Source organism: Pogona vitticeps, chromosome 1, assembly GCF_051106095.1.
Source record: "Pogona vitticeps strain Pit_001003342236 chromosome 1, PviZW2.1, whole genome shotgun sequence".
NCBI classification, from domain to species: Eukaryota; Metazoa; Chordata; class Lepidosauria; order Squamata; family Agamidae; genus Pogona; species Pogona vitticeps.
The window spans coordinates 318007842-318254257 of NC_135783.1; the positions used below are offsets into that span (position 1 = coordinate 318007842).

General features: G+C 41.3%; 5 protein-coding genes and 4 long non-coding RNA genes across 15 annotated transcripts; 6 read left to right on the top strand and 3 right to left on the bottom strand.

The window, feature by feature from the left end:
- Positions 1-1421: 1421 nt before the first annotated feature.
- Positions 1422-11658, top strand: LOC144588946 (uncharacterized). Of its 2 annotated transcripts, none has more exons than XR_013544729.1 (2): positions 1422-10009; positions 11092-11658. It is a non-coding gene; the product is annotated as an uncharacterized LOC144588946 (long non-coding RNA). The 2 variants fall into 2 exon arrangements; XR_013544726.1 differs by having other exon boundaries at positions 1422-9990.
- A 10458-nt stretch (positions 11659-22116) lies between these two features.
- LOC140702894 (uncharacterized) lies at positions 22117-34819 on the bottom strand. Its single transcript, XR_012082190.2, has 3 exons — positions 34753-34819; positions 24954-25061; positions 22117-22839 (listed from the first exon to the last, which is right to left on the bottom strand). It is a non-coding gene; the product is annotated as an uncharacterized LOC140702894 (long non-coding RNA).
- LOC144588951 (uncharacterized) lies at positions 22834-30697 on the top strand. The gene is made up of 2 exons (XR_013544730.1): positions 22834-23576; positions 24943-30697. It is a non-coding gene; the product is annotated as an uncharacterized LOC144588951 (long non-coding RNA).
- Positions 34820-52709: 17890 nt separating the features above from the next.
- On the top strand, positions 52710-136575 carry LOC144589003 (uncharacterized). The gene is made up of 2 exons (XR_013544822.1): positions 52710-52793; positions 136512-136575. It is a non-coding gene; the product is annotated as an uncharacterized LOC144589003 (long non-coding RNA).
- Positions 133662-165350, bottom strand: SEC23A (SEC23 homolog A, COPII component). 2 transcript variants are annotated; one of them, XM_078392593.1, is made up of 20 exons: positions 165214-165350; positions 159813-160049; positions 158309-158366; positions 158096-158182; positions 157087-157323; positions 156554-156633; positions 155167-155311; positions 154633-154791; positions 151529-151644; positions 149143-149266; positions 147249-147329; positions 145888-145977; positions 145496-145602; positions 144448-144601; positions 143056-143133; positions 141075-141236; positions 139980-140066; positions 137518-137673; positions 136090-136155; positions 133662-134767 (listed from the first exon to the last, which is right to left on the bottom strand). In XM_078392593.1, the coding sequence occupies exons 2-20, from the start codon at positions 160031-160033 to the stop codon at positions 134678-134680; spliced, it is 2298 nt and encodes a 765-aa protein (XP_078248719.1). In that variant the 5' UTR covers positions 160034-160049; positions 165214-165350; the 3' UTR covers positions 133662-134677. The 2 variants fall into 2 exon arrangements, with proteins under 2 accessions (XP_078248719.1, XP_020662897.3); XM_020807238.3 differs by having other exon boundaries at positions 165210-165348.
- Positions 165351-168220: 2870 nt separating this feature from the next.
- Positions 168221-193076, top strand: PROSER1 (proline and serine rich 1). 3 transcript variants are annotated; one of them, XM_020807253.3, is made up of 14 exons: positions 168221-168320; positions 175612-175720; positions 177059-177124; positions 178520-178588; positions 178882-178976; positions 179284-179377; positions 180428-180538; positions 181018-181101; positions 183011-183089; positions 184925-185029; positions 185627-185671; positions 188547-190272; positions 191066-191213; positions 192521-193076. In XM_020807253.3, the coding sequence occupies exons 2-14, from the start codon at positions 175676-175678 to the stop codon at positions 192650-192652; spliced, it is 2799 nt and encodes a 932-aa protein (XP_020662912.3). In that variant the 5' UTR covers positions 168221-168320; positions 175612-175675; the 3' UTR covers positions 192653-193076. The 3 variants fall into 3 exon arrangements, with proteins under 3 accessions (XP_020662912.3, XP_020662911.3, XP_020662914.3); XM_020807252.3 differs by lacking the exon at positions 168221-168320 and adding an exon at positions 171371-171501; XM_020807255.3 differs by lacking the exon at positions 168221-168320 and adding an exon at positions 171371-171501 and having other exon boundaries at positions 184925-185020.
- Positions 193077-196930: 3854 nt separating this feature from the next.
- Positions 196931-211845, top strand: GEMIN2 (gem nuclear organelle associated protein 2). 3 transcript variants are annotated; one of them, XM_072986402.2, is made up of 10 exons: positions 196931-197719; positions 203322-203406; positions 203681-203770; positions 206003-206062; positions 206195-206308; positions 207883-207927; positions 208391-208459; positions 209001-209111; positions 209735-209793; positions 211377-211845. In XM_072986402.2, exons 1-10 carry the CDS (start codon positions 197640-197642, stop codon positions 211414-211416), a joined length of 753 nt encoding a protein of 250 aa, XP_072842503.2. In that variant the 5' UTR covers positions 196931-197639; the 3' UTR covers positions 211417-211845. The 3 variants fall into 3 exon arrangements, with proteins under 3 accessions (XP_072842503.2, XP_020662895.3, XP_020662894.3); XM_020807235.3 differs by lacking the exon at positions 196931-197719 and adding an exon at positions 198337-198537; XM_020807236.3 differs by lacking the exons at positions 196931-197719; positions 208391-208459 and adding an exon at positions 198336-198537.
- Positions 211846-213331: 1486 nt separating this feature from the next.
- Positions 213332-224602, bottom strand: TRAPPC6B (trafficking protein particle complex subunit 6B). Its single transcript, XM_020807237.3, has 6 exons — positions 224378-224602; positions 222300-222367; positions 220986-221103; positions 216718-216801; positions 215572-215665; positions 213332-213659 (listed from the first exon to the last, which is right to left on the bottom strand). The coding sequence occupies exons 1-6, from the start codon at positions 224471-224473 to the stop codon at positions 213628-213630; spliced, it is 492 nt and encodes a 163-aa protein (XP_020662896.1). The 5' UTR covers positions 224474-224602; the 3' UTR covers positions 213332-213627.
- Positions 224603-227889: 3287 nt separating this feature from the next.
- Positions 227890-241244, top strand: PNN (pinin, desmosome associated protein). Its single transcript, XM_020807239.3, has 9 exons — positions 227890-228187; positions 228693-228764; positions 230401-230469; positions 231439-231511; positions 231594-231688; positions 236335-236410; positions 238138-238293; positions 238374-238512; positions 238901-241244. The coding sequence occupies exons 1-9, from the start codon at positions 228075-228077 to the stop codon at positions 240190-240192; spliced, it is 2085 nt and encodes a 694-aa protein (XP_020662898.3). The 5' UTR covers positions 227890-228074; the 3' UTR covers positions 240193-241244.
- The last annotated feature ends 5172 nt before the right edge of the window (positions 241245-246416 follow it).

The window sequence follows — 246416 nt, forward strand, 5'->3', positions numbered from 1 at the left end:
TTAGATGATGGAATGTGTTGTATAAATTATTTTAATGTGTCTAGCAAATTGTCTTCAAAATGTATTACCCTGATAACCTATGCATTGTCCCTCACTGTTTATTTTGAATAGCCCCTGAAAAAGGTCACAGATGGATCTGGCTGAAATATACTGGGCAGTTTTTAAAGTATATACACCCACTTTTTTCAGCATCCTGAGGCTTTGTCTCTCCTTTGTATTTGGGTCCTGTGGGCGTTTCCAGTTTCTTTGGGACTTTATATGCTAAAGATACCACAGGCCTACCCCCACATGCCTTAAAAGTCTAGACAGCTGTTGGCTCAATGGCAAGGGTTGATGCCAATGGTAAATCCCTTCAGATTCCTTGGCTATACATGTAAAACAGACCAGCACAGTTACCTGACTGAAAAGTTGATTTCTAGTAGTTCTTTTCTTGGCACTTGACTCTGAAACAGAATATTCAGGTTTTTTTGTTCGTTTGTTTTTGTTTTTGTTCTTATTATAGCTTCTTCCTCGTGGAATAAATTTCCCTCTGACTAATGATAGGGCTCAGTTACCAATGCTTACTTACATGACATAAAATCATGACTGGTTTGCTCGGAATGTGTGTGTGTGTGTGTGTGTGTGTGTGTGTGTGTGTGTGTGTGTGTGTGTGTGTGTGTGTGTCCTTCCAAGTGTAGCTTTTGCCCAGTTTCATTTATAGAATTTTTCAAGAAGTTAAGATAAGAACGTGAAAAATTTAAGGTAAAAAAAAAACCTATCGATCCCAAAATCCTCCAAAACTGTGACCATGCTGTTTGAGTGATTCTAGAGTTTTATTTTAAGCAGGAATCAGTCTTCCATTTGTGTCCAACCAGAGGTGGGATTCAGCAGGTTCTCACCTATTCTATAGAACCGATTCCTAAATGTACTATTGGTTCTTAGAACCGTTTGCTGGCCTGAGATGAATGAAGGAGGAGGGGCCAGGTGACCAGCGACGAGCGGGGGGGAGGGGGGCACAATTAGCTGCCTCACTTCCCGCGCCACACTGAGCTGTCTGAGGTGGGGTGGGGGTAAGAGAGATAAAGCCCTGGAAAGAGCAGAGGCGTCACTGGGGGAAAGGGGGGGAGGATGAGTCCTTGATGTCACTAGAGGAAAGCCCATGGCCTCGAGGCAGGGGGGGTGATTGACAAGGCATGAGGGCAGGACACAGAGGGAAAAAGTTTTGGGGTGAGACCGCTTCAGTCAAACACCCAGCCGTCCTCGTTTTACTATGCTTTTTTTTCCAAGTTAAAGGTGCCACATAAGACTGTAGCTCTGCCTAGAACAGTTTTTTTTAAATCTCGGAGAATATCCAATGCGCCACACTGAGCTGTCTGAGGTGGGGTGGGGGTAAGAGAGATAAAGCCCTGGAAAGAGCAGAGGCGTCACTGGGAGAAAGGGGGGGAGGATGAGTCCTTGATGTCACTAGAGGAAAGCCCATGGCCTCGAGGCAGGGGGGGTGATTGACAAGGCATGAGGGCAGGACACAGAGGGAAAAAGTTTTGGGGTGAGACCGCTTCAGTCAAACACCCAGCCGTCCTCGTTTTACTATGCTTTTTTTTCCAAGTTAAAGGTGCCACATAAGACTGTTGCTCTGCCTAGAACAGTTTTTTTTAAATCTCGGAGAATATCCAATGCATGAACCAGTGACGGTCTCACTGATCCACGCAAGCAAGATATGCAATAGAAAAGCCACTCACACCACAAAGAGATCACACCCAAACCTCCAAGCCTCATTTAGAATAACAAAGAACTCTTCCTCCTGCCCCAAAACTGACAATTTCGGAAGACAAATGGCACACAGATGGCCCACTCTGTTAGAAGGAGGAAGACAGCTATCAGTATTTTAACACTACTGTAGTAAGATTTACTATTCTTGAAGGCCATATATCCAGGGCCAAGAAAGGAAAACACATAAACATATCAATAGATAAGGGGAATCAAAACTCCTCTCTCCAGACATTCAGACGTATCTTGACCACAGGTCAACATGGGGGTGGGGTGGAGGGACTCCGAGGGGGAGGGACCATCATGAGAAGGCAGCATTCTCCAGAAAAGAAATACATGAGAGCATCCGAATCAAGCATTTGTTGATATTGGTTGTTGTGAGTTTTTCGGGCTCTTTGGCTGTGTTCTGAGGGTTGTTTTTCCTGATGTTTTGCCAGTCTCTGTGGCCAGCATCTTCAGAGGACTGGAGTGTTGAGACTGGCTTTCAAGCTTTCATTTCAAGCGAGTATGCTTCTTTTTGTTCATAGGATTTTTTTAAAATATAAGAGACACGTAATTTTGCATATGATGAAATACAGATATGTAGAATGGTACACAACCTTTCCAAGGTGCTATATTGATCAAAATGAGTACAGGCCATACCATTTCTGTGGGGGGAAATCCTGGGTGTAAAAGGAGAAAGGAAGGCCATCCCCAGAACATCATCAGGATTGATTCCATTCTTTGCAGGAGAGGAAAAGGAACGATCCATGTGTGGCTGTTTGTGTGTATGCACGTGTGAAATGAAACAGGTGTATTCTCCATGCTTAAACCATCTTGATCTCAAGGGGACTTCTCCTGCATAAATACGGAGAGATTCGGGTTGTGCATAGATTAAATATCATTTATAGACCGGAAGATTACGGGGGGGGGAGAGTTTTTGGCGTGAGTCAAAGCGAGTTTAACTTCCTTATGGTGAATCCGGAGTTCTTTCCGGGGGAACACCCCGAGTTCTATTGAAGTTCTGTAAACCATCTGGCAGGCACATGGCAGGATAAATAGTTATCTTCTTGACTTCCCCAGGAAAGCAGCTCCAACAGATCTTCTCCAACCCAAAGCAGCACCCCCTGTTTGTTTCCTGAATTTAGCTGCAATCCTCACAGTAGCTGGCGGTGGGGAAATCCATATTTCTAACAACATATTGCTGTGAATGATCCCTCCTGTAATAATAATAATATGAAGCATTTGAAGATGGGCTGGTCTGGAATTGACAGTTAAGACCCATAAACTTGACAAAATGCCTGTCCCTGGTGGAAGCAAAAATTGCTAGCACCTGTTTGTTGGCATGGTTCAATACAGCTGTGGGCATTGTGGGACTCTCTTTGGGACCCAGCTTAGATTGTCATGTTGAGTATCTACCTAGATTTACCCCTGCATCCTGAGTGTATACTGGAGGCTGAAGCAAACCAGAGCTGCCCTCTCCAATGAATAGGAAACAGTTATTTGGATCCGTACTATCTGTGCGTTTGGTGGTGGGAAGGGAGATGAGCTTTTGTGCTCTTTATTACCTTTTTCCATCCTGACCCTGTGCCTTGCCTGATCCTGCTTGACCGCTCCAGGGTCGGAGTGCCCTGCTCTTCCCTATTATTATGCCATGCCTTTCATTCGCCATCCAACACTGCTTCTCTTTGTTCCTCTCAGAGGATAGTTTAATCGTGTGTGCAAGTTTCCATGAACTTGCCCCACCACCAGCTTCCCATCCCTCAGCCGCCTTTTGTTTCTGAGACACTGTCACCGGACTGGTGTCTCCGTGTCCGTCTGTCTCACTCATAGGAAAAGTCATTTCCCCGCTCCCTCTTTCTCTCTCTCTGGGCACTGGTCAATTTAGGTGGCAACTTAATTTGACCAGTTCCTCTGGCTGGGCACCTAAGGCTGCTCTCCTCCCCTCTTTGCCACTCCCTGAGGTGTTTCGGGAGGGGGGGAGCTTCATCCTTGAATTACCCCTTTTATGGCATGCGGGGGGGGGGAGAGATCGGCATGGAACAGGGAATAGTGGAGTGCGGGGGGGGGGACAGGCATCCGAAACAGAGAGAGCAGCAGGGGGAGGAGCAGGGCGTGTGTGTGAGAGAAGGCTTGGCAGCCCTTCCATGCTCAGGCACAGCTGCAAGTGCCAGGTGCAGAGCCTGCACTCTGGGCATTGTGCGTTTGTATGTGTGTGGGGGGAAGAGGGAGTTCTGACGTGCCCCCTCTGGACAGCCGGAGCTCAGTGACACCGAAGGTCGCTGTAGGTGCCACAGTCAAAAGCACCTACCTGCCACGGTGGGTACCGTATGGGAACGGGGTTGGATGGGATGTACCGTGAGTCTGGTGTGCTGTGAGGACAACTCGCCAGGCATGCCACTTGTGCCACGGTGGCATGAAGGGAAAGAGGGAACTGAGAGGAAAAAGCGGCCACCAAGGGTGAGTGGGGGAGGTGGTGCCTGCCAGGGCTCTGAGGGAAGCCATCATCACCACCAGCGCCACCACCAACGCCAACACCCCTCAAAGCGACTGGCGAGGAGAAGCGGTGGGTGAGGGGTGGAGGGGAAAGATGGAGGAGGAGGAGACCTCAGAGGAGTCAGTAACTGAAGGACCGATTGAGGTGGTGGGGTTGAGGTGGAGTGGCAACAGATTGAAAAGAGACCATACCTTCCAAGCCAGAAGGAAATGGGGGGAGGGGGGGAGAAGAACTCCACAACTGGTGCGCAAAGGTGGCCTCCAGGTAACAACAAGCAGGGATATCAGTCATTTCAGGAGCAGGAAAGAGGAGGGAAGCAATTTTTACTGGCAAGCTATAGGATGAAATAGGAGGTAAAGGGAAGGAGAGATGTGTCAGTTCTCTGCCAAACTTGGTCATAAGCACCCACTGTGAGGTGTGTGTTTGTGTGTATGTGTTTGGCAGATGCCCACGGTGAGGGTAACAGCAGCGGTATGCCCAAACAGATACACTTATCCAGATGTCTTAATCATGTGAAAAGTAGTTGTGATGATAGGCAGTAGGGGGCAGTAGGGAGACCACTGTGGAAGAAACTCTCATTGGATCCCACTGTCCTGGGCATGCATGCATTTATTTATTTATTTATTTAATTTGTCATTAGGAGATAGAACCTGTTGTTATTTTATTTGAATCCCACCACTGTGTCCAACTGATTCCTGACTTTTCTCCCTTATAACAAAAGGCAGGCAGGCAGGCAAGCAGGCAAGCAAGAACGAGAGAAAGAGAGAAAGAAAAAGATTCAGGATCCAACGGTGAAATGTTGGCTCTATCCATCCAGAAGCGTCCGGTTGTTAACCTTTGATCTACCACTAAGCCCTGCTGAACCATGTTGACGTCTATAAAATCCCCACCCTTACCAACCTGGCATTATGCCCGTAGCAACATGTGGAACATAATCGACATGGAAATGAGGGCTATTCATGACGATTACAGACTGTATACTGTGCCAAACATCTGCTACGTGGATAGTTTACTTTTCTCTCCGTATCAAAATGACACATTTTAAAAATTGTGCCAGCTCTACAGTTGACAGTCTATGGTGTCTTTGTTAGCTTCCATGTTATCTGTCTCCCTCTGTCCAGAACAGCTGCTCTCCAGTAAAGCTGATAAGCATTTTATGTATTGAATGTGATCAAGATATTGGCTTGTTTGTACATCCATGTGACAAATCAATACACACCTGCTGCACATCTGTTGGCAGCAAGATAATTGAATAATTTCGCGTATATATTTTATTGGATTCAGCAGCAAAACAACCCTTTAACATTTCTTATTTTATTTATTTATTTATTTATTTATTTATTTATTTATTTATTTATTTATTTATTTATTTATTTATTTATTTATTTATTTATTGTATTTATACCCCGCCTATCTAGTCATTTCGACCACTCTAGGCGGCTAGATACTACCCATACCCCAGCCTCATATTTTATAGCTACAATCAGTGTTGTGGGGTAGGAGACCAAATTTGCCAGTATTTGGACACAAATCTGTCAATTGTATTTCACTGTGACATGTGTACGTATAAATTACAGCCTGTTTGCTTCAGGCTATAAATGGTCTATAAATCAGACATGGAAAGGAAGAAATGAAGCGTTGCTGAAGAAAGCAAACAAGAAGCAGATATAATCCCCCAGACCCTGGGGTAGGAATTCATGTCCTAATTGCTGCCTAAACATTGCCCGCACATTTAGGCATGTAAAATTTCTGGATGATTTTCCACTGTGCTAAAGCTATTAGCAACCAGGAAAAGCACTGATACACAGGCTGCCACTCAAAATTTGAAGCCATGCGGGAGGAAATGGGAAAACTGAAAATAGACTATATTTCTTTTTTCAGTACATGTACTGTAGTTTTACTATTTTACATTAAATAAAACGCATGCAGGTAAAATTGTGCCATTTGGTATGTTTATGAAACTTCACGATATAAATGCCTTAGTGTTATCCAAACAGAAACTTCAAATTTGCCCATTACTGGAGAGGGAGTACCAACATGCTGTATCTTACACTGTCTAAGAGGGTGACCACATTAACAGAAAATGTGGGAAATATGGGTTTGGGGGCAGAGTGATTTGCACTTTTTTCACCATTCATCACATGATGCAATGAAAAATACAAATCAGCCTGAATCCCCCCCACTCTACTACCCATCTGTTTGTTGTTTTTTTCCCCTCCACTATGGAGGCTTCTACTTTTAAAAAAATATGAATCCTTTCACATCAGTTGAGACATGTGATTGCTTAAACCAGTACAGAAAGGGAGGGAGAGCTATTTGCACACATATACATGCCGCACCTTCTCCCTCACCTCTTATCTTGTGAGGGGGGAAAGGTACCTGTATACACAAGACCACGCCAGCACATTCTCTCCCAAGAACCTCTTTTATTTTATTTTTGAAAAGCTTTTCATCCTGGGCAACTCTGTTTATTCTACTGTATTCTTTTTTAACAGCTGAAGAAAGGAGAGCAAAGCCCTGTTAGAAACAGGTTATTTTTTTAAGCTAAAAGGGGGAAATGAGGAGATTGAAAGAGAAAGGACCCTAGCTGAGCTGAGGTACTTTTCTATCTCCATTCAGTTACAGTATTTGCTGTTTGTATCTTAATTGCTGGAGTGGGGAGAAACTCAAGTTTAAAAATGTTTGAATGTGGCCTGAAACTGATCTCTGTATCCTACATTCAGCTGTAATGAAAACACACACATTCTCCTTGACTAAATCTACCAGCTTCAAGACCTTCTGGCAAAGAAATACTGGCCAGACGGCATTAAGACTCTTTGCTGCAAAAAGCTCCTTGTAGAAACTCTTGCTTTCATATGAAACTGGGCAAACTGTGGGCAAGGAAGGAAGATTTCCAGTCAGGATCCCAAGCGTGTACAGGTGCTTGCCAGGAGGTTCTGTAGTATTTGCCTATCTGAGTTCCTTGTGGGTTCTGTTTAAGTGTACATAGTTCAGCTGATTTTACTGTTTGTGCTAGGGCTGTACTATATTATCAAGGTGTCATTAACATGCTAATGAATCCTGTCCACCAATGCTTATTAATAGCTAATGTATTCTTAAGATCTGATTAGCTGGAGCCTTAGGGTGCAAAGTTCCATTAACATGCAAATGTTCTTGCTTCCACCTGGTGTTGAGCTAGCAAATGTATCTTTAGCCCATGAAAGGCAGTGCTTCCACTGTGCTAAAGCTATTAGCAACCACGAAAAGCACTGATACACTGGCTGCCACTCAAAATTTCCTGTCACTCATCAGCTTAGCATAAAAAGTTTTCAGAGGCAGTTCTTAGAAACCGAAAAGCAGAACAAATTGTCATGGTGTCCAACAAATTTCCAAAGTCCCACTGCTGTATGTGTAGCATGACACTGGAGAGCTGTACACTCTGAAGGTGTCTCTCTCTACCCCATTTCTAATAATCTTTCTAAATGGGTATATTCTGAGATTAGTCACCCGAAGTTTAGACCTTTACTGATATACCCACCATTAGTTGCTATGGACAAAATTATTGATTCCAGTCAGAATCAAAACCATAAACTTAGAGGGATCCTTACACAGTATCTAGCCAAACCACATGCTAAATGTAGGAAATCAAGAGCTAGGACATCTCCCTACTGATGGCTGTCCAGCATCCTCTTAAAGATCTCCAGTAGGGGGGCATCCCTGACACCCTGTAATTTAGTTCAATTTTGTGAGGTTCAATTCATCTACTACCCTACAGGTTAAGCGCTTTAAATTTAGTCATACTGCCTGAAGCAGTGGAACAGAAATCTTTGGCCATTTCATATGAAAACCCATCATGTACTTGTAGAGTGTTATAGCATATCTGAAAAGCAAATGGCTAAAGGCTGAATTATTTCAGTCCTTCCTCATAGGAGAAGAGGCACAGCTTAGTGGTAGGGCACATAGCTTTGCATGCAAAAGGTCCCTAGTTCAGTGTCCGGCATCTCCAGGAAGGGTTACTAAAGACTGAAAACCCTGGACAGCTGCTGCCAGTCAGAGTTGATAATGCTGGCTAGATAGACTGGACTGAAAATAAAAGGTGACCAGCACTGGAGGAGGAGATGGTTTGATTTTTGTGCAAGAGGTGGCTTTTGAAGCCTGGGCACCTATCTCCAACCTTTCCTAGCTGTCACCAGAGCTCATTGACACAACATGAAGGTGTTTTCATGTGTGTTGCACCAAATGGCATGATGAGCTCAAGTGTATACAACCATTGGCTCTCTCGCCGATCTCTACCTAATAGGACTGTGCTCCACATTTTACCAGATTGGCACTTTTTATGCCTCGATTTAAAAAATAAATTATAAATTGACTCTCCATTGGTGAAAGCAAGTTGAATTACTCTGGCCTGGAAGCTATTTCACAACCAACAACATCTTCATATTATGCCATTTATGGATGCAAGAAAACACAATTTGCCACGGGGGGAAATGTTGTAGAAAGGTTTTCCCATTTTCCTTTCTTCAAGGTTGCTTCCATTCTCGAGTTCCCTGTAGTTTTTTCTTGATAAAGACTTGACATCTATAAATTTCATTAAACTGGTGTCATGGTGGTGGTTGCTTCTTCATTCAGATCAGCTTAGTTTGTCCTTCTGTGATTATTCTCCTCCAGCCCAGGATGTAACAGAAGCCAGGAACATCAGATCTTAAGGCACTAATCTAAAATCCTGACCTCCATAAGATACCACTAGGGACGTAGTGGCGCTGTGGGCTAAACCAGAGAAACCTGTGCTGCAGGGTCAGAAGACCAAGCAGTCATAAGATCGAATCCACGCGACGGAGTGAGCGCCCGTCGCTTGTCCCAGCTCCCGCCAACCTAGCGGTTCGAAAGCATGCAAATGCAAGTAGATTAATAGGGACCACCTCAGTGGGAAGGTAAAAGCGTTCCGTGTCTAAGTCGCACTGGCCATGTGACCACGGAAGATTGTCTTTGGACAAAACGCTGGCTCTATGGCTTGGAAACGGGGATGAGCACCACCCCCTAGAGTCGAACATGACTGGACAAAAATTGTCAAGGGGAACCTTTACCTTTACCTTTATAAGATACCACTACTAGATAGCTCATTGTTTTAGGCATTTATTTAAAATACTTCTATCCCACCTTTTTCCTTAAAAAGGACCCATCTGGCTGCAGAGCCAGAATTTGGGAGATCATTTCCCCACTGTGTCTCCTTGACAGGGGCTGGATTCTATGATCCACAGGGTCCCTTCCAATTCTGAGGTTGTTATTATTATTAAATGAGCATGTGTCATGTTTCTTCATTTGCTCTAAACTTTTAATCATCAATTATATCAGGAACTTACGTATGTATGCATTTATTTATTTAAAAATTACCCCACCTAAAAAAGGACCCAAGGTGATTTAGATCACTAAAAGCCACAATATTAAACGCTTAAAACACTAAATTATTCAAATATTTAAAAAGAATTCATAACATATTTTAAATGTTGGTAAAAACACATGAATAAAAACAGATTTAGAGGCAACAAAATACAAACCATCCTATTTTTAAAAACCTCCCATAAAGTCAGTCACTAGGGGAAAGCCTGCATGAAGGACAGTAAAGATGGAGTCAGCCTAGCCTCCTGTGGGAGGGGCTTCCAGAGTTTAGGAGCAACAACAGAGAAGGCCCTCTCCCGTGTCCCCACCAAAAACACCTGTGAAGATGATGGGACAAAAAGAAAGCCCTGTCCTAACTGAAAAGGCTTATAAAGGGAGATAGGTTTTTTGAGGTAATTTGGAGAGAAAGAAGTAGGTATTCCTTTTAGAGTACCGTAATTTAATGTATCCTTCTTGACAGGGCTGGGCAATTGGCAGCCCCCAGACCATTCCCTCTGCAAGCAAGCAGTTCAGGCCTATGGTGACAATAATCTGTTACTACTGTGGAAGAGGAGGAAAGAAAAGGAAACGGTGGGGCCCATTTTGACTCTGGCCCTGCTCCCTGCTGGCATGCAGTCACTGACCATTTTTTTCTCACAAGGGTGTGGCCCTTGTGATGCTTTTGGTCTAGTACTGTACTCCCATCACCCCTAGCCAGCCTCGTCAATGGTAAGAGACTGTGAAAGTTGCCGTCCAGAAACATCTGGTGGGCCACAGTGTTAGAAAATAGTTTTTATTAACCATATTAATCAAGGAATGTATTAATAATGAGCACACAGGATTTGTAATTTGATTTAGCTCACAAAGTTGATGCTTCTGCACAAGAAGCTATTGAGAAGCTGTTGCAGCAGGCTAGAAATTAACCACAGAATTAATCACTATAGCAAATGTTTAATACAAGAAATTTGAACAGAAGTTAATCCAAACCACAAAATGTGGTATGTAAAATGCGTTGAAACTTAAATAACTCCCAAATTATAATTCATAATGTATAAGTAAAATGATGTCTGTGATCGACACGTTCTAACTAGGATATAAAAATCTCCTTGGTTGTAAGCTTGCAAAAGTGTGGTTTTATCAGTCAGGATAACATTTAACGGCATAGAAAGAAGAACCACCCAGAGAATGTTGTAAGTGCTGTGGGGTGGTAGACAGCAGCACGCTTTTGCTTTTTTAAAGGGAAAAACTTAAAGGGAAACCATCCTAGAGAAGAAACTTGTATACAGAGAGGGGGAGATAATTTAGGACACTGTCATGTTTCAGCTTCCTCTGTCTCACAGTTTTCCACCCAAATGAAGTTTTTCCTTTCTATTATCTGGTCCCTTATGTATGTATCAAATTAAGGTAGCTTAATCATTGCCTCCAATACCACTGTAAAATATTTATCTTCTTTGAGAGTTTGTTCTCAGTCTCTTTTAATCAGATTTTATCTGCCATTGTTTATTCATTTCTAGGCTATCAGCTGACTACTAACTAGACACAACTATTCATTGAACTACTCCTGAGAAGATCCTCCAAAGAAATGGGTATGGTTTAAAACTCAGATCTCAAGGAACACTCTCCACTTACAGATTAAGGTGTCCTATCCATCTCTCTTGCTCAAGAAGAAGAGGCAAGTCATAGATCCTACTTTCCATCCTTGGTATTTCTAGGTAGGACTAGGAAAGCATTCTTCCTGAAATCACAGGCAGCAGCTGCCAGCCTGAGTTGACTATACTGGCATCGAGCAATCATTGTTTCGACTCAATATAAGGTAGCTTTCTAAGTTCCTAATGAAAAAGCTTCTACTCTCTCTTTTTAGGATTCTTTATATTTAAACCCAACAGCAGTTTTATTTATTTATTTATTGTATTTATACCCCACCTATCTAGTCATTTCAACCACTCTAGGCGTTGACAGAGCTTTAAAGTTAAAGTAAAACTGATTCAGATTCAAGTGATTAGCAACCTGTGATTTACCTCCTGTATATTAATCAGATGTTAACCTCCCTGATAAAATAAATGAGTTAAGTTTCAAAAGTACACATGTCTCCTTGAGGATATCGCCACCTAATGCTATGGAATGTTTAATTGCACCTCGTTAAATGTTGTATGCTGTGTGTTATAATAAAAAATTGTATGTATTTTAAGTGTTATGTCATGTTGGTGAGTAAGCACCTGTATAGGTGAGTGAAGTGGTGAGTAATGTAGTTGAACTAGTAACGGAATTACAAATATAATGTAGCGATCTGCTCTGAAGCCCCTATTCCCCCAGGCCTTCACAACGTTCTTGCTCTTCTTCCTTCTTCGCTGCCACCAGGTATTGCTGTCTCAATACCATTCACTCAAGGAGACATGTATACTTTTGAAACTTAATTTATTTTATCAGGGAGGTTAACATCTGATTAATATACAGTAGGTAAATCACAGGTTGCTAATCACTTGAATCTGAATCAGTACTACTTTAACTTTAAAGCTCTATCCATTCTCTGTACCATTCAGCGTTCTCACAGATCTCTCACTCACTCTTAGTTCACTCTTAAGTTTCACAGTCTCTCACTACCAGACTCTGTCTCACTCACAGTTCAGATACAGAAGGTCTGCAAACAGATGTCTGTCCTCACAAGTGTTTAGATAAATGACAACCTTCTGTTGCCTATCATCAAGAGCTAAAGCAACAGGAGTGATTGTCCCAACAAAGGTCTAGGAAGGGGGAAGGCTTAGATGCACACTGTCAGAGAGTCACACCTCTTCCTGGTTCAGCAGTCAGAGCAAAGTCTGTTTCTTGAACCTTTCTCCTGAGTAAACCCTGGCAATTGGGTCTTCTAGAGGCCAAGGAGGACATTTCAGTGACAATTCTGAATTTACCCCAGTCCAGCAGCTGGGGAGGGGAGCCAGGAGAACCCATGGCAGAACTGGGAAAGAGTTCAAAAGGTTCCTTGAGGTGCAGCATTTTTTTCCTTAGGAGGTTCCAAGGCTTCTATAGCAGTAGGTTTGGATTTTAATCCCAGTCCTCTGATCCTTCTAAAGAGGTCTCCCCAATGCTCAGGAGAACAAAAAGCCTGACATCTGTAAATCAGTGCACATGCTATCCAGCAAAAGCACCAACATACTGAGAATGCTGACCCTGGGCAACTCCAGGAACAGGCAGGGCCATAGGTCTCTTTGTGTCATCGCTCTGGACACACCTGATTGTGTCTAATTTCAGAAGCCAAGGAAGGTTGGTCATGATTAGACTTGGGTAACAGGAAATGCCAGGGACTTCTGGGTAGGGTTAGAAAAGAACCTAGCTTAAACCTGAGAGGGCTGATGTTAAATATGTATATGAATATCAACGTTAACATTGATTGATGTGTCAATTCCTTCATTCAACAACACATTGTTCCCATATTGCAAACGGAACTCCTAGCAAGTGTAACAAATCACAATAGGAGTGAACAGTAAAAATACATCCTACAATTTGTCTCATCTTTACTTGCCCTTTATCAGATGCACGCAGCACCTTTAAAATTCAATTTATTTGCACCCAATGCATTGGACTGCATATAAAATTAGTAACATTATTTCCACCCCTTGATCTATAACAATCTGGAAGGAGAGATCCTGAAGCTGGGTGTCCAATACTTTGGCCATCTCATGAGAAGAGAAGACTCCCTGGGAAAGCCCCTGATGTTAGGAAAGAGTGAAGGCAAGAGGAAAAGGGGACGAGAGAGGACCAGATGGTTGGACAGTGTCACTGAAGCTACCAACATGAATTTGACCCAACTCTGGGAGGCAGTGGAAGACAGGAGGGCCTGGCATGCTCTGGTCCATGGGGTCATGAAGAGTCGGACATGACTTAATAACTGAACAACAATGACAACAAAACATCAGTTTAGACGTGTTAAATTTAGGTACCTTGTCTTGCTCATGTTTCAGTTCTACATAGTAACAGTGGTGCCAGGGCACAAGTCCAAGACAAGCAGAGCAACTTCTCTACTAACAGTGCTGTTTCAGCTCTGCCAGAGTAATCAAGAATATCAGTCTGAGAGAAACCTTACTTCTGGGAGAATGCTGCTCCCTTCTGGGGCTGGAATAGTCCACCCAGGTTATAAAGTCTGAGGGACCCCAGAATCCAGGAATTTACAATGACAGCTAAATCAACTACTTTCTGTTGGGAGTTGCATCCTTGGTATATATGCAAGGCATCAAAGACCACCTGATGACTCTTAGATTTCCACCTTGTGGAACAACATATGCTCTGCTTATCAGTGTTTATACTGAAACCATGCCCAAAGACATATTTTACAATGATCATTGCTCCATTGTTTGGACATAAGTAATGTGTCCATCAGGATTGATTTAATGAAAATGCTGAGTAAATTGCAAAACTTACTGAACAAAAACATCAAGTACATAAATTATAATAACTCAACAAATCACTTGCCACTAAAATGGCCTTCAACAAAATTCATTACAAGTTGAGCTATGAGAGATGGAGAACTCATGGCTCAGAGGAACACAGAAGAGATTCAGGACTTTGCTGATTCTGGAGAAACTAATAAATAATTTGAAGCAGTCAAAAACCAGCTATGGTCATAATCTGTGGGAATGTCATCTCTTCTCAGCTCCAACAGCTCAGTACAGAAGTCACACATTTTGTAGAGATGAGCTAAGCATTTCAAAAATGTACTGAACAGGGTATCTGAAAATAGTGATTAGGCAATTAGCACACTGCCACAAGTACAAATCAATAATTCATTGGACCTCCCTCTATTTCTGGAAGAAACACAAAAGGCCATTAACCAGCTCTCTAACAGAAAAGCCCCAGGGACAGATGCAATTCCAGTGGAGATCTATAAAAAAGGTGGCAATAAACTTTGCCAAATATTGATCCATCTATTTCAGGAAATATAAACACAAAAATCCCCCAGGACTTCAAAGATGCAACAATTGCTTCCCTATATAAAAGGAAGGCAGCTGTCCACTTTATAACAGCCACCACAGCATCTCACATCTAAATACGTCTGGGAAAATTCTGGCAAGTATCCTTCTTAATTGCCTCATAGGACACTTGGAGAGAGGCCTCTTACCAGAAATGCAGTGTGGCTTCTGCACCAAACAAGCAACTGTTGACATGATCTTTGCTATTGGACAGCTACAAGAAAAGTGTTAAGAGAGTCCTCTCAACCTCTACACAACATCCATAGATCAGTGACTGAAGCTATTGATACAGTGTATAGAGAAGGTCTATGGATAACCATGGAAAAAATCTGATGTTCTCAGAAATTCTCATGTACTCAAGAATTTTGTATGCAAGGTCATGTCATTGACAGCAGTATTCTCTCTGGTCCTTTCCCATTACAAATGATGTAAAACAAGGTTGTGGTCTTTCTCTAACTCTTTTCAGTCTTATATTTTCTGTGATACCCTGGGATGTTTAGAGGGAAGAAAACGCTGGTCTTGACCTTCAGCATCACACTGGTGGGAAGTTGATCAATCTGTAGCTACAAGCACTAACTAAAATCTCACTTTGAACAGTGTGTGAGCTTTTATTTGCTGATGACTGTGCTCTAATGCATAGATATGCAAAAGTATCTTTATCTATTATCCTCTGTCTGTAACAATTCAGACCCAATGATTAATGCTGATAAAATGGTGGTGATGTATTGATCTACTCCAGGTATAATTTATTATGAACTAGTGCTGAAAGTATATTTATTTATTTATTATTTATTTATTTAATTTATATGCCGCCCACTCTACCCAAAGGTCTCTGGGCGGCTTACAACAATTAAAATTCGATGCAGTAAAATAAAATGATTAAAATACAGTTAAAATACAATTAAAATACAATTAAAAAATACAATTAAATTAAAATGAAGTAGGTAAGTTCACATATCTTGGCAGTACTGTCTCTCTTTGCATTCTCATTTAAAATGAATTGACTTTAGGAATTTCTCAAGCCAGCACTGTCATCAGAAGCCTTTGATCCTCTATCTGGAATAAATGTGGAATAAAATTTTCTGTTAAACTGAAGATGTATGAAGTTGTTGTTCTATATTCTCCATTTTATGAGGCAGAGAACTGGAATATATTTCAATGCCATGCAAAAAAGCACAATCATTTCCATCTTATCTGTTTTCAAAGAACACACTATGACAAGGGGCAGGATAAACCCCTTGATGCCGAAGTCTTGGAGAAATACAGATGACAAACATTTTTACAACCCTGATACAACAACAAATTTGGTGAGCTGGGCTTGTCATCAGAATGCTGGACAACTGCCTTCCATAATGTGTTTTCTATAGAGAGCTTGTTGTAGATGTTCAATTATGTGATGGACAAAGGAAATAATTCAAGGATATACTGAAGACAACATGGAAATAACTTAATATTGTCTATGTCAATTGGGAAGCAGTAGGTCAAAACTGAAGCACCTGGAAAAACACGTCAAACAAGGAGATAAAAAATTTGATTAAAGAGTATCAAGGATGCACCAAGAAATAGAGAAGTGAGAAAACAAGGGTGCAACTACATGCTGCGCATCTGCAGCAGCTACACTAAGGCTGACATTTGTGGCTCTCGCCAAGTTGTTGAATGGCCATTCTAATTAATCCTAACCCAGCATAGAGATCAAGTCTAACCAATTACAAGGGATCAAGGGAGCTACAACCTAGTAACTTCATGAAGGCCAAAACTTGTCCTTCTTTGAATAGAGCTTAAAATTGTTACCTTTTGAACTGCAATTCCAAAATCCCCAGCCATGCTGCGCAGGGGATTCTGGGAACTGTAGTCCAATAAAGGAACATTTCCAGGCTCTGCTATATACACAGATTTAAAAAAACATTATTTATTTAAAATTTTATTGTGCCAATCTAGTGGCCAGGTCACTGCTCTGGGTGGCTTACAATATAATAACATAAATGCATGATAAAACTACAATAATAATTTAATAAAATATAACACAAAAGAACCCAAATCTCTAAATATAAAATAACTGATACAATACAATGCTCTGAGCAATAGAATCTGGAGTGGATTAATTTACCTGATTTTTAAAATCTGATTTGAATCAAAGCTATCCTTGAATTAAAGAGCACAACCTCTTGTCTATATGAGAGCAGTTCTGGGCTACTGGTGGCATACATTTATTTCTCACATTTTTTATATTCTGTTGCATACTCAAATGGATAGAGCTGCAAGAACACTCTTTGTCTGTGTTCAGTAATCCATGTAACCAAGATAGTGCTTTTTACACTCTTTGATTCAAAAGCCTCCATTAGGAGTTTCCTGAAGTGTTTCACATTCTAAATTTTAATTATAGTATGAACATTTTCCTAGGTGATAATTGGCAAATAAAACTGCAATCCATAGCTGACCTTTTCTTTTTTCCCCCTTCCATTAAGTACCCTATCTGAAAATGTCAAAATCTTAAATAGAAATTGTAGTGCCATCCTATAAGGGAATGGCCATAATCTACCATCAGAGCTAAATTTGGAGTGTTCCACTGGCACAGGAAGAGCAGGGAATGAATTTGGCTGTGATTCATTCTATAAATTGTAAACAACTCAGGATGATGCAAAATGATTGGTAGATCAGGGAGCACAAAGACTAGTCAGCATACAGAGTTGGCCTCCAAATATGGTATCAGGGACCACCTTGGTACACATGGGAGGAGGTGGAATGGGCTGGAGACCTGTGCAGATGACTGTGTACTGTAAATGTGACCAAATTTCCTCTCCCAGTTAACCATCTTGCAGTCATTCTCTGGACTAAGTGAAGGTTCAAGATCACATTCAAAGGAAACACTATACAAACCACTTTGCTGCAACCTATGGAATGAGAGGAAAAGTTAAAATCCTGTTGCTTAGCATAGCAAGCTTTATTAGAGTATGCCCATTGAATCAGTGGGGATTTGGCGAGTCATTGCCTCTGTAAGTTTCATATATTCATATATTCATATACTCTAATTACAGCTTATGTAAAAGTAAGCCACAGCTAAAGTAGGCCCATCTGAGTCAATGGAAGTTCCAGAGGAATTGACTCATCAAATCCCCATTAATTCAATAGGCTAAGACTAGTGCAACTGTCAATGTTAAGCAACAGAATTTTGAGCAAAGTATGAGTCATAGGTAACATGCAACCTCCACAAGGGTCCCCTGGTCCATTGATTCAAATGGGCCTATTTCAGGTGCTGCAAACAAGTGGCAGAAGACATAACTACAAAAGGCTGCGCAGATCTTTTTTTGTAACATCCAAACATGCTAAATATTTTTCGTAACTTTCAAATGTGAATGTGAATGGTATTTGTGACGCTGACAACAACCAGCATTGCTTTTCAGCAGTGTAATATTCTTGCTAAGTGTTTGCTTTAATCACAGGAGACGTGTAAGAAAATAAATGCTAAGAAAACGGCTAAACATTCTCAATATAATTTAAATTGTCAGTTTGTCCCTTGGGCTTTCTCACACAGGAGAAAGCAATACTGTCACCCCATCAGCTTCAGAGATGAAAGGGGGAAAAACACTCCGTCATTTATAATTTAATATTCCCCCTCTGGCAACTGTCAGGACAAGACTGAAAGACTTTAGAAAACATAATTATCTGGCTACCTCCATCTACCACTCAGTTAACAAAGAAGAAGAAGAAGAAGAAGAAGAAGAAGATGATGATGATGATGATGATGATGATGATGATGATAACAATAACAATAATAACACCAACAACACCAACAACAGCAACAGCAATAACAATAACAGCAATAACAGCAATAACAGCAATAACAGCAACAGCAACAACAACAACAACAACAACAACAACAATAATAATAATAATAATAATAATAATAATAATAATAATAATAATAATAATAATAATAATAATAATAATAATAATAATAATAATAATAATAATAATAATAATAATAATAATAATAATAATAATAGCCTCCCCCATATTATGGGGCTCTGTTCCTTCCTGGATGGGAGAACCTAGAAGGTGGTGCTGTGGGACTCCTGTTCAACCCCAATAGCCATTGGCCTGCAAGGTCCCTTGGGGTTCCGTTTTGTCCCCTTGGTTACTTAACATCTACATGAAACTGCTGGGAGAGGCTGTCCAGAGTTTTGGGATTCGGTGTCACTAGTATGCAGATGACATCCAATCTCTCTTTTCCATTTACATCTAAGGATCCTGTTTTGGCTCTAGATCAGTGTCTGGTATCAGGGATGGACCGGACGAGGGTGAATAAACTGAAACTTAATCCAGGCCAAACAGAGATGCTCCTGTCACTGAAAAGGCAGAGCAAGAAATAGGAAATTAGCCTGTGCTAGATGGGTTTACACTGCCTCTGAAAACATAGGTGCACAGCCTGGATATGCTACTAGATTCATTTCTCAGCTTGGATGTCCAGGTTTCAACAATGACCAGGAGTGCCTTTACACAATTAAAACTAATGTTCCAGCTGTGCCCATCTCTTTAGAGGTCTGATATGGCCACAGTGACAAATGCCTTAATCTAGCTGGATTACTATAACATGCTCTACATGAAGCTGCCTATGAATCCAGGAGTGTGTGAGAGGGCTTCTCAGCCTGGGCCTCAATCTTTCTTGACCCATTCCTTGTTGTTGTTGTTGTTGTTGTTTAGTCATGTCTTCGTGACCCCATGGACCAGAGCACGCAAGGCCCTCCTGTCTTCCACTGCCTCCCGGAGTTGGGTCAACTTCCTGTTGGTAGCTTTGGTGACACTGTCCAACCATCTCATCCTCTATCGTCCCCTTCTCCTCTTACCCTCACACTTTCCCAACATCAGGGTCTTTTCCAGGGAGTCTTCCCTTCTCATCAGATGGCCAAAGTATTGAAGCCTCAGTTTCAGGATCTTTCCTTCCAGTGTGCACTCAGGATTGATTTCCTTCAAAATGGATAGGTTTCTTCTCTTTGCAGTCCAGGGGACTCTCAAGACTCTCCTCCAGCACCACAATTCAAAAGCATCAATTCTTCGGCGGTCAGCCTTCTTTATGGTCCAGCTCTTACTTCCATATATTGCTACTGGAAAAAACATAGCTTTGACTATGTGGACTTTTGTTGGCAAGGTTATGTCTCTACTTTTTAAGATGCTGTCTAGGTTTGACATCGCTTTCCTCCCAAGAAGTAGGTGTCTTTTAATTTCGTGGCTGCTGTCCCCATCTGCAGTGATCATAGAGCCCAAGCAAGTAAATTCTGTCACTGCCTCCATATCTTCCCCTTCTGCTTGCCAGGAGGTGATGAGACCAGTGGCCATTATCTTAGGGGGGGGGGGGTTATGTTGAGCTTCAGACCATTTTTTGCACTCTCCTCTATCACCCTCATTAAGAGGTTCTTGAATTCCTCCTCACTTTCTGCCATCAGAATGGTATCATCTGCTGACCCATTCCTTGTTGTTGTTTAGTCGTTAAGTTGTGTCCAACTCTTCGTGACCCCATGGATCAGAGCACGCCAGGCCCTCCTATCTTCCACTGCCAGGAGGCAATGCTACCCATTCCTAGTGGGTCGCAAAGCTGCTGGCTCATTGCAAAGGTGTGTTTGTATGTGTTCTGTTAACCAAGTGTTGGTATACCAGAAAACCAGGAATGAGGAGAGCTGAGGAAAGAGCCAGAGAGTGTCTGCATTTGGGATTATTGTGCCATTAGAAGTAAGGCAGCAGGTCATGGACTGCTAGCATCATGACTCCTGAATCCTCTTGTTGTATAAGCCCTGGCAGCAGTAGAACAACTGGGCCTGGGGAAAAATTCTGCATGAACTGGCAGTTATCCTTCCATGAGTCCCAACAGCAGCACAGAACACACAAAAACTTCCCATGTGTCATATATTTTGTAGGTTAGGCCATGTGGAATGTGTACTATGGCACAAATTACAGCAACTGTTGCTTGCCTGTCCTAGCTCTGGGTTGCCATATTACAGGACTAGCCAGTTTGACCCAGATTCTTACATATATTTCTCCTGTACACATTTCAACAGCTAGCCCAAAAGTTCTCTCCTGTCCCAAGACCCTTCCTTACCTAGTGAATATCACAAGGGCCCAATCCCAGATTGAGATTCTAGCTCCAAAGTCACCTCTGTCTCCTCATGTTCTTGCCCTCCAAACCCAAGAATGTGAAGCTGAGGAGACAGAGGGGGTGGACTGTAGGGCTGCCGGATGAGCAGCATTCCGTTTCCTGAGACATGAGAAGCAGGCCTAAAATAACAAGAGTATTTGTGAACTTGGTGTGTTCTAAACTATTAGCAGTAGAAGAAAATGCTATCAGTAGAAGAAAAGCACAGCATTTCCTGGTTGTGGATTCTTTTTCTCTTTTTAAATATTACTGGTTACTAAAGCTTTTCTGTTGGATAGCTGGTTAATGGCCTTTTTGTGTTTCTTCCAAAACCAAATGTCTGCCTTTGTGACAATTTTTTTCTAGCACAATAATTAACACTGCGGTGTATTTCCTGTAGTTCTGTGATGTAGAGTAAATCAAATTATCTCACTTTTAAAAACAATTTAATTTTTGGAAGTAGGTAGGTGAGATATTACTCTTTAACATGTTTCTGTTACTTCTTTAACACAGACTATATGTGCTTGCTTGCTTACTTGCAGATATTCACACAGGCCCCTTCCGATTGTATCTTGCTTGTAGAGAAAAAGCATGCTACAATACTTACATAGGGAACAGTTCAGTACAATCCACAGCTACTCAGGCCAATTTTAAAAAAAAAAAATGAAATGCCAACTTCACAGTTAGAAGTGGACTTCTGTTAAGAGTTAAATAGTGTTTATTTTCCCTGCCATGAGGTTTTGCAATTCTGCAAGCTGTACACTAGCTTGCACTTTTCATTGATTTGTCCTCATTTGCAAGTTGACTGCTCAGACATGTATGCTTTAAAACATGCATCTTTAAATGAATAATGTTTATAATGTTCGGATTTTTAAAAAAAAAATGCCTCTCTTCTGTTTCTACCTTTGTATAACAGTAAAAGGAGGTACCTGTTATGAAGCTTCTTCCCAGACTTTTAGACCATCTGAAAGGGGAAACAAGCCCAAATTGATACCAGATAAATATGGGTTCGTCATCCAGTTAAAACTCAGCAACCCCATATGACATCTCAGAACCAGAAAGAAAGGTGGGCAGGGGGACTATTTGGAAAAAAACTTGCCAGGCATCAACATGCGCTTAGGAGCTGCAGTGGTTACCACCACTCCTGCTAGGACTCCCATTATGTACCATCTTACACCAACCAAAATAGATTTTTTTTCTGGCTATACAATAATGCTGGGGTTTGTGGGAAGCCAGTCTATGGAGAGGTTCCCTCCCACTCCAAGTCCTACTACTACAACTTCTGTATCTAGAAGGCTCATGAGTCATGATGCTGGGCCTTGCTACAAATGACACAAGGCCCAAGCATGTACACTCACTTGCTCTCTTCCCAGTCCACTCCCATCTGTCATGGTTACATGATGCCAATATCGTACAAGTACAATCATATGAAATTACTTCATGCTGAGCCCCTGGACCGTGGTAGGCAACACAATTTATTCCACATAGAGGCACACTCAACGCACTCAACCAAAATGTACAAGGAGTTTGCATACAGCTTTTGATCTTTGAACAGGAGAGAGGAGGGTAGCAAATACTGTAATTCCACCAATCACCAAGTTAGAAGTGTTCATCTGTTCACCAATCCGCAAGCTGCATTTAATCAGTCATTTTGCAAAGTAGGTATGTCCTGGTGGGTTTCAGAATGGCAGGCAATGGAGTGAGGAAGTGATGACATTGAACTGTGCAAGACAGTAACCAAAGTCTGTAGGCATGAAAAGTACCCCAGGCCCTTGGTCATGGAAAACTTTATGTAATGTTGTTGTCTCTGTTGCATCTGATCGAACCAGTCTTAGGCAAGTCCGAAGCCATGCTGACAAGGTGAGAAATGGCACTGCAGAAGGGTCATTACAACAAAAGTCATAGAAATATGTGAATGTGAATGTTGTGAGCCACTTTGGGTCCCTTGTTGGGAGAAATGCAGCAGCAGCATAATAATAATAATAATAATAAAAATATCCTTCATCAAGAGTATTAAGAAGTATTGAATATTAAATTTCCCCAAACAGTTGTGCAATCACATGGTCTCATCTGCAGAATTGAGGGTGACAGGACCCAGATGATGCAATTTTCCATGTGGATCTCTCCCATGTTTTCCTACTTTTTCCATCTGATTTCTTTCCACACACAAAAATTTGCTGTGGAGAAAAAAAAATGTGTCAGGAGGTTATGACGCACAATATAGAATTTACTCTTTTGCATATGAACCAAAGTTTGGTAACAGGTATCCATCTTAAAACAGGTGTGCAGTCACAGGGTCAGCAAATGAAGCTGATGCAATCCATGAAATGTGTTTTGGACGTGAGGTAATGTGTGGGAGAAGTCACCAGGTGATGTGCCCAATGATTAGTTGTTCAAGCTATGTAAGTGTTGCACACTATGGTGATGTGTGGAGTGTTGTGTTGGAGAGTTGCTGCATGAAGTGCTGTCCATTTATTTGCTGGAAGTGTCTTATTGAGTCTGTTGACTGATGTACATCGTTCTATTGCACATAGTCTGCAAATACACTGCTGGTGAAGGAACCTACTGTCTCTGTGAGTCTCTTTGCTGCCAACCTAGAAGACTGACTTGTCTTGAAATCATCTCTCACATCCCAAATCTTGACAAAATGGAAGAGCAGTCCAGTGTCTCTTTGACAGGAGCTATCTGCCTGAAAATATCCTGTTTCTCTCTAAAGGGCCAAAAGAAATGTGGTTTTAAATTTGTCCGTTTATTTTTTTAATCTATTTATTTAAAATATTTTTGCCCTGCCTTTTTGTTGTAAAGGACCCAAGGTGGTTTGCATCCTCGAAAGACAATATTTAAAGCTGAAAACAATGAGTATAAAACAGTGGCTTACATCATTAAAAAAAACAACATTACAGCTTTTAAAAAAGTAAGTAACAATATTTATTTATTTATTTATTTATTTATTTATTTATTTTATTTTATTTTATTTATACCCCGCCTATCTGGCCCACCGGACCACTCTAGGCGGCTTCCAAATATAAAATCAAATAATAAAACATAGACAAATACATAATAATCAAACAAGAACAGCAGTAAAAATAAAAAGGAAAAGTAAGAAAAAATGAAGAGTTGGCTGCAGGAAAGGCCTGAATAAACAACCATGTTTTTAATTGGGTTTTAAAGGTGCCTAGCACAGTACTTGTGTTATCCTGTTTCAGCATATTAGCAAAATAAGAAAAGGGGGAGAATAAAACAAAATAGTTCTATTTCAATGAGTGTTTTCATGGGCCAAAATCCACTTCCTTAAACATAAAAGGCCAAAATCTCGTTGCTTGGCATGGTGAAGAGTAAGCTATAGAGTAAGCTCACTGTATTCATGGGGATTTGGTGAATCAATTCCTCCATAGGTTCCATTGATTCAAGTGGGCCTACTCTAACTGTGATTTACTCTAGCAGAGTATCCAGGCAGATAGGTCCTAGTGGTCAAAGAGTGCAACTACTGTACTATGCTCTCTTTATTTATGCATATCCCCATGACCTATGTTAATAACCTTAGAACTGCAGAGTTGGAAGGGACCTTATGGGTCACTGAGTCCGGCCCCTGTCAAGGAGACACAGTGGGGAGTCAAACTTCCTACCTCTGGCTTGGGAGCCAGATACCTAAACCACTGAACTATCTAGCAGTTCAGAATCAACTGGACAGCATGCAATTATGATGATGATGATGATGATGATGATGATGATGATGATGATGATGATGATGATGATGATGATGATGATGTATGCATCTGGCCAGAGGATCCCTTTAGGCAGGGGTACAGGGAAGAGCACTGGGAAGAGCAATTCCCTGTAGGCCACACAACCTACTCCCAACCTCTAGCTCTGCATCCAGATACCTAAACCACAGAGCTATCCATGAACCACTGCCACTCGGTATTTGCTTTAAGTTAAAGTGTTTGCACTTCGGTGCTCACAATGAAATAAACCTTTTAGACTTTAAAATGCTACAATATTTTTCCTGTCAAAAAGACATCAGGAATGCAATGTGCTGCCAAAATAATCAGCAGTATAACTTCCCAGCTGCTGTTCCAGCTTTCCAGCAGTTATTTTATGTTTGTTTACAGAGATATTAACTTAATTAATAATCCGGCAAAGTTTACTGGCTCTTTTTCAGTTTAAAACCATTGTTTCATACGTTAATTGTTGAAACTGAATCAGGGAGTCTCCAGTCAGAAGTCTTCCATCCACCTTCCCAGGGTTAACTAGTGACTGTTTGTTGTTTCCCATTACAGGACTTAATTACCAGAGATGGTCCGAGCTTCAGATGTGGTGGCCACTGGCCGTGTCTCCCCAGTACAGTAGGATTGGCATATCCACGGAATCAGTACCCAAGGTTTCACTTATCCACTGCCTGAAAAAAATTAAAAAAATAAAATACCCAGGGTGTATTACTAGGGCTCGCTACTAGATGGAACTAGAGATTAAGCTATATATAGACAGCTTAAGAGAAACATCCTCATGGTCTGACTTCCCCAAGGGAAGCAGCTACTGGAAAAATGAAGAAGCTGCGGGGATGGGAGGAGGGGATATGGAAAGCTCCTTTTCGAAGGCCAGGGTTCTCTCTCTGCACCCTACAGGGACACTAGAGAAACTGCAAGTACAGGTAAGTGCTGTAATATACTATGGATGAGGGAGGGAGAAGGGAGGGATGAAGGAAGAGAGAATTCTGTGGCACCACTGGGTTGGTTTCCTGGCACCCCCACAGAGCCATGGTGCACAGTTTGGGAATCACTGGTATAACAGAAGACATAAGATATACACTGCGTGTAGCCCCAGATTCTCGTTCCTGTTCTGCAGTTTGGGACGATGCATCTTAGCAGTGAGTGGAGCCAAAAGCAAGATAGGCCAAGCCAGTGCTAAGTGGGCAAAGTCACATACAATGCTTATTGATATGCAGAAACCACCACTCAATTTTATCCATATCTGCTGAGGAGTAAACCCCAGCGTAATGGCTTTCCTGCCTGCAATACTAAATCCTACTTAGCATATGTCAAGTTTATACATCCTCTTATCTCCATTCACCAACTGGAGATAGTAGTAGAAGCAGTTTGTGGGCCAGGTGGGAAATGCCATAAGCTGGCATCAAGCCCATTGGCCAGAGGTTCTCTCTCCCAAGGATATACACATTTCTGCTCTCCAGATTTGACAGGGAGAATGATAGTGAATAAAAGTGCTTTTACAATAAAAGCATATTGTAAAAGCACTTTAAAATGTTCAGATTATATAAAAGAAAAATTAATCTGGATCCTTTTCTTTACCAAAAGCATCTGCTCATGCACACATTAACAAAGCAAAGTGTGATGCTTATATACCGCCCCATAGCGTTAATTATGCAGGCCACACATTGCACAAAACTCAGAAGGACAATTTGCAATGTTGTTTTACAGACAGCTTCAAATAGTTCCTCTTTTTTGGAACTACTGTATATTCTCCAGAATCCTCATGCTGGCTGAGGATTTTGGGAGTTATAGTTCAAAGAAGTAACTTTTCCAGCACCAGCAATCATTATGTTAGACTGCACAGGGAAGCCATTGAAATCCACAAACACTAGCAGAGCTTCAACAAAAAAGAAGAAAGTTTAAAACTCAACAAAGCCTGGCTCCCAGCACTGAAAACTACAGCCTGCAAAAGGTCAACAAACTCTACCCAGCCACAAGGACTTGTGATCACTATACACAAAAGACCAGCTAACAACACCAAGCAATCACAGTGACAGATAATCTCTCCCTCTTTTCACAATAATACACCCACAACAGAAAAATACACTGATCACCATAATCACCCAGTCTCCTGAACAGGACAAAAGCTGATCCCACAGCTATAAATACTCAACTATCCAAGCAAACTGCACCAGAGTACAGACAGAATTCTGACTCTTGTCCTCTGAAGATGCCAGCCACAAAGACTGGTGAAATGTTAGGAAGAACAACCTTCAGAACACAGCCAAAGAGCCAGAAAAATCCACAACAACGATAAGATCTCAGCCCTGAAAGCCTTTGAGAATACAACTTTTCCAAACTCTGATTTTTACAAATTCATTCATTCATTCATTCATTCATTCATTCATTCATTCATTCATTCATTCATTCATTCATTCATTCCCTGCCCAGCAGGATCTCCACCTAACCACCTGATCAGAATTCAGTTTCAACCTGTTAGCCCTTGTCCAATCCATAAGAGAGACTAGACAGTGCCCCTAGGGTCCTAACAGCTTCCACCGCTGAAGATGAAAAGGAGAGATAGAGCTGCGTGTCATCAGCATATTGATGACAGCAAACTCCAAATCTCTAGATGCCCTCCCCCAACAACCTCACATAGATGTTAAAAAGCATTGGGGAGATTATCAACCCAAACAGTCTCCCCAAGCTGCAGTCTCTGGACCAGAGCCAATGTGACACAGAGCCTCCACTCCCTAAACTCAACAGCCTGTCCAGGAGGATAATGTGGTCAATGGTGTCAAAGACTGCTGAGAGATCCAGGGGGACCAACAAGGTCACACTCTCCTGGTTGGCCTCCCTTAACAAGTCATTGAGCAGAGTCTCCAGAACTGTCTTGGTCCCATGGCATTGTCTGTACCCTGACTGAAATGGATCCAGACTATCAGTTTCCTCCAAGAACATCTGCAGCTGGTCACCCACAACCCTCTGCATCAATTTCCCCCAAAATGGAATGTTGGCAACAAGTCTGCAGTTAGGTACATCCTCTGCCACCAGCATAGGTTTTTTTTCAGAATGAGCTGCATTATAGTTTTGCATGAAACCAGTGAAGCTCAATTTGAGACATATGCAATCCAGAAAAGTGCAAAGAAATGTTTGCAGTTGATGGATGAAGTGAGAATTCATATCTTCCCATCCGACCGGATATGCCTAGTGTGCAGTTGTGCTAAATCTCTCGAGATTCCAGAAAGCCTGATTTATTTTAAGTCTACTCTTATGATGAAGCAGGACCACAAGACATTTCAACTTGCTAAGGACATAAACAGTAAAACCTCAACAGAGCTTGATTTCAGTGAAGCACACCACACTTTATAATTCATGTCAGCATATGCATTATTTATGATCTTACTTTTTCCCTGTGGTAAAACTCTGCAAAACTGAAACAGAGCACACAACAAAGTCAAGGAGCTGAAAGCAGTGAGAGAATAAGAGGATTGCAAGAGGTAAAGAGGAAATCAGGATGATCTTGTTTCTTTCTCTTGTTTATCTATTTGCCTGTTTATCTAACTGCAGGGGGAAGTATGAAGTCCTTTTTTAGCTCATATCTGTGAAGGGCAATCCCCTGGAAGATAGCACAGGAGAGAACATACAGCCTACAGAGAGAGAAATTAAGGGGCTGCTTGCATTATCATTATAAATGAAAATGTGGCAGCTGGCAGTAGGGAGGGGAGCCAAGGCTGGAGTCTGATGAGCAGAGAAACTGCTGCAAAAGCCTGTGAAAGCAGCTGAGTAAATACAAGTCATATGCATCTGGAAGGCTGACTAACGCTCCGTGACCTGGGTACCTGGCTGAAGAGCCACAGTTCAGGAGTTTGATTCCCCACTGCGTCTCTTGGGTGAAGAACCAGACTGTCAGGCAAATTACACTACTGTATTCATTCTCCCCTTCATTTGTATCAGTAATGCAAGCAGCTCCCTAATTACCCACTCTGTAGGCTACATATTCTATCCTGTGCTGTCTTCCAAGGCAGCAGTTCCTAACTTTGGGTAACCCAGGACTGCAACTGGCAGAAACCCCAGCCAGCAGAGCTGGTGGTGAAGGCTTCTGGGAATTGCAGAACAAGAACATCTGAGTTACCTAAGGTTGGAAACCACTGTTCTAGGGGATTATCCTTCACAGATACAAGCTAAATAATGACTGGAGGCTACCCTCTGCCTTTGGAAAGGGTCAGCATAAGCTAGAATCCACTGTACAGAATGTAGTTATTACTATGTATGCATCTGGAGCAGAGGGTCTCTTTGGAATGGGAACAGGGATGTTCACAGGGCATAGCAGTTACCTGTAGGTAAAACACCCTGTGTCCTTGTTCCTTGTAGGATGCCAATACCGTTGTGAATGTTCACAAGGTGAGAGAAGAAGAAAAAACTATTAAGATTTCTCCCAGCAGCAGAGTAAGCACTGTGTAGACACATGGACTGTTAGTCCCACAATAACACATATAAAAGTGGTTGAAACAAACGACTGAACTTTATTGAGAAAGCTTCATTCAAGATTGAAAGGCCTCGATTCTAACCAAATAGACGCATGCCTTAGAGGGCACATGGGAGAGCACCAATAACATGTCTACTCTTCAGAGAGTTGGGAGTGGGGAGAAGGGAAGTGAGACCAATAGACAGATCCTGAGAATATCAGACTAATAACAGATGCAGCAGGAAGTAGAGGTCAGAGAGTTGTGTGAAAGACAGAAAAGTTCCCGGGCTTCTCTATTCTCAAGTGCCTGGGTTAGACAGGGGTTTGCATACTTACAGAATGCCAGGCCAACAATTACTACTGTATTTCAAAGAAGATGCATGTGTAGTCTGACCCCCAGACTCACATTTACTCCTCTTGTCTTCTTCTGAAAATGAGAATAGAGCTGGTGTGATTTGTGCCTCCCTATATTACCTCTAGGGATATGGTGGCGCTGCAGGTTAAACCGCAGAAGCCTCTGGGCTGCAAGGTCAGAAGACCAGCAGTCGTAAGATCGAATCCACATGATGGAGTGAGCTCCTGTCGCTTGTTCCAGCTCTGGCCAACCTAGCAGTTCGAAAGCATGTAAATGCGAGTAGATAAATAGGTACTACCTTGATAGGAAGGTAATGGCATTCTGTGTCTACTGGCACTGGCCACGTGACCACAGAAACTGTCTTCGGACAAACACTGGCTCTACAGCTTGGAAACGGATATGATCATCGCGCCTTAGAGTCAGACACAACTGGACTAAATGTCAAGGCGAACCTTTACCTATGTTACCTCTACATCAAGAACCACTAGCCATAGAATTTTATTTGCACAGGCAGGAAGGAGGGTTGTCACATGTGACATACAATGCACCACAGCAATCAGGGACACTGATTCTAGGTTGGCAGGATTAGCAAGCAAGACAAAAAAAAAAGACAGCTGTGCAGAAATATCATTCCCCAGCACAATTAAAGATCCAATTTGTTTATCAACTGAAATTCTTCTCTTTCCATGACCGCTAAAGCACTATATGGGATAACCTTCCTTCTCACTTACCCAAAACAATGGTCCAAGTCACTTTTAAGAAAGCACATCATATGGCATGTCATATTCAGTTCTTCAAAAAAAATTGTTAAAAGGTGTATGCATAGAGAATTGACCATGCAATAAGCTCACCAATTAGCAGCACTAAATGTTGTTCCAAGAATATTCCTTAACCTGATGCAGTGCAAACTGTAAGAATCACACTATGACCGCTGCTTTTCATTAGCTTCATAGTAGATGTGACCCTGCTTGGCAATCACACATCATGTTGGAAATATGATGAAGAAATTGGCAATGCACTCCAGCCTGACCCTGATCTGTGCCCAAGCTGGACCTTTTTTGGTCCAGCTGTGGGGCTGTTACTTTGAGGTTGGGGGGGGGGGCAGACTGTAATTATCTTCCAGCAGAGAGAAGAGTTGCTTTAAGGGAGATCATTCCCATTAAAGCAACACTTTCTGGTGCAATCAGGCCAAATGCCTGTACAGCCATCTGATCACACTGTTTATAAATTAATACCACTTTTAAATTATCAAGTTAATGCTTATAGTGGAAATAGACAAATCTCTTGGTTCCACTTTTTTCTCCCACATCTGCATTTTTTTAAAGTCTTGTGTTTATTTTCCTGGATTTTACATCTTCAAGCGCTGATAGTAATGCACTGAAGAAAGTTCTCAACTATCTGCCCTAACTAAATACAATAGATGCAGCTATTCCTAGTTTGAACAAGCTCATGTACCTGCCCGCCATGTCGCAACAGAAGATGAAGGATCAGTTAAAAAAGAAAAAGAGGTGGCAACCATAATTCAGCAAGAGCACTACTATCAGTCCATAACCACCACTGCCCAAAAGAGAATAATATGCAATGCGTAACGCATTTTGAGCTTTAAACGCTTTTTTCAACAGCCTTTTTCTTTTCCAGTTTGCTTGGGGCAGAATAAGTTCCCTTCTTTCTGCAGAGAATAAAGAGCGAAAACTCCAGAATTAAAACTGAACTCCTTCAGCACTTTGATGCAACAGAACTGAGTTTGTATGGAGAGTGGAAAGCAGAAACAATTTCAGATAACAGGCAAGTATTGCTGGTTTCCACTGTCATGCTCCATAGTCTTCAAAGAACAAGCAAACAAAGAATATTGGATGGAAATTCAACAAAGCTTAAGAAACACAGCCCTGATGGATTGTGGCACATTAATACTATCAAAATGCCCAAGTCAATACAACTGTTTTGTCATTAATAGAATGGTATAATTAGTTTCAGTGTTGCAATAAAAGGTGAACAAACAAGACTGAATGCCATTGGAGCTTTGGCCTTGGGTTTTGATATAGAAACATCATCTGAGCATGTCCTTGTATTGACATCAAAATGAAGTAGTTCTAGCAACAGCCTGGGAGGCCTCTAATTTATGTTCTGCCTTCTCCTCTAGTGAATTAATGGCCATGTTTCCACAGGTCGCTGAGTTGGTATTGGATTGGGACTCGGAATCCCCACTGAACCCCGTGGGCCAGGTGAGATCACCTGGAGTGCAAGGGGCTGAAGAGGTTAAGTGCCCTACAACCTATGTAGCCATAGACAAGCTTTATGATCCCATAGTACCACTGCTAGGAACTAAGTCAATTCTTAATACATTCTACCTAGAACACAGAGGGAAGGGTTACCATAAGTCAGCACATAATTAATAATTGTCCCCAGATCTAGTCTGATACACTATAGAGTTGCAGTCAGTGTTGGAGTTTCATATATACTACTTTTATTTTTCTTCGTCCAATGAGAATTCCAGTCTCAACTTCCAAATATAAGTCACTCCAAACATTTATAAGACAATCAAGTTCACACAGATCTGACAAAAGTGATTTTGATCCACAAAGACACACTGAAATAAATCTATCAACTTTTAAAGCACTACATTATTTTGTCTTTTTATAAATTTCACCAATTTGCACAGATGTAATTTCTCTTTTGTACTCTTTATGACTGCTAAGCCAAGGGCAACCACCCAAATTGCTTTTACTATATCCCTGCTGCTCCTCCTCAGTAAGCAAAACAAAACTGCTGCTTTGGGATTACACGATATTAGAGCAGAGTTACATTCAGCAGTAGCGTCTTTTCCAATCAGTTAACTAAACTGAGTCCTTTACACAAGTGATGAAACTGATTCTTTATGCAAAGGACTTCCATTTTCTTGCAACCTATTAAAATTCCCTGTAAACAATTTTGGTAACAGCAGATCCCCTCTAGACATTGCTACGATAGTAACGTGCTTACAGACATTTACCCTGAATGTTTTGTAATGCCTCTATTACAAAGAAGCATCTGTTTCATTCTCTTGTACATGCAAAACAGCCCGTGTTCTATTCCTCCTCTTTTATAACTGTTTTCAGTCATCCCTCCCTCCTTCACAGATGCACACAGACGCACATTCACCCAAAGAGATTTCCATACTATTGCTGCTCCTTCACTGAAAGTCTTCAAGCAGAGAATGGACAGGTGAGGACACTCTGGTTCTGAATTTCCTGAATTGAGCAGAGGATGACTTATATATGTCCAGCAACTAAGGATCTGCACTCAGGTTCAGAAATATTTGGAATTCACCAAATAATGCCATATTCAGATCGTCTGAATCCAAATGTGATAGTTCCCAATATTTGTAATAATAATTCCTAATATTTGGAGACCCATTTACTCCTATAGATTAGAAAGCAAAAGGCAATCTCTTCCTGACAGGACACTGGTGTGAGGTGGAGGCATCAGGCATAGGGCAACACACAAAGACAGGATACAGATGGGCCCTGTTGAATGTGGCTGTGATTGGAGGGCAGCCACATAGCTCAAGAACATTCAAGAGGCTCTGAGGGACACGATGTAGCTCTGGAGTCCAGCTACAGAAAGGCAAGGTCTCTTTGTTATAGACAATGGAGCAAATGGATATTAAGCAAAAGCAAGAGGGGTACAATGCCAGCCAAATTTCCATCACAGGCAACAGTAGTAGCTAATGAAGAAGGTCCAGCTAGCACTGGGAGGTCACACAAAGCAGGAAGGAACTAGCAATGTTCATAGCATCTCAAACAGCCATTCCAGCAGTTGTAATCTAGAGTCCAAGTCCCTCACCCCTGCCATAATAGGGCAAACTATCCAGGACACTGTGACAAACGTGGCAGGAGCCTGTCCTCCAGAGACACCACCCCAGAGGATAGACATGGCAGAGGCAGAAGCAGAGGCATTCATGCTCCTACAAGCCAAAAGTGATTGATCCCTTGTCTTAGGGGGCTGAGAAGGAGTCTGTTTGGGGAGGTCTGGCCAAAGTGGCAGTGGGACTGCTATCTTGCCCATCAGCCAGTGTGCCTGGTATGTCCAGTCAGGGGACATTGTCTCTCAGTCAGGGGACATTGTCAGTCCATAACACTCACCCCAGGAACCTGGATCTGTAGAAAAATGTATTTTCCTTAAGGTCAACCTACAATTGTGGGCTTCCCTGAAGTCCCCTTGAAGTAAGAGAGAATGTCACACTCTGCTCACTGTATTAGGTATGCCACACTTCAGACTACTGCCCCCTCCTTCTGTCTCTTTTATTCTTCCAACTGCTTCTCCAAGATTGTGCTCAATCACTCAACTGTGCTGTGGCCCATGCTGCTGGCACAGTTCCCACCCACCACCAGCTCTCTGCTGCTCCAGTCTGCCCTGCCAGTGTAGTTGCCCACTCCCCATTGTGACCTGTCCTCTGCTTCCCCAATGCTGCTGACCTGCTGGCATTCCCACAGTTCAGGGTTCAGCAGTTACATATACCTATTACAGTCACTTCTTGATATCTAGGCACTGTTTACTGTTGTTGTGCCTACTTTTTGTTTGGCACAGTCACTGGGAAGGTGTCAAAGGGCAAAGGGAAATCCTTTAAAAATGTTTGGCCTGTTTTTTAAAAGGGGGAAATAATGACAATATAGTATTCATATTGATTGTAACAGAGTTCCAGATATCTGGAAATTCCAAATCTAGAGGCCTATAATTATGAATACCAAATCCAAATGTGGGTGCTATTGAAGATCCCTACCAACAACTCCTTAGATTACATCTTTTGGCATGCTTCAGAGCATTGTCTGATTTCCAGACCAATATTAGCTCTGACTTCTACAAATGTTGGTTATAATCAAGACATAGCTACCACTGAGATATTAAAGTCCTGCTAATTTCAGCTGAGGTGCATGCTTGATACTTTCCTTCTGAAATAAACTGGCCTTAAAATGCTTAAATTAAACCAGATGTCTATCTTTTATAAAGCTTTGCATATTTTATCTTAATTATTTTTGAATTCTAGATTTAATAACTCATCAAGCAGAAATCAATTAATTTTATACCAGGACATTTTAAAGGGGAGTTGTAGATAATCAGCAGTTTTCTGTAACTTGGGACTGATATGTGAAACTCTTTTTAAACACCCTTGCACATTTCAAAAGTACATCATCTACTGGTGTGTGCTCACAGTTTAGGACTGTAACTACACATGAGAATAATTCTGTGTTAAAGCCAATTAAAGGTGCAGCTTCACAGTAAGGGAATGAGAATTCATTTGCATTCCCTCAATGTGAAGATGCACCAGGAAATTCAGATTTTTCCCTGCACCCTTCACATTACCAGGCTGCTCAGGAAGAGTGGAGGAAAAGCCTTGTTTTCACCTTATTTGCAGTTCTATTTATAGCCCTGCAGGTGGTAAACTTGCAAAGGAACTTATCTAATAAGTTGTAAATAAGGGTAAGCCAGACTTTCCTATCTTCAGTTATCTTTTTTAAAAGTGGGGGAAAGGAGTCTTGCCCATGGAGAGGAGAAGTAGTTTAAAAGGAGGGGAGAGTCTTACCAAAGGAGAGAGCTGTTAGAAGAGAAGGAGGATTCTTGCCCAGGGAGAGAGTCTTTGTCAGAGAATATGTGTGCTGGCATGACACTTTTTCTATTCTCTCTCTCTTTCTCTTTCTCTTTCTCTTTCTCTCTCTCTCTGTGTGTGTATGTGTGTGGTGTGTGTGTGTTTTGTCCTTCCTCATGAGACACCACCCCAGGAGGTGAGAGAGAAGGTGCATGAGGTGCCAAAGTACCACTTTTGTGTGTGTGCATGCACAGCATGTCCTCCTGTTCAACATTGATTCAGGTGATCACATGCCGAAACTGTTGAAAATGCAAGAATATTTCAACATTAAAGATTTGAACTAGGATAAAAGATGCCATGAGGAGTTTGTAAAAAAAAAATGTAGAGAAGGAGAATAGGCAGCCTCCTACATTACTTCACACACAAAACACAACATACTAACAGGCAAATTCCTCTCAAAACAAGCTTGTTTCAGAACTTTAGGGATCTTCAGGATAGTCCAACATCAGAAGAACGGAAGTAGCACCAACAAATGGACATTAAGCAAATCCCAAAGTTCTTGTGGCACTTCCTGCTTTCCATAAGACTCTTTGGAGCAATCTTGGCACCAGGAAGAATACTGTTTTGTGAATAATTCTTAAATCATATGCTAAGAGGCACAAATACATCTAAGGCGTGACTACATTGACCCCACATTCATAGGCATCCTTCAGTCTCGAGAGACTATGGTAACGTGCTCTGTATGGAGGACTTGGAACAGCATCTAGTGTTTGGACGCTGTACGTGAACCTGGAGTGTCCTCTCCAGGGCACGAAGCCTGGGTACAATAATATGGAGGATAGGCTGTTACCCAAGCAGCAAATCCCCCTTCTCCACATCACTGAAATAGTCCAATGGAAAGGCAAGAAGCCAATACAACTGGTTCCAGCGATGTCGCAGGGGTTACCAGAACGATACGAACTGCCTCCAGGACTCCGGCTCTGGATTTTGCCTCGAGGCTAGCTCCTGAAGCCTTTTCCATCAGTGGATATAGCCACAAGGCAGTGGAAGTTTGAAGTCAGAGTTTTCCTTCTCCTAGATGGGCTGCCTTCCCAGGCTAACGAGTCCCACCTACCCAGCCTGCTCACTCATGGCATAGAGGCTGATGGCGGCGCCTCAGTGGGGGTTTGAAGTCAGAGTTTTCCTTTCCTAAACAGAAGCCGCTGACAAAGTGCTGGATGAAGCTGCCTTTCATCTTCCATTTCTGCTGATGGTGTCATGCCTCCAATTTCATATCTTCTTCAGAGTCGTTGTAACTTGTGGTCACTGGTGATCCTTCCCCACCGCCTATTTCAGTCTCCAAACTGTTAGAATACTTCACCTGATGTTTTGTTGGAGGAAAGTTTTTGGTACTTCTGCAATGAAATTAGGCTGTTAAAGCAGCCCTTTAGGATCCAAAAAACAAAGGTATATTTTAGGATGCCCAATAGGATGTTTCAGGAAACCTACAAGCAGATTTTTAAAAGGAGTACCTGGAAGAAAACTTTCCTCACTCACCTCTATGTCGGAAGCATCCTGCTCAGTCCAGTAAAATAGATTTGACTTCCTCACCCCAGTTGTTTTGTTGGAGGAAAGGTCTGTCTTTTCCACTTTTTGGTTTTCAGGAGTTGTTGCCAAGCTGCTTTCCTCTGTTGAGGACATGATGACTCTACCTAAAGTCTCTGCTGGATACTTTATAAAGTTGACAAAAAGTGACATCGCAAAGTGTGGTCAAGGTATTGTTACCCGGTGTGGGGGTGCCATTCCCAAGGTTGCTAAGCCACATGGGTGTTGTAGAATACCTGCGCAAACATCAGTCCCGTTCATGGGAGGCAATAGGGCTGCAGCTTTAGTGAGAAACTGGGAATAAACCTTTTCAAGGGACCCATCGGTGTAACTGAGAATCTGATCTTCCATATGTTGCCCAGTGCTTGTAATACTGCATAAGGCTCTCTTTTCTATTTCTATTAAAATTCAGCTACAAATTCTCTATAAAGAGAACACTGCCCTTTAATAGCATGAACCAAAAAAATTAGTGACAATTCCCTGAGGAGCCAGGAGTCCTGCTATGCCTTGTGGAAGAGTTAGGCTGTTTAGCCTTAGGCAAGCTACTATCTCATGATGCTTTACAGGTTCAGATGGAGCTTAAAAAGTTCCAATTGTGGGGGTTACCTAACTATTAATGTCTATTGCTGCAGACCTTGTCAGCTTATAGAGGAGCAGATGTACTAAAATCCGTTTAGATTTTTTGACTAAAGCTTCCAGAATTCCAGCTGGCCTCGTTCCCAACATAGTGCTCTACAGAGGTTTGCATAAATATTCCCATAGTTCCCCCGAACTGCCTCAGGCCTGTTCTAACTGTAGCCTCAAACATGAAAGAGGCATCAGGTTTCTTATCTGTGCCATAAAGCCTACATTGACCAATTACCTCACAATTTGAATCAGATTAGGCATAGAGGTATAGATGAGACTGAGTTAAAAAAACAACAATAACTAAGCAACATAAAGCTCAGTGCAAGGAAGCTTGTTGGGGGATCTGTTGGAAAAACCTTTTGTTAATTACTTTTAGTTAGCAGAACATAAAACTGCAACACAGGGGAAAGGTGAAGGAGAACAGCTGAAAGGCACAGTTTCCACCCAGTCCCTTTTGTTCTGACAATGACTAGCCTTTTGTATATAAAAATCACTCTGCAAGTAGCTTAAGTAGAAAAAGAAAAACATCTTTATTTACAGTTGAGGAACTTCAGTTACAATCTGAAGAATAAAAGGAAGGTTCCCTTTTCTACATGTGGGAGAAACTGCCTCCATGGCAACATGGTGGAAAGAATAAAAGGAAGAGAGAACAAACAAAACCAGAAGCAAAAAAACTGTTGGGGGGGACCTTGCCTGAAGCCTAGAGAAAAGGACTTTGCTAATAGGTTAGTGGCAAGGCATAATTATGTTAAGCGATGAAACTCAGTGTTAAGTTGCATGCAAGATTGATATTTTCTCCAACAGAATCTTCTATTTTTGTTCAGCTGGCAGGTGTGGTTTTATTTTGCTCTTAACTGGACTGATATTGCTGTTCTCTGCTTTCTCCCTTGTGCTATCTGCTGATGGTGATAACACAAGGGGCATTTTCAGGAGGTATCAGTTCTCCCTAACCAAGTACCTATTGTTTTCTAACAGTGTTTCTTTTCTTTTAAAAAATGCTTTAAAGTTAATGCTAAATCAGATAAGCAATATGCAGACTTGGGGGTAGGAGGAGGAAAAGTGACACCTTGTCAAATCAAAGGCTGCTCCCACTGTAGGAGCTCTGTGCAAATGCAACACTCTCTGGTTATATGGGGCTATCTCTCTCTCTCTCTCTCTCTCTCTCTCTCTCTGTGTGTGTGTGTGTGTGTGTGTGTGTGTGTGTGTGTGTGTGTGTGTGTCTGTCTGTCTGTCTGTCTGTCTGTCTGTCTGTCTGTCTGTCTGTCTGTCTGTCTAGATAGATAGATAGATAGATAGATAGATAGATAGATAGATAGATAGATAGATAGATAGATAGATAGATAGATAGATAGATAGATAGATAGATAGATAGATAGATAGATAGATAGCCCAAACTGGATGCTCCAATTTTTACACTCCAATTCTTTTCACCTGGACTACTGCAGGAATTGCGTGAAGAAACAAGGAAGAATGCAAATGTCTGTTTGAAGCCAAATAAGAACAAAGTCCCGGATGTATTTATCACCCAAGGTAGGAGATCCACAACATAAACAGGTCCAAGGAGATCGTCTTTAAAGCCCTGAAATAAAATACTAACGCAAGTGCAAATACATAAGATCACTACATGTATTCACCCTTCCAGTGCCCCTCTGGCACAAACATACTGAAATCCTACTACCTAAACCAAGATGGCAAGGGACTGATCCTTCTGGAGGGGAACAGCAGCTCCTGCCTTTCCAGCTCTCCCATTCTTTCTCAACCAAAATCTTGAACCACAACTCCTCCCTAAGATTTTTCCACCCACTGGGTCTCTAAGACAGACACAAAGCATTTTACAACCTTCTCTGCCTCTGCCCTTGTTTGTGGTTTGGATGGCTACATCGATTTCATCCGCAGAAAACAGCAAAGATCTGATTTGACAAAAATGCAGATCAAAACATTTTTCCTCGCTGTGTAGTTGCACCTTGAGTCTGTTGGGGCACAATGTGTCTGTATCTTTAACAGAAATTGTGGCAAATAGAAGGTGAAGATATGGAGCCAGTGACAGATTTTACTTTCTTGGGCCCCATGACGATCAGATAAGCAGGGTATGAATAAATAAATAAATAAATAAATAAATAAATAAATAAATAAATAAATAAATAAATAAATAAATAAATAAATAAATAAATAAATAAATAAATAAATAAATAAATAAATAAATTATCACTGCAGATGGTGACAGCAGCCATGAAATTAAAAGACACCTGCTTCTTGGGAGGAAAGTGATGACAAACCTAGACAACTTCTTAAAAAGCAGAGACACCATCTTGCCAACAAAGATCCACATCGCCAAAGCTATGGTTTTTCCAGTAGTGATGTATGAAAGTAAGAGCTGGACCATAAATAAGGCTGACCGCCGAAGAATGTATGCTTTTGAATTGTGGTGCTAGAGGAGACTCTTGAGAGTCCCCTGGACTGCAAGGAGAACAAAACTATCCATTCTGAAGGAAATCAACCCTGAATGCGCACTGGAAGGACAGATCGTGAAGCTAAGGCTCCAATACTTTGGCCATCTCATGAGAAGAGAAGACTCCTTGGAAAAGACCCTGATGTTGGGGGAGTGTGAAGGCAAGAGGAGAAGGGGACGACAGAGGAAGAGACGGTTGGACAGTGTCACCGAAGCGACCAACATGAATTTGACCAAACTCTGGGAGGCAGTGGAAGACAGGAGGGCCTGTCATGTTCTGGTCCATGGGGTCACAAAGTGTTGAACACAACTTAACGACTAAACAACAACTTGTCACTCCACTTTCTGTCTCTGCCTAAATCACACACTTGCAAGGCTGTGAAACCTTTAGCCTTTCAGATGTTGCCAGAGTCCAATTCACATCAGCCCCAGCCTGCCTGACTAGAAGCAAGTCATGGTAAGAGTTGCAGTCCAGCAACTTCAGTGGCGGTGGGGTGGGGGACACAGGTTTTCCATCCTGCCTCCTTTACTGCCTGCCTACGTTGCTTTTATATTTTAACTAGTGGTTCCCAGCCTTTGGTCCCTTGATGTTTTTGGACTACAGCTCACTGAAATCCTGGTCAACATAATAAGTGGTGAAAGTTTGTGGGAGTTTTAGTCCAAGAACTCAAGGTTGACAACCATCGTTTTAGTGTCCAGTACAGTGTCCCATAATTGGCACCTTCCAGTCGCTGGGACTATTGGAAATTGTGACCCAAAGAACTGGAGGGCACCAGATTGTGGAATATTGGTTATGTGCTGTTGGAAGATAACTACTGCAAATATACTAACCTCTATATAAAGAATATATTGCCAAAAGTCACGTTCTGTTCAGTATTTTACTTTTCTAGTCAGTGGTTTTATGAGAGAATACAAACAAAACTGAATGTGTGTGATGTGTCTTCGCAGTAAGACAGTAACAGCTGCTATTTTAGCTCCAAAAGGCTGATGAAATTTACTGGCTTACTTCAAACATGCTGTTGGTTGCTATGGTACCCAAGCATGTCTGACACAACTGTTCAAAAGCAAGAAAGGTTAGTAATTTGTCTCACAGGATTGGCAGTGGTTTCTATATATTTATGTGGCTCATGGTCTCTTCTTTGGTGGCGGTTGTGATAAAGCAGAGTTCTTGGAACAAGGCCAGCTCTTTGAAAAGAGAGCTTCTTGCCTCTTTAAGGCTACCATAAACAAACAACTTGAGGACAGAGAAGATGCAGTCTAAAGTTGTAAGATTTCAAAATACAGCTGCCTGCTTCAAGACAGTGGGATCAAGATATGATGACCTTCTTCCACTCTACCAGAGGCTGCACTAGCTCTCCTCTGCACCCACCTCCATCTGCTACGTTTGACCCTCAATGGACCTAAGTGACCCCTTTATGATGCACTGCATTAACTCAAGTTGACTGGACTTCCCTTGTGACAATGTATTCCCTGCACCAAAACTGTGTCGGATATATAGAGCAATTTTCTCCTCCTTTCCTCCAGACGCCTGCCAAAGGCCAGGCCTCAGCATCTTTTCAATGTCCCCCCCACCTTGCAAAAACAAAACAAAACAAAAAACGGCTGTCAATCTGGGCTATACAGAACTGTCAGTGGTCATAATTAATAGAGGAAGATTACTATTGCTGAACATTATTGCTTTAACTGACTCTTGTAGTTCTCAGCTATGGTAATATATGGTATTTGCGCTTCAACTTATGGAGACTCTGTGTGTGTGTGTTTGTGTGTGTGTGTGTGTGTGTGTGTGTGTGTGTGTGTGTTGTTTTATTATTTACTTTATGGCTGGGGTTTTGTGCAGTGTCTCCCTGCTAGAGTCTTCAAGATCAGTCACACTAAAAGTGAAAAATAAGTAGGTAAAATTCAGAAATTTGCATTACAACTGAAACACTGGGGATTGAGAGAGAATGTCTTGCAGTATCTCTTCATCTAACGGGTGGGAAACATTTTCAGTATTCATTCTACTTCCTTTCACGTTCATCTCTATCATTGAACCTAACTTGATAACCATATATTACTTGAACTGACATCTTTCCGGGAGAAGCATGGTGTAGCTGTTTTATTTTAAAGATGATCGATAGCTCCAAGGAATGCTTTCACTGCTTGTCAATCTTGGAAGACCTAAATAGCTACCAGATAAGGGACTGAAAAGATGCATTTCCATGTCCATTTACATTTTAATTCCATCCAATTGATGCAATAGATTGTGGCCTATAAAAGCATGACAGTACTTTGCATTTATATACTGTTCCTTAGTATTCAAGGCACTCTATATACTTCATGCCAGTATGTATGTCAGACTGAAGGAGCAAAAAACTATATCTACAGTTTAATGTAGAACTCCACATTGATGTGGGACTCCCAAAATGTGACCCCTGCAGTAGATAGGGACATACACCCCAAAATAAGAAACATTATGTTTATGGACTACATTTCCCATTGCAGTCCAACCAATATAGACATTGGCCATTCAAGTGGGAGTATTCTAGGAGCTGCAGTCCAAAGCGTGATTTTCTCTAGGGATGCTTTTCTGAGACTAGTGATCACATGTGGAAAAGTACAGTACTAATAATCAAAGGCTGAGGGTGCTGAAGAAGATGGAAACAAGAGTAGCACTTAGTGGTACTGTCATGATCCACACAGTCCATTAGTGGACTCGAAACAGAGGCTGAAGAGGAAATAATGTTAAGGGAAGAGATGGTAGATCAAATACCACAGTACTAGAGAAGAAAGGGAGAGGGAGATGAAGAAGAAGGGCAGAACTAGATCAACAGGTACAGCTTCCAAGTCCGGCTGCAATACCGGACAAAGCCGCCCACCTCCATGAGCTCCGATGTCCATGAAGCCAGCATCCCAATGACAGAAGTACACTCAGCGTGGACTCTTTGTTTTGGAAAGACAGAGGAATGCTAGGCGGCAGGTCAGCAGCCTGTTTATTTGGGGAAAGGAGTGGAGTCTAAAGGCCAAAACACAGAGAGTGGGCAACGTTGCGATTAAAAGGAGATGCATTCTTGTCAGTTATGTGTCTGGAAACCAATATACAAATGGATGTTGTTGTTTCTTCCTGATGATTAATCACGAAGCAAAAACAAGTTGATTTGTAAAGTTACAGACATTATTAAAATATAATCATGTGTCATTTGCTGCTTTCTAACTGTAGATCTCTCCTTACTCTTCTGTGTTGGCCTTAATATATAGCTTCTGACTATATAAAAGATCTCAAGGCTTCAGTCTGCACTCAAATATTGTTAGGGGATGAGGTTTCTCTCTCATAGGAGAATATTTGAACCCCACCTTCATCCTAAAATTGTATGGTGCAGGATGTATTTCACCACTTGATCTCCATCTATCAATACTGAGTAAAGGCTATGACCTGCTCCTTCTTTGAGATCAGCTTTGAAGGCCTTATTTAGTGGCCCACCACTCAGATCAGATATATAGTAGTTGAAAAGCTTGAAACAAAATACCTCCTTGGTGGCAGCTCCTACACTGAGGAATTGTCCCCCAAGAAACAATGTCTTCTTATGTGGGTGACTTTAAAAGAGTTTCTGAAGCCTATCTGTTATAGCCGCCCCGAATAGACATTGTCTAGAGGGGCGGGGTAAAAATCAAATCAAATCGAATCGAATCGAATCGAATCGAATCGAATAAAATAAATAAATAAATAAATAAATAAATAAATAAATAAATAAATAAATAAATAAATAAATAGTTGGCTTTAAAATGGCAAAGTTTTATGGTATTTCCGGCATTTAGAGAGTTGAAGGTGCAATTTATTTTAACTGGATGCACTAAAGTAGTTTAAATGTAAAGTGCTCTTATAATTTGATAACTGTATTTTACCATCTTATAATTCAGTTGTCTTGAAAAGCAAGTAACAAATATATTACATTAATAAATAAGTCCATGTTAGTGTTGCTGAATATGATTGTTTTTGCGGAAATGGGGGAATTTTAAAGATATGAAGTACTTGACTATAATGGTGTGCAATAATGACATCCCACAGCAGTCGTTACATAAAGGCAAAGATCAGTGCTGGCAGAGCTAAAAGCCCTGCAGGCAAATTTACATGGGATCACTTTGGTTTACACACTGCAGCTTAATCATGTGCGTTTATGCGTGTGCGTGCGCACATCTTGCTTTATTATTTGCTTTATGGCTGGGCTTTTGTACGCAGCGTCACCATGTTAAAGTGGAGTGCCCAGGTCCCCCACATGGGTCAATTAGAGTCATAGACACTAGGGAGCAAAGATGCTCAAAACAGGTATATAAGCTACTCCACTATAATATCTGGGCAGAACACCTTGTGCAGCCTGGAACTGTGCATGCATGCTGCTACTTTTGAATCCAGGCCAGGGACTGTAAAAGAGATACTGCTGTTGCTCAGAGGAGAGTTTAAAAGCTTCAAGCCTAAAGTGAGTCCTTAATCTGCACTTTGGAGCCAAGCTGTTCAAACATACAAACAAAACTGAGCACTTGTGCTGCTTACAAATTACAGGGTTTGGGAAAGGTTTCATTACTCAACTTGGTTTGTCATAGAAAAACTACCAATCCTGGACATGTGAAATGAAGAGGGATCATTTCCCCACAGATGCGTTGTGACAGTGATCGTAATCCCAGAAAGCAGAAGAGAGTCACTTTCTTCATCAAAATAACTGAAGGGGTAAACATGGAGAGTGGTGGATGTTGATGTATGAATTCATTCCTCTGTACAGCTTTATGTCTCAGTGTGTGCAAAGGCAGGGGCTGCTTTCCCCATATTGTTAGGTTTTGTTGCAGTTTTATTTGCAGCCTCACATGCTATCTCTAGTTTGAATGACTAGGAGGGATTTTTATGGGTTGGGGTGATTGCCTGTCTATCCAGCACTAACCAATAATTCCTTCCATCTTTCTGAAATTCAAAAAGAGCTCTGCCTCTCTGCTGAGTATTCTCTCTCTCTCTCTCTCTCTTTTGCCAATTGGTGGCAATTTGTTGCTGTTGATCTGTTCATTTGCAAGCAATAAAGAAAGCAGTACTGTATACACAAGTCTTAATTTCAAGCAACTGTAAGTAGAGAAACATTTTTTTAATTTCTCCTACAGATGTCTCAGAATGCGTTATTGAGACTTAAAGTTAATGAGAAAGGAATGAACTCTGGGGAACTTATAGCTGTTCTTCTCTGTGGATATTTATACTTAGGCTGAAGAACAAAAAAAGAGAATTATACTAGAATTTCAAAAGTCTGCAACAGATTTCAGTGATGGAATTAATAGAGGTGAAATGATAGAGAAATGTGGTGGAGGAAAAACAGAAATAAACCAGAAGCGCTGTTTGTTTTTGACATTACTGGTGGCTCCATGCATTTTGGTATCTTGTCTTCCCATGAGACTTGTGTGTTTAGTCGTTTAGTCGTGTCCGACTCTTCGTGACCCCATGGACCAGAGCACGCCAGGCCCTCCTGTCTTCCACTGCCTCCCGGAGTTGTGTCAGGTTCATGTTGGTTGCTTCGCAGACACTGTCCAGCCATCTCATCCTCGGTCGTCCCCTTCTCCTCTTGCCATCACACCTTCCTAACATCAAGGTTTTTTCCAAGGACTCTTTTCTTCTCATGAGATGGCCAAAGTACTGGAGCCTCAGCTTCAGGATCTGTCCTTCAAGTGAGCATTCAGGGTTGATTTCCTTTAGAACTGATAGGTTTGTTCTCCTTGCAGTCCAGGGGATTCTCAAGAGCCTCCTCCAGCACCACAATTCAAAGGCATCAATTCTTCGGCGGTCTGCTTTCTTTATGGTCCAGCTCTCACTTCCATACATCACGACAGGAAAAACCATAGCTTTGACTATTCGGACTTTTGTTGGCAAGGTGATGTCTCTGCTTTTCAAGATGCTGTCAAGATTTGTCATCGCTTTCCTCCCAAGAAGAAGGCGCCTTTTAATTTCAGGGCTGCTGTCTCCATCTGCAGTGATCATGGAGCCCAGGAAGATAAAATTTGACACTGCCTCCATATCTTCCCCTTCTATTTCCCAGGAGGTGATGGGACCAGTGGCCATGATCTTAGTTTTTTTGATGTTGAGTTTCAGACCGTTTTTTGCACTCTCCTCTTTCACTCTCATTACAAGGTTCTTTAATTCCTCCTCACTTTCTGCCATCAGAGTGGTATCATCTGCATATCGGAGTTTGTTGATATTTCTTCCGGCAATCTTAATTCCGGCTTGGGTTTCTTCCAGTCCAGCCTTCCGCATGACGTATTCTGCATATAAGTTAAACAAGCTGGGGGACAATATACAGCCTTGCCGTACTCCTTTCCCAATTTTGAACCACTCAGTTGTTCCATGACCAGTTCTAACTGTTGCTTCCTGTCCCACATATAGGTTTCTCAGGAGACAGATAAAGTGGTCAGACACTCCCATTTCTTTAAGAACTTGCCATAGTTTGCTGTGGTCCACACAGTCAAAGGCTTTTGCATAGTCAATGAAGCAGAAGTAGATATTTTTCTGGAACTCTCTGGCTTTCTCCATAATCCAGAGCAAGTTAGCAATTTGGTCTCGAGTTCCTCTGCCTCTTCGGAATCCAGCTTGTACTTCTGGGAGTTCTCGGTCCACATACTGCTGAAGCCTACCTTGGAGGATTTTGAGCATAACCTTGCTAGCGTGCGAAATGAGTGCAATTGTACGGTAGTTGGAGCATTCTTTGGCACTGCCTTTCTTTGGGATTGGGATGTAGACTGATCTTTTCCAATCCTCTGGCCACTGTTGAGTTTTCCAAACTTGCTGGCATATTGAATGTAGCACCTTAACAGCATCATCTTTCAGGATTTTAAATAGTTCAACTGGAATGCCATCACCTCCACTGGCCTTGTTGTTAGCCACGCTTTCTAAGGCCCACTTGACTTCGCTCTCCAGGATGTCTGGCTCAAGGTCAGCAACTACATTGTCTGGGTTGTCCGGGATATCCAAATCTTTCTGATATAATTCCTCTGTGTATTCTTGCCACCTCTTCTTGACGTCTTCTGCTTCTGTTAGGTCCCTTCCATTTTTGTCTTTTATCATGTTCATCTTTGCGCAAAATGTTCCTCTAATATGTCCAATTTTCCTGAACAGATCTCTGGTCTTTCCTTTTCTGTTATCTTCCTCTATTTCTTTGCATAGTTCATTTAAGAAGGCCCTCTTGTCTCTCCTTGCTATTCTTTGGAAGTCTGCATTCAAGTTTCTGTAACTTTCCCTATCTCCCTTGCATTTTGCTTCCCTTCTCCTCTCTGCTATTTCTAAGGCCTCGTTGGACAGCCACTTTGCTTTCTTGCATTTCCTTTTCTTTGGGATGGTTTTCGTTGCTGCCTCCTGGACAATGTTACGAGCCTCTATCCAAAGTTCTTCAGGCACTCTGTCCACCAAATCTAGTTCCTTAAATCTGTTCTTTACTTCCACTGTGTATTCATAAGGGATTTGGTTTAGATTATACCTGAGTGGCCCAGTGGTTTTTCCTAATCTCTTCAGTCTAAGCTTGAATTTTGCTATGAGAAGCTGATGATCAGAACCGCAGTCAGCTCCAGGTCTTGTTTTTGCTGACTGTATAGAGCTTCTCCATCTTTGGCTGCAGAGAATATAATCGATCTGATTTCGATATTGCCCATCTGGTGATTTCCATGTATAGAGTCGCCTCTTGTGTTGTTGGAAAAGAGTGTTTGTGATGACCAGCTTATTCTCTTGACAAAACTCTATTAGCCTTTGTCCTGCTTCATTCTGAACTCCAAGACCATGAGACTTAGTAACAGAAAGAAACTTAATGACTTAGAAAGTTACAGTACTTTTTTTTTTGACTTCGGCTACCAGGGTCTCTCAGCCACTGGCCATGTCAATAGTGGGATACCTGGACTTGTGTTCCAAAAATGTGACTTTTCCTGCCTCTCTACCTGCAGTGCTTCCAGACAGACCGCTCTCGTCTAAGCCATTAAAGGGCCCTATACAGCTATCCCTCTTCATTTGTTTGTTATTTTTATGTCCTTGGTTTCTCGCAGAGAGCTCAGGACAGCAGACACAACTCTTTTTCTCCCCACTTTTTCCTCATAAGACCCCTGTGAGGTCGGTCAGACTAAGAGAGTGTATGTAACTAGCCCAAAATCAATCAGTGAGCTTCATGGCCAAGTGGGGATTTGACCCATGTCTTCCTTGTCCTGGTTGAACACATTAACAACGACACAACCATGGCTCTCTTTCCTTCTTTAACATATTGCATTTCGTTGGATTTCTGGATTGTTTTTGAAATTTTGGGGTGATATATATGTATATATTCATGCCACAACGACTTCTTCCACAAAGTGTGTGTATATTATATATACACACACACACTTTGTGGAAGAAGTCGTTGTGGCATGAATTAGTGAGTTACAAACTGGAAGCAGCAACAACCATGTCTGGATCCCTGTAAAATTCTGCCGTTACCTTCAGAGCAATCTCTCAATAAAAGCCTCATCTAAAAATACTCTAGGATGGTATTGTGCCCTCCTCTTCTCCAGCTGATTAGCCATCCCTCATGTACTTCTCCCCAGAGATGTAACTAGCTTTTTTGTGTGTGCTCCGGGCTTGGCTCCTAGTGGTTAAGTGAGATTAGCATACATGGGGAGAGAATCAACATCTGGCAGTAATTCACTCATATCATTTAGGAAATGGTCTTCTTTCCCCTGCCAGCAGCAAGAAAGAAATGTTTTTCTTGAAAATCGTGGTGGGTGGCAAAATAAAAGAGAGAGAAAAATTGCTTCCAAGTGAGATTCATTAAGTAGCTTTTAGTGACCTTAAACGATTTTGGAGTCTGACATTTTCACAAAGCATTGACTTGTAGACCAAGCACTATAATTTTTAGCACATTTAAAAATGGAATTTGGAATAACAGGCAAACAGGAGGATTAGTGCAAGCAGATCTGAAGCTTGTGTAAGAGGCAAGCTTGAGCAACCAGAACCACTGCCAATGGGGACTGAGGGAGTATGGAAGTTGTAGTCCAAAAAGGTAGAACTGAACTAAAAGTGGGATGGAAGTCAGAAAATGGATCAGAAGATGCCCACTCTATGAGCATTGTGTCACACACATGAAATTGCCCTAAATGAAAGGGCTTCCCTGTTCACTTTAAGGAAGGATGTGGCTCCGTGGGCACAGTACAGAACTGCTCTGTCCATTGGAAATAAAAGGGAATAACATACAAATGCTATCTGCCTGAATTCCATTCAAACAACAAAAAATATTGCTATATGGAAAGGAAGGTCTGCCTGGTGAGAACAGACTCTCTTCTGATCCCTCAGAGTTCACATGTCTACAGGCTGCACGGGAGAGCTAAAAAAGGAGTTAAGGCATTGGGACCCAAACCTAACACCACCAAACTACAGAACCCAGCATTCTACAGGATGGAATCATGGCAGTTAAAATGGAATTAAACAGCTGGGAAGGAAGGAAGGAAGGAAGGAAGGAAGGAAGGAAGGAAGGAAGGAAGGAAGGAAGGAAGGAAGGAAGGAAGGAAGGAAGGAAGGAAGGAAGGAAGGAAGGAAGGAAGGAAGGAAGGAAGGAAGGAAGGCATTAACATGCCCATGCCTATACAGGAAGCAACATACATCATATTTGTTAATCCCCCATTATTGGTTGCTGGTGGCTCTGAGTGGCAGAGTCTTCAATTTCAGTCACAAGGTCCAGGCTTCACCAAAGATGAGAAGGTCTTCCACAAAGTAAATATTTTGATTAGAAATGGGGAAAATAGGAGAAAGGCCACCACAAAAGTGTTGATTTTTTTTAATGGTAGTAATTCACCCTAATGCCTTTTTATAGTGCAACAGATGTGTTTTATTAACATAGTGATGCTGGTAGGGTTTCCAAGGTCTGTGAGACATTTCAGGGATGGTTTTACTGTGCCAACCTCCATGGCTGAGCAGGGATTTGAATCTAGGCCCCCTGCGTCCCCCGTTTGGCACTCTAACCACTAGACTGCACTAGATGTCAAGAGCAACATTTGTTGTTATTTCATGCTATCAAATCACATTTCTGATTTGACAGCATGAAATAAGTAAGTGAGATATTGACAGCATGAAATAAGTAAGAGAGATATAAATAAACAAGATATTTAAGGAATGGTTTTCCCAGTTCCACACTCCGAGTGAGTTTCTATGACTGAGCAGGGATTCGAATCCTGGTCTCCACATACTAGTCCACCACTGTATCCACTACACTGGATATCCCAAAAGCAACATAAAGAGAATAGAATCAGTGTATGCATGATACTGTACATGTTAGGTATCAAGAACATTTTCCTAATATGCAACAGCTTTTAAGTAAAATAACAAATACAGTAGTGGTGGGAAACTCTAGCATTTTAAAAACTGGAACTTTTAGAGACTTTGACCAACCACCTGTAAGTTCTCCAGGCTTACAACAAAGAGGAGGAACAGTCTCTGTTGATCCTAAAAGACATGTTTAGACCATTGCAAAATAAATGAAAGAATTTTAAAATTTTTATATATCGTATTTTTCGCTCCATAAGACGCATCTCTCCATAAGACGCACCAAATTTTAGGAGAAGAAAACAGGAAAAAATAATCTGGGAATTTCGGACCTGGAAGGCACTCTCGGACCCTTTGGAGGCTTCCTCCACCCTCACCCCCACTGGCCCAGCAGGCCGAAATTCCCAGATTATTTTTTCCTGTTTTCTTCTCCTAAAAATTTGGTGAGCCTTATGGAGAGGTCCATCTTATGGAACACACCCTAGGACCCTTTGGAGGCTCACCCAGCCCCCCTGGGGGCCAGAGGGGGCAAAATCGCCACCTTCAGGGACTCTTCTGAAGCTTTCCAAGCCTCAAAAGAGTCCCAGAAGGTGGGATTTTGCCCCCCTCTTGCCCCGTGGGTGGTGGGGGAGCCTCCCAAGGGTCCTGGAAGGCAGACTTGGACCCTTAGGAGGCTCCCCACCCCCCACGGGGCCAGTAGGGGTGAAATTGCCAGCTTCCAGGACCTTTCTGAGCCTTTCCAAGCCTCAAATGGGTCCTGGAAGCTGGTGATTTCGCCCCCACTGGCCCCGTGGGGGGGAGCCTCTCAAGGGTTTTGGAAGGCAGACTCGGACCCTTGGGAGGCTTCCCCCACCCTCACCCCATGGGGCCAGTGGGGGCAAAATCGCCAGCTTTGCTCCATAAGATGCACAGACGTTCCCCCACACTTTGGGGGGGGGAGTGCATCTTATATGCACCTTCCACATGAAATCAAAGTTACCCATTATTCCAAACACACTTGATCTCTCTGGTTAAAGTAGACTCAAAGGCTGCAAAATCAGACCCTTTTCTTGGCTTTGCAACAAGCCTAGAAATACTTTACTTCTAAAATAAGCCTCAAATTAAGAATTAATGCTTTAGCCTCTGTGGAATAGCCACATCAAAAATAAATAGAATGGAATTAATATTAGCCTCAATATTTCAAAGGAATAAAAAGCCCTTTCAGATTTTTGCTAACTCTCTAAGCCCTTCTTTGAAAGAAACATAAAATGCTATGTTTTCTCCTGCCCTGGAGGACTAGGGTATAATTACATGGAAGTGTCAATTATTTCCCAGTGGTGCCACATAACAGGGCAAGAAAGTGAGCAGTATTAAAATATGTCATTGCTTTCTAGTATCCTTGATTAGCTCTATCTGGGTCTCTTGGACTCTTCAGAGTAGTCAGCGGATATGGAAGAAATGCCTTTTTCATGCATCTGAAAGTCAGCCATCCTGCCTTGGCCGTATTAATTCAGCTGCCCTCAAGCAACAAGGGGGAGAGGGAGATGACTGACAGTAAATCAAACAGGATCTCTCTCACTTGATAGAATGTCTTTGACACCTATACCCAGAAGGATTTCTTTTTTAAGACAGAACCTAAAATATCTTATTAAGCCATTCTTGGTAATGGTGCTCTTAGAAAAATATTTAGAACCCGTGAATAAGTATATGCTCTGAGTTCTTTTAATGTTACTTTTTGCCCTCAACATGCTTTGGAGTTAAGGTAAACTCCTATTGTGAACATCCATTCTCAGCTATTGCAAAACTTAAGGCTATTTGAAAATCATTAACACATTTGTTTGTTTGTTTGTTTGTTTGTTTGTTTGACTGACTGATTGATTGATTGATTTCTATCCCACTCATCTAGTGAACATACACTACTCTTGAGAGAAAAACACAACTACCTTCCCAACTCACAAAAACATAAATAATAAAATACAAACAATAACAACAACCCAAAATACCTCACAAGATGAATGCCTCGTGGGACAAAAAACTCACAAGACGAATGGTTTTGGCAATGCGTTGATGGCTCGCAAGACGAATGCTCCTATGGCCATGCTTCGCAAGATGAATGTTTTCCGTTTTTTGTTCCTGCCTCATGTTTGCTGATTTTTAAATGTTTTTCTATTATGTTTAAAAAGTTAAAGTTTTTTGATTGAAATTTTTGAAATCATCTGCACAATATGTATGGCTTTAAAGAGCACTTAATAAACCCTTTGTAAACCCAATTTGACTTTGTTCTGACTTTTTTTGCCCATAGGAACGCATTAATTACGGTAGATTTCAATGCATTCCTATTGGAAAACGCGCTTTGCAAGACGAATTATTCACAAGACGACATTAACTGCAGAATGAATTAAATTCATCTTGCGAGGCACCACTGTATAAAATAAACACAGAGGCAATGGTGAATCAAGATCAGCATCCAGCTCATGGATCCACAAGGAGGTCAAAGGGATAAGATGTCTCTGAAGGCCTCTTAAAACAGTAAATTTTACACATTTCTGAAAGGTCAGAAGGGAAGGTACCTCGCATTTATCAATGGACAACACATTCTATAAAGGTAAAGATAAGGGTAAAGTGGCCACCACTGAGAAGGCTTGGTTCCAGGTGCTAGTTTTTTTGAGCCTCTCCAGCCTATACGTAGTTTGCTTTATTGATCCAATGTTCATTTAAATACTGAAGGTGGAAGACTAAATTTCAAATTTCATGACAATATTAAGAGATATTAGCATAGCATTTAAGATGTAAGGTCATTTCAGACTAAATGTATGATTACACGGGGATATAGATCACAATTAGAGCACTTGTGGAGTGGTCTGAGGTGATCTATTTCCAGTGATCATATGATATACAGGGAAATAGGCTGCAACTTGACCTCAATCTATGCCTGAACTAGACTAAAATTTCTAGGGTCTTTGGGTTAGGCTGAAGTGATTCCTTGGCAGATGGAAGGGCCACTTTAAAGGAGATTGCTCCTTTAAAGCAGCCTTTTCCAATTCAATCAGGTGCATGTCCTGGCAGCCATCTGATCTCAGAAAATTAAGAAAATTAATGAAGGAGAGCATTTGAGCAATTTACAGTCAGGTACATTTCATGTCTTTATAGAAACAAGTTCTTTCTTAGCTTCCCATCTGTTTTGTGTTGTGTTTTGCTTATTTTCCTCTCCCCTTCCAGATTTTATATTGTTTGTTGTTTAATATTGTAAGCTGCCTTGAGACCTCTTGAGGAGAGCAGTGGGGTATGACTATTTTAAGTAAATAAATTTAATTAATTAATTACTAGCCAGCCACTGTTTGAAAAGAATAGTAGATTAGATAGACTTTTAGTCTGAAGAAATGTTCTTACTTTTTTAAAAATATATATCAATATTTGCACATAATAGGCAAAATCAAATTGTGGGATAAAGGAAGCACATTTTGTAAAAATAAGAACTATTTCAACTGTACTGTTGATCCAATTAGAAAGCTTGCACTTTTTCAGCTTTTTATAATCAGGAACCTGAAGTACAGCAAAATAATAGCTGTCTTGTATTGTCAATAATAATGGGCGACAAAAGAACAATTTTTCTTCCTCTTGCCTAGAAAAAAGCTGTCATCAACACTAGTAGTAGAGACTGTAAACTTGGAAATGAGTGATTACAAAATAGTTTCCAATGTATGTTTTTGTAGCATTAATCATGTTTATAATAATATAATAATCTTAGTACTGCATCTCATAACTTCTGTTCCCTCTTTCTATATGTGCTAGAATAATTGACTCCTGATCCATTTTATTACTTCATTACAAGAATTTGCACAAAGCACTTTTCTATAGTAATGTTGTTCACTGTCTTTTAAAAACATGAAATGTTTTTGGACTACAACTCCCAGAATTTTTGCCAGGGGATTTGGAGAGTTGGAGTCCCCTAGTGTGTATTTTACCATTGATCCAGTGCTGAAGAGCCATCATTTATGAAAGTCAGGACACTATACAATGGGCAATAGTGACAGTCGTTCCTAGTGTTAACTAGCAATTTTGGCACCTGAGCTTTGCTTCGCTCTCCATTAAGCGTGGATTACAAGAGTATGGCATATATAGAAAGAGGATAGAAGAATGAAGAAAACTGCCTGGAACTGAGCAGATAACACCTATATCGGTTCTGTCCCGGGTCTTTCTGCTTGGGGGAGAATGGCTGGCAGCAGTGTACATGCTCAGTGCAGTTGGGTTTGCAATCTTCCATAAGAAAATGTCCATGGGCAAGTATGTACACTTCTAGTAGCAAATTGTTGCATCCTCTAAATTTCACCAACCTGGGCCAATACCCCCATGGCCCAACCCTCATTGTATTCGTTGTCCTGTCCTGCTCCAGCTACAACCTATTATCCCTTTGATCTTGAGCCTGCTTGGGCTTACCTGTTCCTGTGCTCACTGAGCCATTCTTCACTCACCCTTGGTCTTGGAACTGGGAGCCTCTAATATTGATTTATGCACCACCCTTAAATGGCATTACATAGACCTGGGGCTGGCACTTTAATCTGCCCATGGGTCTGTCCTAACTCCGGCTGCATTCTGTCCTTACCCATAACTGTCTTGTTTGGAATTATTTTCTTTCTTTCTTTTTATTCTAAGTGACATAGTGCTGCATCAAAGTTGCAGACGGAAAGACTCCAGCACTTATACGACACAGCACTAAAGTCAAATAGTTTCTTTTTTAAAAAGGGGGGGAATAGTTACAACAGCAGGCAACTGATTTCTTGATGGAGCAGCATACCATACCACCCCAGACACGTTACCAAAATGCTAGCACAAGGATCACCTCCACACACGGAATACAACTACATGGCCATTCATTCAACCAAAAGTGGGTCAAAAAAAGAGCAATGTAGAGTGATTTAAAATAAACCACCAGGTGTTCAAAAAGAAACAATTCCTCAAAGAACAATGTAAGATTCCCCGGTGCTTACAATAATGTTATATAGTCAGTAAATTTTGAATCAATTTGCATCATGCTAAGCCCATAGTAAGGGAAGGAGTGTACTACAATGTAGTCACATCCTAAGACTATTACTGAATTCTTTCAACCTTAAACACATTTATAGAGATGTAACTTGCAAATGCAATCAACCAATACCACAGAAATGAATCACAATGAATCAAATTTCCCTGCAAGTAAATTGCTGAGGAGGCAATCTTAACTGGACTGGATAAATCAAAACTTATTATGTGACAAAATATTAAAAAGCTAGAACCAGCAAATTTTGTTATGGTCCCAATCCAGCAGCTGTCACTCGTGTTACACCTAAATTCTGTGGGATCAAAGTAGTATTATTCGTCTGAGCTAACTGTTTAAAATAGCAGTATTGACCTTTGTGGCAGTTCTTTATAAATCAGAAAGTACTTTAAAATTCAGGCTGAACCATTTATCACCCAAAGCAATGCTTATCTGTCAAATGGAGGCCATTCTGAATGGTGAAGATTTCATGAAAGCTCACCTGAGAGAGCTGGAGCTAGGAAAAGGGCCTTGAAATACAGAATGAGAGAGCAGAATTCAGAACTCAGAAAGTACATTTTGCAAGTAATGTAATAGTCCTGTCATTAGAAAATGCCACTATCTGCACAACAACTAACGTCCAGAACGCCCTGTTGGGACATGACTCTTTTCCCAAAGTGAGGGAAGGGAGTCCAAGGGAGGCTTCAAATGCAGTTGCTTTTGGTTGGTGCTTGGAAGAGTTACTTGGAAAACAGTTCTACTCCCCCAGAATCCCACATACACACTTTGGTTGAGCGAATTCTTGGAATCGGTGTTTCAAAAAGCGACTTTTCAAGCTCTGCTTGTGGTACAGCTGCCACCAGTGAGGGAGATTTAAATTAAAAACAGTCTCTCTAGCCCATCTCTATCTGCTGCTGTCTCGTAGCCTTTCCTACTCATCCTGCTCCCTTCCCATAACTATTCTGTGGCATTCTGAAGGCACTTTCAAGCAGTCAGATGTCATGTGCTGTAATCATTCCCCTGGGGGTGGGGGAAGCTTGGCACCAAAAAGTTAATTAGTTCTTCAAACTGGAACAGAAATTATTTTAGTGATTTTCTTCTACTTTTTCTTAAGAAATGAACACTCAGAATAAAACTGTTGCCTTCCTTCACCCCTGCCTAACATACTGTGACATTTCAATTACAGAGATTTTTTTTTCCTCCCACTACATACTTTCTGCCTTCATTCTATAATCAGCTCCTGTCCTACAGCATTCAGGCGCTCTGTAAAGCAGAGCAGATTATTGGAGCAGAAGCGTCTGTAGCAAGTAAAACTATTTCAATAAATAGCTTCCTGCTGTGGGTATGATCACTGTACCCCAGAGGTTCATGTTAGAGGAGAACGCAGGGAGGGGGTTGGAGCTGGTAAGATGTTCATTAATGCTATACATTGAATATTTTAGGTAATCTGTCTGGGCATGTGCAGAATTCTTAGGCACAGCTCAATTTTTATGACAGCTCTCCTGAGCTGAATACCACATTTCCATAGACATGTCTTCTTACAGTTGGTTCCAAATGTCTTCTTTCATCTGGGACAGTTCTGGTTGCATGGTAATTCTTTCAGAAGCGTGAATCCTTTCATTCAGTTTATATTTCCTCACCAAAAAAAAGTTATGGTCACAGTTCTGGTTAGTTATGGCTTTTGGGTAGAAGGCCATTCTGTTATCTCTATTTGACAGAATCACTTCTGATGATGAAGCTAGGAGAAATGAGGCTGAGTGAAGCTGTCATCTCAAGAAGCTGACTCTGCAGGAGGCATAGATCCTCCCTCAAGAGGGCTGTGGCTTCTGACCGGAGTGACTGCTTCAATCCGTGCAGGGCTCTAAAGTATCCTTAGAATCCAGGCACTGAGGGTGAGGGGCAGTCCAGATAAAAATGCCTGTGTGTCATGGCAGAGACCATATTTTTTGTCATTAATTGATGAAAGTGGATGCTTTGTAGTGTTAGTTTGCCTAACATACTGTAACATTTCAATTAAATAGAATTTTTCTCCCACAACATACTTTGCCCTCCCACTCCAGAATAATGAGGTGATGGATATAAATAGGGCCAATAGGTTATTAAATCAACATGCCATAATTTATGGCTTAGAAACCAGAGGCCTGCTTGACCCCGGCCGGCGAAATATCAAGCCCCCCCGGGTCATGCAAGCCCCCAGCCTTTGGCAGCCCTCAGCAGGTCTTTCCTCCCAGCACATGATCCACAGCCCCAAAATTTCAGACCTGCTATGCACTACTTGAACTCCATGGGCACTCACCGATTCAGTTTCCTTCTGCACTACCGGCCATGTGACGAAATGTTAAAACAATTAAATAGCAATGGAACTATATTAACCACATTGGGACCACAAAATGCAGCATCTACATCAGAATCAAAGAACATAAAATACACTGCAGACTAAAAAACCCCCCAAAAATTGGCAGTAGCTGAACATGCCCTGAAACAAGCTGGACATGAAATCCTATTTCAAAACACAGAAGTACTGGACAACACCAGCAATCATTGTGTTAGACTACACAGGGAAGCCATTAAAATCCACAAACATCAGCAAAGCTTCAACAAAAAAGAAGGATGTCTAAAACTCAACAAAGCCTGGTTCCCAACATTGAAAAATACAGCCTGCAAAAGGTTAACAAACTCTACCCAGCCACAAGGAACAGTGATCACTGCACACAAAAGACTGGCTAATGACACCCATCAATTGCAGTGACAGATCATTTCCCCCCTTATCAAAACAATACACCCATAACAAAAAACACCCTGATCACCATAATCACCCCATTTCCTGAAAAGGAAAAAAAGCTGATCCCACAGTTACAAATAGTCAACTATCCCACATGCTACACCAGAACACAGAGTTCTAACTCCAGTCCTCTGAAGATGCTGGCCGCAGAGACTGGTGAAACGTTAGGAAGAAAAACCTCCAGAACATGCCAAACAGCCCAAAAAACCTGCAACAACCAATGCAACTTATTATTTTCTTGGATTACCTGCATGGAGTGAGCTGGGTCCAAGAGTATCCCCAGGCCCAGAACTTGTTGATAAAAGCAAAAAAGGGAGAAAGCAAAATGCTGCCACACTTTAAAAACTGACAATTTTCAGTATGAGTTCTGAGTGTTTAAGAAAATAGACTTTAAGCCAAAAAACCTTACACTAAAATAAAATAGTAAGTATTTAAAGTGCTAGAATATTCAGCTGAGTTTTCTTCTCTCTTTTTCTTTTCTAACTGTAAACTAAAAACATAGTGCCCTCTGGTGAAATCCCATAAGGAACATGGGATTCTACATTATTTAAATAATCTTTATTCAACTGTAACAGCAATAGATCCTCACATTCAGTGCCATTGTGCAGAGCTGCTTTATCAATGTAGATTTTAATTAGTCTGTATATTTGAAGGTTTTCTCTGATTCAGCTATAGAAAACAAAAGGCTCTTTATTAACTTCTCTCCAGCCTACATAAAGACCTACACCAAGATAAACTGATCCTCTATATATGAAAATCCATCATGAAATTTCAACAAGATTCTTGTAGCACTTTTAAAACAACATCATTTGTTATGCTATAAGCTTTAATTCAGAAGTCCCCAACCCTAGTCTGCAGCCCGGTGCCAGTCCATGGTCTGAGCCGGACCAGGCCACAAAGAGAGACATCCACCCACCCCCGCATGCACTCCCCACCACAGCCTGTTTGCGCCTGCATGCGAGTGCACGAGCATCCGCATGAGTGCTGCAGTGTCCTTTGTGCATGAGCACAAGCGCGCACACTTTAGTCCCAACTAAAGCCATACATGATAGGACTGCAACTCTTGGTGAATTACAATTCAGTGGTTTCATATTAGGGTCTCTGTTTTTCCAGGTTAGCTACAATGGGCTGGTATGGCAACATGTTCTCCCACTTGGTTTGTAAATACTGCAGTTCCAGTTTCATGTATCACATCTGTGTATTCAGCTAGCAAGCTAATTAATATATGACATTTTATTAATGTCGTCAATCTGTACTAGTTGCAATTTCTTTTCTTCTGACTTCAATGTTTACAATGGTCTCCTCTAGCCATGTATATGTGAAGCTGTAACTCACGAAATCCCTTCATGCAAATGATCATGCAGATTGTAGTCCACAAAAGCTGATGATGTGATGTTGTTTGTCTTGAAGCCAACTCAAGACTTTGTTAGTTTTATTTCAACAGACTGAGTGAGGCTCAAAGTGCCTGAGTCACGGAGCTCATAATTAGAAGCTAATAATAGCATCTTTGATCTCCAGTAGCAATATTTCTTCCACACCGTACACTGGGACAATCAGATTTGTAAATGAAGCCTGTGTGTATATTCTAATGACAAAACTTGTGCTATAATCAAATTGATGTCATTGCCTTAGGGAACATCACTTCCAAGAGCGGATGTGGTTGTCTTATCTGGTTTGAACCTAACATGGCTACTTCTCTTGAAATTACTTCAGTGTTGCTGAATAAAACTGACAAAACTTGACACCTTTCACTGATGCACCTGTAATAACCACAGTAACAATTTTCAGGTACGGCACAAGTGAATCCAACAAGTTCCGGCTCGATAAGTATCTATTTTCAAGTGACATGCAAACATTAGCTAACAGAAACAAGTTCATGCTTCTTCCACACGTTAAATTCTTGGTGAATCATTTGTTCCTCCAAGTTTTACAACGCTGTTTCCTCTTATAACCGAAAATAGTCATTATTTGAGGTAGCAATAAATAAACTAGCCAAATTATATGAAAATAATACTTTCTTGGTCTGTAAAAGTCACCATTTAATTAATTTGGTGACCTTTCCTTTCATGTAGTGCTAAACCAACATTTCTCACCCTACACATGCTGGACGCGGAATAATGGGAGTTTTAGTCCAAAACATCTGAAACACACCAGGGAAGGCGATATTATAAACAATGCTTTACTGCGGGTTCCCCCCCCCCAAAAAAAATACTCTTTCTATGAGATTTGCATTTTCCCTCCAACCACCTTTGTACTAAATGATCCTTTTATAACTTGTAAAATAGGATGTAAATGTTTTATAATGTAGCACCATGGTTCAATCTTCCCTCAAAATTATGACTTTCAGTTTATGGTTAGCTAGCTATTCTATTTTGTAGTCAAGAACCCACAGAAAATATTAAACTGGATTAAGCCCCACAAAATTGCCTTTTCAAAGCACAGTTAACTCCTATATTTATCAGTGGAATCACTACAGTCAGGTAACAGCCCATATGTTTATAACTGCATATGGCAACCAACTTTGGGAAGCTTGTGGAAAGAAAATGTTCCGTCCTCTCCCCTGCAGATGCCTATGGTCTTCCCCCCCAAAAAAAAAAAAAAATCTGTAGGTTTGGGAGTGCCTTCCTGAACAATTTGGGAAATGGACCACTAGGTAGAAGAAGGAGCAAAGAACTTTCCTGTCATGAGCAGTCTTAAATTTTCAGAAGGTGTTTGACATGGTCCCTCCCCAAAGGCTGCTGAGAAAACTCCACAGTCAGGGGATAAGAGGGCAGGTCCCCTTATGGGTTGAGAACTGCTAGAGAACCGGAAAACAGAGAGTAGGTGTCAATGGACAATTTTCTCAATGGAGAGAGGTGGAAAGGGGTGTGTCCCGGGGATCTGTCCTGGGACTGGTGTTTTTCAACCTGTTCATCAGTGACCTGGAGACAGGGATAAGCAGTGAGGTGGACAAGTTTGCAGATGACACAAAACTTTTCTGAGTGGTGAAAACCTGAAGGGATTGTGAAGAGCTCCAGAAGGATCTCTCCAAACTGGGAAATGGGTGGCAAAATGGCAAATGTGTTTCAATATAAGAAAATGTAAAGTAATGCACATTGGGGCAAATAATCAAAACTTCAGTTATCAGCTGATGGGTTCTGACTGAGCTATCTGTGATGGATCAGGAAAGAGATCTTGGTGTGATGGTAGACAGCTCCATGAAAGTGTCAACCCAGTGTGCGGCAGCAGTGAAGAAGGCCAATTCCATGCTAGGGATCATTAAAAAGGGGATTGAAAATAAAATAGCCAACATTATAAAGCCATTGGACAAAACGCTGGTAAGGCCGCAACTGGAATATTGCATTCAGTTCTGATCACCGCACCTCAAAAAAGACATGGTGAAACTGGAAAAGGTGTAGAAGAGAGCGACTAAAATAATTACTGGGCTGGGGCACCTCCATTCTAAAGAAAGGCTACAGCATTTGGGGCTCTTTAGTCTAGAAAAAAGGCACCTGAGGGGGGACATGACTGAGACATATAAAATTATGCAAGGGATGGATAAAGTGGATAGGGGGAAGCTGTTTTCCCTCTCATGCAATACAAGAACCAGGGGATATCCACTCAGATTGTTGGGAAAGTGAGAACAGACAAAAGAAAATATTTCTTTATCCAGCATGTTGTTAGTCTGTGGAACTCCTTGTCACAGGATGTGGTGATGATATCTGGCCTATATGCCTTTAAAAGGGGATTGGACAGATTCCTGGAGGAAAAGTCCATCTCAGGTTACAAACCATGATGGGGATGTATAATTTCCAGGCTTAGAAGTAAGGTACCTCAACATGCCAGATACAGGGGAGGGGTATCAGGACATAAGTATCTAGTTGTCTCCTGTACTCCCAGTGACATCTGGTGGGGCCATTGTGAGATGCAGGAAGCTGGACTAGATGAGTCCTTGGCCTGATCCAGCAGGTCAATGTGACAACCCCAGACCTACTGGGATATGCCACAGTTTCACTAAGCTGCCACCAACCATTCCCTATAAGAAGTCACACAGACCAGGGATGGATTTTTAACAAAACAAAGGAATAAGGTTTATTTAAACAACACACAGGGAAAATAAAATGATCAAGTGAATAAAATACAGTAACGTGGCTTAGACTCAATCATGCATACACCAGTTTGGTTCACTCAGAACACTTTTAAATAAAGCACAGACCCTGAACCTATCAGTTCTGGCTACCCATACAGACACCTGAACCTATCAGGTAGGTACTGACTGACACACAGTAGTACCCTGTCTGACACACAGACTCCCACTCAAGCTTCTTCTCTCAGCTCTTTTCCTTCTACTAACTTCTCCACACAAGCTCCACATATATATACAGTACAGCCCCTCCTCCTGATGTCCCGCCTTCCACTCCCCATAGGATGGAACTTTCCCTCCAACCCATGACAGACAGGTAACATCAGTGCTGTATGTAACACCTCCCCTCTTTATAAGTTGTTTTGTAGGGGGAAAGCTAAAGTGCTTTTCTCCAAAAAACAACCTGGATCCAAAACATACAAAAACAGTTATACAATAACATACAATACCATACTTACTCTAGGATAAACACATCAATTAGGCATTTAAACATTTACCATTTCCAATACATCAAGTTACCTTTATTCATACAAACCACGCATGTTTAATAAACAGGTACATTTAACTTTTTGTCATCAAAATATACATAGTCCATGTTTCTTCGCCGTCTTCATTCTTCGGGTCTTCTTGACAAGGCGTCAGCAACACAGTTCACTGACCCTCTGACCACCTTCACTTCAAAGTCATAGTCTTGCAGGTTTAAAGCCCACCTCATAAGTTTACTATTGTGGGTTTTCATGGTCTTTAACCATTGCAGTGGTGAATGGTCAGTGCACAGAATAAAATGTCTTCCCCAGATGTAAGGCTTGGCCTTCTGGATCGCGTAGACTATGGCCAGGCACTCCTTTTCCACGGTTGCCAGATGTCTCTCACCTTTCTGGAGTTTCCTACTCAGGTAGGACACTGGATGCTGGTCACCATTTTCATCCTCCTGGCAAAGAACTGCTCCTATCCCGCTGTTAGACGCATCGGTGTAGATGATGAACTCCCGGTCGAAGTCTGGAGCACGCAGCACTGGATAGTTGATGAGGGCCTCCTTCAACCTCCGGAACGCCTCCTCACAGTCGCTGGTCCACGGGATGCGGTCATCAGTCTTCTTCCTCGTCAGATCGGTCAGCGGAGTCGCAATCTCGCTAAACCTCGGGATGAATTTTCTGTAGTAGCCCACCAACCCAAGAAATGATTTGACTTTTTTCTTGGTGTTGGGTCTGGGCCAATCACGAACTGCTTCTATCTTGGCCTCTAGGGGTTTTATCACTCCTCCCCCTACTATGTGACCCAAGTATTTTATTTCTGGGCTACCCAGCTGCAGTTTATTCTCTTTGCAGAGCCTAGGCCAAAGCACTTCCTCCCCTGGGTTAAAGCGCCTCTCCCTGCCTTTCTGGTCATCCCAAGCTTTCTTTCTGACCTTTTGAGCTTGCAGGGTCTCTGCTGCTAGCTCTAGGTTTCTCTTTAGGTCAGTCCTTAAAGAGTCTATATATGTCACAGCATCTTGTGGGTCATCCTGGGTGATCTGCTCCCAATTTTGTTTGATTAAATCAAGGGGCCCTTTCACCCTTCTCCCAAACAAAAGTTCAAACGGACTGAACCCGGTACTGGCTTGTGGCACTGATCGATAAGCAAACAAAAGGGATTGCAGCTTCTGGTCCCAATTGTTTGGATTCTCTGCCAAGTAAGCCCTAATCATGCGCATCAGAGTCCCATTGAACTTTTCCGTTAACCCATTACTTTCAGGGTGATAGGCAGTGGTTTCCTTGTGTTTAATTCCACAGATTTGCCATAAGCGTTTCATGAGCTTCGATGTAAACGATGCTCCCAAATCTGTGATTATTTCTGAGGCAAATCCCAACCTGGACATATACCCCACCAAGGCATCTGCCACTGTGTTAGTTTCAATGTTAGTCAAGGGAATGGCTTCAGGGTACCTCGTGGCATGGTCCACAATGGTGAGAATGAACCTGTTCCCCCTCTTTGTGGCCTTGGGCAAAGGTCCCACAATATCCACCCCTATGCATTTGAACGGAGTGTCAATCACAGGCAAAGGGCACAACTTTGCTTTGGTCCTGTCGCGGTTATTCCCCTGCCTTTGACACACATCACATTGTTTACAGAACTCTTTGATCTGCTTCCCTATTTCAGGCCAGTAAAAATTCTGTGTGATTCTCTGCTGTGTCTTGTTCACCCCTAAGTGCGCAACAAACATGTCAGAGTGCCCCCTTTGTAAGATCATGGGGCGATACTTTTCAGGTACCACTAGCTGACTTCTGATCCCATCTCCCCCTTTTGAGATATTCCTCAGGGTCTCTCTATATAAAATTCCCTTTTTCTCTAGAAATCTCACTGGGGTTTCAGGTGTTAGCTGGGCGTCTGTCACCTGTTCAAAACACTTTTGGAGAGTGGCGTCTGCCTTTTGCTCTTGGCCAAATCTGCTGTCTGTGGTCAAGGTTTCCACCACAGCCTCGGAACTCCCCTCTGCTTCCGTCTCGGGCTCATCAGTACCCCCCTGAACTGTCCCCGTGGTGGCTTGTGAGCGTGTAATCACTAGCACCCGTTTCACATGTTCAGCCAGGTCATTTCCCACGAGCACGGCTGCAGGCAGAGTCGATGAAATCGCTAGCCGCCAAACTCCCCTCCAGCCTTGAAAGCTCACAGGTATCTCCACTACTGGCAGTGAGATCACCTGCCCCTCAATCCCTGCCACCTTTATGCTCTCATTTGGGATTATATACTCCCTAGGAATAATATCTGGATGGCCCAGGGTCACCTGGGAACAAGTATCCCTTAACCCCCGATACTGATGGTCAAGTATTCCTACGTCCACCCCTGCTGTTTCAAACAACTGTTAATCTGTTCTCACAAGTAAGCAGCGCCTGACCTCCACAAGAGGACCATTTTCCTCAGCCTGATCAGCAGATGTAACTGTTCCAGATTGAGTAGCCATGGCAACAGGCTCCCTCAGTGACAAGGAGCTTTGCTCTTTCTGGACACAGAACACAGCTTTTGGCTTGGTTCCACTCGAATCATGAGGCACTATTCCTTTTAGCTGCTTTAATTTCTCACACTCTGAGATTAGATGGCCCTTTCCTTGACAGAAATAACATTTTCTGGTGTATTTTGAGTCTTTCTCATCTTGTTTTGGTTTTCCATCCAAAATCTGAGGTCTTGGTTTCATGTCTGAGGGCTTCCCTTCACCATGGGTCCCTCCCCCTTGCTGGTTTCTTCCTGGTCCCTGAGAGTACTTGCTGTAGGTTTCTTTCGGTTTACCTATCGATTTTCCCTCACCTAAGGGCTTCCTTATTTGGGAAATAAAATCTGCGATCTCGGCCGCTTCCGCCACAGATTTCGGTTTCCTTTCCCTCACCTGGAACTTCAGTTCCCCATGCAGGACTGAATAGAACTGTTCCAGCGCTATCAAGTCTTTGAGCTGCTGGAAGGTCTCTGTTCCCTCCTGAGATAGCCATTTCTCTAGCAGCCTCACCAGTTGGGCCCCCACTTGGGTAAAAGTCTGCTCTGGTTTCTTGGTGAGTGACCTGAATCTCTGCCTCAGCTGTTCCGCATTTATCCCATGTCTGGCAAACACCAGTTTTTAAACTCTGCAAAATCTTTTAACAGCTCCTCTGGCATCTCTGCATAGACTTCTGCCAGGCTGCCACTGATTAAAGATCGCATGATGGTCATCTTCTCAGTTTCCCTTACTGAGAAGTCCACAAACGCTCTTTCCACTAGGGAAAAGAACACCTCAGGGCAATCTCCCTTGTGGTACACAGGGAATTTCTTCAGGTCAGTCTTAGACAATTGGCCCACCTCAGAATCTCTATTGTTATTATTGTTCTGATTCATCAACTCCAATTTTCTTAACTCAAACGCCATTTTCTCTCTCTCCAATCTTTCTTCTCTTTCCATTCTCTCTAATTCAAATTGTCTTTGCCTCTCCCTTTCCCTTTCCTGTTTCTCTTCCTTTTCCATTTCCAATCGTCTTTGTTTCTCCCTTTCCTCCATTCTTTCTCTCTCTAATCTTTCCTCCATTTCCCTCACCCTCAGTTCATGCTGTTGGGCTAGGAGCATTTTCCTGAGTTCTGGGTTCTGTTCTCCCGTGCTCTCACCCTGCACTGAGCCAAATTCATCCTCAGAACCTTGGTCTACTTGGGGGTCTTTCACTTCACCCATCTCTGCCATTTGGCTTCGAGTCAAGGGCATAATCCCCCCCCAGAACAGGCTGCTTTCAAAAGTCAAGCCTCAAAATAAAGCGACCACTTTTTTCTTTTGCCTCAGAACCAGCTTTCTATAGATTGCTGCTGTTCTTCAGCACTAACTTGCAACTGTTGCCAGCCGGAGTCTACCCCCCTCTGCTAGGCCTCTCAGCAGACAAGCTAGATCACTGCTACTTTACACAGTTTTGCCTCAGCTTTTTTCCCGCCAAAACAGGTTGCCTCAGAGCTCCCTAATCTAGTCTCCCCAGTTGGCACGTTCTTCCACTAGCGCACCTCCCCGTGAGGTACGCCTAGAAGATTACCTACGCGCCCTCAGATTGTCCCTGACTAGACCCCCCTTGCTCTGGGCACACTTGCCAAGGCTTTGCTGGACCCCTGGACAACTGGACCAGTCGTATCCCACACGCTGGACACCAATCAATGTGACAACCCCAGACCTACTGGGATATGCCACAGTTTCACTAAGCTGCCACCAACCATTCCCTATAAGAAGTCACACAGACCAGGGATGGATTTTTAACAAAACAAAGGAATAAGGTTTATTTAAACAACACACAGGGAAAATAAAATGATCAAGTGAATAAAATACAGTAACGTGGCTTAGACTCAATCATGCATACACCAGTTTGGTTCACTCAGAACACTTTTAAATAAAGCACAGACCCTGAACCTATCAGTTCTGGCTACCCATACAGACACCTGAACCTATCAGGTAGGTACTGACTGACACACAGTAGTACCCTGTCTGACACACAGACTCCCACTCAAGCTTCTTCTCTCAGCTCTTTTCCTTCTACTAACTTCTCCACACAAGCTCCACATATATATACAGTACAGCCCCTCCTCCTGATGTCCCGCCTTCCACTCCCCATAGGATGGAACTTTCCCTCCAACCCATGACAGACAGGTAACATCAGTGCTGTATGTAACAGGCTCTTCTTACGTTCTTATGTTCTTAAATTGGCTTATCCTGGGATTCAATCCCAATTGGGGGTAAAACATGAGTTTCATGGGCTAACAGTTTGTTTCCCGGTACAATTCAGTGTTGGTTCTGACTTCATAGACCTCTAGAGAAAAATCTGGACACATCTAGCATTACCCAATTAAGAGTTAATTCCAGAAAGAAATCAGCTAACCATGTTCAAGCATATCAAAATTCATCTGGGTATAAAGGTATGTAAGTCTTTTAATTGTTGCAATGATTCTAGGCAACATCAGCTTATCTAATTCTACAAGCTTTATTTATCTACATTGCTTCTTTTTTAAAAAAATTATACATTTTCTATTAACATATACAATAATCACAAAACATTACAGTAATTCAACTTCAAAATAAACAAAAGGAAGAAAAGCCTTAAGAACATGACCAAACAACCTGAAAAACCTACAACAACCATCGGATCCCAGCCATGAAAGCCTTCAAGAATACTTCTTGAAGATCATTAAGCATTCTTTCTTCCTTCTTTCACAGGATCACCATATATGTCAGTACATCCCCTTTTCCTTTTTGCATTTCCAACACAAAGATGGTACATTTTGGTTTAGGTAAAGGTAAAGGTTCCCCTTGACAATTTTTGTCCAGTCGTGTTCGACTCTAGGGGGTGGTGCTCATCCCCATTTCCAAGCCATAGAGCCAGCGTTTTGTCCGCAGACAATCTTCCGTGGTCACATGGCCAGTGCAACTTAGACACGGAACGCTGTTACCTTCCCACCGAGGTGGTCCCTATTAATCTACTCGCATTTGCATGCTTTTGAACCGCTAGGTTGGCGGGAGCTGGGACAAGTGACGGGTGCTCACTCCGTCATGTGGATTTGATCTTACGACTGCTTGGTCTTCTGACCCTGCAGCACAGGCTTCTGCGGTTTAGCCCGCAGCGCCACCACGTCCCAACATTTTGGTTTAATATATGCCAATTCACCTGTGTTAAATACCATCTCCACACTCCTTTATAATTATTTTCCTTAACCATTATAGACATGATTTTTAAAATTCTTTTATTCTACATTTTACATCAATCTTCCCCCTTAATTTCCTTAATCAGATCTCCTTGCCACAAATCATTTAGAGTTCAAGAGTCTGGAAGCAGCAAGAGAGAAGGTCCTATCCTGTGTAGCCAGCAAACGCACCTGTGAGATTAGTGGGATGGAGAGAAAGGCCTCCCCTGATGATTGTAAAACGCAAACAGGCTCATAAAACAGAGATACCATCTTGAGAGAGTTTGGAATCAAATCATTTAGGACTTCATAGATCAAAACCAGCACTTTGAATTGTCCCCAGAAATGGATGAGCAGTCAGTGAAGCAGCTGTTACAAGGGGTTTATGTGATCCCACCTCCAGGTAACAGTCTGAATGCAACAGTTCAGACCGCCTGTAGTTTCTGAACGTTTTCTGAACTTACCACATGTTACGGTAATTTAGCTGAGATGTATCTAAGGAAAGTGTCACTGTGGTGAGATCAGACATATCTACAATATATTACCCACCCCTGCCCTAATCCCATGGAACCCATCATCATAGGCATCCTTCAGTCTCGAGAGACTACGGTAACATGCTCTAAATCGAGGAGTGTCCTCTCCAGAGCATGAAGCCTGGGTAAGGTAATATGGAGGATAGGCTGTTACCCAAGCAGCAGATCCCCCCTCTCCACATTGCTGAAATGGTCCAATGGAAAGGCAAGAGCCAATACAACTGGTTCCAGCAATGTCGCAGGAGTTGGCAGAACGACACATGCTGCCTTCGGGACTCCAGCTCCGGATTTTGCCTCGAGGTTAACTCCTGAAGCCTTTTCCATGAGTGGATATAGCCACAAGGCAGTGGAGGTTTGAAATTGGAGTTTTCCTTCTCCTAGATGGGTTGCCTTCCATGGCTGACGAGCCCCACCTACCCGGCATGGAACCCATTTCATGCCTAAACCCATTGAACCCATGATTGGGAGGCAATCATAGGATTATTCACAAATCCTATGAAACCAGTAGTTACACAACCGGTTTTACACAAAGCTAGTTTTACATGAAACTAGGCCACATGTTGCCCATTCCTGAGTTCATAATATTAATTATGTGTCACCAAGTCAACCTTTAGCAATGTTAACCACTGAAGTCAATCCTCCAATTATGCTTTATTATTGCTCTGATTAAGTTCCTTATAAGATATGTATGGAGACTAGTTAATCACAGTCCTATTACCCTTTTCCCTCTTGCATACTGATGTAGAATGCTAATTACCTTATTTCACATACTAAAAAATATATCAGAAAAGTCAGCTTTGGATTCTTCTAACCAACATTTCCCCTTCACAGATTGCTACCTTGTCATAGTGAAGGGGGTTGAGTAACTCAGAGAAGCTATGGGCTATGCCGTGCAGGGACACCCAAGATGGACAGGCCATAGTGGAGAGTTCTGACTAAACACAATCCACCTGGAGCAGGAACTGGCAAGCCACTCCAGTATCTTTGCCAAGAAAACTCCATGGACAGAAACAAAAGGCTAAAAGATATGATGCTGGAAGGTGAGCACTTCAGGTCGGAAGGTGTCCAACATGCTACTGAGGAAGAGCGGAGGACAAGTAGTTCCAGAGCTAATGAAGTGGTTGGGCCAAAGACGAAAGGACGCTCTGCTACGGAAGTGCATGAAAGTGAAAGGAAAGTCCGATGCTGCAAAGAAAAATACCGCATAGGAACCTGGAATGCAAGATCTATGAACCTTGGTAAGCTGGATGTGGTCAAACAGGAGATGGCAAGAATAAACATTGATATCCTGCGAGTCAGTAAACTAAAATGCATGGGAATGGGCAAATTCAGTTCAGACAATTATCATATCTAAGAATCCCATAGAAGAAATGGAGTAGCCCTCATAGTCAACAAAAGAGTGGGAAAATTTTGGGACCATGGGCTTAGCTTCCTGGAAGAAGTACTGCTAGCAAGAGACAGCTTGCATCTAGCAAGGACTGGGAAGAATGTGTTTGCCCACAGCATGAAGAACTTCATCAGGAGGACTTTAAAATGAACTGGAAGGGGGAGGGAGACACAAGCACAGAGTTAAGGGTAGATGAAGCCTTACCCACAATAAGAGGAATGGAACAAACTGATCAAAATGTAATGCGCTCTACGTGGGGCTGCCTTTGAGGCTGCTGCAGAAACTACAGGTGGTGCAGAATGCTGCGGCCAGACTTATCAGTGGCGTGAAAAAATACCAACATATTTCTCCCACTCTGGCCGCACTGCATTGGCTGCCCATCCGTTTCCGCATCGACTTCAAAGTGCTGATGCTTTCGTATAAAGCCCTAAACGGCTTAGGGCCTCGATACTTGGCGGAACGCCTTCTTCCACCAAGTTCTACCCGTGTCACTCGCGCGAGTCAGGAGGTGAGGCTGAGGAGCCTAACGCCGAGGGAGGCCCGGAAAGAAAAGACAAGAAATCGGGCCTTCTCGGCGGTGGCTCCTCGCCTCTGGAATAACCTTCCCCCTGACATTCGCGCCGCCCCCTCGCTGGGTATCTTTAAAAAACAATTTAAAACACTGATGTTCCGGCAGGCCTTCCCCACCGCCAATTCCTGACCTTCCCTATTTTTCCTTTGCCCTAGTCTTCGTTTCACTTCGTTCTTGCCTTTCCCCTACTTTAAAATTGTATTAATTTTTATTGTAAATTGTCATTGTTGTAAGCCGCCTAGAGTGGTCCTATGTGATTCAGATAGGCGGGATATAAATAGATAGATAGATAGATAGATAGATAGATAGATAGATAGATAGATAGATAGATAGATAGATAGATAGATAGATAGATAGATAGATAGATAGATAGATAGATAGATAGATAGATAGATAGATAGATAGATAGATAGATAGATAGATAGATAGATAGATAGATAGATAAAAGGGCAACAATAATAACCAAACAATCATAATCACACTAATAAACATAACAATAATCATCATCAAAATAATCATAAAAATGTACAAAGACAAACAGGCCACAAATCACACCCCCTCCGGTGCCTGTATACAAATGCCAGGAGTATGGGAAACAAACAAGAAGAACTGGAAGGAGAGATCCAGAAGCTGTTGAGAAAGAGTGAAGGCAAGAGGAGAAGGGAACAACAGAGGATCAGATGGTTGGACAGTGTCACCGAAGCTACCAACATGAATTTGACCAAACTCCGGGAGGCAGTGGAATACAGGAGGGTCTGGCGTGCTCTAGTCCATGGGGTCACAAAGAGTCGGACATGACTTAAAGACTAAACAACAACAACAAGTCTTGAGAAAAGACTGAGGGGTGATATGATAGCACTTTTCAAATACAGTACTTGAAAGGCTGTCATACAGAGGAGGGGCAAGATCTGTTCTCAATCATCCCAGAGTGCAGGACACGCAACAACGGGCTCAAGTTAAAGGAAGCCAGATATCGGGAAAAACTCCCTAACTGTTACAGCAGTACAACAGTGGAACCAGTTACCTCGGGAGCTGTTGAGTGCTCCAACACTGGAGGCATTCAAGAAAAACTTAGATATTCACCTGACACATATGCTTTGTATTATATTCCTGCACTGAGCAGGGGCTTGGACTTGATGGCCTTGTAGGCCCCTTCCAACTTCACTTGGGTCTATGACTATGCAAGCAACAGGATTATGACCAGTGTCTGTTTTATAGTCTTGTAAAAGATATTTTTAAATTAAAAATTTCACAGAAGAAAAAATACGTGGAGATGTTCTCAGTACTTAAGCTAGGGATTTATGGGAGAGCTCTCTTAAATGCATCTATATGTTGCTCTCTTAAATGCATAACTGTCACTGAGGGCCAAAGGTTCGGCCAAAAGTTCTATTGTTCTGTTTCATTGGCAAAAGTGATTAAACATGCAAAACTGTCCTTGAATAATTAATAATGGAAATATTGAGAAGACTTGGCTTGAGGCAGGCTTCAACCTTTTGCAAAAAAAAAAAAAGGCTTATACTACCTTATGGTGAACTTTGTGCTTGGCAAATCATAATGGTGTTAACAAGGAATATTCATTGCTGCTTGGGCGGCTTCCCATTAAAATCATGGTATTTATGATTTTAAATTAAATTGTACATCCCACATAAACATATCTGCTATATGCATATGAATATTCTGCACATATTCACCACAGTTCTAATTAAACTGCTTAACATAAAAATACAATAATAGCTTAAGACTCTAATGTTAGGAAGACTGCCTCAGGCTCTCAGGTAAACAACTGCAATAGATACAAATGAAGCAATTAGTTGGTCTATTTCATATGAAAGGGTTGAGGAGAGGAGGAAGTCTTGCCTACTAAAGATGATGCCTCTTGGCTCCGTCTCTCTTCTTCCTTCCAACATGCAATGAGCCTTGTCAAAAGCCAATTTTGAGGGTGTTTGGTGCCACTTCTCTGCGTAATGACAATCAGCCAGATATATTCTGTTTTTCTTGAGCTGCTTTCCTTTTACCATCAATCCATTTTTTTCTTAATTTTTAAAGAAAAGATGCAAGGGGGAGGGCCAACGTGAGGGAGAAAATTTGACAACCTGAGAGCAGTTACAAAGAAGGCTGTCTTTCATGTTGTCAAATGCACCTGTTAGGGCAATAGGAATGAAAGAAGGTCCTCATTTGAAGATCTTATGTGCCAGGAAGGTTCATATAGGGAGATACATTTTCAGATAGCCTGGACCCAAACTACGTATATTGGTCATAACAAGCACTTTGAATTGTCCCAGAAATGGAGAGGTAGTCAGTGTGGTTATTGTCTGGGCCTTGTAACCAGCCCAAATCAGCAGCCTGGCTGGAGCATTTTGAACCAGCTGAAATTTCTAACAACAGAATTTTGCCCAATAAATCACATAACTATTCATTTCATATGTAACCATGATCAATTGCAAGCATTTTATATGTTCATTTATATACAATTAAATTATTTATGTTGGTTCTAGGTTTTATTGCATTTTATCATTTATATTTAATATTTTATTTTTGTGTTTGTTAAACATATTTTTCTGTCGTGCAGCATTACAAAACTCCAAAAACAGCATGTAAATGGAAACAAAATAAAGTAAATGTATGGATGTGAAAACTGGATAGTGAAGAAAGCCAACAGGAAAAATATCAATTCATTTGAAATGTAGTTTTGGAGGAAAGCTTTATGGATACCAAGGACCACCAGAAAAACAAATGAGCTGGTGCTAGATCATATCAAGCCTGAGTGTCTAGAAGCAAAAATGACTAAACTGAAGCTATTGTACTTTATGCATATCATGAGGTCACTCGAAAAGACAATACTGAGAAAAACAGAAAGCAGCAGGAAATAAGGTAGACCAAGTATGAAATTGCTTCACTAAGTGCAGTAAGTCATGGCTTGAGTTTTCAAAATTTGAGCAGAAGCATTAACAGCAGGACTGATTTTGGAGGTTACTGATTCATAGGGTTGCTGTAAGTTGGAAGCTACTTGATGGCATGTAAAAACAAAAACATAAACAGCAGCTCTTAGTATATTAATTCAGTAAAGCTTTAGCTGATTAATCAGTAGGAATCAAAATTAATTAGCAAGGGTAGATGTCTGATTATGGAGACTGAGAATGAAGGCCATACTTACACATTATTTTAAGTTTTTTTTTTTAAAAAAAGACTTCAAAGAAAATTAAATAAAACATTTAATGTCACAAAGGAACTGTTGGAACAGAACACAATTGGCTGGAATGGCAAGTTCTGAGTAGGGCAGCCCAACAGAACGTATCTATCCCCACTAGAAGGAACAGATGCAACTAGTCACAAAATGCCCCCAGAAACAGCATTTGAATATCTGTTCCAGTCATAAATTATCATTGAACTGCCCAACTCAAAAGCCACTATTCCAGGCTACAGTGGTGCCTTGATTTACGAGCTTAATCCATTCCGGAAGATGGTCGTAACTCGAAATGGTCATAAGTCGAAACACCATTTCCATTAGGAATGCACTGAAATGCAATTAATCCATTCCAGCTGAAGGGGGGAAATTCACAAAAAAATTACTGTAAGACCCATGGGAAACATGATTAATCCGTTCCGGCCGAAAGGGGGGGGGGAAGAAAAGCAAGCAAACCATGCAAGACCCATCAGAAATGCAAAACAAGCAAAGCAGAAATCAAGCAAACTCTGGATGACCCATCAGAAATTGTGAAAAAGCAAAGCAAAAAGCAAACAAATCCCCCAAGACCCATCGGAAATGGGGGGGGGACCCAAAAAGCAAACAAACCCCCAAGACCCATTGGAAAACCCCCAAAAGCAAACAACCCCCCCAAGACCCATCAGAAATGGGGGGGAACCGAAAAACAAACAAATCCTGCAAGACCCATCACAGCATAGAAACATAATCCCACCACCCAGCCCAAAACCATGCTGCAAAACCCACCCAGAACAGTTTTTAAAAAGCAGAAAGCAGCACCTTACCAGGCAGTCCGAAGCCTCCTCCAATCGCAATCACTTTAACCATTGGGGTGAAAGAACTACAAAGAAGCAGCCTCTTCGCCTACCAACGGTTAGCTATTTGAATTTCCCGCCTTTTTCTCCTGCCTTTTTTTGATCATAACTTGAAGCTCTGGCTGCAAGTTGAAGGAAAATTTTGCAGCTGGGGCTGGTTGTAACTCGAAATGGTTGTATGTCGGGATGTTCGTAAGTCGAGGCACCACTGTATTTTGAAAGAGTAATATTTATTATGTTTGAGGTCTAAAATCTTGTTCTGATGCAAAGCTCTTATCCAGCACCATATTTGAAATGAATCACTTTTTTTCCTGTCAGCTTTCTTTATTTTCCAGTTTTCACATCCATTCATAGTGATTGGGAATACAAGAATGTCAATGATCCTGGCCTTCTTCTCCAGCAACAAACCCTTTCTCTTGATTATCTTTTCTAATTCCTTCATTGCTGGCTTTCCAAGTCTTTGCCTTCTCCTGATTTCTTGGTTGCAATCTCTACGTGGATTGATATTGAACCAAGGTATACAAAATCTTGCACTCTTTCAATTTCTTTATTGTCAATATTATTTATTTATTTATTTATTTATTTATTTATTTATTTATTTATTTATTTATTTATTTATTTATTTATTTATATCCCGCCTATCTGGTTGGGTCAGGACCACTCTAAAGTTGTGTAGTTCTGTAGACATGATTTTTGTCTTCTTAATCTTTATCTACATTCCTGCTGTGGCACTTTCTACTTTCAGTAAAAGTTGTTTCAAGTCATTGTTCCTTTCTGCCAGTAAGACTGTGTGATCAGTATCTCTTAAATTGTTGATGTTTCTTCCACCAATTTTCACTGGTCCTCCATGTGAATCTAGTCTGGCTTTTCATGTACAGTGGTACCTCACATGACGATGACCTCGCTAAATGATGAATCTGCATAATGATGACTTTTTGTGATCGCAATAGCAATTTGCAAAACAGTCATTCCAATAGGGGATTTTCACTTGACAACGATTTGGTCCATGCTTCGCGAACTGTTTGTTCGCAGGACAATGATTTTTACAGCTGACCGCCGGCTTCGCAAAATGGCTGCCCTGTGTTTTCCGGACCCATGCTTCGCAGGACAGCCATTTTTACAGCTGATCGGCGCTTGCAAAATGGCTTCCCTATGGGCGATCTTTGCCGGACAACAAGGTGTTTTCCCCATTGGAACGCATTAAAAGGGTTTCAATGCATTCCAATGGGGAAACAGATTTCGCATGATGACAGTTTCACTAAACAACGATTTCAATGGGACGGATTATCGCCATCATGCGGGGCACCACTGTAATATGTTCTGCATACAGATTGAATAGGTAAGGGGGAAATTGCACTCATGTCTGAAAAGTTTGCCTATAGAAAAACATTCTGTTTCTCCATATTTCCATCCCAACAGTAGCTTCTTGTCCACAATATTAGTTAGATATAAGCTATTAAATCTTCATAAATTTGTTGGAATTTATCCTCTAGTCCAGGAAGTCCATGTGGGATTGAAATTTAGGAATGCAGGGATTAATGGGCTTTGAATTTCTGTCACAGACATCCATTTGTCACTTGTCATATTTGCATGCATGTCAGTTATTTAATGGGATGTGGTGGCGCTATGGGCTAAACCGCAGAAGCCTGTGCTGCAGGGTCAGAAGACCAAGCAGTCGTAAGATTGAATCCATGCGATGGATTGTCCCAGCTCCCGCCAACCTAGCAGTTGGAAAGCATGCAAATGCAAGTAGATCAATAGGGACCACCTCGGTGGGAAGGTAACAGCGTTCCGTGTCTAAGTTGCAATGGCCATGTGATCACAGAAGATTGTCTTCGGACAAAATGCTGGCTCTATGGCTTGGAAACGGGGATGAGCACCACCCCCTAGAGTCGAACACGACTGGACAACAATTGTCAAGGGGAACCTTTACCTTTACCTTTACAGTTATTTATAGACATACGTCCATTACTTCTTTGTGCCAAAGAAGTAATCCAGTGAATTTACTGATTGCTCAGTGAATAGGTTGAGTCCTATTAGAGAGATGAAGGCTAGGTCACGGGCAAGGGAAAAAAAAACTTCATTCTTCTTTCTTTGAAGCAGACCGTTTTCAAAGAAATGCCAAGCTAATGTTAATATTTGCTGACACATAAGAGCACTGTACATTCTAGTCATCTAAAAATGAGATTCCTGATAAATTTGTGAAATCACATAGAACTTCAAAGAAATTATTGATCCTAGAAGACAGATATGGGCATAGCATTATAAATAGAACTGTTCTTGTCTATTTGCTTTTCTTTAAACAGGCTGACTTTGAGTGACATGTCAATGTTCCACTTTACAGGAAGTTAATGGTTCTTATTATCTAGGAGTGAGACACCTATTGTCATCGGACTCAAGTTAAAATGAAAGGTTATTGCAATTACTGCAGTCAAATTCAAAGGTGTGATTAATAAATTAGGACATTCATTATTATAAAATGTCTACTGGGTCAAATAGTCCAAAGCGTGTTGTCATCTGATGACTCAGTTAAAAGCCTTACTTGTCTTTATAAATAGCCTCAGCTACAAACTGGAATCATTACTGAGCTGATGACAAGTTAGCAGTTTATTTTAGAATGTGCAGATGTCTTGGAGTTGACACATTTTACCTCACCCCCTTCAGGAAGTTCGTTGTTTGTTTTATTTACATGCAGTCTTTCCCCCAAGAAGCTCGAGGTGCACATATGGCTGTCTTTTTTTCACACTTACAAGACCCTGCAAGGTCAGTCAGACTAATGAGTATGTATCTAGTCCAAAATCATCTAATGAATTTAGAACCAGATGGGAATTTGAATACAAGTCTCCCAATTCTAATCAACACTCTGAGGGTGGCACCATGCTGGCTTTTTGTAAACTCTGCAATGTATACTCATAAAGATACCGAAAAAATCCTGCCCATAATAGTAACTTACTGCTGTTACTTTTCAAAGAAATTTCATGGCTTATTGTATTACTGATTACATCACTTTTTCATTTTACATTTTACTCCTTTAAAAAAATCTATAGAAACAAGAAAATGACCTAAAAATGGCAAATCTCATCAAATCCCTCTAAATCCCTTCAGAATAGCCTGCAAAGACTTTTACCTTAAAAAGTAACGTTTCCTGTTATACAAAAAAAGTCATTTTATTTTGCAAAAAGAACTTCATTTTGCCCTTTTGACCCACAAAAAGACCAGTGTCTCCTAGCACGATAATTTCAAGCTCTGCTCAAAAGTACTCACTGAGAACGGGCAGCATTGGAGTATATCCTGTTTGGAAGCTACTGCCTTACATCAGTTCACACTGCTTGAGTAGCCCCATATTGTCTCCTCTTCTTTAGGGTCTCTTCTTCAGTGTCCCACCTACAGCTACTGCTATGTGTGTTTTTAAATAGAAGCTTTCTAGGATTTATTCGGGACCTTACACATACAAATGTATCCTCTATTACTGAGCTCTCGAGCCTTCTTCCTTCTCTGTAATTTGTCCAGTGCAATCTGCAAGGGGCCCAGCCCTACTGTTAGGTACAGTGAGGTAGTTACCTCAGATAGTTGATTTTGGATCTTATGAAAAGGCAACAAAAATTATTTTATTTAGTATTTTTACTTCTAGCGAGAAGCATTATATGCGATTATTTTGCCAAAATGAACAGCAGCCTTTCTTCCTATACACCTTACCTTGGTGCTTGGATTTCACCCCAGTCAGCAAAATGTCCTGGGCCACCATAGAGACCATGGCATGGCAAATTCCATGGTGTTCACAGGTTCCCCCAAACAAGCTCCTCAGAGCCTCGTGGCATTTCTAATTTTTTACATCAAAAATAGTTCATTGGGGGAGACCTCAAGATAAGTGGTTTTCTTCTCCAGGCCCCTCTGCGCACCTAAAAACCAAGCTGGAAATGCTTGGCTTGCACATTTTCTGTGTCTGTTTTGTTTGCTTTCCCTTGTGTGGCTGTATTCCTCCTGTCATTTGAAAAGTATCAGCAGTTGCACAAAGCGGCAGTGCTGCTTTAAACAGGTGCCAAATTGGCCATCAGCAGTCAGTCAGCAGAAGATGGTGGGGATGAGACAAGTTATGGAGCGATGGGGGAGAAGGCAGTGGAAGAAGGCAAGGTAGAACTGTTCTTTCCCTCCTGACACAAAACAGCAGGAGAGCCCAGAATCCTGCCGTGACTTCCCTAATACTATTGAGCTATTTGGTTTTGAACATATGCATAATTCAAATCAGTCCAATTTATTTTTATTTGTATTACACTACGTGCTTTTTTTTTCATTTTTCATTTTAATACCAAGGTAATGGACCATACATATGCAAAATATAAGTAATGAAATATTTGTGATGAAGGAACCTCAAAGCCAATTTCAGTTTCATAGTCAGGAACAGAATGGCATTAATTAGTACAGATTGGTTGTGGTGTTTTTTCAGACCCTGAAACCCAGATCTTGCTTGCAGAGTGTAAAAAGAGAGAGAGAGAGAAATGCCCATAGCTGAAACATGGCTGACTGACAAATGAATCCTCATATCTAAGATCCAGAAGAAACAGTTCCATCCTCAGTCATCATTCAATCCTTAACAAAATGCACGGTTTGGAGCGAAAACAGACAGGATGGCAATGGAAGACATCTGGGCAATTCTCTCCTTGGTTTGTTCTCTAAACAATTAGATATTATGATAGCTTGATCCATGACCCAAATGAGCTGGAGTGCTTGGATTGAAATTGATTGTGGCTGGAATAGAAACAAAGGAGATGCAGGTGCCAGAAAGAACCAGAGGCACAGCTGTCATTTTGACTGATGTTTTTCCTACAGCAGATTGCTTAACAAGGTATGCTCCATTTTAACAGAACAACATTGCCACAGACTAACTTCCTGGCCATTCCCACTCTTACAATACCTATGATAATTTTATCCCTTGCTCAATCAGACAGGGATGTTAATACTCATTTGAAAAAAAATTGTTCTTAATGCTTGAGAACTGATATTTTGGAAGTTGTGTGTGGTCAGGATCATCCCCCATACAACTTCCAAAGTAACATGCATAGACAGACGGACTGACACAGACACTTCTTCCCATGCTGGAAGATTCTATATATATAGAAGGATCTTCTCAGGTTTCCTAGACCATCTTTCACCTGCTCTGACCTTTTCTGATTCTTCAGCATAGACTGATCTTCTTAGGGTTACTGATGTCACTTCTTTCCTTCTCCAATCTCTTTCCTGACCTTCTCTGCAAAGGGGAAGAGTTTACTACTGAATAGCTCAGTGGTTTAGGCAACTGGCTACAGAGCAAGAGGATGGAAGCTCAGTTCCCCACTGTGCCTCCTTGATGGGGGCTGGACTCAATGATCCATAGGGTCCCTTTCACATCTGCAGATCTAAGATTTAAGAAGATATCTTACTGTTGTTCTTGAGGGGTGAGGGGGCAGCCAGGTGAAGGGGAGATAGCTCATGAGGTTAATTATAACTAGGATTCCTATTATCTTCCCACCTCAATGAATTTTTCTAATAAACAATGCATGTGTGCCAGTGGCTGGGGAGTGTATGTTGGCAGCAACAGTGGGGGTCTCCCCAGCTCTCAAAGACACCCCTGCCACTACTGCTGCCACTGCTACTACCAATGCCCACCGGAGAAGTAAGGCCTGTGGAATAGGAAGTGCTACCTTGCCTAGCTAAAGCCTGACTGCACTTTAAATGGTGCTCAATCTGCATTAAACTAAAGTGTAATAAAGTGAAGGAACAAAAGTTACTTTGAGACAAACATGCAGTTTTGGCCATGGTCTCCTGAGTCCTACTCTGTTAGTCTATCCACTGTACCACACCAGGTACTTATATATATTCCAGCTCATTTTCTGTTATATACTGTCAAGTCAGAATCAACTTATAGCAACCCTAATAGGGCTTTCAAAGTAAGTGAGATATTTAAGGAATGGTTTTCCCACTCCCACATTTCCTATGCTTCCACAGATGTGTAGGGATTCAAACTCAGACCTCCTGAATCCTAGTCTATCCACTATAACACACTGGGTATCCATTTCATTTACAAGGCTTTAAAATCATGGGCATGAGAAACCTGAAGGCTTGCCTTCTCCAGTATAAGCTCACCTCAGTAGCTTAGATGTCTGGCTGCAGAGTTGAATTCCCCACTGTGCCTCACTGAGAGGGGCTGGACTTGATGATCCATAAGGTCCCTTCTAGCTCTGCAATTCAAAGTGGGGGAAGAAGAAGAAGAAGAAGAAGAAGAAGAAGAAGAAGAAGAAGAAGAAGAAGAAGAAGAAGAAGACTATTGTATTCATCATCATCGTTATATATCTATTAAGACTTTCTATGGATGACATTAGGAGATTTTTGGGGATACCTTTCAGGATTGGGGGAACAAAGGATTTCCACAGGAACCATGCATTGAAGTAGAAGTAAACATTGATCTCTGATCAGGCTCATCTTTCCTTGGAGGCAGAAAAATCTAAGTGCCTGCAGTTTGAGGTCCAACAAGAGTCAATTAGGCTGCCCCAGCTTGTTGAAGCCAAAGAAAGAGACCCAAATTAAACAAATGTTTCCCTGTAGCTCTATAAGGTCTAGGACTGGATTGTTTATTTGTTTGTTTGTTTGTTTGTTTGTTGTCACGAGCAACAACTGGAAGAAAGAAAACATGACATCCACCACAAGTTCCTTCTGGAACATGTTCCACTGGTGTTTTATGTCACTCAGTCTGGAGTCATCTCCCTATAGATTACTGAACATTACTTCCTATTTTTCCTGTGGAATATTATTATGTATATGCATGGATTTATATAACTTGCTACCATTCTGACACACATGTTAGCAAAATATTTTTTCTGGAAAGTCACTTAAAAATTCATGAGACATTATTAGCATATAAAAGACTTGAGACAATAAATAAATGCCTGCTGAGAACTGTATACAATTATTGAAATAAACCCCGTGGATCTAGATGAAGTACTATAGTTCTAATGCTGCCCTCAGTGGATGGAGTTTATAATTATAGAAAAGCTGAGTTCTGAAAGTTGATGAAGATGTAGAACAAAGACTGCACTGAGAACCAAATAATTAGAACACACCGCAGAACTAAGCACAATAAATTGAAGAGGAAGTCAGCAAGATGTCCATGTACACTTACAAAGGAGTATACAGTATATTAATTCATCAGGTATACCAGAGTGAGTAGTGCAGCCAGAAATCTTGTATGTTCTGCATTTAAGTGACACTAAAACGGCACCAGCCAATACAAAATGAGAAGAAACTAATGCTCCATCTGAACAGACATACAGTTTGGAAACTTGTACATCTACTCTTCAGGATATGACTGCAGATCCACGTTGGACTCACCATTAACAACACACAAGCCTGTAAATCAACACAGATCATCACAAACTGAGAGCATCTGTCTTCAAATAGCTTTCATGCATGGTGTTCTGTTGTTCAAGGATATAGCCATGCAAAGACATGACTGCAAAGCGAGAAATATGCATATTTATCTGCTGTGAAGTCATACCTGGGAAGCTGGGTTTCCCAGTATAAATTCACATTAATTGGCCACACAGGGAGAGAGGAGGAAATTGACAAAGCGTCTTTTTTGCAGTGTGTTAACATAGCTCTCCTGTAGCCTTCCTGATCTGCAGGAAGCACAGCTACAGGGGAATTATCTTAATAAGCTGTAAGTGAGTGCCAAATGGCAAATCCCCCTCTCTCTTGGTCTGACAAATAAAAAACAGAAGGCTGGGGGTTGCATCCAGGCTAAGCAAGCTGAGCCTCTGTCTGCAGCAGAGGAGTGAATGGTGCAGGGCTGCCTCTGGGCTACCTCATGAGACAAGAGGTGAGGGGGAAGATGCTTTAAGCAGCAAACACTGCTTTGTGTGTGTGTGTATGGAAATGCCCCAGGTTGCTAGGTTCCCAAGATCTCCCCATGGATGGTGGAGACTGGACAGTGATTACAGTGGTGCCTCGACTTATAACCATCTTGACTTGCAACCAATTCAAGTTACAACCAGCTCCAGTAGCAACATTTTGCTTTGACTTGCAACCGGCGCTTTGAGATACAACCAGAAAAAAATGCCTCTTTTCCCCATTGTTCCCTCCCTCCTTTCCTGCCATTTTTTTAACCTTAGAGATCATCTTTGGTTTAAAAAAAGGTCTCCCCTCAGTGGACGGATTACAACTAGCGCCTTGAGATACAACCAAAAAACGGCTGGAACGGATTAATCGCTTTTCAATGTATTCCTTTGGGAAGTAGTGCTATGAGTTACGACCAATTTGAGTTACAACCATCATCCGGAACGATGCAAGTTCATAGTTCAAGGCACCACTGTAATTCCTTGGGTAGAAAACCTATTTCAGTCAGGGGGGATATGCATGTCCTCTCTCTTCATCATGCCAACCATCAGAATCCCTGCATACTCTTTTCTGCATCAACCAATCATACTTCCTGAACCAATGCAAATGGACCTGATGTAAAAAAAAGTAGAAGTCCAATGGGGGGGGGGGAGAAATGGATTTCCAGAGAGGGGGATTCCAGACGGATTCACATTGATATTCCCTGTGGCATATTAAAGGTTCTTGCCACCAAAAATGGTTGAACCAGTGAACACAAAGCAAGTACTGTATAGAGGACAGCAGGAAGAGTATAAATGGGGAAAATTCAGGAGAACTTGCTTCATATCTGAGGGGAACCTTGTCAGATACCTCTTGGTAAGCTCAACCTATGTGTATGGAATTACCTCATGGCAGCAAACTGCAGTCATCACTGGATAACTCAGACTGGCCACTTTAATTTCTAACTTTGCCCTTAATATAGTGTTACTTTGGGGCATTATAAAAAGCTTCCAATAATGTCACTCAGCTTCAGCTGCCCCATGTGGATCTGATTGTGAAGATTTTTTTTAAAAGACTTATAAAGACAGGTCAATCAGAGGAGCCCCCTCCCCAAGTGCTGGTGCTCCAACCATTGCCCAACGATTATACATGCTAGTGTTAGACCTAATATTCACATAAGGACCTTACATCAGGAAAAGCCCATGTGCCCAAAGTCTCTGCCTATAAAGTCATGCAATCTGCCAGTGATTTGTAGCTTATAAACAGGTTGAAAAGTTGAGTGTTCACAATCTGTCAGGGAGGCTAGCAGAAGAATTGAAGTCAAGGTCAAAAGCAAATTATTTATGGAGGATCAAGCAGTAGCCAGAAATGAAGACAAGCTGCTTCAAGGGATCCAAAGCAAAAGATGTCTGGAACCGGTAGAGGAAAAAATTATTTATTTTTATTTATTTTATTCTATTTCTATCCCACCTATCTGGTCATTGTGACCACTCTAGGAGGCTTGTTGTGTCCAGTAAAGCAGCTCTGACTAGGAAAGCTCTTCATAGTTCTTGGCTTGGGTGCCTCCTTGCCTCAGCGGCATCCATTCCAACAGCAGGTGTTGGAGATATTTCCTGGTAGTGCCTGCTGACTCTGCTTCTGTTTGTCAACACCTTGAGTCATTGGCTTTCTCTCAGGCATAGAGATGTTTCATTAGCCTTGATTTCTTCGTCTTCCCCCTCTAGCTGAGTATCTGCCCTACCTCTTCCAGTTGGTCTAGAACTTCCTTGTCCCCTCCCTCTTCTGAGGAGGAAAGTCAACAGCCCAGATGAAATCTTATAACAGGAATCTCAGATGGTTTTATTTGAAATATTCCAAAGCTGATGGGAAACACTTTTTCTTCCTGAATCGCCTCTTTCCTTTTAGTATTAACAATATGCTCTTTCAGGGAATTCTTCCACAGCTGCTGATATCTTATCAGCCAGTTTAGATAAGTAAATGTCTTTTCCCTTTAAAGGAGATTAAACCAGAGGGCTGTCACTGGTCCACACATACCACGGAGATTGTGTGGCCTGGATTAGTGATAAGTTGCTCTTGGCTGCTTCATGCAAACAATTTATTATGTACAAATGCAGAAAGTAAATAATCAGTAAAAGAACCAAACCTCACCACAGCCAGGCCAACTGATTCCCTGTAGAAAAAGTTATACAAATACAGACTCTACTACTGTCTTCTCAGAACCTGACACCAGCTCATTTATGACAATCCAAAACAGTTTGCTACCATCCTAAAGCAAAGTGCCAGATTCTTCTCCACACACATCCACAAGCCAACCATCCTAATAGTGTCACTAATACCTCATTTAGCAATCTGTTCCCATCTGCTCCTAAACTGCACTCTTGAAGCGGCTTACTGTACAGTGAGGCCAGCTTTGTGGCAAAGGTCATTGTTTCACATGACTGGAGCACAAGCAAGTTGAAATTCTGATTCTCTCAAATAATTAATCTGGCATTCTCTCTCTATGACACTGGTATACTCTCTCAGCAATGGCAGCATTGTGTGCTCTTTTCTGATGATCAGCTGGAAAAGCCAGCCTTATAAATAGGCTTGATTCTTTTAAAAAAGAACTTGGAAAACACAATGTTCCAAGCACTGTGATTTAGAGGGCATGCCATGCTTTAAGTCAAAGAAAACTGTGAGAAACCTCCAAGGCAGCTAGATTCAAGATCTCAGCACTGAAGTTGTTGTTTTAAACTTTGATCACCTGACATATTGGAATAACATAATAGACAGTTTTCTCACAGGTTCTGTCTTTGCATTTCTAAACAACGCCAAAGGGCTGGCCCACCTTAAATATCTTGAAGCAGTCCTATCAGGGAATTGAAAAGGAATCTATGACAGAGATAGGGTTTTCCTCAAGGTAATGTATCACAAGGCCATTCTGACTGGGTAACTCTGGGAGTTATAGCACAAAAAAGTAAACTTCCTAAGCGTTGGTGCACAACTAAAAGAAATGTAAACTTCTCAAGACAGCACAGAAGAGTTTGTTGTTCATAATGTCTTAATGTCAAGAATTTGGAAAAAGAAGGATTCGTACGTTTCAGTTGCCCTGTAAAATTTAAACCTGTTGACTTGTGCCAGAAAAAAGTGGCTTCAAAGAAAGGGAAAATTCAGTTGCCCAGTAATTGAGAGACAATTTGCAGCTGGGTGTTATCTTGTGGAAAGAAAGGCATCCAAGGTCATAATACACTTTTCTCCTGGTATCATGTTCATTAAGTGAAAACTGGTTTCAGGTGAACAGAAGAGATGGGAAATAGCAAACTGAGCAAAGTTACTTTGAGAGAAGGTACTCCCTTCTGGAAGGTTCTGGGTAACTGAGAATCAGTCCGGTGGAATTCCATCAAAAAGTCGGGAAAGTTGGATGATGGCTATAAAAATGGCATACAGAAGTTAGTTCGGCTTTTCTTCTCTGAGGAGAAAGTTAGGCTTCTTTGTTGTCTTGCTACTAAAGCTGCACTCTGTGTATCTCTGGAACTAGGCTTCAGTTCTGCTGGATTGTAAGTATTGGTGTAAGATAGCTAGTTTCCTTATTTTCTTTGGGAACTGTTCTAGAATTGCCCTAGTCTCAAATCTTTTTGGATGTGTATTTGCTTCACATTTTTATTGCTTTTAAAACTTTTTAAACTAAGTTTTGAAAGTTCTTTGAACTCTTTTTTTACTTTTTACAACATCTTCAATAAAATAATAGCATTTTCACAACAGTCTGGTTATTTGGGGAACAGAGAACCTGCTGATAATAAATCCAGGTCTGGCCTAAGGCATCTATTAGATTCCTTTCTATTTGTGGGTATATTTGGTATTCCTATCTAGCAACCTTGTGAGTTTTGGTGATGGCATCCCAGTGGAACTATTCAAAATGTTAAAAGATGACACTCTTAAAGTGCTACATTCAATAAGCCAGCAAGTTTGGAAGACTCAACAGTGGCCAGAGGACTGGAAAAGAGCAGTCTACATCCCAATCCCAAAGAAGGGCAGTGCCAAAGAATGCTCCAACTACCGTATAATTGCATTCATTTCCCACGCTAGCAAGGCAGAGGAACTAGAGACCAAATTGCTAATATGCGCTGAATTATGGAGAAAGGCAGAGAGTTCCAGAAAAACATCTACTTCTGCTTCATTGACTATGCAAAAGCCTTCGACTGTGCGGACCACAACAAACTATGGCAAGTCCTTAAAGAAATGGGAGTGCCTGACTGTGACAAACCCAGACCTACTGGGACATGCCACACATTAACTAAGCTGCCACCAACCATTCCCTTTAAGAAGTCACACAGACCAGGGATGGATTTTTAAACAAATAAAGAATAAGGTTTATTTAAATCACACACAGGGAAAATAAAATGATCAGGTGAATAAGATTTAGTAACGTGGCTTAGTTTCACTCATACATACACACAGTTTGGTTCACACAGAACCCTTAACTTGAAGCACAGACCCTGAACCTATCAGTTCTGGCTAACCATTCAGACACCTGAACCTATCAGGTTGGTACTGACACACAGTAGTACCCTGTCTGACACACAGACTCCCACACCAGCTTCTTCTTCCCAGCTGCTGCTTCTTCACATCCCAGCGTCTCCTGAACTTCTCCACACACGCTCCACATATATATACAGTACAGCCCCTCCTCCTGATGTCCCGCCTTCCACTCCCCATAGGATGGAACTTTCCCTCCAAACACATGACAGACAGGTAACATCAGTGCTGTATGTAACACCTCCCCTCTTTATAAGTTGTTTTGTAGGGGAAAGCTAAGGTGCTTTTTCCCAAAAAACAACCTGGATAAAACACACAACAACAGTTATACATACCATATCATACTTACTTATACTTACATTCTAAGTTAACCATAGCAATTAGGCATTTAAACATTTACCATATACATTACATCAATTTACCTTTATTCATACAAACCAAGTTCAAAAAACAGGTACATTTAACTTTTTGTCATCAATATATACACATAGTCCATGTTCTTTCGCCGTCTTCATTCTTCAGGTCTTCTTGACAAGGCGTCAGCAACACAGTTCACTGACCCTCTGACCACCTTCACTTCAAAGTTATAGTCCTGTAGGTTTAAAGCCCACCTCATAAGTTTGCTATTGTGGGTTTTCATTGTCTTTAACCATTGCAGTGGTGAATGGTCAGTGCACAGAACAAAATGTCTTCCCCAGATGTAAGGCTTGGCCTTCTGGATCGCGTAGACTATGGCCAAACACTCCTTCTCCACGGTTGCCAAATGTCTCTCACCTTTTTGAAGTTTCCTACTCAGGTAGGACACTGGATGCTGGTCACCATTCTCATCCTCCTGGCACAGAACTGCTCCTACCCCGCTGTTAGACGCATCGGTGTAGATGATGAACTCCCGGTCGAAGTCTGGAGCCCGCAGCACTGGATAATTGATGAGCGCCTGCTTCAACCTCTGGAACGCCTCCTCACAGTCGCTGGTCCACGGGATGCGGTCATCAGCCTTCTTCCTCGTCAGATCGGTCAGCGGCGCTGCAATCTCGCTAAACCTCGGGATGAACTTTCTGTAGTAACCCACCAACCCAAGAAATGATTTGACTTTTTTCTTGGTGTTGGGTCTGGGCCAATCACGAACAGCTTCTATTTTGGCCTCTAGGGGTTTTATCACCCCTCCCCCTACCATGTGACCCAAGTATTTTATTTCTGGGCTACCCAGCTGACACTTGCTGGCCTTTACTGTTAGCCCTGCTGCACTTAACCTCTGCAGCACTAACTCCAGGTGTATCAGGTGATCTTCCCAGGTATTACTGAAGATCCCTATGTCGTCAATGTAGGCCACTGTAAAGTCACTGAGCCCTGCCAAGGTCTGGTCCATCAGCCTTTGGAATGTGGCTGGTGCATTTCTGAGACCAAAGCTCAGGACTCGAAACTCATAGAGACCAAAAGGGCTGCAAAAGGCAGTCTTTTCTTGATCCCTGGGATCAATTCTTAATTGCCAATATCCCTTTACCAGGTCCAATGATGAGATGAACCGACAACCCCCTATGGTTTCAATCAGGTTGTCTAGCCTGGGCATTGGGTAGGCATCAGGAGTGGTTACGCGGTTTAATTTCCTGTAATCGACACAAAACCTAATGCTCCCATCAGGCTTGTCCACAAGGACTATCGGAGAGGACCAAGGACTAGAAGAGGGGACGATTATGTTCTCCCTAAGCATCTCGTCCAGCTCCTTCCGCACCTTGTCCCTATAGGGTCCCGTTACTCGGTATGGGGATACTGCCTGCGGGGGTGCATCCCCTGTGTGGATCCGATGCATCACTCCCTTCACTATCCCCGGCTTGTTGGAAAACACCTGTTGATATTTACTAAGCAGCATTTTTAGTTCTTGCTGCTGGTCTTGGGTGAGTGCAGGACTGATCTTTACCTCCTCTGGGTTGTATTTTACTTCCCCTCTACCCTCCCAGAAGGGTAATTCAGCTTCCTCACTCTCAGCTGTTTTTATCGCAAATAAAACCCTCTGTTCCCCTCTGTAGTAGGGTTTTAGGCCATTCACATGAACCACCCTCCTTGCTTGGTTCTCCTCCTGCTCTATAAGGTAGTTCAGGTCTGACATCTTGGAAATGACCCTATATGGTCCTGCCCATTTGAGCTGCAGTTTATTCTCTCTGCAGGGCCTAAGCCAAAGCACTTCCTCCCCTGGGTCAAAGTGCCTCTCTCTAGCTTTGTGGTCATACCATGTTTTCTGTCTGACCTTCTGAGCTTGCAGGTTTTCTGCTGCCAGCTCTAGATTTCTCTTTAGGTCATTCATCAAGGTGTCTATGTATGTCACAACGTCTTGTGGGTCATCCTGGGTGATCTGCTCCCAATTTTGTTTGATCAAATCAAGGGGCCCTTTCACCCTTCTCCCAAATAAAAGTTCAAATGCACTGAACCCGGTACTGGCTTGTGGCACTGATCGATAAGCAAACAAAAGGGATTGCAGCTTCTGGTCCCAATTGTTTGGATTCTCTGCCAAGTAAGCCCTAATCATGCGCATTAGAGTCCCATTGAACTTCTCAGTTAACCCATTACTTTCAGGATGATAGGCAGTGGTTTCTTTTTTGCTTAATTCCACAGATTTGCCATAAGCGTTTCATGAGCTTTGATGTGAACGATGCGCCCAAATCTGTGATTATTTCTGAGGCAAATCCCATCCTGGACATATACCCCACCAAGGCATCTGCCACTGTGTTAGTTTCAATGTTAGTCAAGGGTATGGCTTCAGGGTACCTCGTGGCATGGTCCACAATGGTGAGAATGAACCTGTTCCCCCTCTTTGTGGCCTTGGGCAAAGGTCCCACAATATCCACCCCTATGCATTTGAACGGAGTGTCAATCACAGGCAAAGGGCACAACTTTGCTTTGGTCCTGTCGCGGCTATTCCCCTGCCTTTGACACACATCACATTGTTTACAGAACTCCCTGATCTGCTTCCCTATGTCAGGCCAGTAGAAATTCTGTGTGATTCTCTGCTGTGTTTTGTTCACCCCTAAGTGTGCAGCAAACATGTCAGAGTGCCCCCTTTGTAAGATCATGGGGCGATACTTTTCAGGTACCACCAGCTGACTTCTGATCCCATCTCCCCCTTTTGAGATATTCCTCAGGGTCTCTCTATATAAAATCCCCTTTTTCTCCAGAAATCTCACTGGGGTTTCAGGTGTTAGCTGGGCGTCAGTCACCTGTTCAAAACACTTTTGGAGAGTGGCGTCTGCCTTTTGCTCTTGTCCAAATCTGCTGTCTGTGGTTAAGGTTTCCACCACAGCTTCTGAACTCCCCTCTGCTTCCGTCTCTGGCTCATCATTACCCCCTTGAACTGTCCCCGTGGTGGCTTGTGAACGTGTAATCACTAGCACCCTTTTCACATGTTCAGCCAGGTCATTTCCCACGAGCACGGCTGCTGGCAGAGTCGATGAAATCGCTAGCCGCCAAACTCCCCTCCAGCCTTGAAAGTTGACAGGTACCTCCGCTATTGGCAGTGAGATCACCTGCCCCTCAATCCCTGCCACCTTCATGCTCTCATTTGGGATTACATACTCCCTAGGAATAATATCTGGATGGCACAGGGTCACCTGAGAACAAGTGTCCCGCAGCCCCCGATACTGACGGTCAAGTATTCCTACGTCCACCCCTGCTGTCTCAAACAACTGAGAATCTGTTCTCACCAGCAGGCAGCGCCTGACCTCTACAAGAGGACCATTTTCCTCAGCCTGATCAGCAGATGTAGCTGTTTCAGATTGAGTAGCCATGGCAACAGGCTCCCTCAGTGACAATGAGCCTTGCTCTTTCTGGACACAGAACACAGCTTTTGGCTTGGTTCCACTAGAATCCTGAGGCACAATTCCTTTTAGCTGCTTTAATTTCTCACACTCTGAGATTAGATGGCCCTTTCCCTGACAGAAATAACATTTTCTGGTGTATTTTGAGTCTTTCTCATCTTGTTTTGGTTTTCCCTCCAAAATCTGAGGTCTTAGTTTCATGTCTGAGGGCTTCCCTTCACCATGGGCCCCTTCCCCTTGCTGGCTTTTCCCTGGTCCCTGAGAGTACTTGCTGTAGGTTTCTTTAGGTTTCCCCATCGCTTTCCCCTCACCCAAGGGCTTTCTTATTTGGGAAATAAAATCTGCAATCTCGGCGGCTTCTGCCACAGATTTCGGTTTCCTTTCCCTCACCTGGAATTTCAGTTCCCCATGCAGGACTGAATAGAACTGTTCCAGTGCTATCAAGTCTTTAAGCTGCTGGTAGGTCTCTGTCCCCTCCTGAGATAGCCATTTCTCAAGCAGCCTCACCAATTGAGCCCCCACTTGGGTAAAAGTCTGCTCTGGTTTCTTTGTGAGGGACCTGAATCTTTGCCTCAGCTGTTCCGCATTTATCCCATGTCTTGCAAACACCAGTTTTTTAAACTCTGCAAAATCTCTCATCAGTTCCTGTGGCATCTCTGAATAAACCTCAGCCAGGCTACCACTGATTAAAGATCGCATGATGGTCATCTTCTCAGTTTCCCTCACTGAGAAGTCCACAAACGCTCTTTCCACTAAGGAAAAGAACACCTCAGGACAATCTCCCTTGTGGTACACAGGGAATTTCTTCAGGTCAGCCTTAGACAATTGGCCTCCCTCAGAATCCCTATTGTTATTATTGTTCTGGTTCATCATTTCCAATTTTCTTAATTCAAACGCCATCCTTTCTTTTTCCAGAGCAATTTTCTCTCTCTCTAACCTTTCCTCCTTTTCCATTCTCTCTCTCTCTAATTCAAACTGCCTTTGTTTCTCTCTTTCCCTTTCCTCCATTTCAAATTGCCTTTCCCTTTCCTCCCTTCTTTCTCTCTCTAATCTTTCCTCCACTTCAAATTGCCTCATCCTCAGTTCATGCTGTTGGGCTATGAGCAATTTTCTGAGTTCTGGGTTCTGTTCTCCCGTGCTGTCACCCTGCACTGAGCCAAATTCATCCTCAGAACCTTGGTCAACCTGGGGGTCTTTCACTTCACCCATTTCTGCCATCTGGCTTCGAGTCAAGGGCATAATCCCCCCTCAGAACAGGCTGCTTTAAAAAGTCAAGCCTCAAAATAAAACGACCACTTTTTTTTTCTCTTTTGCCTCAGAACCAGCTTTCCCTATAGATTGCTGCTGTCCTTCAGCACTACTTGCAACTGTAGCGAGTTAGAGTCTACCCCCCTCTGCTGGGCCTCTCAGCAGGCAGGCTAGATCACTGCTGTTTCACAGTTTTGCCTCAGCTTTTTTCCCGCCAAAAACAGGCTGCCTCAGAGCACCCTAATCTAGTCTCCCCAGTTGGCACGTTCTTCCACTAGCGCACCTCCCCGTGAGGTACACCTAGAAGATTACCTATGCGCCTCAGATTGTCCCTGACTAGACCCCCCTTGCTCTGGGCACACTTGCCAAGGCTTTGCTGGACCGCTGGACAACTGGACCAGTTGTATCCCACACGCTGGACACCAATCAATGTGACAAACCCAGACCTACTGGGACATGCCACACGTTAACTAAGCTGCCACCAACCATTCCCTTTAAGAAGTCACACAGACCAGGGATGGATTTTTAAACAAATAAAGAATAAGGTTTATTTAAATCACACACAGGGAAAATAAAATGATCAGGTGAATAAGATTTAGTAACGTGGCTTAGTTTCACTCATACATACACACAGTTTGGTTCACACAGAACCCTTAACTTGAAGCACAGACCCTGAACCTATCAGTTCTGGCTAACCATTCAGACACCTGAACCTATCAGGTTGGTACTGACACACAGTAGTACCCTGTCTAACACACAGACTCCCACACCAGCTTCTTCTTCCCAGCTGCTGCTTCTTCACATCCCAGCGTCTCCTGAACTTCTCCACACACGCTCCACATATATATACAGTACAGCCCCTCCTCCTGATGTCCCGCCTTCCACTCCCCATAGGATGGAACTTTCCCTCCAAACCCATGACAGACAGGTAACACGCTAGCAAGGCAGAGGAACTAGAGACCAAATTGCTAATATGCGCTGAATTATGGAGAAAGGCAGAGAGTTCCAGAAAAACATCTACTTCTGCTTCATTGACTATGCAAAAGCCTTCGACTGTGCGGACCACAACAAACTATGGCAAGTCCTTAAAGAAATGGGAGTGCCTGACGACCTTACCTACCTCCTGAGAAACCTATATGTGGGACAGGAAACAACAGTTAGAACTGGATATGGAAACACTGATTGGTTCAAAATTGGGCAAGGAATACGGCAAGGCTGTATATTGTCCCCCTGCTTATTTAACTTATATGCAGAATACATCATGCGAAAGGCCGGACAGGAGGAATCCTAAGCCCCAATTAAGACTGCCGGAAGAAATATCAACAACCTCCGATATGCAGATGATGGCAGAAAGTGAGGAGGAATTAAAGAACCTTGTAATGAGCGTGAAAGAGGAGAGTGCAAAAAACGATCTGAAGCTCGACATCAAAAAAACTAAGATCATGGCCACTGGTCCCATCACCTCCTGGCAAATAGAAGGGGAAGATATGGAGGCAGTGACAGATTTCACTTTCTTGGGCTCCATGATCACTGCAGATGGTGGCAGCAGCCACGAAATTAAAAGACACCTGCTTCTTGGGAGGAAAGCGATGACAAACCTTGATAGCATCTTAAAAAGCAGAGACTTCACCTTGCCAACAAAAGTCCGCATAGTCAAAGCTATGGTTTTCTCTGTAGTGATGTACGGAAGTGAGAGCTGGACCATTAAGAAAGAATTGATGCTTTTGAATTGTGGTGTTGGAGGAGGCTCTTGAGAATCCCCTGGACTGCAAGGAGAACAAACCTATCCTTTGTGAAGGAAATCAACCCTGAGTACTCACTGGAAGGACAGATCCAGAAGCTGAGGCTCCAATACTTTGGCCATCTGATGAGAACAGAAGACTCCCTGGAAAAGACCCTGATGTTGGGAAAGTGTGAAGGCAGGAGGAGAAGGGGACAGCAGAAGATGAGATGGTTGGATAGTGTCATTGAAGCGACCAACATGAATTTAACCCAACTCCGGGAGGCAGTGGAAGACAGGAGGGCCTGTCCATGGGGTCACGAAGAGTCGGACATAACTAAACGACTAAACAACAACAACAACAGCAACAACAACAACAGGAGCACTCAAGAGTTAGGTTGGTCAGAGTGTTGGGAGAAGATCAGACAAGAAGATTTTCTGCAGCTGTCATCAAATTTAGACCCCTGGAAATCACCCACACCAGGAAGATCTGGGCTGAGTGTTTTGTGTGGACTTCTTTGTCCTGACCACAATCTTGACATTGAGGCTTTGGTTCAGATAATCATCTAGATCAGCCTTCCCCAAAGGCTGGATCAATACAATCAACAACAATCCCAGGGCACTGCAGCAGTTGGCCATGGTGGCTGTAGGAATCCAGCGTACTGGGAGCACATCAGGTTGGGGAAAGCTGATTTGAACTACATTTGTTGTTCATTGTGAATAAGCAAATGGCATGTCTTGGACTGAAGAACTCTTTCTTCTAAAGGCAAGCATTAATACACCCTCCTTTTCAGAATCGGTGCCCTTTCTGAGTGGAACAGCATCCTGTCCTCTATCTTTAATATTAAAATAAAATAGATAAGAGTCATTTAATTAATATCATGAAAAATTTAGACCTAATCTATCCTTCTAAGTTCCCTTAGAAGCTTTTTGCAAATAAACTACATGGAGAAAAAGCTGGGGAGCAGAGAAAATGAGACTGTTTCCATATCTTTTAAACAAACAGTGATCAAGATAAGAGCAAGAATGTAAAGTCAATTTTTCCAACAAAGTACTCAGATATTTTTTTTTTTGCATTAGCCAATTATAAGACAATACATTGGTTCCTACAATTGCCTCTTTGAAGGTCAAATGCTTTCAAAGTCAGATCCTGAGTTAGTTTCTTAGTGACAGCCACAAGATAGATTATGGTGACACAAATTAAAGGGAAGAAAACAAAAAGAGAGAGAGAATGAAGCAGAGAACAAAATGTTATGGCACCTTAAAGAATAACATTTATTTCAATGTGACCTTTTTTCTTCAGACATAAGATAAATGGTCTAATTCACTGAATCAATGACTAGAATCCTGCCATACAGCTATGGCAGTGTTAAGTGTGATGACATAAATCACAGCAGAGACAAGCTGCTAATTACCAAGTTGCTGTTTGCATTCCTAGTCGCATGACAATAGAACAACTTTGCATGTGACTAGAAACAGAAGCAGCAACTCATTAACCAGATGCCTTGACATATGCCTCGATGGCTGGCATTAACTCCTCTGAATGGGCTTCGAACCAGTCAGCCATCTTTTTGGTCTTCTTGCCAAAGGTGGATAAGGCGGTGTTATAGACAGTGTTCTTGAAGTGTTCCCATCGTTCAGGTGCATTTGCATTAGCCGGACCTGAAAGGGCTTCCTCAAGTGCTTGGGCAAAATCCCTCACTTTTCTTTGATCGCAAGTCTTGCTGATGTCAATACGTGGTCTTCCTTCCTTTTTCGTGTGATATACTCTCTTTGTTCGCAGTTTTACTCTACTACCTACCAGGGAATGATCAGTATCACAATCATCACTCTGGTAACTGCGTGTGATCGTAATACTAGGAAGGCTGGAACGTCTAGTGAGGATTAGATCGAGCTGATGCCAATGCTTTGATCTTGGATGTCTCCAGGAAACTCTGTGTTGCAGCTTCGTGTTAAAGAATGTGTTGCTGACACAAAGACCATAATAGCAGCAAAACTCCAGCAAGCGCTGGCCATTTTCATTCATCTTTCCGATGCCAAAACGGCCTAGACAAGTGGGCCAGGAGTTGTGATCAGCCCCAACTCTAGCGTTAAAGTCTCCAAGAATGAACAGTGCCTCTCTTTCAGGGACTTTTTTGATGGTAGCTGCCAGATCATCATAGAATTTGTCTTTCACTTCTGGAGTGGATGACAGTGTTGGTGCATATGCACTAATGAGGGTTACTGGTCCTGCTGATGAGTGGAGCTGCAGAGACAGGATTCTTTCACTCCCCACAGTAGGTGGAACAATGTATCTCAGAAGAGTATTTCTGACTGCAAAGCCAACACCATATTCCCTGGTCTCATTCGATGGTTTTCCCTGCCAGAAGAATGAGAAGTCTTTTTCTTTGACAGATCCCGAGTCTGGCAGTCTTGTCTCTTGGAGGGCAACAATGTCCATCTGCAGTCTACTCAGTTCCATGTCAATGACAGCTGTCTTGCGCACATCGTCTATTTCTTGCAGGTCGTTAGGAAAGCCGTAGTCATGGAAGCCAGGGGTCATTGTCCGTACATTCCAGGTGCCCAGCTTTAGGGCAGAAGTTTTCTTACGATTGTTGCATGGTGCACGGTTATCGATCTGCTTGTCGGGTTTGACCCTAAACCCCACGCACCCCGTGAAGTTAACAGACCGTGGCGAGGTAGCACCTTACTGGCTGGGGGCTGCCCAGCTTAAGGCGGGCGGTATCTACCTAGTGAGGTGCAATGACCTCTCCCACCGTCAGAAGTAGCCCCTGGCGTCCTGCTCTACGCCAATTGAGCAAAGACTTATAACCGGTAACTGCTACTTCCCGTGTTGTTTCGACGCTGTATGCGAAGCTGGAGTGTCCTCTCCAGAGCACGAAGCCTGGGTAAAATAATATGGAGGATAGGCTGTTACCCAAGCAGAAAATCCCCCCTCTCCACGTCGCTGAAATGGTCCAGTGGAAAGGCAAGAGCCAATACAACTGGCTCCAGCAACGTCGCAGGAGTTGGCAGAATGACACAAAGTGCCTCCGGGACTCCGGCTCCGGATTTTTCCTCGAGGTTATCTCCTGAAGCCCTTTCCATAAGTGGATATAGCCACAAGGCAGTGGAGGTTTAAAGTCGGAGTTTTCCTTCTCCTAGATGGGCTGCCTTCCATGGCTGACGAGCCCCACCTACCCGGCCTGCTCTCTAATAGTGTGGAAGTATGCAATGTTGATTGGCTCTCTAATTTCTCAGGTTAGGGTAAGAAATAGGATTAGAGAGTTTCATGCGCCATTAAACATGCTCTCTTGCTCATACACCATTAAAGGTAAGAACTCTGCCCTCCCTCAGGCCACTCATATTTACCATATTAGGATTTGAGAATTTCGCGCGCCATTAGGCGCGCGGTCCAGGAAAATCACAAAATCAAGGCACCAGGCTCCCCCCCTCTAGGCCCATGTGATGATTGAAACAAAAACAGCACATTCCTTAGCAAAATATTCATGGAGGCCTACCCGGCTTTCTTCCCCGAAGCCTCCAAGAGGAATGGGCACAGTTTCCAGGAAAATCACAAAATCAAGGCACCAGGCTCCCCCCCTCTAGGCCCATGTGATGATTGAAACAAAAACAGCACATTCCTTAGCAAAATATTCATGGAGGCCTACCCGGCTTTCTTCCCCGAAGCCTCCAAGAGGAATGGGCACAGTTTCCAGGAAAATCACAAAATCAAGGCACCAGGCTCCCCCCCTCTAGGCCCATGTGATGATTGAAACAAAAACAGCACATTCCTTAGCAAAATATTCATGGAGGCCTACCCGGCTTTCTTCCCCGAAGCCTCCAAGAGGAATGGGCACAGTTTCCAGGAAAATCACAAAATCAAGGCACCAGGCTCCCCCCCTCTAGGCCCATGTGATGATTGAAACAAAAACAGCACATTCCTTAGCAAAATATTCATGGAGGCCTACCCGGCTTTCTTCCCCGAAGCCTCCAAGAGGAATGGGCACAGTTTCCAGGAAAATCACAAAATCAAGGCACCAGGCTCCCCCCCTCTAGGCCCATGTGATGATTGAAACAAAAACAGCACATTCCTTAGCAAAATATTCATGGAGGCCTACCCGGCTTTCTTCCCCGAAGCCTCCAAGAGGAATGGGCACAGTTTCCACATGCTCTAGCAGCATACAAAGCCTGTCCTAGCAAGTACAACCTGCAAGCTCTTCGAGCTGCTCGCGGCCAAATGCAACAGGCAGCCAGGAGATGCTCCAACGATTATTGGCTCCAGCTCTGCTCTCAGATACAGTTAGCAGCGGACACAGGTAACATCAAAGGAATGTATGACGGTATCAAGCAAGCCTTAGGTCCAATACAGAAGAAATCTGCTCCCTTGAAGTCTGCTACAGGTGTGCTCATCCAGGACCGAGTACAGCAGATGGAACGCTGGGTACAGCACTACTCCGAGCTATATTCCAGAGAGAATGTAGTAACCGAAGAAGCATTAAATAACATTGAGTGCCTGCCTGTCTTGGAAGAGCTAGACAGCGAACCAACCCTAGCAGAAATAAATGCGGCCTTGGATTCCCTCGCCTCCGGCAAGGCACCTGGAAGGGACAACATCCCTGTTGAAGTGCTGAAATGCTGTAAGGAGATCATCACCACCGAACTGTATGAAGTCTTTCGTCTCTGCTGGAGGGAAGGTGGAGTACCACAGGACATGAAGGATGCAAACATTGTCACATTGTACAAGAACAAAGGAGACAGGGGCGACTGCAATAACTACCGTGGCATCTCTCTTCTTAGCGTGGTAGGGAAGCTGCTTGCCCGCGTTGTGCTGAAGAGGCTCCAGGTGCTTGCAGACAGAGTCTATCCAGAATCACAGTGTGGATTTCGAGCCAATAGATCCACCACTGACATGGTATTCTCCCTCCGACAGCTGCAGGAGAAATGCAGGGAACAACAACAGCCACTCCTTGTGGCCTTCATAGACCTTACAAAAGCATTTGATCTGGTTAGCAGGGACGGCCTTTTTAAAATACTTCCCAAGATTGGTTGTCCACCTCATCTCCTCAACATCATCAGATCTTTCCATCAGGGAATGAAAGGCACTGTAGTTTTCGACGGCTCAACATCAGACCCCTTTGACATTCGAAGCGGAGTGAAACAGGGCTGTGTCCTCGCACCAACACTTTTTGGGATATTTTTTGCTGTCATGCTGAAGCATGCCTTTGGAACTGCAACCGAGGGCGTCTATCTCCGGACTAGATCAGACGGAAAGCTCTTTAATCTTTCTAGATTGAGAGCAAAGACCAAAGTACAACTGAAATGCATGCGGGACTTCCTCTTCGCAGATGATGCAGCCATTGTTGCCCACTCTACCGAAGACCTCCAACAACTCATGAATCGTTTCAGCAAGGCCTGCCAAGACTTTGGACTAACAATCAGCCTGAAGACTTTGGACTAACAATCAGCCTGAAGAAAACACAAGTCATGGGCCAGGGGGTGGACTCACCTCCTTCTATTACCATCTCCACAAAAGAATTGGAAGTTGTTCATGACTTTGTGTACCTCGGCTCAACCATCTCTGACACCCTCTCTCTAGATGTCGAGTTGGATAAACGCATTGGCAAAGCAGCCACCATGTTCTCTAGACTCACAAAGAGAGTATGGCTCAATAAGAAGCTGACGACACGTACGAAGATCCAGGTCTATAGAGCATGTGTCCTAAGCACACTCCTGTACTGCAGTGAGTCCTGGACCCTTTGTGCACGGCAGGAGAGGAAGCTGAACACCTTCCATATGCGTTGCCTCCGACGGATTCTTGGTATCACCTGGCAGGACAAAGTTCCAAACAGTGTAGTCCTAGAACGAGCTGGAATTTTCAGCATGAATACATTACTGAAGCAGCGACGTCTACGTTGGCTGGGGCACGTCGTGAGAATGACTGATGGTCGGATTCCAAAGGATCTCCTGTATGGAGAATTAGTGCAGGGAAAGCGCCCCAGAGGGAGACCACAACTGCGATACAAGGACATCTGCAAGCGAGATCTGAAGGCCTTAGGAATAGACCTCAACAGATGGGAAAACCTGACATCTGAGCGTTCAGCCTGGAGGCAGGCACTGCATCACGGCCTCTCCCAATTCGAAGAGACTCTTGCCCAGCAGGCCGAGGCAAAGAGGAAGTCACAAAAGCAGCAAAAGCAGGGAGCCAGACAGGGGACAGATTGGATTTGTCTTCAGTGTGGAAGGGACTGTCACTCTCGAATTGGCCTTCTCAGCCACACTAGACGCTGTTCCAAATTCTCCATACAGAGCACATTACCATAGTCTCTCGAGACTGAAGGATGCCTATGATGACATATGCCATTACACCTAGCACTGACTTAGGGTAAGTCTAGAATCAGAATCTGGGCAGTATTTAATAACTTGTTAAATGAAACATTGCCTCCTAACTTAACCTTGGCATTTGTTTGAGGAAGTGGGCTTGTCCACAAAAGCTCACATTAAAATACAGCATTTAGTCTTTAAGGTGCCACAATGTATTTATCTTTATTATTTATTTTTCTTTTATTTTTGCAGCATTTGTAAAGAATGACATACTGGTTGTCATTTTTGACTCCTACTGGCGCATTTGTTATTGAGGTCTTCAAAAATGTTATTTTCCTTCTTTTAAAGAAACTTTCCCAGCCTGGCATGATTTTCCAGAATGACTTTGAATCCCATAGTGCTGCTACTGTATAGGAATGATGTAGTCTAAAACATATGAAAAGTGTACTGTTGATGAAAGCTAAAGGATCGGATCCCATCTTACAATCTGTTCACAATGTTTTCCCTCAGTCAGTTCTGGATTTTTAATAGGAATATGTGCCCGCCCAGGCATAAAAGCCACCACACAGAATTCAGATTTCCTCCTTCTCCAGCACCAGTCACTATTAAGCTTTTTCTCTCCATCTGGAGACCAAGGGAAGAATAACATTTTTCTAACACCTCAGCCAGTGCCCTGAGATCTTGCAACTGTGGGTATCTGTTTTGTTCAAAACAAATGGGAACCATCTCAGGCACCATGTACTGGAATTAGTACAAATAAGTTTCCTCACTTCAGTTACCCATAATGCTATCTGGCTGTAAATTTAGCAAATATCTAAAATTCTAGCATTAAGACTTCATTTATTTATAATTATTTTTATATAATTTCTATCAATGCTTTTCAGGCGGTTTGTTAAAGTAATAAATAACATGTTTGTTGTGGGTTTTTCGGGCTCTGTTCTGAAGGTTGTTCTTCCTAACGTTTCGCCAGTCTCTGTGACCGGCATCTTCAGAGGACAGCAACCTGTGACCAGAGCACAGAGTGCTGTCCTCTGAAGATGCCGGCCACAGAGACTGGTGAAACGTTAGGAAGAACAACCTTCAGAACATGGCCAAAGAGCCCAAAAAACCCACAACAACCATTAGATCCCGGCCGTGAAAGCCTTCGCAAATATAATAAATAACACATCAGATAATAAATAGATGAAAAATAAAAAGATAACCACACAGTTAAAAATCAGAGGAATTTTAATACTTAAGTTTGCTTTTTTTAAAAAAAATGCAGGTGCTAGAGTGAATTTTGGTGCTAAAAGAGCAGAAAAATGATACCAGGTCTGCATCTTCCTGGGTAAAACAGATCTAATCATTATCACGCATGCCTTTCTTTTTTATGCCATTGGGCATATGGGGAATTCTGAAAGTATTGTGGCCACCTTTAACATCTGTCCTGGTTCAGCTATCTTGCTCATTCACAACAGGCTGGAGTGGTGGGCGCTGTCCGCCTCTCAATTTTTTGCATTTTTCTTCTATCTTCCATGTGAGCTAATCTTGGGAGTTGGCATAAGAATTTTTAATAGATTAATATGCAAACAAGCAAAGAAGGTTTGCACATCTCCCCCCCCCCCCATTGTGTTTATTGTTACTGGAGCAGTAACATTATATGTAGTTGCATTATAATGGGCACTTTGGCCGTGATGCTTACAAGCCCCCGGAAGTCACATATGATCAACGTTATCCAGCTGTGTCCCTTAGTTTGCAGAAATATTGCAATCAGTTTGCCAATACACCATGTTTCGGGGTTTTAATTTGCTCCATGCATGTTTTTTTTCAGTATTGCAAGTGATTTCCCATTTTAAATTACACCAATAATAGAAAATTCCCAGTGAAAGCAAATTGTAGCTTATAACCATAGTTGTAATAACAGCAAATTGTTAATAATAACCTGCTTAATAGTTATTAGCTTCCATAATATAAAATTAAATACTAACTTGGTTTATAGTTAATAGTTTAATAATGGCCATTTCAAGAGGATCTTAGAGCCTTTAGTTGTCATTATTGTTGTTGTCATCATTGTTGTTGTTGTTTAGTAAGTCTGCATTTGAAAACAACATTCTTGATTGACTAGTTCATTCTTGCTATTTAAAAAATAAATCACCACAGAAATATCAGCCTGTCCCAGATGTACATAGAACAATCTCTGTACATAAGAAAGAATTGAATCTATTCTCTGCTCATGAATACATTGTAAGAATCTTTCTGGAGCCAAATTGGCTCTGACTGAGCATAATGTGTGTACCTTATCGTCTTTCCCTTACATGATTCCCATGTTGTATGGTGACAGTTGAGGTGATGCTATAAATAATAGTGACTGGCATACATGAGCAGACAATTCCTTTCTTCTGGTCTCAGCTTCGTCTTATAAATAAGCAAACACAGAATGTTTTGGCTGTTCCGTTGTTGTTGTTTTATAATTGAATTCTGAACTTTTTCAAAGCCTTTCTAAAACTATATACAACATGCACAGTGCAGAGTAAATTAACTATGACTATTCTCTCATGGTATAATATCTCTTCTTGGAAAAGAAAAGAAAAACACCTACCATGGGCCCAGATTTGAGCCGGAAGCAGAGGCATGCAAATATTTTGAGAACATTTAGGATTCTGTAGTACAGGGTGGAGAGGTGCCAGGCACAGTTCAGAATATGGTAACCTAGCACCCTGCAACCAAGCCCTCCTTCAAAAGGCCTTACCCTAAGGGCCTCCCTTAATTGTTTCCAGGCTAACAATGGCAACATTAGATCCAGACAGATTTAGCCAAGTGATTAAAAAGTATAGGGTTCCAAATAAAGCTAGACCTCCATGTATACAAGATGGAGCAGAGATAGAGACAGGAAGCTAGGTCAGGAGTGGCTATAAACAGAGGGCTTTGAAACTGGGCTGTCTCAAAAACCATTCAATGTGTTCCAATGGGCCGAATACCTCAGTGTCCAGCAAAGATCCTCCATAGGGCAGCCATTTTCAGGTGCCTGTCTTGAGAAAAATGCCTCCTAAAAACAGCGGGGAGCCATTTTGAGCAGCCAGTAACTATTTTGAAAACCCGACAATCAGCTGTTTAGATCATCGTAATGCGAAGAATCAGTGCCCGAAGCAGGGAACCAATCGTCACAAAGCGAAAAAAAACCATTAAAACATTGTTTTGCGATCGCAAAAACATCGTATTGAAGTGGATTCGTCGTTATATGGGGTGATCGTTAAGCAGGGCACAACAATACATGCACTCTGTGTGTGGTACATGCATACACAGAGCACGGTGCCAGGGAAATGAGGTTTTCTGTTTCTCTGCCACATGTCTGTTTATTTTGGGGTGACTATGGAATCAGTTCATTGAAATAAATTCCACATATGTGAATGCCCTATCCACTTTTTAAAAAATCCCTGCTACCAGAGAGCAAGAATTTTTTAAAAAATAACTTGTTCCTGGTACTAAAAGAATTTGGGGTACCAGGAACAGGTTCTTTTTTAAAATTCTTGCTCTCTGGTAGCAGTGATTTTTTAAAAAGTGGATAGAGCATTGACATATGTGGAATTTATTTTTAATTTATTTTGGGGTAAACTGGGATTTTTTAGGATTTGGATATGATGTTTTGACATTTTGGACTACTTCCTTACCCGTTTAAATAAATGGGTTCCCCCCCCTCAAAGAAATGTAATGTGAACTAACAGGAAGAAAACAACTAATATAACTAGTAAACAAGTGGTTTTTTTCCAGTATTAATGGCTTGAGCTACTTTTGGGGGTTCATAACAACTTACTTTGAAAAAGTAATTTCACAAGGTCTGCACTCAGTGCTAGGTTGAATGGGGAAGCAGAAGAAAAGTCTGGTTTTGGTTGGAACACCACTTGCTTTCCCCCCGCATCACCACCTACTCCAGCTCAGATTTCAGTTTATTTTTCAACAATGCCAGATGCTTCCTTGTTGATCCTTACAACATTTTGTAAAATGCCCGACATTCCTGCAATGAATCGGAAGTTAATTTCTGCCCACAATATTGCTCAAGGTGAAAGACGGAAAGCTGTGTTTTTGTTTCATTTGTATTTGGGGGGAATTATTACCCTGGCAAACATGTCAAGAAAAATACACCCAGAGGTATATTAACCGTTTACATCTCAACAGATAATTTTTCATTATGATGCTGTTATTGTTTACAGCTCCCTCTCCACAGTTGCTAATTTAAATAAATCCATACATAACGTGTAGAACATCTTTCTTGACATTACTGTTATAATGATGATCTGGTAAATTTTCCCTCCTGTGTTAAATCATCAGAAATGTACTCATTTCAGAATCTTTTTCTTGACTGTCAAGAATTTGAAGAATCATAAACTGCGATACTGTTACTTCTCCATTGGATTCATTCCTCCTTATTTTGGATACATAATTACATCAGTCAGCGCTGCTGTATTTTTTAAAGTTCTTTTACACACACACACACACACACACACACACACACACACACACACAGAGAGAGAGAGAGAGAGAGAGAGAGAGAGAGAGAGAGACATTTATATGCATGTGTTCACAAACACACATATATGGTATTATATAGTACAGTATAGTAATATAGTATTAATAGACGGTCCTTGGGGAAAGGTGCACTGTTGCTTTATTTTGTTCATGTTTTTATTTTTATTGTATGCAATTTTTTTAAAAAGGGGGATGTGCCACCTGGTGAAGGAGACAATATCAGGATAGACCACTGCTACCCCACCTCCCCGCCTTCCAGATCTTTCCTTCTGTGATGCATAGAAACCCCTGGTGGACAAATTTGAGTGAGACTGAAACACACACACAGACACACACACACCAGCCTCATCCAATCAAGCCTTTGAAATGCAAGCCAGATCAGTCTGCTCATCCAGGATCAGGTCCTAAATGGCTGTTGTTTTCCCATTGATCGATCTGGCAGGACAAACAGAAACAACAGACAACCATCTCCTTCCACAGGAAGAGTAGGAAGACTTCTGTTAAGCGAAGCATAGAAGAGATCTAAGATTGTCTCTATCAAAGTATCGGGACAAAAGGCCCACTTCACCAAGAAGTCAGATAAAAATAATACAGTGGTGAAGCAATGCAAGAAGGAACTAGGGCACACCAGTACAAGCTAACTGTTAGCAGGGGGGTTAGTTAATATACGTGTGTATGCTACACGCAACCCAACGTTCCCATCATGGCTCGTCGTCATCGTTTAGTCATTTAGTCGTGTCCGACTCTTCATGACCCCATGGACCAGAGCACGCCAGGCCCTCCTATCTTCTACTGCCTCCCGGAGTTGTGTCAAATTCATGTTGGTTGCTTCGCAGACACTGTCCAGCCATCTCATCCTCGGTCGTCCCCTTCTCCTTTCGCCATCACACTTTCCCAACATCAGGGTCTTTTCCAGGGAGTCTTTTCTTCTCATTTGATGGCCAAAGTATTGAAGCCTCAGCTTCAGCATCTGTCCTTCCAGTGAGCACTCAGGGTTGATTTCCTTTAGAATTGATAGGTTTGTTCTCCTTGCAGACCAGGGGATTCTCAAGAGTCTCCTCCAGCACCACAATTCAAAGGCATCAATTCTTTGGCGGTCAGCTTTCTTTATGGTCCAGCTCTCACTTCCATACATCACGACAGGAAAAACCATAGCTTTGACTATGCGGACTTTTGTTGGCAAGGTGATGTCTCTGCTTTTTAAGATGCTGTCAAGATTTGTCATCGCTTTCCTCCCAAGAAGCAGGTGTCTTTTAATTTCGTGGCTGCTGTCTCCATCTGCAGTGATCATGGAGCCCAGGAAAATAAAATCTGTCACTGCCTCCATATCTTCCCCTTCTATTTCCCAGGAGGTGATGGGACCAGTGGCCATGATCTTAGTTTTTTTGATGTTGAGTTTCAGACCATTTTTTGCACTCTCCTCTTTCACGCTCATTACAAGGTTCTTTAATTCCTCCTCACTTTGTGCCATCAGAGTGGTGTCATCAGCATATCGGAGGTTGTTGATATTTCTTCCGGCAATCTTAATTCCGGCTTGGAATTCCTCCAGTCCAGCCTTCCGCATGATGTATTCTGCATATAAGTTGAATAAGCTGGGAGACAATATACAGCCTTGTCATACTCCTTTCCCAATTTTGAACCAGTCAGTTGTTCCATATCCAGTTCTAACTGTTGCTTCCTGTCCCACATATAGGTTTCTCAGGAGACAGATAAAGTGGTCAGGCACTCCCATTTCTTTGAGAACTTGCCATAGTTTGCTGTGGTCCACACAGTCAAAGGCTTTTGCATAGTCAATGAAGCAGAAGTAGATATTTTTCTGGAACTCTCTGGCTTTCTCCATAATCCAGTGCATGTTGGCAATTTGGTCTCGAGTGCCTCTGCCTCTTTGGAATCCAGCTTGTACTTCTGGGAGTTCTCGGTCCACATACTGCTGAAGCCTACCTTGGAGGATTTTGAGCATAACCTTGCTAGCGTGTGAAATGAGTGCAATTGTGCGGTAGTTGGAGCATTCTTTGGCACTGCCTTTCTTTGGGATTGGGATGTAGACTGATCTTTTCCAATCCTCTGGCCACTGTTGGGTTTTCCAAACTTGCTGGTATATTGAATGTAGCACCTTAACAGCATCATCTTTCAAGATTTTAAATAGTTCAACTGGAATGCTATCACCTCCACTGGCCTTGTTGTTAGCCAGGCTTTCTAAGGCCCACTTGACTTCACTCTCCACGATGTCTGGCTCAAGGTCAGCAACTACATTGTTGTCCGGGATATCCACATCTTTCTGATATAATTCCTCTGTGTATTCTTGCCACCTCTTCTTGATGTCTTCTGCTTCTGTTAGGTCCCTCCCATTTTTGTCCTTTATCATGTCCATCTTTGCGCGAAATGTTCCTCTAATATCTCCAATTTTTCTGAACAGATCTCTGGTTTTCCCTTTTCTGTTATTTTCCTCTATTTCTTTGCATTGTTCATTTAAGAAGGCCCTCTTGTCTCTCCTTGCTATTCTTTGGAAGTCTGCATTCAACTTTCTGTAACTTTCCCTATCTCCCTTGCATTTTGCTTCCCTTCTCCTCTCTGCTATTTCTAAGGCCTCGTTGGACAGCCTTTTGCTTTCTTCCATTTCCTTTTCTTTGGGATGGTTTTTGTTGCTGCCTCCTGGACAATGTTACGGGCCTCTATCCAAAGTTCTTCAGGCACTCTGTCCACCAAATCTAGTTCCTTAAATCTGTTCTTTACTTCCACTGTGTACTCATAGGGGATTTGGTTTAGATTATACCTGAGTGGCCCAGTGTTTTTTCCTACTCTCTTCAGTCAAAGCTTGAATTTTGCTATGAGAAGCTGATAATCAGAGCCGCAGTCAGCTCCAGGTCTTGTTTTTGCTGACTGTATAGAGCTTTTCCATCTTTGGCTGCAGAGAATATAATCAATCTGATTTCGATATTGCCCATCTGGTGATTTCCATGTATAGAGTCGCCTCTTGTGTTGTTGGAAAAGAGTGTTTGTGATGACCAGCTTATTCTCTTGACAAAACTCTATTAGCCTTTGTCCTGCTTCGTTCTGAACTCCAAGGCCAAACATCCCTGTTGTTCCTTTTATCTCTTGACTCCCTACTTTAGCATTCCAGTCCCCTAGAATGAGAAGAACATCTTTCTTTGGTGTCAGTTCTAGAAGGTGTTGTAAATCTTCATAAAATTGTTCAATTTCAGTCTACTCAGCAGTGGTGGTTGGTGCATAAACTTGGATTATTGTGATGTTGAAAGGTCTGCCTTGGATTCATATTGACATCATTCTATCATTTTTGAGATTGTATCCCATTACAGCTTTTCCCACTCTTTTGTTGACTATGAGGGCCACTCCATTCCTTCTACGGGATTCTTGCCCACAATAGTAGATATGATAATCATCTGAGCTGAATTCGCCCATTCCTGTCCATTTTAGTTCACTGATGCCCAGAATGTCGATGTTTATTCTTGCCATCTCCTGTTTGACCACCTCCAGCTTCCTAAGGTTCATAGATCTTACATTCCAGGTTCCTATGCAGTATTTTTCTTTGCAGCATTGGATTTTCCTTTCACTTCCAGGCACGTCCACAGCTGAGCGTCCTTTCGGCTTTGGCCCAACCACTTCATTAGCTCTGGAGCTACTTGTACTTGTGCTCCGCTCTTCCTCAGTAGCATGTTGGACGCCTTCCGACCTGAGGGTCCCATCTTCCAGCGTCATATCTTTTAGCCTTTTGTTTCTGATCATGGGGCATTCTTGGCAAAGATACTGGAGTGGCATTGCCAGTTCCTACTCCAGGTGGATTGCGTTTAGTCGGAACTCTCTACTATGTCCTGTCCGTCTTGGGTGTCCCTGCACGGCATAGCCCATAGCTTTTCTGAGTTACTCAAGCCCCTTCGCCACGACAAGGCAGCAATCCATGAAGGGGCCCATCATGGCTACAATAGAATTATTCTCCATGCATTCCTTTCAGGCATAAAGCAACTGTGATAATTCTCCTTTTCACACTGCTCATTTTTTTAACCACAAAAGGTACAGACTTCTTTATTGGGGGATAATTTTACATGAGAGAAATAACTGAAAAAGAATTGCACAACCTTTGTTTACTACCACTGCTACATTTATTTACTGGAACTACATTTTTAAAGGTCATCAAGAAACTACATATGCAGCTTTGTGTAACATGTAAGCTTAACCTTCAGTTTCATCCATTCCTTTTGCTATCAGCTCAAATACAGGTAATTCTAACGAACATGAGATTTTTCTCCTATGTTTTATTTCCTTCCCTTTCTTCAGTGACATCAGAGATACGCCACACTAGACTAAAAAACTGGCATGGCAAAGAGGATATTTTATAAATTTCCAGTCAAGATGCTTTCCTCTAAAAATCCCTCTCTTTGGGAGTGAGAAAGATACGCATATCGAGATGCAAAAAAAGAATACAAAGCAATATCTGGGAGTAGAAGAGAGAGGGTTTCTTGTTGTTCACACTGTTCTGTTCAACTCCTGTCCAACACAAGTGGTCATTATTGGAAAATGGGAATGAACTGAAAGGTGGGGAGGAGCTGAATAAGAAAAGAGGAGCAGGCCAGAAGACAGAAGCAGGGTGCACAGGAAAAGACTAGGAATCTGAACTAGAGCACAGAGAAGCAGTGGAGATGTAGGTGAGGGGACGAAAAGGATTGCCCAGTGTCTCATTTGAAAACTCTCAATGTTGCCATGCTTTCTAAGCATAATAACATTGGACAAACAATCCAGATTCCAATCACTTGAAAACCACCTCTCTAGAGTAATTGTGAGAGGACTTTTGTTGGATAAATGGCTTTCACTGAGTGATCACTTGTTAACCTTAGGTCACGTCTCCCTTCTTCAAGAATATTAAATTATGTTCTGTGTTTTCCTTTGTCTGTGAAACATGGCCAGGCTTAATAGCAAATCTTGCATGCACTAACACTGGGTATCAGTCAGAGAGAACTAATGTGATTGTTCTTTGCCGCTAATTTGATAAGGTGGTCAAGTTTTTCTGGCATTTAAAGTAAGCCCCCTCCCTCTTCCTGTTTATTTTTATTGCCATTTTTAGCCCTCTCTTTCCTCCTTTGATTATCCAGCAAGCATGCAGGGTGCTTCTGCAGTCTTCTGACTACAACTACATAGGATAAATGTAAGTAAAGATGCCTGTTTCTAATTTAAATGACTCTAGAGTGATTTTTACCATGCAGAGTGTTAGTTTTGTGTGCAAACCAGGTGATGCTATGTTTTTTGTTTGTTTTCTCTTTCTTCCTTATATTCTACTACAATAGGTCCAGCAACCTAATCCACTAAATAATTCAGAATCAATTTCTTCTCAAGCTAGTTGTTATTATTGTTATGGTCAATCATATCCAACTTATAGATACCTTAATAGGCATTCCAGAGTATGAGAGCTGTTCAAGAAATGGTTTATCATTGTCACCTCCATGACTGATCAGGATTTGAACCAAGTACCCTGACTCTAAAGTCTGCCGCTATGTTTACTCCACCACACTGGCTCTCAAATGCCATGGAAACTTGTGCCATGAAAAATCTGAGAGGAATGTACTTGCTCTTTTTCTTTCCATCTAGCATTCTTCTTGTGAACTAAAGATTCATGTGGAACCTTCCCCCCCCCCCCCCGCCCTTTATAATTTCAAGGCAGTCTGCTTCAACAAAAGCAAAAGATCTTCACCTGAGGAGAAGAGAGAACAATGACAGAGTTTCACAGTATTGATTGCATCAACCTTGGACATGGTGCTATTAATCGCTGCTTTGCAACCTACTGCAGAATGAACAAAGAAAAGTAGTATTAAATGCAGATTATCATAACCTAGATACCAGAATTCCATTATGCACTCTGCAATATTGTCTTTTCTTTTTTCTTGGTGCAACATGATAACAGCTCCTCGTTTACTAATTAGTCGTAAAAAGCAGGCAGAGGTTGGTCAGCAATTTCCTCTAATGGGCCATCAATGCAGTATATGTGCAAAAAGCAGGCTGCTTGGAACTGATAAGCTGTCATAAAAGCAAGCAATTTCAACTCCATAGATGTGTCATTAGTTTACTTGTGTTATTAATTGAGAATAAATTATATGGTATTTATCCACACTTCTGGAAGCTGGAGGCCCTTTGTAAATATTCTATAGTTTCTCCTCAAAAAAGAATGTAATCTATGGAGGTAAATAACATTGTCTTTATTTGCAGGCCTCTATTCCATGATTTTAGGAGGCAATTGACTACAGAGAGCAAATGACTAATAGTGCTGTGTTGAATCTTTAAAAACAAACAAACTGCTCATAGTATTTGTGACTAACCAACATTTTTCCATTATGAAAGAAAGCTTACACTTCTGGATTGAAAAATGGTATGTCTTCCTGTGATCATTTCATGGAGTGTTTTATATCTAGCAATCCATGGTAGAGTCTATTGCAGATATGTGCTTGTGAACATGGATAGTGTGTGCACATTCTGCTTACTACTAATTGAAAAGGGATGTGAGCCTGGTGCCTGTCTTTGTGCCTTTTATGCATAGGGCCTAAGTGCCGGTCCATAACATGCATAGCATAGTCATCCTTCAGTCTCGAGAGACTATGGTAACATGGTCTGAATCAAGGAGTGTCCTCTCCAAAGCATGAAGCCCGGGTAAGGTAATATGGAGGATAGGCGGTTACCCAAGCAGCAGGTCCCCCCTCTCCACATTGCTGAAATGGTCCAATGGAAAGGCAAGAGCCAATACAACTGGTTCCAGCAATGTTGCAGGAGTTGGCAGAACGACACATGCTGCCTTCGGGACTCCAGCTCCGGATTTTTCCTCGAGGTTAACTCCTGAAGCCTTTTCCATGAGTGGATATAGCCACAAGGCAGTGGAGGTTTGAAATCGGAGTTTTCCTTCTCCTAGATGGGCTGCCTTCCATGGCTGACGAGCCCCACCTACCCGGCAATAAAGAAAAGGCCGAAGTGCTCAATTCCTACTTCAGCTCAGTCTTCTCCCAAAAGACAGTCCTATATTCTAGTTTTTCTAGATCCATATAACATCTAGCATTCTATTAGTGTTCATGTAAGCATCACTTAACTTTCTGTGGCTAATTGCAGCTAACTGAGGAGGTGCTGGAGTGAACGTTGGTTGTGTAATCAGGTCTGTGACCAGGTGAACAACTTAGATGTGACCTGACATTTTGTCAGTTAGCTCCAATTAGCTATGTCTAGTCACACGAACCCTACACAAATACCAATGGGATCCTGGCCAGGGTATAACTAAACTGAGCCCGTCCATAATTGAGACATGTCATGAGAAGATGGGAGTAATTGGAAAAGAGAATAATGTTGGAAAAAGTTGAAAGTTGAATATACCCGTGTTTGTAAATGATCTGTCACCAAGTAGGAAGAAAAGGCAGTACTATTAACAGAATTCTCTAGAGCAGTGATCCGGAAGCCACGGCCCAGGCCTGACATTCAGCCTCTGCTCCTCTCACTTCCAAGTCAGTTGTGATGGCTGTTTGTATGCCACAAACTTCCCTCCAAAGCACTGATCATGAGCCTCGCTACTCCAGAGACTCTGTGCGTGGTATACACCTGTTTGTGTAGGCATTTGTGTGTTCCTTAGCCTACCAACTAACACCAGATACGACCCTTGGGACCAGCCATAGAGTGGGGAAGAAGTGGGCTATGGATGTTGCATTAAGCTCTTTGAAAGAAAGGTGAGGCATAAATGTATCAAATAAGTAAATAAAGTTGTACATCCCTGCCCTAGAGTCTTCCCCTCCCAGCCGCTGTACTCTGGATTCTGAGAGAGAGGCTGAAACTTTAACCTGCACCTACCGGCTGACAAAACATTATGCACCTTTTATCAAGGATCCCCAGGTTCAGGGAAGCCCACACTAATCACGCAGTGACACTACCTTAGCTAACCTGGCGCGGGTTTTCAAAACCAGGAGAGCCAAATGTGCTACTGGCTGAGGGAATCTCCCTGCCTGGCAACCTCCAAGTTCACAATGCCTGTTTAGTCCAACAGTCTAATTGGACTAAACAGGGAGTTCTCAAAAATCCACAAGGTTCAGCACTTTGACTCTTACACCAGCCCTGCAAGGCAGAAGTACCGCCACACCCATAACACATACAGGCTCCCAGTAAATGGATAACGCCATAGTCTTAAATACTAGGATCCCTCTTAATTCAAAAAATGGCAAACAACTATATGAAGAAATGTTATATTTTATTAAAAATGGTGAAAAGGTTTAAAAAAAAAGAGCAAAACAGTTGCAAAAAAAGTGAAAAGATGTTTTAGAGCAAATAATTTAAAAAATCTGGGGCAGGAGTCTCAAGCACAACAGAAAACAAGTTATCTAAACTATTTTAGTACTTATGTTCTAGCACAGGGGTGGGCAATTAATTTCTATAGGGGGCCACATGAAAAATCTGAACTGTGTTCAGGGGCCGAACCAACTTTACTTAAAAATAAAATGAAACAGTGATGTTATTGTTGTTTTTATTTTAAACGTGTTAATTTTCACAAATACTAAAGAGTTTTTTTGCGGTATGTTAAAGATAAGCAACTGATCAAATTTAGAAAAAAAGCTATCAACGGTTTTGATGTTCAAAACTGTCTGCGGGCTGGACAGGAGCGGCTCGTGGTCCGTATGTGGCTCGTGGGCCGCACTTTGCCCAGGTCTGCTCCAGCATAACATCAGCCTAGTTTCAGAGCATACATGAAGAGCATTCTTTGCAGCTGGAGAGCAAATGAACATAGTATCTCCTAAGAGCTAATTAAACCAACTAAAGTAACTTCTGACACCATTTTACAGGATTACTTTCTTTCAAAGGACTTTCCAATCAGGCATGGAGTTACTGCAAACATTTACAAAGGCAAGAGCAATTTCTGCCCCCTCCCCTCAGCTGAAAACTATCTTCCCAATTACTTCAATACCAAAGAATAAACCAGTCTGGCCTTGGGGGCTGCTCTCACAAGCTGTTATTCCCTTGGAATTATTGGTGGGCATCACCCTCCTTCTCTCAGGCAGCTCATTAGAGGAACTGACTACAATGCCTGAATTTTTCAAAAAAGGACCAGAGTCCACAGTCCTTCAATTTCTCTGTTTCTTGACACGGTTAACTACACTAAAGTGGTAGATTCCCCAGGAACTCATAGCTGGATCATATTCCCTTTAATTAGGAAGGATCTGTCTGAGATTCTGGAACAGATGGCTCTTCAACCTCTATGACTCAAACTAGAATGATACAGATATCACGTCACTGGAAGCCGATTTCCTTAAGATGTCTCTTACCCTCTATCTGGCAAATTAGTTTGCGTTTTTAATATGATTGATCATTCGGAGCTAAACAGAGGATTATCTCTGTTCAGATAATTGGAATGCATTTAACAATTTGTAATGTCTGCCAACTTAGATAGCTTCAATGGGGGAATAGGCAATACATGGACGGTTAAACTCTGAACAGATTCTAGTCATGTGACCTTCAGAACACCCCCCCCCCCCGGGATGGCCAGAGCTCTCTGGCAGGGCACATATTTTGCATGCAGTTGGCCTCAGATTTGTTTGTTGGTATCTCCAGATAGAACTGGAATCACATATTGCTTGAAACCCTACTGAATGGCTATCAATCAGTATTGGCAATGCTGAGCTAGATGGACTGAGGGTCTGGCTCAGAAGAAGACCATTTCCTAAGTTCCAATCAGAGGCAGTATCTGAGAAACATGACCAGAGGGATGACATGGTCCTCATTTCCTGCTTGGGGGTATCCCGTCAGCATCTGGTTGGCAACTGTGGTAAAAGGGATGCCAGACTAGATAAAGCTGAGTGAGCATGGTTCTTGTGCTCTTTTGATGTAAACTTGTGTTCCCTTCTTGCACCTATTTAATATGTTGTTCTTGTTAGCATCATTTAATTTTCCCTGATGAAGGATGGTGCATGCTGTTGCATTCTTCTCTTGGGAAGAGAAGTCAAGTCACTGTTTATCCCACATCTTTCCTCTCATTATTTCCCCCCACTTTTGACAGTCCTTGCAGTGTCATTGCATTGCATGTAATCACAGAAACTGTGACACGTTTTGTAATTGAGACTGTTGAAAAAGCCCTGTTGAAAAACGTAGGATGCAAGCAAATTGTAGACTCTTCAGGCTGTTCACCTGGATTTGTAATTTGCTTGAGTAGGTTCTTTCTTCTCTTCCTGATTGCTCTGGCTTCAAGTCAAATCTAATAGTGTAATCAAACTATTAAGTCATTAGAGCACTACCAAATGAGGAACTTTGATATAGTGCCATCTGCAGGCTATAGATCCATTTTACCAAATGGATTTGAACCCCCACAAAACCTAGCACACTTCAACAGTTTCAGGCAGTGTTTCTATTAATATTCATTATTAAAAACCAAGCATTCTGCCTAGACATGCATAGTTTTCATATATAGTGTTTTTTTGTTCTCTTATAAATAATGCTCTCTCTTCAGAAGGTTTGGTTCTTATACAGTGACATTAAGCCCAAAAGCCAGCTGAAGGCATGTGCCATCCCATCAGAACCGGTAGAGCTGATACTAATATTAAGCAAACTAAGACATGTAAATCTCAGGTGTTAGAGGCTGGGAACTAGCAATAGGATTTTGGAAGTGTAAAGGATTTTCTCTTGCCCCTCTCTTTGTGAACAAACAGAAAGTTTCACTTATTTAGTAGTAAAACTGCCATCATTAAATCTTCATCTCTTTCTTTAATTTTTAATTTTTATTATTATATAAGTTAAAATCCTCTGATCACATAACAAAAAAGAAAAAAGTGGTAATTACCTATAAGTACAGTTACACTTCCAATAATTTCCTTATCTATAGTATACTAATAATATTTAAACATTTATATATATATTTACTTCTAACCCTACAGTTATTCAAATTAACCAGCATTTCAACCCATTTTCCATTTGATCTCCTGCACCAGAGACCAACAAGGGATACTGTACCATACTTCCATAAATTTACATATCTTGTTTTATTTCACCTCTATAGAGTTTAATGTGATAGGTCAGTTTTTCCATCAGAGCCAGTCTCCATATTCTATTTTGAAATCTTTGCAAGGACAAGTCCTGAGCGTCCTTCCAGTGATGGGCGATTACATTATGGGTTCCTCCTAATATAATCACAATTAGTTCTTTATATACAATGTTTTTGTTCCCTCGCATACATAATGAAAAAAGTTTGAAATTATTTTTTCAAATTATTAGTTATCTTTTGTTATACTTTCCAATCGCTTAATTAATTCAGACCAGAAAATTTCCACTCTTGGGCATGTTAAGCAGATATGTTCCGGAGTTCCTTTGTTCCTACACTTCCTCCAACACACGTCTGATATTCTTTTATTTATTCTATTTAATTTTATAGGGTATAAATACCATCTGTGCACTACTTTTAACACTATTTCTTTAGCTTGAGATTATACTGATTTATAAGGTTGAGAGGTCCATATTCTTTTCCATGTGTTTTCTAGTATCTCAGCCAAGCTTCCTACTTAAGGGGGACTCAGACTTACCTGGAACTCCCCAATTGTTATGGGAGTGCAGTCCCCAGGCCAGTGGTGAGACAGGAAAAGAACTGGACTCAACATTCCAGCTCCCACATGGCAACTCCACTGCACAGGGAATGCTGGGAGGACCATTTAGAGAATTCCACACTGGCTTCCCATTGGCTAGAAGGAAAGGTTTTTTTCACCTTGCCAGCTTTCATTGGCCAGCAGCAGATTTCAAATTAGAATTTTGATCCCATATCCCCAGTCCTGGCTCTGGTTAGATATTGCCTCTCAGGTCAGATTCAAGGTTTTGATGATCACATACAAAGCCTTCTACATTTTGGGGCTGTGTTACTTGTCGGAGTGGCTTTTCCCAATGTCATCAATTCACACCACTAGGTCTGCCCAAGCAGTGCTCGTCTGGGTGGCCATTCTGAGGGACGCCAGGACATTATCTTCCAGAACCAGGGCCTTCTTTACAGTGACAACCAATACTCTGGAACTAACTTCTGGTGGTGCTGCACCTGACTCCCTCCGTCCTAATGTTTAAAAGGTACCTGAAAAGCCTTCTTTTCTTGGCTACCCACCTTGATTTTTCAATATGCCTCACATCCTGCTTGTAAGTTATAACGTATGCATCTTCAGCTTATGTTATTGATTACTGTGTGTGTTTTATTTTAAATTGATGCTTGTTTGTTTTGTCTTGCTATAAACTGCCCAGAATGATGCATTGCACTACTGGAACACTTTATAAATGTAATAAATAAAGAAACTTCAAACATGCGTTCAAACATGTGGGGCAGCAGGCTTCAATACAGCCCACCTGCCTGACATAAAGAAAGAGCGAGGAGACTGCTCTAGCCAGCTTGTGCCTCACTGTCTTTTTTTCTCCTTCCCTTCTCCCTGTTTTTATGATAATGGTATGATGGTATAGTTTAATATTGGCTGCTTAGTCCTAAATGTTATTGCCAGTTGTTATGGGTACTATGTGTCTTGTTGCCTTTGTCACAACTTTGTTGACGGTTTGGGGCGTTGAAGTCAGATCTAGGCAATATGAGAGTGGCAAGCAGGAATCTGCTCACCTGGATTGTTAAAAGAATCCCCAGATGGAAGAGTTGGGTCAGGGCTATATTCTGGCCTGGTCCAGGGGTCCTACCTGGTCTTCAGATGTCAGGGAGTGGTGTGTGTGGTCTCTAGAGAACTGCCGCTCCTGGTTGCTGAAGTGATTGATTGTGGGCATCAGGAGGCAGTCAGGTCTCTTGGTACAACAGATTTAATTTCCCCAATGCTGGGCCAGAGACTGCTGCTGGAACATATAAGGTTGTGGCTTTTTCTTCCAAAAGAGCTATGTGTTGTCTGCTTTATAAGTAAGATTACATGTTCTGAGGCCAACTGTACAGCAGGCAGGGGGCGCACCTGTTAGAGCAGCATTTTTCTTCTTCAAAGAGGGCAAGGCCAATAGATGGAAACCCGGGCTCAAAGGGTGGCCTCCATCTACCTTGACTAGGGAAATTCTTGGTATGTGTGCAGAGCAGACACAGTACTGGGCAGTTGGATTTTACCTAGTATGAAGTTAAGCTTTATTGCATATTAGAGAAAAAGAAACTGCACCATATTAATGCACAGGCCAAAATATTCATCAGCTGGTCCTACAGTTAGGCAGAATCAACAGCTACTCCAAGAGGCAGAAGATGGGGGAGAGGCAGCAGTGGCAACACTAGAGTTGTTCCTCCTGATTCTCCCAACCATTCCCCTCCCTGTTGGAGAGAAGACTTGTATGACACATGGCCTGCCCTGCTGCTCTTAAACTAACCTGTTTCCCTCAGGTGTGCCAGAAGACTCACTACAGTGCTGAAATTCATTTCACATGTGAGCCCTGCCAACTTCTGTATCATAGGAGAATAGTAACCTCAGGCACCAAAATGTCTGGGATCCTCTCTGATAATGGGACACCAACATTATCAAGGAACCTACATGACATGTGCATGAAGCTACTCACACAGAGTCATCTTCGGGACTCTGGGTGTCACAGAGTTAATATGGAAGCTTCCTTTATTTCTGAATTTATAGATGGATAGAAGGCCTCCCTCTCTCACCACAGGAGCTGTTTTCCACCAGAGACCCAATTCAGACTGCAACGGCTTCCTCTGGGAATACAGTACAGTAGTTGAATTTTCTCACCAGGCTAAGTGGCTCAGTGGGTATTTCTGCAGTAAAAAACGCTTTCTGTACCATATTACAGGGTTGTTCCAGTAGATTAGCACTGTGTCCTCAAGAGGTGAACCCTCTTGAGAAAAGGATCAAGGTTGTAACATACTGTATTTATCTTTATGATGAAATCATAAACTACCAATAATTTTCAAAAGATAACTCCAGCAACAGGAGGGTCACTCTTCGGTTTGTAGTGTGTTGGTGAATGTCGGCTACAATCTACCTTTCCTTTTTCTGCCACAAAAGTATGTAAAAGGATTATGTACCAGGCTGTTCAATATGATCAAGTGGGGATTTCAGAAGTCCTAAGAGAGGGTCAAATCAGACAATACAGTTGGCACAACCAGTACTTTCTTACTTGATTGAAATATGGCTGATTGGTGAAGCACATACATTCCCCTCAACAGTATATTGTTGCATTCCAATAAAACTTGTGTTATTTGTCGTTGGAAGTTAAACACTGACTTTATTTACATGTCTAAAACCTCAGGTACATATCTCGATTAAAACAGCTTTGTCAAGGACATGCTCATCACAGAGAATTTATATTTCCTTTTATATCTAGTATGACCCATGTCAGAGGATCATCCTGCTAATGGCAGGGCAAACTGCTAAATATATAAAATAATAATAATAGTGGTGATAGATCAGACCTACCTGGTCCAAAATTCTGTTCACACAGTGGCCCTCCAGTTATCTATGGGAAGGCTACCAGCAAAACAGGAGAGCAATTGCATCCTTAATCCCCAGAACTAATAGTCATAGAGACATCTGGTTCTCCCTTTGGGAGAAGCATTGTGGTGCAGTGTTGGAGTCACGAAATGAGAAGGCTCATGGGCTTTGTGATGATCACCAGATAATTAGGATAGCAAATCGTCTCTTAGAGATAGAAGTTAAAGAAGTAAGCCACACACAGGGATGTCTCCCAGCAGTGCTCCTGGTGGGCGACTAGTAGAAGAGGCAGAATAACACCGAATGGGTTCCCAATGAATTCTACCCTGCCCCCAGGAGGACTGTGCTTTTATTAACCTTACAAGCTCACAGATAGTGGACAGTATGCAGACAGGTTACAGAGTTCAGATAGGACAATGGTTACATCATGCCATTATAATTGGCCTAAGGAAAGGCTCTATGCAAGCTCTCTAGCACCTTTGAGAAAGAAGAAGAATGGTGGGCAGCCATGCCCCTCAGAAGCAGCTGTGATGGGTTTGCCCTCTACTGTAGATTAAGTCAACAGCTTAGCAACTTTGGGAATGACACCCTCACACTGCTGTGGTTAAAATGCAGTACTGTACTGCGGTCCAGAATCTGCTGAGAACCTGAGTTTGATCCCAACAGGTTCAGGTAGCTGGCTCAGCGTTAACTGAGCCTTCCATCATGCTGTGGTTGGTAAATTGAGTACCCAGCTTGCTGGAGGTAGGATTGTATAGCCTGCATAATTAAATTGTAAACCACCTAGAGAGCACTTTAAGCACTATGAAGCAGTATAGAAGCGGCATACTTTTTTGCTTTGGTTTTTGATACTAAATACTGGTGATTTTTCCCCATAAAAACCACACTTGATATATGAAGATTCTGCAGAAGTCATGATGATATATACTCATGGTATAGTTCCAAGGCTTATCATTGAACTTCTCATAGAACCACAAAGCTGCTATATTAAAAAAATAAAATTATATGAAAACTGGAAGTGATCAGGTTCATTCAAAATCTTTAAGGTGAAAAAAAAGAGGAAAATGCAAATACTGAGATAGGATTTAGACAAAACATATTAACAGGATGTTAATATGTTTTGTCTAAAGAAGCATTTCTCAGAAAAAGCAATGAAGCCACATACATATGTGGTAAAATTCCCAAGAGGAGAAATTCAAGAGATTTTTTAATGTTGCTGCATAAACCTGTGCAGTCACTGAACTGAAATTATGTCTCATTATATGATTGTAGAGACTGCTTTACAGTCTTACTAAACACAGCAGTCAAGGTTTTTGTGACCTCTTGACTCTATTGTATCTTTGTGAATAATTAATACTGTACTCTTAACCTCAACTCCATGAGTGCATTACCACAGTCTTTATACCTCATCTGTTAGCTCTCCATATTGATCCTTTGGAGGGTTTTCTCTCTCTTTTTTACAATGCAATATCGCACCTATTCAACTACATTTTAAATATGAAAGTAGCAAAAAGACACAAAACACCACTCTTGTATTTCAACTACAGTGACCACAGCTTGGAAGTAATTAGTTACATGTAACATAGTTCAATTAGATACATACTATGTGACAGCTAATGCAATTATTAGCCTCAAAGTTACTTTTTAACTACAATGAATAACACTTAAAATTATCTACATCTAACATGTGCCACCAAGTTACTTTCAAATGTTATTTTTATAGGGCACTTTGAGGTACTTTAAAAGGCATTTTGACAGGAATTTTTCAGGTCAGGGTTACTCTTTTTCCCTCAATAACCCATAACTTGTAATAAACTTATGGAATTCAACCCCATTTAAATATATATATTAAATATATATATCAGTCCTAAGAGACAAGGGCAATGGACCATGGCTTTGTCCTTTGTAGGCTAAAATCCCATTGTATAGTTAAACCAGTAGAATGGAAATAATGTAACTCATAGCAGCAAATCCCTACTAATTAGCAAGCTGCTGCTTCATTTGCTGATCGCACCAAGCCGTGTGACTGGTGCACAATGACAAATCTAAGCAGTGACACATTAATTAGCAGCAATTTGACACTATGGGTTACTCCATTTCTATTCTGTCAACATAACTATGCAACAGGATTTTGACATATTATAAATATTTCCAGGTGCAATGTCAGAATTGGCCACTACAGGGAAATACAAAATACTGTAGTTCCGTTTTCTCTCTCTTTTTTTATCTTTAATTTATTTTTATTTCTACTATTGCAAACAAAAACTGAAAGAAAAATGGGGTAGGGAAGTGAAAAGAAGGAATAGAAAAAGGGAGAATATGCAAAATATAAAATAATCATGTTTTAAGAAATGCATTAATGTAAGCTGACCGTATGTCCAAGAAAGATATAATTTGGAACTGGTGTTGATATAATAGATGTTCATGTGTAAGTAAAGTAATAATATATTCTGACCATTGAATTGTGTGTGGTATATGTTTATCTTTCCAGCTTTGCAGTATATTTTTGGTAATGGTAAGAACTACTAAGATCCATCCACACTGACCACCTAATAATTTCCATATTTCAGGAAGTTACAAATAGCTACAAGTACCTATGTATCCACAAATAACAAGTTTTTTCAAATTTAAAATTAATTTGATATAATACATCTAAGCAAAAAGGAGCCATCACTGGACACACCACAACATACGTATGCCTCAAAAATCATTGGCTGAAATCCTTAACACAACTAGAGTAGGTCCATTGAATCAGTGTGGATGTGGTGAGTCAATTCCTCCTGATATGCAATTATTTCAAAGAGCCTACTATCTGTGTTGCATCACCAGTATTTATCTGGAGTGGAAATTTCTTTCTAATTAAACATCATGGTGTCCAACATGTCTGATAACCACAGTTTTTGATGAACCAAGCATTAGGGATGTGCACAGTGAACATTTCTTTCATTTTTGCAACTTTGGGGAATGCTTCTTTCATTTTTTTCTTATTTTTGTTTTTGTTTTTGTTTGTTTTGTTTCAGTCCTTACACTGAACATGAAAGGGAAATCCTTTTTCAGGTCATTCATATTTCCCCATTCATCGTTTCTGGCACCCCATAAGCCAATCGACTGATCGCTTGTTCGATCGATCAATTGATCAATCAATCAATCAATCAACTGATGCTACTCCAAAGAAACAAAGGCAAGGCAAAAGAGGATCAATCAACTCAAATGCAGGCAAGAATACATGAGAAAGAGAAAACATCATAATGCCTATGAAGTCATTTCCCCCACAGATGATCTGATTGGCTGCTGACAACCCTCATTCTTGGATGAAAAAATTCTGAGGCAATTTGACATACAAGAGGTACCAAAAAATTACCTGAAAGAGAGAACATGAAAGAAACACAGAACTTCCATGCACCTTTATTTTGTAAACACAAGTAATTCATTTTTAGAGGCTCTCTTTCAGTAATTGCTGGAAGAACATGAATTACATGAAAAAGAGCCCAAAATATATTATAAATATTGTTATACCACTTCATAAGCTAGTCATATATGGCTTGTAATGTTGAAAATGGCCAAAAAAATCCTGTTTGGGCTATATTGGTCTGATGTGCATATTGCAAAGCTGATCCATTTTTTTCCATTAAAAAGTTTGACTTGCAATTTTCAGATCAGAATTATATCACAGAGGTAATTTAGCATGTGCAGATGGATTCAGGCATCCATGGTACATTGTAGAATGGATTCCCCCATGGATATGGGGGTCCTACTGTATTTGCCTTACCCCAGAGAACTAGTATAAGTAATGCCCATCTGTCCAAACAAAGAGTTAATTCATTTATCAATACTGAGAGTTTAATCTTAATCAAATGAGTAATATCTCAAGGAATTAATATGTCTAGAAACTAAATAGCTTCTGGACATTAACAAAATTACCTTATGTTTCCCAGCAGTGGGAAATTAGGCCTGGAAAATGTGTTTAAACTCTTTTCTCTAGAGTCTTCTCCTTTTGTAGATAATATTGGATAAAACTTCAGAAATTCCAAATTTATTTATTTATTTATTTATTTATTTATTTATTTATTTATTTATTTATTTATTTATTTATTTATTTATTTATTTATTTATTTATTTATTTATTTATATCATTTGGTGTAACACAGAGATTATTCTGGGTACCCTGAATCGCTGGAATTTCAGTCCTTTTTTCATGTTGATTTTGTTGGAATTATTTCAACCTCATGTGCTGCATCTGGTGAGTTTGGCTGAGATGGACGTTTCTGGACTGGGGTGACTGTCAATCAGTCCAGCAGTAACCAATTCTTCCTCCCTACCTCTGATTTTGAAGAGAGCCATGCCTACCTGCTTAAGTGTCTTTTTCCCTCTCTTTCAATCTGCTGGCAGTCCATATCAAGTGCACAGTTAGAATTCAGTATTCAGGAGTCTACTGCAGGCTGTGAGCCTGTTGAGACCTGTTCTTTTGTACAGTGTGTTGTTTTGATCTATTCAACTGTGAGTAAATGAAACCTTGTATTCTTTATTTTATCATTGTCTCAGAGCGAGTTATTGAGACTGTGCCAATTGTTTAGAGTAAAAGGGGTGGTCTACCCTGGGAAGACTTGATGCTAATTCTGCTCTCTAAGTCCCTGTGCTTCTGTTGCACAGCTAAGGATGCATGTATTTTTAACCAAAATTCAAAACTCTGCAGCAGCTTTAACCTATTTAACCAGTTTTAACCAGGCCTCTCTCCATTGTCTCAATATCATTTTCACAAACTTGCCAGTGTGAATCCTGGTCTACATGACAATAAGTTGTTCATATCATCTTAGCATATGATCATTTCAGATAAAGCTCTGGAGAGGGATGAGCTGCAATTTGACTTGATTAAATTTCAATTGTATTTTTCAGATATATTTCTTTGAGCATTTAAACCTTCTTTTCATAAGAAGTGTATGTTCTAATCTTCCTTCTCACATATGCTTTATTTGCACCCCACCCAACAGCACATGTCATGGGACATGGTGGGGCTGCGGGCTAAAACCACAGAAGCCTGTGCTGCAGGGTCAGAAGACCAAGCAGTTGTAAGATCGAATCCACGCGACGGAGTGAGCTCCCGTCGCTTGTCTCAGCTCCCGCCAACCTAGTGGTTCAAAAGCATGCAAATGCAAGTAGATAAATAGGGACCACTTTGGTGGAAAGGTAACAGCGTTCCGTGTCTAAGTCGCACTGCCCATGTGACCACGCAAGATTGTCTTTGGACAAAACGCTGGCTCTATGGCTTGGAAACGGGGATGAGTACCGCCCCCTAGAGTCGAACACGACTGGACAAAAATTGTCAAGGGGAACCTTTACCTTTACCATTTACAACAGCACATGAGATGGGAGAGATTTTCATTACTTACGTAATCATTCTGGAATTCAGATATCATTTGTGCTTTGAATTTCTCATTGTTTAAAAGAGAAACATTCAAACACCTTAAACCAAAAGACTTGGAAAGTCAGGAAAATAAATGCCACAAATTTAAGGCGCATGGTCTGAGATAGAGATACAGTCATTACAGGATGTTGAAACAAATTGGAGTAAAGGCTCTGTTCTTTTCTGGCTTGTAAGGGCAATGCAACAGGGTAATAAGAGACAGCACAACACATTACTTGTGCAAATTAAGAAGTGATAAGGGTAGTAGCAACCTGCTGCCAAGAAGTAATGAATGTAACACAAAAAGACCTTTTTAACATTTTTCAAGCTATGGCATTGTTAATATGACATTAACAACATGACTGACACCAAAGCTTCAGAGTATAAGCCCTTAAGTAAATTTTTGCTTCAACGTATCTCTGAAAAAGCAACTTAGGTCCCTGATTCTATAGTTACTCACAATCCAACCACAAAAGTTTCTTTTTTTATATTCATTTCTGAAGGTATGGCATTTGGCACAGTTGGCCGTGACAGCCTTTTAGCCACGCCTCCACAGAAAATCTAAAAATGTAGTTGACTGTGTTGATCTACACTCAGTTTTCATCTCCACCAAGTATCAATCTTTCATAATTGTAATCATCATCTTACAACTGTAGGGTTCAAGGGACCCCAGGGATCATCAAGTCCATCCCCTGTCAAGGAGGCACGGAGGGGACTTGAATTCCCAACTTCTTGCTCCACACCCAGATACTTAAACCACTTAGCTATCCAGCAGTTCTCGAAGCACATGGTTCTAAATTGCCCATCCAAGACCAAGCCATTCCTAAATACTTTGCTTGATGACAGGTGTAACTCAGAACCATATGCTGTAGCTAAGAAAAGCCAAGCCCCCAGTCCCACAGCTATGGGGAGGATTGCAGCTAAGTTGAAAGGGAACAAGAAGTGGAGGAGATCAGAGGTGGGATTCAGCAGGTTCTCACCTATTCTATAGAACCGCTTCCTAAATGTACTATTGGTTCTTAGAACCGTTTGTTGGCCTGAGATGAATGAAGGAGGAGGGGCCAGGTGACCAGCGATGAGCGAGGGGGAGGGGGCGCAATTAACTGCCTCCCTTCCCACTCCACACTGAGCCGTCTGAGGTGGGATATGGGTGAGAGAGATAAAGCCCTGGAAAGAGCAGCAGTGTCACTGGGGGAAAAGGGGGGGAGGATGAGTCCTTGATGTCACTGGAGGAAAGCCCATGGCCTCGAGGCAGAGGGGTGTGTGTGATTGACAAGGCATGAGGGCAGGACACAGAGGGAAAAAGTTTTGGGGTGAGACCGCTTCAATCAATCAAACAACTGTCCTCGTTTTACTATGATTTTTTTCAAGTTAAAGGTACCACATAAGACTGTTGCTCTGCCTAGAAACAGTTTTTTTTAAATCCCAGAGAATATCCAATGCATGAACCAGTGACAGTCTCACTGATCCACGCAAGCAAGGTATGCAGTAGAAAAGTCATTCACACCACAAAGAGATGAAACCTCCAAGCCTCATTTAGAGTAACAAAGAACTCTTCCTCCTGCCCCAAAACTGACAATTTCGGGAGACAAATGGCACACAGAGATGGCCCACTCTGTTAGAAGGAGGAAGACAGCTATCAGTATTTTAACACTAGTAAGACTTACTATTCTTGAAGGCCATATATCCAGGGCCAAGAAAGGAAAACACATAAACATATCAATAGATAAGGGGAATTGAAACTCTTCTCTCCAGACATTCAGACGCATCTTGACCACAGGTCAACATGGGGGGTGGGTGGGGGCCGGAGGGACTCCAAGGGGGAGAGACCATCATGAGAAGGCAGCATTCTCCAGAAAAGACATACATGAGAGCATACTAATCAAGCATTTGTTGATATTGGCTGTTGTGGGTTTTTCGGGCTCTTTGGCAGTGTTCTGGACCGATTGAGGTGTTGGGGTTGAGGTGGAGTGGCAACAGATTGAAAAGAGACCATACCTTCCAAGCCAGAAGGAAGCGGGGGGGGGAGAAGAACTCCTCAACAGGTGTGCAAAGGCAGCCTCCAGGTAACAACAAGCAGGGCTATCAGTCATTTCAGGAGCAGGAAAGGGGATGGAAGCAATTTTTACTGGTGAGCTATAGGGTGAAATAGGAGGTAAAGGGAAGGAGAGATGTGTCAGTTCTCTGTCAAACCTGGTCATAAGCACCCACTGTGAGGTGTGTGTTTGTGTGTGTGTGTTTGGCACATGCCCATGGTGAGGTTAACAGCAGCGGCATGCCCAAACAGATACACTTACCCAGATATCTTAATCATGTGAGAAGTAGGTGTGATGATAGGCAGTAGGGAGACCACTGTAGAAGAAACTCTCATCGGATCCCACTGTCCTGGGCATTCATTCATTCATTCATTCATTCATTCATCCATTCATTCATTCATCCATTCATTCATTCATTCATTCATTCATTCATTCATTCATTCATTCATTCATTTATTTATATATTTGCCATTCGGGCATAGAACCTGTTGTTAATTTATTTGAATCCCACCACAGGAGGAGATGCATAATTCTGTCTGCTAATCATTGCCTCTGAGTACTTTGACCCTGGCTCTGAATTCATGCAGAAATTAAACTGTGATGTCATTTGTCCCTTACAATAACTACATTAATGGGGGAAACTCCATTTATATCGCAAATCACATATGTGGCTCTAGATTGGCTATGGGGTCTTATGTCCATTTTCCCCATTGGCTTAAATCCTGTTGCTTAGCAAAGTAAATCACAAGTTGAGTAAGTCTGTTGAGTCAATGGAACTTACAGAGGAGTTGACTCACCAAATCCCCACTGATTCAGTGGGCCTATTCTAGTTGCAATTTATGGTGCTAAGAAACAGGATTTCAGCCATTGTGTGGGATTAACACAGCAACTGCACCATGATCAACCACCCCATGATAATATAGCTTCAACTTCATTTTAAAAGCAAAATAGCAGAGGTGCATCGGTTCTTTGTAAGCAATTATTAGAAAATACAGTTTGTTTTTGAGAGCCTTTGGACATGGTTCTGTTAAACGGCAAATGAAAAATGATTACGGTCACCCTGGAGAGGTGTCAGCACATCTACCCATGACCACAGTTGCACCGATTTGTTACTCCATATTCCAGCCGGTGCATCCTTTGCAGGGCCTCCCAATTCTACTGCCTGGGGCAAAGAACAAGTTGGTGCCCACTCCCCATTTCACATACCAAAGCTGACTGGACTGGCATTGACTGATCTTAACATGTTTCATTGAATTTATAATTCATGTTGTATCAGATAGCTGAGTCTTACCTTAGCACAGGTGATGGGGTAGCATATTCTATCACATCTGAAGCAGCCTCATGGTGCAGTGGTTAAACTGCAGTACTGCAGTCAAGACTCTGCTCACAAACTGATGGGCTCAGTAGATGATTCAGAGTTGATTCAGCCTTCCAAGGTCAGTAAATTGAGTGCCCAGCTGACTGGGGGAAGAATTGTGCAGGCTGAATAATTAAATTGTAAACTGCTGAGATAAGTGCTATGGTGCAGTACATAAGCAGCACGCTTTACATTTTGCATTTGAAGCAGAAGCTAGTTTAGGGGTCCCAGGACAGACTGTGTGTGTAGGATAACCTGAGCCCCGCTGGCCCTAGCTGCATCTGCAAGGGCTCCTTCCTTCATTCCCAAATCCATAAATGACACCAAAGGTAATTCAATACAAACATGATTTATTGCAACTGAGATGAGGGATACAAACAAACCACTTGTTGCTACACTCAGAACAGTACCCTGCCCTTCCATCAGGTTTAAGTCCAAGTACCATGCACGCATGCGTGCGGGGGCGGGGGTAGGGGCACCTGTACATGCATGTGTGGGTGAGCAGCACACCCGTGCGTGCATGCATGCATGGGTGGGCGCAGCACCCATGGGTGCAGGGGTGGGTGCGTGGGGCAACCGTGCATGCTTGGGTATGTGTGTACATGGGGGTGTACGTGAGGGGGATGGGAGATCTTTCTTTGCGGCCCAGTCTTGCCAAGGCCACGGCCCAGTACTGGGCCCCAGATTCGGGGTTGGTGACCCTGGCTCTAGGGCAGTGATGGGGAACCTTTTCGAGCCCAAGTGCCCAAGCGGCAACACAAAACCAAATGATTTATTTCGAAGGGCCAACACTGCAATTAAACCTGAATACTGAGGTTATAGTTTAGAAAAAACAACTCATGTTATTTACACGTTTTGTCTGTCTGGTTTTTTATTGATTCCTCCAACTGACAGCTCTTTTAGAAAAAAGTCAAGTGCAAAATGCTACACTGAATTAAATGCACCCTATTTATAAAGCTTATTAAGTACACTGAAATCCTGAACTTGTTTTCTCCAAAGTAAGCTACCCTCAGAAAAGCAGCTATATATAGGAGTGCTAATTTTTAAAGTGTATACCTGCATTTTAAAGTGTATACACACATTTCACTTATTTAAAATGTAGTGTTGAAAAAGAGATTTACAGATATCATGACTTGTCAGAAAGATAAGTAAAGCAAATTAAGTGTGGATTCTCACTAGAAGCTAAAATAACCAAGCAAAGGGTATTGTACTACAGTAGCACCATGAGAAGACAAGCTCACTGGAAAAGGCAGCAATGCAGGAAAAAGTTCAATGTACAGTAGTAGGAAAAGAGGAAGACTGCATGAGATGGATTGACTCAATAAAGAAACCACAGTATTTTGTTTGGTGTTGCAGTCAAAGCAGGACCAGGAGCAGAGACACTGGGATTCAGATTTGGCAAATAAACTATGATACTATCTCATGAATAACTCCACTAATGTCATGCGTTCTGTACAGAGTATGACTGTGGGTTTCAGAACCTCTGCTCTCAGTCCAACTTTTCAACAGTGTGAATAAGATTTCAGATCTCATCTTAATTATGTTGCCTTGAGGCAATGTTCCTGTATTGTGCTAATGTTCTCATCTTCTTCGGTCTACAGTTTCATATCCTAATTTATGGCCTTGTTATCTGTCCTTATTATTACTATATTATGAAATTCCAGTTGCTCTGGTGCCTTTGTGAATTATCTGTGTGCAAAATTAGAAAGAAATTAAAGCTTGATGAAATTAAGTTCTGTGGTGTTTTTTTTTTTTTACCTCAATCAGATTTAACTTTTCCCACTGTCGTATATTTTGCACCTTCTATGTTGTTGTATTATTTGACCTCTAACTTTTACTAAATTGCTATAAAAATAAATTCCTGTGGTTTGGTGCTCCTGACTAATTTCTAGACACATTCAATTTCTAGTAACCAGGTTTTTAACCCGTGGGGAGATCAGGCTTCTGGAAAGATGCAGTGATAGCTCTTAAACTATTATTTATTTAGAAAACAGAAGGATGTCCACTTTGTCACAATGAAAATAAAGTACAAATGTTGCAACCTCATACTCATTTACCTGAGAATAAACTCTACTGAATCCAATTGGACATATGTAAAGAGATAGGTAAAGAATTATACTGTGAACTTTTTTAAAAAAACAGATCCTAACAAGGCCAAAACTGGGAAATCACTATTTGGGTTGAAACCAATGCTTAAGTTGCATTTGAAACCCTGAAATTTGCTGCACCTCTTAAATTATTTGGTATCAACAGATTTCTTTTACCCTCTGATGCCATCTGATCTCCTGCTGTCCCTTCTCAGCCTGTTATCTCCAAGCACTGATAATTAATTTCATCACAATTATGGTAGTCACCCCTTGTTAATAAAATGCCACCCGCTTTAAAAATGGCTCTCATATTTTTTCCACTTAGGATCCTTTTAAAAAGTTGTTTGCTCTCCTTTATTGTCCCCCTTTGCAAAAACTATCTATAGATCACAAATCCATTAGTCATGGTTTTCAGAGTAATTCTGTGGTACTGGTAAGGAGATTCCATGACAGAGCAATTGGCACCTTCAGAGGCCTGCCGGTTCATTTTTATTTATTTTTTATTCATTTCATTTATACCCTGCCCATCTGGTGCAGGGACCACTCTAGGCAGCTGTGAGGATGTTGGTGGGGGCGCCTCCCATAGACCATCTAGCCTCAGCCCAGGCTCCCAGGAGATGTGCTTGCCCTTCTAGGAGGAATTTTCTGCAGCAAGCCTGGGATCACAAATAGTGCAACCCAGACAGTGACACCCCTACAAGAGAAACCCAAGTATGTGCAAGGGCTTGCACACAGTTCTCAAGACAGAGCAGCACAAAACCAAACTTGCCCCAGAATTGATAGGCAGGGTGGCAACCTGGGCATTGCACCTGAGCTCAACCTATAATTGGCAGGAAAAGGCCCAGGAATTGCAGCCAGCACCCTTCCAGGAGACCACCTTCTGGGGGAAGGGGGAAAGGCGAGGGGGCTTGGAGCTAGAGGATATAATGGAGGTTTCAGGAGTGAGGAGGCAGACCAAGCAGGGAGAAGCTGTAGGAGAAGCAGCAGGTGTAATAGTGGAGGAAGAGGACGGGTCTTGGGGGAAAGCCTAAGAAGAATTGGAGGAATCCTTACAAACCAAAGGACTGTACAGCTCTTGACCAGACCCCCAGGGAGAGTGGGGCATTGTGGTTAAAGAGGATCCTTGGAATGGTGAGTGAGCAGAGCTAAAGGGAAAGACCCTGATGTTGGGAAAGTGTGAAACCAAGAGGAGAAGGGGACAACAGGACGAGATGGTTGGAGAGTGTCATCGAATTTGACAACATGAATTTGACCAAACTCTGGGAGGCAGTGGAAGACAGGAGGGCCTTGCGTGCTCTGGTCCATGAGGTCACGAAGAGTTGGACACAACTTTACGACTAAACAGCAGCAACAAAGGTGACGGGATCGAGCACCAGTTTCCCCAATCCCTCTATACCCCTTGTACTGGGGAGGAGATAATTGGGAGCCAAGATGCCAAGCACTCTGCTTGGTCAGAGAAGGAGGATGTACTTCTACACAACTGAGTCACTGGAAGCAATCGTGGCAGAGAGCTCAGCTTTGTCATGAGCAGGAAGAGCAGGGGCTCATGTCCCCCGGGGAGACTCCAGATACAACACATCCATTGCCCTCAGTGTGGGCATATAGGCCCTCACTTCTGCAGTCTCCAAGACTCAGAGGATCATCACATCCACTGCCAAGGGGAACTCTACTTCCCCAGCAAAGTTAATTTGGAGGAGCGAAGATAAAGAGGTAGACACAGGGCTAGTGGTGTTAACCACTAGCCCTAAAGTTAGGTGGTCAGTTGAGTTGTCTTAAATTAATATCTCATACCAGGATCTAACAGTGGTTCTTAACCTTTGTTACTTGGATGTTTTTGAACTGCAACTCCCAGAAACCCCAGCCAGCACAGTTGGTGGTGGAGGCTTCTGGGAGTCGCAGTCCAAAACTCCTGAGTAACCCAAGGTTAAGAACCAGTGTAATAAACCCTCTTGTTTTCACAAATTCCAGTGATGGCTTTCATGGATTTAGTGATTGAGGAAAGACCGCCAACAGATCACGAAAGGGTCAGCAGGGCTCACAGTTGCATCCAGGGCTTGTGGTGGTGTCTTTCATTTCCTCTTCTATATTTTTGATGTGGAACCCTTCTTTCAGGATTCCCTTCTATTGTTGGAGAGACAGGTTTCAGTGCATCCATCCATTTATGTAGTTTCCATACGACCTATCTGGCTGCAAAGGCCACTGTACACCTCTGTACACCATACCACGCACATTTGATTGCTCAGTTTAATTCATTTTTCGTTATTAAATGAAAAAGCCTGGAATTCTCTTCTGGAAGTACACATAGGGTTAAGTTAGATGTTGCAGTCAGCATATCATTAGAAACAGAGGTACAAGATGTCAATTACATGAGTTTGCTTCACTCTGCATGTTGCAAATTAGCTATTTTGTTTTGTAATTGGTCACTGGAAGGCAGACGCCTTCATCTGCAATTCTAATTACTTAGGCTTTGAAATAATTGTATGTCTTGAAGGAAAATGTAATAGCAGGAAATACTGTATGTATGATTTGATCCACAGAAAGATTATTAAATACAGGCTAAAGTCATTTTACTGATCGCCTGATTATCTCCAGGCAAAAGTTCTACAAGTAATTATCTTACAACTGAACAAATTATCCCTCAACGGAGGTTTAGGCTATAAGAAATGGTATTCCAAGCATTCATATTTTACATTCCCAAATGCATGAGCATTCTCTGAAACTAGTGGATTAATATTTCTGAAAATTCCTTGTCAAGCCAATTAAAGATTACACATTGGCCGCATCCCCAGCTATATGGGTACTCAATTTACGAACCTTGGAAGGATGGACAGAGGGCATGAACCTCAAGCCAGCTGCCTAAGCCTGTTGAGTGAGCATAGTCCTAACTGCAGAACTGCAGTTGAAGCACTGCCCCACAAGGTTTTTTTTTCATGATTACAATAGAAATAGGCACAATCAAAATTTGTGTGCCTGTCAATAAACCACCAGACAGCCTCTAAGAATAAGGCTCAGTTCCAAAATGTAACTTTGGCAACAGAACTGACTTCACAGTATATCACTCATACATAGCAAGCTTTCTTGGTGCTATTCCCCTAAACGTTTCCCATTTCAGTGCCCATGATCACACTAAGAAAAGTCTTCTCTTCCTCTCTTCCTTTTCTTCTTTAAGAATTAGGAGTAAGAAACCTTCACCAATATACTGTAAATCACCCAGTAGTCTACAATCACTGGCTTTAAATATAATCTATAGGTTCCAGCTGAGTTTTAAGAAGTTACTTTTTTGGGGCTACAGCCCCTCAAATCTCCATCAGCATGTGTTAGAAATCTGAATCTTAAAATGTAACTTCTTCAAGCTCTGGGCTCAAAGGTGTTTTCTGCCCAATTGTATTGTATTAAAAATATTCAATATTTTCACTCTATACTTTTCTTTAGGCCAAAAATATATTTGTGTTTTTTTACCTGTGCCTGCGTAGATTAAAAGATACATAGATAAGTACATTTTAAATTGTGACACAGCCCATTTTTAAAAGTTTTAATACCAAATGCTTCAATTTGCTTTACCTTGAAAACATGGGATTCAGTCCCTCATTCACTCTTTTACATTCCATATTTCAGGATACTGCAATTTGTAACTGATGCTGTACAATCTCTCTGCAGCTCCAATACCCTTGAGAGACTTACTCAGGTAGAACAACTTAACTACCTAAGGTCATTCCTCAACAGAACTTTTCATTTGAAGTGACTGTATATCACTGGATTGACTATCTACAAAGGCAAGGAAGGAAAATTATATTTCTAGCATTTAAAAGTTATCATGCAGAGCTCCTAATAATAGATTACAATTTAATCAAAGCTGGCACATGGGTGTCAATGGAAGCTGTGGCATAATAAGCTGCTACTGCCCTCTTGAGGCTTAGAAAAATGTGTGCAAAGAATTACACTAAGGCTGCAGCCCAATAGAAATCTGCCTGGCCATAATTCCCTATCTATTGTTATTTGTAATAATAATTTCAAAAGAGCTCACTTATAAAAAAAAGCTACAGAGTCCATCAACACTAACAAACCCTTTTAGCCAAATTATTTAGAATGTGCTACTTTCAGGCTCTGGTGTCTGTGTAAGCATTAATTATTTTCTTCTTTTACTAAATAGATTAATTTATTATCAGAAGCACTTACTTGTATAGAAAAAAAAATCTGCTCTACATAAAAGTTTTATTATTAAAACCAAAATTTATTTGCTTGTAAGGAAATAACATTCAAACTGAGTATTGCCAAATTTATTACAATTACGGTGCTGAGTAATACTGTTTCAACAAAACTGCAACCTGCATAATTTATAATAAAACAAGCAACAACCAAAAAAATGCTGTAACATTATATGGCTGTAATAAAGAAAAGTATACTTTAGTTGTGGAAATAGGCAGCAATATGTTTTTTGTTTATGCTACTATACTATGAGTGTTTTCCCCTGATTATACACTGGTGACAGGTGGAGGATATACACTATTCTCCTCTGTTCTGAGGGCAGTCAGATTCGAAAGTGTTTGATTTAACTGTAGCACTTACAGGCTTTGCCAGAAATTATCCAGAGGATTGTCAAAATGTATGCTGAGGATAATAATCAATACCTCTTTTAATTTCTGCTTGTTCAACTTCTTCATTTAGGAGAAATAGAAAAAATATTCTACCAAAACACAGTAACAAACAAAGAAGAATGCTTAGTAAACCAACAGTGTATAACTGATTACAGAAAATAAATATCTTTAGATTTCAGAAAGTTGGATTTTCAGCATTTTATCGTCAGTTTCTTTGTTCTTTTCTAGCCAAAAGGAATACACATAAAAGTGCCACAAGGCAAATCATGGAAGTCCAAAGCTGACAATGGACCTTTTCTACAATGTTTACTATGTCTTTGCAGTGCAAGCCAGAATATTTTTCACCGTGAAAATATAAAAAATAGTACAAAGTTATAATTAGTGAACAAAGACAAATTACAATATAATCAGGACAATCAAAAAGATTAATTCCAAATTTAATTTACTTTTCAGAACTATAGCTTGCACTTAGGCCTTGGATAATGAATGCTATCCCTTGAAAACGGCATTGCTTTAAGATGTAGTCAGGCAGCTTGTGCACATCAGAGAATCCATTTTGTTAACACATAAAATGGAAAATAGAGCTGAAACGCTGCTTCAGCTAGTAAACATTTATATACTCCATGCTTTTTTAGGCAGCACTCGATACAGCAAGTTTTTTCAAATGGTCCATGAAGACTTGTAGACTGACATCATCTGTAAGAATGGGTGCTCCAGATTCCTGTAAGGAAATGGAAATTTTTAGAAAACACAATTAAATGTGACTCTACTGGATGTCTCTTTTTCCATTTGCTTTGCTTAATACAGTACTTTTTGCAATCTGTTCTCTCTCACAGTCGTAGTATCTGCTGTGAGGCAAAAAGGGACAGAATGAGAATGGGGCTGAACTAGAACAAAGGGGGAACACATCCATTAATACCGACTGTGTACCTACCTCTAAGGTACAGTGGTGCCTCACTAGACAGTTACCCCGCATGACCGTTTTTTTGCTAGACATTGACTTTTTGCGATCGCTATAGCAATTCGCAAAACAGTGATTCCTATGGGGAAATTTCGCTGGATAATGTTTGGTCCCTGCTTCGCAAACCGATTTTCGCTAGATGACAATTTTGACAGCTTCCTCCGCGCTCGCAAAACAGGTGTTTTGGGGACCTAAGCTTCGCAAGACAGCGATTTAAACAGCTGATCGGTGGTTCGCAAAGCTGCTTTCCTATGTCTGACCTTCGCTAGACAACAACGATTCTTCCCCATTGCAACGCATTAAACAGGTTTCAATGCATTCAATGGGGAAATGCTTTTTGCTAGACAACAGTTTCGCTAAACAGCGATTTCAGTGGAACAGATTATCATCGTCTAGCGAGGCACCACTGTATCTTGCCAAATCATCCCAGATTCCCTCCCCTTCATACGGCTCTCTTTGCTAATGCCAGTGCTTTGATATCACTGTGTGTGTGTGTCTCCTTCCTTACCCATTAGTTTACAACTTACTAACATTCATTCATTCATTCATTCATTCATTCATTCATTCATTCATTCATATATTACTGTATATTGTGCTCAAGGTGGCTTACAGTTTTTTTCAAGGAACAAAAACATATAAAATCATATTTAGCTTAAAAATTATAAATTCGTATTAGAAGCTGCACCCCCAGCACATCTCCCAGTGAAATTCCCAATCTCCCATCCCTTGTTCCCATTTGGAAACCAATGTTTTCTTAGAGTGAAAGTAATACTTTTTTGTCATGCAAACTCCATTAATTTAGCTTCATGTGCATATTTCTAGATGATATTCCATTAATCTGTCTAGTCTTTTATATGATATAACATGATAACATCCTATGGCAATAAATTCCATACAACATATCATTTCTGGTTTCCTCTATTATTTTTGCCTTACAGAAGAACTGTAATATACTTTACTAAAGAATGCTTCCATATTTACATATTAAAAACTCTGAAGGCTTTGCTTCATAGCAGAAGTTTCAAATTAACAGAAAGACTTCCCGTGATGTTTCAGGTTTAGTTAATTCTATTGAAACTTACCTGCCCCCAGGCATACATATTATTATGTGTCTGAGAGGGGTTTACTTTAGAAAGCAGGAAACGGGCCTTTATAAAAAAGCAAAGAAAATAAAATTATTTTTCTGGGTATTTGTTTTAATTATTATTTATATTTCAACAAGAAAATGTCTCTGCTTCATAAAATAAGGATGTTTATTGTACAATGGCAACTATAAGGCAGCTACTTCCTGCCCTGTAGTAGCTGCTAAAAAACCTCCAGGCAGAGAATTGCAGGCTAAATAAATGCTTTTAGGTTACATTAATCTTAAAAATATGTAACAATGCTAAATTATGAGAAGCAAAGGAAAATACTCTACATGACTGCACATTTTCCAACACAATATATGGATATTTCTTATTTATATAATAACATCTATACTGAATATTTTTACTCTGATGTTCAGAAAATCTACCATGTGTTATTTGGCCTCCTAATTTACAATACATTTCTGAAGTTAACTCTGTGTTAATCATGCTGCACACTTCCATGAAACTGGTACGTGGTAAGTAACTGATAAAATTCATGAACTTCAAATACCGAATTTCGCAATTTTCTTCACAAATTACAAAATTATAACTCAAAGAAAACAACAAAAATGGGAGAAGTTTTCAACATCTATAATAATAATAATAATAATTGCATGCTCTCAAGCCAATTCTGGCTCACAGTGACCCTTTCCAGGCTTTTCTAGGCATAGAGGACCCAGAAGTGGTTTAAAAGTCCCTTCCAGGGAAGCACTGGGACTGGGCAGCTTGCCCAAGGCCACACAGGTTGGCTTTTTTACCCCACAAGGCACAGTGTGGGGATGAAACTCTCAACCTATAGAGCTGCAGCTAGACACCTAACTCACTGGGCTTCCCACCCAGCTATGAAATCTATAAAGACCCCTAATATAAAAGTGTTAAAATCCTATTGTTCAGAAACAAATTAATTAGCATTTTTTGGTAGCAACACATGACCATCCATTGCTATGTTTCTTCAAACAATCAAGACTGAGATCAGTGTATATTAGGATGTCATCATACTTTTGTATATATATATTACTTGATGACTGACCAAAAGATGAACAAAGAGCAGCATTACAATTTGAGGCCTCAGTGTTCTTGCCTTAGTCAGGTACTGCAACAAGGAAGCCTGGCCATGGAGCCACTGCACAGCGTGCATTGAAATTTCTTGTGATCTATCAAAATCACATCTCAAAAAGATGCCAGTTTGGAACCAGAAACAAAGCAACTAAAAGCTAGAAACATAGAAGTCAGCCCCAGAGTATGCCTTTAGGTCTGTGACATGCCAGATGCTCACTCACAATTCATACCCCTTTCAATTGTATGAAATAAAGATTTGTCCAAAAAAAGTTATTCTTAATGTGGGTTGTCTTGATTTTATAAACTGAAGAAGCATTAATTTACCTGACTACCTCCATGCTCTGTATCAATGTACCGTGGCATTGGAAATCTGGACTGAAGAATTTCCTGTGCATCATCCACTGGAGCTTGGAGCAAATGGCGAAAGTTTTCATACTCTGGCATGTCTTGGTAGCCTGACTTGCGCCACTGAGCTATGGTCTAGGGAATAACGATTCAAATACTGTTTGATTTATACAAATAACAGCTTTTCAAAATCTAGAAATTAGACAGTAAACCAGACTGTTTCGCAAGTCATCTAGTATTCAATAAATGATGGCAGCTCATTAGTCAGATGCCATTATGTTTTGAACAAAAAATATACAGTGGTGCCTTGACTTACAAACTTAATTGGTTCCAGAACTCCGTTCATAACTCAAAATGGTCATAAATCGAAGCACCATTTCCCATAGGAAAGCACTGAAATGCAATTAATCTGTTCTGGCCAAAGGAAAAAAATCACCAAAAACCATAAAACATTGCAAGACCCATCGGAAACGCGATTAATCTGTTCCAGCCGAAGGGGGGGGGGGAAGAAAAAAGCAAACAAACCATGCAAGGCCCATCAGAAATGCAAAAAAAAAAGGAAAGCAGAAAGCAAAAAAGCAAACAAACCATGCAAGGCCCTTTGGAAATGCAAAAAAAGCAAAGCAAAACAAACCGTGCAAGACCCATCAAAAATGCAAGAATGTAAAGCAGAAAGTAAACAAACTGTGCAAGACCCTTCGGAAATGCAAAAAAAGCAAAGCAGAAAGCAAAACAAACCCTACAAGACCCATTGGAAATGGGGGGAAAACTCCAAAAAAGCAAACAAACCCTGCAAGACCCATCACAGCATAGAAACATAATCCCACCACCCAGCCCAAAACCACGTTGCAAAACCCACCCAGAGCAGTTTTTAAAAAAGTAGAAAGCAGCACCTTACCTTACCAGGCAGTCCAAAGCCTCCTCCGATCGCACACTCTCTAACTGCTAGGGCGAAAGAGCTACAATTGCCACCAACGGTTAGCGATTTGAATTCCCCGCCTTTTCCCCCTGCCTTTTTCTGGTTGTAACTCGAAGCTCCGGCCACAAGTCGAAGCACAATTTTATGGTTGGAGCTGGTCATAACTTGAAATGGTTGTATGCCGGGACGTTCGTAAGTCAAGGCACCACTGTACAGTATTTCAAATAATGGTTCTGATAAGTCTCTCAGTGTTCACTGTGCCTCTGGTTCCATTATACAGTATATGATGTCTAATCCTAGTGTTCTCAATAGAAGTACATCAGTGATTATTCATAAACCAGAATCTTGTTGCACAGCTTTGCCTGAACAACAGGGATTATCTCATAATCAGCAGAAGACTGCTGCTAAAGACTTCTTTTTGCAATTTCAAGGTGCACATGATTTCATCTCATTGCATGTGAATTATGCAAACCCCAAATTTGAAAATTACGTTCTTTAATCAGCAGCAAAATCTTCCTTTTTCATTTTCGGGTATGCATGGTTTACACACAGTGAGACAAAGCTGGGTGCATCCCAACTTTTTAAAAGTCTTCTGTCAGCAGCAATCTCCTATAATTATGACATCACTCCTGCTGTGCAGGCAGATTGCAAGTCACAGGCTTTGGGCCACAGAACTATTTATCTAGCACCAGGCGTGCTAATGCAAATAAACTAAAAATATTCCATTTACTGACTGTCATGGCAATGGAGTCATCTGTGCCATTCTGGGGCAACATAAACAAAAAGTACTTATTCTTCATGTTACAGCCTTACAACATGCCAGAAAAAATTAATATCAGGGGAAAGGCAGTCAGTGATGTCAGCAGTGATGCTACCATCTGTCTCACAGGTGTAAGCCAATCAAGGATCTTTAGGCTGGTGTCCCAGTAAAGTTTCTCTCTCTCTCTCTCATGAAGGGGAGAAAAACCTCAGAAAAAGCTCATGAGTTTGATTCTTGCACTCTGACCACTAAGGAACAAAGGATGCCCACGGTTGTATCAAGTTAGATGTATGAGGGATTTCTGTTTTGTATATTGCTATGATTAAAATGTTTCTATATATGTTTTCTTTAATTAAAACAAGCCCAGGAAAAAAGCCTGTGATGAGGCTCTGCTTTTGCATTACTTTGTCTTACTTCTTGTAATTTTTTTCCTTCAAAATGTAATAAAGCTTAACTTTAGATAACATCCAGCCTTGTTCAGTGCCACGTCTGCTCTGAACATGGGCAGAAACAAATGTACCCATCCCTGAGTAACAGTGAATATTCCAAGAAGACTCTAAAACGAACATATTAAATGTCTGTGCATAACGGATTTGCAAGGCATAAAGGATCATGCACACAGCACGGTTTCTGAGACATTCTTTTCCAGAAGCTGCCCCACAGACAATCTACTTGTGAAAATAAACATAGTGTGGATTTTTAGCTATGATTCTTATGCCTATGGGCCAAAGGATAGAATGTGGAAAATTGACCTCCTCTTACCTCTCCATGATAAATGAGGATCTGGAAGAATGTGTCCATGAGCAGAATGCGATCAGGTAGAATACTGCTGCTATCTAAAAGAACAGGCTGGTATATATAGGAAGGAAAATGTCAGCTACATTGCAGAATCGAAAAACCAAACTATTTTTCTAGATTTATGTATTAAAATATACAAAGATTTCCACTATCTTTTAATAGCTAAACACTTTTGTTTTCATACTGCACATTTGTGTAAATGGAGGCTCATACAACTGATCTTCCTTTTATTCTCCTTCCATATCTTCTTTCACATCCCCCAAAACCCTCTCACAGAGGCCTCACATATTACAGTATGAGAGAAGAATTCCTTAAAATTGAACAGGAGTATGGTCTCTCAAGCCAATATGAAAACACAACCAAAATTGGGATATTATGTGGAATCAATACAACAAATTTTGGGGGCTGGCATTTGATGGCAAAGGTCAAATGAATATAGGATGATTTTACTTCATATGTTTTGAAGTGCACTGTTTAAGCTAACATGTATTTCAATCCTTGTGATAAAACAGAGTAAAAACCAGGGTAGATAACTCTGGCAGAATCAGGGGTCAACTCCCCTCACCCCTCCCTCTCTCTCTCTCTCTCTCACACACTCTCTCTCTCTCTCTCTCTCTCTCTCTCTCTCTCTCTCTCTCTCTCTCTCTCTCTCTCTCTCTCTCTCTCTCTCACACACACACACACACACACACACACACACACACACACACACACACACACACACACACACACACACACACACACACACACACACACACACACACACACCCCGATGCTGAAAAATCAAAACTCTAAGTGACCCAAAGTGGTTTTGTTTCATTTAGTTTTAAATTCAGAGGGTCTTTTTTGTCCAATCAAGGCACACGATAAGCTGTGTGCCTTGTTTTATGGATGAACAATATTTGTCTTTGTTTTTAGATGTGGACTCTGACAACTGCAAAATAAGATGGGGTTATGCACAGCCCAGGGGCTCTGTGTTATCTACCTCTGTTATAAGAAGAACAGAAATAAACAAAACCAGTATTTTGCTTTCTTTTTACAGATTCTAAGCTACACTACCTCTGGAGGTCCACTGAAGGAATAGGCATAGAGGATTGGCTGGACCATTATAAGTGACTGAGTCAGATCTTGGCGCATGAAATGATGGCGATAATAGGAACTTTCATCAGGACTGTTGTTGAAAACTTGCAAGAATGGCGATCTTCTTAAATGGAACATAAACTGCAAAACAAAGTATATTCAGTAACAATTGTGAAGAAACACAAATGCTTGAGGAAACACAAATGCTTATAGCAAGCAAGTCTTCTAATTCCTACCACTAAACATAAAATCAAAAATCTTTAATATGCCACTATTTCTCTAATATTTTTCTTGCATAAAAACTTTTTCTTTTTTTGAACCCCTTTTCTGCCTGCTATGTCAATTTTAATGATATGAATGCAAGCCACATTCATGCTAGTTGTTTGATTGGTTAGTTGGTTGGTTGGTTGGTTGATTGATTTTTATACCACCCATTTGACCAGTGCTCACTCTGGGCAGTTCACAGACAATAACAATACTAAAATAAATGTGACATAATCAAGTGCATTAAATTAAATGAACAAATTAAACTAAATAATAAACTTTTAAAACAAAGCTAGAAACAGGCAGCAATTGGGTAAATGGTTGATGCTCTTAGGGAAACTTAGATTGACAGATTTTGGAAAGCCTAATGTCACTTTAATGTAAGTACCTGTCTCAATAAACAAGATGCCTTACAATCAAGAGAGAAATATAGCAGCATCTTTGAAATTTTCAATACTCATTAAAATAAAAGTCTCCCCAAACATTTTATAGCCGATTTAAAATAAAAAGAATCTGAAGAAACACATTTCAGAAGAAATCCATTTGGACTCTCCAATCAATCTTATCATTTAAACCTTGCAATTCAAACTTCAGATACCTTTTTCTGTACACATGAAGCCAACTCCTATCCCAGTTACAGCCAAGATCCTCCAAACAATTTTCAGAACGAGAACATGTTGGCTTGCATCCAGATTTAGGCATGTATACCCGGGCTGGCAGCAGTGGATGTCCCTCCCTTTCCTCCTCACTGCCACCCTCTACCTCTGCTCATGTACAGTATTTCTAGCCAATCTTTAAGAATTCAAATTTGTCCTTTCCTCACTGACCACTAGTATTTTCTGTGACGTTTTGCTGAGTAGGATGAGATTAAAGTGGCTCCCATGGGAACATTCCCCATCCAACAGGCCAATTGCACATACCTAAATTTGGATCCAACCCACTACTGTATCCCCAAGATTTAGATCACAAAAATCAGAAGCAGAATGATAGAAATCTAACATATGCGCTTCCTTCCTCTCCCACCCTTTTTTGAGATTATCATCCTGAACTATCAATGTTCTTGAAGTACCATAAGTGCCATAACTCAATCAAGTGGCTGGCTAAATGTATCAAAAATGACTTGATCATCTTCAGTCCAGGTTTGTAATCTCCCTAAGAGAGCAAAGATCTTTTAGGGCAGCAGAAATCTTAAGAATTTGATCAGATAAGACCTTTAAATGGATCCCACAAGTGGGAAGAGTAGTTCACAATGAAATAAATGTAAAGAGCTGCTCTTCCCAGCAAAAGGCAAGAAAATAGTAAAGACATTAACAGTTATATGAAGGCAGGAGGAATTCAAGAATCCATTGTGCAGAGACAGAAATGTAAATTATAAGCACTCAATGCTAGACTCTAAAATAGGACAAAAAGTAGGACAGTAGTAGCATAGTTATTCCAAACAAGGTTTGAATTCCAGAGGCTCTGTGTTTCTTTTTAAAAAGACAAAGTCTTAAAAATGAGGACAGAAACTAAAAGGCTAACCTGAGAAATATTATAAAATATGTCCTATTACTCTATAAAGTCCACCTTTACCTGGATTTGTTTGCATGTTTTTAAAGTGTTTTCTACCCACCCAGGCCATTATGGACACTTTACAATAACACAAAGATTGACATTAAAATATGAGTTTTCTCCGTTTTTATTCCTTCCTGTTCACCTGTGGATAAAGGGAGAATGTTTCCGAAAATCTGAAGGAGCTTGGGTCATCCTTGTGATATTCTCCAAATTTCTGACACTGAAAGAAAAAAGTCCAATTTCTCAATGTGGCACTATTGTTTCAAAAATTGAGACACAGAAATATATACATTTTAAAGTCAAAATTTGGGAAATCTGTAGCCCTCCAGATATTGTAACAATTGGTTGTATTGGCAGGGCTAAAGACTGCCATAACCCAACAACTGCTACAAGATAAGTTCCTACCTCTTCTAAATAATTTTTAAAAAATGAGCATATTACAGGTCTATATTTGGTCATTTCTGAGTACAATCCTCAAAGCAGAAGAGAACAATCCTTATCAGGAATGCTCTGCTTATTTATATTGAAAAGAATTTCACTGGTATGAATAGTTGTTTTCCTTCCAATGTAGACTGTAAGCACACAAGGCATCAGTTCTCATCAGGACTCTGCCAGGAGGAAAGGCTGAAAGCCCCAGACCTGTACTTCTTATTCAGACCAGGTTCTCACATCAGCTAGTGACTTTAAAGTAGCCATGCACATAATACTAATAACATTGCTAAATGGTATCATGCCTACTTCAGCATTTACCATGTTCAAATCTGTTGCAAAAGTTTTTTAGCTGAACATTTTTCTGCTTTTAAACTAAGAACTGTTTAATATTTATATCCCTGGAAAGATATGGAGATGAGAGTAACAAAAGCAGAATATTGCTCTGGTTTTTATTTCATATCTTGAAATATGAGCCCTACTACAGTATGTGAGATATTCAAGGAGTTGTTTAACACTGACACCTCCAGCTCAGTCTCTATGGCCAAGTGGGGTCTGTTGAGTCCTAGATCTTTTGAATTCTAGCCCAACACTCTTATCTGCTACACCATATTGATCTCACAATTTGCTACTGAATCCACTTTTTGTTTTTCAGGTGGACCACAGGAATACTATGGTATCGATGATCTGTCTGTCCTCTTCTGGTTTCTTGACTACCACCTTCATTTGGGCTGATAACTGAATCAAGTACAGAATTTTTTTAAAAATTCAAACTCCTGATTTTAAAGATTGAAATTATATACTTGTTCTATAGTTTTATCTTTGTCCTCTTCATATTCAACTACAAACGTGCTTTTGCACTTTCCTCTTTTAAAGTCTCTCAGTAATTGTTTCAAGCCAAACTGTTTTTAAACAGTATTGTCCAATTTGGTTAATCCCAAAGTAAACAAAGCATAAAAGTTGGGGAGGTCTGGCAAAGGACTGAACATGCCACATATCCACCTCTGGTCTTTACTGAGTAGAATCCTCAGGGCAAAAGAGAAACAACTTTGAACAAGTCTATATCTGCCGGGGGAGCTATTTAAAAATCTTCCTAGACTCTTACCAGTCTGATAAGCTGTCTGTCCAGCCACCTAAGAACATCAGGTCCTTCTTCCGTCTCAGCCCGGTACACTGCTAGCCGGGCCATAAGAATGGCAGCTGCCTCCTGGTCAAAAGAAGCCGCAATGTTTTGAATTTGTGTCTGAGCATCCGCCCAACTGCAAAAGAACAGCAATGATTTTATGACACATTTGTCCAGCACAGACTTTGCAATTTACATGTGAACATTCCCAACTCCATGTTACTTCTGCAAATTGCAAAAATCAAAACAAGCTTCCTTTATGTAATATAAGAACTAATAAATACATAGGTTATTATACAGCAAATGCAACAATTCCTGTAGATCTAGTTTATACATTAACTCAAACTAGACCTTGCAAAACCAAGAAAAATTCATGCTTTCCTGAAGGAAAGAACTTCTGGCATGGGTTGCTGTGCACCTTGTTCCCTGTGGCTACTGTAAGTAAAAAAAAAAAAATCTGAAGTACAGACTAACATTGTCTCTTATTTTCCATCATAAATGAGTGGAAACCCTGCTCCGTGTAACACAAAGTTCTGGCTGTGACCAGAACCAAATGAGCAGTAAAACTAACTGCAGGTGTGCAGCACCAATACCGCACTGCACAGCTGTGCACCCACACAACTTAGAGGGAATGTTGGTACAAACTCACCATAACATATACGTAGTTTGGTCCCAATATGCCAGTAATAAGCTGCTCTACTGGAAATTCTCATAGTCCCAGGAAAAATCTACAAATTCAGCAGATCCTTTGCCATAGAATAAAACATTTCTATTTACATCAGATGAGGCATCTACCAAGCTTGCCCCTGTGCATCATATATTGCACTACTCCAGATGTTTCCACAGTCACAGGAGGGATAGGGGGGATGCTATGGTATGGTGCAATCGGCAACATTTTTACACACTGCTTTATGTAAGCAGAAGTCCTTTCCACTTGAGCAATGACACGACAGGAGACAGCCTAATGCTAAGCAAAATATCATCACTTAGCCACAGATTCTAGATCAACAAATCAAAAACTGAGGCTTACTTTCTGGCAATAGTGGTTACTCTAATACGTCTCTGTCCACTTGAATGTTGGTATTGAGTCACAAACTGCACTGCACCCCGTCCACCTTGAGGAATGGGAGCATTGTGCTGTTTTCAAGAAAGAAAAGACACTAGATTACACCAGACAGAACTGAAATATATAATTATGAAATGTGTAGTACTTTGGAAATCAAATTGTATCAAAACATCACATTTCTTCATCTCTGACATCTGGCACTAACAATTTTTATTAGCATACCTAATGTTCAGATAGCACAGTCAAGTATTATGACTGGCCTGTAGAGGCTCTTGAAAAAAGTTCCAAGAACTTTTAGTATACCATTTTACTCTGTTGTAAACTACCGTAAGTATTCTCTCTGACATTTCTCTTACCTGATTAACCACCTCAAAATACAATCCTAGGGTTGTACTTGGGTTAAGTCCACAAATCTTCCATTGACATGTACCTCCTGTTCCTATCTCCTGTAAAAGTGTTAGAGATAGCATTTCAGTAAAGAACAGAACCTGCTATATACCACTACAACTGTAAAATGTTTTGGAAAATTCCTGCAGTAACTCATGGACCTTTCAATTTGCTGACTCAGTTATTTAGATATGACAAAGTTGTATTTTCCTCATACTGTAGACCTTTACTGCTTTCTTTAGTAATAATAAGCAGTAAAAATAAGCAGCCATAGCTATTGGGTGGTAACATCAGACGGAGGAAGAGAAAAGGAAATTACAGAATTTAATTTTCAAAGTGCTGTATGGTAAGGGGTACAGCCCTATAAAAAGTTGGGCATGGAAGGTAATTGCATTATATACAGCCTGATCCAGTGCATTTAACTCTGATGGTTACACTTATTTCAGTGCATTTTTCCACAGTAAAATGCACAGAAGAGCAGCCATGTCCCTTCAGAATCAGAAAGAGATTAATTAGAACAGATTAATCAATGTAGAACAGATAATCACAGTCTAGCAGTCACTTTGTCAAAACTGCGTAAGAAACCTAAAAAGGCAAGAGAAAGAATGCTGCCTTAAAGCTGAGACAAAAGCAAAACAAAACAATATATTGCCACAAAATGAGACATTAGGCACACATATTCAAAGAAAAACAGGACTGAAACAAGATATATTATACTGCTAGACAGTTATATAACTATTGCTAAATGATAGTAACTCCAAGAGGCAACACAAGGGATTAAATGGATTAAAAGTTCAAACTTCATGGGCTGATCCCTACCTTTTAATCCCTAAACTTTCCAGCTCCTCAAAGATAGATTTGTTCCTTTAGTAATCCAGCCACTAGTGCCAAGCATATACTTACATAGTTTAACTATGGTGCGGTATAACTTCTATTGTACAATTCACACTAATGCTTAGTCAAAAAATAGCCTGTCAGAGAACAGGACCTGCTGAATTTCTATGTGACAAGGAAAGCTTGTACTGTAATATAGAATAGCTGACTCAGAGAGAAAGAGAGAGAGAGAGAGAGAGAATGTGAGACTTGCAGTCTGAAGGACAGAAGTCGAAACCTTTTCATTGAAGCGTGCCTTTGGAAACAGCAATATGCTAATTATACTGTTTCAAACAAGATTATAAGAGCAACAAACCCTTGCCTCCAAGAGTATGCCACACATCTCAAAGTATTCCAGCAACAATTTGGTTTCTAAAGTTCATGTGTGAAAAGTGGCAATGGCACAAATTGTACAACCAAGCAATAAAATCAATGACTCTCAGGTAAGTCAACTTACGTTTTCTGATACACAGGGTCCTTTAGAATTGAGTGATACACAAGGTCCAATAGCTCCAGATATCTTAATTTCTCTTGATGTCTAAACAGGTTTCAGGGTAAGAGTTTAAAAATTAAAAATACATTCCATCAAACAACAGGCAATCTTACAATCTGCCACATCTATAAATCAACTTTAAAACCAACAGCAGTGCTAACAGTAGATTGGAGAAAGGAAAGGGGTTTTATTCAGAATGGAGCAGGCTAGCTAGATGTTCTTTTCACAAAAGAACTTCCAGAACATTCTAGGATTGTCATCCCTCTTCCCAAACCCCAAGCACCAAAGCACCAATTCCTTAATGCTACAGGACTTTAGGAGTTGCAACTAGATCCCTGCCATGATTTGTACTAAAGTTGGGATTCATCCATCCATCCAAGACTATCCATCTCTCTCCAAGCCTACTTGAATTTCATATGAATTACAGTACTGTATTCCCAATAAGTATGCAAAAGACTACTGCCTTTAAATTGTATTTGCTGGATCAGTCAAACATCACCCTTGAGCTCTTTGCAAAATGTACTCCTTTGCATTCAAGCCCTTTTGGCATTTACAGATCTAAATCCTTCCAAATGATTACAAAAGCAAAAAATTCAAGACATTTATTTTCCTTTACAAGAGCAGTTTTGTACAGATATTGCTGGGAGAAATTATGGATCACTTCTTACAGCAGGGATTTAATCTAGAATACCACTGAAGATGCTGAGAGCCCTATAGTCTGTGGATATGAAAATATGAAATTGTTCTACTGAGACTGACATTAAGATAGTCAGTTATACTGAAACAGGCATTATATTGGCTAAAATACTGTTGAGCAGGTTTGACCTGCACAAAAGGAGTGATATAGGTTTTGTAGGCTTTGTAGACAATGGTAGACTGTCACTGATTAAAGACTTCCTTTTTCAATTATGAAAATCTGTATGTGAGTTTGTCTCACAGTGTGTGAGCTTGTGCACCCTGAAACTAAAAAATAAGGTATCTCTAATTAACAGCAATCAGTCAATGACAACTTCATTCTTGTTGCACATTCAGAGGTGCACAACAGGATTTTGGCCAAGAGTCCCATGGTTAGCCCACTCACCACAACATTGTTTATTTGTACCGTCTATTCTCACTGGTGGTAGCTCAACAGCACAAGTAGAAAATGGGTGTTCCCTCAGATGTTACAAGACTTTTTATCTTCCAGAATCAGTACAGTGAATATTGGGAATTATGGGTACTGTAGTCCAACAACCTCTGGAATATCATACATTCCCCATCCCACTCTATAGCATAAGATCCTTTTCAGAAGAGATTCCAGAGAGTAGTCTGAGTCTTTCTATATGCAAAACATATACTTTACTACTAAGATATACAGTAGCTCCCTCCAATATTATCTTGCCTTTATGTGTTGTGCTTCCAGCAACATAAAATGTTGTGAAACAGACATCAAACTACTTCCCAGATCTCATACCCTATTGTCAAAGTGCTGTACACGCAGGATAAATTAGGTCTCTGTTCTTGCATCAAAGAAAATCTTCTCCTCAATATTCAATATGTACTGTGAGTGGAATCTAAATAACCTACTTAGCAGTATGCTACAGCATGGTACAGAATGAGTTATATCCACAGATATACATAACAGACGCCCAGCTACTTGTTGTGTAAATGCGGAACAGGAATTAATAACAGTTTTGCCAAGCAATGAATACATAGTCACTGTCTCTCTCAAAGCAAAAGTTTATTTTCAAGCATAAGGACTGAAAATCTAAACAAAAAAAATCTGACTTACTCCACACAATAATAGTTTACTCCAGTAGTTTCATTATGATGTAATAGTAGGCCTTTTTATATACCTACAGTAAATTTTCAGTCTTACCTTAATTTCTAAGGTGCCTCCAAATCCCATCTTGAATTGTCCCTGCACATCTTTGGTAAACACACGCTGAAAAGTTTGTTTGAATAAGGATGTATTGAAAGAGTCTCCCATTACCATGTAACCCCTACATAAAGATCACCAAGAGAGTGTTAGGCACACCATAGATGGAAATCAACAAAGACCAATTAAACTGCAATTCAGGATTGCACATTAAATTGTTGTACCATGTCCTATCACCAGAGATTCACACACTTATCCATGTGAAGAGCCATGCCTCACCATTCAAGTTAAAAAGTGAACACCACATTTAAATAAATACTTGGCAGTCTCTGAAGAGCAGCCATATTAGTTGGTATGTTGTGGGGTTTTTGAATACTGCTCATATACGAAAAATTATGTAATAACAAAGCACGGCCATGAAAACTGACACATCACTGGCCAACATGAGGGCATCTCTCTCACAACAGACTAGATTAAACAGAAAAGCCTTGGATTCTGAGATACATTAGCACGAGAGAGTCTCATCTCCCTGGCAGCCCTCTAGAAGGTTGGAGGACAATCCTGAATACAGCAAGCTCTGCATAGGATGTTGAGGAGATTATTAAAAACTGAAGAGTCTTCCTCTGAAAATTGGAGCCCTAGCTACACAAGATGATTCCATCCGATTTTCCGCAATTGAAGTGTTTCCACCTCACCATCCAATGCCAAACTTTATGTCATTCAGAAGGGTTCCCTAACCCTCTGGAAGGGAATCAGGGGTCATGAAAGTCACTTTTTGTTAAGCCTTTCTCCCATTTCTTCTCAAGATCCAAAACAGTGGCTCCAATTCAGAGAAAGGTAGTCACGCTCAATCCAATGAAATCAGTGGGAGTAGGTAGTGTAATAATTTCAATAAGGCTGCAATCTACTCCATACTTATCTGCAGTTAAGTAAGTAGGTTTATACCTAAGCAGACATATACAGTACAGGACTGCGCTCTTTAGAAGCAACTAACCTTCTCTGGACTGGAACCAATGTTTAACAAATATCATATGATCGTTTATGGAGCTGCTCAATTGCTACAACAGTCAGAAAATGTATGATAAAACAAATAAATGACTACTACTGAAATGCTATTTCAGAGCATTAAATATTATTGTAATCCTTAATAGTAACAATTATTTTTGATTTATATACAGGAAACAGTAATGTAATATTTAATGATTAACACATTTATGATGAAATAATATTTATGGACTACAGTCTTCTCAATCAGATTAATGAAACTCTTCCTGAGTTTATATACAGTGGTGCCCCGCAGGACGACCCCGCTAAACGACAAAACTGCAGGATGATGACTTTTTTGCGATCGCTATAGTGATCGCAAAACGATGTTTCCTATGGGGAAATTCCGCTGGACATCGATTAGGTCTGTGCTTCGTGAACCGTTTGTTCACAAGACAACAATTTTTCCGGCTCCGCAAAATGGCTACCCTGTTTTTTCCAGACCCATGCTTCACAGAGCAGCCATTTTAACAGCTGATTGGCGCTCAGAAAATGGCTTCCCCTATGGGCGATCTTCACTGGACGACAAGGTAATTTCCCCATAGGGACGCATTAAACCGGGTTTCAATGCTTTCCAATGGGGAAAGGCTTTTCGCATGACAACAATTTCGCTTGACAGCGATTTTCCTGGAACGGATTGTCGTCATGTGGGGCATCACTGTAAAAGAAAGGGGTCTAAAATGCTAACAGGTTACAGTCATAATAATAATAATAATAGTGGTTTAATTTGTACACTATTTTAGTACACGAATGCATCTGTTTAGATGGAAAAACAACACAAACTCTTTCAAACAAGAGCTGAGGTGCTCTTGACAAAATGGTTTAGAACAAGAAAGAGGCACCCTCCCACAACTGAGCAGCCTTGTAAATGACCATATGGTATTTGTCTGCTTTTTAACCATCACATAGTTTTAATGGGATACAAATCTGCAAGACAGAAAACAATGTTATAAAACCTTTTCATTGTTATGGAATCTAAAACATTAGAGGTATTTAGAATGCAAACCAGATCTTATCCAGCAGTCTAGCCACAGGAACGTTCTAAACTTCTATACACCCCCCCACCAGAGCAAGCCCCATTAAACTTGTAAAATGTTTCTGGGCAAACATACAACAGGTTATACTCCAAGTGCCATCTTGATATGACTTTTTTTGCTCCCTTCCAGAGTATCAGAAAGTACTATAAAGATAAGACATCAAGTGGGCTAGTGAACAAATGAAATTTCCTTCTGGACCTGGTTTGTTCTTTGACAGGTTAATTTAAATAATATTTCCCTTGAATAAAAGAACATTGTTTCTCCATATAATCATTCATATACTACCTTAAAAGGGCAACACATACCCTGTATAGTTAGGACAGCACTTCATCTCCAGAAGACCAGTCTGATCCAATGCACAGGCATAGATGTCAATAACATGACCTGCATCAGCAGCACGATTTGCCAGAGCTTCAAAATGCTAGATGTATTTTTTAAATGACATAAAAAAGGATGAAATTTATTCATTAACTGTATTTATATAGCTTTATAAAGCTGCCTCATAACACAAATTCTTTAGATATTTCATAAAGACATGCACGTCTATGTCCTACTTTAGAATCTGGATGATTATTCTTAAAAAGTAAAGGGAACTTCCCAAATCATATTCCAATTAGTGGCCTTTTAGCTAGACTAATACTCAAACAAAACTTTAGTTTACAATTATTCTAAGAGATATGACTGTTATGTCAGCAGACAGTATTTAATTGTTTTTTTAAAACATTACACAAGTAGTAAAAGAAAGTATTTATGAAACTTATTTCGTTCATAAATAGATACGCGAGATATCAATATTAGACTTTTGTCGGGCAAATAAAGTAAATGGCTGAAATTTATAAGCAAATGTGGTTCTTCTGGTATCAGGCAGATTTCTGATTAAAAGAAATTGAGGTGTTATAAGCCATTACAGCCAAACAGAATCTGTATTCAAGGGCACTTAATATAACTATAATCTAATCATATTTTAAACATTGCAAAATTATACAGTAAAATTATAAAATCAACTACTAGCATTTCATCTGCACAAACACCTTAAGTACCCATTTCATCTGCACAAACACCTTGAGTACTTGCTGGGGGAGGGGTGGTGGCAACGTGTAGCCTGTATAATTCAATTGTAAACCGCCCAGAGAATGCTTTAAGCACTATGGGGCAGTATATAAGCAGCATGCTTTTTGCTTTTGCTTTTGATAGGGGGGCATAAAGTCTCCAGTGCAAACATTTATTTCCCATGTTTGAAATAAACTGATTCTGTACAAGTCATAAGAGTGAGAAAGCACTGTGAGTACATTTGGGTGTCTCCTGGGCAATGTCATGCAGCCAGCCAATCAGGGTGGATTGATTTTTTTAAAAAAATTAAAAATCACAATTAAAAATTATTTTTTAAAATTGAAATCGTCAGGAAATCTAACTTTTTATTATTTAAACCAAATCCACCCTGCAGTCAATCCTTTACATCCAAAAAGATTGCACTGTAAATTTGCCAGATCTTCTTTTGTAAAATAGTCTAATTTTCTTAACATTTTAATTTATTTTTAATTGTACCTATATTTCATATACATCCATATTTTAAATTGTGCAACACTCTGACACCCTGTTTCCCCAAAAATAAGACCTGACCTGAAAATAAGGCCTAGTGTGATTTTTCAGGAAGCTCGTAATATAAGCCTGACCCAAAAAATAAGCCCCCAGTAAGCGAAACCCCACCACCACTGTGCAGCATTGTGCAGCGACCAGAAGAAGATGACATGACTGTATATGAATAAATGTAGATTGCTGTACATGAAAAAATAAAACATCCCCTGAAAATAAGCCCTAATGAGTTTTTTGGAGCAAACTTAAATATAAGTCTTATTTTCGGGGAAACATGGCACAAACAAAGAGAAAGAAAGAATAACACTTCCAAATCTGATAAACATGTTTCATTTTTAATTAAAAACCCAACATCTACAGTATAAATGCATGTTGAACTGAACCCAGAAACTAACTGGAAAGCAGTGCTGCTGTATTTGTATGGGCTTTCAATCTACATTCACTCGGAATGCTGCTGCATTCTGGATGTACTGTTTTCTGAATTCACTTCAGAGGCAACCATTTTTTTAGATTAGATTAGGCACCCTTCAGTCTCAAGAGATTATGGTACTGTAATGTGCTCTGAATAGAGGACTTGGAAAAGCATCTAGTGTGGCTGAGAAGCTAATTCAAGAGTAACAATGCCTTCCACACTGAAAACAAATACAATCTGTCCCCCGTCCTGCTCCCTGATTTTACTGGTTTCGCGACTGACTCTTTGCCCTGGGCTGCTGGACAATGGTCTCTTCAAAATGGGAGATGCCATGATGCATTGCCTGCCTCCAGGCTGAACGCTCTGATGTCAGGGTTTCCCATCTGTTGAGGTCCATTCCTAAGGCCTTCAGATCCCACTTGCTGATATCCTTGTTTCGCAGCTGTGGTCTCTCTCTGGGGCGATTTCCCTGTACAAATTCTCCATACAGAAGATATTTTGGAATCTGTTTGTGAGTCTAGAGAACATGGTATGGTAGCTGCTTTGCCAATGCGTTTGTCCAACTCGACATCCAGAGAGAGGGTGTCAGAGATGGTTGAGCCAAGGTACACAATGTCATGAACAACCTCCAATTCTTGTGTGGAGATGGTAATAGAGGGAGGTGTGTCCACGCCCTGGCCCATGACTTGTGTTTTCTTCAGGATGATTATTAGTCCAAAGTCTTGGCAGGCAACCAGACTTAAAAGATACTATAGCATTCCAGCTGAATACTTATCAGAATACATATTATAATGTCCAGTCCTTGTTTCCCAAGAAAGAGCACAGGAGATACAATTTTGGTTTTTGGATTTTTTTAAAGCATGCTTGATAATATTTACATTGAGAAAGAGAACTAGATACAGAAGGTATAAGCCTGCTACTTCAGTTGGAGCACGAGTTTCTAGAATGGGTTCAGCACTTTTTCTTCAAACTGTTCAACTGAGCCTCACACAGATTAAGATTCAGTTAACTGGCAAAACAGCTCTCACCAGATTATCAGTTTCCTTGCTGCACTTCACATGGTTGCCTGTCACTGGTAGGGGCAGGAACAACCTTATGTCTAAGTGTTATTAAAAGCTACAGGGAAGATAGAAGAGAAGTGGATGTTGGAGTGCTCTTTTCTGCAATGGTCTTGTTTCTATCACCATCCTCCTTGAAAATGTTAAGACTAATAAACTCAAAATCCATTTACAGAAAACAGATATTTATTGGCTTACTTTTTAAGACATCAGTCTAGTACTTTGGGGGGTTTGCAAAAATGTGAAGTTTTGGAAATATTAAGTCTGATTTCTTTATCACTGTACATATGTTCCAAATACAGTTTCCAAATTACACAATCAGAAAATGGTTAAAAAATGCTCTTACCTTAGTACTTTTTTTAACATACTTGGCATTGTCTTTTTCAATGTCATGCCAAGATCTTATAGGTAATTTCAATTCATCCCCTACAACCATTCCAGGTCCTTGAGTAGCAGGTCCACCAATAAACATCATTATACGGGCACCAGTATTAGGGAAAGTACACTGTGGGATAGCAAATATGTTTCAGATCAAGAAGTAAAGCCTTTTGAAGTTACACTGCTTTGTTATATTCAGATATAATTATTCACATTTTAAAACAGATTGCAGTGTGAGTATTACCTAAGGCTAACATCCATACAGTTATAATCTAATGACAACTGTAGCAATCACAGTTCTGCAACTGCAAAAATAAACGACTGCAAAGAAAAAACTTCAGAAAAGCCTTTGTCAAATCTTTCCAAATGAAGGAAGCAATCCTCAGAATTTTGCCATTTTAAAACAAATGCAAGCCATTTTAACTCTTAAGCAAGCCATAAAGGCTGCTAACACTTTAGCCAAACTAAAAATCTGTGAGCTTTTAAGAGATAATGACTTTACCTCTAGCAGTCCTACAGCTATGGAAAGCGCAACTCCAGAAGAGCGTAAAGGTCTTTTGCCCTGGGGAACAGGCCAAGGATCCCGCTGCAGTTCTCCCAAAAGATCAGTGAGATTCATGTCGATTTTCTGTACTGGCTGCAAGAATCTGGAATCAACAAAAACAGTAAGCTAAAGAGGAATTCTCCCACATGTTGACTAGAATTCTAAAGATTAGTTACACCAGTGTAAGTGTAATGGCATAAAGTTGTGCAGCAAATTGCTGATGGTTAACAAGTTACTGCTTGTATTCCTTCTTGTATGACAGTTAACTGTAGTTTAACCAAGACTAACACTAAATTTAGGCTTGAACATGTGCAGTGGTATACGTACTCAGTACTGCGCTACAATGATCATTTCTTTAATTTGGATTTAGCACTCATTTACTAACTTTACAAGCTAGCTAAAGTTTGACCAGAAGTAGAATTATCTGGAATTGCTGACAATGGTCCATATCCTGATGCTGAGCATAGTAAATTGCACTACAGTAGGCCCACTGAATCAACGAGGACTTGATGAGTCATCTTCTCTGTACATTCCATTGATTCAAATGGGCCTACTCTTAACTGCTTTAATAGCCAAAGTCTGCAGCTTTTTATAACAGTGATATAGAGCAGTACGACATTGGAACCAGTTACCTCAGGAGTCAGTGAGTGCTCCAACACTGGAGGCATTCAAGAAAAACTTGGATAATCACCTGGCAGATATACTTTGATTTTATTCCTGCATTGAACAGGGGGTTGGACTTGATGTCCTTGTAGCCCCTTCCAACTGTATTTTTCTATTATTCTATGGTAGTTGTAATCAGCTGGCTAGATAGCTCAGTGGTTTAGGTACTTGGCATTGTGCCTCCTGAGAACAGAGCCAGCCTACGTGGCCTTGGACAAGTTGCACAATTCCAGGGTGACCCCAGAAATAGGGAATGTTAAACCACTTCTCAGTATTCTCTACCTGGAAAACTCTGGAAAGGCTTGCCATAAGTCAGAATTGACTTGACAGCACATTATTATTTATTATAGTTGTAATCAAATGCATTGATAACTATGTAAACAGCACTTTGATTAACAGAATTGTAGGTCACAAAGAATTCTTATTTGTGGCTATTATAATTTCAAAGCAGAAAAACAGAGGGATGATTTGGGGTAGCTCTTTCACTACTGGTGGCTTACATGTTCAGTACTAAGAAAAACAGAACTGGCTTTGGCTCTTCAATAGCAGTCACAGTGACACTGAATGGAGGACTGGAAGACTTCAGAATCTTAAACTTGACATTTACATTACAAAATTAAAAACAGACCATATTGTAAAAGCAATTCAGTACATTTCTACTTTAAATTAAGAAGATACTTGCCTGTTAGATGGTGGTGGCTGCTGCACCTGAGGACCACGGCCCACTTGTGAAACATTCATTTTTGTTAGTCCCAACATTTCCTGTGAAGAATATATTTTACAGAATGAAATTATATAGCATTCTACAAAGAGCAAATTAACAATGGTATTTTCATCAAGAACTATCACAGGTATCTGGGAATAACTCCAATACTGCACTAGTGCTTTACACCAGAAATGCACTGCCCTCTCTCTACCCTGCAGCCCTCAATACTGTTTTTAAAAAATTCTAAATAACCTCCCAACTATCTGGAAACACAGGGTGCCATGAGACACTGCAGTGGGACAGGAAATATGCCCTACTCCCAACTCCAGTTGTAGAAGCAGATCTTTCATTGGTATTCTCCCATTTTAAAATGTAATATGAAATGATGATTTATAGTATCAATCTTCTTATAGAAAACAATAAAGAAACCTTTCATTAATTCCCAAACTGCACCAGACAGACAGAGCAGACGCTAGATAGGCATTTATTGGTATTAATTTTGCATTTACCTGAAGCTGTTTTGCAGACAGATCTTTTGTCCCCCTGAAAACATAACTTTTGGAAATCCCTTCACAACCAAGCTCATGGACTTGGACCATTCTTCCAAAAGTAATCAACCCCACCAAAGCAGTTGGAGGCAGCAGACTTAATGACATTTGCATGGACTCCTTCAAAGCTTGCAAGTCCTCATCTTCCATACAAGTATCAACAACATACAGAAATATCAACGGCATCTGAGGTCCACGCTTCAAATAAAAGTGAACAACAGTGTAATATTACCATTACTAGAAAAAGTTATGGAGAAAGCTTAGTAAATAAAACCCCATATCAAAGCTGGCCAATCCCACTGTAAGAATACTCATGTAAAACATGTTGCAGTGTGTAGTTATATTGACTGTATTACACAAAATTAAATCACATGAATTACTTGACACTACACAAAGGAGTCACTAATTTTAGCAAATTCCTGTGCCACTTACACATGTACTACTATACTGCCTCACACTCAATATTATTAGAACAAATGTGTAATACGTATCATACTTTGGGCAAATCACAACAATGTAAGAGTCACTAAAAAAAATAATACTAGGAAAAACTGAAGGCAGAATACAAGAAGACTAAACATGAAATGGATAGATTCAAGATAGGAAATCAGAGCCACGATTTTGCAAAACCTGAGCAAAACTGTTAAAAGACATGTCATGGGGTCACCATAAATCAGAAGCAGTTTGACAGCACTTAACAATAGCAGAATACCTATATTGCTAGCTCCACTATAACTAAATACATTTCAAATGTTATCTCAGAAACATCCATTTCTAGGCCACACCAAAAGTCTGTGTTACACAATACTAGATAATGCCAAGTGTTGCTGAAACTTGAAACTCAAGCCTACTCTATTGTATTACTGTCAGCATACATTCCACATATCATTATAATATGGTGATTCATAGTCCACTGCAATTGTGACTTTACTAGCTCAACAGGTGCAAATATAGCTATCATGCTATTTACCTGTACTACGTATTCAATACTAGAAAATTGAGGTAAAAGTTCTGCTGGCTGGTTCATCTCAGATATGCCAGCATATGTAGGAGGGAACTGGAAGAGAAAATGGAGTCAAGTGTAAGAAAATTTCCAGTGGACACACTTTGAAATAATTATCTACACTGACCTTTCCCCACACCACCTCAATGTGAAAGAAAATCTGTTGACATTTTATCTTACCTGATTTCTCTGGTAACAAAAATTGCAAGCCCACAACTTTGCTCGGTAATCCACCTGGCTACAAAAATAAAGTTTAAAATGATTTAATAAATCATAAGTGCAAGTTAGTCATAGTTAGATTTTAGAGTCAAATAAAAACAGGAAATATGGAATTCAGCCTTACAATTTTATTCAGATCCAGCTAGTTCTCAAAATGTTTCTACTCAGTCCTTTGGAGGTTTCTTCTTATATTTTTATTGCTCTTAGTTGTTTTTTGCTACTACTGTACTTTTTGTTTAACCAATATTAACTCTATTGTTTTAATCTATTTTATTTCAATAACTTTAAGTCCTTTTGGACATATCCGCTAGAAAAGTGAGGCATAAAAATTTAAATAAATATAATTCAATATTGCTATATGCAGTGGCAGAAGCCAGATCTGTTACATAAAAAGAGGTTCATTTGGTTAGCTGTGCTAGTGCAGGTTTCTTAAGGAGTGAATTACACTGACATTACTGCAGAAGCAAACATCATTAAAATACCTTTATTTTACTAATGTGTCAACTATAGTTTAAGTTATAAGAAGCACTCAGAATATCTTGTTATACATTATAATAACTCGAAGCACTGCAAATATTAAACCCATAAACCTGCAGCTTTGGACAATAGAAACACCTATGAAGCTGTGCTTAAAAGTATCCAATACAGCCCAATCTGAGACACTCTGGGCTAAATCCTTTGTTAGCCCCAAATCAAAGGAATTTACATGGCTTTGATTAACAAGTCCCCTTTATTTGTGGGTCTAATCTTGTTGGCATTAACACTGGATTTTGCTCACATACTACAATATAGGTATTATCTGCAGGAACAGCAGAGCAAATGCACAGAACACACCTCTACCTAAAAGGGTTCAATATTCACTTCAATAGAATAAAAGACTGCACACAAATCATATGTGCACATGGAGTTCAGCAGCATTATACTGAAACAAATCCCACTGACTTCAGTGGATTCATCTCCAAAGAGTCCTTTGAAATCAAACCTTACCTTCCAACCCTAAAAAGTTTACTTTGAAGTAAGCGCTTGTAAAATCAAAGGAGATGTGCTTAGAGCAGGGTATTATATGCACTGAGAACTATATCTCAGAGCAAAAATTATTTCTAAATGTTACAGTTTTACTCATTTTTAAATGGCAACCACTTATAACTTGAGAAAACAGGAAAATGTTTGAAGGTGAAACAAGTGTGCAAGTACTGCTAATTGTAATGAACACACATTGCTAATTTAAGATCAGAATGTGCAGACTACATGCACTCTTTTGTATACAATTTTTAAAATACACCAAGACATCATCTCTTTATTACTCTATTACGGAGAAGAAATTAGAAACAGTTTTGTCTATCAAGGTTTAAAACACTGGGAAAGTAAACTTACAATAAGAAACAATATTTTCACAGTTACTCCAACAACATTTCTTTTCATAATACTAATAAATGCAATATGTAAGAACATTTATTGGGATTACCATAATGGATTTAAAACAGCACGACAAGTAGTTCTACTGCACAGGACTGGTTCATATTGAATAGGAGGCAAATCAGGTCGTTCTTTCAATGGTGTGAATAGACAGGCCACCGGAACAACCATTCTGGTGGCTTCAAGACGACTGGAAGGCCATACATTCCAGCTGAATCTAACACCGTCCCTGTCCTCGTTCTGCTGAATGAATTCCAAGAAGGTCGTCATTATTGCTTTCTTATTTCTACAACAAAAAACAAACACTTAAATCAATATATGAAAGACTGAGGAGAATGTTGTAAATCAGAAGCTGAAGCAATGCTTTTATTTGAAGGCCCTATGGGGCATTGGCATATCAGCAAACAGAACAGACATCTTGAAATCAGAGACGGGAAAATTAACTTTTTGGGATTCCAGCCCTTAAAATGACAGGTCTTAGAAGCTATCACTTAAAAAATTAATTGGAAACACATGAGAACAAATTCTATTTGTCACAGAGCTAAATGGTGTCCAGTGGGAGAATGACATTTAAGACCTTCTGTTCTGTGTGGAAGTTGAGATACAGTATTTCTAAGGGCAAATATACAAAGAAATATTGACTCCATGTGCTGGAACACACATCACTCAAGATGTGGTAATACATCAAAACATTACATAAATACACCATGAACCTCTGGAACCTTGGCTTCTTCCCTGGGAACCTTCACCTGTTCCCATTGTCCTGTCCAGGGATCTTGCACCCAGATCAATTCCCATCCACCTGGTATATTGTCCCGACCCACATTTATATCCCCCATTCCCGCCTCCACCAGGGGCCGCCCCGTTCCTCTTTTCCCACCAAATCTGGCTCGTGTATCATCCAGGGCAGGGTAGGAGGTGGAGTGGTCTGTATTCCTATGTCGCCTTAGGGAGAGATGGCACTCCGACAAGAGCCTCTGAGCTCTCGTCTCCTTTACCACAACTGTGTCGATATTTAACAGATACTTAGATTTTTAGTTAAAACTTGTATCCATTATATAATACCAGTCAATATTTTCATAATTTTGACTGTGCCTGGAGTTTAATAATAATAATAATAATAATAATAATAATAATAATAATAATAATAATAATAATAATAATAATAATAATAATAATAATAATAATAATAATAATAATAATAATAATAATAATAATAATAGCAGCATGCTGATTCTGACAGCATTCTGAGAGCATAATGGCATAACAATTTTGATTAATGGCAATCCTTTCCAGGATTTTCTACATCAAAATGATCTATTACTCCCTTTTTCTGAGGGTGCCCTGGGACTGTACAGCTTGCTCATGGCTTCTCTGGAGGCACAATGGGGAATCTAACTGCCAGCCTCTATCTCCACAGCCAGATACCTAAACCACTTAGCTATCCAACCAGCTACCACTGAATTCCAGGTAAATTAGTCTTCATCAAGCACAACATAGTGGCTAAAATTCTGTTTGTGGCATAAGCCAATTTATAACTATCTTTCTATTCCTTCCAGGTAAAGAAAGTGTCCATGTTGCAATTCTCATAGTACCTTATTTTACTATCTGGTTACATGTTCTACAAAGGGCAAGGTACACAAAATGACTTGATTAGACTGGTAGCCTTCACTCTTTCATATCTAGGACTCACCTTTATCCTCAATGTGCAAAATGGGACCCAGGATTTAATTAATGTATTTTACTATAGAACAGTATAATCTTTACTCAAAAGGGGGTGCAGAATAGGCAGAGGCTTTTTCTGCTAGCAGAAATTCCTTCATGCCAGCAGAGCTGTCCTGTGTCAGCTGATCCTCAGAAAACTGCTCTGCTGGCTGCGATCAATCAGCAGAAAAGCTAGAAGAGTGGTGGAAATAGAGTGGATCGAGGGAGAAACTAAATTATGCCAGATCCAAACCTCCTCTGTCCCAGGGACACAACAACTGTGCCAGCATAAAGAAAAGGCAAAGTGAAGATAGTTCTAAACAAGTTCCAGTCTCTCCTGGCCAAGGGTGGTTTCATTCAGCACAGCCTCAGCTGGCCTAGGGGTCAGCTCAGGTGGTCCTCAGGCATCCTGACTAGTTAAGACTACACCCTTACGCACACCTTTTCCTTTATCTTCCCCCCACCCACATAAAATATCTAAAACAAATAAATAAAGGCATCACTGCAGCCCCTCACAGTTTTTGGTTATGAAATCAGTTAAAAACTAAAGGATAGGGTGTGCTTACATTTCAGTTTCACTACACAAACTGTATGCTATTAGTGTTCAAATGTCAGATTATGTAGCTCATAAAACCTGATTGTGTCACAGACATTTATTTTCTTTCCACTAGTTTCTATCTTCCTGACCTCAACTATACCCTAAAAAATATGTATATAACAGATGTGAAATTCACAAAGCACGAATCCCTGGCCTATCATGACATCTTTTGACAGGTCTACAGATGTGAGCAATCTAAGCTCAAATAACTATCACTCCAACAGGTTTTGCATAGTCTTGGGCAAGTAATTCAAGATATACCCAGATGGAGCGACTGCTTACATTCTGGACCATTTTTGTGGCATGGTGCACTGTGAGCTGTTTTCCTGCAATCAGATAATGCACAAAAAATCCCAAACCAACCTGATTCAGTTCTGTATCTGTATCCGATCTGAACCTTTTTGGTCTAGCAGCAGAGCTGCTGTTTTTTGAAGCTGGGCTGGGTTGATTCCTGTGTGCATAGAAAGTTCACTTTAAGGGAGATCACTCCCGGTGAAATGTGACACTATACAGTATTTCTGTTTGATCGTACTTTCACTCTCAGGCTCAATGTTCCATTTGTTACACTAGAATGATAAACTACTCCATGGATCTGTTGAGAAGGCAATTCAGTATGAATTACAAGGAACTTTACAAATCAATGCCACTAACACATTTACTTCAAAGTAAATGCTACTAATGTCAATGGAATTTGTACTGTTCATTAAAATATTAAAGATCCATACAGGCAACTCAATAGGAGACGCTCCAATTCACAATTCCAAACATGTTTATTGTATGCCACAAGCTTCCTCATTCCTTTTAAAAATGAATACTGGACTTCTGCATATGTTCAGCCTTCCTTCATAAGGTAATACCCAACTCCATCACACTATAACTCTTAAACCCTGGGAGGCACGTGACAAATAAATCCCATTGGAATGATCTTGTTTTTCTTTGAATCTCAGTGGAATACAGTACTGGTTACAGTTTACAACAAAGAATTTCACTGCCTAAAACCACTCACAACACACAAAAATTATAAAAATGATAAGCCAGCTGCTCAGTTTCAAACCAATGTATGTATTATTATTTCATTAACTTGATTAGTGGGGAGGGGGGCATGATTGAGATGTATAAAATTATGCAGGGGATTGATAAAGTGGATAGAGGGAAGGTCTTTTCCCTCTCACGCAATACCAGAACCAGGGGACATCCACTCCGATTGAGTGTTGGGAGAGAGAGAACAGACAAAAGAAAATATTTCTTTACCCAGTGCATTAGTTTGTGGAACTCCTTGCCACAGGATGTGGTGATGGCATCTGGCCTAGATGCCTTTAAAAGGGAATTTGACAGATTTCTGGAAGAAACGTCCATCACAGGTTACAAGCCATGATGGAGATCTATAACCTCCAGGCTTAAAAAGAAAGTACTTCAAAATGCCAAATGCAGGGGAGGGATATGAGGAGACAGGCCTCTCGTGTGCTCCCAGAGGCACCTGGTAGGGCCACTATGAGATACAGGGAGCTGGACTAGATGGGCTCTTGGCCTGATCCAGCAGGACTCTTGTGTTCTCCACTTTTTAAACTGCCTAAACGAAACAGATTCCTTGTCATACATTAGTTCTGGCCTCCAAAAGTTCATATCGTGGTGTAATGCATTTTTAAGATGCTATGTACTTTCAAAAAGTGTGCTTGCTGTCTTGATACAGTATTTTGCAAAATACTTAAATAATTAATGTGTAGAATGATCAGAACTTGCAAAAAGAAACATGTCTCTCCACTTGTATAAGAAATCACTTTTTCTGTGCTTCATTTCTGGCTCCTAGAATCAGAGCGTAATGGAAGCGACCTATAAGGCCATCAAGTTCAACCCCTTGCTCAATGCAAGCCTACCTCTTTCTTCTCTTTTCATTTTTGGATCTAAAAACCTAGAGCAGTGATGGTGAACCTTTTTAAGCCCAAGTGCCTAAACTGCAACACAAAACCAACTTATTTGTTTCGAAATGCCAACACTGCAATTAAACCTGAATACTGAGGTTTTAGTTAAAAAAACAACAACTGCCCTTGCACTGCAAGGGTTAAATGCTTGTGTGTGGGTTTGGTATTTTTAGGGGAGATATTAACAGAAAAATACTTAAACGGTCCTCCAATCCCCCATCGGACTAGACTGGTAATGGACGCCATTGCACCCCCCCACTGGACCACTGCACCAACAGAGGGGAATGCCAAAATCCAGGACTGGGGGACGGATAAGCATTTCTCGATGGCGACTTATGGCTCGCATGCCCACAGAGAGGGCTCTGCGTGCCAGCTGTGGCATGCATGCCAGTTTCTCCATCACTGACCTAGAACATCTCTCTGCTCCATTTGTTACATGCATCATATTCATCCCTTTTGGTTGCTTAATAAACACACTTCCCCTACTCATTCCTGTGGGCTACCTTCAGAATACATGGAGTGTGATGTGATGTGCTGGGTTAGACAATATTCCTGGTCACTTACACATTGTCTTTTACGTGCTCGATCACAAAGATGCCCAAATTGGGACAAAGTGAGCAGCTGAAGACAGATCAAGTTAGGATCTGGTTCCCACTGCCAATCATTGATACTCAAATTCCCTAGCCACTGGGTGCCAATCCGTGCTTGGCTCCAACCCAACATTAAAAAGTATTGTCCATCCTACTGCCCACACCCCCCTCTACCTATCAGCTATATAAAATCAGTGTGCATTATTAGGTCCCACACGTGTGGTACAATTACTTCAGTAGGTGTATAGAAGACGACTTGGGTCATTTTTTTAAAGGAGAAAGGCGGGGTAAAAAATATGTTAAATAAACCAAATAAATAAAAGAGGACGAGGAAGGGTTTTTAGTTTGCACTCGCCGGAGCAGGTGGTACCAGAGGGAGACCTCCAGCCCGAAGCCTCCCCGGCAACCGGGCTGACGAGTGGGGGGGAAAGTCCTCTTAGCCGACGACGCCCTCGGGCGAACCTGCCGCCCCTCGCCCACTGCTCCCTCGCCCCGGCACCTCAACCACCGACAGAGGGGGACAGACTCAGGAAGAGGAGGAGGGTCCCCTCGCCGGCGTCCTCCCTTCCCACAGCCCAGCCCAGCCTTTCCTCGCCCGGTCGGGGCTCATCCCTCTACGGGTCGACCTGCCCTACCTGCCTCGGCCCGAGCAGGAGCCGCCTCTATCGCTGGCCGCTTCCCTTCACTCTCCCTCGCGCACTGAGCCCGGTCGCCGACGCAACCAACATGGCCGAGGGGGGGAGGCAGCCGGTGCCACGTCAAAAGGGGCCGAGCGCGGCTCAGGAGGCGGAGGCCGGGGCGGGCTCCCGAACCGCCCTTTCCGCGCCCCCAGCCCTCCGCCTCCGGGGAGAGCGCCGAGGGAAAGCCGCCGGCTGGCGCCCCGGACCGGAGGCGGGTGGAGAAAGGGCGGGCCGGGCGGAGCCTGAGGCGTTTCTCGCGTGAGGAGGCTCCAGAGGAGGCTTCGGGAGGTCCAAGTTTGTCATTGTCGAGGTGCTGTCAAGTCCCCTCCGACTTGAGGCGACCCTTTGAATGAGCGATCAACGAAAAGGTCCGGCCCTCAACTGCCCTGCTCCGTTCTTGCAGACTCCAGTCTGTGGGTTCCTATAGGGTATCAGTCCATCTCGTATGTGGCCTTCCTCTTTTCCTGCTGTCTTCCATCTTTATTGTCTTTCCCAGGTTTTGAATACAGGTATCAGAAAAGGATGGCGAATTCTTCATTCTCCTTTTTTTTTTTAATGGCATTTTTGTTGCTAAGGATGAGCAGAAATGCTTTTGGGCTTTTCTGTCTCTTAAGCCAAACAAGCAGGCTTGGTCTGCCTTTAGGTACCATGTGTCCTGACTTGATTGAATGGGGATAGCATTACAGTATCTGAATCTCCTTGGGTAGCAGCATAATCTTGGAGCAACCATGATCAGCCTTGTTCCGTTTTCTCATGTGAGTGATGCTTATAGTTTGTGGCCATTTGTTTTGTGGTGGGTTTTTTAATCTATTTAATGTTTAGGTTTTAGTGACTCACAATGACATTGCCTAATGCTGTTCAATAAATTGTGAGGGGTGATGGAGTTACAATCTGACAGTATCAGGAAGGCCACAATTTGTTCAATTCCTGCACAAAACCAACCAGAATTTTAATTATTGTATTTGTGGATTCATAACGAATTTCTCCAGTTTTCATCAATAAGATGCCATTAATGGTAATTTATTTTTCTAGATCACTCAAATGGATCACTGAAAGAAAATGTACTTGGTTTCTTTATACAGGTATTTAGCAATACAGTATTTAATATGCAGTGCCAGGATCAAAGGAATAATAAACAATTAGAAATAGTCTAAAAATCTGAAACATAAGAATATATCAAAATGCATTGTAACTGGCATTTTAATTGTGTTTTTGGATTTAAAAGTTACATTGCTAAATTCACAGGGTTTTTTTCTAAGTGTTTATCATGCTCAATTAATTCTGTTAGCAATACAGGAACATCTTAAATGGGTTTGCTGTTATGGGCCACCAAGTTGCCTCCAACTTATTGCAACCCTATGAATAGGTGAACTCCAAAATGTCTTGTTCTCAATAGCCCTGGTCAGCTCCTTTTTAGAGTTCTACAGTCTCATATTTGGTTCCTGCTGACTTCAACTTTTCCTAGCATCATTACCTTTTCCAGTGAATCTAGTCTTTTCATGATGTGGCCAAAGTACAACAGCCTCAATTTCTCATATGAATAAATGGATTTTTGTTGTTGTTTAGTCATGTCCAACTCTTCGTGACCCCATGGACCAGAGCACGCCAGGCCCTCCTGTCTTCCACTGCCTCCCGGAGTTGGGTAAAATTCATGTTGGTAGCTTCGGTGACACTGTCCAACCATCTCGTCCTCTGTCGTCCCCTTCTCCTCTTGCCTTCACTTTTTCCCAACATCAGGGTCTTTTCGAGGGAGTCTTCTCATCAGGTAGCCAAAGTATTGGAGCCTCAGCTTCAGGATCTGTCCTTCCAGTGAGCACTCAGGGTTGATTTCTTTCAAAATGTATAGGTTTGTTCTCTTTGCAATCCAGGGGACTCTCAAGAGCCTCCTCCAGCACCTAATTCAAAAGCATCAATTTTTTGGCTGTCAGCCTTCTTTGTGGTCCAGCTCTCACTTCCATACATCGCTACTGGAAAAACAATAGTTTGGACTACGAGGGCCTTTGTCGGCAAGGTGATGTCTCTGCTTTTTAAGATGCTGTCTAGGTTTGTCATCGCTTTCCTCCCAAGAAGTAGGCGTCTTTTAATTTTGTGGCTGCAAAGAGGCAGTCCCGAAACCTGCAAAATCAGGGAGCTGTACAGGGGACTGATTGTATTTGTCTTCAGTGCAGAAGGGATTATTCCTCTCAAATTGGCCTTCTCAGCCACACTAGATGCTGTTCCAAGTCCTCCATACAGAGCACGTTGCCATAGTCTCTCAAGACTGAAGGGTGCCTAATCTAAACCTGTCACTCTCTGCAGTGATCAGGGAGCCCAAGAAAGTAAAATCTGTCACTGCCTCCATATCTTTCCCTTCTGATTAAAATGCATTGAATAAATTAAACAGGCAAAATATCAAAAACTATCATAATTAAAAAATGGAATTCAAGGACTTAGTTGTGACTGTTAAAAACCTGCCTGAAAAGGTGGGTTTTCAGATGTCAGCAGAAAGAAAAAGGGCCAACCTGACCTTCCAAGGGAGAGCATTCCATAACCTGGGAGCAGCCACAGAGAAGGCTCTCTTTCCCATTAACCATGCCTACACTGACAATGGGGCCTCCTCTGATTATCTAAAGCACTGAGAGAGATGTCATGATGGGATATGTAGTCAGAGAAATGTAAAATGGAGTCAGACAGGTTCTGTGTGAAGATGATTTGAGAGACATTGGAATGTGTTTTTCTAAGTGCCATGAGAGTGTTTTCTTGAAAACCATTACAGCCTGGTTTGAGATAGCGTGAAGGCCGAATTAAGAGGCCCATGGAAGACTCAACATTCCAAGCTAGTTGGAGAAGAGATAAGCAACACCTGGACTCTCATGGGAATAAGGGGAGGAGGAAGGTGGTACAGCCTCTTAAGGTTAATTGGTTAATAGCCAGATTTGCCATAAAGGGAGGAGCTAGAGAATGTAGAAAAATAGACAATGGGTTATGTGAAAGTAACTGAATGTGGTTCAGTTGTTCGTGTATTCTTCTGTTTTGGATTTCAATTCCATGATGATGGGAGAGAAAAGGACTTGATTGAGAAAAGATGTAAGTAAGGAGAAAGAAGGGGGTGGGGGCTAGCCCACTATAGCCCACCTTAAATCAGCTCAGTAGTGTTTTATTATTTTAATGGGGAATAGTTATTTTATTTAATTGCAATGATCTTTGAATATGTTCTTGATGCTAATGCTTGTGCAATATAAATTGATTCTAATGAAACTATATTTTTCTAATAAAAATTAATTATAAAAATTCTACAAAAGGACTGGTCTCTTGAACAGCAGGGTCTGCTAAATCCAGGAAGCGGAGAGGGCCACAAACTAGCTATCTTTCAAGAGTCCTACCTAACTGAGCTTCAGTGAGTTCTAAGGAATCACAAAGCCCATGTGTCTGTAGTTGCAAAGTACTGAGTAAACAAAGTGTTCTTTTAAGGTCAGACTTCTTCATAGGGCTTACGCTACACACTGCTGAGGTCTTGGGACTTGCCCCAGCGCAAAGGTGGTAGGTAGGCGGCCTGTCAAACTCTCTGACCGAGTGCAACTTGCCCCTTAGGGGGATCTAGTGGGCAATGACCAGCACTTTGAATTGGGCCCCAAAATGTACTGGCAGTTGGTGCAGTTGTTATAGCAGGGGCACTATATGCTCCCTGTAACTGGCCTCAGTCAGTAGTCTGGCTGCTGCATTTTGAACCAGCTGAAGTTTTCAAACCATCTTCAAAAGCAATCCCATTATGAAGGAGGAATAGGATGAGAGAAAAGTAATGAGAGTGTACTGTCTCCTCAAGGAAAGGAACTGTTAAAAGAAGCAAAAGGAGAGGAAACAGAAGGAGTGATGGAAGTGGGGAAAAGGGAGAGAGAGATGAAAGTAGAGGTTTGTTTAGTAGAAGAAGGGAAGGGAAAGGAAGGAGTTAACTTTATCCATATGGAAAGAGGATAAAAAGGAGGAGGAAGGAGGGTTTTCAGAGTCCAGGAGGAAGACATGAAAGGAGGGAAAGGGGTTGATTACAAAAAGGCACTGCGATTTCATGAGTTCAGCTGAAGATCTGGAACCTGAGGGGTTAACTACAGCTGAGGAGAATGCTGAGTGATTAGAAGCACAGACAGCTGAATCGCCACCAGATTCTCCTCCCCCACTAGCCAGGGTAAGGGATAGACTTTGGCAAAGACTTATGACGCAAAGGTCAGAGAATCGCCTCAATGCTGCCCGCAAAAACATCAGGTCAGCTAGTCCTGAGTATTGACAGGATGAAAGGCTTCCAGCAGTTCAATGACTGTTTTGCTATATAATCAGCTCCCAGATGGCTGGGAAGCTCATGGAAGCAACAAGTCAAATCTCTGGTTCGCATCCATACTCCTGACTACCTTAAACTTTGTTCTCTGGACCCTTGGCTTTGGACTCTGACCCTGGACTATGTTGTGTGATTTGACTTTGGACCCTGACCTCTGATTACAGTTTGTGATTTGGCTTTGGCATTTTGGCATCGGCTCTGCATTCTCTGAACTTCTAATACTGGACTGGCTTATTGGACTTAGCTATTGAAACCCCCAGGAAAGTGACACGCGATTTGTTGGAAGATTTCCCCAACCTGAAGGTTGGAGGCTTGTTGCCAGATCCTGCTCCAAGAAAAGAAGGAGTCGCAGGCAAAGACCCTTTAGAATTGACTGTGGTGGTTTTCCCAAGGGAACAGGCTCATTGAAGGAAGGCAATCCGACCGGACACATCTTTTCAACAACCACCACTCGAGGGAAACTGGGCACACCACCTGTGTTGTGGCACGGTCTGTGTGGTGAGGAGCACCCTGTTGAGAAAGATGACAGACAAGGAACAATTTGGGTCAGCTCCATGATGAAACCAGACTATTCCATTAGTGAAATGTTACCAAGTTCTTATGGACAATTACCTGAACTGAGTTGTTTAGAAACAATAGAAGTAGTTGTTGGTGCAATTTTGTGGGATAGTTGAGCACAGAGAGTTCTGACTCTTGTCCTCTGAAGATGCCAGCCACAGAGACTGGCAAAACATTAGGAAGAAAAACCTCAAGAACACAAACAGCCTGAAAAACCTATAACCATCAATATACAACACAGTTTAAAAACGGATTAAACGCTTTTCCAAGAGGACACACCAAACCAGAAACCACATGATTTTAAATCAAATTTTAAAACCCCAATCCCTCGTAAATTTAATTCAATACTGTGACCGTGCTCTTGAACGAGAACAAAGCGATCCTTCAGCTATTGCACCCACTCAGTCATTGAAGTACTTTGCTGAAACTTCACGGGGTGGCGCTATATTACCAAAAGCTGCCTTTGAAAGAACAGGAGCATCTAATTTGGGAACGTTTTTCACCCACAACTGATGTAGCCCGAACCGATGACCTTACTGGCCACGTTAAAAAAAAAGTTTATCCCAGGTTAAGTATGCGTTTAGTTGTATGCAGGAAAGTATAAGACAAAGCAGGTCAAATGGGCGGGAGCATGCTAAAAATAAGAGGAAGGGGGAGAAGAGATGAGGATACTATGGAATCGCAACACCCACCCACGCGACGCTGCTTATCACCGTATCTTTGCTTCCAGAAGGCCTTATTCAGAAATTAGGACCGATTTATAGCGACTCTAATAGACCTTTCAACAGAAGAGATTTAAGGAGGGGTTTTACCGGTACCATCCCGCACCCTCCTTTTCAAGCCAAGGTCTCCCGAGTCCCTCGCTCTACCCACGACATCACCAACCAAAACCAGACCCCCACGTCGTTTATGCCAGTGGCTTGGCAGGTACAGGTGCTTCTTGGAAGTGAGGCACTGACAGCAGCTGAACTAGGTTCCCACCGTCCCTGTGAATACTAACTAATTACTGGGTAATAAGCATGAATGGATAACAAGCGGGGGCTGGCTCTGGTGCGTAAGGGATTGTACGGAGGCGCCGCAAGCCCAAACTTGTCCATGGGGGGAAGCGCGGTGTAGCAGCCCTCCAAGTTCCCCTGCAAACGGGGCGCCGCGCCTCCTCCTTTCCTTTCCCAGCATCCACGCGAAACGGAGGGGCGGAGAGAAGCCCCCTCATTGGAGGGACCTGCCTGCGACATCATCAGAGCGCGACGAGGCGTGGAGTTTGGCTCCGCGCGGTGGGGGCCCGTGGGGGGTTGCGCGCGTTGCTCCGACGCCGCCGACGCCGGCCAGTGGCTGCGGCTTCTCTGCCTGCCTGCTTGCTTGCCTGCCGGGCCGCCCCTGATGGTAAGCGCTGGCTAGTGGAGGAGGAAGAGGGGGGCCCCTGGCGACCAGGACGACGGGGCTGTCGAAACCCCGAACCTGCCTTCTTTTTCCCCGAGGGAGGTTTGGGGCCTGCCTTGTCTCCCCTGCTTCGGAGGCTGTAGCCCTTTAGCGGCGCTTGGGTGTTTGCGGTAGCGTGGAGTCGGTTCCTTTCGGAGAAAGCCTTGAACCTGGGAGTGAGTGCCAGGAAATCTCCGCGGAACCGGCTTGTCTATAATCATGTACAGGCTTGCATTTCAGGGCTTCCGTCTGGAACGTGCCTATCTCGTGTACTTTAGAATCAGCACGTGTGGATGTGTTCAGTACAGGTCTAACCTCTAGTCAGCGCTGCTGAATTGGGGAGGCTTGTATCCTGATTTAGTGTATCTGTTGGCAAGCGACTCTAAAAGGGGCGCCCGGTGAAAGCGGGTTGTATAGTGTCGTCAACAACAATGTAGAAGCTGAGCCGGTTACAAGGTAGTTCTCACCTGTTTCTTCTGAGGCTTTGAGGAAGATGATCATAAACCAGCACTCTTCAGCTGACTGCCCTCCACAAGAGTTGGCCTGTTAGCTTCCAGCATGTCTACTCAGAATGACAGGATGCTGGAAATTGTAGTCTGAAACATCTGGAAGGTGCTGGGTATAGAAGGCTGTCCCATCTGAAGATACCTTAAATCAGGAATGGGCAACACCTACACTGCATACCTTACCTTTGGGTACCACCCAGACCACTACAGAAAACTGACAGGATAGCTCAGTGAATTAGGTGGATGTTGTGGAGCTAGAAGTTGGGAGTTCAGTTCCCTCCTGTTCATCCTGGAAAAGCCTGTGTGGCCTTGGGCAAACTGCACAGTCCCATGGTGCCCCCAGGAGAAGAACATTGTCAACCACTTCTCAATACTCTCTGCCTAGAAAACCCTGAAAATAGTCAACATATGTCAGAATTGACTTGACAGCTGCTGCTGCTGATGATACCACTGCAGAAGTGGCTGCAGCCAGCATTTGCAGTTCTGGCATTGTGGAAGGTTTTTACTTCCTGTTGCTTTGGTTAACCACGTAATGGGAGATCAGGCTGTGCCCTGTGATTTCATGAGGCTCTGTAATGTGGGAAGATGCAGTTGCCTCCAAATTTTAGAAGCAACTCTGGTAACCTGAGAAAAGAGAGTTGGGGTGCTGAACAAAATTTATCAAGATTTTCATTTGGGTCTTGTAGCTTGAATGAAATGGAGGCTTTTGAAAACTGCTGATGATGCTAATCAGTGCAATAATCTCTATTGCATTACAACAGCAAGTTCCAACTAATCTTGCACTTGGAGCAGAAGAGAATGTCTGTTTTTTATACATGCTGGCCCTCTTAGTTGCCTTTATCTGGGCACACTCCAGTTAGCTTAGGTAAAGGTAAAGGTTCCCCTTGACATTTAGTCCAGTCGTGTCCGACTCTAGGCTCAGTGCTCATCCCTGTTTCCAAGCCATATAGCCAGAGTTTGTCGGAAGACAGTTTCCATGGTCACGTGGCCAGTGCGACTAGACACGGAACACTGTTACCTTCCCACCATGGTGGTACCTATTTATCTATTTGCATGTACTGTACATGCTTTTGAACTGCTAGGTTGGCAGGAGCTGGGACAAGCGACGGGAGCTCACTCTGTCATGTGGACTTGATCTTATGATTGCTGTTCTTCTGACCCTGCAGCACAGAGGCTTCTGCAGCTTAACCCACAGTGCCACCACGTTAGCTTACAACCCTTATAAAATGTGGTGCCCAGAACTACATCCGGATAGGAGACTAAGCAGATTCCAGAATAGATTACTCTTTTCCCAGTATTCTCTGAAAGTGTCATGCTCTATAGATTAACTCTCTTTAAAGTACTTGGAAATATTGTAAATGTGTTGTTGCTCATAAACCATCTGTTACACACTCAGTTACTCTTCATCATTTACACAGTAAGAAATTGTTTTCAACCAGGTGACCTACTGTTAGTGCAAATGCATGCCAGAGATCACCAGAGCAAATGCAAAATGCTCCTGCTACAAAGCCCCTTAGGGGTTCCACATTTGTCAATAGGATTCTGGCATGTAGTTTAGTTTATTAATGTTTTGTATCTGCATGGTCAAATTCTGTGTTTTGTTGTTTGATCTGTTAGGTCAAGAGTGTAAATTTTCTTTTAGTACCATGTTTCCCCAAAAATAAGATGGGGTCTTATACAGTGGTGCCTCGCTTAATGATTGCCCCGTGTTACGATGAATCCACTTTACAACGATCTTTTTGTGATCGCAACAATGGTCTAAATGGGGGAATTTCACTTTGCGAAGATCGGTTCCCTGCTTCGGGAATTGATTTTCGCTTTACAACGATCAAAAACAGCTGATCGTCAGGTTTTCAAAATAGCCACCGGGTGCTTAAAATGGCTCCCCACTGTGTTTAGGGACTGATTCCTTGCTATACAGGCAGCGAAAATGGCCACCGTATGGAGGATTTTTGCTGGACGTTGGGTTTTTACCCCACTGGAACGCCTTGAACGGGTTTCAGTGCATTTCAATTGGGTTTTTAATTTCATTTTACAATGTTTTTCCTTAACGGCGATTTTCCTGGAACGGATTATCATCGTTAAGCGAGGCACCACTGTATTAATTTTTGCTCCAAAAATGCATTAGGGCTTGTTTTCTGGGGATTTTTTTCCATGTACAACAATCTACATTTATTCAAATGCAGCCATGTCATCTTCTTCTGGTTGCTGCACAATGGTGGAGGGCAGGGTTTCACTTAACTGAGGGTTATTTTTTGAGTGGGGCTTATATTACGAGAATCCTGAAAAATCATACTAGGGCTTATTTTCAAATTAGGTCTTATTTTCAGAGAAACAGGGTAATTAGAACAATTTCAGAATGGATCTGTGTTACATCCACTTAGGTAGAGTACTTTAATATCTTGCAATAGGAGACACTACAAAACTGTCTAAAAGATGGCATGAGGTTTCCTAAGTAGATGATACACTTTCCTTCCTCCATAGTTACAGAATTGTGACTCTAGATTCTGCTTAGGGACAGCATCCTGAGGGCTCCAGGACGTAAGGATGACAGTGTATACATGCTGAAGGCAGGAAACAGCTTAGATGGTAATCAACTTGTATCAAATAATCACCATTTAGACTTGTTTTAGATATGCAAATTAGCTGAAATGAACTGCTGTTACTTTAGCTCAGGCTTCAGTGTTTTTGATGGAAGGCTGCTCATTAGAAGATACTGTAGCTTTGAGGATCTTGTGTTAATGGTTTTGAACTGGAACACAGGTGCTTGAATACATTTTGTGGCTTCACAGAGTGAACACGGGGATGGGTAGGAAACACTTTTCAGGAGAACATGAATACAGTGGTGCCTCGCTTAGCGATCGCTCCGTTGAGTGATGAAATCGCTTAGCGATGGGGTTTTGGCCATCGCAAGAGCGATCACTTAGCGATGGCCCCTATAGGGAAAAATCTCTTTGCGATGATCGTGGGGAAACGATCACTGCAAAGCCCCCATTTTCGGCCAGATGATCGGTGGTTTCAAAATGGCCACCGGAAAACAAAATGGCCGCCCGCTGTGTTGCCTCGCTTTAGAGGCACCTAAAATGGCTGCCGCAATGGAGGATCTTCACATAAGGTTAGTTTTAAAGCCCATAGGAGCGCATTAAACAAGTTTTAATGCGTTTCTATGGGCTTTTAATAATCGCTTAGCGATTAAATCGCTTAGCAACGTTTTTTCCGGAACGGATTAACGTCGCTAAGTGAGGCACCACTGTAAATGCTTCTAAATCTTATCCCCAGTCCAGAAGCTTAAGGAAGTAACACTCGCTCATTTAAAAAAATCCTCATCTCTAGTTGCGAATCCCAGAAAAGCCAGCCAATTTGGCCTCAGACAAACTGCACAGTCCCAAGATGCCCCCAAGGAGAAGGGAATGGTAAACCACTTCTGAGTACTCTCTACCTGGAAAACTCCGAGAAGAGTCAACATATGTCAGAATTGACTTGATGGCACATGATCAGGATGAGTATTGTGGATGGATGTGTAAGCAGATTTTAATTTTCTTTTGTTTGTGTGTGTATTTTTCAACAGAAGACAGTTCTGCAGTAAAGAGTGCCTGGACCAAACAGGAGGCTGTGCCTCTGAAGAACACAATATGGATAAGAAAGCATTTGAGATGGTGCTTGATGAAATTAGAAAGGTAATTCGGGATTAGAGAAATCCCAACAAAGTTATACAACTGTATAAACAACTGAAAATGTTGCTTTTCCATTTGGCAGAGCAGTATGATAGAAAGTTCAAATTTTGGATTGGATTTTTTGTGGGAGGAGGAAATGATTGTTTATGTGGACAGTGGAGTTTTGAGTAGTTGAAATATTATTATATAGGTGAGGGGGAAATGGTATATGCAGGAATTTATTTTTGTCTTAAAATAAATAAGTTATATTTAATACAGTGGTGCCTCGCATAACGTTAGCTTCGTTTAACGTTTTTTTCGCTTAACGTTTATTTTTTCAGAGTCAGATTGTGCTTCATATAACGTTTTTCCCTATGGGCGATTTTCACATAGCGATTTTGGGACCATGCTTCGCTTAACGTTTTTGGTTTTAGGTCCCCTGCTTCACTTAACGATGTTCATTTTTTCAATTACAAAAGTGTCTTAACATGTTGAAAAACGGTTTTAAATGCTTGGAATCGTTAATGCACCTTCTAAAATGTGTGCATACGCAATTTGGCGTTGATCTGACTTTTCGTTAATTTTTTGTGAATTTTTTTCTCCCCCATAGGAAACAATGGAACTGTCAGATTTTGACAGCTGTCAAAAGTTGGGGGGGGGGGGGAAATTCACCATAAATTAACGAAAAATCAGATCAAAGCCAAATTAACTTTTGCATCCGTTTTAGAGGGTGCAGAAGCTAATCCAAGCATTTAAAACCATTTTTGACCCTTTTATGACACACTTAAATTTGCAAAAATTGACTTCGCAAAGCCATTGAAATGTATTGAGTCAGCTTCAATACATTCCAATGGAGGAAACATTGTATCGTTTAACGATGTTTCCTATGGGTTTTTTCGCTTAAGGATGACAATCCGTGCCTATTGGAACGGATTAACCGGTTTCCAATGCATTCCTATGGGAAATGGTGTTTCGCATAAAGTTTTTTTCGCATAAGGTTTTTTTTTTGGAACCAATTAAAAACGTTATGCGAGGCACCACTATATTATTTTATAAAACCAATAACTAAATTGATTTTAATGGGAGGTACTGATTGTGTGTCTGTGCTACAGTACCTCTTGCATCCTGATCCTAAAGATGTTTCTATGAATGGAATTTCACATTGAGTTCTGCTTTATTATATAAGATATGCTTAGGATAGTAGTCTTTATGGATGGTACAAAGAATAACATAGAGGTTTTATTAATATCTGATAGGTTAAAAGTCCTTATTGGATAATAATCTTTGATATTTTGTTGTTGAAATGTCTTGGAAATCTAATTTCTGGTTCCATTTTGACAATGCATATTTTGTTTTTAACAGGCTGTTTTGATGGAATACAAATTAAAAGCCATTGAATATGTACATGGATACTTCTCTAGTGAGCAGGTAATCCTGAAGAACTAATAAGTTATACGAACCTCTGGAAGATAAGAATGAACACAAAACATGCTATAGCAGGAAAAGCCTGCTAAAGATGCCTCATTTTTCCCTTTCAGAATGGGGGTGACAGGCTGTGCGATGTAGTGGTTAGAGAATTGGAGTGGAAGAAAGGAAATTCAAGTTCACGTGCTCGCTAAGGCATAGAACCTGTTCACTGGCAATTGTGTATTATGCATTCTCTTGGTCTTGCTCTTTCTGTCTGATCTGCCTCTTAGCATTTTTTTGATCATGGTGTGAGGAGGAGAGTGATATATATTGCCTTAAGGACATTGGAATAGTAGATATGGGTGAACAAATGTGATAAATAAAGAAGTTACTGATGTTATGATATATTTTGGCATTGGGCTTATCTCCTGTAGATCAAACTGAGCAGACTACGGCCCACAGGCTGTGTGCCACCACTGTGTCACTTCAGCCCTTGGCTTCCCTTTTTATGTAGAAAGGGTCATGGTGTCTTCCAGAGGCACAAGGCAATTTCACCATATTTTTGGCATCCAAAACACATTTTGGGGAAATGTAAAACTCCCCCAATACCCTCAGAACAGGGATAGATTTTCCCCAATCCTGTCCTTGCAAGGGTTCTTGCAACCCTCACCCCCAAATGTTGCTGTATAAAAATTGTGTGGGTTTTTTTAGGGGGAAAAATGGAAAATTTCCCTCTAATGGCAAAAGAGGTTTGATTTAAAAAAAAATGGTAAGGATGCAGGAGATGCCTTAAAACATGGCAGACCTGCCCTCCACACCCCCAGAATTAGATATTTTGGATCCCCTACGTTGTAAAAGGTCGCAAGATGTGGGTTGTTGTGGGACCAGGGCTACTGAGGAGCCATATGTTACCCACTCCTTCCCTAGGCCTGAGAGAGAAGGACAGCTTTCCATGGTCCAGCAGGAGAGGATGTTTTCCTTGGTAATTGATCCAAGAATCACATGCTGTGAAATGAACAAAAGGTTTGTAAATCGCAGAGTATTATTTGGTGCCATAGAGTAACAAGGTAGATGTGACTTCATGATAAGGTGACTTCACCACCATCCCCCACAAGGACAGGTGGGGTGCAAAATTCCAATCATAAATCTTCAGTCTAGGCTCATAATCCAAGTCCTAAAATCTTGTATCTGGTTTAATTTTGGAAGTAAAAGTATCTAGGCATGCTGAATTTGTGATAATCATGCTTGATATGTAATGTATAAAATTTAGTAATCAAACTTTCTTTTCTATTAAAAATCAAGGAGGTTTCCCTAAGTGTTGTTGTTACTTACAGATAAATTATTAGCAATGAATGAATTATTTCATTTAAATAATGTGCTTGCATGTATGATGATCTGTTATGTCTTTGGTTACAGATTGTTGAGTTACTGAGGTACTTCTCTTGGGCTGAACCACAATTAAAGGCAATGAAGGCATTACAACATGTAAGTTTTTCTAGTAGAGGCAATATTTTCATTAAATCCTCTTTTGCTAATCAAGCTCAAATAAATTACTTTTTTGGGCTACGTTTCTCAGAATCCTCTTTTCCATTATCCTTGGAGTTGCCATCCAAATAATAGGCTTTCCAAACTCTACTATGATTTACCCACACATACACACACCATTTCATGCATCCATTTAATGAGTCAAGCATCTGTATTTCTAAGATGCTTTCCCTAAGAGCTGATGAAGCATTTCTTGATCTGTCTTCTGTTTTTTCTTTTTTCTTTTTCCCTAGAAAATGGTAGCTGTTTCTGCAGCAAAAGTGGTTAACATCCTCAACTGTTTCACTTTTAGCAAAGACAGGCTTATTGCCTTAGAACTGTTGGCTTCGTAAGTATCAGCTGTTCATCTTGCATGCCTACTGTTGTAGTCAGAACTAGCATAAATCTTGTTGATGTTTGATGAAGTGAAAGATTCAATGTTTTAAGACATTTTACCTAATGGGGGTCTGACTGACTGGTATTATCCTGTGTATATTAGCTAGTTCTATATTTAAATTTAGCAAATCTGTATTTACTATATTTAAACTAGCTTTGTTTTTTAATTCTGCTGCTAAGAAACCCTAGTCACATTAAAGTATAATTCTGCTGATTGTTCACGTGATAACTATTAATGTTCTAAATGCATCATTTTACAGTAATATTATTGATGCTCAGAATTACCGCCTTATCGAAGACCTCTTCCGAACTAGCATGTCTGAGAAGAAGAGATGCAGAAAAATTTTGGAACAGGTATGAGTGCACAGCTAGTCACTGGGGTTGGGTTTATGTAATTTTTAAAAATGCAAATATATAAAATCATGGGTTATAAGTAGAGATGGCCACAAACTTCCAGTTCAGCATTTTGTGCCAGTTGTCATTTGGATGAACAGGTGTTCGGTGCTTCCCAACCTCTCCTCCTCCAGTGAGCACCCACTCAGTGGCAGCGGCCAGAGGAGGCAGGGCAGGGCAGCTGGGCCACCGTCCACCAGAGGAGGCAGGTCTGAGAAATGCCGAACAACTGTTAGTAATTTGGATGAACCAGTGGTTCATGCCCATCTCTGATTATAAGACCCTATAAACAGGAATTAATTGAATCTCAGAAGGGCTGAAAAATGGATCTTGTGGTAGTAAAACAGAATCCCTCACAGTTTGAATATTTTCACTACATTGTTTTCATGTATCTCCTGAACCCTAAGCATTTGAAACTATGAAGAAACTGAGAGTTGTTTGTCTGTGGATTTTCCACTCTTTTGAATGTAACATTTGTACTTGTGTTGCCAGTTTTTTCTGTTGCCTACTGAAGAGCTATGTAGTTCTGTGGTTTTGATCTGATTATCTTTTAAAAGATCTTGTTTTGAATTCCATTTACAAAGTAAATGAAGGATCTCTGGAGCATTCCACTAACTAGCTATGGAGAGTTACATCTAACACTGCTCTCTTTTGTACCTTTGCCACTCATGTAATGTCCTACCAGTAGTTGCACAAATACTAGCTGAACAGCTGCTGTAAGATGCACTTAGATTAATTCAATCCTAGCAATTATGGAAGCATTTCTGCAGTAAGGGTCATGTTTGTCGTGATCTTGCTAAAGTTCCTGCCATCCATGTGGAATCTACCGTATTACTTTGCAAATTGCTATGTTAATCAGCCTCTCACTGTCCACCTAGAATCTAGTACTTTATATCTGAACATTATACTATGTGTCATTCAATCAACATCCTGCCTTGCTTACAAAATTGTAAGTCTCATTCTGCAGTCCAGTGTCATTCTATCTGATTTGATTTTTGGTTTATATTGCAGGCTTCCAAAGCAGGGTGTAAAGCACCTCATGCTATGATATCTTCCTGTGGTATGATTCCTGGTAACCCTTATCCAAAGGGGAAACCCAGTCGCATAAATGGAATTTTTCCGGTATGCATGGTCTCATTGAGTATGACTGATTTTCACTTTGTAGTTGTATTGGAAAATCACCTCACCTGCTTTGTAAATATGTGTTACATAAATTATGTTTCCTAAAATTTAAATGAAAATGAAAGAGTAATTTGCCCATGGCCAGAATCGTATTGGATTTGTGTAGTGTAAACCCCAAGTTTCAGAACTGGTGTGTAAGATCCACCTGTGTGTCTTGTGCAGACATACTGAAGTCACGTACTTGTCTGCTATAGAAGGTGTCGTCTGGAACTGTTGCTTTGTGGAAGTTTTTTGTGTTGCCCAATCACGTAGATCTCTTATGTACAGAAATCTGTGTAATGCAGGGTATTCTCTAATTAGCTGTAGCTATTACTACATTAAGAATTCCTTTGAGTGTCACTGTGCAGACTGGTGTAGTCTGCCTTTTCATTTCCCGTATTGTATTAGATGCTTCATCGCAGCTCCTCTTTATTTTCCAGGGGTCCCCTGTAAAAGAGGAAAATGAAGACTATACTAACGAAGGCAAGGGAATAGCAGCTCGTATTCTTGGACCATCCAAACCAGTACGTTGCAATAATGAAGCTAGAAGTTACCGACTGAACCTTGCTTATATACTGTATTTTGCAAATAGAATGGGATTCATTTGGTAGGAATATAACTTGACAGTGAAAATAGGACAAATGCTGTGGTTGCTGTAGTTCCACAAGTTCTAGAGATGTGTGTAAATATTAAGGTAAAAATAGCAAACACTGATTTTTAGAGTCATTAAGAAAGAAAATGCACAGAAAAATTAGAAGAGGAGGAATGTATCTCTCAGGAATGCCTCTCCTTAGAGAAGTCATTCCACTACGGGAAGGAGCCTACTCTAGTTCCCAGCATCCACCACCTTTTTATTCTAGACTGGATGAGATTTAGTAGGTGCATGAGTGGGGCAACTATGGGCAAACTTCTGTCCCTAGATTTCCAATTACTCCCTTATATAGGCACAAAACACTTTAGCTGTGTACTTTGATCTTTGCACACTATCCTGACTAGATAGGACACCCAAATAACCAAAAATAGCAAATAAAGCCCTTCTGGCTAAGGCACTTTTTAGGCACTCTCGCCCTTGCCCCCAAGAATCACACTGGGATAAAATATAGAATATTTATTTAAAAAGAGTAAAAAGTTGTAAAACAAAGAAAAATACAGAAAAAATACAATTTTACTGGTTTAAAGGCGAATCATCTAGGTATTAAATAAGCTTCTGTAAGACTTTTCCATAAAACAATAAAATACTTAGTAACTAATAGCTTTACTACTTAATTACTAGGCTATTCTAAATTACCATGACTAAATCCCCAATCCATCAATGAAAGCTGTAAACCTGTCATCCATCTCCTTCTCCAACTTACACACATACGCCAACAACTTATTTAGCCCCCCTTCTTCTATAACTTAAATCAAAGTCTCTGTCCCATAATGGTATCCAATCAGCATACAATGGTGTCTCGCTTAACGAGTGCACCGTATGACGACGAATTCGCATAGCGATCCGTTTTTTGGGATCGCTAATGCGAAGGCATACCGACGGTTCCAATGGGCAAAAATCGCTTAGCGACGATCGCTAAGCGTTTCGCTTACCAATCTTTGCATAGCGTTTTTTAAAAATCAGCTGATCGACGGTTCCAAAATGGCTGCGCGCAGCGTTTTCGCGCCCTGCCCTCGCTTACCGAGGGCGCGAAAATGGCTGCCGCTATTGGGAAAATCGCAGAACGGTGAGTTTTGGGCCCATTTGGAACTTTTCCAATGGGCTTTTCCTTTCTGTATAGCGATGTCTCCCCATAGCAAAGGTTAATCCGGAACGGATTAACCTCGCTATGCTGGGCACCACTGTACAGTCCTTTGTCCCCAACTCCACGCCCAACTTGTAACTTTACACAGCTCCTCCTCTTATCCCAGGCTGGTATGCCATTAGTAAGGAATGTTTTGGTTATCAGTCCTGAGAAACGACGTTGGCTCATCTTCACAAGAACAAACACTCTCTAGGCATAATGAACACCTGCAAATCCTGGGAAGTACTACAAAACCCATAGCCTCACAGTATCTTGAAGGAAAGGTGCAAATCTCAGGAAGGCAATTGCTCTTTTCATTCATTATCAGGGGTGACAAACCTTGGAGAGATCTGCGTGCATATGGCAGGCTCCCCCTTTAGACAGGTCCTCAAAGCATGAACAATGGGGTGCAGAAGCACATGGCACTGGAGTCTCTTTTCATGCAGTTGCAACTACTTGGAGGAGAATGCCTGAATATGGCAAATGAGATATGAGTAATCTATGACCTAGAATAAAGTACTGTATCAGTGAAGCGCAGATGCTGGCAGATGGACAGCAAAACACCCCGGTGTGTCTTCATTGTACATACCTTAATTATCCTATGGCAACTTAATGTGTACATGTTCTGTGTTGACCCAGCACTGCCTTGCTTGTTTAGGCTCCAGCAACATACAATCCTCATAAGCCTGTTCCTTATCCTATTCCTCCATGTCGACCACATGCAACGATTGCACCAAGTAAGTGCTTTGTTTCTATTTCTCCCCTGTGATGATTTGCTTTCTGACACTATTTGTACTATATTTTGGAAGAAATGTCAAGTGATTATAGCTTCCTTCATTGTCCCCCCCCGCCTTAATTAGGTATGCCACCCAGCATGCAGGTGAATATGTATTCCTGTATAACTTCAGTGGTGTGACTAAGAGCAGCAAATATTTGCTACTTAACAAGTCCCTGACTGAGTTCCTAGTACTGTGTCAGTGTGTGACTCGGTATGTGAATGGGATTTGATCAGGGATTTTTTAGTTGGCACCTACTGTATTTCCTGCTCTTAAGTTATGCCACTGCACTTAACACAGACGTAAAGATTCATTTGGATTCTGGCTGTCAAACGTTTTTTGCTTGATTGAATATTATTTGACATACAACTTACGTCCTGCACTCAATATCAGTATTCTTGGGAACTTGTTGATGTCTTCCAGCTGTGATACTCTTAGCTGAAAGCAGATCTCTGTCTGTAGTCTTACTGATTTTGAATAGAATTAGTGTTACCAGCTCTTGAACCTAATGATTCTACTCATCTTTTTTTCCCCTACCCACTCTTCCCAAGACTCCTTTTATTTAATTATGAACTAAATGAATAATTCAAAGGGAGGGGGTTGTTCTTTTTTTCCTTTTTGAACCATTAAAAAGGCAGGTGTAGATTTAGAGATTTTTTTTCAGTTTATTAGCTTTTGTGGAAAACCAGCAAAATTTCTGAAATGCTGGAGTATGGTTGTTCAGGAAAACCAGATACTCTGTGAAGAAAAATAGAACTCCCCTTTCTTCCAAGTATTAGAAATTTATCCTTGTTTATATCTAGTTTCTAGTGCAGGAGTTAGCAATTCTGCTCAATATTTAATAGGGTTCTTAAAAATTAGTGGATACTGGAACACTGTTTAAGGTGAAAAAGACTCATGTTTCTATGATACATAGTAAATTCAGTGCAAGGCAGTAATTGGCATTTTTGCATGAAGTTCCAACTTCAAACTCTTACTACAGTACATCTTCTTTATTCTAAAATGCTTAGTTGCCTGAAAGATTGCCTCCTTTCATATGTAACTACCTCAATTTTGACCTCCTCACCAGGAACTATAATAAATGGTATCCTTGCCAAGACAACTGAAGCAGCCCAGGAAAAAGGCCTTTCAGTGGTGGCACCAGAGCTATGAATTACACTCCCCAGATAGGCTTGTCTGATCTCTTCTTTATGATCTATTTGGCATTAGATGAACAATGATCTGTGAGCCACCTTGAGTCCTGCAACCCGAGAGAAAGGTGGCATACAAAAACAATAAATATTTTTTAAGTAAGTCAAGAGACCCTTTAGGTAAAAGCAAAGCAAAAGCAAAGTGTGCTGCTTATATACCACCCCATAGTGCTACAAGCACACTCTGGGCGGTTTACAAGTTAATTATGCAGGCTACACAAAAGTCCTCTGGAACAGCCTTGGCTGTTTCCTTCCATCAGCAAAAAAAAAAAAAGTCATATTAAATTTGTGCTGTGATTCATTGTATGAGCTAGTTGAATGAAGAGGACCCTGGCATCTGTGTTAAGGTCTGATGGAATGGCTTATTAGCAAGGTGTTTTGCAAAATGGGCACCAGTACTGAAAAGTCCCTGCTCCTAGTAGTTACCTAGAATATCTCCTCCTGGAACAGTGCTTCATCCTAAACTACTCATGCAAGGGGAAAAATACAGAAGGCAGTCTTTAAGAGATTAGGAGACTGATTTGCCAATTTATTTGTGTGGTGTTACATCCTTATTGCACATTGCTACATTTTGATATTGTTGCTTTTTTGTCTTTCCTTTACTAGGTGCTTACAACAATGCAGGTCTTGTTCCTCTGGCTAATGTTGTAGCTCCTGGCTTGCCAGCTCCACCACCATATGCTCCTACTCATGTAGGAACAGGTAAAACAGGTATCTTCAGAAAGCCCATTATGTCTTGGTTACACTGCATCATAACCAAGAGATGGAAGATCCCATGCAGATGGTTGGGATAGAAAGCCACTTCCAGACTTCCCTCTGCTCCCCCATAGGCTGTTGTTACTGAGATGTGAAAAGTGAGCCCATGATTGCTCCGTTCTCTCTTGCTTTCTTGACACTCATCAAGCTGAAGCAGGACCGGGTTAAAAAAAAAAAGTGACATGGTTGAACAGGAATTGAAAGGAAGTAGGGCAGAGGACTTTGCCATGGCATTACCAAAGGTGAAAGCTGTGAGTTTGGGCTCTTTTGATAAAGGGCAGCCTTGAAGCAATCGGGGTGCTCTTGAATATCCTATTGGGATTGTCCTCCCTCTTGAATATAGGCATGTCAAGTCTTTCCAGCAAGGGAACCTCACTGCAACTGTGTGAAATGTCTTGGCTCTCATTTCATACAAGTCATAATGATAGTTATTTTAACAAACAATGTAAAACAGGCCTTTGGATTTATCTTAATTGGCATTCTTCTCCATAATCTCATTGAATTTTTTTTCTTCTCCACCTTTACCCCCAACTGATTACATCCTTTATGTAGACAATGAAGAACTTTCCAATCAGACAAAATCTTCCCAAAGCCAAGGTAAGCTGTCCATTGTAGAGATGAGCTGTAGCAAGCAACATACAATATATAAATCTAAGAAAAATATGCATTGTCTGCTAAGTGTTGCTTTATTTTTCCTTTAAGAAATAATTCATTTGTATCTTAATAGCAGTGTACTTAAGATAAACTGTTAAATATACTGGTTGCTTGAATCTAAACCAGCACTAAGTGCTGAACTGAAGAAATAGTAATCAGAGGCTAAGAAATAGAAAAAAATAAGTATAAATAAAAAATAATTTCTGTTAACCTTTAGTGCTTGGTAGATAAAAATTGGATTATTGCTATTCTCTAGACTTGTTCCATTTGGTGATTCAGTTGTGTGTCATTAAAAAATTGTTTTCATTGTCTGCTTCTGAGTACTGGAGAATAAGTGTAAAGGAGTGCTGTAAATCTCTTGCTTAAAAGTCTAAGTGTTGGTCCTTGTGAATGAATTTAGTTCCCACTAGTACCTGGAAACCAATGGAACACTATGGCCAGTATCCTGTTGCGAATGGGCAGAGCAATTTGTGCTCTCCAGCTTGCCATCGTATGAGTGGAGGTCTCTCCTTTCAAAATCATGAACACCCCTTTGCACTAGATCCCCAAAGAGTCCAATCCTTTGTTCTGTGCATCGATCATTGTACAAGCAGAAGAAACAAAGAATATTCTGGCCTGTGCACTTTGTTATGGAGTTATTGTGACCCATTTCAAGTTTTTCCCAGAGTAGAGGTTACACTGCCTCCAAGTTTCATGAATTAATATTGCTTTTCACTCTATTTTAAAAATTCTAAACCTTTCCAAATGTTCTAAGTTCAATGAGACTAGTTAGTATGTTTGACATTTATATATTGTCAAACCGTCTGACATATATTTGAAGCATATATTTAGAATGGTATCTGTGAAATGTTGTAACTGAAATTCAGCACTAGCAATGGTTACTCCTTTACCGCAGCCATTCCTTTATTTCATTCTTTCAAGAATGAAAGTTAAATCATAAATCAGTTTTGAGAACTGTTAGATAACTCACTGGTTTAGGTATTTCGCTGTGGAGTCGGACACTGGGAGTTCCCCACTGTGCTTTCTTGACAAGGGCTGGACTGGATGATCCATAGGGTCCCTTCCTGTCCTCTTTGCAGTTCTAACAATTTTACAACTAGAATTAATCAAGATACTTATTGTTCCATAATATGATACTCATGTCTAGCCCTGGTTAGCAAATAAAATGCTTAACCATATGTACAAATTCACTCTGTTCCAGGTACTTGCAGTGCAAGAATATACATTTCTAAGGTTACTTCCACATGAATTACCCACAGCAATTAGGGAAGGTGCCAGCATAATATCTGCTCCATCCCAGTTTTCAAGAACTAAGGGTTAACTCTGGAGAAACACCATCAGAAGAGAATGGATACAAGATGACTTTCCAACCCTCTTTCTCTGCCTGGACCTGCAAAAGCCACTTCTCGTGATCAGAGAGCCCTACTGAATGGTTTGAGCTGTGGGGAAAGGCTGAATTCTGAGCAGAGAATTCCCTCTTGTGAGGTGCTTTTGGTCTCCACCCTCAGTCTTCCCTCTCCATAGCTTATCCTGTGCAGCAGAGTCACTCAGATTCCAAGACATGTTTTTTGAGGGACTGCTGGGTTGAGAAAGGAGGAGAAAAGTCACTCTCTGCCCACACCCTCTTGCCAGTAGTTTTCTCGAGCCATGCCTGATATTTTCAAGCTAGGGCTATTTCTGTTCCATATCTAACACTAAGGTACTTGTACATTAGTATTTTTAGACTCTTGATTTATATACCTCAATTTAGTCTTAAGATAGTATAGAATTTGTAAGGTAGAGACACTGAAGATGTACGGACTAATAAAGTGCCAATAAAATGGGACACCCTTATCCATGGGATCAGTATGCTCCACTGTTTCGTTTATCCACAGTCTGAAAATATTAAAAATATTGAAAGAAAAAAATCCAAATAAGCTATTTGCACATATGTTACCAGAATCAGCCACTAGAGGCAGCCAGAGACAGTGCTATGAATACTTGTTAGTGAAGAAAACTGGCATGCTCAAGGGGGTTTTTTTCTGGGTTTTTTTTCTTTTACCATTCTCTCTCACACACACACACACGCATGCACACACACTCACTCACTCACTCTCACTCTCTCACACTCACTCTCACTCTCTCTCTTATTAGCTATCCCCAGTAGGGGACCTACTGTAATAATACATTTGTGGAGAGAGTGTATTTAATAATCAGAATATAGAAAGCTGCTGTCCAAGGTACAAACAGCTGTTTCCCTAAACATATGAATCCTTAGAGATTTTTTAAAGACACTGTGAAAATTATCCAATAAATACATGACACTTTGGAAGGGTATTTTTAGAAACAGAACACTGAACCACTCAGAAATTGAAACTCTTCTGATACTGGGATAAAAAATAGCACAATATATAAATAATTCCACTTTTTCAGCAAAGTTAATACAAAAGGTCAGGACTTGTCAATGTTAGTACAGGCTTTTTGCCTTACAGGATTAGGTGTAGGTGCCAAGACAATCTATCCAGTCGTTATTACATTTTTACATAAGAGGGACTCATGCTTGCCGAACATATATCTTGAACCTTTCAGGACTACGTGGGCCTCAAACAACCATACAAATGCACAAGAGCAGGCTTGAATTGTTCAAATGGCAGTAACCAAACCAGCGGCTGTGTCTCATTTTGCATACCATTTTACTTTTTGTAAATTGTGATAGCATCTTTTATTTTGCTTTTGTGCCTGTTAATTGCTGTGTAAACTGTGTTAGAATGCATTCATGTTTGAATACAAGCATTTCTGCTGGTTTCCAAGAATTCTTACTGGTTTTGTTTCTTTCCAGCTTTTGCTGCACAATCGAATCATCTCTTTACACCTCATGGTTCTACCCCTGCTGCTACTCCAGCCCCCACCCTGTCATCTGTTAAAGCAATAAGCCACTCATCAGCACTTCCATCTCCAACCACACCGGGGATAAGCATGTCCACCCCTGCCCTCCCCGTCTTCCTGGGGCAGGTTGTCTCCTCCATCCACCCATCTCAGCCATCGACTCCAACTCCTCCTGTCGTTAAATCTCACTCTTTGCCTGGTGTTCCTGTCACATCTGCTCATTGTGCCACCCCCACCCCCCTCCCTGCAACTTTCTCTGGGCTGGCTTCTGGGCTTCCTGCTGCAGCCACTCCGCAAGTCCTATCCACGCCGTGTGCTAGCGCTGTGCCTAACGAAGCTTTTGCATCGGCCTCCACACCGTTTGCCACCCTGCCTTTTTCTGCAACATCTGTCGCCACTTCCACTAATAACTCAAATTCACTGTCATCCACTTTTGCCAGCCTGCCTTTGTCCTTGACGCCTACTCCTCAGGGGATAGCCAGTCCGATGCCTCCGTCCGTTGCTAGTTCTCCTGCCACTAGCCTGCCATGCCCCCTTAACTTACCTAACCCACTTCTTTCAGTCTTAAAGGGCTTTTTGTCAGTGAATGATAGCTCAATAATGAATTCAGCTGCTCTGCCTTCTGCTGTGACAGCTGAGCTTGCTTCTCTCTCTGGTCTTGCTGGCCAGAATTCTGAAGCCACTCCTTCATCCAGTAACAAATGTTATACTCCAAGCGCTACCTCCGCCCTTCAACATCCTTCCACTCCAGGACTGTCCATCTTCCCAGGACTCCTGTCTCAGCCGGGTGCGAGGAATAGCGCAACCCCTCCTGCATTGCCAACACCGTCCCCTTTGACCTCATTACCATCTTCCATCCTGCCAGTCAGTTGCGTCTCCTCAGTTCTTACACATTGTCCAAGCCCTGCTCATCCTGAACAGCAGGTCTCGTCTGCCTCAGCAGCCACCGCCGTTCCAGTGATGGTGAAAACTGAGCCCACAAGCCCTACACTTTCAGGTTTCAAAGGCCCATCACATTCTGCCGGGCCTTCTCATAGCACTTCAGCCTTGTCCGCTCTTGGGCATGCATATACCTCAGCTAATTCATTGGCAGGCAGCTTGCCCACTTCCCTGAATCCAGCACTATCCAGCCTCTCCTCCTTGAGTGCTCCTCTAAATGGTTCCTCTTCCATTGCCCCACATGGTTCCTCTGCCCCAATAGCTCCGGTATATAATGCACTTCCTCCTTTCACGTCGCTGACCAGCAGTTTTGCTTTTACTGGCAACCCAGCACTTACGCCCACAGGGTCCCTGTTGCCCATTCCACCTACGACGACGTCAGCCATTTCCGCACCTCCTGTCAGCTCCACAACCACGGTTCTTCCAGCGCTCATTGCTTCAGCAGCTGCTCCTGCGCCACCCTTCTCCTTGAACTTGTGCAGTGCTGTCCCTTCCCTGTTTTCAGTTCCTCAAGTACCTCTAGGATCATGCAGTTCATCCTTCCCTCCTTTCCCTGTCTCTAACACTCCCTCTGTCACTCCTGCTCTCCCTTCTTTCCCTGGGCTCCAGGCACCTTCTACAGTAGCAGCAGTCGCACCACTGCCGGCAGCTGCCACAGCCCCATCTCCAGCTCCGGTGCTGCCAGGGTTTGCCTCGGCCTTTAGCGCAAACTTCAACTCCGCACTTGTTGCACAGGCTGGGTATGTTGTTTGCGGCCAGAGGTCAAAGACAGTCTCTTTGGCAGAGTTGTTTATTATTATTATTATTATTATTATTATTATTATTATTATTATTATTATTATTATTATTATTATTATTATTATTATTATTATTATTAACATTCTTTGTGGTTGTGAATTTGAAACATAATGGTAAAGAGTGAATATTTCATTGCTTTGTTCAGTGCTGTTAATTCTTAGAGCAAATTAAATTTCTGAACATGGGCAGAGACCTGGGCATAGTTTGGAACTCCCTGCATTTCCTTTAAATCCTTCTTGTTAGGGTAAGAAGTGCTGAAAGTTTTCTTTGTTGAGATTATTTGCTTGTTAATTTGTATGAGGGTTTTCGAAAGATGTATGGTGGTTGGGACTGATAGAGAGCATGCTGGTTTATAATGAACACACTTCTGTTGTCTGAAGTGTGTTTCTCAACTTTTGACCCTGGGGTTTTGGATTTCAGATCCTAGAATTCTAAGTTGTTGGTTATGCTGGCTGGGTCTTTTGAAAATATAAGTCTCTCCAGAATATCCAAAGGAGCAAAAATTGAAAAACAGTAACCTGACATTAAATGCCAAACATTAGCTGCAGCATTTCCAAATACAAAATAATTTTGGGCCAAATGAGAGCTGACATGTATGCGAGTATACGGGAATATTTGTGCATAAAACTATAGTTTGGCATTTAATCATTTCAGCATATCTTGGAGTTTTCTATATTAGGCTACTATTTCAGTATGTGATAGACTTGAATTATGTTCTCTGTCTGGTTATTTTAGCCTGACTTCTGGGCTTCAGGCGCCTGGAAATACAGTATTTCCAGGACTCCTCTCTCTTCCTGGCATCCCTGGACTTGCCCAAAATGCTACACAGTCTTCCTTACAAGAACTTCAGCAAAGTGCAGCTGCACAATCGGCATTACTACAGGTAAGAACGGTATATGTAGGGGCGAGGTCAGTGTTTTATGAATTAGTAACGATCAACAGGGAACCAATGAGAACTCCCCACTAAAAGTTCCTGCTTAGTGAGAATCCACATAAATGTTTGCAGAGCATATATCTCTGTAGGATGATAACTACAAGTATTCATTTCTGAATGTTCCATTATGCATTTCGTAATAGGTTCACTAAAGATGGGGAAATTAAGCTTGTTTTGTATCAATAGGCAGTTGAAGGACATGGATTATTACTGAAATTTGAAGTTTCAGAATATAACAGTGCCATCCAAATCTCACTGAAGCCTTTAATAAAGGTGTGGGGAAACTTTGGCTCCACATATGTTTGGGACTACAGCTCCCACAGACAAGAAGCGGGGGGGGGAGACACTTTTTGAAAAAGCCAGCAGTGCAGAGGCTGTGATCTTTATAAATACGCATTTGTGGAATCCTGTGTGTTTTTGTAAAGTTTGATTCAGCTTGTTAAGTCTGGGGGGGAAGCTCTTATTAGGATATCTCTTCCTCATCAAAGTAAACTGCAGCACACGGTGTCCCCGTGAGCTTTGATACTCACCTTACTGTTCTGTTCCCTGAAGCAAAATATCGGGCAGAAGGTTAAGCTTCAGCAAAAGTCACTGGGTTTATTTAGAAAAAGATTTGATTGAGAAGCCTGTGTCTCAAGGCCTGAGCACATGTCAGAGAGAGGTGTTAACAACTTGAGGGTTAACTGAGACTGAGGACTGAGAGGAGGAGACAGGAGAAGGTGAATCTGTAATTCTTTAGGAGGGGCAATAGAACAGTGAAAGATAGCCAGTGAAAGGGATAGTCACAACAACCAACTCTTGCTTGCAGAATGCCCCTATTGGGTGTCCACAGGGAGAGGTGATGTTCTGGAAGTTGTGTAGTTGCATGACTGTTTCAGTGGTATGGAACCCAGCATCACTTTTATAAGTGTATTCTGTTTTTAAATTCAAGTTTCTAGTTCTTACAGTTATATAGCGAATATGGTGACAGAACCTCTGGTGCTCAGAGATAAATCCCCATTGACTTTGATTTCAATCCAGCATAATGCTTATCTCAATATGACTCCTGCTGAAAAAAATGTTCCTTGCCAACAGTTGATAAAATTCTGCATTATAAACATCAGATAGAGAACAAAGGTTTGAAAGTGGGCAAATGCAATCTTTCGAGGTGTTTGGCAAATCTGGGTTTCCATTGTTATCAGATCGCCATTTTGGAGCAGTTATGGTGTCTGCTTGCAGCCTTCTTGTTAAGCTTTGTGTTTACTTTTCCATCAAAGGCACACTCAGCTTCTGCTCTGGAGAACTACACATCTCAGCCTGATGGCTTTACCACATATCCTCCAGCACCAGGAACACCTGGAACACCCTTTTCGTTACAGGCGAGTCTTCCTCAGAGTGGATGGCAATAAGTGACAACATCCTTTCACATTAACAAAGAGAGAAATCTTTTCTTGAAGAATGCTGTGATAGATTTGCAAACCTACTAGTAAACCTTCTATTGAAGGTTTGGCAAAATGTATTGGATTAAATGTGTAGCACTCAAAAGGAAGAGAAGAGGGATTCTGGACAACTATTTCTGACAGGCCGCAAAAACCATGGATTTTTTAAAAAAACTTAATCAATACCCTTAATGAAACATTAAGCCTTCTCAGTCCCTTTATGTTGAAGAAATTTGAGGTACATGGAGTTTTATGCATCTTTTACATTAAAATCTTTTTTAAATCAGATTTTGCTGGGGCACCATTGCCCCATGCGCTGTTCAGGATTTTGTCACTTGTGTTTTTGGTATGTGTAGATATAAAAAGAAATATAAATCAGGACTATTAGACTGAGTATTCTTCTTCTATCCCTCTTTCAGTGGTTTAAACCCAGAGGTCCCCAACCCCCGGTCCACAACCTGGTAGCGGTCCACGACCTATCCAGGACCGGACTGCGGACACAGATCTCCTACCCCCCCCCGCAAGCGCTGTCGTGTGCAAGCGCATTCCGCCTCCTATGAGTGCAACGTGTGCATGCACACAAGCGCATTCCGCCCCCTGGGAGTGTGCTCTGCACATGTGCAAGAGCGCCTCCCCACAAGTGTGATGTTCACATGTAAGCGAGCTCCATCTCCCTGTGAGTGTGCCACACACACACCCAAACGGTCTGCGATTGGGACAAGGTTGGGGACCACTGGTTTAGACCTTATGTTTCTGTTTCCTTTTATCAAAGATGGATAAGTGGTTTGGGAAGCTCCCTGTCTTTTGGTGGGGTGACTTTCACCACAAAGAGTGTGGTCTGCAGCGTGGGGGTCCATCTTGATGCAGTGCTTACCATGGAGTCCCAGGTAGGGTCTGTGGTCTGCACAGCCCATCTGCATCTTTGGCGGATTGCCCAGCTGCGCTCCTGTCTTGATGTTGAGGCGCTCACCACTCTGGTCCATGTGCTCGTAGTCTCAAGATTAAACTACTGTAATGTGCTGTACGTGGGGCTGCCCTTGAGATTGATGCAGAAACTACAAATGTAGACATGGTCTAGAGGGGCGGGGTAAAATTTAAATAAACAAACAAATAAATAAATAAATAAATGGTCCAGAATATGGCTGCCAGACTATTAACTGAGAGGAAAAAAAATCACATTTTCCCCAACACTGGTTGCCCATTCGTTTCTGCATTGACTTAAGGTATTAATACTTACATATAAAACCCTAAACAGTTTAGGACCTTGATACCTGGCAGAGCGCCTGCTTCCACCTAGCTCTATTCATGTAACTAGATCTAGCCAGGTTGGGGGGCTTGATCCTGAGAGAAGCCTGGAAGGAGAGAACTAGAAACCAGGCCTTCTCTGGGTGGCCCCTCGCCTCTGGAACATCTTGCCTCCTGAGATTTGCCTGGCACCCTCAGTGGGAGTTTTAAAAAACAAGCAGAAGATTTGGTTCTTCAGGCAGGCCTTCCCCCCCCCCTTTAATCATTTAGTTCCTTGTGTTTTTCCATCTTGGACTTTGCTTCCTTTTTTGTTTATTTGTTTGGATATTGTCTGTTTTAATTCTTGTTTTATATTGCTTGGACTGTAAGCCGCCCAGTGTACATTCATTTGAATCTAGATGGCTGGGGTAAAAGACAAACAAACAAACAAACAAACAAATAAGAATACTCTCCAAAACCTCCTGCCTTGTTATATAGGATCAGCCCTATATGACATCCTCTATCCATCTCTTGTATTTCACTGCCTTTCCTAGCCATTTCTGTTTAGGTATTTTTCATTGAATTTTGTAGTATTTGTCACTTTATCCATGTTTACAGCTGTATATGCCCTCCCTTGCTTCAGCATTTCTTCACTTTTCTAAAATGTCAGGAACCTTTTTACATATGAGTGGTATTTAAAAAAAAAAAACCTTGTGTAAGTCCAGATTGAGTACACCATTCCTTTAGGTTGTTGCCAATTGTATTTCAGAGATCATGGTTTGTATTCTGAAATTAACATTTTTTTATTTACAAACAAACCATTGTTTTAAAAAATGGCTCCAGTACATCAAATATGAGAGATGAAATGCTGCCCATTATGTCAAAGACCTGCTGATTTTATCAGTCAAGTACTTTTTTTCCTTGGGAATTTCCTTGGGAGCTAATACAATAATGCTATATTGTGGTTAGATAAGAATGAATTCTGAATATTCAGTTATAAACCTTTGTTATACCTGCATAATGTATAAATACTATGTAGGTGTAATAATAATAATAATTATGTGCTGTCAAGTCAATTCTGACTTATGGCAACCCCTTTCAGGGTTTTCTAGGTAGAGAATACTCAGAAGTGGTTTACCTTTCCCTTCTTCTGGGGGCACCCTGGGATTGTGCAGCATGCCCAAGGCTACACAGGCTGACTCTTCTCATAGGAGGCACACTTAAGAATCAGCATCCCAACCTCTGGCTCCGCAGCCAGAGACCTAACTCACTTCTAGCCAACCAGTGAGGTATATCATATATAAATAATGTTATGTATGATAGACCTACATCAAGCTAAGAATTGGGTTTTGGTACCTTGCTCTCCTCCACAAATCTAATACACAGAACACACTATAATACAAAGATATTAAAAACAATTTGTTACTCTAGCTAGGAATTATGCAATACAAAATATGCTCTTGCTGTGTTAATGAAGTGCTCTATACTGTTTAGTATATTTAGTGTTGAATAGGGGAAAATCCCATATTAAAACTCTTTTTTTAAAAAAAAGTCTTCATCTTGTTCTAGATCTACAGTAAGTGTATGATACTTGATTTTGTGTTTTTAATGTGAACTCTTATTTGTTGCAGTGCATAGCTTTCCCCCTAAAGATGGGACTTTATTGAATAGTATTACTAATGTAGAAACTTTCCAGAAATGAACAGGCATGAAGAACACTAATCTGTATATATCTGTATTTTTATAAAGTTTTTTAAAATAAAATGTGTAGCAGTGGTACACAGGTTTCTACAGCAGACATGAATAAACAGTTATTTACAAAACTTCTGCTTCTTGCAGACAAATGTATGTATAGTGAATCAATTTAAGGAGAAAATACGTTTAAGGCAACAGGACCTTGTAAAATACTGATATTTGACAACTTAAAAAGAGCTGCCTGAAATAATCTTGGACCTTGGAGCACTTTTACATACTCTGAGAAGGAAAGTGACTAAAAAGCTGGAGCAAATCAACCATTGTTGGATGGGCTGAATAATCAGAACTCAGATTTCCAATAGAGTGAAAGTAGCTTTACTGGTTTATGATACAAAATGTTCTTCATTTTGATAGACTTTTAATTTCACTTGTTAGGTTGAGCAGGGCTCATTTTGAGGAATATTCATGCACTCTGTATTAAAGAGACATTAAAGTATGTGATGTGCAGGCCCTGATTACTAGAAGACTCATCTGAACTACATTTCTTAGGGGCATACTGCTGATCTGCACTATCTTTCTGGATGCTTAGCAGGAATTATACAATACTTGTTAAAGCTGAAAATTGAAGATGCCTACATTTATCCACAAGTACTGTGGGCAACAAAGTGTAATCCTAGATCTGTGGCCCCCGCAAAAAAGGATCCATCTCCTAGAATTGAGCAGATCAGCCATGATGGGTTTCCATGACGAGCCTTATACAATTGTACACCAGGTTGGGGAATATTAAAATCTTTGAGGTATTGTTTGGATCAATAAAATAAAAAACTTGAAGTAATATTAAGCCAGCAGTACAAAAGTAGTTTTGTGGAGAGGGACTTTATTTATTTAAAATATTTCTATGCCACCTTTCTCCCCAAAATACCCAAGGCGGCTTACATTACTAAAAGAGTATTAAGTTAAAACCAGTAAGTATGCAAATATTTAAATAGAATTAAACAAGTATTATATTAAAGTGGGAAAAAGGGATACCTTGGAGAAGGAAGCTAGTGTTTCTGGTGTCTATCTGCCAACCTAATTGATTGTGCAGATAACTAACACATGCACACCTATTTCTGCCTGTTGTTGCTGCCTGTGCTTCTCCACACATTGATGTGAGAAGCACCCCAAGCTGCAACTATGGTCTATCCAAGACAGCTGGTTTGATCTCTGGAATCTCTGACTTGGATGGATAATGTCTGTGTAGACCAGTGTATACTCCAGATATCTGATAAAAGAGCTCCACAGCATTCCCAGGATTCAGAGATGAAAAATTCTTGTGAGATTGACCCTTCAGGGAAGACTAGAACCAGTGTAGCATCAGTCATCCTAGGCAAAACCCAGACAAGTAGCACAGAATGCTACCATGGTCAACAGTATCAAATGCTGCTCTGGTTCAGTAGAACGGAGATGGTTGGAGTCCTTGTTCACTAGTGTTATGTCCTCCACCAAGGTTAGTAATGTTGCTTCTGTGTTATATTGAGACCACAATTAGACTGAATCCAAATAATCCAATGTTAGGGCTATCAAGTCATTCCCAGCGTATCAGTGGCTTTAAAAGGTCCAATCATTAAAAGCCCTGCTTAGATCTTACAGATGGTCTACTGTGGTTTCCTTTATTAAATCAATATACTTCATGTTTTGAAAGCCAATGTGGTGTAAATAGAGACAGACAGACAAACTAGAACTCAGGAGATGTGGTTCAAATCTCCGTTTCGCCATGGAAACTCATAGGGGTTGGAGGTGGCGCACTAATAAAACCACTTCTTAAATATCTCGCATTCCTTGAAAACCCTGTGAAGGTCACCATAACTGGGATGTGACTTACCAGCATATAGCACACACATCTCAACAAGTCTTCATTGTTTATTACTCCAGTTTCAATCTATCAAAGGCTTCCAACAATTCATTTCTCATAGTTACAGGATTGTGGCTGCTGCATCTTCTCCAACAGCTACGAGTGCTGAATGCCTCAGAGGGCAGAAAGAAATGTCAGAAATGCATGAAAGTGTCAGCATGTTTTTCCTTTTGTACTTGTATAGCAAACAAGAGATGTGCATCGGACTTATCCATGATAAACAGGTAGGTGTCTCCAAGCATCATCAAAGCTGTACGGAATCTCAAGCGCGTTGGTGAGCCTTTTACTTTGGGTTTATCGGAGTGCCAATGATTCACAAGCATTTGGAGTAATTGAATTAAATCCCCTGCTTTGATAGAAAACTGGGTATTATTGGCACCTTGCTATCCCTACCTGCCCTGTCTTTTGCTGACTGGAAGGGAAGTGTCCAGGCTGTAGTCTCTGGATACGTTAAAGGAAAGGGTCTATCATTGGAATTTATGTTAATATCATTTAATTTAAAGGTGAATTCAATTTGTAGATTGATCGAAAGTTAATAAAAATATATATTTCATCTTTTTCCTCCAGAGGGTCATTTCTTAATTAAATCCAGTGTCCTGGATTTAGTAGCAGGGAAATAGAGCCAGATGTGATCAGATGACAAAAAAAAAAACCTGGGTTCCTACAGCTTTAACGAGCTTTTAACATAACATTCCCGTTTCTATAGCACTGAGCCACGCATGCGCCTCGGTCTCATGCACGCTTAGAGAGCGACGCAGGTTTGATACCAGGGCAGCCTGGGATTCGTGTGCGCCTGCGCACAGGTTGAGCATCTAGGGTAGCGGCGAGAGTGCTCTCGACGCGTCACTGTGCGCAGGCGCTTTGGAGCCGCCGGCGCCGCGCGTGGGTAGGCGCGACGAGGGTGGGATACAAAGGGTGAGATGGACTCGGCGGTGGAGGAGTTGATGCCGCGGCTCCTGCCTGTGGAGGATTGCGACCTCGCGGAAGATTTTGACCCCACCGTGCCCCCCAGAACGCCCCAGGAGTACTTGAAGCGGGTCCAGTAAGTGGGCTGTGGAAGGAAACGCGAGGTCCCCCCCCCGGTGAACGGGAGACGGAGGCGACGGGGGTTGGCCCGGGAAACCACACCGGAGGAGGGCGGGCAGGGTTCCCCGCGGGGAGCGGTGGGGGTGTCTGCAAGGCGGGGAGGGGGCGTCTCGGAAAGGCTTGGCGCCTGTTTTCGTTTCTTGTCCAAAAGACGAACAGCAGATCAAGACTGTGACGAATGTCTCTCGTCGTTCTCTGCCCCACCTACAGATAATTAGTAATAATTTTAAAAGCCTTAATAGTGGCCTTGTTGACAGATAATTTAAAAACGAGCGGGAAGACTTTTCGATAAACTCGTTATTTTCCCAGGCAAAAGAAACAAAACAAGAAAAAGACCAAAACGTGGCACCTTAAAACCTAACCATTATATATTTTATTGGGAGCTTTCGTGGACTGGTCCGCTTTGTCAGACACGAAGACACATCACCGAGCGGACATGAGTGTAGTATATAGCTGGGACTTAAAATTTGCTCACAATTTGCACAGAGATACCCAGTGTGGTATATAGTGGACAGAGTGACTGACTAGGATTTGGGAGGCTTGGATTCAAATAAGAGCACAGGCATTTCTCTTTCTGGCCCAAATGGGACTTTGCTCTATTAGACTAAATAAAAACAGTAAAGTTGTGGTAACAAATTGTGTCGAATTAGCCAGTTGCATGTCACTCACACAGCTGAGTGTGTGAACTGGTATGCCTTCTGTATCTTGCTAATCAGTTGCAGTTTGACACAAAAATTCAGACTCTGGACTAAAATTCTAATAGGATTCTGTGCATTGTGTAGGATGTTATTTCAGGAAATTTCATGGTCTTCTGTGTAAGATGCTGCCTTTTTATATATATATGCTTCTATATCCACTCTTATGATATGAACAATTCAAGACTGTAATGAAAATGAAAACAACAATTGGGTCATGTGGCAGTTTAAAGATTGTTGTTGTTATATGCCATCAAGTCACCCTTAACTTATAGCGAGCCTTTGAATGATCAATCTCCAAATGACTTGTCCTTAACTGTCCTGCTCAATTCTTGCAAACCAAAGCCTGTGACTGCCTTTAGTGAGTCATTCCACCTTGTATTTGGCCCATCTTGTATTTGGTCTTCATTCTTTCCCGTTATGACTTCTGTTTCCAGAGAATCCTTTCTGTTCATAATGTGCTCAGAGTAGGACAGCCTCAGTTTCATCATTTCTGCTCCCAAAAATATTTCAAACTTGATTTGATTTAGACCCTACTTGTTTGTCCTTCTGTCAGTCCAGGGTACCACATTTCAAACCAATCTTTTTCCCCCCATCAACTTTCTTTACTGTTCAGCTTTCACACTGATACATGGTGACTGGAAAAATGATAGTATGGATGATCTTGGCCTTCCTCTCCAGTGGCACACCCTTAAACTTTTCTAGTTCCTTCATTTCTGCCCTTCCAAGTCTTACTCTTCTTCTGATTTTTTGGCTGTGTTCTCTATTTGAATTGATGATTGAAGCAAGGTATACAAAACCCTTCACTATTTCAATTTCTTAACTGTCAATTTTAAAGTTCTGTCATTCTTCCGTAGTCCTGATTTTTGTCATCTTAATGTTCAGCTGCTACCCTGTTCAGGCATTTTCTTCTTTCAATTTTCCTTAAAGTCATTTTCAAGTCATTGCTGCTTTCTGCCAGAAAGATGGTGTCATCTTCATTTCTTAAATTATTGATGTTTCTTCCACCAATTTTCACTCCTTCATCTGAATCTAGTCTGTCTTTCCATATGATATGTTCTGTGTATAGATTGAAAAGGTAAGGGAATAAAATGCACCCTTGTCTGACAACTTTCCTTATAGGAAACCATTCTGCCTCTCCATAATCTGTCGTAATGGAAGCTTCTTGTCCATAGTACAACTTACACATCGGGACAATCAAACACTAAGGCACACCATAGTTTCCCATGATCCGCACAGTCAGAGGCTTTGTTGTAGTCTATAAAGCATAGAGTGGTGTTCTTCTGAAACTATTTGGTGTGCTCCAGTAGCCAGTGGATAAAACTTGAAAATGTTCTTAGGCATAAGCTTTGGTGAAATACTGCCTACTTCATCAGATGCATCTGTAATTCCAGAAAATTTATACCAAGTAATATTTATTTATTTATTTATTGAACTTATTTAATATATGCCGTCCCCACTACCCAAAGGTCTCTGGGGGGCTTACAACAATTTGAATACAATAAAAAGATAAAACAATTAAAATTAAAAATAAAATGCATTCATCTAGAAAAGTAAAAATAAATTTTAAAAGTAATGTGCCACCTGTAAAAATTGACACATTTATATCACGGGTGAGCTTTTGTGGATTAAAATCTAGGAAAAGCCACACTGAAATATATTTCTTAGTGTTTAAAGTGCCAAACTACTTTTATTTCAGCATGTTTTTTCAGGAAGAGAAATTGCTACCTCTCTGAAAACTGCTGCATCTTTAATATATCACTGTCGTTTTGGTTGTGTGTGTGTGTGTGTGTGTGTGTGTGTTTTTGCAACAGACTAACATAGTTATCCCTTCAAGAAAAGGAAAATAAAGTCTGCTTCTGAATCTGCCTGAGCTGTTCTTTCTTCTTAGTTCCCTTGAGATCCTTAATTTTCTTAGTTGTTATTTTTACTATCTGGTGGTCTACTGAGTCTCTGTCATAAAATAAGGGATATAGAACAGGCAAGGTTAAATTGGCCAAAAGGAATAAAATGGGATGCAAGGGCACTTGATCCCACCCCCTTCTTTTTATTCACCCTGAATCTCAGTTATACGCAATGTGATGTGGTGCATAGAGTTACAGACTAGGACTTAGGAGTACTGAGTTTGAATTCCTATAAACTCATGAGGAGCAGGGGGCCCTACTGAAACCACTCCTTAAATGCCTTACTTACCTTGACAACCTCATTAGGGTCACAATAAATCAGCTGGAATTTGATAATACATAATACACGTAGCACTCAATCTAAATAAATCAGAACTTTAAAAATGGGACAGTGATATGATTTGAAGGAACCTCGTTGTCTATACCAGCGGCCCCCAACCTTTTTGAGTCCGCAGACCAGTTGGGAGGGCGGACTCCATGCATGGGGGCACCACCGCACTCATGGGGGGGCTGCGCATGCACGCGAGTGCAACACGCCCAGTGGGCAGGGGGCAGAGATCCGTCTCCACGGACCAGTTCTGGCAAGCCTGGGCTGCAGGCCAGGGGTTGGGGATCCCTGGTCTATACAATTCATGAATAGGGAGACATTCAATATCTTAACCAGTCTTGCAGTCTTCTTTTTAATTATTGCTGGAAAGCGTCATGGTTGGTGACAAACTCATGAAACGAAAGACCAGGAGTAGATTTTCACAAGGAAGTTTTTCTGCTTTTGGTTCTGGCACCGAACAAAAAATCCAGAGTTGAACGTACATTCAGAAGCACCCTGTTCCTTAATTCATAGTGTATGTTTAATTGCCTGTACTGTACCCCTATTTTGCATCTGGCTAATAGATTTCAGTTTCTGTTGTTGTTTTAAAAAGAGTCTAGCATATCTGAAGTTTGTCTATCCTGACAAAATCCCAATCTGCATGAACTGGACAGTGCCAAGCTAAATCGAGCCCACAGAGTGCTTGACAAAAGTCTGCTGTGCCATCTTTTGAAAGTTCCAGAGTGCTTCCAGGCAGATGGTTCAAATACAGAGGATAATAGAGAACAGAAACTAAATGACAACATGTGCACTATATGTTTTTTGTTTTATATGTGGACAAATTGGTAGCACATATTTAATATAATTTGAGGTATGTTGTTTTTGTAGTATTGTTAAAAACCCTTTGATGGTTATTGTATCCCAATGCTGTCAGTAAAGAGGCATTGTACAGTTCTTCCGTTTTTCCTCCTGTGGATGGTAGACACATAACTATGTATGTCTGAGGAGCACATGCAAGGACACATTTCTCCCAGGGATTCCAATTTTTTTATTTAAGAACATAAGAAGAGTCTTGATGGATCAGGCCAAGGGCCCATCTAGTCCAGCTTTCTGTATCTCACAGTGGCTCCACCAGATGCCTCTGGGAGCACATGAGATGACGAGATATCTGTCTCCTGATACCCCTCCGATGCAACTGGCTTTTTGAGGTACAGTACCTTCCTTTGAAGCCTGGAGATTATATATCCCCATCATGGCTTGTAACCTGTAATTGACCTTCGCTCCAGAAATCTGTCCAATCCCCTTTTAAAGGCATCTTAGGCCAGGTCCCATCACTACATTTTGTGGCAAGGGGTTCCACAGACTAGCAACATGCTGGCTAAAGAAATATTGTATTTTGTTTGTTCTCACTCTCTCAACACTCAATTGGGGTGGATGTCCCCTGGTTCTGGTATTGCGTGAGAGGGAAAAGAGCTTCTCTCTATCCACTTTATCCATTTCAATGCACACAGGCAGATGTACATGTTTATAGTGGCATCTGATGTGTACAAAGGATACTTTAAAAATCCAGCATAATGCCCCTCAAAAAAAAAACCCAAATGGTGCAGATGTTCTTACACATGAGGGTTACAAATTGGAAAGTGATATCTCAACCCACCCCCTACAGTGCCATGAATGGGAAAGAGCAATTGCTTGTCTGGAAGCACCTCCCAGCTAGAGGGTGGAACCAAGAATCTTTTCATGTCTCTTTTGGAACTCTTGTTTATCCCTATAGTACCCTTCTGTAGAAGTAGGAATATGTTCCAAATTCTAGAGATTTTGTTTTGTTTTGTAGGATTGAAGCTGCAAAGTGCCCTGATGTTGTTGTAGCCCAGATAGATCCCAAGAAACTGAAAAAGAAGCAGACTGTGAATATTTCAGTAAGTTGCTTTTTTACAAGATGTGCATCCATTAATGCCTTCAAGTAAGTTCAGAAAAGAGGGAGAAGCACTTGAGTCTTGCTTGTCCTTTTGTTCAGTTTTAAGACTAGACTGCTGTTGCAACCTATCTGGATTGAGTAAGGAACTGGAGGAATTGCAAATCACAAAACTGAATGCTTTATACAGTCTTTGTGGATGGTGTCTGAGAAGAGAGCTTGAAATGGCAATGCTGGGGCCAGGGGTTGGACAATTCTGAATTCTTTTGTCTTCATAGCTTTCAGGATGCCAGCCTGCCCCTGAAGGGTACTCTCCGACTATGAAGTGGCAACGACAACAAGTGGCCCACTTTTCAGCCATTCGCCAGGTACAATTTCAGTTGTCTTTTATGATATTTTTCCTGTTTTTGTTTTGTTTTGCCACTATAGTTATATGATGCTGCCTTTCTCCCCCCAGGGGACCCAAGGCTTGAGATTACAGAACGTGCTGCAGGCTGTCATATTTAGAAGTTATTTACAGTTTATCAGTAGAACCAACAATCATGAACGTTGGTTTTGATGGATAATTTGGTATTACAATATAAGGCCAGCCATAATCCAAAAGGTGGTTTCTGCCTGTACAGGTGAAATAGTATGTCAACAGCAGCAAATTAGCGTAAATCAACATGGAACTGGTTGCATTCCTGGATTCCCTCCCCCGCGGTCCTCCCAAAGGCCCCATTTTCACACAGCTGATCGGCGGTTCTAAAATGGCTGCCCGCAGCGTTTTTGCGCCGATTCCTCGCTTACCGAGGCGGCGAAAATGGCGGCCCTATGGAGGATTCCCACTTAGCGGTGAGTTTAACCCCCACAGGAACGCATTAAACTCTGTTTAATGCATTCCTATGGGGTTTTTCTTTCCGTTTAGCGATGTTTCCGGATACCAACGTTAATCCTGGAACGGATTAACGTCGCTATGCGGGCACCACTGTATTAGCACACCCTACAAGCTAAGCAATGTACTGTAGTTGTCTGTCATATCTAATCATTTAAATGTTTTCCACTGATGACAGCTCTAGCTCCACTGACTGCAGAATCACTCCCCTAAACTGTATCGGTGTCTGTTTTTCAGTACTAACGAATTTGATGAAACCATGACTTTTTAAAGAAATAAAGCATTTTTGCAGAAAAGCCAAGCATTGGAAAAAATTCCACCAATGTCACTGGTTTCATATGGTCAGATTCATAGAAAGATTTTTTTAAAAAAAATTCAAAATTCCCAGTACTCTTCAGCTACAGTACTTTTCACTGGACACAGTAAATCATTTTTATTGCATCAATTAGTCTTGTGTAAAGTGTTCAGTTCTTTAAGATTTTGACATAAGATTTCATTTATTGTATCCCTGCTTTCTACTAATGTGAATTTGAATGAGAAGTTCAAATGGGTTTCAGTTTGTGTATTTGTTTGAACTAGCTGGATAGCTCAGTGGTTTAGGTCTCTGGCTGCAGAGCCAATGGTTGGGAGTTCGATTTCCCCACTGTGCCACTTTGACAGGGGCTGGGCTCAGTGATCCACAGGGTCCTTTCCAGCTCTGCATTATTATTATTATTATTATTATTATTATTATTATTATTATTATTATTATTATTATTATTATTATTATTGTTGTTGTTGTTGTTGTTGTTGTTGTTGTTGTTGTTGTTGTTGTTGTTGTTGTTGTTGTTGTTTTGTTGTTGTTGTTGTTGTTATTATTATTATTCTTATTCTTATTCTTATTCTTATTCTTTTATTCATTTATTTATTTATTTATTTATTTATTTATTTATTTATTTATTATAGCTCCAGCTAATGACAGGGTTTAATTGTATTTTTTTGTATTTTATTGTATTTTGTTATTTTTATAAACAACCATTTTTATTTTATTGTATTTTGCCCAGAGAGTGGCAGCACTAATGGGGTGGTATAGAAATGGAAATAAATAAAAAATAAATATCCATTTTTTTCTGCCGATGCAGCCATTGCCTGTGAAGAGGGTAGATGCATCTTAGTTTGGTGTGTCAGGTGTGACCATTTTGCCTTGGGTGACCCTACTAGGAGTTGATGCTTGTACAGTGGACCCTCGACTTACAGACGGCTCGACTTACAGACTTTTCGAGTTACAGACTTCTCTGGCTGCAAAATTTAGATTCGACTTGCACCCAGAGAATCGACTTACAGACCAGAAAAAAACCAAAATGGAATAAAAATAGAATAAAAACCACTGGTTATGGGATTAATCGGTTTTCAGTGCATTGTAGGTCAATGGAGATTCGACTTACAGACTTTTCGACTTGCAGCCACCATTCCAATACAGATTAATTCCTTAAGTAGAGGGTCCACTGTAATGGAGTCTGGCCTCCTGATGGTATTGCTCTCAGCTTCACTGACACACTCAAACCCCTTCAGCACATTTAAGTGTGCTTCCTTGAAGGGGCTGTATATATTAAACATTATAAAAGCATCTTTAAAAGCCTTACCCTGTTTTAGTTGATGGAAAGATTAATGAATTGGTTCATTTGATTGCCTAATGTTGTAGCCCTAAGAAATAACTCATATCAGATTTTAATTTCAAATCATCCAGAGTGTAAACAAGCACAGGAATCACTGGAAGTCACAGCAGTTGGACAGCAATGTAGCAATAGTAAGTAGAGCCTAAAATTTTCACCACAGTTGTTCAGTGCTTGCCCTGTTTTATTCCCATTCAGATTTTTATGACTACATCCTTTTTTGTCTTTCTCTGAAGTTATGTATCTTCTTTTGTTGCTTTCTTCAGCCCAGACCAGAGGATGAAGAAGGTTGGAAAAAATTCTGTTTGGGCGAAAAGTTATATTTAGACACAACTGTGCAAGAACCAAGTGATGAAAATAATGGAATTGATTATGTACAGGTGGGTATTATATTTGGACAAAATAATCTCACTTTTTTTTCATATCTATATCCAAATCTAAAGAGTTATATGCATGCTGTGAGGTGTATGTGATGTTCACTCTGCTGCTAAAATGTTTTCCTCTCTCACTGACATGACCATCTTTCATTGCCCTGATCTTAAATTCCGACACACAGATTTCTTTTCCAGTCATGGATTCTGTGCAAGCTTCTTGTTATCACCTTCAATAGCCTTCTTCATGTGAACTTCATTTACCCAACTACATTATCCAACACCATTCAAAATATCCTAGCTTCAGGAAATTACTGCATTTTTTTCATTTTCTGCCCCTTATATCTGAAATAGGGTCATCCAAAATGCCTCTGTGCAGTCTCCACTCTTCTGTTCCCCCCCCCAAAAAACTTACCTGTTCCAGTAAAGCATTGTTATATCCCTCTTGATCCAACAATACCTGTCCTGAGCTGAAGGCTTTGTAGTAATTACCCATCCTTCTGCTTCCTTGTGCCTCCCTTTTGCTTCCACTATTTTTACTAGTGATCAGTTTTAGAGGGTGAATCCCTAGGAATAGGGACCAGTCATAGCTGTTCTCTGCAAAGCACAGTCAATGTAGATAGTGCTACGTAAATAAATATATAACTATTATTGATAATACGGCATTCATGCAAGTATTGCTGTTTCAATTAATTTCAGTGGAAGGCCCTGATCATTGGAAAGAAGAAAAAGTGTTTGAGGGTCATTTCCTAATAAATGAATGGGTAAACAATTCGTAACTTTATAGGTCTTCTCTAACTTTCATCACTTTCTCTGTGGGAGTGGAGGTGTGGGAGAGAAAATGTAGGTAACACTTACTTTGCATCTCTTGATCCCTTTGCCAGTGCAACACAGCTGATGGAGACATAAAAGAGGGCCTTCTGCATGGCAGATCCCAGGTTATGGAATGCTCTCCCTTGGGAGATCAGGCTGGCCCCCTCTCTTTTATCTTTCTGCCGACAGCTGAAGATGAGTTTTTTTCAGGCGGGCCTTTAACAGTCATGCTTGAATCCCTGAATGCCTTCTCAGAGTTAAGATACTCTTTAATGTTTACTTGCTTTTAATTTTTCTATTGTATTTTAAGTAGCACATAGTTTAATTGTTTTTAATGTTTTTTAACTTACTATGTTTTAAATTCTGTTCTTTCTAATAGTACAAGCCACTTTGGGTCCCTTTATTGGGAGAAAGGCAGCCTATAAACCAAACATACAAATAAATAAATAAATAAATAATGTCCTCTCAGAACTTAATGGACTTCTCAGGAGATTCATAGGATCATATTGTATATACGATTGAACTATGCTGTTACCAGTGGTATGCATGGTTTTTTTTAAAGATATACTGTATAAGAACTGAAATCCTGTTGCTTAGTGTAGGAGTCTATATGCTGATGTATTTGCCTATAATAGTAGCCTTGCAGACTGAGAAGATTATGCACCCTTTTCTTAAGACAACAGTCCCATTTCTGACTAAAGCTAATTTAGATTTCCAGCGAGTATATTTGTGTCTTAGAAAAAGGCTACATATTATGTCTTTTCTTTTAGATTGGTTTTCCACCACTGCTGAGCATTGTTAGCAGAATGAATCAGGTAACTGCTTCTTTCAGTCTATAAATGTGGCTGATGGCAAAGTCTTCATAGCATTATGCAGATATTTGTCATCTGCTCAAATGTTTTGCTTATAACACTGTCTTATCAAAAGGAACAGCTTCACTATTAAATGTTTCTGAAGGTTGTAACATACTCTGAACTCCCTAAAGAGTGTTTTCATTTGTATATGAACTTCTCAGAATATTTTTATATTTTATATTCTCTCTGTGGATGATGCCAACTATTTTATAACGTCATAAAATATGAAATCGCATTAACATTGCAGGGTGGTTTTGCACAATATGCAAGCTGATGGAACTGTTATTTGTTGGTAATCTGATTTCTAGATTCTTCGTTGTGTCTTTATTAAAATATAAATACAGTGTAAGCTAATGTAAGAACTATATAAAAGCACCAGTCAGAGAAAATTATTTATCTTAAACGCTTCTCTTTCTTCTGAAAGGCAACAGTAACCAGTGTCTTGGAATATCTGACAAATTGGCTTGTAGAGAAGGAATTTACTCCAGGACTGGTAACTCAGTGTCTTTCCTTTTTTATCACAGGAAGACAGATTCCTGAAAATTTAAATGCTAAATATTTAGATAATGTATGACTATATTTTTGCCTGTGTTTTCCCGTGTTCTCTGTTTCCTGCATTCCTGATTGGTTTATCTTCTAAGCAAATGTTTTGTTTTACATAGATACTGTTCTAATTATTATATATAAAAAGCTAAAACAGTATTGCATAATCAAAAAATAAATCGTAAGTCTGTCTTACCATACTAGAGTAATGCAGAGGAAGTAAGTTTTATGCTTATAGTTCAGAAACAATTCAGAAACCTTGTGCATGGACTTCACTCCAGCTTTGATAGATTTTTTGAACTTGGCTTGATAGAATGCTAAGGAACATACGCTATTTTTTGTGCTGACTGACTTCCTCAAGGATTTGTCACAGTACTAGTCCTTAGGTTGGGACATACTCTGTTAAAATCAACAGATAACGATATTCCTGCTTCACTATATAAAATGTCACAGTTCTTAAATACTGGTGTCAACCATTTGAATTTCTCTAGGGCAGATGGCTTTATGCGCTTTTGGCCTGTCTTGAAAAACCATTGTTACCAGAGGCTCACTCCCTGATTCGACAGTTGGCCAGGCGGTGCTCTGAAGTGCGAGTCTTGGAGGTAAGCAGAAGCAGCTAATTATTATGAGAAAAGAAGAAGCCATTTGTGCCATCTCATCGGTTTTCTTCCATACATAACATTATTTTACTTTTGGTTCCTTCAGTATATTTGAAATTGACGATTCAAAGCATGAAAGAAATTTGGGGTACCTACCATTCTTACAGCGACTGTCCAGAATATTGACATTTGCATATTGCTGATGACGTTTGATGAATTTAGTGAAAGACTGAGAAACAGGCAGTTCAACACCTTTCAGATTTTACCTGAAAATGTTGTTCTATGCTACCAATTTTCTTCCAACTTACAGGCAGTTTTAACAGAGTTTTCAAGATACACGAGATGTTCATGGTGTAGTGCACCATTGCTGCCCTTCTGTTGCCAAGTCTGTTGCCAAGTGAGGATCTTTAGCCAAGTCACCTGAGTCCTAGTCTGACACTTTTTTCAATACAAATGACACTGGCTCCCAGAATGCCATTGTTGATGTTTACATTATTGGCAATGGTCACTAGAGTACTTTGGCTGTTCAGATGTTCACAAAACACGTCTGAGGTAGTTGACATGGATCACATTTCAAGTGTTTTCTCTAACATACTATATGAATTTTCCCCTCAAATCTATTTCAGGAGAACAAGAGTGAAGAAAAAGTGTCCGCTCTGAACTTGTTAATTTGTTTGGTTGGCAGGTAAGGCTAGTGGCATAACCATTATATTGAACTATTATTTAAAGAAAATAAACCTGGATCACAGAGAGTTACTGTATTCTGTGATCTGCTCTGGGAATTTGGTTTTGTATTTCCTGTGAAGTAGGATTTTGAACATTACTGAAAATCTTTCGTTGCTATTGACATCATCTCCATTCCTCAGGCATAATTTGCACAACAGGATTTTAGACAGTGTTTGCAAGAAGCATCATGGTTTCTTGGGCCTCTTGAAACAGACTTAGATTCAGACTTAGGATCTAAGTAAGCAGAAGCCGGCTGTGGTGTGCAGCCAAAGGGAAGAGTCCAGAATATTATTAAGCAGAGAAGTCTTCTGTAAGTGGGACTGTGGCTATAGATGGTGGCTCCAGGCATTTTTTAGTTATTCCTCCCTCTCCAGGAGCCCCCAAACGCTAGCCTCCCTCATTCAGCAGGGTCTTCTGGCCCTCCACATTACATTGTCGGGGAGCTGGAGTAGCTACTAGGGATGAGACTTTCAGGACAGAACTCCCAGTCGTATAATTCAGCAGGAAACCACCACTCCCCAGGCCAAATTATGGGGCTGCGAAGCATCAAAGGGCAGAAGATAGTCAGGAAATCTCTTGGGGTTCCACTGAATTATGGGACTTTTCTCCAGAAGCCACAGCCCTTGTAATTACCATGGGAGGGAGAGGGTTTTTTTCAACCCCAGCTGCATGTCTCCAACTCTGAGTCCAACCAAAGGTGTTTCTTGGTGAAGATTTAAGGGACAAAATTCAGCCATCACTAGCTATGGTTGAGAGTGACATGGAAGATACTTTGAGGATAATGGCATGCACTGAGTATCAAAAATCACAGACAACCATGATATCCTATATAGCGTGAAACACAGAGTTTGGAGAAGTTACTTTTCTGGACAGGAACTTCCAGAGTGTTATAGCCAGCATAGTGTGGGGGTCATTTTGTTCAGAGGAGGCTGGGAATGCAATCTAAGACAGTAGCGTTTCACAGCTTTTCTGTAGCATGCCTAGATGCTCCTCGCCTTTTGATTCCCTGATTACTTCTCCACAGTTCTATTTGGGGATGCTGCCCAATTCATTGGCAATCATAAAGTCTATTATGTTGTCAAGAACATAGGAGAAATTAAATGACTCTCTCAATCAAATTCAGTTCTAGTACCTTGAATGGAATTCATCTAATTTCATGTTCTAAATCCCATTGAATGCAATAACAAGACTGAAGCTGTTTGGGCTCTTTTGTTTGTTGCTCTGTGCATAATAGAAGATATTGCTCTACTTGGGCTCTACTCCAGCATTGTAGACCTGTGCTGAATTAGCTGGCACCTTTATTCTGTTCTTAATGTGTGTGTGTTTAGTCGTTTAGTCGTGTCCGACTCTTCGTGACCCCATGGACCAGAGCACAAGAGGCAGTTAAAATGCATAGTTTGGACCTTTAAGATTCAGGTGGAGGGATTTTAAATAGATACTCTGGTGTATGTGTTGCTTTTCTTTAACATATTTAAATAATGTATTACATATTTCTTCACGATCTGTGCGATTTCCATAGATTTTTCTCCTTTCACCCAATAGATATTTTGACCAGCATGACCTAGCTGATGAGGCATCTTGATAAAACTCTGGAGGAAAACTATACAAGCACAGGATGGTCGTGGTTGTTATCAGTCAGGTCCTCCAGAATTAAAGTGTTACGGTCAGATGAATCTCAGTGTTCAGTGTGACCCACTGGCTGGCGGGGGAATTGTGTGATCTGCAGACAAAGAGTACTTCAGACTTCTTTTAAAAGCAAGATAGTTGCTGAATAAGTCAGCTTAGAAGATGCTGACTTTAACAGGAAAGCATCAGGGTGCCTGAACACTTCCTTATGGACCTGTTTGCTTGATGCAATGTGTACATACGGACTGCTAGATCCTCCTTATTCGGTTCGTACATCATGGAACAAGACACTTTTGTCTCAGTTTAAAAACAGTAGGATTGAAGTAGGATAATGCAAGCTTTATAGCACTTTTTATGTTTTACAATAAAGTTTACAAAAAATGTTTTGAATGTGTTTTCCAAAATGCTTTAAGGGGGTGGCTTTATACACAAAAGGTCTTGTAGTAGCTTAAAAGACTACCACATTTTATCTGGCCTAAGCTGTTTTAGACTTCATCAGATGCATGGACCTCCACTCCATCAGATCAGAAATCCAACAATAAAGATGTTTTGAGCTGCCCAGGAATCTCTAGCTGAAGAATAAGCCAAAGCAGTGAGTACAACCGAAAGCAGAAACCAAAGGGAGGCGTGGGCAGCAACCAGCAACTTGACTTCTTTCATACACCAAATACAGTTCCTGCGGAGGAGACATAAATGTCCCACAGGAGTCCTGTTTTGAACTGAAGGGTCTTCTTGTTTATTTTATACTGAGAGCCTGACAAACACTTTTCTCTTGATTCTGCTGCCCTTTTCAAAGCTGGCAGTACCATTAAATGTTCAAAGGATGGTGATTTTTTTGAACTTCCACTTGTTTTGGGCTTCAGTTCCTTAAACCCTTAGCCAACACGGACAGTGGTAAGTCATTCTTCGAGTCAACATACCCTCTAATTTTCAGCCCCGCTGGGCGGGGCTCCACTTCTCTCTCTCAAATGACTTTGCCCTTGCGTGGGTATGCAACTCCTCCCCCCGCGCACTGGGTTCCGTTGCAACCAGAACCTAATGTGATCGCTGCACAGAGGAGGAAGACAGCTGTGTGCAGGGAGACAGAGATGCCCGCATGCCCAGCTTAGTGGGAACCTTGATGAGAGTTGTAGTCCAAAACATGGTGAGCCAAAGGTTCCCCTAGGCTAAATTGGGCTCCCGCTAGCCTGTTTGTCTAGGAATATCAAATTTTGGTGACTCTAGCCTTGGAAGATGGATTTATGAAGTTTAAGCTGGAAGCTTTTACTTTTTAATAGCTTTCCTGTTGCTTCTATTTAGTGATTGCATATGGGTAAAATGTTTATGAAATAAGAAACATTTTTAGATAATGTACAGGTGTCAAATGCCATCATGCATGCCATTTCTTCTGTGAAAGAAAAAGTGAAATACTTTATGCTGTGGAGCTGCTGAGGGCAAATATTAAGTACCTGTACTTGCATTAAAACAAGTTTAAAAATCTTCCATGTGACTGGAGGAACTGTCATAGTCTGCAGTTGTGGTTTATCTGCATTGGGCTGAACACAAGTAGGATTTTACTCCAGAGTACATGAACGTGAGTTATCCTCAACAGTTAATTGCAGCTAATTAACAAGATGCCAGTCATGTGCCTGGTTACATGCCAGGCACATGACCAGCATCTTGTTTATCAGATGAAATTAACCACTGTGACAATGTGGTTTGGCTTATTCTGGAGTTAAATTCCAATAGGATTCTGACCAGTGTTTGATAAAACTCCAGCCTTATCTGCAAATTTCACTATATGTTATGATCTTGCCAAACCTACTTCTGGATATGAGCCTTAAACAACTTCTACGCTACTAGGTCAAAATATTATCTTAAATGGACAGCAGTTAGAATTTGGCATTTAATCAAGGTTTCTGTTCCATATTTACAAACTTACAAAATACATCTTGAAAACACATTTGTACACACTTGTACAAGACAATTTATGAAAATAAGTATTAATCCTATCTGAATATTAGAGTCGATATGACCATTGATAATATCCAAAAATTAGAGTTAAGACTGTTTAGTTTAGCCAAACCAATATTATATACAACACAGGACAGATGCATGTAACAATTATAAATAAAATATACAGTTTATTTTGCCATTTTATAGGGCGGGAAGTAGATTCTACATATGTCTATATCTTCTGTATCATCACCTGAAATTTGCCTGCCATGAAGAAAAGAAGACGTTATAGAACAACCAGCTTATGAACTATGAACAATTAACTGATCAACTATAGCAGGGCCCCGTATCTGCTGGGGACTGTTTCTGTGAATACTGAAAAACACAGATAATGGGGAACACTGTATCATTGTACAGTCGTGCCCCGCTGGACAATTACCCCGCTCTACGACAAATCCGCTTAACGTTGAAGTTTTGCGATCGCAAAACGATGGTTTAAATTGGGTTTTTTTCATTTCACAATGATCAGTTCCCTGTTAGGGGAACCAATTTTCACTTTACAACTATCAGCAAACAGCTGATTGTCGGGTTTCAAAATGGCCACCAGCTGAAGAAAATGGCCTTCCTCTGTTTTTAGGACTGATTTTTCGCTTAACATGCACCAGAAAATGGCCGCCGTATGGAGGATCTTCGCTGGACGAGCAGGTGTTCAGCCAATTGGAACGCATTGAAGGGTTTTCAATGTGTTTCAATGGGGTTTTTTCGTTTGACGCCGATTTTGCTGGAACAAATTAACGTCAAGCGAGGCACCACTGTAAAAGGAAAAAACCCAGAAAAAACATTACATGGATTACCAGAATTGGACACTACAAGATGCCAGAGACCATGCTGTGTGTTTTTCATTAACAAGTACTGTATTCATAGCATGGTCTCTGGCTCCCTCTTGTGGCTGCATTTGGTAATACATGTGAAAGTTGGGTTTTTTCTGGATTTTTTTTTTAATGTTCATTTTCAGACTGGATAAATGAATCAGTGGACACTCATTCTGTGGATAAGTGGGCTCTACTGTATTTCAAAAACTGGCTACTAGCTCAAGAATTTACACAGTACTGTCCAACCAACTACACCCAACTGAAATTGATCATACAGTATTTGTCTATCCAACTTCCATGAATAAGAGTTTAGACTGATTTTTTAAAATATAAATCCTAGACCCATCTACTAAAAAAATTACTCATTCAGTTCAACTGAACATAATTCAATTCAGCAAGCACAGGACTGCAGCCTACAGTTCTACCTCTGTTCAATAGTTACGCATTTTGCATGTCCCTTTTTTTAAGATTCAGACTAAAATCCTATATGTTAAGTTAGTTCCACTAAATTTAAGGTGATGTTCTCCATTGTCTCTTCAGGACTGACCACAGGACTTGCTTTCTGCAAATGGAAGGCACATGTAACTAACTTGCCCCTGCTGCATAACTTACCCATCTCTGCAACCTCCTTTGTGCAGCATTTGCAGGGAGCCAGAAGGACTGCCATGGGTAGAAATAGGCAGGCAAGTTGGGCAGATGCACCCAGGTTGCCTGCCAGTCCTGTTGCTTGCACTTAAATTTGGGGGTAACCTTTCATATAAAAATGTTAACAGCTTTTAAAGTATGGCATCATGCAGATATGTACAATTCAAGTACACAGGATTACTAACCAGCATTGAAATCTGCAGAGCCACATCTTAATTCTAAACTAAATTAACACAAGCTTAACTGCAGTGTTCTGGGATTTGTATTGAAAAAAATCTATTGACAACATTATCCATGAAGGTAGCCCTACCTGAGAGTCTCATCAGCCACTCCCTCTTTCTCTCACCTGAACACCACTTTCTTTGGTATTGGGTGGGCGACAGAGGGTAAATCAAAGCAATTAAGTAGGACAACTATCTTAGGCAAGATATGTGAATCTAAATTGTAATTACATCTGAATAGAAATTAAGTCTATTATCATTTGACATATTCTTCTCTACTGAACTCTTTAACCTTGTTTTGCACAACTATTTCCATGTTCCTAAACAAGTAGTATTTTAAAACCAGCTGTTTTATCATTTCATTCAACAACTACTGAACAACTAGTTGATCAAGTGGAAGAGATTGTACGTTTTGTGGTAATAAAATAAGATACTTACATGCAGGCATTGTTGAAACCTCTGCTGTCACAATACTTTTTATCCCCAAGTTTGATAAAGCACCTCTGATTAATCCACATGTAAATGCCAAATACTGGGAAAAATAAAATCAGAACAATCGAACAAAATGAACTCATTGTCACATCATGTTCTCAAAAGTTTTGCAGGTTATTTTGGGGAAGTCATTCACAATCTTCAAGAGGTGATAATAGTGCAGCCTTCCAGGTGTTGTCTGACTGCAACGGCTTGGAGTTCCAGTTCAGCAACATCTGGAGGACCACATTTTGCCCAACCCAAAACAGGTAGAAGAAACTTAGAAGAACTAAGTTCCAAAGTTTGCAGGAGTCATAGTAGCAGGGCAAAAGGTTTAAAGATGGAAGCTCTTTTTCTGACCGTAACAACCTAGGGATGGAGGGGTCCCCATTGGAAATGAAAGGCACTGTAGCACCAGAGTTTCTCCGATAGACATGCTTGAATTCTGTGGCTCCCTCTCCCCCAGTTTGCCCTAGACTACTTTATTCCTTTCCTCCCAAATTCTGATGGCACAGGATCAGCGGGAATCCTGCCAAACCTCAACTTCTGGAAGCAGACTACCTCTACTTATGGACCACTATCTCAATGGACAGAGTTCTCCAACTACTATAGCCCTTATAATATACTGGTGAGCAGAGGATTAGATTACTCTGTTGATATTCTTCCACAAAAATCCATTTCAGTTTAATATGGACACTACCAAACCATATACTCGTCAGCATAGGATGATGTGAAACTGGTACACCAGTCATAACTGGTGAGAGGTGCTCCCTGCCATGACAGTTGACAAGGACTCCCACAACAAAACAGGATTACGCAAGCCATGAACTAGAGGGAATGTGTCACTTTCCAGAACAGATTAAATACACTTCCATTTGGGATGAGGGATGAGAGAATCTGTTTGTAACATTCTAATGCACACAAACATGGATTGATAGGACACCCATGTAAAATACATGTTTTTTTTATTAATCTTCATGACAAATCTTTGCACCAGGAAAAGAAATTATATGCATAGAAATTCATAAGTGTTGTGTAAGGCACAAATAATTTAGGAAATGCATTATAATTCAAATGAGAATTTGAAACTTACGAGTTGCATACAATACACACCTTAGGGGCATGTTCCAAATATTGTTTTCCAGCAGACATTTGAGTGAGGAGACGGAATTTGTTATCCTGAAGTACATAGATGCCCTGCAGAAACAGATATTAATGGGGTTTTGTCTGAAATCCCCTTGTATGAACAGCCTGGGATGTAATAATTTGCCTTTTTCCAGGCTGTTCATACAAGAATAATGTGTTAAGCTCACAACCTAGCCAAGAACTATAATGCATGCAAACTAGCCTCTGTACACCAAACGTTTTCAAACAAATGCTATTACATTTTATTTCTCCCATCAGATATAGTTCCTACTGCTTAAAACTGGAATCTCTGTAATCTCCCATTAGGAATCCACCTGTGCATCCCTACGATTCTTATATACAATCACAAGTCCAGACGTATCCATCATTCTGCTTTAACAGAGGACATTTCAATCTGAGGAATTCAATCTTTGCAACATTTATTGCATTTTTGTATACCACAAATGCAAAAAAAAAATCTAATAGTCAAGATGCTATTGGAGTAGCCTGCTTCTGGTCAAAAATAGCTGAGCTTAAAATGTTAATTTTTTTTTTTTTAGATTTTGACTGTATTTCATGTGTGTGTGTGTGTGTGTGTGTTTAGTCGTTTAGTCGTGTCCGACTCTTCGTGACCCCATGGACCAGAGCACGCCAGGCCCTCCTGTCTTCTACTGCCTCCCGGAGTTGGGTCAGGTTCATGTTGGTTGCTTCGCAGACACTGTCCAGCCATCTCATCCTCGGTCGTCCCCTTCTCCTCTTGCCATCACACCTTCCTAACATCAAGGTTTTTTCCAAGGACTCTTTTCTTCTCATGAGATGGCCAAAGTACTGGAGCCTCAGCTTCAGGATCTGTCCTTCAAGTGAGCATTCAGGGTTGATTTCCTTTAGAACTGATAGGTTTGTTCTCCTTGCAGTCCAGGGGATTCTCAAGAGCCTCCTCCAGCACCACAATTCGAAGGCATCAATTCTTCGGCGGTCTGCTTTCTTTATGGTCCAGCTCTCACTTCCATACATCACGACAGGAAAAACCATAGCTTTGACTATTCGGACTTTTGTTGGCAAGGTGATGTCTCTGCTTTTCAAGATGCTGTCAAGATTTGTCATCGCTTTCCTCCCAAGAAGAAGTCGCCTTTTAATTTCAGGGCTGCTGTCTCCATCTGCAGTGATCATGGAGCCCAGGAAGATAAAATTTGACACTGCCTCCATATCTTCCCCTTCTATTTCCCAGGAGGTGATGGGACCAGTGGCCATGATCTTAGTTTTTTTGATGTTGAGTTTCAGACCGTTTTTTGCACTCTCCTCTTTCACTCTCATTACAAGGTTCTTTAATTCCTCCTCACTTTCTGCCATCAGAGTGGTATCATCTGCATATCGGAGGTTGTTGATATTTCTTCCGGCAATCTTAATTCCGGCTTGGGTTTCTTCCAGTCCAGCCTTCCGCATGATGTATTCCGCATATAAGTTAAATAAGCTGGGGGACAATATACAGCCTTGCCGTACTCCTTTCCCAATTTTGAACCACTCAGTTGTTCCATGACCAGTTCTAACTGTTGCCTCCTGTCCCACATATAGGTTTCTTAGGAGACAGATAAGGTGGTCAGGCACTCCCATTTCTTTAAGAACTTGCCATAGTTTGCTGTGGTCCACACAGTCAAAGGCTTTCGCATAGTCAATGAAGCAGAAGTAAATATTTTTCTGGAACTCTCTGGTTTTCTCCATAATCCAGCGCAAGTTAGCAATTTGGTCTCGAGTTCCTCTGCCTCTTCGGAATCCAGCTTGTACTTCTGGGAGTTCTCGGTCCACATACTGCTGAAGCCTACCTTGTAGGATTTTGAGCATAACCTTGCTAGCGTGCGAAATGAGTGCAATTGTACGGTAGTTGGAGCATTCTTTGGCACTGCCTTTCTTTGGGATTGGGATGTAGACTGATCTTTTCCAATCCTCTGGCCACTGTTGAGTTTTCCAAACTTGCTGGCATATTGAATGTAGCACCTTAACAGCATCATCTTTCAAGATTTTAAATAGTTCAGCTGGAATGCCATCACCTCCACTGGCCTTGTTGTTAGCCAGGCTTTCTAAGGCCCACTTGACTTCACTCTCCAGGATGTCTGGCTCAAGGTCAGCAACTACATTGTCTGGGTTGTCCGGGATATCCAAATCTTTCTGATATAATTCCTCTGTGTATTCTTGCCACCTCGTCTTGACGTCTTCTGCTTCTGTTAGGTCCTTCCCATTTTTGTCTTTTATCATGTTCATCTTTGCGCAAAATGTTCCTCTAATATGTCCAATTTTCCTGAACAGATCTCTGGTCTTTCCTTTTCTGTTATCTTCCTCTATTTCTTTGCATTGTTCATTTAAGAAGGCCCTCTTGTCTCTCCTTGCTATTCTTTGGAAGTCTGCATTCAAATTTCTGTAGCTTTCCCTATCTCCCTTGCATTTTGCTTCCCTTCTCCTCTCTGCTATTTCTAAGGCCTTGTTGGACAGCCACTTTGCTTTCTTGCATTTCCTTTTCTTTGGGATGGTTTTCGTTGCTGCCTCCTGGACAATGTTACGAGCCTCTATCCAAAGTTCTTCAGGCACTCTGTCCACCAAATCGAGTTCCTTAAATCTGTTCTTTACTTCCACTGTGTATTCATAAGGGATTTGGTTTAGATTATACCTGAGTGGCTCAGTGGTTTTTCCTAATCTCTTCAGTCTAAGCTTGAATTTTGCTATGAGAAGCTGATGATCAGAACCGCAGTCAGCTCCAGGTCTTGTTTTTGCTGACTGTATAGAGCTTCTCCATCTTTGGCTGCACAGAATATAATCAATCTGATTTCGATATTGCCCATCTGGTGATTTCCATGTATAGAGTCGCCTCTTGTGTTGTTGGAAAAGAGTGTTTGTGATGACCAGCTTGTTCTCTTGACAAAACTCTATTAGCCTTTGTCCTGCTTCATTCTGAACTCCAAGGCCAAACTTCCCTGTTGTTCCTTTTATCTCTTGACTCCCTACTTTAGCATTCCAGTCCCCTAGAATGAGAAGAACATCTTTCTTTGGTGTCAGTTCTAGAAGGTGTTGTAAATCTTCATAGAATTGTTCAATTTCAGTCTCCTCAGCAATGCTGGTTGGTGCATAAACTTGGATTATTGTGATGTTGAATGGTCTGCCTTGGATTCGTATTGACATCATTCTATCATTTTTGAGATTGTATCCCATTACAGCTTTTCCCACTCTTTTGTTGACTATGAGGGCTACTCCATTCCTTCTACGGGATTCTTGCCCACAATAGTAGATATGATAATCATCTGAGCTGAATTCGCCCATTCCTGTCCATTTTAGTTCACTGATGCCCAGGATGTCGATGTTTATTCTTGCCATCTCCTGTTTGACCACCTCCAGCTTCCCAACGTTCATAGATCTTACATTCCAGGTTCCTATGCAGTATTCTTCTTTGCAGCATTGGATTTTCCTTTCACTTCCAGGCACGTCCACAGCTGAGCGTCCTTTCGGCTTTGGCCCAACCACTTCATTAGCTCTGGAGCTACTTGTACTTGTCCTCCACTCTTCCTCAGTAGCATGTTGGACGCCTTCCGACCTGAGGGGCCCATCTTCCAGCGTCATATCTTTTAGCCTTTTGTTTCTGATCATGGGGCATTCTTGGCAAAGATACTGGAGTGGCTTGCCATTTCCTACTCCAGGTGGATTGCGTTTAGTCGGAACTCTCCACTATGTCCTGTCCGTCTTGGGTGTCCCTGCACGGCATAGCCCATAGCTTCTCTGAGTTACTCAAGCCCCTTCGCCACGACAAGGCAGCAATCCATGAAGGAGCTGTATTTCATATATATCCACAATTTTAAATTCTCCACTGCTCTGATATGAATAAAGAAAGAAGATATGACACTGAATTCTGCATCTGAGCTAAAGTACAGTGGTTCCTCGACTTACAACCATTTCGAGTTACGACCAGCTCCAGCCACAAAATTTTGCTTCAACTTGCAACCAGAGCTTCCAGTTACAACCAGAAAAAAGGCAGGCAAAAAGGCGGGGAATTCAAATTGCTAACGGTGGTTTACTTGCACCTGATGAAAGAACTTGCCAAATCAGAGTCCCAATCATTTCAGTTTGGGAATGAATTAAGATTCATTGACTTGATATATTTATCCTTGAAGTTCAATAAAATATATGTGATTGCAGCTTTATCCTGTGCCTATTCATGACTGATATGCAAAACAGCTGATTGCTCTGAATATCCAATATTCTTACAATATTAATACCTGATGATTGGTCCTGAGATTATCAATTTGTTTTTTGAATGCAGTTGTCCAAAAATCTTTGCAGATAAACTTCATTATATCTAATTCATCCTTGAACCTGGCAGTATCTTTGGTGAATCTAAATAAATAAATAAATAGAATAGAATTAATAAATCAAAGTAGCAGCAGCATTTTATTTACGGAATATCAGTAATGCTTTTAGGTAACAAATCACATGCAGAAAAGTTTCCTGTAGAGCAGTAGTTCCCAACCTTTTTACCTTGCGTACCTCTTGGCAGCCTATTTCCATAAAGTACACCCTTCAAATTAGCAAAATATTTGCAATTAATTAATAAGGTTGTTGTTATTTCCAATGTATATGTTTTCCGCCATTATTCTTTTTTTTTTTCACATTCCCCCAGGTTGGGAATCACGGCTATAGAAGGTATTTCTAGAAAAAAAAATTATGTTTAGTCACTGCGCGTTTTGTAACTTCCCAAGTTTTTCCATCCCTTCTTCCATTATTTTTCTTAGTAAGGAAAATCTGTTAAGCAGAGAAATGGCATAGCTGAATAACATCTTAATTACGGTTTTCAGAGAGGAATCCATGCTAGTCTTTCAGCAACAATAAAATCAAACCAAAAACAAATCCTTGTATCCAAAGAAGTGAATTGTAACATAAGAAAGCTAATACTGAAATAAACTGGTTAGTCTTAAAGGTGCCACAATACTTTTTGTTTGTGTCGCTGTTAATGTCTGGTAGTGGTAGGAGCCCTCTCTGTGGAAACAGCCACATTAAGTAACTGTGTGCATCATCTTTACATTACTTTTAAGGTGTTTTAATTTTTTAAACTATATTCTTTACTAAGAAATGCTATGAGGTAAACCCTATATTTACCACAGGACAGTGATCCCCAACTTTAGATAACCCAGGTGTTCATAGACTACAACCTCCAGAAACCCCAACCAGAACAGCAAGTGGTGAAGGCTTCTGGGAGTTGCAGTCCAAGGAACACCTGGGTAATCCACAGTTGGGAATCACTGCCATAGGAGACTCATTAAAATTAGTAAGCCTTGTTGTTTGTTGTATACTATGAAATAAGCAAAATATCTGCAAAGCTAAAAATACAACTTGAAAATAATTGTTTCCCACCTTTTCACACCTATTTTAATATTCACAATTAAACATAGGATTTTTAATGACAAAGGATTTTTAATCATAAACTCTCAGGTGGGGTAAACTCAATCATGCTGTTCCTAGGGAGCCATTTGGAAATCTGCTAGAACATTTGCTACTCCAGAGGCAGGGATCAGGAGAGAAGCTGTTTCACTCACCTTTCTATTAATCCCTGTCCTACTCTAAATCCCATGTTTTCCAGTTTTGTGATGCATCGTCCATTTTCCTGTAAGGTACAAAAATAAAAATCATTTACCAAGCATGTTGTCTAAAAACACAACAGAAATATACATATTACCAATTGTTTTCAATGTATTTTAAAGTGTTCTTTCACGTTTCTCCTTCAGTTCATCAGCTTTATACTGCAATTAACACATAGCAATGCATTTGAGAGAATAGTTGGAAATATGTACAAGTTTCCTTTCTACATAAGGCTAGCCATGTTGGCAAAAGCAATATAATTATTTGACCCTTGAAATATATAACAACATTCCAGTACTGTATATGGTTTTGTGGACTGAAGACCACTTCATCAGGCATATAATCCACAAAAGCTTGCATCATGGTAAATCTCTTCGTCTTTCATATGCTACATGATTTTCAGGCAGGTTTTGATCATCATCATAGAACTGCAAAGCTGGAAGGGGCTCTAAGGATCATTGAGTCCAGCCCCTGTCAGGGAAGTACAGCTGGGAATCGAACTCCTAACCTTTGGCTTAGGAGTCAGGTATTATATCTAAACCACTTAGCTATTTAGCACTTCTGCTCTACCTCTTTTTTTAAAATGTTTTTAAATTTTATTTTCAATGTTTTTTTTAAGTATTGCTCTTTGTTTAATTGTTTTTAGTGTGTTCCTTATAGTGTTTTTAATGGCAATTGTGTGACTTTTAGTTGACTGTAAGCTGCTTTGTGTCCCATATGGAAAAAGGCAGCATATAAATAACATAAGATAAACTCAAATAATGCTGTTAAACGACTTCCAACCCATTATGGTGAACCCATAAATCAATAACCTCCAAAAATCCTATCATCAACAGCCCTGCTCCAACTGTAAAAACCCGAGGCCATGGCTTCCTTTACTGAATCAATCCATACCCTGTGGGGTCTGCTCTTTTTCTTGGCACCTTCTACTTTTCTGTGCATGATTGTATTTTGCAATGAATCTCGTCTTCTCTTGATATAACAAAACAAAAGCCTGTTTAGACTTTTGCCGGGTAGGTGGGGCTCGTCAGCCATGGAAGGCAGCCCATCTAGGAGAAGGAAAACTCCAATTTCAAACCTCCACTGCCTTGTGGCTATATCCACTTATGGAAAAGGCTTCAGGAGTTAACCTCGAGGCAAAATCCGGAGCTGGAGTCCCGAAGGCAGCATGTGTCGTTCTGCCAACTCCTGCGACATCACTGGAACCAGTTGTATTGGCTCTTGCCTTTCCATTGGACCATTTCAGCAATGTGGAGAGGGGGGATCTGCTGCTTGGGTAACAGCCTATCCTCCATATTACCTTACCCGGGCTTCATGCTCTGGAGAGGACACTCCTCAATTCAGAGCATGTTACCATAGTCTCTCGAGACTGAAGGATGCCTATGATGTTTAGACTTTTAAAACCCCAATATGTTGTAGCTCCCTAAAAATACAATAGGGGTCCTAATGGAACATATGAGAGCCAGTGTGGTATAGCAAATAAGAGTGCTAGACCAGGACTCTGGAGACCTGGGTTCGAATCTCCATTCTGTCATGGAAACTCCCAGGGACCACCACTGCTGGCAAGGGTAAACCGCTCCTTTAACAGCTCACATACTTTGAAACCCTTTCCGTTGGAACTGAAAAACTGGATCAGAACGAGTAGGGCAGAAAAATTAAGGGAACTGATACCCGACCACTTCAAGTGCCTTTTACCATACAATCAGTTGTTTACCCAGGTGGGCCATCCCTGCTGTCACAAGGGGGCAGGGGGAGCAATCCGGCCATTACGGGCTTTGCCCAAAATGATCCCCCAGCCTAGAGAATGGAAATGCCCTCTGGCCAACCTGGAGAGCCGCCAAAGCCAGAGCAGGCGACAGGGCAACCTTCGGGGCGCACCGAAACCAGAGGCGCCCTCCGTGCCCTCCGCCACCGCCCCCCTCCCAAGGCAGCAGGCCGTGGCGGAAGCTCAGGCCCCAGCCTATGCTCCACCTCCCTCCCGGGAAAGCGACAGCCCTCCCCACACACACACAAACACACAGGCACACATACACACCCCGTCGCCTTGCTCCGCGGCGCGGTACAGCCCGGAGACTATCTCGTTGTGCAGTAACAGGAACAGGGCTTCGTCCGCCATCTCCGACTTGTTCATGCCGGGCTGCTCCCAGCTCGGTGGGGGCCTCCAGGCCCTCGCGCTCTTCGTCCGGCCAAGGCCAGCCCAAGAGCCTCCTTAAGGCCACGGCAGCAGGGCTTCGGGGCTGGAAGTTGCCGCCTGGATTCTCTCTCCAGTGCCGCAAAAGAGGCGGGGAAATGGCGGGGGGGGGGGGGAGGCAGAAGGAAGACTTCCGGGCAGACTTTTGCGCGCTGATTTTGGAGGAAGGTACAGGGTGGGAATCTGCAGTTACTGAATGAGAGAGAGAGAGAGAATAATTGCCACTGAAATCAATGCGAGTTACTCCTAACTAACCTAAGCCCCATTAATTTTCTTTGAATCGCTTACTTTTAAGTGCAGTGACTATCTGCTGGGCTATTAAGAGGATCTGCATCTCTAAAAAACATATAACAAAACAGCAATTATTTGTATACAATTGCATCTGCTAATTTACTTGTGCTCGGTGCAGAATTTAACATCGTGTTGTCATATAAACTTTCTCACTTAGGGGTAGATCTGCAGAGCCAGCAGTCCGAATGGGAAGAAAGTAACAGTTGGATTCATGAAATAAAAACAAATACCTATGATTTAATATGATTTTTTAAATTAGATCCTCCTCGAACCACCACTAAATCATAGATCCCATTTGTGTCCACACAGACTAAACCCTAAAAAGCACGATCCTTTCTAGCAAGGCATTGTCACAGTACATGGATCTGAGGTGCAAATTGTCATGATTTCATATGATTTTTACATGGAAACCTCCCCAAAACCACCATCAGATCATAGATCCCATGTATGCCCACAGACTAAATCACGTAAGTTATTGTTCCTTTGCTACATTCTGGTGCTGCAAACATGGATCTGAGATGTAGATCCTCATGAATCCACATGAAAGTGATTTGGGGAGGATCCCAATAAATCATGTGGATAGAGGACACCTTAAAAGGGAGACTGCCTTTTGGCAGCCTTTCAAAGACATTGCTGTCTTCAGTAAATGAGGATATATGACTGCTGAACCTATGACTAAATCAGGATCCTGCTCGTTTCAGCTGACTTCCAAGTTAGGTGTATAAGGCTAAGCTGCATGTCTTAGATTGAATCAAGTCCCTGGTTAGTTTTGGATGCATTTTGGAGTAATTTGTCTCATACAACTTGATCCTGTTGCTTAATTAAGTCCAGCTGAGTCCATTAGCTTTACTGTTAAATAAAATGATAGCCTCAGGAATATTTAAGGATGTGCACTCTCTTTGGACAAGTGACCCAAATGGACTGATTCAGGAATGTTGTGCAGTTTGGAAGCAACTATGGGCAGAGGAAAGCAACTATGGGCAGACCCCACTGGTATTCCACCTACCTAGCATTATGATTTTGATTACGGTATGTTTGTGTGTTGTACTCTGTTCGACCTGAGGAAGGCTTAAATAAAAATAAACATATGAGGCCATGCTTAGAAGGTATGAGATACAAATGTAAATAAAGAATGGACAAGCAGACTCCCAGTGAAATGTGCATGCCCACATGTCAGAATAAGATCACAGCTGGTAGCAAACTGCAGCACTGTATCAGACACTTAAGAGTTGCTGCAGTGAAATCCAGCTCAACATTAAACATTTTCTCACAGTGCTCTGGAAAGAGGACAAAAAAGTTGAAGTTTGAATTAAGTTGCTGTATAGATTGCTAGTGATTGAGCAATTACAGGGGGGGGGGTTGTCATGGCTAATAAGGTAGATGTCCAATTGTTATGGAATATGTAGGAACTAGCTGGTATAGACTAGTGGAACTGATATAGGTCAGTGAATTGGAGCACCTGGTTGCTGAGCCAGACACTCAGATCCCCACTGTGTACCCTGGGACAATATCTGATGGAAGAAACAAGAGCAAAAAGAGCACAAGATATGGCTTATTGTTCTTGCAAGAACCTTGTGAGGCAAGTCAGCAGTAAATGATAGCCAACATGCCCTGCCATCTCTGAGGACTTTGGCAAGCTGCCTGGTCTCAGAATGCCACCAGAATGAGGTACGGTACTTTATAACCAGAAAACCATGGGAGAATTGCCATAAATCAGAATTTATCTGACAAAACAGTAGTAGTAGTGATGGTGTTTACATAGGAATGGCTGTCACAGTTCTTGTCATTTTTGCCTTGCTCATTTGCTAGTGTACAGTATTAGCCTATTAAAATTCTCACAGCAATATTACTGTGAGTATAGTGCTATGGCTGGCTGGATAGTTCAGTGGTTTAAGTGTAGCTGGCTGTGGTGCCAAAGATTTGGAAGTTCAATTCCCCACTGTGCCTCCTGGGAGAAGAGCCAGCCTGTGTGGCCTTGGGCAACACCCCCAGAAGAAGGGAATGGAAAACCATCTGAGTACTGTCTATCTGGAAAACCCTGGGGGGAAAAATTGGCATCAGCCAGAAGTGACTTGACAGCACACACTATTATGTATCGCTGTATTATAACTGTACTAGCAGTCTGCAGTATGGTCAGCCACAATTATAAAAAGAAAGAATGTTAAAAAGTAAAGCCAGAATCAGTTTTGTGTATCAGTTCAGTGCTGGACTCAGGAGATCTGATTTCACACACATAGTAGGCCATAAAACTTAGTAACATTGGGTCAGTCGCACTTTCACCCTGCCTCACAAGGTCATTGGGAGGACAAAATGACCACGTGTGACACTTTGAGCGTACTGGGGGAAAGGTGGTGTCCCTGTACAGTATTCTAACTCATATGCCTGAAGAAGTGGGCAATGTTTCATAAAAGCTTATTAAAACATAGCAGTTAAAGTGCGATAAAGTGTTTTTGCTTTTTGTTTTATGTTTCTTGTTGAAATAACAGAGTGTGACTACAGCAAAAAAAGGACAGAAATTGCTGGGGATACACTTATTTATTTATTTATTTATTTATTTATTTATTTATTTATTACCCCGCCTATCTGGTCATTGCGACTACTCTAGGCGACTTAATCGTTCAATTCCAGTTTAAGCTGTTAAATTCAAGTTGCAGTTTTTGCACTCTCGTCCTACGGTCGCTAATTGAAAAGTAAGTGTCACAGAGGATAGTAGAGTTTACTCATATAACGTAAGAGAGCATAAAAGGGCCGCTACAAAAAACCCTTAGAATTGGACTTGGCACCGCCCCGTGCACTTCAAGGCATCTTAGAATCCGAGGAGCGCGCGAAAATGAGCAGGGCACCCATACGCTGAAGAGGCTTCCTGATTGAGTTATTGGACAAATGTGCAATTTGATTGGCTCTTAAATATGTCATTCTATCCTGGCGTTTAATGATTCGTATGAAACGCAATGGAAGGCGACTGGCGAGTGGCTGCAATCCGCAGAACTTCAGGGATATTGGCTCTTGATTGGCTAAAGAAGAGACGGATGATTGGAGCAAACTCGCGTCAGTTAATCTGCGTGGGTAGCGACTCGCTAGACGCTAGAGAAAGTGTCCGTTGTCTCTCCGAGACGTGTGTTGCGATTGGCGGAGTGCCTGAAAAAGCCACGTTACGTGTGGGTGGGCCAATTTAATCCTCGCCTTCGTTGAGCGCCGCCGTGGTGGCTGCTGGGCCCGGGCTTGGTAGGCCGCAGTTGTGTGAAGTGAGATGGCGGTGGCCGTGCGGGCTCTGCAAGAGCAGCTCGAGAAGGCCAAGGAGAGCCTCAAGCACGTCGATGAAAATATCCGAAAACTCACGGGGCGGGATCCCAACGATGTTCGGTAAGGCTGGCGAAAGGGGGTGAATGGCGAGCCGGGCTGGGGTGCGGAGCAGGCGGGCAGGCTCGCGCCTTGAGGGGGATCCGTTACCCTTTTCTTCTTGCCCGCGCTTTCTTTCCTGAGGCGGGGAAGGGGGGGGTTCTCACTTCCTCCTGGAGGGGGATGTCGGTGGACCGCATTTTGTACGAACGCCGGATCTGCTCAGCGCAGGATCTGGATGTGGGTGGAGGTTACGATCAGTCGGTCTGGTTCCTCCGGCGGGAAAGGGGTTTAGGGCGGGCCGAGGTTCGCCTAAGAAGGAGAGAGGGAATCCCGCCCGCAAAAAAGGCCTCCTGAGGAGTCCGTTAGAGACGCCCGCTTGAGGCGGGAAGGGCGGCTGCGCTCTGGCCACGAGGTCTCCGGCGCCCGCCCTTTGCGGCGGACCGAGGGCGTGTTTCTGGCCGTTTCCACACCTTTCTAGCTCTTTAACGTCGATGGTTTGTGTGTGTGTGTGTGTGCTTTCCTCCAGACCCGCTCAAGGTAGACTGCTGACCATCACAGGCCCTGGTGGAGGTAGGGGGCGTGGAAGTCTGTTGCTGAGGTAAGAACCAGTGGACCCAACACTGAGGGATTCAAAGGCTGTTTCATGCAGCAGAATGACCTGTGGTGTATTTTAAGGGCCAAACTTTCAGGGCTCTGAAGATGCATCCACACTGCACACTCACACGAGTTGGACTCAGCTTAGACTTTTGTGGGCTCTTACACATTCCAGTTGTTCAGTTGGGTGTACCAGAATTTACTGCAGGGCAGCTAAAGGGATGCCAGATTCCTATGATTGTGTGGTGTATCTTTGTTTTGGTATAACATCGTAAGAATCTGTAGGCTGTGGATGGGAAGAAAGGAAATATGACAAGAGTCCCATGGATTATATCCTTGAGAAGTCATGCAAAAATTGTACAGTGTCAACCCATGTTTGCAGGGCTACAGTTGCTGTGAGGTTTCCACATAAGTCTACATGGAATCCAGCAAGTGCCAGAGGAAGTGTGTAGTTTGCCATTCAGGGTCACTTATAATCCATTGTTAATGGCCATAATATAGGCAACTAGGTTGGAACACTGCTCATTTTTGCTTTTGCTTGCACAGAGGCAGCAGTAGTTCTGGAGATTGTCAGGTTACTTAATACTTCTTGATTTAAAGTTCTAATCCTAACAAGTTATTCTCTTAGTGCAGTATTATTAAACAAGGAGCAAGCTTTTGCGCTGGTGGTATCATATAACTCAACAAATGACTTTACAGTGTTAAAAGCTACTATTAATAGTGGCCTATATTAGTTACAGGATCTTGACACACATAGTACATACCAGTGTAGTGCAGCTACCTTCACCACCATAAATCAACCCTAGATGCTTCATTCATCTTAGAAGTAGCAGTGAAAATAGAGTTAACTATATAACTACTAAGTACAATGCAGATGGCTTTTAATATATATTTTTTTAGCTAGGCAATAAAGATCTTTAGGCCATAAATCTAGACAAGAGTTGTGTGCTTTAATAGTACTTAATTATTTGAAACACTGGCTTTTGCTATGGATGCCACACATACAGTTCTATGCCTATTAGATGCAGTTGTTTCTCTAGTTAGTGCTTCAAGGCAGAGAACTTCTCATTTCAGATTAATGGCAAATTGCATAGCTGATCTAAAGCTTGCTACTTGTAAAGCGAAATCTTTGTTCAGGGCATGCCCTGTTGATATGAGCAGGTTTTTATTTGTACTAGGAGGTAGTGTATTTTAGAAATTTATTTTTTTATTTTATTTATACCCCGCCTATCTGTTCAAAATGACCACGCTAGGCGGCTTCCAGACATATAAACACAATAAAATGTACATATAACAAAAAAACAATATACTATACACAATAACAATAAGCAGCCAACAATAAGCAGTAGACATATTTTCAAGATGGCAATATAACAAAAAATAAATTAAAGAAGAAAACGTTAGGTGTTACCTGGAGGGAAAGCCTGCTCGAACATCCAAATTTTGAGATGGGTCTTAAAAATACCCAGCGACGGGGCCTCACGAATCTCTGGAGGAAGGTTGTTCCAGAGGCGAAATTTGTACAGGTTCCACAACAGACAGTTGAGTGAGCAGTGCAGATGAAAAGAATTCTGCCCATGGATTCTTCTGCTTAATAACCTGCTTCGAGAACACTGATTCAATCTGCTGTTATGTTTTAGGCGTGGATTCTCGGATAGCGGAGGAGGACCCCCAGCCAAACAGAGGGATCTGGAAGGGGCAACCAATAGGTGGGCAGAAAATGAAAGTGATTTAAATTGAAGAACAAAATGCCTTTTTCATCCACTATTACATAGTTCATAATTTCATGTAATTAATAGTTTGCAATTACTCCATACTTTAAGTAATTACTATATAATTGTACTAATGCAGGACTGCATACTTGTAGTCATTCATCCATTATGGAATATTTTGATTTGTATATGCTGTACACTGGCATATTTACATTCCTTTTCTTTTTGTGCAGTTATGTACATTAAAAAACTTGGGTGTTGATTCTTATTTCTTTGGGAAACTGGTAGGGGAGCATTGTTTTATCTGTTGAACAACAGGTTCAGAGGAGTTGGTCTACTAAATTTAAAAATTACTATGGGTTTGGGCTGCACATTTTGAAACACTGGCTTTTGCTATGGTTACTACACATAGTGTGTGCTTGGGCTGCACTTGATTGATAAGCCTTTCCCAGTTTGGCTAATGCAAGTATTTAAAGATGGAAACTGTAGTTAGGTAATACTAGGATCTATTAGTTGCCATGAACTTTTGCTGCTGCTCCCAAAAGTTGTGAAGCTATACTAAGCAGTACATTTGCGAAGCCTTTCACGGCCGGGATCTAATGGTTGTTGTGCGTTTTTCGGGCTCTTTGACTGTGTTCTGAAGGTTGTTCTTCCTAACGTTTCGCCAGTCTTTGTGGCTGGCCTCTTCATGAAAAACCTACAACAACCACTAAGCAGTACAGCTTACAAGTAGCTGCAGCAGTCAGAAATAACTGCTAAGCAGCAGCAGCTGTGCCTCCCAAGGGAATCATCAAACTCTAGGGAAAAACTTGACACAGATGTCTGCTTTAATAAATACATGGGGTTAAAATAGAGTTTGAACTACAATATTTTCAGGTGTCCAAGAGACGGGAAATAGTTGATTGTAAATTGTCAGTATACCTCCAGTGTAAAATACTCACTTTTGACAATTTGTCCTAAATGCAGATTGGCAGGGGAACGTCGGACAAGAAGAGAATCACGCCATGAAAGCGACGCAGAGGATGATGATGTTAAAAAAGTAAAATATACCTGGAAATGTCGGGTTGGGGTTGACCAAAATATGGAGAAGTGTCTAATAACATATCTTTGATTTCTTGTAGCCTGCGTTGCAATCTTCTGTTGTTGCTACCTCCAAAGAGCGAACACGCCGAGACCTTATTCAGGATCAAAATATGGATGAAAAGGGGAAACAAAGGTACTTTCTTTAATGTGACAGAAGATGTTCAAAGTCCAAACACAACAACAAAGTTTCTTTTGAAGTGGGTTTGGGAGGAGAGGCTGGCAGTTGCTTTGTGCTATTCAAGTTTGTTCAGCAGTACAGTGGTGCTTCTCTTAACGAAGTTAATTGGTTCCCAAAAAAACATCGCTATGGGAAAACATCGCTAAGCGAAACACCATTTCCCATAGGAATGCATTGAAAACCGGTTAATCCGTTCCAATGGGAACGGATTACCGTCCTTAAGCGAAAATCCCCATATGAAACATTGCTAAGCGATACAATGTTTCCCCCATTGGAATGCATTGAAGCCTATTCAGTACATTCCAATGGTTTTGCGATGTCTGTTTTTGCAATTTTAAGTGTGTCTTAAAAGGTTCAAAAACGGTTTTAAATGCTTGGGATCGTTAATGCACCTTTTAAAACCTTTGCAAACTTATTTTGGCTTTGTTCTGAGTCTTCGTTAATTTTTGGTGAATTCCCCCCCCCCATTGGAAAGCATTGTACTGCAGGTTTGACAGCTGTCAAACCGACAGTTCAATGCTTTCCAGTGGGGGGGGAATTCACCAAAAATTAACGAAGACTCAGAACAAAGGCAAATTAAGTTTGCAAAGGTTTTGCAAGGTGCACTAATGATCCCAAGCATTTAAAACCGTTTTTGAACATTTTAAGACACTTTAAAAATAGCGAAAACGCAACATTGCTAAGCGAAACGGGACATAAAAATGTCATCGCTAAGCGAGGCAAGGTCCCGAACATTGCTATGCGAAATTTCCCCATAGGGAACATCGCTAAACGGGGCACAAAATCGCTCCAAAAACCTCATCGCTAAGCGAATACATTGTTAAACGAGGCAATCGCTAAGCGAGGCACCACTGTACTATCACATGTTTCTGTGAAGATTCTCAGTCATCCAGATGAGGTTATCTGAAAGTTGAGTCATTGCAACTGGACTTCTTTCTTCTGAGGTTGAAATGCATCTCTATTCATCAAAGTAGCTTGTTTAGTCTGAAGAAGAAACTTAGATGAGTAGTGAAATGTTTCAACCTAAGAAGAAAGAAGAAAGTTTAAGAAGAAAGAAGTCTACTTGCCATGATTCAACTTCCAGATATCATATATTTCATATAGTCCCAGCCTGTTTTTTCAATGTATGTATTGCACCAGGCAACTTAATGAGAAGTTGCTGTTTGTAAGATTTGAAAGTGGTAAACCTAATTCTACAGCTAGTTAATTCTTTTCTTTTATATTTCTTTGCAAAGTTGAATTGTCATTTTGTGCACAAGTCAAAATAAGACTTCAGTTACAAAACTGACACACTAATTTCAGACTTCATAAGTATTCCTGTAAGGTAAAAATGCAAACAGAAGGCAAATCTTATTTTTAAAAATTATGAATTTGTGTGTCCATGAAAAGACTCGAAACAAAATTTACTATTCAGCCATATAAATGTTTCTTTGTCAGTCTCTGCTGGGAGACATTTTAGCCTCACTTACCGGAAACTTCTGTTTTGTTAAAAACAAAAATAGTCATCACTTGAGATTGGATTTCTGCAGTTGAACATTTTCGAATTTTAATCCTCACTGAGCCACAAAACCTATTGGATAATCTTGGACCATTGCTTTCAGTTAGGGGACTTATAAGGGGAAAGGTGAGATACAAATGAGCAAATCAATAAAAGAAGCAAAGTACAAAGCTTAAATGACCACATGGTATAAACTAGTTTGCAGTCATTCAGGTAGTCTTGAATTATCCTCTTACAAAATGGAAGTTTGAAAAGTCTGAAGAATTTGTGGTTTTTGGCTCCTGATACCTACAGCCACAAGAAGCCATGTCAGCTTTTGTGCTGTGCATCTTCTGTTTTGCTTAGAAAACCTGTTTTCCTTGTAAGTTCAATTTTATGCAGCAAAGCTATCTAACTTGGCATACTTAAATGCTGACTTTGGATGCTTTAAGATAATGGATTCAGTTTTATGAATACCCATAAATTTTGTGTTGATGCTTTACTGTTAAATCCAGTCTGCATTTTAAGATGCTTAATATAATTCAAGTTTAAATCTACTTTCCATTCTAAATACTAAGATCAAAACTATTAAATACAGTGGGGTCTTGAGTTACGAACGGCCCGAGGTACGAACTTTTTGAGTTACGTACTTCTCCGTCCGCAAAAATCCATTTTGACTTGCGGACGGAGAATTGAGGTACGAACCCAAAAGTTTAAAAAAAAAAGCGGGAAAGCACCTGGAGCCGGGTGGTGGCGGCGCGGCGAGAGGCGGCGGCGCTGCTCCTGATCCGGGATTGGGCACCTCGGGGCTTTCCGGCCGCCCTGGGTGGGCCCCGCTGAGCCGAGCTCCGGCGGCGGTGGCAAAAGGCAGCGGCGAGGACAGAGGAGCCTCCCAGCGCCCTGGTGAGCCCGCGCGGGAGGGTGGGAGCAAGTTCGCAGGGATGGCACTGGCACTGGGAGGGCTCCACGCCGGGGAACAAGGCGGGCGCGGGCGGTGGGTGATGGGAACAGGGGCTGGGGAAGGAGAGCGAGGAGGGCGAGTGCGGCGCGGTTGGGTGGGCGATGGCTGCCTGAATGAAGGGAAGCCGGCTGGGGCTGTAAACGGAGGCTGGGCGGGGAGGGAGGGAGCGCCGCGGGGGCCGGCTGCCTGTTCTACCTTCCTGGGCTGGGGCTGTAAACGGAGGCCGGGCGGGGAGGGAGCGCCGTGGGGAGCCTTGATGGCCGGGCACCGTGTGCTGCTGCTGCTCCCATCTCCACCCGGCCCATTCCCCCGGAGCTTGGAGGAAATGGCTGGGCTGCCTGTTTCGCCTTCCTGGGATTACAAAATATCCCCCTCTAGTGGCAGAAGGCGGAACAGCAGCTTCCCATTACTTTCTATGGACGGTACAGAGCAGATACGGATTACAATGGTTTTCAATGCATTACTATGGGAATGCAGATTTTGACCTACGAACGTTTTGACTTGCGAACCACCTTCCAATACGGATTAAGTTCGCAAGTCAAGACCCCACTGTAAATGAAAAGGTTTCTTTTTCAGCTTTAGAGAATCTTCTGTGCAAATCGCATAATTTTAGAGATGGGACTTTCTGAATTCCAAGACTTTAGTCCCATAATTTCACCAGAATCCTCCAGGCAGAATTATGGGAGTTAAAGCTTCCAAAACAGAGGGAGTTAGAGCAGCCTTCTCTACTACCTTCATGCCATTACCACACCTTTGTTTCTTCAGATGGTGAGAGAAGCACTCTGCTGCATTGTGGGAGTTGTAACCATTCCCTGTACAGTGGACCCTTGACTTACAGACGGCTTGACTTACAGACTTTTTGAGTTACATACTTCTCTGGCCGCAAAATTTAGGTTTGACTTGCAGACTGAGATTTGACTTACAGACCAGAAAAAAAACAAAATGGAACAAAAACGGCCTGTTACGGGATTAATCGGTTTTCAATGCACTGTAGGTCAATGGAGACTTGACTTACAGACTTTTTGACTTGAGAACCGCCTTCCAATACGGATTAAGGTCTCAAGTCAAGACCCCACTGTACCTCACAGAGGTACGGGGTATGGTGAAGTGAGATCCAACGGAAGCTGCCTCCATGCATTCCCAGTTAGGGTCAGAACTCACCTTCCTTGCACCTTTGTGAGTTTAAGGGCATCCTTGTGCCTCTCACAATGCAGTAGGATGCTTTTTGTGCTATGTGAAGAAGTGACATGGAAGCAACATAAAGGTAGAGAATGCTCTTCTAGTTTGGGGTTTTCTGGCTCACTTACGGAAGGGACAGCTCTGGAACTCTGAAAATGCTATTTGTATACTGTTTATGTTGTAGACTTTAAAAGCTAACTTTTGTTCAGTGGGTTGAGTCTAGAAATTGTGCCTTGGGGGGCATCTCTAAATGAATTCTGCTTTCCATTGGCAGAAAAAGGGAACATTTTTCACCTATTCATCAACCCCTTCCTCATCCCACTTTGCCCACTGTTCTCAAGAACCCCTTGCCCCTTTAGAGCAGGTTTAGATATTGAGGGCTTTTGAGGACAGAGAACTAGCAAAGGTTACCTCCCTATCCTCTTCAGCTAGTGGGAAACCTCCATGAGATCAAAAGTTTGCTGTTGAAAGAAACTCTTCTGTACACAGGATATATTTGATCTAAACCAAGATGTTTGGCCAGAAATAACTTTGTAGAAACTTGGATGTTTACGCAGGCCTTCCCTCCAGTTAATACCCGTTTCTTTTTCTTTTTTCCTGTTTTTTTTTTTCTCTTTTTCTTCTCATCTTGAATAACCTGCATATTGATGTATAAATATGTTATATTTTATATGTTGTGTTGTGTATGTTGGAAGCCGCCTAGAGTGATCATTCGACTAGATAGGCTGGGTATAAATACAATAAATAAATAAATAAATAGAATTTAACACTTTGTGTTAAAACATCAATCAACTGGCTTTATCACCTGTTCTCTCATTTGCTGTATACAGTATATTTATATCACCTGTATTGCTTTTTAAACAACTTTTGTGAATATTAACTAATTAGTCCCCTTGCAATAGTTTGAATATGGTTTATGTAGATATAATAAACTACTTATAAAAATATGTGCTCTAATCATACATTCTCCCTCTCTTCTGTCAGGAATCGGCGTATATTTGGTCTGTTGATGGGTACTCTTCAAAAGTTCAAACAAGAATCAACAGTTGCTACTGAGAGGGTATTGATTTAATACTTAGCATATTGAGAGCAAATTTGTAAAATTTTCATGCAAACAGAAATTCCTGTAGCATGTTGTGAGAACAAACTTACATCCTTTGCCCATTAGATTTTTGGCACTAATTCTTTTCTGAAACTGTTAACATTCAGAAAGTTATTTTGCAAGTGGAAAGACAAACAAAAGAGTTCCTAAGCATATTATTTTCAGAGGTCATTTAAACATATTTAGGGATTTACACAAGTGATTACCCTAAACCTAACTGTTGCAACCATCACGGAAAGCTTTATTTATTTTAATTTATATCACTTTTTTTCCCAGATTTTAAAAATTCAGTGAAACTTCCAGTACTAATAAATAATGGTTAAACTTGAATACAAAAGAGAGAGGCAGAGAGAGAGATGCACATGAGACATGAATTTTAAAGAAAAGGTAGTCCCTATTTCAGCTGATTAGTGGCCAAAAGCTTACCTGAAGAGAAAAGCCTTTGTTTGTCAGCAGAAGGACAGGAGAGGGGTTGTCAGTGTAGCCTTCTCTAGAAAGAAGTTATGTAGACTGGAAGAGCCACTAGAAGGGTCTTAAGTCATAAGCAGACATCTCTGTAAAAGTAATGGGAATGGCCCTGAAGATCTGAAAAGTGGGGAGGCTCATGTAGAAAGATGCGATAATTCAGATAGCCTGGACCCAAGCCATATAGGGCTTTATAGATTGTAACACATATGAAATTGGGTCTCAAAACTGGCTGGCAGCCAACAGGTGAAGTAACAAAGATCAGCAGACTGTCTTAAGAATTTAGACCTGGTGACATTTCTGAATGCTCCTCGGGCAGCTCATATGCAGTGTGTCGCACTAATCCAAACTAGACACGATTAATGTGTCACTGTGGCTAGATCAGACATATTAAGGAATGGATGCAGCTGGCACACTGGCTTTAGCAGTGCAAATGTTCTGCTAGTTATCACTGAAATCTGGGTATCCAGGATGAATGCAGGAAAACACCCAAGCTTCCAGCCTGAGTTTTCATGAGGAGTGTAATCCTGTCTAGCACAGTATACACCAGGCTATATAAACCTCTGGGATTAGTAGTTGCGTCTGCAACCACAACATGTGCGCTGCTGATCTCCCTCCAGGATCACAGAGATCAGAACGACACATTCAGTTTATGAATTATATCTAGTAGTGTCCTCCTGCCAGTGACTGAGACTTGGGCGTTTTCCAGAGATCTCTCATCCGTTCAGTTGCTTGCCACAGTTCAGCTCATTCAGAAGGGTTCCGTTATGCTCTAACAATTCCAGGAGGCTTGAAGAATCTGGGGGACAGAGGATGCAGAGAAAGTTTCCATAAACGAACATGATGTTGAATGGCACCCAAGGAGAATGAATTAGTCATATACAAGATGGGCAACCTGTAGTGATCTGAGGGCTGCATATGGCTATCTCAAGACTTTGGAAAGGATGCATTCATCTCTGTGCAACACCCAACCAAGTACTTTGCTTTTTAGAAGTAGCTTGTTTAACTGAAGAACCCTTTTCACATCTTCTGTTGGTTGGTCCAAAATTGGGAGAGGCTCTCCATGGTAAGGGAATTTTCTGAGCCAAATAGCATTTGGAATAGTGATTTAATTTTGAACCTTTATTTAATTAAATATGCATACTGTGATAATTGTACAATTAGTGATAATGTTATTATTATGCTACTCTTAAAAGAATCTGATTTTTTGTCTGACTCAGCAAAAAAGACGGCAAGAAATTGAACAAAAACTTGAAGTACAGGCAGAGGAAGAGAGAAAACAAGTTGAAAATGAAAGGAGAGAACTCTTTGAGGAAAGACGTGCTAAACAAACAGAACTGCGGCTTTTAGAACAAAAAGTTGAACTTGCTCAGTTGGTGAGTCTGAATTTAGAAGCTATTGTGTGACATTTGTGTTTTGTGTGATACTGAAGAAACTAATAATTTATTTTCATCAGCAAGAAGAATGGAATGAACATAATGCCAAAATAATTAAATACATAAGAACAAAGACAAAGCCTCATCTGTTCTACATTCCTGGCAGAATGTGTCCTCCTACTCAGAAGCTGTTTGAGGATTCTCAAAAAAAGTTAAACGGTATGTTGTGAGTGTTAAATGGATGCTGGTTTATATGCAAATATATGCAAATTTTCAATAGTGAATCACTAGAGGGGGAAAGTAGGAATGCTAATTGCAAGTTATGTACAGCAGAGAAGCTGTCATTTGGTTTAAAATTCTCACTGCCAGTAACAAATATAAAGCTTCAATAGCTAGTGGGAGCAGTGAGTTCCTTCAAAAAGAACACAGTTGCAAAATGCACACAGGTGCTGGCACATGATGCTGAATTTGTGCACATTTGAAGTTTCTGTATGGATTGATTTTTCTGCAGACTATATTGCATGGAATGGCTCAGCTGGTCTGTCAGTAGACTGAAATTCTTCTAGCTACACATGGCAAGTTTACTGTTTGTTCTCTCATTCTTCAGCACTCTTTGAAAATAGGCGCATTGAATTTGCTGAGCAAATAAACAAAATGGAGGCCAGGCCCAGACGGCAATCTATGAAGGAAAAAGAACACCAGGAGGTAAAGAAGGAAGAAAAGAAGGAAGACCAGAACAAGGAGCAGGAAGAGGGTAAGGTGGTTCAGCAGGTGGAAGAGATGGAGACAGGTAATCAGAGCAATGATGTAGAAATGGAAGAGGTAGCGGAGGAAAAAGAGGTAGGTGCTAGTCGTAGTGATGGGGAGATAGAACAGGAGGAGGAAGAACAGAAAGAGGAATTGGAGGTTAAAGCAGCAGAAGGAGCAGAGGTGAAAGAGAATGATAGGCACCAAGAAAATCAGGAGGAGGATGTTGTGTTAGTGAAAGAAGATGGGGAAGATATTCTGCCAATAGATGGTGAACAAGATCTGATGGAAACTAGTGAGGCAGATCATGTAGAACCACTAGAAAATGAGAATAGCAAAGAAGTGGAACCAGAACTGGAGTGTAATATCCAACCAGAACAGGAAGGGCCTGTTGCCCTGGAAAAGGAGGAAGCCAGCAAGTCAGAAGGTGAAGTTGCAGCTGAAGTTGAAACAGAGGAGGCGGAAGAAAAGGAGTCTGAGTCCACTCCCACAATATCAGAGGCTGAGGCCCAGCCTCAGTCAGAGTCCGTGGTTCAGCCACAGCCTCCACCGCAGTTGGAATCCATTCAAGATCAGGAGCCTCAGATAGACAAAGATGAATCTGCAGTGCCTGACAAACTGCCTGAAATTCAGGCAGAGCCAGTGCAGGCAGTAACTGTAGAAGCGGCAGGTAAGGTAAGGAGTAGGAGCAGGGGTCGAGCAAGGAACAAAACCAGCAAGAGTCACAGTCGGAGTACTAGCAGTAGCACTAGCAGTACTAGCTCCACAAGTAGTAGTAGTGGCAGCAGTTCCAGCAGTGGCAGCAGTAGTAGTCGCAGTAGTTCCAGCAGCAGTAGCAGCAGTAGCGGAACTAGCAGCCGAGAAAGTAGCAGTAGTTCTAGTAGCAGTGAGAGCAGAAGTCGAAGCAGAGGGCGTGGGCACAATAGGGATAGAAAGCGCAGGAGAAGTGCGGATCGGAAGCGAAGGGATAATTCAGGAGTAGACAGAAGTCACAAGTCTTCGAAAGGTAGAAGCAGAGATGCAAAAGACTCAAAGGATAAAAGTTCAAGGTCGGACAGAAAGAGGTCAATATCAGAAAGTAGTCGGTCAGGCAAAAGAACTTCACGGAGCGAAAGAGACCGTAAATCAGACAGGAAAGACAAAAGGCGTTGACAGAAGAGACCAGGCTCCCTAGCCTAATCTTTGCAGCAGAAGATTACTTGAGTGAAAGGATTCCATGTGAGGAAGAAAAGGCTGCCTTAATTGCATGCTGTTTTTTTTTTTTTTTTTATTTGAGAAATACAGACTTTACCAGGCAACTCTTGTGCTTTTTACATGATTTTGTAAAAGGTTACTTGTCAAATTATGTGAAGATACAGATATGTACAAATAAAGGGAGGGACAGCTCCTTCATCTTTTTAAATATTCTGTACTTAGGAGTTTCTGTATATTTTAATAGATACACCATTACAGTTGTGTGATTTGATTCTGTATCATAAGTTTTTTGTAAAAATAAATGTCCATTTTACGAGGTTTGAGAGTGCCTCTTGCATAGAAATCTTTTCCCCTTTATTTGCAAAATTTATAGAGTTGTTAACCTGCCTGTTAACTCTCCTAATTGCTAACAATTTCAATTCCAAAGTCATGAAGGAGTACACACCTGCGCATAATCCGGGTTTTCTTTTCTGTGTTTTCACTATACAAGTCTATTTTAGGCTTTACTAATGTTGTTTGGTGAACTGTTCATATATGGGAGCAAACTAAGTATGTCAGGCCAGTTTTAATTATTTGGACATCTAAAACCTGTTTGGAAATTCCTGTAGTTATTACTGCAAGCCATGCCTGCCCTCTAGTGCTAGGGTGATGTTTAGAGAATTTTAAATTTGCAATTCCATTAACTTCAGTGCTTTGCTGTATAGTGCAGGAAGGTGCGGTCAACTTCTAAACTCAATTATTGTGCATCACTGACTAAAAGCCTTTACATGCCAATAACAATGGATTATACTGTTAAATTAATCTGGGACTAACATGTCTGTTGTGCTTATGAATACTGTTGAATGGGGAAACTAAACTCAGACTTTGCATTTCTGTACAGCTAAAGCAAGTAAATGGCAAAATAGCTAGTATTAAAAAGGTGACTTGCTGTTTTTAAATTTTCTATAAAATTTAAGTGTATACATTGGCCTGTCCTGTAAAAGTCCAAATAAAGGTAGCTTTATGTACTATTTCCTGTATTCTGTATTTACTGTTTGTTAATAAAGTGTTTATACTTGTTGGCCACCTGATACAAAATAACGAATTGAATTCCTCAGCCCATGCATACATGTGCACTAGAAGGACAACCAGTCATCTTGTTTTTAGTACCCACCTTGTTGTATATATGACCTTCATTAAAAGGTATTCTATGCTATATAATCCTGACTGGTGACTGGAAAGCAATTGTATCTAGTATTATTAACTGTTTCTTAGAGCAGTGGTCCCCAACCTTGGGCCTCCAGATGTTCTTGGACTACAACTCCCAGAAACCTTCACCACCATCTCTGCTGGCCAGGATTTCTGGGAGTTGAAGCCCAAGAACAGCTGGAGGCCCAAGGTTGGGGACCACTGTCCTAGAGTATTATATTTTGTAGCACAGATCGGCTCCATGTGGCTGCTAGTCTTGCAGTTTGCTCTCTTTGCATTCAATACAGTCCTATTCTCTACTGTTTTATGTGGACGCTGTTTTGAGAGCAGCAGTTGGGTTCAGACCAAGTTTAGCTCATCTAACATATATCTGAAACAATCAACAGTCTTATGGTGTAAGCACACAGCTCGCCTAAGAGAATGCTGAGGCTGGAACAAAGAGGTTCTGAGGGTTCAGCATATTCCTGTCAAAGCTGTAATGAGTCCTTCTTGCAGCCAGGCCGTCCCACTGACACCCTGTTTCCCAAGTCTGTTCCCAATTAAGAATTAACTGAGAAAACCAAAGATAAACCATGAGTCTTAGAGTCTGCCAAGACCAGCAAAACTCAGATAATTAAATGGACTCAGTAGCATACTTGTGGCCTAAAAAGAAAAATAATTAAGCAAGTTATCTTCTCAAGAGACCAAACGTAAGTTTTTATGAATTATTGTTTTATTAGAAAAATAAAGAATTAGAGATATTCAGTTTGTTGCAAAGCATAGCATTCAAATACATTTCCATAAACTTAGGTAGTTAGAAACAGCAAATCCCAACTATAAAAATAAAATAAGAAAACTAATAGCTAGAAAGGTGGATAAGGCTGAGCCCCCCCCTTTCTCTATCCTTTGCTATGAACTACAGCACATCCTTGCAATAGCAATGGAAACAAAAGTCCATTCAAAAATCTAAAATCCAAGGTAAAATCCAAAAAGATCAAAAAGCCTCTCTCTGTCACCATCCTGCCATTTTCTTATGCTGGAACCACCTTCTTCACTCTCCACTGACGTAAGCCAATCAGGACAAAGGATTGTCTCATCTCTCTCCACCTCCTTTTCTCATGGGATGTGCAGGTGTTGTTGACATTTTTCTCAATGTTGTGTCTTTGGCCCTTATCATTTCTGGCCAAGCTTGCTACATGGAAAATTCCAACTAGCTCTAAGAGAAAACAGCTTCTCGAAGCATCTAGTTACATGACACACAGACTAAGATGGATTCCTTCTATACCATACCATGACTACAAATCCCATTAAGAAATTACATTCTAGCTTCAATAACCTAAACCATGACATATGACACCTTGTTTATTGTATCAGCTTTGTGTTTTACAGCTTGTTGCATTTGATGGAAGTGGGGTGTAGTCCACAGAAACCTGTGCCAAATAAAACAGTAGCTGAAATCCAGTTGCTTAGCATAGTAGGTTGCCATTAGAGTAGGCCCTCTAAATCAGTGAAATGTATGGAGGTGAGAATTCACCAAATCCCCAATGATTCGATTCAGTGGTTTTACTCTAGTTGCAGCCTGCTATGCTAAGCAACAAGATTTCAGCCGTTAAGTTGTTAAAGTGACACAAGATTGTTGCTTTTCTATAAATTTGTTAATATGGTTATCCCCCACACACCCTGGATGTTTTTCCACGGGTCTTGAGAAAAACTGCATATTCAGTACTGTCTCTGACAGCTGCCTAGAAATAGACAGTAACCTGAAAGAACAGAGTACTATTCAAAACAACTGAGTTTTTCCCCTCTATATCAACTATTGGCCTTTTGTGGGGTGTTCTTATGTTACGGAATTTATGATGACCAATGAGAGGGCAGGTTTGAAATAGAAGGGGAAAGAATCTTGGCCAAAGAGGAGTTGGAAAAAGACAGTTGAGAGATTATCAGAGAGGTGAGAAAAAAAGGCAGGCTATCTTGGAAAAGAAAAGGTGAGTTGATATGCGCGCACACCATATGTTAAAGCTACAGCCCTCTGCACCCTTGCTTGAAAGCCACTGAATGTACACATCTGTGTAAGCCTTCATAGAATCAATACAGTCCAATGGAAAATGCCATGCAGGTTGGACCTGGATGAGGGAGAGCTAGATTCAAATTGTTGCTTAGCCATGGTGCACATTAGAGGATCTTGATAAAGTCACTAGTTCTCACTTTAGATTATTGTGATAAAAGCAGGACAATGCTGCATTACCTGAAAGAAGGCTTCACTATTTAAGATCTGTGTAGGGTACTTCTGACTGGATAGGCTCAATATCTGGCTGTGGAGGGATTCAATTCATTGCTATGTGCTCAAAGAGTAGGGACAGCTTGTGTAGTTTTAGGCAAGCAGCACACTCCCAAGGTGCACCCAGAAGAAGGAATGGTAAGCCACTTTAGAGTACTGACTACCTAAAACTGGAGAGTTGCCATAAGTCAGAATTGACTTAACAGTATGTAATTATTTTTTAAAATTAGTCCAGTGAGATGGAGCACGTGGCTCCTGAACCAACAGTTGGGAGTTAATTCCTCACTGCCTCCTGGAAAAGAGTCAGCCTTTGTAGTTACAATCTGCCCAATTGAGCTAGAAGAAGGGAATGATAAATCATGTCTGTATTCTACCTAGAAATCCCTGGAAGCGGTCACCATAAGTTGAAATTGATTTGGTAGTACACGCTTAGTACAAGATTTTTGTATCATGGTAAAGGAAATAAGGGTAGCTTAAGTGCAAATCAACATCTGTACTTTCAATACTGATCTGTGTATTGTATGGAAATAAAAGTAGCCTAAGAAATACGACAAATAGAAGGGGAAAATACGGAGGCAGTGACAGATTTTACTTTCTTGGCTCCATGATCACTGCAGATGGGGACAGCAGCCATGAAATTAAAAGATGCTTCTTGGGAGGAAAGCAATGACAAACCTAGACAGCATCTTAAAAAGCAGAGACATCACCTTGCCAACAAAGGTCCGCATAGTCAAAGCTATAGTTTTTCCAGTACCGATGTATGGAAGTGAAAGCTGGACCATAAAGAAGGCTGACCACCAAAGAATTGATGCTTTTGAACTGTGGAGGAGACTCTTGAGAGTCCCCTGGACTGCAAGTTCAAACCTACATTTTGCAGGAAATCAACCCTGAGTGCTCACTGGAAGGACAGATCCTGAAGCTGAGGCTTCAATACTTTGGCCATCTCATGAGAAGAGAAGACTCCCTGGAAAAGACCCTGATGTTGGGAAAGTGTGAGGGGAAGAGGAGAAGGGGATGACAGAAGACAAGATGGTTGGACAGTGTCATCGAAGCTACCTACATGAATTTGACTCAACTCCAGGAGGCAGTAGAAGACAGGAGGGCTTGGCGTGCTCTGGTCCATGGGGTCACAAAGAGTCAGACATGACTAAACAACAACAATGAAATATGACAATTATATTTTGTTTTAGTTCAACCTCCACCCCTTGCAGTTCACCAGGATTAAAGGCCAATTGCCACTAGTTCTGGATTTAAGATGACACCTTGTAACACTCCACATTACTGCCACTTTAAAACAGGATGGGGCATTCAAAACATGTCAGTCCTCATGGAAGAGATAATGCAGCGGGAAGTTGTTAGCCTTGACCTTGATAATTTACTACAGTCTGCTGTTTCGTCCCCATTCCTGGGCTCCCCACCTCATTGGGGCAGGTTCACATGATATTACATAAAGCAGGTGGTATATTTTTGTATCCACTTGAACACCTGATCTGAAAAGGTAAGCAGGATCAGGCCTGGGTAGTACTTGGATGGGAGTCCAGGGAGTCAGCAGGTAAGGCTAGGAGAGAATCCTGCATGAAATCCTGGGAAGCTGGCTGTTGAACAAAGTTTATAATACTGGGCTAAAACGACAAATTACCTGGCTTAGTATAAGACATATTTCTATATTCTCTACAAATGGTCAGTCAGATCCATCAACTACCGTATTACAAAAGTAGGTATAAACATTTCTCCATTCTCCACCCAGCTTCAGAGTAAGCCTTCTCTGCCCCAGGGCTGAATCATCTGGAAGTCCTGAGCAGGTTTCCGTATTCTGGTTAGCTCCCACTACCCCAGATTTTTGGGGTTTCAAGGGACCATTTACCAAATTGTGTACCCTTCAGAGTGATCAAGGAGGTTAAGATTGATCTAAATTACCACCACCCTGGCTTCTGTTAGATGGCAAACCAGACTTGCTTATAAAGTTTACTGAAAGAATACAGAGAGAAAAATAATAGAATTAAACAGGTTGTTGCCAGTGGAAAAGGATCATTTTAAAGCTACAAAAAATATGGATACAGATAACAAAACAAGAAACTAAGGCCCCAAGATTATACATTATGCAGTAAGCCACCAGCCAGCAAGCCCCACATCTTTCTTTTAGCTCATGCTTTGAGCTTCCAGGGAAGGGACAAAGAATATGCAACTCAAAGCTCCTAAACAGAATGCCCATTTTGCTACTGGCTTGTAATCCCCTTTGGATGCAACAGGGAGCTAAATAACATGTGACCAAAAGGAACATCTCTCAGACGTGCCCTGGGAGTACATAACTCTCTCAATGACTTTAAAGGCCCTTTGAAAATTAGGATGCTCTTTGAAAATCAGGATGCTGGGGAAAAATTACACCTCTAGCAAGATTAACTTTGCCATGGCTCGCACTGTCATTTGCTTCAGAGAAATGACAGTATGTTTAATTAATGCAAAGGGTGCTGCTTATATACCGCCCCATAGCGCTTCAAGCACTCTCTGGGTGGTTTACAAGTTAATTACGCAGGCTATACATCCCCCCCCCCCCCCAGCAAGCTGGGTACTCATTTTACCGACCTGGGAAGGATAGAAGGCTGAGTCAACTACCTGAGCCGCTACCTGGGATTGAACCCCAGGTCGTGAGCACACTTTTGGCTGCAGTACAGCGGTTTAACCACTGCGCCATGAGGGTCTAATCCAGCTAACATCTAGGATCCCATTTCTCCACAAC

Coding starts and splice junctions, on each gene's coding strand:
- SEC23A (XM_078392593.1), bottom strand. CDS start 160,033: ATGACGACCTTCTTGGAATTCATTCAGCAGAACGAGGACAGGGACGGT. Junction 145,978..147,248: donor GACCCTGTGTATCAGAAAAC/GTAAGTTGACTT, acceptor ACACTTTTACAG/GAGATAGGAACAGGAGGTAC. Junction 134,768..136,089: donor ATATGTATGCCTGGGGGCAG/GTAAGTTTCAAT, acceptor ATTTCCTTACAG/GAATCTGGAGCACCCATTCT.
- PROSER1 (XM_020807253.3), top strand. CDS start 175,676: ATGGATAAGAAAGCATTTGAGATGGTGCTTGATGAAATTAGAAAG. Junction 181,102..183,010: donor TTCTTGGACCATCCAAACCA/GTACGTTGCAAT, acceptor TTGCTTGTTTAG/GCTCCAGCAACATACAATCC. Junction 185,672..188,546: donor AAAATCTTCCCAAAGCCAAG/GTAAGCTGTCCA, acceptor GTTTCTTTCCAG/CTTTTGCTGCACAATCGAAT.
- GEMIN2 (XM_020807235.3), top strand. CDS start 198,416: ATGGACTCGGCGGTGGAGGAGTTGATGCCGCGGCTCCTGCCTGTGGAG. Junction 203,771..206,002: donor ACTTTTCAGCCATTCGCCAG/GTACAATTTCAG, acceptor CAAATCATCCAG/AGTGTAAACAAGCACAGGAA. Junction 209,794..211,376: donor TTAATTTGTTTGGTTGGCAG/GTAAGGCTAGTG, acceptor TTCACCCAATAG/ATATTTTGACCAGCATGACC.
- TRAPPC6B (XM_020807237.3), bottom strand. CDS start 224,473: ATGAACAAGTCGGAGATGGCGGACGAAGCCCTGTTCCTGTTACTGCAC. Junction 221,104..222,299: donor GGACAGGGATTAATAGAAAG/GTGAGTGAAACA, acceptor TTATTTATTTAG/ATTCACCAAAGATACTGCCA. Junction 216,802..220,985: donor ATCTCAGGACCAATCATCAG/GTATTAATATTG, acceptor CTGTTTCTGCAG/GGCATCTATGTACTTCAGGA.
- PNN (XM_020807239.3), top strand. CDS start 228,075: ATGGCGGTGGCCGTGCGGGCTCTGCAAGAGCAGCTCGAGAAGGCCAAG. Junction 231,512..231,593: donor AGGATGATGATGTTAAAAAA/GTAAAATATACC, acceptor GATTTCTTGTAG/CCTGCGTTGCAATCTTCTGT. Junction 238,513..238,900: donor TTCTCAAAAAAAGTTAAACG/GTATGTTGTGAG, acceptor CTCATTCTTCAG/CACTCTTTGAAAATAGGCGC.